We start from the raw sequence: 288,358 nt of genomic DNA, 5'->3' as shown, positions 1-288,358 counted from the left end.
GCCCACTACCTGTTTCCAAAATTCTGAGGACCCCACAGTTTCAGCAAGTTTGGGGACCCCCTGATAGAAATCATATTTTGTTACATTTCTTACTGGGCAAGATAATCCCTCCTCGCTTTGCGCATGGAACGTCCAGAAGATAAAGCAAAGAAAACCAAGAGAATAAAATATGCAACGAATCTTAAATATGTACTTGACAAGAGCAATAAACCCAGCTCCAAAACAGCACCCAAATCAATCAAACAGCAGCAGAATACACGCTTAAATACATCGGGACAACCTGAGTAAATAAAAATATTTTTCAACTGGCACCTATAGTTGATGAGGCTTCATCTTCCTGGCAATGTGATAAAAAATTCTGCCCTGTTTGATGGCAGGACACCTTTTAATTCCATTGTCAACAATAAAATTGCCACTGTTTACGCACCACCAACTACAAATCATAGCACTATTTCTCCTTTGTATCAGCTTGTGATCATACAAAAAGAAACCTGTTACAGGATGCACGTTGGTCCGAGGACTTTGTGGGGCTCCTCAAACTAGAGAAGGGTTTTTGGCAAGGGACTTGGCAGATGATGAAGATGAAGAAGAAGAAGGAGGAGGAGAAGGAGAAGGGGGAGAAGAAAAAGAAGGAGGAGGAAGAATCAAACAATCACCTTTCCCTTCCCCTCCCCACAGCAGACACCCTGTGAGGTAGGTGGGGCTGAGAGAGCTCGAAGAGAACTGTGACTAGCCCAAGGTCACCCAGCTGGCTTCGTGTGTAGGGGTGGGGAAATAAATCCAGTTCACCAGATTAGCCTCCACCACTCATGTGGAGGTCTGGGGAATCAAGCCAGGTTCTCCAGATCAGAGCCCACCGCTCCAAACCACCGCTCTTAACCACTACACGCTGGCTCTCGTCAGGCATTGGTAGGACCACTTTTGATGGAGAGCCAGTATGGAATAGTGGTTAAGAGCAATAGACTCTAATCTGGAGAACCCCAGCGTATCTCCTGCTATTACAACTGATCTGCAGCCGATAGAAATCAGTTTACCTGGAGGAAATTGCTTTGGCAATTGGACTCTATGACATTGAAGTCCCTCTCCTCCCCAAACCCCTCCCTCCTCAAGCTCTGCCCCAAAAACCTCCCACCAGTAGCAAAGAGGGACCTGGCAACCCTAGCTTTTAAGCAAGTTATGCAGTTCAGCTCTTAAGCTTTTTTTAAAAAAACCTTGAGAGAGCCTGAGGGAGTTTTCAGATATATACAAGCGCGCAAATTAAGATAAAGCAGTATGTATAGATGAAGATGTAGATAAGACACCCAGATTGCAATACAGAGATACACTGGGGTGCCACTGAACCTTCGGGCCATTATGTGTTGAATGAGCTATGTTCCACGCAGTGCCTCCTTGCAAGGTTCTCGCACTTCAACACCTAATAGGGACAAATGTATATTCACGCAGTTCACTGATTTAACAGCTCTTAGCGTTGGTGATGAATGGCCCATTCTATTTTCAATCCCTAGACTTTTTATGGGAGTAGGTTGGGGGGGGGGGGACCCTAAAAGATAGAAAGTTGCTAGCTTTTACTTTGCAAAGGCAGCGGAGGAGCCGGTCTTTTTCTTTGTCCCTGGATCCAAGTGAAATGGTACTCCCTGCCCCCCGCCCCCGATCAAAGAGGATAAATTCTTTGACCATTCAATCAAGTCTAAATTAACAAAGTATACCACATTAGAGATAGAAAATCAGTACATAATTGTAGAAAAACCAGTTGCCATTTGTTAATTATTGGGAAAATAAAGGACACGCATCAGGGGACATTCTAGATGTTTTCTTTGTTGACAACTGAGTGATTAAACTCTAGGGTGGGAGAAAATGACATCAAGTTGCAGTCATAGTGACCAAATAGGAGGAGGAGGAGGAGGAGAAGAAGAAGAATAAGAAAAAGAAGAAAAAGAAGAGGAAGAGGAAGAGTTGGTTTTTATATGCCAACTTTCTCTACCACTTAAGGGAGACTCAAACCGGCTTACAATCACCTTTCTTTCCCCTCCCCACAGCAGACACCCTGTGAGGCAGGTGGGGCTGGGAGAGCTCTAAGAGAGCTGTGACTAGCTCAAGGTCACCCAGCTGGCTTCGTGTATAGGAGTGGGGAAACCAACCTGGTTCACCAGATTAGCCTCCACCGCTCATGTGGAGGAGTGGGGAATCAAACCCGGTTCTCCAGATTAGATTCCACCGCTCCAAACCACCGCTCTTAACCACTACACCTTCAAGGGAGGAGACATTCACAGGTGGTTTGCGTAGCAGACCCTGGACTTCTTTGGTGGTCTCCCACCCAAGTACTATCCAGGGCTAACCCTGATTAGCTTCTGAGATTTGACAAGATCAGACTAGCCTGGGCGTTCCAGGTTAGGGCTCTTCTGCCTTAGGTAAGGGAACCATTAGGGATATGATAGTAAATCATGCAGAACAAAGAGGCCAACTCGTCTGTGGATTTGTGAGATGTGCCCCAGAATCTCCTGTGGTGGAAAGAGGTTCCATAGCAGAGATGCTAGCATAAGCAGGGAAGATTTCATAAATACAGAAAGCTCGACAGTCACTGGCCAAAGAGAGCTGGGGGGTTTTTGCTGCGTGTTTCTCGCTCTGCTATATTCATCCTCGGCTAAGTACTCCGGACAGCTGCAAAAGACCAGCTAAGCCTCCTGCCCCCTTCTTGTGTTCACGTTGGAGGATGAGAATGGAGCGTACCGGAAAAAAATATGTGCCCTCTGGCAAAGACGAGAAGCCGACACCCAAGCCAACTCCATTCAAGAGTTTCTATCTAAAGGCCACAAGCTGTTGAGCTGGAGTCTGCCACAAATCAGTTAATAACCCAAGCCCTGGTACTAATGTATCCACTCATTAGCACGTTAATGGAAGCATTTGAGCCTTTGCAACGAGTGATTTCCCCATCTCTGGCTGCGGCTCCCCCTCAAGAAGTTTAAAACTGGAGTCACTTTAAGCCAGGGACAGGCCTTGCCATTACTCCATGGCAGAGCCTATGCGTGCCATCCAGAAGGGCTCAGGTCCAATCCTTTGTTGGGAATGTGCATTGGGATGTTAAGGAGTCACACTGCAAATGGTGTAGTCACTACACCAGTGTGGTGTACTGGTTAGAGTGTCGGACGAGGATCTGGGAAACTCAGGCCCATAAGAACATAAGAAGAGCTATGGTGGATCAGACCAGAGGACTATCTATAGGGTTTCCAGCTCCGGGTTGGGAAATACCTGGAGATTTTGGGGGCAAAGCCTGGGGAGGGCAGGGTTTGGAGAGGGGAGGGACTTCAATGCCATAGAGTCCAACTGCCAAAGCAGCCATTTTCTCCAGGGGAACTGATCTCTGTCTGCTCAAGATCAGTTGTAATGGCGGGAGACCAAAGGTCTCATTCGTCAGGATAAAGCTGCTTCAGTCTCCCAGGACATTCAGTTTCTAACATCAAGATATTTGGGGATGAGATCGCTTGTGAGGTTGCTAAGTCAGAGTTCACTGAGAAATTTGATTTTGTATCTTATGGGCTTAACCAAGACTAGAGTTGCCTGGCCCTTTCTATTGCAGCTCAGATTCTCTTGCTTGTTCACAGAATGCATTGGGGCAGAACACTTCTGGTAAAAGCATCCCAACAGGGCCGACTCATTTTCTTGCCATTTTCCATCCGATGGTGGTACAAAGGTAATTTGGGCATACAAAGATCAAGGGAGAACATCTCCTCTCATGCACTGTGATTGATCAGCACCCTTCAGTTGCATCTAAAGGACGCTTCATCTTTTCCTTGACATTTCAAGGCCCCAATATGTAAGGCGGCAACTGTGACCCAGACCCTAAACCTAGACCAAAACGAATTATCACATGCTGATAGGTCTCAGTTCTATGACTCAGCCTGTCAGCATGGGGTGGTAAATTTCCCTAATCCTGGTAAAGGAGAATCGGTTGCAAAAGGCCTTGCAAATAAAATAAATCAATCTGAGCTGGGTCCTTCCTACACTAGAGATAACCCCCTTTTTTTGGTTTTCCCCACTCATGCTTCATCCACATACAGAAGATGTAGCTGTCCCTTTTCCCTAGAAAGATAAAAGCCCTATACATATAAGAGCATAAGAAAGGCCATGATCGATCAGACCAAGGCCCATCAAGTCCAGCAGTCTATTCACACAGTGGCCAACCAGGTGCCTCTAGGAAGCCCACAAACAAGACGACTGCAGCAGCATGATCCTGCCTGTGTTCAACAACACTGAATATAATAGGCCTGCTCCTCTGATCCTGGAGATAATAGGTATGCATCAGGACTAGTAACCATTTTTACAAGTAGCCATGAATACCCCTCTCCTCCATGGACATGTCCACTCTCCTCTTAAAGCCTTCCAAGTTGTCATGCCAATATGGCATTCACCTATTGTAAACACAGCACCTGCATGTATATACACATTATACATTTAGAGACATCACCCCCAGGTTTGGGAATTCTGTTTTTCAATTGTTCTCAAATAAAGAGACGGAGACTTCTCTCCCCCACCATGCGCATTGCTACTGGGCTACTATTCTATTGGAAAGCCAGTGGAGTGGAGTGGTTAGAGTGACAGAGGAGGATCCGGGAGACTCAGTTTTGAATCCATTCTGCCACAGAAGTGTGAAAGGTGCTCATGGGGCGGCCCCGGGCAACTGCCCAGCATGCCCATGCATTAAGACAGCCCTGTCTCCAGCCACCACCTGGAGGTTGGCAACCCTAGGCCACGGGGGACCTGGCAGCCCTAGATGGACTGATTCGATATAAGGCATGTGTGTTTGTAAGTCTTCTGGGTTTACACTAGGGTTGCCAGGTCCCTCTTCGCCACCGTCGGGAGGTTTTTGGGGCAGAGCCTGAGGAGGGCAGGGTTTAGTGGGGAGGGACTTCAATGCCATAGAGTCCAATTGCCAAAGCAGCCATTTTCTCCAGGGGAACGGATCTCTACCAGCTGGAGATCAGTTGTAATAGCAGGAGATCTCCAGCTAGTACCTGGAGGTTGGCAACCCTAGTCTACACAGTCTGTCTGAATCTAGCACTCGCCTGCGGCTGCACAAGGAACTGCAGAATGCCGATACTCCTCTCAATGTTTCAGCTGCAGGCCGAGCTGCTTACAATTCAGAATCCGTATCTGCAAATGTCTTTCTCCTTCAATCTGTTGCTCATTAAGTGACAGGATCTAATCTTGGTGCCGGTCTCCACATCCAAGAGGGCAAACACAAATCTTCCCAGAGATGATCAAAATAGCTATTTTATTTATCTTGGTTCTTTTTTTCTTTTCTTTTTTCAAACCCTGAGGCTTATTTGCATCTTGAAGTGGGTATTGGGGGGGGGGGAGAAAAGTCACATGCAAATTTGACATTCAGATGTCAGCCTCCCACCATAAATAAGGTCAACTATGATGACACATGTTATGTCTCCAATTATAGGCCTCTTAATGCCTAAATAATGCTAATGCGTAGCATCTGCCATCAAGCCCATAACTCATCAAAAAATAACCGGGGTGGAGGAGGGGGAGAGAGGACGTTCAACTGTTCTGTTCACTCTTAGCCTGAGGATAGCAAAGGGTCTTATATCTGTAATAAGCTAAAAGCTGGGAAGTTCCTAGGATTGCCAGGTCCCTCTTTGCCACTTTTGGGAGGTTTTTGGGGCGGAGCCTAAGGAGGTTGGGGTTTGGGGAGGGGAGGGACTTCAATGCCATAGAGTCCAACGGCCAAAGAGGCCATTTTCTCCAGGTGAACTGATCTCTATCGGCTGGAGATCAGTAGTAATAGCGGGAGATCTCCAGCTAGTACCTGGAGGTTGGCAACCCTAGAAGTTCCCCTAGAGAAAATGGGTGCTTTGGAGGGTGGACTCTATGGCATTACACAAGGGTTGCCAACCTCCAGGTACTAGTTGGAGATCTCCCGCTGTTACAACTGATCTCCTGCCGATAGAGATCAGTTTACCTGGAGAAAATGGCCTCTTTGGCCACTGGACTCTATGGCATTGAAGTCCCTCTCCTCCCCAAACTCCGCCCTCCTCAGGCTCTGCCCCCAAAATCTCCAGGTATTTCCCAACCCGGAGTTGGCAACCCTACATTACACCCTGCTGAGATCCCTGTCCTCCCCAGGCTCCAGGTTTCCTGTTTGTTGCCATTTCTAATTGTGGACATGTTATGGTACAGTCTTATACATCGGTAACTGCAACAACCACCTTTGGTATTTTCCATTACATTTTGTAATTTTGTAATTATATATACATCTTTTGGTATTATTATTTTTTTGATGCTTCGTAATCATTTTTAGACTCTGTAGCCCCTTGTTCTTGTCATTCTCCAAAGCGTTTTATGCAGGGATGTTTCCCCACAGTCACCCACGCCAACTGCTTCGGGGCTTCCTTCTGATTATGCATGCCTTTTCCGATCGTCAGAGGTCGCCCCGCTCTCCCCGCGGGTTTTACCTGTGTTCTCCGGATGCGGTTTTAGCCAGAATCTGGGAAATGCAGGCAAACACACGGGGAGAGTGAGCCGACCTCTGACGATCGGAAAAGCCACGCATAATCAAAAAGGAAGCCCCGAACCAGGCAACGGGGGTTACTGCGAGGAAATGTCCATGCATAAAAGGCCTAAATCTCCAGGAGTTTCCCGACCTGGATCTGGCAACCCTACTCTTCCCATTGCCCGGCAGTAGGCTGGGAGGACCTGGCAACCCTACTTGTAAGCCATAGCAGATCAGTCCTACCAGCAGGGTTGAAAGGCTGAGACATTCAAGGACATCTCCTTGGCTGACCTGGAGTTTGGGCACCTGTCTCTCAGTCCCAGCACCATCAGCTATCTACCCTGGCCACCCGCAGCTAAGACATTCACAGCCGAACTGTATTAACTTAGAAAAAAGAAACCAGTCTGCCCTCTGGACACAAGTAATCCCAGTTTAATGGAAAAGGGACCTTCTCTGTTTCCATGCAAGACACCAGCTGTGAATTCTAGAGACTCGTCTTCTCTGGCCCTTGCCAAGAGCTTAAGTGACAGATGACATGGTATCTGAAGAGCTTTACTGTGCCCCAGATGTCTGGAACGGTCATCGGCAGCAGCTCTGGTCCCAGTATCAGCTTCTGACCTCTTGCTATTTTATTTGTACTTGACCGGCTCTTTGCATAGCTGCATGTTTCCTATTACATCATGCTGAGAGAAGGACTTAAGTGATGTCTCTCTCTCTGAATGTCTCTCGGGTGTCAGAGGGGCCCACCAATAGTCTCGCCGGCCCAATGTGAGAAGTGCTAACACGCAGCGATAAGAGGTGAAGATGAGACCGCAGAACGTGCTAGCACATGAACACTTGAAGCTGCCTTCTACTGAATCAGACCCTCGGTCCATCAAAGTCAGTATTGTCTACTCAGACCGGCAGTGGCTCTTCAGGGTCTCAGGCTGAAGTCTTTCACATCACCTACTGCCTGGTGAGGAGCCCTGTGGCACAGAGTGGTAAAGCTGCAGTACTGCAGTCCAAGCTCTGCTCATGACCTGAGTTCGATCCCAACAGAAGTTGGTTTCAGGTAGCCGGCTCAAGGTTGACTCCGCCTTCCATCCTTCCCAGGTTGGTAAAACGAGTACCCAGCTTGCTGGGGGTAAAGGGAAGACAACTGGGGAAGGCACTGGCAAACCACCCCGCAAACTAAGTCTGCCTAGTAAACGCCGGGATGTGACGTCACCCCATGGGTCAGGAATGACCTGGTGCTTGCACAGGGGACCTTTACCTTTATACTGCCTGGTTCCTTTAACTGGAGATGCCGGGGGTTGAACCTGGGACCTTCTGCATGCCAAGCAGATGCTCTGCCACTGAGCCACAGCCCCTCCCCAAATGCCCTGTGCATGTCTTGAGGCTTGGGGTTGGGTTGGAGCTTGGTTTTGTTTCCAATCATTTGCCAAATCTGTAGGCAGCGTCAGGGCAAGGCCTTTGTGCCCTGCTGTTGGCCTTCTGGAATGACTGGTTGGCCACTGTGTGAAACAAGATGGATGCTGGTCTAGATGGACCACTCTACTAATGTTCTTATTATCTGGAAGAAAAGCCTGGGTGTGGCCCCCTCAAGTAGGGTTGCCAACCTCCAGGGACCTGGCAAGTGGCAACCCTACCCCTCCTTGACCTCTCAAGGCCTCTTTGACTTCTCAAAGCCACCCACACGGTGTCTTTTAAGCGAGCTGCAACCACAGGGCTTAAAAGATTCCACTTTGAACAAAGGAAGCCGGCACAAGAAATTGTGTATGAGATGAAAATCTCCCTCCCGCCTCTCTCTTTTATTCCAGCGACTTTCCTCTTATGAACAATCTGCCAGCACAAAAGGAGCCATTAACAACTTTTCCTTCTCTGCCTCTTTTTTTTGTTATTACATTTATCACAGGTAATGGAGGAATCCAGTCACTCATACGGCACAAAACGTGCTCATTCAGCCCCGCTTCCCCCCACGCACGGTACGCGTCTCCAATTGCTTTGACGGTCCCCTTATTTTCGGGTGCCAGGAGCTGCACGCCGCCCGCCTCTTCCACAACTGCTTCGGCGCAATCCCCAGATTTATTTGATGCGGCATTAGCTGAAGATGGTTTATTTTTATTTTTAATTTGCGGTTTAAATAAAACGACGGCTCCTCTTCCAGGTGGCTGATGGCGGCGTGGACTCCAGCCGCTGTTTGCTGAAGCAAACTTTTTATTTGGCTTTGTAAAACCCCTTTCTTCGCTAACTCTGAAGTGTGCCTCTGCTTAATTCCTTCACTCCCCTGTGCTGTCACTGACCATTGTCACGTAGCTAACCATCATTGGCCACCCTACAAGAAGTTTGTAACCTCCGGGAAATGATAAATGTCTTCCAATCCAATCTTTTTTTCCCCCTAAAACGGGGCCAGGTAAGAAAAACCAGGTACCAAAGGGACTTTGAGCAAGTAAGTGGAGAGACCGGCGTGGTACTATTGATAAGAGGACGGTGATAATATCTCGCATTTCTATGGCCTCTTTTATCCCTCGAGGATCCGAAAGCACTCCACCAACTCGAGAAATCTGTTCATCTGCTCCATTCCACTTACATCAAGCCACCTCTGGGACGGGAAGGCGGAAGCGGTTTGCTAGAACGCACCGCGCCGCTTTCGCGGGTACGTCTCGGAGCCCTGACAGCAAATTCAGTCAAATAACCTTTCCAAAGTAGTTTATTGTCGCCAGAAAGGCAGGCACAAAGAAACCGTCTGAGTAATTTAAGTGTGTAAGGGAAGAATGCCGGAACTGGTAAGGATTCTTTTTTTGTCCCTGGAGATAAGCATTTTGCTCTTGACATTCTGAAGTGTGCCGCAGCCAGCGCTGGGCCAAATATTCTCTGGTTTTTGATTCGGGGGCCAAAAGAAAAATAGCAAATCTGGCTGGGTAAAAAATATATATATATTCCTGAAAAAGGACGCTGTGCTAGTATTCCCGTTATTCTGAACGTGTCCAGAGAAGGGCAACGAAGATGGAGAGGGGTCTGGAGACCAAGTCCTATGAGGAAAGGTTGAAGGAGCTGCAGATATTTAGCCTGGAGAGGAGAAGACTGAGAGGGGATATGATAACCATGTTCAAGTACTTGAAGGGCTGTCATATAGAGGAGGGTGCCGAGTTGTTTTCTGTGGCCCCAGAAGGTCGGACCAGAACCAACGGGTTGAAATTAAATCAAAAGAGTTTCCGTCTAGACATTAGGAAGAACTTTCTAACAGTTAGAGTGGTTCCTCAGTGGAACAGGTGGAGGTGGTAAGCTCTCCTTCCCTGGAGGTTTTTAAGAAGAGTTGAGATGGCCATCTGTCAGCAAGGGTGATTCTATGACCGTAGGCAGATGAGGAGAGGGGAAAAACCTTGGCCATCTTCTGGGCATGAAGTACGGGTCACTGGGGGTATGGGGGAGGTAGTTGTGAATTTCCTGCATTGTGCAGGGGGTTGGACTTGATGGCCCTGGTGGTCCCTTCCAACTCTATGATTCTATGATTCCAGGGCTGTTCAGTAATAAGGCTCACGTTCTCAACACCTTTTTTTAACCTCTCGGTTGCTGATGCTCCTCCTGCACACAGGAACAGCGAATTAAATGGGATACCATCACAACAGATGGTGACCAATCAGGCTTTGCTACGTGGCAATGGTCAGGGACGGCACGGGAGAGTGAAGGAATTAAGCCACGTGGACGGCCTCGTCCAAAAAGAAATCAAAAGGAGACAGAATGATGTCATAATAATGATAACCATTGATTGTAATTTGTATATATATGCTGGCCTTTGACGGTAACAATAAAGATTGATTGATGTCATAATAATACTGGAGATGTGGTACCAAACAGCAAGCATAGGAATCGATCCAAATGGAGCATTTAATTTCATCACTTCTGCTTAGGGTTGCCAGTTCCCTGTTCGCCACCGGCAGGAGGTTTTTGGGGCAGAGCCTGCGGAGGGCAGGTTTTGGGGAGGGGACTTCGATGCCATAGAGTCCACTTGCCAAAGCAGCCATTTTTCGCCAGGTGGACTGATCTCTATCGGCTGGAGATCAGTTGTAATAGAAGGATATCTCCAGCTGGGGCCGGGGGGAGAGATAGAAGAACATTATCTTGCCTAAGTGGAAGGAAAAATGGGACAGAGAGAGACTGTAGGGTTGCCAGGTCCCTCTTTGCAACCGGCAGGAGATTTTGGGGGCAGAGCCTGAAGAGGGCGGGGTTTGGGGAGGGGAGGGACTTCAATGCCATAGAGTCCAATTGCCAAAGCGGCCATTTTTCTCCAGGTGATCTGATCTCTATCGGCTGGAGATCTGTTGAATTAGCAGATCTCCTGCTACTACCTTGCAGCTGGCAACCCTAAGGTTAAGGTGCCATTTGAACCCGGGATTTCATGAGTCAACACAGGTCCAGAGACGGCAGAAGCTTTGATGTGTGGCTTCTTCGTTCTGGCACCAGCAACAGCCTCCAGTAGGGAGCTCAGGCCCCCACACCCAGTTCCAGAGATCCCTCCTGTTCTCAGTGTGGAAAGCTGGAAGGCAGGGTGCTTCGGAAAAGGGTGCAGTGTTTCACACTAGACCTCTGTATGACTGCCAAAGATGCCATTGATTCTGTGCTCCCCATAGATCATCCTAAATTGGTTTCTATTGTTCTGCATGGCCTCAGTGCTTATTTTTAGATGGCATACCATGGTGTTGGCTGAGGTACTGGTATTTCTTGAGTCACTGTCTCCCTGCTGTTGGGATACAATTCTCTTTTGGACTGCGCTGCAGAAAACCTGGGCAACTGACCTTAGACCCTATGGGGCTGGGCATATATACACATTGGAGAGCCAGTGCAGTGTCGTGGTTATGGTGTTGGGCTCTTGATTTGGAGGACCCAAGTTCAAGTCTTTGCTCTGCCACGGAAGCTCGCTGGGTTACCTTGGGCCAGTCACACACTCTCAGCCTAACCTTCCTCCGGATAAAATGGGGTAGATAAGAACTACGAAACTTAAATTGTGGAACTCCCTGCCAGCTTGGAAGGCTTGAAGAGGGGAGTGGACATGTTCATGGAGGAGAGGGCTATTCATGGCTACTAGTCAAAATGGATAATAGTCATGATGCGTACCTATTCTCACCAGGATCAGAGGAGCATGCCTATTACATTAGGAGCTGTGGAAGACAGGCAGGATGGTGCTGCTGCGGTCATCTTGTTTGGGGGCTTCCTAGAGTCACCTGGTTGGCCACTGTGGGAACAGCCTGCTGGACTTGATGGGCCTTGGTCTGATCCAGCATGGTCTGATCCCCTGGAGAAAATGGCTGCTTTGGCAATTGGACTCTATGGCATTGAAGTCCCTCCTCTCCCCAAACCCCGGCCCTCCTCAGGCTCTGCCACAAATACCTCCCGTTGATGGCAAAGAGGGACCTGGCAACCCTATTTCGGTCACCTCCTTCCTGCGTACTCCCTTTCCCCATTCCTCTCCCTGCCTAGCCTACTTGAGCAGGCAAAATAAGATAATGCCAAAGATGTATCTCCGAGTTCTTAGGAGAAGCTACTCATGTGGTAAATAAATAGAATGGAATAAACCAATGGCTGCATACACCATGATTTTCCTCTGAAGGGTAGCTTTCCTGTTATTAAGTTCTGGTGTACTTGGTCTTAATTCGTAATACCTTTTTATTTATATATATCAGAGCTTTAAAAGACAGTCAAATGCCACACGTTAAAGAAGATTAGCCTCTCAAGTACAATTCTGCCTCCAAAATCAGTTTCTTCCCCGGGTCGAGTTCCTCCAGCTTTCATAATCTTCAGGGATTAACATCTTCCACTTTTCCTGGAGTGACACTCGGCCTCTCAACAGCTCTCTTCAATTCATACTGTTTAAACACTTCAGACAATATGAAGGGGTGTTCACTTAGGGACATTTAACATGAGGATTAACAAACTTTGAGAGAAGGGAATTAAGTTTCTCATCAGGGCAGTGGGAGAAGGGGTTTGTTTCCTTCTGGGGAGGGGGAACCCTCTTTACAAGCGGGCTTGTCGCAAGCTAAAACCTGCACAAAGTTATTTGTTGTTCCATAAAGTTGTCACGTTACCCCTGGAGATCCATGCCGCACCTTTAAACGAGCAGGATTCCTCACCGTGGGTGCCGGCACGGTGTAGTGGTTAGAGCATCAGAAGGGAAGAAGAGAAGAATTGGTTTTTATACACCAATTTCCCCTGCCTTTAAGGAGTCTCAAACCCACTTACAATCACCTTCCCTTCCCCTCACCACATCAGACACCTTGTGAGAGAGGTGGGGCTGAGAGAACTGTGACTAGCCCAGGGTCACCCAGCAGGCTACATGTGGAGGAGTGGGGATGCAAACCCGGTTCTCCAGATCAGAGTCCACTGCTCTTAATCGTTACACCATGCTGGCTATCTAAGATCTAGGAGACCCAGGGTTGTTGTGAGGATAAAATGGAGAAGGGGAGAATGATGTGGTAAATGACTTGGGGTCCCAGTGGGGAGAAAAGTGGAGTATAAATGGAAAAAGTGCTTCTTATTATGGCTGTTGTTGTTCTACAAGGAGATATGTCAAGGCTCATATAGGCTTCAGGTCACTCCGTCTGACTTGGAGACCCTTCTGCCTTATAATTCCAAATATGTAAAGGTTCCTGGTTCTTGCATGGTGAAGAAATGCATCATAAATGGGCAGGGTTTAAACACTGGATGAAGGCAGGGAAAAACCAGAACAACTTCTTTCCTGCAATTAGTGGCCATAATATCCCTGTAGATCTTCCTCAGAGACATGTTGTGGTGTTTCCCAGATGTACGTTCATAAAGATGGCACATGACAAGTCCTCTTGCTTGTGGGCTTCCTAGAGGCACCTGGTTGGCCACTGTGTGAACAGACTGCTGGGCTTGATGGGCCTTGGCCTGATACAGCATGGCTTCCCTTTATGTTCTTATGGATACTAGTCATGATGCATACCTATTCTCTCCAGGATCAGAGGAGCATGCCTATTACATTAGGTGCTGTGGAACACAGGCAGGATGATGCTGTTGCAGTCGTCTTGCTTGTGGGCTTCCTAGAGGCACTTGGTTGGCCACTGTGTGAACAACCTGCTGGACTTGGTGGGCCTGGGTCTGATCCAGCAGGGCTTTTATGTTCTTATGACATGCAAGTTCATCTGTTCCACTGCATTCTGAGTGCCGTATTTACATGACACAAATCTCTGGGGCATGCATGTGCATGGCCGTGGACCACATACTCGGCATGTCTTGAAGCCAGGATTCAAACTTTGCCATCTCCTGTCAAAAAGAATTTCAGGTAAGAGGCCTGGGAAAGACACGGGGGGCGGGGCTGCAGTTTTCAGTGGCAGGCAAGCAACTGCAGTCACACCTAGCTCCTGTTGCTCAATACAGCAGCTTCATAAGTTCATGCCTGTTGGCTGTGACCATTCGCTGATTCCACAGATTGCCGCAACTGTTGCTGAAGGAGACAGAAGAGGAAATGCATGGCTGCAGTTTTCAGCGGCAGGCAGGCTACTGTGGTCACACCTAGATCCTATTGCACTATAAAGCATCTTCGTAAGTTCGTAATGTGTGTATTCTGCCACGCTCTCTGTAGTCCACAAGCTGTCGCCGCCGTTGCTTAGGGAGACAGAAAGAGGAAACACTGGGCTGCAGTTTTCAGCAGCAGGCATGCTACTTTGGCCACACCTAGATCCTATTGCACTATAAAGCAGCTTCTTAAGTTCGTAATGTGTGTTTTCTGCTACTGCTCACTGTATTCCACAAGCGGTCGCCGCTGTTGCTTGCTTTGTTCTCAGGGGATTAAGCCAAGGTGCATTGCCCCCCTGCATTTCAAATCTAGACCTGATCAGACTTTAATACGTTACGTGGTGTGGCTCGGTCAGTGAACACCTGCTGTGGGCTCTAGAGGCAGGCTCGCTTCAAAAGGATATCAAAGAGACACTACTCCCTGGTGACACAATTACCCATTTAGATACCCAGGCCTTGCTAGCTGCGAAGCACATCACAGGACTCGCCCGGGACCTCTGCCCCTTCACAGCAATGTAACTGAAGTGTGGGAATCCATCCTTCTGGCTGGGGTTAATAAACACTCTGGCATGCCGCCCACATCCAAGCCAGCCAGACTATTTACTCATTCGCGGCAGGACTCGGGGCGGCCGGCTCACTTTATCAGGCTGAGCCGCAGAAGTGTCTCCATTTGGGGGGGCCGCGGCTAGAAAGAAATGGCATCATTCAACTAGGGGAGAGAATTTGGTCAATTTTGCAACTTTCTAGGTCTTTTGTCCCTCCAGAGCATCTGAAAGATGAAGCAGAGGCAACCGCGGATCTGGGGAGTGTGAGAGGCAGTTGGGCATGGATACAGACAACCAGCTTAATGTAGTAGTTTTCCCCACGATGGTAGATTTTTCTACCACACAGTGACTTGGTTTCTGCGTCACCAGAAACATGGTAACCGCAAACATGGAGCCAGGGTGGTGTAGTGGTAAAGAGCGGTGGTTTGGAGCGGTGGACTCTGATCTGGAGAAATGGAGTTTGATTCCCCACTCCTCCACATGAGCGGCGGAGGCTAATCTGGTGAACCAGGTTGGTTTCCCCACTCCTACAGATGAAGCCAGCTGGGTGACCTTGGGCTAGTCACAGGTCTCTCAGCCCCACCTACCTCACAGACTGTCTGTTGTGGGGGTGGAAGGGAAGGTGATTGTAAGCCGGTTTGATTCTTCCATAAGTGGTAGAGAAAGTCGGCATATAAAAACCAACTCTTCTTCTTCTATTCCCCCCCCTTCACAAATTCTAATCTGTGGGAATGGCGGGTGTCTTTGCCAATGAGGAACGCTTCCTCACATTTCCTGACTTTGAAAGTATGAACACATGAAGCTACCTTGTACTGAATCAGACCCCTGGTCCATCAAAGTCAGTATTGTCTACTCAGACCAGCACTGGCTCTCCAGGGTCTCAGGCAGAGGTCTTTCCCATCACCTACTTGCCTAGTCCCTTTAACTGGAGATGCTGGGGATTGAACCTGGGACCTTCTGCATGCAGAGCAGATGCTCTACCACTGAGCCACAGCCCCATCTGCCATGACCTTTAGCAGTGATCCCCAACATGGTTTCTTCTGATGGGTCCCCTGGTGCTCATTTGCTTTTTCACCGAAGAGAAGAGCCAGTCCCTGGCTTTCTTCCACTTCATTAGAGCAGAAGGGGGAATCGTAGGGGAAGCTGCTGCCTCCATTACAGGAAAATGCTTGAATTCCACTCTCCAAAAATTGCCCACAGCATCCTGTAACAGCCATTTTATGACGCACAACCAATTGCTACAGTCCTCATTTTATGGTGGTATCGATGCCTCATTATCTGAATTCCAAAAATGTCAAGACTCAACAAATTTGAGGACCAGGCCACACAGACCTAGGGCCCATTTCTGACCCTTTGGTTACCTGAACTTGGCTTACCTTATGGTTCTCGTACCCTCTCTGACCAGCCAGTGTGGCATAGTGGTTAAGAGCGGTGGTTTGGAGTGGTGGACTCTGATCTGGAAAACCAGGTTTGATTCCCCGCTCCTCCACATGACCAGCGGAGGCTAATCTGGTGAACTGGTTGGTTTCCCCACTCCTCCACATGAAGCCAGCTGGGTGACCTGGGGCTAGTCACAGCTCTCTCAGCCCCACCTACCTCACAGGGTCTCTGTTGTGGGGAGGGGAAGGGAAGGTGATTGTAAGCCAGTTTGAGTCTCCCTTAAGTGGTAGAGAAAGTCGGCATATCAAAACCAATTCTTCTTTGTGAACAGTATTCACAATACTGTGTTTTTATGTACTAAGAATGTTTCAACTCCTACTCTTTTCATGAGTAACTGTTTGCTGGCATTTAATATATATATTTCGTTTATGTGTTGATGGGTTTCTTTTTTCCCTTTATTAAGAAACCGTCCTCTGATATATAATATAAATTGACTGATTAATTGATTGGCTTTATAGCATCCTGGATCCTGAAGATGGGTTTACAATACATTTAAAAAGCAATAAAAGCCAGGTCTATAAGACAAAGCCAGGAGCAGTGACCTCTCCGCTGACTTTGAAAACTTTTTTTAAAAAAGCACACGGCCACCAGGATATTAAAAAACTTGGAGTGTTGCATAGCAGAGCTTCCCTGGCCCTTTCCCTTAGCGGTCCACATCCCTAGAGGGTTGCCAACCTCCAGGTGATATTGTAACTTTGCATGTTTTTGCACCTGTATATAATTACATCATTAATTTGCATATACAGCAAGAGCTGGTTACTATTCCTTTGCACAACCTCCAGGTGGTGGCTGGAGATCTCCTACTATGACCCCTGATCTCCAGGCAACATAGATCAGTTCACCTGGAGAAAATGGCCGCTTTGGAGGGTGGACTCTATGGCATTATACCCCGTTGAAGTCCCTCCCATCCGCAAACCCTGCCTTCCTCTGTGCTACACGATTCGTTTGTTTTTCTGCAACCCCTTTGAAATTATCATCAGTTTTAAGTTGGAACGAAAGGGAACCTCCACATTCAGAGGCAGTCAACCTCTGAACCCCCGTGCCAGGAGGCAACAACACCAGGGGAAAGCCTCCGCCTCTACGCCCTGTTCGTTTGGCCCTCCAAAGTAACTGGTTGGCCATCATGTGAGACAAGGTGCTGGACTATATGGACCAACTAGTCTGATCCAGCAGGGCTCTTAGGTTCTTAGCTTCTAGAAAACAGTCTTTCCATACCGTTTCTTTTCCACAATGCTGGTGAAGCTGACTTCTCTCCACCGGTGTCAGACAAGAACAAAGCTTCCGAAGAGGGGATGGTATCATTTCATCCATGCTCTTTTTACGGCTCTCTTTTTTTATTAGGCCCTGAAAGACAGGCAGTACAACAAAAGCGTTAGTTAAAGTAAAGTAAAACAGTAGTTAGTGTTAAAAACAGGCCATGAAACATACTTTAAGCCTCTCATTTTATTTAAGGTTTAATAATAAATATACCCGGCTCGACGGCGCCAAAGCCACAGAGCTAGTTCTGTTAAAATGAAACAGAGCTGCCACTGTTGAGAGAGGTTTCTACGCACAGCACTGCGGAAGCAACCAGAAAAGATCCTTTATCGTTTTCTTATTTTGCTGTTGCCTTTAAAGCAGTGGTTCCCAACCTTTTTTTGACCAGGGACCACTAGGACTTTTTTGTTCGGTGCAGGGACCCCAAGGTTCAAAATAAAAATTCAGAGAATTTGAAAATAAACTTTAATCATAACTGTTAGTTAAACATTAAACTTAGAATAATATTTGAATATATATATTTATAATAAGAGAACTTTTAATTGAAAATATTAATTTATTATGGGTTTATAACTTTGTTTCGCGGACCTTAATTTAGTTCTCGCGGACCCCTGGGGGTCCATGGACCCCTGGTTGGGAACCAGTGCTTTAAAGGAACACTTCAGGGAAACAGGGAGAGCCAACCTGTGTTCTCACCATACAGAGCGAGGAGGTTTGAAATCAAGCAAAACATCTTTCAGCCGGGCGGCTTTTCCTGGAAGGGACTGCAGCATTTTGAAAACCTTTCTCCACCTGCCGCAAATTTTAATTGGTTTAGGGATGAGCCGAACTTTGATTCTGTGGTTCCGTCGGACACTACGCAAAACCACGGTTGACGGGAACAGTTTGCATAACTGCAGTTCAGTTCACAATCACTTGAGTTCTTGCTTGTCCTGACAAATGCTAGTTTAAGTTTCTTTGCTGTGTTAATGCGGGATGTCATCACCCCGAAACATGCCAGGATTAAACCAGGATTAAGCCACAATATTTGTATGCAGAAAGCACACAAAACCACAGTTAGGACCAACTGTGGTTAATGAAGCAGTTTCTAATCCCGGCTTGAGTGCCGAGTTGTTTTCTGTTGCCCCAGAAGGTCGGACCAGAACCAACGGGGTTTAAATTAAATCAAAAGAGTTTCCGTCTAGACATTAGGAAGAATTTTCTAACAGAGTGGTTCCTCAGTGGGACAGGCTTCCTCGGGAGGTGGTAAATTCTCCTTCCCTGGAGGTTTTAAAGAAGAGGTTAGATGGCCATCTGTCAGCAATGCTGATTCTGTGACCTTAAGCAGATGATGAGAGGGAGGGCATCTTGGCCATCTTCTGGGCATGGAGTAGGGATCACTGGGTATGTGTGTGTGTGGGGGGGTGAATTTCCTGCATTGTGCAGGGGGTTGGACTAGATGACCCTGGTGGTCCCTTCCAACTCTATGATTCTATGAAATCTCTGGCTTCTCTTTGTTTATGCACATTTGCTCTTTCCATCGTCTTGGTTTAAAATACAAGGCTGGTGTGTATCGACCTAGCAAGTCCTGTACTGATATCTTTGATTACTCACTGTGACGTTATTTTATTTGCTGTAGCTTCATGCAATTTATCGTCATATCCCCCCACCCCACCCCCCGATAGCGGACAGCCTTTCTTTTTCAACGTAACGTGGACATTTCTTCTGGCAGTTCTTTTGAAGACCCACAATAATGAATCTGCTACTACCATATCTTTTTCTGGTCCATACTCAATAGTTAAGTCAAATACCTGACACTGGAAGAAAGAAAGCATCTCTAGATCATTTGCCAGCCCCTTACTTAGCAATAGATAATAGACGCCTTTGGCGGTTGATGCAACAAGCGATTGTAATGCCTATAATCTTCATTATTATTGGAAATGTATGCTTTTGTGCTCAGTCCGCATACTCGCACTTATAAGGATGCTAAGCCCAGGGTATAAGGGTTAGCATCTAGCACAATACCACGTGAGAGCACATATATGTAATCAACATGCAGCCCCAGGTATAAGGGGTGAAGTATTAATCCTTGGAACAGATGCCCTAATTATCATTGGCTACTAAATAATAATACAGGCATATCACGATCATCCACGTGATTGGTCTAGGAAGTGTTTTTTTTGCCCTCGGTGAAAACTGGCTTCATCTGCCTTCTGTAGCATCACTGTCAATACATAGACAGGAAAAATTGGCACCTGCACATCAGCAGTGAATATGACTGAGAAAAGGGGAATATTCTCATTAAATAACGGGGACACCTCCAGCAGCCAAGCATACCTAGAAGAAAAAGAGTTGGTTTTCATACCCTACTTTTCTCTACCTTTAAGGAGTCTCAAAGTGGCTTACAATCACCTTCCCTTCTCCTCCTCACAACAGACACCTTGTGAGGTAGGTGGGGCGGAGGGAGTCCTGAGAGAACTGTGACTAGGGTTGCCAACCTCCAGGTACTAGCTGGAGATCTCCTGCTATTACAACTGATCTCCAGCCGATAGAGATCAATTCACCTGGAGAAAATGGCCGCTTTGGTCATTGGACTCTATGGTATTGAAGTCCCTCCTCTCCCCAAACCCTGCCCTCCTCAGGCTCCGCCCCAAAAATCTCCAGGTATTTCTCAACCTGGAGCAGGCAACCCTAGCTATTACAACTGATCTCCAGCCGATAGAGATCAGTTCACCTGGAGAAGATGCCACTTCGGCAATTGAAATCCTTTCCCTCCCCGAACCCCGCCCTCCTTAGGCTCCTAAAACCTCCCGCCAGTTGCCAAGAGGGACCTGGCAACCCTAAATCCAAGGTCATCCAGCAGGCTCAATGTGGAGGAGTGGGGAAACAAACCTGGTGCTCCAGATTAGAGTCCGCCCGTCTTAACCACGACACCACGCTGGCTCTGAAGGTAATTCAGCAGCTGAGCCTGTACAAAGAAGGACCCAACCAGGATCATCCATTCCCTCTTGAAATCTAGATTAGATTACTGTAAAACCCTGACCTCGTCAGATCTCAGCTATGACTTGACGGCACTTTACGTACATGCAATACATTGCCACTGAAAAAATGGGAGGAGAAGGTGAGAAAGTAATGATCCATCAAAAGAAATTCCAGAAATCCTTTGTGGTGTCTGAGCTACCAGCCAGCGTGGTGTGGTGGTTAAGAGCGATGGTTTGGAGCGGTGGACACTGATCTGGAGGACCGGGTTTGATTCCCCACTCCTCCACATGAGCGGCGGAGGCGAATCTGGTGAACTGGGTTGGTTTCCCCACTCCTGCACATGAAGCCAGCTGGGTGACCTTGGGCTAGTCACTCTCTCTCAGTCCCACCTACCTCACAGGGTGTCTGTTACGGGGAGGGGAAGGGAAGGTGATTGTAAGCCAGTTTGATTCTTCCTTAAGTGCTGGAGAAAGTCGGCATATAGAAACCAACTCTTCTTCTTTTTCTTTCTTCTAAACCACCCCCCCCCAAAACAAAATGGGTGAATATATAGTGCAGCCTAGAATATACTCTCAGAATTAAATAAATCTATTTATTTGCAAGTATAGCCCTAGAATATACTCTCAGAATTAAATAAATCCATTTCCTCTCTTGTTTTCATTCTCTGTTTCTCTCTCTGAGGCCATGAGTAAGTACTAACCTGACAGTAGGAGGGTGGACCATGAAATAATATTTTAAAAAATAAATTATCTGTCAGTTTGTAGTCAGTCAAGCAGAAAAACCATTTACTGGTCATTTCAAAAAAGGAGGGATAAGAGAGTCCATGCTAGATGTTTATTTGTTTTATAAAGGGATGGGTGTGTGTGTGTGAGTGTTATCATCAGATGAAAAAAAATCATAAGCCATATGTAATACAATCTCTATTAACATTTTACTCTACCTCTAGTGTATTCCATTCTTCTCTGACGGACAACGTTGGTCTTGTAAATGGTCCTTTTCAGCACAGTAGCCAAGTAAGAGTAGGGATTTCTTTTTGTCCTCCAAGAAAAAAATATATCCCATAGCCGCTTTTGAACTACTTCCTTCAACATTGATAAAACAGATCTTTCATCTGCCTTTAAGTGGCTCCATTTTAAGCTCCAGTCAGTCAGCTTTTCAAAGTTAAAACACCTCGATCTGAAGAAGAAGAAGAAGCTGGCTGTCGCAACTAGGATACCATTTGAGATTTAGAAAGAGGCAGAAGGATGGGAGAGGAGGAGGCCACGGGGCGCACCTTTACCTGTTCTCAGGTAGGAACAATGCATTCACGGCTACAAATTATGGTTATCTTCTAACCAACAGAGAAACGGTGCCTGGATCCCATATTCTAACCACCACACCACATCTGCTTTCAGTAGGTACAGAAAGAGCTTAGAGTAGATCCATGTAAAGAGTACTAGAGTATGGGGTTGCCAGCTCCGGGCTGGGAAATACCTGGAGATTTTGGGGGTGGAGCCTGAGGAGGGCGGGGTTTGGGGGAGAGGAAGGACTTCAGTGGGGTAGAATGCCCTAGAGTCCACCTTCCAAAGTGGCCATTTTCTCCAGGTGAACTGACCTCTGTCCCCTGGAGGTCAGTTGTAATAGTGGGAGATCTCCAGCCACCACACCTGGAGGTTGGCAACTCTACTCGAGTACCACCGCACCCATTCAAATGTAATAGCCCCAAAGGCTGAGGTCTAATTCTTTCACAAGCAGATGAGGTGGGAAACCAGTTCATATTTTAGGAGGCCATTCCAACATACAAAAATGCAGCGCCATCCTAAGCTGTTTGTTTGTTTATGTACTTAGTTTATACCTAGGGTTGTCAACCTCCAGGTGGTGGCGGCACGTGGGCTTAAAAATACAACACCACACTGGAGAATCACAAATTAATAATGTAATGAATAATGTAATAATGTAATGAATTTGGGGCGTAATCCTCCCGTCCCCAAATATAATATAAAGGTCCCAAAATTATTTTGGGACCTTTACATTATATTTGGGGACGGGAGGATCCCGCCCCATTTAGGATTTCTTTGTTCAGGTTTATTTGAGGTGTTGAAGACTATTATTATTGGATGTTTTTTGAATTGTATGGCATGGCATGATTTAATGCCTGATATTCATTACATTATTAATTTGTGATTCTCCAGTGTGGTGTTGTATTTTTGAGCCCTCGTGCCGCCATTTTCTTCAACTTTGTTAATACTGGCACAGGTGTTTCCATTTATTGTAACCTCCAGGTGGTGGCTGGAGATCTCCCACGATTACATCTGATCTCCAGGCCACAGAGATGAGTGCACCTGGAGAAAACAGCCTCTTTGGAGGGGGGACTCTATGGCATTCTATCCCAATGAAGTCCCTCCCCTCCCCAAACCCCACCCTCCTCAACCTCCACCCCCAAAATCTCCAGGCATTTCCTAATCCGGAGCTGGCATCCCTAGTCAGAACCTGTCCTCCGTTTGAACCACTAAACCCCATGACACATCACTTCCTTGGCTGTGAACAAGTCTAATGTGCGGCCTGGAGAAAGGGAGACTTGGTGAGGAGGTGGGAGGCTCCTCTGTGTGTATGTGTGTGTATGCGGGACACACACATTTTGCAAGTGTCTTATTGCCAGCTCACGGGAGGGGCTGTGGCTCAGTGGTAGAGCATCTGCTTAGCATGCAGAGGGTCCCAGGTTCAGTCCCCGGCATCTCCAGTTAAAGGGACTAGGCAAGTAGGCAATGGGAAAGACCTCTGCCTGAGACCCTGGAGAGCCGCTGCCGGTCTAAGCAGACAATACTGACTTTGATGGACCAAGGGTCTGATTCAGTAGAAGGCAGCTTCATGTATTCATGTGTTCCCAATTGCCCTGTAAGAGATGAGCATACTACCCACTAGGGTTGCCAGGTCCCTCTTCACCACCGGCGGGAAATTTGGGGGGCAGAGCCTGAGGAGGGTGGGGTTTGGGGAGGGACTTCAATGCTATAGCGCCTATTTGCCAAAGCGGCCATTGTCTCCCGGTGAACTGATCTCTATCAGCTGAAGATCAGTTGTAATAGCCGGAGATCTCCAGCTAGTGCCTGGCGGTTGGCAACCCTACTACCCACCTCAACAACAGCAGTACAAAACAAGCAACGAAGGTCATTATTACAACAGTCTCATCAGCCAAATGCCTTTTGGAAGAATTTGGTTTTATGTCGTCAGCCCCCCCCACACCCTTTAAACACATCAAACGGTGATTAATGCGCAGTACGGCAGTAATCCAGACAAGCCCTGGAGCGCCACACCAGGAACGGCCTCCGCCTCTTATGAAGCCAATTTGTCTCTTCTGACAAAACACCACTTCCTCAAGCCTGAGGAGATCCTTCTCCCTCGGACATGCCATCTGAATTCATAAGCAAGTTCAACCTTTGAAACTTTCTCATTTCTGCTAGTCAAATGTGCCTTAATAGAACAAAGTCAAGTTGGTGCCCGTCTAAGATTAAATCAGGCAGGCAAGAAAATCTGCAAAGGTGCCAGCCCGATCAATGTTTAGCCGCTACTGCCATCTCGTGGTGCCTTTTTAGGTGATGCTATCAAATCAAGCCTGAGCTAGAATCATAGAGTTTGAAGGGGCCATCAGGCCATCTAGTCCAAGGTAAGGTAAAGGTCCCCTGTGCAAGCACCGGGTCATTCCTGACCCATGGGGTGATGTCACATCCCGACAGGCAGACTTTGTTTGCGGGGTGGTTTGCCCGTGCCTTCCCCAGTCCTCTTCCCTTTATCCCCAGCAAGCTGGGTACTCAATTTACTGACCTGGGAAGGATGGAAGGCTGAGTCAACCTTGAGCTGGCTACCTGAAACCGACTTCTGTCGGGATCGAACTCAGGTCGTGAGCAGAGCTTTTGACTGCAGTACTGCCCCTGCTTAATGCAGGATCAGCCTAGAGCATCCCTGACAAGTGTTTGTCCAGCCTCTGCTTTAAGACTGCCAGTGAGGAGGAGCTCACCACTTCCCTAGGTAGCTGATTCCACTGTCGAACAACTCTTACTGTAAAAAAAACAAACTTTGTCCTAATATCCTTGCTGCCTCCAATTGAAACCCATTATTGCGAGTCCTATCCTCTGCTGCCAACAGGAACAGCTCCCTGCTCTCCTCTAAGAAGTGAAGGCCCTGCAGATACTTAAAGAGAGCAATCATGTCCCCCCTCAACCTCCTCTTCTTCAAACTAAACATTCCCAACGCTCTCAGCCTTTCCTCATAGGTCTTGGTCTCCAGGCCCCTGATCATCCTCATCATTCTCCAATAGTCACTGGAAAAGACAATAATGCTAGGAAGAGTGGAAGGTAGCAGGAAAGGAAGAAGACCCAACGTGAAGTGAAAGGAAGCCATGACCCTCTGTTTGCAAGACCTGAAGGCTGTTAACAGTAGTACATTTTGGAGGACATTGATTCATAGGGTCTCCGTGAGTTGGAAGCAACTTGACGGCACTTAAAACACACACACACACATATATAAGACTGGGAGGAGGAGGAGAGAAGGAGAAGAAGGCGAAGAAGGAGGAGGAGGAGTTGGTTTTTATATGCCGACTTTCTCTACCACTTAAGGAAGAATCAAACCGGTTTACAATCACCTTCCCTTCCCCTCCCCACTACAGACACCCTGTGAGGTATGTGGGGCTGAGAGAGCTGAGACTAGCCCAAGGTCACCCAGCTGGCTTCATGTGGAAACCAACCTGGTTTACCAGATTAGCGTCCACCGTTCATGTGGAGGAGTGGGAAATCAAACCTGGTTCTCCAGATCAGAGTCCACCGCTCCAAACCACCACTCTTACTGTAACCACTACACCAGATGCAGAGGTGGTCCCCAGGAACCCTGCCTGGTATTATAATTACTTGTTGGCTTTCTCCGGTGTCCTCATTAAAGAGCCAGATTGGATTTTGCCATTGATTGTACCCAGGAGCTATGTCACTAAAGACGCTGGAGCAGTGCCACGGCCACGGAGCTCTCTAAAGAAACTGCACATCTATCTTTATGGACTGTTTTCCAGCAGCAATTGCTCATTAGCACAGAGGCAAATGCACATCCCATAAAGAACGGTTTTCTTTGGAACACACACAAATGGGAGCTGGACATAAAATGCTCCTTGTTCAACACTTCCCACAGTGGGCACTTTGGTCTTCTTCCAGCAGGGTTTCCCCAAGACCACCTCCTTCCAGGAAAGCCCTTCATTAACTTAATTCCTTCTCTCTGGAAACGTCGAGCCAGTGTACTGGGAAGGGCCGCGGCTTGGGGGCAGGGCATCGGCTTGGCACACAGAACATCCCAGGTTCCTTTCCATAGATTTAACAGCCACTGGCAATCCATCAACCACTTCCCACTTTAAAAGGGGGAAATGTCATTTAATTTTTCCTTGACACTACAAAGAGAAACGTTTCCACATCTCTCACGCAACTGACCAATCTATTTGACAGCAGATAACGCAGTATCCGCTTCTCAGAAAATGTCTTTAGCGGTTTTATTCAGGGAGTGATATATTTATTTTATGCAATATTATTTTGTGGACATGCTAAAACAATGTGGGCTAGGGAGTCTATTTGATCCAGACAAAATGGGCATTTTTGTTCTTTTGCAGTAATTTTATTGTATCGCCCTTGTGTCTCAGCTGAGTCTAGGGCATTACATCTCACCAATAAGAAAGCTCGTCTGAACTTATGAATTTCTAAACAGTGGACATATTCTGGCAATGAGAAAGTTCTGTTGAAGGGTATCTGGAAGAAGCGAGAACATCCCAGGTTCAATCCCCGACTTCACCAGTTGAAAGGCTCAGGCAGGAGGCGATGTGAAAAACCTCCACCTGAGACCCTGGGAAGCCACTGCCAGTCTGAGTTGACAATACTTGACCTTGATGGACCAATGGTCTGAGTCAGCATAAGGCAGCTTCATGTGTTCAAGCACGTGTTTGTGTGAATTGAGTCTCTGTGTGCAAGTCTGTGAGTAGTATATGAGCTATGCCTATTCAAGGAGAGAACCACGTACAGTGGAAGAATGGGATAAATACACAACAGACAGAGATAAGAACATACAATAACCAAGTCAGGCAATATGGTGCAATTTACAAAACCTGCCACAGGCACCATGTCCCCCTAAGATCAAACAGGGAGCCTAGCAAACAGCCAAACAGGAAGCCTGGCAAACAGCCAAACAGGATGACTAGCAAATAGCCAAACAGGGAGCCTGGCAAACAGCCAAAAAGGGAGCCGAGCAAATCTTTTGCATTTCTTCTCCTTTGCCTTCCTTTCCCACCAGCCCAGTTTAGTCAGATAATTTGCAAAATGCAATGAAGGAAGAGACTCATATCCTGTCGCATGACTGAAATACGAGCCGGGGATGCACAGTTCTCCCGGGTTCACACTGTGATCACTCAAATAGAGGCAGCATCGTGGTTTACTTAGCCTTGCTGCAGTCAGGACAGGGCAAATCTGGTTCTCTGAAAGAAGGAGAAGCTGGGGAGGGGAGAAGAAATGAGAGGCAGCTGCCCTGTTGGCACCACAGGCTTCGCAGGACTGCCCAGCGGGCGGAGGCTGCTGAACAGGGAGAGTGAAATAGTCATAACTTGGTCATGGAACCTACCAGCTCCATATACGTACAATCAACAAATTGCCTTTGAATTCTGACACTGTGTCATAAATGTTGCGTAAAGTTTAATGCAGTAAAGTTCACAACCGACACCGTCCCCTATGCGGTAATGAATACATGAAGCTGCCTTACCCTGAATCAGACCCTTGGCCCATCAAAGTCAGTATTGTCTACTCAGACCGGCAGCAGCTTCTCCAGGGTCTCATGCAGAAGTCTTTCACATCACCTACTTGCCTAGTCGATTCAACTGGAGATGCCAGTGATTGAACCTGGGACCTTCTGCATGCCAAGCAGATACTCTACCACTGAGCCACGGCCCCTCTTTCCCACTGTTCTTTCCTTCTTTCCTTTGGCACGTTTGGGATGACATAAAGATGTCTGAGATGGCCAGGAGTTCAAGAAAGAGCCTTTCAAATCCACTCGCGCCTCCAGCATTGTTGAATTGCATCTAGAAGGGTTGCCCCCACCCCCTCCAATGTCCATTTACGTGATTAACAAAGCAGGGTTTTGTTTCTTGGGTTGTTGGGTGTGTTTTTTAAATGTCACGGAGAAGAAACCACGGTGCTCATCTCAATGCTAAGCTCGTCATGCTAAAAAATTTCAGTAGAGGAAGATTAATGATGGGGACGGATGGAATACGATAACATCAATGGATACCGTCTAGAATTATTATTAGAGAGTGAGTGGATTGCCTTAGCCAATTAGGACAAGCACTGTTTATTTCAGTCTACTCTCTCCTCCTGGATGAGAAAGCATCACAGATACACCAGGACCAGTTTGGATGTCCCCAGAGACTTAGCCCAAAAGAGGTGATAAATGCATTTTTTTTGATAACTTCACAGAGAGAGAAAAAGAGAGACGTTCATTCTCTTGCAAAGAGACAGATTGGCAAAAGGGCAAAAAAAAATGTCTGATTAAAAGATATCGCTTGGTCTTTTTATAGTGTGTCGCTCCTTCATGCCAAAGAAGGCAGAGAAAGAAACCCTGGAATTTAGACTTCTGGAAAGTCAGAAGAAGCAGAAGAAGATGATGAAGAAGACAAAGAAGAAGAAGTAGACGATGAAGAAGAAGAGTTGGTTTTTATATGCTGACTTTCTCTACCACTTAAGGAAGAATCAAACCCGCTTACAATTACCTTCCCCTCCCCACAACAGACACCCTGTGAGGTAGGTGGGGCTGAGAGAGTGTGACTAGCCCAAGATCACCCAGCTTTCTTTCATGTGTAGGAGTGGGGAAACAAATCCAGTTCACCAGATCAGAGTCCACTAAACCACCGCTCCTAACCACTACACCACGCTGGCTCGAGAGAGAGAGAGCTTGGACTCTCAGAAGCTTATACCCTGGACATTTTGTTGGTATTGAAGGTGATGCTGGACTCGAATCTTGAAAAATCTCCACTTTTCTAAAAAAGGAAAATGCATAGGCTCGGTGGTTCTAAACAAACAAAAAAATACCCACCCCAGTTCCAGGATTTGCAGTTATCTCAGTACCATTTACTTCTGTCCACTTCCAAAAGAGATGGTCCAGCCTATGTCAGGCAAGTGGTTTCCCATATCTGCGAACGCACATTCCCTAGTGATTTTTAAATCACAATCAGGGATCATGCGAATTTGGCCGACAACGTACTCAACAGGCAAACCTTTCGTGTTTGACCGGACCTGCTCGGTTCGGCTCCAAATGACCCAATGTTAGCTGAACACCTCTGTCCTGGGTTTTTGCAAAACTGCATGTGTGTGAAACCGCTGCTGATCCAGACAGATCAGCAGCCGCTAATGTTGCGAAGGACTACTTAAAGATTGTCTTAACAAACACAGTGTGTATTCATGACATTTATACGATTTATGGCATTTAGCTCTCTGCTTAAACAGTAGCCTGCTGGGTTGAGGACCAGGGTAAGCAGGGAGGGAAAGGAATTCCATCAGCTGTGTGAGAACACAAATCCGGGATAAGCGAATTTTGCTATACTGCGCTCTTAGGAAGGACTATGTCGAAGCAAGCTGTTACAAATGATTAACGAACAGAAGAACAGTCCGTGAAAAAATCAATTCCCAATGTGCATCTGGCAGACAGGAGCCCAACCGGCAGGCGGCTAAGCATCCCTGATCACAGTTAGACTGATGGGCCTCTATGGCCGTTATATGGCCTCTATGGCTAGAACCTGGAGATTGGCAACCCTAGTCATGATGCATGGGCTACATTTGGCTTGGCAGCTCTCCAGTCGGTGCAGATCTACTAAAAAAACCAGGGCCATGCCCTTGCTTACCACAGCAGAATTTCAAGTGGTGGAAAGTGTCATTGAGTCGCAGCCAACTTATGGCTACCCCATAGAGTTTTCAAAGCAAGAGACAGAGGTAGTTTGCTATTGCCTGCCTCTGCATAGTGATCTTTGACTTCCTTGGTGGTTTCCCATCCAAGTACTATCCAGAGCTGATCCTACTTAGCTTCTGAGATCAAGCTAGCCTGGGCCATCCAGTTAGGGTTGCCAACCTCCAGGTGGTGGCTGGAGATTTCCTAGGATTACAATTGATCCCCAGGGGACAGAGATCAGTACCCCTGGAGAAAATGGCCACTTTGGAAGGTGGACTCCATGACATTATACCCCACTGAAGACCTTTCCCTCCCCGCCCCCCCTCAGGCTCCACCCCCAAAATCTCAAGGTATTTCCCAATCGGGAGCTAGCAACCGTATATCCAGCTCAGGTAGGGTTGTCAGGTCCCTCTTCACCACTGGCAGGAGGTTTTTGGGGTGGAGCCTGAGGAGGGCAGGGTTTGGGGAGGGCAGGACTTCAGTGCCCTGACCTGGATGGCCCAGGCTTGCCTGATCTCGTCAGATCTCAGAAGCTAAGCAGGGTCAGCCCTGGTTAGTATTTGGATGGGAGACCACCAAGGAATACCAGGGTTGCTGTGCAGAGGAAGGCACTGGCAAACCACCTCTGTTAGTCTCTTGCCATGAAAACCCCAAAAAAGGGGTTGCCATAAGTCGGCTGCGACTTGATGGCACTTTACACACACACACACACACACAGGATTTCAATGCAATAGAATCCAATTGCCAAAGTGCCTATTTTCTCCAGGTGAAGTGATCTCTGTTGGGTGAAGATCAGCTGTAATAGCAGGAGATCTCCAGCTAGTACCTGGAGGTTGGCAACCCGAAGCTCAGGGCTGAATATCACGGCCTACACCATTATCGAAGATCTTACGATGTTGCAGAATCGGTTCCCTATCGAAAACCAAAATAAACCAATGTCTTTGTTTCCTGCAGGGGCTGATCCGCCCAGCCTTTGGACGGAGCGCAGCGCCCTTTGATGAGCAAGAGGAGCCCACCCCACGATCCACCACCTTCCCACTAGGCCCGCTGCCTTCCAAACAGCTTCTAATTAATTTAACCCCAAGGGCCGCGCAGGCAGAGTCTCCCGCTGGCAATTAACAAGAAAATAAAAGCGGCAGTTCCAGCGGGACCAGGGCTTCCTCCAGAGCCTGATGAGCCAGGAACATGGGGGTTCAGCAGGGCCATCGGGGGAAAAAGGGACGTCGCTGCTTTTAATTAAGCGCCGAGCAATAAAAAGCAAACTATAGTCTCATCAGCGATGCAGGCCACCGAGCTTTCCAAGTTGAAGCGCAAAGGGGGCGAGAGGAGGAATCGTCATTATTGGAGAGCGTGGAACAAAATGTCTGTTGTTATGGTGGCTCCGGACGGGTGGGCGGGCGGTCAGGGGGACCAGACGAAGTTGGTCCCAAGTCTGGAAGGTCAGTATTGCCTGCTCAGACTGGCAGCAGCTCTCCAGCGTGGTGGAGGGGGGGGGTTAGGAGCAGTGGACTCCTATTAGAGAACATGGACTCAGTGGACTCCTATTAGAGAGCAGTGGACTCTATTAGAGGACCGGGTTTGATTCCCCATTCCTCCACATGAGCAAAAGACTCTAATCTGGAGAACTGGGTTTGATTCCCTGTTCCTCCACATGAGCAGCAGACTCTAATCTGGAGAACCTGGTTCGATTCCCCGCTCCTCCACATGAAGCCAGCTGGGGGACCTTGGGCTAGTCACGGTTCTCTCCAAACCCTCTCGGCCCCACCTACCTCACAAGGTGTCTGTTGTGGGGAAAGGAAGGGAAGGAGATTGTAAACCAATTTGAGACTCCTTAAAAGTAGAGAAAAGCGAGGTATAAAAACCAACTCTTCGTCTTCTTCAGGCTGGTCTCTTGTAACACCTGCTGTCAGATCTTTTAGCTGGAGATGGCAGGGATGAAATCCTAGACTTTCTGCATGCCAAGCAGATGCTCTACCGCTGAGCCATGGCCCCTTGCCAATGGGATGCATGGCTGGGGACATGGACACACCATGCACAACACCAGGAGGTGGCCTGTGCCGTCTTAGAAGAGGCATGCCCCCTTCACGGTCACCCAAGAGGAAGTGCTCCAAAATGAGGCTGCTTCGTCTGCCCGCTCGTTGCTATTCAAACTGCAAATTTAATTGAATAATTAATCAGCCAATTGATTAAATACTACAGCGTATTTAAGCGGCTGAGAGCCCTGGTGCTCTCTGATTTTTTATTTTTACACTCCTAGCAGGAGAGGGGTGGAAGAAGAAGCACACAGACTGATTCGGGTCACCAGAGATTTGGGAGAGAAACACATTGGCTCGTATCTCCAGCAAGCCAGTTCAGCGCACACTGCGATTGGAGAGCACGTTTCGCATCCCCGTTATCCAGTTATAGTTCTTATGGTGTCCCTCCCCAATTAGGAGCATTACGGGGACAATTATTCACATAAACCGGGGATGATGAAGAAGAAGAGTTGACTTTTATATGCCGACTTTCTCTACCACTTAAGGCAGAATCACACCGGCTTACAATCACCTACCCTTCCCCACAACAGACACCCTGTGAGGTAGGCGAGGCTGAGAGAGCTGTGACTAGCTCAAGGCCACCCAGCTGGCTTCATGTGTAGGAGTGGGGAAACAAATCCAGGAGGAGGAGGAGGAGGAGGTTTTTAGATACTTACTTTCTTAGATACTTACTTAGATACTTACTTTTTAGATACTTACTTAAGGGAGAATCAAACTGGCTGACAATCACCTTTCCCCTCCCCACAACAGACACCCTGTGAGGTAGGTGGGCTGAGAGAGCTGTGACTAGCCCAAGGCCACCCAGCTGGCTTCATGTGTAGGAGCGGAGAAACAAATCGAGGAGGAGGAGAGGAGGAGAGGAGGAGGAGGAGGAGGAGGAGGAGAAGGAGAAGAAGAAGAAGGAGAAGAAGAAGAGGAGGAGGAGGAAGAGAAGGAGGAGGAGGAGGTTTTTAGATACTGACTTTCTACCACTTAAGGGAGAATCAAAACGGCTGACAATCACCTTTCCCCTCCCCACAACAGACACCCTGTGAGGTAGGTGGGGCTGAGAGAGCTGTGACTAGCCCAAGGCCACCCAGCTGGCTTCATGTGTAGGAGTGGAGAAACAAATCAAGGAGGAGGAGAAGGAGAAGAAGAAGAAGAAGAAGAAGAAGAAGAAGAAGAAGAAGAAGAAGAAGAAGAAGAAGAAGAGGAGGAGGAGGAGGAGGAGGAGGAGGAGGAGGAGGAAAAAGAAGAAGAAGAGGAGGAGGAGGAGGAGGAGGAGGAGGAAGAAGAAGAAGAAGAAGAAGAAGAAGAAGAAGAAGAAGAAGAGGAGGAGGAGGAGGAGGAGGAGGAGGAGGAGGAGGAGGAGGAGGAGGAGGAGGTTTTTAGATACTGACTTTCTACCACTTAAGGGAGACTCAAACCAGCTGACAATCACCTTTCCCCTCCCCACAACAGACACCCTGTGAGGTAGGTGGGGCTGAGAGAGCTGTGACTAGCCCAAGGCCACCCAGCTGGCTTCGTGTTGTAGGAGTGGGGAAACCAACCCAGTTCACCAGATTAGCCTCCGCCACTCCCGTGGAGGAGCGGGGAATCAAACCCGGTTCTCCAGATCGGAGCCCACCGCTCCAAACCACCGCTCTTAACCACCGCGCCACGCTGGGTTCCATCACTGTGTCCCGCGGGGCAACGTTTTTGGCCTTGTGAAGCCTCCCCACGCGTGGCACCCACGGCTGGCCGATTTTCTTTCCGCCTGACGGTTGAGCATCATCTGTACATCCCTTTCTAGGAAACAGACACCCTAATTGGCTTGTGGGGAGGGGGGAGAAGGGATGGAGACCCCGGGGAGAGCCGCAACAAAAATAAACTTGTTACCATGGCAACAGGAGACTTCTCACTCCCATCCTCAAGCAAAGAGTTGCAGGGACACCTGCAGGCACCTGCAGGCACAGCAACACCCAAGGTGTTTCGGTTTTTAAACTTCCTTCTGAATCAACGGCTTGAGATCAGAATTAAGACTGGAGAGGAAATGAGGATTTAGCTTTTATTAAGGATTAAAAGCCAAATCCAGGCTGAGGAAAACTGAGCATCCTTTTTCTTTTTTTTATGTTCCTGCCCTCCTAGGGTTACCAACTTCCAGGTCATAGCAGAAGATCTGCTATTACAACGGATCTCCAGCCGACAGAGATCAGTTCCCCTGCATAAAACGTCCGCCTTTGGCCATTGGACTCTATGGCATTGAGGTCCCTCCCCTCCCCAAACCCCGCCCTCCTCAGGCTCCCCCCCCCAAAAAAAATCTCCCACCGGTTGTGAAGAGGGACCTTGCACCCCTATGCCCTCCCCTTCCCATGGGCCCACGTGCACTTGAGGTCAAATTCCCCTCTGCGAGTAGAGAAGGGGACCCCAAAATAGAATACGTGTCACTCCATTTTTCTGCTCAATGTGTTGACTTGTCACTATGGACATTAAAACAGAACAGAAACTATTGCATAGCACAGAGGAAGGAAGGAAGGAAGGAAGGAAGGAAGGAAGGAAGGAAGGAAGGAAGGAAGGAAGGAAGGTTTGGTCAGGAAACAGTTAACTCGTTTGCAGGTTCTTCACTGACATTCCTTCCAGGCAACACCCCCCCCCAACAAAAATACCCACACATTTTGCTTTATATGTCTGCAATGAAAAGGACTAGATGCTGGTCCTTTTGAACCTAAAAATTCCTTGGTGGGTCATATTTGGGGGTGTTGCCCCCAAACGCCACTCCCTCTAAGCTACTGGCCTGCAAACCACTGACCTGTCTCCCCCAGGAGAAGACCGTCAGGGAATTGCTTCTGATTTTTAAAATGGCAACAATGATTCTGGAACAACGCTGCATTTCCAAAAGGATTGCAGTATATATCCGGTAGCATCAGAGATGATTCTACACGCAAACACACACTCACAAACACACACACACCCTAGGGTTGCCAGCTCTGAGTTGGGAAATTCCTGAATATTTGGGAGAGCAGCCTGAGGAGGGTGGGGTTTGGGGAGGGGAGGGACTTCAGTGGGGTACAATTCCACAGAGTCCACCTTCCAAAGTGGCCATTTTTCTCCAGGTGCTGATCTCTGTCTCCTAGAGATCAGTTGCAATAGCGAGAGATCTCCAGCCACCACCTGGAGGTTGGCAACCCTCCAGGAGGTTCCATAACAACTGCCCTCCAAGGCTGCCTTTTCCTCCGAGGGAACTGATCTCTGTTGTCTGGAGATCAGTTCTAGTTCCAGGAGAACTCCAGGCCCCACCTGGAGAATGGCAACCTTACAGACACACTCAAACCACAACCGGCATTGACATGGCATAGACCTGCATGAAAGGCATCCCTCCCTCTTTGCAAAATCAGACCGCCTCCTAAAACACATGAAGACGCTGTTGTTGAAATGCGCTTCTGCTCCACCATCACTGCAAAACCCACCCCCAGCTGCACACCCCATTTACAATTCTCCCATGCAGCCCAAATCCCCCCCCCCGCAGATGCTCTCAATTCAGCATCATTAACGGCTGTGTTTCTTTCACGCCTCCCTTTGTGTTTTTGCAACAAGGGCTTCGTAAAGCCGCACATAGTACTGGCGAAAAACAATTAACGTGCAAACAATGTGAATTGGAGGCCTCTTTAACCATTAGTTCCTCCTGGCTTCCACCGCAAGGGCAAAGAAGGATAGGGGAGACTGCATCACGGAAAAAAAACTACCAGTCAAGGAGATCAAGGAGAGCTGCTACCTTTGGAAGATATAACCAAACCAGACATTCGGCGAGGTTATGTCCCTGCAACTCAAATTCAATTGAGTCGGTTTCCCATATCCTTCTTTATTGTCCTCCGTTTGATGTTATCCGTTACAATCTACTCGATCCTATTTTAACTAATATGTCAGGACACTCGGAGGCCCTGAAAGTTTATGGTCTTCTTAATGACTTGTCAACCGAAATAACTGAAAAAGTAGCTGTTTTTTTAAGTTCAGTAATCAAAAACAGACTGGATAAGGTTAATGACTGATGGTGTCCAATATTCCTTCTTTTCCTATAGCTATTCATCGTTTGTATGGATCATTTATTGTATTGTATGCCAATAAAGGTCTTGAATTGAATTGAAGGAGAGGTGTGGGTGGAAGAAGAAGAAGAAGAGGAGGAGGAGGAGGTTTTTATACTCCAATTTTCTCTACCTTTAAGGAGTCTCAAACCAGCTTACAGTCACCTTCCCTTCCTCTCCCCACAACAGACACCTTGTGAGGTCGGAGGGGCTGAGAGAGTTCGGAGAGAACTGTGACAGGCCCAAGGTCACCCAGCTGGCTTCACGTGGAGGAGTGGGGAAGCCAACCCGGTTCGCCCCGATTAGAGTCTGCCGCTCCTAACCCCTACACCACGCTCGCTCACCATACTGTACTTATACAACGCTTCATACAGCACTTCATGCACATAAAAACCAGTAATCCTTACAACATCTCAGTAAGTTGGTATCATTTTATGCTTACGGGGGCGGGGGGGGGGGTGAGTATTACGCCTCAGTGCAATTCAGACCTGCCCCAGGAAAATCCAAAATCTGTGATGTGCACAAATCATGTGAATTGGGCAGATCTGCACACTTCCCCTTTCGTTCCATTTACACAGCAATGTTTACTACTTTCAACAGTGAGGTGGGTGGGGCTGAGAGAGCTCTAAGAGAACTGTGACTAGCCCAAGGTCACTCAGCTGGCTTCATGTGCAGGAGTGGGGAAACCAACCCGGTTCTCCAGATGAGCATCCGCCGCTCATGTGGAGGAGCGGGGGATCGAACCGGTTCTCCAGTTTAGAGTCCGCCGCTCTTAACCACTACACCACGCTGGCTCCAATCATGATGCTGACTGGAGTGAGGCAAGTGTAAAAACGGTGCATTTAATTGCGCTCGTACCAAATTTCTGAACCGATCGCCATGCCCGAAAGTTGAATTACACTTCCCAGCCTTCCTATGTTCCCCAATATGCACGGGATTTCAGTCCCCAACAGTACCAGCCTGACACTCTTAACCACTAAGAAAATAAGCAACTGGCTGCAAGCTGTAAATCTTCTTAATGCAAGAGCATGCTTTAAAATAAGAAAACAAGGTCTGCAGATTACACCCTCTCACTATAATTAACGTCAGCCTTCTCCTCCCAAACATTTATTAAAGATAAGGACATTCTGGCCTAAAAAAGAAACGGGCTAATATCGAGCGCATTTCAACCGAAAGGTCTTCCTTGCTGAGAGCGGCTAGTTACACAAATATATGCCAAGTTTAAAAACATCAACACCCAACATTTTGGAAAGACAAAAACAAGACAATTGCTACTCAATCAACGCGCAAGGCAAACCAGGTAAAAATTGACAAACGTTAAGATCCAAACATTCACATTTTTAAAAAGAAGAAATGTACAAGATGTTGTAGCCGGCTTAAAACTGGCTCTGTGAACGGTTCGATTCTGCAGTGCCTACCAGCCTCGAAGGGGCCAGCCAGCTTGCTATTAGCGTTGCCAACCTCCAGGTAGTTGCTGGAGATCTCCCTCTATTACAACGGATCTCCAGCCAATAGAGATCAGTTCACCTGGAGAAAACGGCCGCTTTGGCCATTGGACTCTATGGCATTGAAATCCCTCCCCTCCCCAAACCCCGCCCTCCTCAGGCTCCGCCCCAAAAGCCTCCTGCCGGTGGCGAAGAGGGACCCGGCAACCCTGCTTACTACAGTTGGACGGCCTTTGCTGCAGCTAGCCAGGTGCGGTCAGTTTTTAGCTGGGAAACCTTCTGGGAATCCAATGTAACTCGCTTTGAGTTTCACAGTGGAAAGAAGGTAGGATAGAAGTGTGACAAATAAATCTGTTATTGTTCAATTTTCTTTTACTTCATTTCTTTGATCTATTTGCAGTTAAAACTGCCATTGTGATCTCAAACCGCTTTGTTTGGATGTAAGCATCCCCGCTGATTTTCAACGGCTGTCACTTCCTCGTATAGCTGTTTCACATGATAGCCACACTGTGTTGGGGGGAGGAGAATCGGGCATCGGTTTCACCAAAAACCATAGTCACGCACAACCTTTTAAGAAAAGCTTTTCCTGGAGCTGCCAGCACCCGATGCCAAAAAAAAAAAAGTCAATTGTGGTACAATTTTTCTTTCACTAGAGGGCTCCCATCAGCCGAAAAATCTTTTTGTTTCATGCAGTATAGCCATGTAACCTTGGAGGCACAATTTGCAGAAACACATCCAGAATTCTGTACAAGTGGAGTTGCAAAGTAACCCCCAAATAACCCCCTTGCTGGCAATTTGGTTAAAAAATACGAAGCTGGCATATTTGTGATTACGGCAGAACTCCACACACATGCAGCTGCCTGATTCTGAATCAAACCCTTTGTCTGTCAAGGTCAGCTAGGGTTGCCAACCTCCAGGTGGTGGCAGATCTGCTGCTGCTACAACTGATCTCCAGCCGATAGGGATCAGTTCCCCTGGAGAAAAAGGCCGCTTTGGCAATTGGACTCCATGGCATTGAAGTCCCTCCCCTCTCCAAACCCCACCCTCCTTATGCTCAGCCCCAAAAACCTCCCACTGGTGGCACAGAGGGACCTGGCAAGTTGGCAACCCTAAGGTCAGCATTATCTACTCAGATTGGCAGTGGCTCTTCGTGGTCTCAGGGGGAGAAGAAGAGGAGTTGGTTTTTATATGCCGACTTTCTCTACCACTTAAGGCAGAATCAAACCGGCTTACAATCACCTTCCCTTCCCCTCCCCACAACAGACACCCTGTGAGGTAGGTGGGGCTGAGAGATCTCTGTGACTAGCAAAAGGTCACCCCGCTGGCTTCGTGTGGAAACCAACCCAGTTCACCGGATCAGCCTCCACCGCTCATGTGGAGGAGTGGGGAATCAAACCCGGTTCTTCAGATCAGAGTCCACCGCTCCAAACCACCGCTCTTAACCACTAGACCACGCTGGCACGTATCTCTTTATCAAACACTGAGCTGGATTCAAGTCCAGTAGCACCTTAAAGGCCAACAAGATTTCCAGGGTATAAGCTTTCGAAAGTCAAAGCTCCGACAAAGAGAGCTTCAGCTTTTGAAAACTTAATACTGTGGGAATCTTGTGGGTCTCTAAGGCGCGTCGGGACTCCAATCTAGCTCTTCTCCTGCGGACCAGTCTGGTTACCTACCTGAGGACATTTATTCATGGAAGGTTTTGCATTGGATTTGTCACTCTATAGATGCACATTTTCCCCATCTGAATTCTCAAAACTCTGCATGGCGGCTTATTGTTGAGTTTTGAGAATATGGATGGGGAAAAAGTGCATCTAAAGAGTGGCAAATCCAATGCAAAACCTTCCATGTATAAATGGCCTGAGACAAATACCAGGAAATTGGGACAGTCCCTGTTAAATGGGAACCACCGGAGGTGCGAGCAAAGGTAGAGGGGTCCAAGAGGCACCCTTTGAATGTGACACTTGCAACGGGAACACATGAACATCTGAAGCTGCCTTATACTGATTCAGACCCTTGGTCCATCAAAGTCAGTATTGTCTACTCAGACTGGCAGCGGCTCTCCAGGGTCTCAGGCAGAAGTCTTTCACATCACCTACTTGACTAGTCTCTTTAACTGGAGAAGCCAGGGATTGAACCTGGGACCTTCTGCATGCCACGCAGATGCGCTACCACTGACCCCTTCCAGAAACAAGATACTCCCCTGGCTTTCTCTCCCCTCCTCCCCTAAGAAGAAAATAAACCTCATTTGTCTCATGGGAAACCTGGAAGCATTTCAAAGCTGAGCGATTGTTACCCTTCAGCTTGTCTTACATTTGGCCAGGACTCAAGGAAAATCTTTGATTACGTTCAACATCTTCCCCACTTCCAGTTTCCCCACCACCAGCCTGGATCTCATAAACGCGGCCATTGTCCTAAGGAGGGTGGGAAACGGCTCCTGAATGCCTAATTAGCTCAACATTAGCATTTCTCACAGATGCAGCCTCCCCGATCTGGTGCACAATGGCAGCTGCTGTTCCCTTCCCATTGTCTCCAGAGAAAGTCTATATTTAATAGCGACAGTTAGCAAAAAAAGGAGAAATTTTAAAATCTGGCAACTAGAGAGCCAGTGTGGTGTAGAAGGGTGGTGGTTTGGAGTGGTGGACTCTGATCTGGAGAACCAGGTTTGTTTCCCCACTCCTCCACATGAAGCCAGCTGGGTAACCTTGGGCTAGTCACACACTCTCAGCCCCACCTACCACACAGGGTGTCTGTTGAGGGGAGAGGAAGGTGATTGTGAGCCGGTTTGATGCTTCCTTAAGTGGTAGAGAAAGTCAGCGTATAAAAACCAACTCTTCCTCCTTCTTCCATTTCAAGAAGCATAAAGATGCCATTCATGTCCTTGCATACAGAAAACTAGCCCGGCAGGGAGAAGGGTAGTCTCGAACCCTTCCCTGACATCTAGTTTTCTGTTTGAGGGAGGATTGTATGGGAAAGCATCCAGTTATGTGACCACTACCACCTAACTGCACTGAAGTGGTACAGCCAGCCTCAGATTTGTTACCTTGGTGGTGGAAAGCACCGTCAAGTCACAGCCGACAGATGGAAACCCCTCAAAAGGTTTTAAAGGCAAGAGATGAGCAGAGGTGGTTTGCCATTGCCAACCTCTGCATAGCAACCCTGGATTTCCTCAGTGGTCTCCCATCAGAGTTGCCAACCTCCAGGCACTAGCTGGAGATCTCCCACTATTGCAACTGATCTCCAGCTGACAGAGATCAGTTCTCCTGGAGAAAATGGCTGCTTTGGTCATTGGACTCTATGAAGTCCAATGAAGTCCCTCCCCTCCCCAAGCCCCGGCCTCCTCAGGCTCCGCCCCAAAAATCTTCAGTTATTTCCTAACCCGGAGCTGGCAACCCTATCTCCCATCCAAATACTAACCAGAGCTGACCCTGAGATCCGATGAGATTGGGCTAGCCTGAGCCATCCAGGGCAAGGCACGACACAAATAGAGGTGGTTTGCTATTGCCTGCCTCTGGGTCGGACTCCTGGACTTCCTCGAAGGTCGCCCACCCAAGTACTAACCTGGGCTGACCCTGCTTAGCTTTGGAGATCTGAGAACGAAACCCTTAGCAGAGATAGATCACGATGGGTCACCATGTTAGTCTGTCAATAGCAGTAGAAATGAGTAAGAGTCCAGCAGCACCTTAAAGACTAACGAAATTTCTGGCAGGGTGGGAGGTTTCGTGAGTCACAGCTCACTTCTTCAGAAAAGAGCAAGAGTCCAGTAGCACCTTAAAGGCTAACAAATTTTGTGGCAGGGAATGAGCTTTCGTGAGTCACAGCTCACTTCTTCAGAAAAGAGCAAGAGCCCAGTAGCACCTTAAAGACTAATGAAATTTCTGGCAGGGTGGGAGGTTTCGTGAGTCACAGCTCACTTCTTCAGAAAAGAGCAAGAGCCCAGTAGCACCTTAAAGACTAACAAAATTTCTGGCAGGGTGGGAGGTTTCGTGAGTCACAGCTCACTTCTTCAGAAAAGAGCAAGAGCCCAGTAGCACCTTAAAGACTAACAAAATTTCTGGCAGGGTGGGAGGTTTCGTGAGTCACAGCTCACTTCTTCAGAAAAGAGCAAGAGTCCAGTAGCACCTTAAAGACTAACAAATTTTATGGCAGGGAATAAGCTTTCATGAGTCACAGCTCACTTCTTTAGAAAAGAGCAAGAGCCCAGTAGCACCTTAAAGACTAATGAAATTTCTGGCAGGGTGGGAGGTTTCGTGAGTCACAGCTCACTTCTTCAGAAAAGAGCAAGAGCCCAGTAGCACCTTAAAGACTAACAAAATTTCTGGCAGGGTGGGAGGTTTCATGAGTCACAGCTCACTTCTTCAGAAAAGAGCAAGAGTCCAGTAGCACCTTAAAGACTAACAAATTTTATGGCAGGGTATGAGCTTTCGTGAGTCACAGCTCACTTCTTCAGAAAAGAGCAAGAGCCCTGTAGCACCTTAAAGACTAACGAAATTTCTGGCAGGGTATGAGCTTTCGTGACTCACAGCTCTCTTCTTCAGGTATCTGATATTCTTCAGTTATCTGAAGAAGTAGAATCATAAGAGTTGGAAGGGACCACCAGGGTCATCTAGTCCAACCCCCCTGCACAATGCAGGAAATTCCGAACTGCCTCCCCCACATACCCCCAGTGACCCCTACTCCATGCCCAGAAGATGGCCAAGATGCCCTCCCTCTCATGATCTGCCTGAGGTCATAGAATCAGCAAGTGAGCTGTGGCTCGCGAAAGCTCATACCCTACCAGAAATTTTGTTAGTCTTTAAGGTGCTACTGGACTCTTGCTCTTTGCTTAGCAGAGAGTAAGTATAAGGTGGTCTGACGGCCAAGCATGTCTGAGCGTTCCACCGTTTACAAACGCAACATCAGGTCGTCTTGCTCACCGCTCATTGTGAGACGGGATATTTTATTTGTAGCAAAATTGGCCGCCCTTGAATGCACGGTTGGCTGCCAAGTGGACCAGGCTGCTTTCGGGAGAATACCCTTGGGAAGCTTATTCCCATGAACAAAAAGGCTCTTAGGGAGAAAAACAACAACAACTCATCAGCACTCAATGGGGTTTAAATTACTGTTGGGCACCGGTTTTTTTACAAGGGTTGTAACTGAGTAGCCGTTCACAGCAGACGCAGCTCAAACCGTTCTTTGTTAAGCAAATTAGAGAGACTTGATACTCTACTTAATTTTCTCGACAGAAATCAAGGCCAGTGAAAGATGAAAGTTTTACCAGTATAAATCTATCTCAGAATTGCAGTGCAATCCTAAACAGAGTTAAACCTTGCCAAGCCAATGGACTTAAAAGGGTGTACCTGTTGAGGATTGCACTGAGACAAGCTGGGGGGGGGGGAAAGCCCCTTCCAAGATTAGGGTTGCCAACCTCCAGGTACTGGCTGGAGATCTCCTGCTATTACAACTGCTCTCCAGCCGACAGAGATCAGTTCCCCTGGAACTGGCCGCCCCGGCAACTGGACTCTATGGCATTGAAGTCCCTCCCCTCTCCAAACCCCGCCCTCCTCAGGCTCCGCCCCCCAAAACCTCCCGCTGGTTGTGACGAGGGACTTCGCAACCCTATCCGAGATTGGTCTCTGCTCAAAAGGTTTACAACTCTTTCCTTTCGGAAGCACTTCTTGCTAGACAATGACCGTAAATTTCCTTTTTTCCTTGGCATTTGTTTTGAGGAAGGACAGGATGAGAATGGCAAGCCAAGAGTTCGCAGAGAGCTTTGCCCAAGTGGTAGCCATTCGAAACTGCTGGCTGGAATCAGCCCGAAAAGGGGACAAAACACTTGACTTAAATCTGGTTATTGTTCGTTGGACTAAGTGTCTCGCTATAGTCACATACACCAGTTCTCTCTCCATCTTTCAGGAACAATACACAGTAACTGTTTAAGAAATGTTTTATTTTACTGCAGTGGTGGAAGATTAGGTTAATTCATGCCATCGTATTCCCTATTACTATATATGGGTGTGAAAACTGGACAATGAAGAAAGCCGACAGGAAGAAAGTAGACTCCTTTGAATTGTGGTGTTGGAAGAGAGTGTTACGGATACCCTGGACTGCCAAAAAAACAAATCAGTGGGTTTTAGATCAAATTAAGCCCGAACTGACCCTAGAAGCTAAAATGACTAAACTGAGGCTATCGTATTTTGGTCACATTATGAGAAGACAAGAGTCACTAGAAAAGACAGTCATGCTAGGAAACGAGGGCAGCAGGAAAAGAGGAAGACCCAACAAGAGATGGGCTGACTCTATAAAGGAAGCCACGGCCCTCAATTTGCAAGATTGATTCATAGGGTCGTCATGAGTCAAAGCGACTTGATGGCACTTAACACACACATTGGTGGAAAGTGCCATCAAGTCACAGCTGGCTCATGGTGACCCCATAAGGTTTTCAAGGCAAGAGATGAACAGAGGTGCTTTGCCATTGCCTACCTCCATGTAGCAAACTTCAGACTTCCTTGGGGGTCTCCCTTCCAAATACTGACCAGGGCCGACCCTGCTTAGCTTCTGAGATCTGACCAGATCAGGCTAGCCTGGGCCATCCAGGTGGTGGAAAGTGCTGTGAAGTCGCAGCCGATTTATGGTGAACCCATAAAGCTTTTAAGAGCCAGTGTGGTGTAGTGGTTAAGAGCGGTGGACTTTAATCTGGAGAACCAGGTTTGATTCCCCACTCCTCCACACGAAGGGCAGACTCTAATCTGGTGAACTGCATTTGTTTCCCCACTCCTACATATGAGGCCAGCTGGGTGACCTTGGGCTAGTCACAGCTCTCTCAGCCCTTACCTACTTCACAGGGTATCTGTTGCGGGGAGGAGAAGAGAAGGTGATTGTAAGCCAGTTTGATTCTTCCTTAAATGGCAGGAAAAGTTGGCATATAAAACCCAACTACTCCTCCTCCTCCTCTTCTGGCAATATACGCACAGAGGTAGTTTGCCATTGCCTGCCTCTGCGTAGCAACCCCGAATTTCCGTGGCGGCCTCCCATTCAAGTACTAACCAGAGCTGAGCCTGTTTAGCTTCCAAGATCTGATGAGGTTGGGCTAGTCTGGGATGTCCAAGTCAGGGCAATAATAAATGGGAAATGCAGCCTTCAAGCCCTGCTTGGGTTCGGGACTCAGTAAAAGAACAGCCTCTGTGACGTTCCTGAAAAACTAATGACGTTTATTCCAGCTAGGGTTGCCAGGTCCCCTCTGGCCATTGGCGGGGAATGGGGGGGTGTAGGGTTGCCAGCTCCAGGTTGGGAGACTCCTGGAAATTTGGGGATGGAGCCATAGAGCCCACCCTCCAGAGCATCCATTTTCTCCAGAAGAGGGGCTGTGGCTCGGTGACAGAGCATCTACTTGGCATGCAGAAGGTCCCAGGTTCAATCCCCGGCATCTCCAGTTAAAGGGACTAGGCAGGTAGGTGATGTGGAAGACCCCTGCCTGAGACCCTGGAGAGCCGCTGCTGGTCTGAGTAGACAATACTGACTTTGATGGACCCAGGGTCTGATTCAGTATAAGGCAGCTTCATTTCCAGGGGAACTGATCTCTGTAGCCTGGGGATGAGCTGTAATTCTGGGGGATCCCCAGGTCCCACCTGGAGGCTGGCACCCCTCATTCCAGCCTATGTTTTTGGGACCATTCAATTGCAGACAGGGCACCCAAGCTTGCCCTTGCCAGCAACGATAAGCAGGAGTCTTGCCAAGATCCCAGTGTACAAATTCCCTTCCTGGTTCAACCCATAAACTCTAAGGCCATTTATGCAGGGTCAATTCTGCTCCTCGCTCAATGCTGATTTCTTAAATCCGACCTTTAAAATGACTATTCATCATCCTGATGCAAGAGGAGAAAGTCAAACAAATTCCATCCCCCCACACTCGCCTTCTCCTTCGTTTGCACAGCCATTAGCTATAGTCGTTTGCATAGCTAAGCCGTGGCTAGGATTCTGCATGCTTCCTTCAGGGAATGCTTCGACGTGGGGACGGAGCACAAAAGGTCACACTGGCCATTTATGCTTGGTAGTTAGCAGCGCGTTCCAGGCCGAAGTGCCCCACATTTTTTTTTTTAATTTCTTCAGGCTGAACAGTCATTCCAGAGGTCGCTGCGAAGCCAGCGAATACCTGCTTTGCATTTCTTAAGAGCTCCTTTTACGTGACCTTTTTAAATATTTGCTCCACCCCCGCATCGAAGCATTCACTGACGGAAGCATGCAGAATCCCAGCCAGGGCTTAGCTATGCAAACGACTATTGCTAATGGCGATGCAAAAGGAGGAATGAAGGAGCAGGGGGGTGGAATTTGTTTGACTTTCTCCTCATGCATCGGGACCGTGAATAGTCACGTTAAAGGTCGGATTTAAAATATCAGCATTGAGCGAGGAGCGGAATCGACCTTCCATAAATGGGCTAATACCGCCCGTTCGCTCCAGTTCGGAAGCGCCTGCGCCTTTAAGCCACCCCCCCCCCGCGCCCCGGCTTCCAGGCTACCCCATAGCTCCGCCCAAGAACCTTTCTCTAACCTCTGATTGGTGGGTTTCCCTTCGGGGCCGATTCCCCCCTCCCTTTCCACGAGAGATCCCCGGTTGGTGCGCTCGCATCAGCCGTCACAATGCTCTCTCCCCCCATTGGCTGCCTCGCACCGAAAGCTGCTGACTCCGCCTCCCCGCTTGGGAAACGAGTTACTTTCAAGCTCCCCCTTGTTACATTGTATCATGTGAACGAGCCTCAATTGGATCCCTTTAAGGGGGGGGGGGAGAGAAGAGGGCATGAGCGGTGATCCAGAGAGGGATCGGCTTGGATCAGGGGATACAGGAGGTGGTCTTGAGGGGTGAGTACCTTTGCTTGATGACTTTTGTGATCTGGATGGGGAATGGGGCAGAAATCTTGTGGGGGGTGGGATGGGGAGAGATGTTAGGATCCTGCTAGAGAAATGGGATCGAGTGTGGGTGTCCTTAACATGCGTGACATCGCCGGGGGTGGTGGTGGTTGGAGAATCGCTTGCCAGAACAGATCGCTTCTCTCTGAACCCAAATGAACCAGCATGACAGTAAGGGATTTCTGCTTATTGCTGCATTTTTGCGTTTGATTCAATGCAAATTGCAAAGAAAGGGGGGGGGGGGAGAGAGAGGCATTAGGTGATGGCAAACTTAGGGCAGGGGGGGATTCTCCTCTCAAATCGGGATCTCTTTGGACTTGTCAGAACTAGAGGCTGAATTGTTCCCTTTTTAAAAACAAATTGCTTTCTCCCGCTGTTCTGCAAAGGGAAGCCCCAGGCTTTAGATGTGACCCCTCCCCATATACAGCCAGTGTGACCCCCCCACACACACACACACTGCCAATGAAGCAACCTCAGCTGTCTTTTTGGGGGGAGCAAGTGAGTTACGATGGGGAGGGACAGATCACGATGGGTAGCCGTGCTAGTCTGTCAATAGCAGTAGAAAAGAGCCAGAGTCCAGTAGCGCCTTAAAGATTAAGAAAATTTCTGGTAGGGTGTGAGCTTTCGTGAGCCACAGCTCACTTCTTCAGATGTGGAGGGATAGAAGAAGAGTTGGATTTATACGCCAACTTTCTCTACCACTTAAGGAGACTCAAACCGGCTGACAATCTCCTTCCCCTCCCCACAACAGACACCCTGTGAGGTAGGTGGGGCTGAGAGAGTGTGACTAGCCCAAGGTCACGCAATTGGTTACGTGTGTAGGAGTGGGTAAACAAATCCAGTTTACCAGATTAGCCTCTGCCGCTCATGTGGAGGTGTGGGGAATCAAACCTAGTTCTCCAGATCAGAATCCACCACTCTTAACCCTACACCAGGCTGGATAGTAAGATAAATGGCCTTTTGTTAGGACACAACAAAGATTCTCAGCATAACGTGCCAGCTTTCGTGAGCCACAGCTCACTTCTTCAGATGGGGAGGTATAGTAAGATAGACGGCCTTTTGTTAGGACACACCAAAGATTCTCAGCGTGACGTGCGAGCTTTTGAGTCAACACAGATCTCTTAGTCAGCCGGGGTGTTTATCATACATTTTTAAAGGGGACTGGGGTGATGACGGAATGGACGCTGACTATCCTTATGAGTGTTTTTCATTTGTGGTTGGGAGGGGGGTTAATTTGCAAGATGAGTTGAGAAGATGGTGAAGTCCTTTTATAGCACTTTCCTGCTCTCGGGAGGATATTTGAACATGCAGCAGAAACCTAATTAATGTTACTCTCCTATAGTAAATACTTATTTCCCCTACAGATCTTTGTAAATGGGACCCAGGAGACTCGTCCCCTTTGTCTGGAGCGATGAGGCACAGCTTTAAAATCCTGTTGGCTTTTTCTTTGTTGTTTCATTGTCCTAATTCATTTTTTGGGGGGGAGGGAACCCTGGATAATTGGTACTTACTCCACTTGATGGATATTGCGAGACAGAACGTGTTGAAGTATATATCCAAGATTTGGGGCGCAAGACACTTCAATGCATAAAGCCCTTTTCCTTTCTCTCACCCTGGGAAGAAAAGCATTTCCCCAACCCTCCGTTATCTCAGCGGGTTCTTAAAAAACAAAAAACCTTCTACTTGGAGACTGAGCAGCAAAGCTGCTTTTTACATCCAAACTCATGCCGGTCAGTGGAACTGACCTAATAACCCCTGATAACTGTTATTTGGCCATCCTCTTTTGATGTTGCATGTTTATGTGTCTCCCTGTTTTTATTAAATTATTTTATATATTAATTGAAATGCTGTTTTAACCTTCAAATGTTTTCATGTTCGCCACCTTGAGGGCCCTGCTTGGGTGGAAAGGTGGCATTAAAATGCAGTAAATACATAAAACTGGGATAAAGGTGCGTTTAAAAAGTATACTTCCGTGAGCAGAAAGTGGCTGGTTTATGTCCAGGCTGGACAGAAATAGCTTGCTAATATTTAGGATTTATCTTCTCCTTTCCTTCCTGAGAGGCGTATTTGATTTGATTTTTTGCTTCAGCCGTAATGATTTCAAGAAGGAAATCGATTGCTAGCTCAGCGGGGTGAACAATCCAACACCCTGATCTTTCTCATTTGTCTTCTGCTGACACATCTTCTTACTGTGATAGCTTTGTCAGCTCTGCATTGTTTTAGATCGGCGTCTTTGTCCTCCATCGAATGCCTCCCTGCCTGTCTCCTACCCCCATTCCTAGGCTTGCAATGGCTTCTCTCATCCAAATACTGCTTGTTTGTTTCTGTATCCACCAGTCTCTCCCTCTCCCCTTTAAAAAAGACACTCTTTCTGGACCAGATGTCCAGTAGAAGAAGAAAAAATAGTTTGAATTATTAATTTTGCTATTTCCTGCCTCTTGTGTTTCCAAGCCAGTATGGATTCTGCTCTAAGAAGGGGGGGGGTCTAAAAAACCCAAGAAGAATTTGACAAGCTCTCTGTGATTTTGCCCTTAACTTGCAGTTTATTCTGCATTTTAAAAGCTATTTATTTTTACCATTCTGGTAAAATTCTGGAGAGCCAGCGTGGTGTAGTGGTTAAGAGCGGTGGTTTGGAGCAGCAGACTCTAATCTGGAGAACCGGGTTTGATTCCCCACTCCTCCGCATGAGCAATGGACGCTAAAACTGGTGAACCAGGTTGGTTTCCCCACTTCTCCACATGAAGCCAGCTGGGGGACGTCAGGCTAGTCACAGCTCTCTCAGCCCCACCTACCGCACAGGGCATCTGTTGTGGGGAGGGGAAGGGAAGATGATTGTAAGCAGGTTTGAGTCTTCCTTAAGTGGTAGAGAAAGTTGGCATATAAAAACCAACTCTCCTCCTCCTCGTAGCTTAAAGAGCAAATGGTCTTGGGGCTATTCTCAGTCTCCCCCAATTTATACCCTGACCTGGGCTACTGCAGGGTGAGGCACAGTCCCTCCGTCTCTGTATTCTCTACTCCAGTTGGTGGCAGCTTTCCAGGGTATGGGGCAAATAAAGGTGTCGCTCAACGACCCACTCCTTGAGATCTTTTGACTGGAGATGCCTAGGATTGAACCCGCAGCCTTTGGCATGGCAAATCAGGAGCTCTGCCCACTGAGCCGTTGCAGAAACCCAAGCTCAAAGTCCTCCTTGTAGCAAACATGGGAAATGGGGTGGATAAGCCTGGGAGTTACTGACTGTCTTAAGGTTACCTGAGGAATCCATGGCTGAGAGGACATTTAATCTGAGGGGCCTTGAACACATGAAGCTGTCTGATACTGAATCAGACCCTTGGTCCATCAAAGTCAGTATTGTCTACTCAGACCGGCAGCCGCTCTCTAGGGCCTCAGGCAGAGGTCTTTCCCATCACCTCCTTGCCTAGTCCCTTTTAACTGGAGATGCTGGGGATTGAACCTGGGACCTTCTGTATGCAGAGCAGATGCTCTACCATTAGCCACAACCCCTCTCCATGGCTCTCAGGCTGAGGTCTTTCACATCACCTACTTGCCTAGTTCCTTTAACTGGAGATGCCGGGGATTGAACCTGGGACCTTCTGTATGCAGAGCAGATGCTCTACCACTGAGCCACAGCCCCTCTCCATGGCTCTCCAGGGTCTCAGGCTGCGGTCTTTCCCATCACCTACTTGCCTAGTCCCTTTAACTGGAGATGCCAGGGATTGAACCTGGGACCTTCTGCATGCCAAGCAGAGGCTCTACCACTGAGCCACAGCCCCTTCCCTTGCTGGGGAACAGCTGAAATCTCTTAACCAACATGCCACCCTCGGTGTAAGTAGAGCACAAACGGGTTGCCTCATCTCCCTCATTCCAGAGGAGGCTGCTAGCTCAGCAAGTTCTTGAGCAACACTTCAGTTTGGGGAGTGAGCAGAACAAGACGCACCGGACTTCATGAATGGAGGTGGAACGATTAGGAAAGCGTTGCAGTCCTATGCAGGCCTCACGTTTTAAAATGTGTCCCAGGATAAACCTGGATTTTGCACCGAGAAGTCTTTAACGTTCTTCGGTCTGAATGAAAGGGCAGATGCTGAGAACCTCTGCATGCACTTAGGAATTATGTGTAACTTGTTTAGGTTTTCACTGTACAGTGAAAAGGGAGGGCCACGGCTCAAGAATATCTGCGTGGCCTGCAGAATGTTCCATGTTTAGCCCCCAGCATCGAGGTATTGAGAAAGACCTCGTTCTGAGATCCTGGAGAGCTTCCAGTCTGAGTAGACAATAGTGATCTTCCTGGACCAATAATCTGACTCTGTAGAAGTAGGGCTGTAGCTCAGTGGTAGAGCATCTGCTTGGCATGCAGAAGGTCCCAGGTTCAATCCCCAGTATCTCCAGTTAAAGGGACTAGGCAAGTCAGTGATGTGAAAGACCTCTACCTGAGACCCTGGAGAGCGGCTGTGGCTCAGTGGTAGAGCATCTGCTTGGCATGCAGAAGGTCCTGTTCAATCCCCGGCATCTCCAGTTAAAGGGACCAGGCAAGTAGGTGATGTGAAAGACCTCTGCCTGAGACCCTGGAGAGCCGCTGTCGGTCTGAGTAGACTATATTGACTTTGATGAACCAAGGGTCTGATTCAGTATAAGGCAGATTCATGTGTTCAAGACAGTTTCGAATGCCTCTGGTCAGTTTTGAATGCCTCTTTTGGAGTGCTCAAAGTCCTGGGCATTCATTAATTTTCAGGAATTTCACCCAGTCCTTGTTATATTTGCAAGGTTGTTTCCATGATCCTAAGGACCATCCTAAGGATGGTGAGGGGTCTGGAGACCAAGTCCTATGAGGAAAGGATGAAGGAGCTGGGTATGTTTAGCCTGAAGAGGAGAGGACATGTACTTGAGGGGCTGTCATATAGAGGATGGTGCTGAGTTGTTTTCTGTTGCCCAAGAAGGTTGGACCAGAACTAACGGGTTGAAATTAAATCAAAAGAGTTTCCGTCTAGACATTAGGAAGAATTTTCTAACAGTCAGAGCAGTTCCTCAGTGGAACTGGCTTCCTCAGGAGGTGGTAAGCTCTCCTTCCCTGGAGGTTTTTAAGAAGAGGTTAGATGGCCATCTGTCAGCAATGCTGATTCTGTGACGTTAGGCAGATGATGAGAGGGAGGGCATCTTGGCCATCTTCTGGTCACTGGGTGTGTGTGGGGAGGAGGTAGTTGTGAATTTCCTGCATTGTGCAGGGGGTTGGACTTGATGATCCTGGGGGTCCCTTCCAACTCAATGATTCTATGACTAGAGACTTGAATTAATAACTGACCATTGTTAATCACAACACTGGATTGCATGTAGCTGAAAAATCAATCGATTGAACGGCAGGAACACACAGAACACTTACCAGCTAGGAATACAGGCTCTGGATAACGCTGCCGGAAAACGGATTTGTTGAAAAGACCTCCAGCCAAATGACCCAAGGCTAAGCAGGGCGCGTTGGTTACCAAGGAGGGCTGGTTATCTGCAGACTGGTCATGCTGTTGAAAGAGGTGGGTGAGTCAGAAGTGCCAAAATCAGGGCTTATCTGAGGTTCCTCTCACCCTGTACAGAATATAAATACAATTGCCGCCATCTCCCTAGCTGAACTGAGTATTCTCTGCTGGAGTGCCCACTGTGACCTTTAACCACGATTGCATCAATGAGTCCTTGCTCACCACACCAGTGTGGTATAGTGGTTAAAAGCGGCGGACTCTAATCTGGAGAACTGGGTTTGATTCCCTGCTCCTCCACATGAGCGGTGGACACTAATCTGGAGAACCAGGTTTGATTCCCCCTCCTCCCCATGAGCGGTGGACACTAATCTGGAGAACCGGGTTGGTTTCCCCACTCCTCTACATGAAGCCTGGTGGGTGACCCTTTGGCTAGTCACAGTTCTCATAAGGTGTCTGTTGTGGGGAGAGGAAAGGAAGGCGACTGTAAGCTGCTTTGAGACTCCTTAAAGGTAGAGAAAAGCGGGGTATAAAAACCAACTCCTCTTCTTCGACTGTGTTGTGTTTGGCTGTTTGGGAAGCTCCCTTTCTTCTTTGTGGGATGCTGAGGCCCCAAGCCTTGCAAAGTGCAGGGGCTGACAACCGAATTTGGCCTGCCTTGTCCACTGTCATAGGCTGCAGAGACCTTAGATTTATTTCTCAAGGGCTCCTTGAGGTCAGAGGGAGCCATGAGGGGCAGGCCTGGTGCTTGAGCCGTGACCTAATAGCCTGCATGATGGAGTTATGCGTCGGCATGCCAGCTACATGGGAGGTTTAAAGGGTCAGAGGCTGGGCTGTCTCCGACCAACAACCTGTGACATCTGTTTTACTTTGTCAAGATCTTATTCACAGGGTCGTGCTTTTCAAATAAATATCCCTAGCTCTTTCAGTACAACGGCTAAGGTATCCTGGATGCACTTGAATGTGCATTGTTTTATCGATGGGAGAGCTCAAAAAGAGGGGTCGCACCAATAACCGGAACAAGAGGAAGCAAAAAAACAATTGGTGCGGTGGAAGAAATAATTTATTAGATTGGACAATTCCTGCCTCGAACTTCAAAGCTCCATCGTGGGAAGTTTCTGGAAGCACTATTCCCCCGATTCCCCCTGACGAAGCTTGTAGGGATTGTCAAGCTGCATACATTATGTTTCCTACTACACCAATTCTTTCGCTGTTCTTATTCAATATAAGAACATAAGAATGGCCGTGCTGGATCAGAACTGTGGTCCATCTAGTCCAACGTCCTGTCTCATACCTGGAGATTTTCGTGGCGGAGCTGAGGGCTGGGTTTGGGGAGGGGAGGGACTTCAATGCCATAGAGTCCAATTGCCAAAGCAGACATTTTCTCCAGTTGGACTGATCTCTATTGCCTGAAGGTCAGTTGTAATAGTGAGAAATCTCCAGCTAGTACCTGGAGGTTGGCATCCCCACCTCCAGAATCCCTGGCCAATCTGGAGGAAAGTTTTCTTCCTGACCCCAAAGTGGCAATGGGCATTACCCTGGGCATGTAAGAAAGGGCCACGAGAGCCAAGCTCTGATTCATCCCTTCCTGCCCTCCCTCTCATGATTTGTGTAAGTTCACAGAATCAGCATCGCTGTCCAGTGGCCATCTAGCCTCTGCTTCAAAACCTCCAAAGAAGGAGGGTTTATATATAATTGCATACAGAGCCACATTTGGGGCTATAGGTTGCCATACCTCTTGTTTACCTTAATTATTAGGGTTGCCAGCTCTGGGGTGGAAAATACCTGGAGATTTTAGGAGTGGAGCCTGAGGAGGGCAGGGTTTGAGGAGGGACTTAAAAACAGTGGACTTAAAAACAGTGAACTTAAAAAATACGAATTCCTATCAATAGCACACACACTTTGGAAGGGGTATTCTCCCTTTCTGGCTTACATGGGAAGAAGTACCCTTTCTGCGATACGTATATGTACAAAGCATGTTGACTTCCTTCAAAATCGTTGGCTCCCCTTGCGTGCAAGTTTAATTGATTGATACAGTTGATCATATTCAGATTTCTTTCACTGGGTGGCATGTCAGCTATTGTTGCCTCCTGTTCTATTTTAGACAGCTTTTTTAAAAACCCCAGCAAGGATGTTTCTTCTGCAGTCAATAAACAGAAGCCTTAAAGGGTTACACCTGCATTGCAGTAAGGTTTTTGGCATGCAGTTTCTAGCTAGGAATCAACCCAGCGATGGAATAAATGGGGGGGCGGTGTCACTAAGGCTGCCAACCTCCAGGTACTAGCTGGAGAGCTCCTGCTATTACAACTGATCTCCAGCTGATAGAGATCAGTTCCCCTGGAGAAAATGGCCGCTTGGGCAATTGGACTCTATGGCATTGAAGTCCTTCCTCTCCCCAAACCCCGCCCTCCTCAGGCTCTGCCCCAAAAACCTCCAACCAGTGGTGAAGAGGGACCTGGCAACCCTAATTATACCCCATTGAAGTCCCTCCCCTCACCAAAACCCACCCTCCTCAGGCTCCACCCAAAAAATCTCCAGGAATTTCCCAACCCAGAGCTGGCAACCCTACTCAGAACCTATCCTCCATTTACACCGCTGACCCCCCATGACACATCACTTCCTTGGCTTTGAACAAGTCAAGTCTGTGGCTTGGAGAATGGGAGAATTAGTGGGGATCTGCTGCTCCAAGTGAGGTAAAGAAAAGCCAGGACTCGCTCTTTGCTTTAGGGAAGAAGTAAGTGGCAAGTTGAGCACACTGGTGGTCAGCCACATTGGTAGGGTTACCAACCTCCAGGGACTAGCTGGAGATCCCCCACTATTACAACTGACCTCCAGCCGATAGAGATCAGTTCCCCTGGAGAAAATGGCTGCTTTTGCAATTGGACTCTATGGCATTGAAGTCCCTCCCCAAACCCCGCCCTCCTCAGGCTCGGCCCCAAAAACCTCCCACTGGTGGTGAACAGGGACTTGGCAACCCTACATATTGGGGATCACAGATCTAGGCTTAACTAGTTTTGGAGGTGGTTCCCTTCTAATATTTCCAGAAACTGGCATGTTATCTTTCAGCTCCAAGGTTTAGTCAAATTGGCCCACAAACTCATAACATAAAAACCACACTGAACAGCAACACACACAGTAAATCAAAATAAATGGCATTGGGAAGGGGCTGTGGCTCAGTGGTAGAGCATCTGCTTGGCATGCAGAAGGTCCCAGGATCAATCCCCAACATCTCCAGTTAAAGGGACTAGGCAGGGAGGTGATGTGAAAGACCTCCGCCTGAGACCCTGGAGAGCCTCTGCCAGTCTGAGTAGACAATACTGACTTTGATGGACCAAGGGTCTGATTCAGTAGAAGGCAGCTTCATGTGCTCAAAGCAGCAGCAAGAAAAACAAAGCTAGTAAGGCCAAATATCGCCAAAGGGTGGGTTGAATGGGAGCAGGGGACCCAAGTTGGTGCCATGGGAATGCCTGCCTACCGAGTGTTTTCAGAAAGTGTTTCGGCCCAGACGGGGCTGTTGGCCATCCACACGCAATTGTGCTGTTGTGCCCCCATAGTTGCCTTTGCATCTGGATTTTTTCCGCTGTGTGGACAACTTCTTAAACGTAAAGATAATCCCCTGTGCAAGCACTGGGTAATTACTGACCCATGGGGTGACGTCACATTACGATGTTTACTAGGCAGACTGTGTTTATGGGGTGGTTTGCCGTTGCCTTCCCCAGTTGTCTACACTTGACCCCCAGCAAGCCAGGTACTCATTTTACCCACCTCGGAAGGATGGAAGGCTGAGCCAACCTTGAGCCAGCTACCTGAACCGACTTCCGTCGGGATCGAACTCAGGTCGTGAGCTTTGACTGCACACGAACACAAGAAGCTGCCTTATACTGAATCAGACCCTCAGTCCATCTAAGTCAGGATTGTCTACTCAGACCGGCAGCGGCTCTCCAGGGTCTCAGGCAGGGGTCTTTCACATCACCTACTTGCCTAGTCCCTTTAACTGGAGATGCCGGGGATTGAACCTCAGGGCTTCTGCATGCAGCGCAGATGCTCTACCACTGAGCCACAGTACTGCAGTTTACCACTCAGCACCACGGGACAATTTCTTATGTTCACCTAAACAAGCACAACTGCAGTCTGCCATACTACTTGATACGTGGCAAAAGCAATTATTCTAGTGCTCTAGAAAACTCTTAAGAACCAGCATGGTGTAGTGCTTAAGAGCGGTGGATTCTAATCTGGAGAACCGGGTTCGATTCCCCACTCCTCCACATGAAGCCAGCTGGGTGCCCTCGGGCCAGACACGGTTCTCTCAGCCCAAGCAGAGGCCGGCGATGGCCAACCACCTCCAAACGCCTCTTGCCTTGAAAACCCCACAGGGTTGCCATGAGTCAGCTTTGACTTGACGGCACCCACACCCACACAGAGAGGGAATTTTGCAAAAGGTACGTGTTACTCAGACCAAAGGGAGAGAGGCCCACACCCAGAGTTATGTTGCTCAAATTATGAATGGGGAACGCCCCTATGGTTAAAACGCTGTTTACCCAGAGACATAGCCGAGCGTGCCGTCCTCTCTCTTTTGCATGCAGGCGTCACGTATCAGAGGGTATTTACTACCTAAAATGGAGGCTCCCCTGGTATCTCTGCCCATGCAACGGCCCATCAATGCATCAGGGTACTTTCCCAATCTGTTTTCAGGAACTGTGCTGCCAACGTAGCTTTACGCTAAGTATGAATTTCTATTTTTACTCCTCCCTTTCCAAGGGTTGTTTACTGGAAGGGGTAATTAGTTACAAACATACCCAATTTAGGGCCAAGCCAGCTGCAGTGGCCCATGGGGAAACGTGTTGCTGCAAGAAGAACTCGGTGGAAGAGGCACGGCTTGACTCGCCAACGTCAAAGGAAGCTGCTCTTCTCACGGGCCGAACGGTTTCCCTGAACTGGCTTAGTGGGAACGTCTTTCACATCACCTACTTGTCTAGACCCTTTAACTGGAGATGTCGGGGATTGAACGTGGGACCTACTGCATGCCAAGCAGATGCTCTACCACTGAGCCACGGCCCCTCCCCAGATTATTCAGACAGTCTATCAAGGAGAATGCCTCTTCCTTCTGAATGCGATCTATTAATAGGGCCTCAGTAGGGTCCAGATTTTCCCCGTGCGCACTGCTCCACCGACTAAGCAGTTGCCATGTTTTGAGAAGTAAACTGGAAGAAGCTTTTATTCAAATGTAGATCTGGACTAGCTCTAAGGACCTCGGCATAGGCTGTACTGTGTGCATCTCACCCACTAGGGTTGCCAAGTCCCTCTTTGCCACCGGCGGGAGGTTTTCGGGGTGGAGCCTGAGGAGGGTGAGGTTTGGGGAGGGGCTTTAATGCCATAGAGTCCAATGGCCAAAGCGGCCATTTTTTCCAGGTGAACTGATCCCGATCGGCTGGAGATCAGTTGTAATAGCAGGAGATCTCCAGCCAACACCTGGAGGTTGGCAACCCTATCACCCACAGATCTAGATTCCTCCCAGCGTTGCTTCCAAATGTAACCCCCATTTCTCTCACCAGCCCCAGTTGTGAGGGAAGAAATTATGGGACCTGGGTTTGTTAATGGAGAGGGGGTGATAAAAAATCAAAGCCCACTGGCCTCTAGGCTGGGGTTGCCAGGTTCCTCTTTGCCACCAGCGGGAGGTTTTTGGGGCGGAGCCTGAGGAGGGTGGGGTTTGGGGGAGGGGAGGGACTTCAATGCCATAGAGTCCGATGGCCAAAGCAGCTGTTTTCTCCAGGTGAACTGATGTCTGTTGGCTGGAGATCCGTTGTAATAGCAGGAGATCTCCAGGCAGTACCTGGAGGCTGGAGAGCCGTTGTAATAGCAGGAGATCTCCAGGCAGTACCTGGAGGTTGGCAACCCTACTGGCCTCTGTTTCCTAGCTAGTAGGCAAAAAGGGAAGAGGGAGGGTTGTAACTTCAAAAACAACTCCAGGACTCTCCCATTCACCTATAACCATTTGCAAATAGAACTTAAAGCACAAATGCATTAAATTCAAACTTCGACCCCACAACTTAAAATGGGAACCAAAGAGGTGAGACTGATGGACTTTATTTGCAGTCATAGACCATCAAATGTCCTAAAAAAACTGAAATTAAATACATTCATAAATAGTTATGGACTGATAATCCAAGAGGTGAGAAGAGCCTCTTACGGTCTCTCTGAGGCTTTCCATCAGTCTCCCACACCGAGGCCGCAACCCCAAGAACATTGCCCCCGGGAGGAAGCCCCAGTGGATGAAATGGCACTTACTTGTGAGTAGGCCTGCCCGGGAAAGCGCTCTTAGCCTTTGCCGCTGCGACTTGACCGCCTCTCTCGAGTCTCCGCTTCTGCTCTCAGGGCTTCCATGAACGTCTCCCCTCAGGGAGTCTCCTCCAACTGGGAAGACGCTCCTTCCAAACCGCCGGCCGTGAGGCAATGCAGCCCATGAGCGAAAAGGCTGACCGGGCATCCAAAGGGACCACCTGCAGCAAGTCGGCCATTGGTGCGGGCCTACGTCCGAGTCGGCCGTGTTTTAGGGCTGCCGTCCACAATGTCTGGAAGGGGAACGGGGTCTGGTTCTCAGCGGCTCTAGCCCAGCCGCAACCTGCTGCAAAATCAGCATCGGCATGGAAACCTGAATCTCAGCCTTCACCTGACGCACCTGGCGGGTTTCAGCTGCAGGTCTCCATCAAGGGATAATGGGGCCCAGCTGCCTCAGGACTTCCCCCCCCCTTTTCCCTCAGGAGTCTCCTTTCAGAGCTGTCCTGAGGGCCCAAACCCACAGTTTTGACTGGCTCGGTGTGGTTTTTGACCGGCTCTTTGCGAAACGGTGCATTTTAGGGGTTTCCAAGCCGTTGTGCTTTACTGACGTTTTTTATAATGCCGACTTGCTCAGTCACTGCTAGCCGCACCGAGCCCGGTAACAGCTAGGAAGGGAGTGGATTATACTACGGCTAAGAGCCCCGTGGCGCAGAGTGTTACGCTGCGGTACTGCAGTCCAAGCTCTGCTCACGACCTGAGTCCGATCCCGACGGGAGTCGGTTTCGGGTAGCCGGCTCAAGGCGGACTCCATCCTTCCGAGGTCGGTCAAATGAGGACCTGGCTTGCTGGGGGTAAAGGGAAGATGACTGGGGAAGGCACTGGCAAACCACCCCATAAACAAAGTCTGCCTAGGAAACGTCGGGATGTGACGTCACCCCATGGGTCAGGTGCTTGCACAGGGGACCTTTACCTTTACCCTTATTACTACTACTAATAATAGGGTCACAGTAGCTTATAACTGAACATACATAATAAAGAACAAAAGCTCCCAACTTTGTCAAGCTGATGGGTACATCTGGAATTTTAAGAAAGTGTGGTGGACACCATTACAAAATGGCTGCCATGGGGAGCATTACCAACCGAATGTGGGAACAAGTATCCCAAAATGGTTAAGCTACACCACACAGAAAGCTGGCATCTGCCCCAGGTGTCCCAATTCCTTTAAAAAAAAAAACCTGAATGGAAGACGTATGAAATAAATTCCAAAAGGGTTGAGCCTAGGGTTGCCAACCTCCAGGTACTAGCTGGAGATCTCCCACTATTACAACTGATCTCCAGCCGATAAGAGATCAGTTCGCCTGGAGGAAAATGGCCGCTTCGGCAACTGGACTCTATGGCATTGAAGTCCCTCCCCAAACCTCACCCTCCTCATGCTCTGCCCCAAAAACATCCCGCCGGTGGCGAAGAGGGACCTGGCAACCCTAGTTGAACCATTTTAACACTACACATATACTGTGGTGGTGGAAAGTACCATCAAATCACAGCTGATGTACGGCAGCCGCGTATGGTTTTCAAGGCAAGAGATGCTCGGAGGTGGTTTGCCGTTGCCTGTCTCCGCATGGGCTGAGAGAGTTCTGAGAGAACTGTGACTGGCACAAGGTCGCCCAGCAGGCTCTATGTGAAGGAGTGGGGAACCGGAACCCGGCTCCCCAGATTAGAGTCTGCCGCTCATGTGGAGGAGTGGGGAATCAAACCCAGCTCTCCAGATTAGAGTCTGCCGCTCATGTGGGGTGGGGATTCAAACCCGGTTCTCCAGATTAGAGTCCGCCGCTCATGGGGAGGAATGGGGAATCAAACCTGGTTCTCCAGATTAGAGTCCGCCGCTCATGTGGAGGAGTGGGGAATCGAACCTGGTTCTCCAGATTAGAGTCTGCCGCTCATGTGGAGGAGTGGGGAATCGAACCTGGTTCTCCAGATTAGAGTCTGCCGCTCATGTGGAGGAGTGGGGAATCGAACCTGGTTCTCCAGATTAGAGTCTGCCGCTCATGTGGAGGAGTGGGGAATCGAACCTGGTTCTCCAGATTAGAGTCCGCCGCTCATGTGGAGGAGTGGGGAATCGAACCAGGCTCTCCAGATTAGAGTCCACCACTCTAACCACTACATCACTCTGGCTCTTGATGCATTTGTGCATTTTACATAACCTGGAGGAAGGGGATTTCCAGTAGCATCCGGAATTGTGGATCTACCTGGGAGTGAATCTGTATTTACACCCACTGACTGGCGTTGAAATGTCAATTAAAGATGGCACAGATGGGAAACTTTATTGCCCCGTTTCATCTGTTCATGTCGTCTTCCCTTTGGCTTGCTCAGCGAGATTTTCCCCTCCGAAATCTTCTGGTTGCTGGGCCATTGTTCCTGTCCAAAACGCCTCCCACCCACGACCTCGGCCGGTTAATCACCAGTGGGATTAGGTGAATAAATCGCATCCTTGACTTGGGGTTCCTCCTCTTTCAAATGAAACTAGGCAGGAGGCTGTCTGTCTTTGAGTATTTCCAGGATCAACATCTGGCCGCCATTGAAAACCAGGGCTTACCTGAGTTTCTCCTTGCCGCCTGTGAAGTCATTATATGATGATATTAATCTTGGCTTCTGGAGACGCCTGCAGTTGAGGGAATACAATACTAATGGCTATTTAGCTAATGGGTAACCTGACGCTTGTCATTTCTTGGTAAGCGCCTACACCCTGCGGAGGGAAAAAATTCACTAGGTATCTATTCCTGAGAAAATGAGGGAAGTAGAAGATGCCTGGATCCTGAAACAGAAAGCGTCAAATGGCGGATGAGGGATGACTTGATATCTGGCAAACTTTTTATTACCTTTAAAGCAAAACACAATGCGGATTTAAAAAAAATAAAGGGTGTTTTAAAACACACAGTTCCTTTCTGTTCAAGCAGGTAGAAGATGTCTCTCTGTGGGGGAGCCAGCGTGGTGTAGTGGTTAAGTGTGGTGGTTTGGAGCGGTGGACTCTGATTTGGAGAACCGGGCTTGATATCCCCCCTCCTCCACATGAGCGGCGGAGGCTGATCTGGAGAACCGGGTGGACTGTGATCTGGAGAACCGGGTTTGATTCCCCACTCCACATGAGCGGTGAACATTGATCTGGTGAACTGGATTTGTTTCCCCGCTCCTACACATGCAGCCAGCTGGGTGACATTGGGCTAGTCACAGCTCTCGCTCTCAGCCCCACCTACCTGGCAGGATGTCTGTTGTGGGGAAGGTGATTGTAAGCCGGTTTGATTCTTCCTTAAGTGGTGGAGAGAGTTGGCATATAAAACCCAACTCTTCTTCTTCTTCTTCTATAGCTTGACCATGGAGAAGGGGTTGCTTTCCTCATGCGTGTGTAAAGTGCCGTCAAGTCGCAGCTGACTTATGGCAACCCTGTAGGGTTTTCAAGGCAAGAGAAGAACAGAGGCGGTTTGCCTTTGTTTTCCTCTGCATAGCAACCCTTGTATCCCTTTCTGGTCTCCCATCTAAAGACTAACCAGGGCTGACTCTGCTTAGCTTCCGAGATCTGACAAGATCAGGCTAGCCTAGGCCATCCAGGTCAGGGTGTTTTACCTTATGCTCTGGCATAAATTGAGGAAAGGCTAGAACATGGCTCCACACATGAAAATCTCAGGCTGTTCTAGAACATAACAAATTGCATCTCACCAGAAATTTGCACCCAGCAAATTGCCAGCTAACCAACCAAAGCTGGGATCTTCCCGTTTGAAATCGCATAGGCAACGCTACATTAGGTGAACACTAGCCAAAGCTTCTCCAACTGTGGGGTCCTTGGCCTGTGGGGTCTGTGAGGATATTTGGGGGTGGGTGGGGGTGAGTCCTTTGAAAGGTCGGAAAGTGAGCCTCCCTTGCGCCGCTCCAGATGATGTGAAAATGGAACCCTGTCAGCTTTCTAGGAATGGGGGGCAGGGGCTCTTTGTCTTGGGGGGGGGGAGGATGGAACCAGCACCAGGTGGGGTGGGCTTGGGGGTGGGCTTGGGGGTAGACCCCGCACAGTAGCTTTGCCAGTGGCCATGGTACCTCAGCTTGTTTGTGTTGCGTTTCGGGTGAGGTGAAGGGGAAAACGTCCCTATCAGCTCCATTTTCATATCAAATCTTTATTGCTCATTGAAGAAGAAGAGTTGGTTTTTATATGCCGACTTTCTCTCCCACTTAAGGGAGAATCAAGCTGGCTTACAATCACCTTCCCTTCCCTTCCCCACAGCAGGCACCCTGTAAGGTAGGTGGGCTGAGAGAGTGTGACTAGCCCAAGGTCACCCAGCTGGCTTCATGTGTAGGAGTGGGGAAACCAACCCAGTTCACCAGATTAGCCTCCGCTGCTCATGCGGAGGAGTGGGGAATCCAACCCAGTTCTCCAGATCAGAGTCCACCGCTCCAAACCACTACATCACACTGGCTCCTACAATGAGTAAATTGCTTGAGGACTAGTGACTTTGGTTGAATGGATAAGAGCATTACACAGTTACAGCAACTCTTAAATGCTGTGTAAATTAGGCTGAAGATTGTGACTTGGCCAAGGGGAAGCCAGTCTTAAGCATTCATAATATAGAGAAGCAGAAAAAATAAACAGTTTTACAATTTTAGAATAAACACAATTGATAAAAGACTTTATCCCATTTGTGGTACAGGGTGAACTTGCGTTATCAGAGCTATTTGATAGCTTTAGGGCCATTACATGTGCTAGGTATTTCGGTATCTGATGTGCCCTACCAGCTCCATTTTAAACCCTAACCATTAGTTGGATTGCTCAGTTGTTGCCCTGAGTTCTCTGGGACTGGTGAGCGGAAGGCTACAAGCATCTTAAGCGGGTGCTTTTGCCTTTGGGGAATAAGGAAATCTTTGGTTAAACCGGCTCCCGATGCAAGCCAGGTATCAGTTGGACAGCGCGAGTGCTTGCAGAGGCTGGTTGGAACAGGAGCCAGAATCAATACCTTTTAGTTGATTCATAAATATTTCATTTTCTGTTGCTTGGTGACAGAACTTTGGAGTATCCACTTTCGCTCTCTAAAACTGGGAGCATTCCCAAAATCTGTTACGAGAGGTATAGCTTAACAGCTACCCCTTTGGGCTGACTCTTGGAACCAGTCCTTTTGGCACAACAAGGGCGTCTAAACAAAAACTTTTCCTTTTACTAAACCTGAAGCAACTTTAGCATCATGCTGACCAAAAGCCACTTATCGACTTACCAATAGGGGTGTGAGAAGGAACCCTTAGCAAAAAGCTCTCCAGGCCTACTATGAGTCAGTTACCTCTAGATAACTAAAAAAGAGAACATGTACGATTATGAACAAGGGAGATTAAGAAGAAGAGTTGGCTTTTATTGGCCGACTTTCTCTACCACTTAAGGAAGAATCAAACTGGCTTACAATCACCTTCCCCTTCCCCTCCCCACAACAGACACCTTGTGAGGTAGGTGGAGCTGAGAGAGCTCTAAGAGAGCTGTGACTAGCCCAAGGTTACCCAGTTGGCTTTATGTGTAGGAGTGGGGAAACCAACATAGTTCATCAGATTAGCATCCTCCGCTCATGTGGAGGAGTGGGGAATCAAACCCGGTTCTCCAGATCAGAGTCCACCGTTCCAAACCATCGCTCTTAACCACCACACCGCGCTGGCTCCTACAATTAGTAAATTGTTTGAGGACTAGTGACACTGGTTGAATGGATAAGAGAATTAAACAGTTACAACTGCTCTTAAATGCTGTGTAAATTAGGCTGAAGACTGTGACTTGGCCCAGGGGGAAGCCAGTGAACTGTGTATCCTGAATGGCTGCCCCAAGACACGGCGGCACAAACAAACTTTCCATTTGTAAGAGTAGCACAACAAGCAGATCAGTGACATGTGGGAGGAAGGTTGTGCGGCTGTTCCCAACCAGAGGTCTTTGAGCAGAGGCTGGATAGTCTTTGGATTTCCCTACTATGACCAGGAGTTGATCACTTATGCTGTCTCTTCCAACTAGTAGTTGAGGGTCCTCTTCTTTCTCCTGTTGAGATCCTTTGGTTCAAAATGTGAGGAATTGGAAGCCCTCAGAGTATGATCCCTTCCTAGGTGATGTCTTGGCAGAGAACGGAGGAAGGGGATTTAGGCTGGTTGAAAATGAAGAAACCCGGATGCGTTTCATAGGATCCTGTAAGCTCATTGTGTTTTCATCCAGCCAGTTTCTGGGGAGGCTTCTCCTAGGACCAAAGCTGTGAGCAAGCAGTGGGGATTCCCATGCTAGCCCAAATGTGCTCAAATATTTGATAAGTTGTGGCTGTCGGGTTTCCTGGGAGGCTATTCTCTTATGCAAATAGGTCAGTCAGGAAAGAGAACACAAGAGTCTCTTAGCCAGCAATTTCATTAGAAAAGCCTAGTTGCCTTTTCGAAAATTGCAGCAATTGTCTTTGTACTGAATGCCAGCATGAGCCAGCTAAGCCAGAAACTGCTCCCGTTCTCTCTGAGAGCACTGCTGTCTTTACCAGAGAAAAACAAATGGTCTGTATTATTATTATTATTATTATTAAGGAACTACTGGATACCTAGCAGGAGAACTTCATCTTTCTCTCTCTCTCCATTAAGAGAAGCCGTTCGTTGAATTTTCCTGTTCATTCTCTTTTCTTCAAACTCTGTAGATCAGGGATGTCAAACATAAGATCCGCGGGTCGGATCTGGCCCCTTAAGAGATCTTATCCAGACCGCAACCCAACTGAGGCAGCCCTGCCCCACACTCTCGATCTGGGCTGGCGAGGCATGGCCCGGCCTGACCTAGTGACATTTATGTCACATCCGTCCCTTGTAATAATTGAGTGTGACACCCCTGTTGTAGATTATCAACAGCCAAGTTTGAAAAATTAATAGAGCCAAATTAATCATGACAGCAAAGTTTTTGACTGTGTGGATCATGAAAAGCTATGGCTGGTTTTAAAGGAAATGGGTGTGCCACTACATCTGATCGTTTTAATGCGCAACCTGTACTCTGGACAAGAGGCCCCAGTTAGAACAGAATATGGAGAAACGGAATGGTTTCCAATTGGCAAAGGCGTCAGACAAGGATGTATTTTACCTCCCTATCTCTTCAATCTACATGCAGAACACATAATTAGGAAAGCTGGATTAGATTTAGATGAAGGTGGAGTGAAAATTGGAGGGAGGAACATTAATAATTTGAGATATGCTGATGACACTACATTATTGGCAGAAAATAGAGAAGATTTGAAATGACTACTGCTGAAAGTTAAAAGAGAAAGTGCCAAAGCAGGACTACAGCTGAACATCAAGAAAACAAAAGTAATGACTACAGGAGAATTACACAACTTTAAGGTTGACAATGAAGAAATTGAAATTGTTCAAGACTTTCTATTCCTTGGCTCCACCATCAACCAAAAGGGAGACTGCAGCCAAGAAATCAGAAGGAGATTGAGACTGGGAAGGGCAGCCATGAAGGAGCTAGAAAAGATTTTGAAGTGTAAGGATGTGTCACTGGCCACCAAGACTAGATTAATTCATGCCATCGTATTCCCTATTACTATGTATGGGTGTGAAAGCTGGACAGTGAAGAAAGCTGATAGGAAGAAAATAGATTCCTTTGAATTGTGGTATTGGATGAGAGTGTTACAAATTCCGTGGACTGCCAAAAAAACAAATCAGTGGGTTCTAGATCAAATCAAGCCTGAACTAACCCTAGAAGCTAAAATGACTAAACTGAGGCTATCGTATTTTGGTCACGTCATGAGACGACAAGAGTCACTGGAAAAGACAGTCATGCTAGAAAAAGTTGAGAGCAGCAAGAAAAGAGGAAGACCCAACAAGAGATGGATGGACTCAATAAAGGAAGCCACAGCCTTCAATTTGCAAGATCTGAGCATGGCTGTCAAAGATAGGACATTTTGGAGGACTTTCATTCATAGGGTCGCCATGAGTCGAAAGCAACTTGATGGCACTTAACACACACACAATCATGACTCTCCCCAGTGGTTTTATTGGCAAATATTGTAGGAGAGGGATTTGGAACAGGACCAGAGGAACCCCCCCCCCCCGGCACCATTTTCCTGACTAAATGCACTTGAAAAACTCAAAATGAAGTTAGCCATCCTGCCCTGATGCCTCTCGGAATCCTTAGAAGAGTACCAATTCTGTACCATGGACATTAGTTTAAATTTTGGAATTTGCTGCCACTGGATGTAGTGAATGTGTGTGTGTGTGTGTGTGAAGTGTCGTCAAGTCACTTCTGACTCATGGCGACCCTATGAATCAATGTCCTCCAAAATCTTTGACAGCCTTGCTCAGATCTTGCAAACTGAGGAGTGTGGCTTCCTTTATTGAGTCAATCCATCTCATGCTGGGTCTTCTTCTTTTCCTGCTGCCCTCAACTTTTCCTAGCATGACTGTCTTTTCCAGTGACTCTTGTCTTCTCATAATGTGACCAAAATACGATAGCCTCAGTTTAGTCATTTTAGCTTCTAGGGTCAGTTTGGGCTTAATTGATCTAAAACCCACTGATTTGTTGTTTTTGGCAGTCCATGGTATCTGTAACACTCTCCTCCAACACCCCATTTCAAAGGAGTCTACTTTCTTCCTGTCAGCTTTCTATGAAGTAATAGATGGCTTTAAAAGTGGTTTGGGCAAGTTCCGTGGAGGAGAGGGCCATCAGTGGTAAATCAATGGCTTAAAGAGAACCTCCTCGTCCAGAAAAAGTGAAAATCTGAGTCCCAGGGCTGGAAGGCCACACCATCAGAAGATGATGCCCTGCTTGCTGACCCTTCAGGGCAGTTAGTTTGAGACAGGATACTGAACTAGATGGACCACAGGTCTGATCCAACAGGGCACCTCCTATTTACCTAAGCACAATCATAGTTGTCGATCATACTTTTCCTCCACTAATGTGTCCTGTAGTATGATGGGATTTTTGCTCGCCAACACGGGCACAGTTTTCTTATCTTAGAGCACTGGTTCCCAACCAGGGGTCCACGAGAACTAAATTAAGGTCCGTGAAACAAAGTTATAAACCCATAATAAATTAATATTTTCAATTATAAGTTCTCTATTATAAAAATATATATTCAAAAATTATTCTAAGTTTAATGTTTAACTAACAGTTATGATTAAAGTTTATTTTCAAATTCTCTGAATTTTTATCTTGAACCTTGGGGTCCCTGCACTGAACAAAAAAGTCCTAGTGGTCCCTGGTCAAAAAAAGGTTGGGAACCACTGTCTTAGAGGGACAAAAAAATGAATTCCTGCTCTATTTTGCTTTCTAATTTTTTAAAACTGAATTTTCAGCCCTTATCTCCTCAAACTCAAGATCTTTCTTTGTCTCTTCCGTTCACTTCTCTGCAGATAGCACTCCCGTAACAATGTCGGTGAGCGTCCACGAGAACCGTAAATCCCGATCCAGCACCGGTTCAATGAATATCTTGCTGTTCCACAAAGCCTCCCACCCAGACTGCGTCTTGTCGCACCTTAACACCATGAGGAAGCACTGCATGTTCACCGATGTTACTCTCTGGGCTGGGAACAAGTCGTTCCCGTGCCACCGGGCAGTCTTAGCAGCATCCAGCAGGTATTTTGAAGCGATGTTTAGCAACGGCCTCCGCGAGAGCTTGGGCGACGAGGTGAATTTCCATGATAGCTTGCACCCAGAGGTGCTGGAGCTGCTCCTGGACTATGCTTACTCCTCCAAGATCATCCTCAACGAGGAGAATGCCGAATCCCTCCTGGAAGCTGGCGACATGCTGCAGTTCCATGATGTCCGAGATGCAGCAGCAGAGTTCCTCGAGAAGAACCTGTACCCTTCCAACTGTTTGGGCATGATGATGCTTTCTGACGCTCACCAGTGCAGGAGGCTCTACGAGCTCTCTTGCCGGATGTGCCTGGCTAATTTTGAGATGGTCCATGGGAGTGAAGACTTCAACACCCTCTCCAAGGACACCTTGCTAGATTTGATCTCCAGTGACGAACTGGAGATTGAGGAGGAGGAGAAGGTCTTCAAGGCCGTTATGCAGTGGGTGAAATACAACTCGGACAAGCGGAAGGTTTTCCTCCCGGAACTTCTGAAAAACGTGCGCTTGGCCTTGCTGCCTTCCGAATGCCTTAAGGAAGCCATGGCCTATGAGGAACTGATCACTGAAGAAGAGCAGAACAAGCAAATTATGGACGAGGCCCTTCGATGCAAGAAGAAGATCTTGCAGAATGATGGGGTCATCACCAGCCCTTGTGCCAGGCCTCGCAAAGCTGGGCACACGTTGCTCATCTTGGGTGGACAGACGTTCATGTGCGATAAGGTCTACCAGGTAGATCACAAGGCGAAAGAGATCATTCCCAAAGCGGACCTACCGAGTCCAAGAAAGGAGTTCAGCGCTTGTGCCATTGGCTGCAAAGTCTACATTACCGGTGGAAGAGGCTCAGAAAATGGAGTGTCGAAGGACGTCTGGGTGTACGACACAGTTAACGAGGAGTGGTCCAAAGCTGCCCCGATGCTTATCGCTCGCTTTGGACACGGCTCGGCTGAACTAGAAAACTGCCTTTATGTTGTGGGGGGCCACACTGCAGTGGCTGGTGTCTTCCCCGCTTCCCCGTCTGTTTCTCTGAAGCAGGTGGAGAAGTATGATCCCATTGCCAACAAATGGACCATGGTAGCCCCTTTGAGGGATGGCGTCAGCAACGCAGCGGTCGTCAGCGCGAAGCTGAAGCTCTACGTCTTCGGTGGGACCAGCATTCATCGGGACATGGTGTCCAAAGTCCAGTGCTATGATCCAGCAGAGAACCGATGGACGATCAAAGCACAGTGCCCTCAACCGTGGCGTTATACGGCAGCGGCCGTCCTCGGCAGCCAAATCTTCATCATGGGCGGGGATACGGAGTTCACGGCGGCATCCGCCTACCGCTTTGACTGCGAGACAGACCAGTGGACGCGGATCGGAGACATGACGGCCAAGCGGATGTCCTGCCACGCTCTGGCCTCGGGGAACAAACTGTACGTGGTGGGCGGCTATTTTGGGACACAGAGATGCAAAACGCTGGATTGTTACGACCCCACCTCTGACACGTGGAACTGTATCACCACTGTGCCTTACTCCCTGATCCCCACGGCTTTTGTTAGCACATGGAAACACTTACCAGCCTGATGAAGTCCGGGTGTCAGATTTGGGAGGTAAGACCATTTGCAACAGGTTTTTCACAGATCCTTTCCCTGTCACTCTCGTGGACCACTGCACAGGTGGTCTCCCGCTCTTCATAGGAGAGGTGCAATACAGACCGCTCAGATTTCTGAAACTTCATACGTTGATTCTTGCTCTATTTTTTTGTATCAAGCGCCGGTCTGTGCTCATGCTAGTTTAGGTGGAGGAACACAGATGCAGGAGTGGTCTGAAATTGGATCTGAGTCCCAGGGCTGTGTAGTGTAGTGGTTAAGAGCGGTGGTTTGAAGCAACAGACTCTGATCTGGAGTACCGGGTTCAATTCCCCACTCCTCCACATGAGCGGCGGACGCTAATCTGGTGAACTGGATTGGTTTCCCCACTCCTACACATGAAGCCAGCTGGGTGACCTCGGGCTAGGCACAGCTCTCTCAGCCCCACCTCCTCACAGGGTGTCTTTTGTGGGGAGGGAAAGGGAAGGTGATCGTAAGCCAGTTCGATTCTTCCTTAAGTGGGAGAGAAAGTCCAACTCTTCTTCTTCCTCTTTTTCTTCTTCGTTTTTCCAAGCGTGTTCTAAAGTTCGCTTGCATGGCAGCCCTGCTTTGTTGAAATGACAACGGGAACTATGAATCCTTAGCGCTTCCCCTCCTCAGAGAGATGGCAGCAAAGCAATATTCTAATAGCGGGGGGGGGGGGGTTCAGCAGGTGCCCCCTTTTTAGGATGCAGGTCAGTTTACTGCTCCCCCTTTCAGATTTAAACTCATGGCAGTTCAGAAGTCCCCATTCTGGATATTTCTGTACCAAAATTTTTCTGTTGGGGTGGGACTGACAAAAGTCTTTGCCACTTAAAAAAAATCCCTTGACCATGCAAATCTAATCTCCCACACCAGTATCCAGATATTTGAAGTTGCTATCGTTCTCTGGATTATCCTGAGCAAAGTTTGAGAAAGGCCTTTGTAACACCTGCCAGTTTTAGAGGGGTGATAGAATTTAAAGATTTGCCTTCAGCTACAATCGGAAACGGTACAGCTCCTCCTTTCCTGAGCCGTATCACGGGTCATTCTCACCCCACAACCTGCTGCATGTTTGCTCACATAATTTTATAGGGCTTACTTAGAAGAAGAGTTGGTTTTTATATGCCAACTTTCTCTACCACTTAAGGGAGAATCAAACCGGCTTACAATCACCTTCCCTTCTGCACAACCGACACCCTGTGAGGTAGGTGGGGCAGAGAGAGCTGTGACTCACCCAAGGTCACCCAGCTGGCTTCATGTGGAAGAGCAGGGAAACAAACCCAGTTCACCAGATTAGCGTCCGCCGCTCACGCGAGGAGTGGGGAATCAAACCCAGTTCTCCAGATCAGAGTCCACCGCTCCAAACCACCACCCTTAACCACTGCGCCACGCTTAGTCCCACATAATTGTGTAGCCGATTGCCGGTGAGGCTGCTTTTTCCATCTGGTTCTGCGACGGCTTGCTCCCTCCACAGTCTGCAAATATAAAGTAGAGTCCTGACGGGCACCGCGGCAGAAAGCGCTGGCTTGCTTCTCTGCCCCCGAAGCTACAAGGCTATTAGCTAAGGATTGATCTCTGCGTTCCCAGCTGGATGGCATGGGCTCTTGCAAGCCCTGACCCTGCCAGGCAACCGTATTACCCAGCTGCTGCCCAGGCAGCTAATTAAACTGCCAGGCAGCGATTAAACATTGCCGCGGAATGCCCTAGGACTTCGTCTTAGGTTACGAGGGCTCCCTTTCGAGCCCGTTGAACGCAGGAAATTAATCTACGGGCACGTCCCACAGTTCCTTCTGGAGCCCCGAGCTGTCAATCAGCGTCATTAGCGGCCATGGGGATTGAGATGTGTGTCAGGTGAACGCTGCTGGTTTTCTTAAACAAAGGCCAAAACTGTAGACAAGCTAGGTGAAGGCGCTTTCACTGTGCGTGAATGCTTAGAGATGCTCTGCTACCTGTTCTCTGTTTGGTTCAGTCAGGTTTCACGGTTGCTCTGGGTTCCTGCCACCACATTACATTGGCCTTTTACACAGGGACATTTCCCCGCGGTCACCCACGCCGACTGCTCCGGGGCTTCCTTTCGATTATGCATGCCTTTCCCGCCCATCAGAGGCCGCCTCGCTCTCCCCGTGCATTTTGCCCGGGTTTTCCGGATGCTGATTTAGCCAGAATTTGGAAATCGCGGGCAAAATGAGCGGGGAGAGCGAGGCGACCTCTGACAGGCGGATAAGACACCCTGTCAGGTAGGTGGGGCTGAGAGAGTGTGACTAGCCCAAGGTCGCCCAGCTGGCTTCATATGTAGGAGTGGGGAAACCAACCCGGTTCACCAGATTAGAGTCCACCGCTCCAAACCACCGCTTTCAACCGCTATAACACACTCAGCTACTCTTAGCCACGAAACCCGGGTAGAAACAGGGAAGGTTCTGCTCCTGTTTCGAGCGCCACCAGCGCCTTTTTGCACATGGAGATGCTGCGGTCGCTCCTGCTGCTTGTAGCCAGCTGACAGCTCCGTAGCCCCTCAGGGCGGGAATCTGTTTTGCTCCCCCCGTGATTGCAAAAGACCTGCCGAGGCTGATGCAGATCTGTCCCCACCTGTGTTCTTGGTTGTCCTAGCCATCTTGCAGGAGAAGTACCCCTATCTAGAAGCGGGAAAGCTCTGAAACCGAATCCTTTAGTCTCTGGTGGACCCCCAGATACGCAAGCATATGTATCAGACCCTTTCTTCTCTCCCAGGTTCTCATTCATCTCAGATTTCTCCCCCTCTCCTGGCCCAGTCTGTAGGGTTGCTAGGTCCCTCTTCGCCACCGGCGGGAGGTTTTTGGGGCGGAGCCTGAGGAGGGTAGGGTTCGGGGAGGGGCTTCAATGCCATAGAGTCCAATTGCCAAAGCGGCCATTTTCTCCAGGGGAACTGATCTCTATCGGCTGGAGATCGGTTGTAATAGCAGGAGATCTCCAGCTAGTACCTGGAGGAAAAGATAGCACAAGGCTCAAAAAGTTATGCAAAGTACAAAATTTATAACACAAATACTACCAACTAAGTGTTATAAATTTTGTACTTTGCATAACTTTTTGAGCCTTGTGCTATCTTTTCCTCAACTATTTGTTATAGCATAGGTGTTTTTTTCCTAGTACCTGGAAGTTGGCAACCCTACCAATCTGGCACACCCGCAAACAGCCAACATTCAAAGGCAGCAACAAGGTAGAAAGAATGCGTTTTTTTAAAAAAATTACAAACTTATTTCTGTTCTTTCTGGGATTTTTTACAAACCCCAGTACTTGTGGGAATTCCTGAACTCCAGGTTGCTAATATTTTGGAAATTCTAGAGCCCTAGGCACAATGCCTCTGAGTATAGGCAGAGCAACATTTCCTGGAAAGGAATGCGGGGATTTATTTATCTGAAAACAACGCCTGCTTTTCTCCTGAGAACCAAGAGCCAAAAACGCCTGACAAAGAATGGGAACGGCGGGGAGTGCAAATTCTGTACAGTTACGCTAGTCCATTCCTGTTTGTTTCAGCAGGTCACGGTGCCAAACAAACAAAAACATGTTTTTAAAAGCATAAGCACCCCTAGGACAAAGTGCCTCTGAAGATGTTATTTCCTGCTTTAACAGCCTTTTAAAAACATCAGTTCTCTAGCCTGAGCGTGCATTTCGCAACGCCCAACATGAATAGGGTTGCCAGCTCTGGCTTGGTAAATACCTGGAGATTTTGGGGCCAGGGCAGGGCTTGGAGAGGGGAGAGACTCCAGTCCCAAACGGTGGCTTGGAGCGGTGGACTCTGGTCTGGAGAACCGGGTTTGATTCCCAACTCCTCCACGAGTGGCGGAGGCTAATCTGGTGAACTGGATTTGTTTCCCCACTCTTACAAACATGAAGCCAGCTGGGTGACCTTGGGCTAGTCACAGCTCTCTTAAGAGCTCTCTCAGCCCCACCTACCTCACAGGGTGTCTGTTGAGGGGAGGGGAATGTAAGCCGGTTTGATTCTTCCTTAAGTGGGAGAGAAAGTCAGCATATAGAAACCAACTCTTCTTCTTCTACCTTGCTTCTACCTTGCTCTGGTATTCAAGGCAGCCAACAATGCAAACACACACACACAAAATAAACAATATTTTGACAGTCTAGAGTGGTTTATCTCCAGCTGAATTAGACTGTTTGCTCCTAGCAGCAGGTTTTTATAATGGTTAGCTGTTTTTCATGCAAATACATACAAATCCATGGCAGGCATAATCTTAGAAGAGGGATGCCCCCCCCCCTTAGAAGAGGTATTTTGACTTCTTTTACATGGGAAGGCGGTGCCTCTTTGGCCATGGTTTCTGCTGGCATCAGCTAAAATAAAGAATGATTATTTTCTTTAGAGCAATTGTTTATGCGTAGGCAGATTCAATCGATCCATTACCGCTTGTATGAACAAGATAATAAGCTCTCTTTTATTGAAGGACAGTCCTATTTCTGTTTTTTTTTAAGACAACACAATGGCAACACATCCAACAGTCTAGCATCAACCTCTTAGCCAAGCTCCAACTAAACAAAAACCCTGAAGGCTGAAACAGTTTATCCCCAAAAGTTAAAAAATGCAGGCCTCACACTTTTTTTCTACAAGCCAGGAAATATTAATATAGGTGGATTCGGTTTCACATCTGTGAATAGCATGGTGTAGTGGTTAAAAGCGGTGGTTTGGAGCGGTGGACTCTAATCTGAAGAACCGGGTTTGATTCCCCTCTCCTCCACAGGAGCGGCAGACCCAAATCTGGTGAACCACGTTGGTTTCCCCACTCCTCCACGTGGAGCCAGCTGGGTGACCTTGGGCTAGTCACGGTTCCCTCTGAAGTCTCTCAGCCCCACCTACCTCACAGGGTGTCTGTTGTGAGGAGGGGAAGGTGATCGTAAGACGGTTTGATTCTTCCTTAAGTGGTAGAGAAAGTCGGCACATAAAAACCAACTCTTCTTCTTCCTCCTCTGAACGAGCTCTCTCTTTTCCAGAGGCCAACGTCGAATTCATCGGATCACGATCGATGCTGGAGGCCGCAGGTGATCAGCCACTTTGTCCTCCGCCACCCCAACAAGGTGCGTTCCTGTGTTGCATCTGGACGGAGAGATGCTTGAGGCTGATTCAACAAAAAACTAAGATAACACTGATCGGATGGGTGGGACTATCAACCTAGCCTCTTGGTCCACTCCAAGGAGGAAAAGAGAACAAAGCACCAGAATGCACTTGGAAGGAGGTGGTTACCCAGTACCTCAACAGCGCCATGTTGGTAATACGTTGGGCTAGGAAGAGGACCTGCCAAATTCTGGAAGGGGCTTCAATGTCCCATCTTTCCAAACGTCTTCCATGAGTTGAAAGCTCTCTGAGCTGCCATGTGAATGTTATTAAGAAGCACACAGCCGCAAGGGCTAGAACTGGGGTCGAATCGGTTTCGAAAACAGTCTCATTTTTTACTCTGATGTCCCCTGGCATCCCGCAGTTCTAATAAAATTCTTCAAGAAGCCTCCCGCTTGACATGAGAGTTTTCTTTTTTGAAGGACACCTGACAGATAGGGTTGCCAACCTCCAGGCGGAGGAAAAAATAGACACCACTGTACAATTATCAACAGATTTGGAAATTAGTACAGGAGCGAAACACTACTTAAACAAAGTGCAAATAGATTTATAAATAGCTACGTGCAATTACATACAATATGAGACATTATATACACAAAGGGACCTACAAAAAGTCATTCATAGACATTCATATTTTTAAATGTCCCAAAAGCAGGGTACAAATTCTTCTTCCATCCATTGTACTACATGAGATTAGTCTGTGGAAGAAGAATTTGTACCCTGCTTTTGGGACATTTAAAAATATGAATGTCTATGAATGATTTTTTGTAGGTCCCTTTGTGTATATAATGTCTCATATTGTATGTAATTGCACGTAGCTATTTATAAATCTATTTGCACTTTGTTTAAGTAGTGTTTCACTCCTGTACTAACCTCCAGGTGGAGGCTGGAGATCTCCTACTATTACAACAGATCTCCAGCTGATAAGAGATCTGTTCCCCTGGAGAAAATGGCTGCTTTGGCCATTGGACTCGGTGGCACTAAAGTCCCTCCCCTCTACAAACCCCGCCTTCCTCAGGCCCCACCCCCAAAATATCCAGGTATTTCCCAACCCGGAGCTGGCAATCCTACTGACAGAGAAATAATAACATGGCTGCAAGAGCAATAATTAGAAAGGCATTGTTTGGTTCCTGGGAAGGGAAATGCTGCCAACTTGCAAAACAACGCTGCCACCATTGTCGCCTTGAAAGCTCAAAAGATTATTCCCATGATTTGTTGGAGGAAAACTCCATTCCATGAATTTGGGAAAAGGTGGAGATTGCTGCAGAACATGGAGGTGATAAGGGCTAGAATCAATTCCTGAATTAAAGAAAACGCCCTGGGGTTATCCCTCAATTTTAGCTCTCCTGTATAGTTCTGTTTTCTTCTTGTAGTAAGGAAATAGTAAATCTGGAAGAGTTCCTAGCATAATTACATAGGGTTGCCTAATCAAGCACATTCTGTGGTTTGGGTGTTTCACTACACACCCCTCTCCAGATGGGTTTTTTCTGCTGGTTTGGAGTTTGCCTTCTTAACCCAGGAGAGAACCAGCAAATTGTACCACCTACTGACAAAACGCAGCAAAAGCCCTTCCACAACAAAGCTCTATCAGCTAACAGACAGAATACTTCAAAAAATCAATTCCAGAGGGGTAGCAGCAAACATCTGCTGCTAGGTATCTGCGGGGATTGAACTTGGCACCTTCTGCAGGCCAAGCAGATGTTCTTCTGCTGAGCCACTGCCCGTCCTCTTCTGAACCATCTTCTAAATAGCCAGACATACCAGAAGGTCAAAGATCCTAACAGAGCTCAGCGGGCAAGGAACAGATGGCCCAGTGAAGGGTAACAAGTAAACCAGCTGTTGGTCCATACCTCCTTAGACGTGGCTGCAGTTTGCTTACCTCCTTGCTCGAACTGGGGACTCCCATCTACAAATACTGCTACAGGGCCCCCTATTCCCTCACCCCCGGCTATTCTTCTCTTCATCAGTCTCTTTGCCCGGGAGACCCAGCATTCCCGCTTGGTGCTTCTTTTCCTCCTGCGTCTGCAAAACTTCTGTGACCCTGAGCATAAAAGGCCTGGCTGCAGACTTTGGAGTCTTGAAAACATCAGACTGTGTTCTGCATTAATTTGGGGTCGTTGGGGGGGGGGGGAGGGAGGGGATCTTTGGCTAGCACCCCCCCCCCCACATTCGAAAACAGGGTCCTGGGTTGGGAAGAGGCTGGTGAAGAGAATGATAAATGGGTAGCTTTAGTGGCAGCAAAAAAGAGAGGAACCCCTCCCCGGCAATCTTTAGTCTTACGTTGGCTTGGAAGACAATTCAGAGATGGTCGGCATCCACTATGACAGTCCCAGTCTGTTGCTAAGAGATTAAGCTGGAAGCTAGGCTGCTACAAAGGAGTCTGATCTCTAACAGAAGAATAAGGGTTAGCCCCGGGGAAAGTTTGGTTAATGCTCGGGGGGGGGGGGAGGAACAGCACTTGCAGAAGCCCAATCTTGAATTTGAGTTCAACGTAGAAGAATAAGAGAATAAAAAGCTATTTTCTAAGTGTTGACAGGTGGTCTGTCTCTGGGGTCAGCCGTTTCCCCTTTCTCATGCCCTGTTGCTGTCTCCTAGTTGGCATAAGAACATAGGAAAAGCCATGCTGGATCAGATCAAGGCCCATCAAGTCCAGCAGTCTGTTCCCACAGCGGCCAACCAGGTGCCTCTATGAAGCCCACAAAGACGACTTCAGCAGCAGCAGCATCCTGCCTGTGTTCCACAGCACCTAATGTAATAGGCATGCTCCTCTGATCCTGGAGGGAATAGGTATGCATCATGACTAGTATCCATTTTAACTAGTAGCCATGGATAGCCCTCTCCTCCAAGCTGCCTAAATGGAAAAAAAATCCCTGGGATTTGACCCATAAAGGTGGGTCCCAGTCAGAAGCCCACCCTCTTAGGAGCATTTATGGCAGCAGTGTGGCAACTGTCATAGAATCATAAGAGTTGGAAGGGACCACCAGGGTCATCTAGTCCAACCCCCTGCACAATGCAGGAAATTCACAACTACCTCCCCCCGCTACGGTTAGGTGAACGAGGGATGGGTACTCATGGATCAGGCCCTGTTGAATAAGCCATTTTCACCCACCCACGAGGGGGGGGGGAAGGACGAGAAACGGCTCAAGATTTCTGCGCTGGGTTTTTGAAGTGCAAACAGGTCTGCCCTGTGAAAGGAGAACCGTACAAAGGAGCGGAGAACAGAATGGCATTTCTCACGCTCATTTGCTCCCTTTTGTCAAAGCTCATTTCAAAAAGAAAAAGAGGGGAGGGGAATGACCGCTTCTGAAAACAGCCGTATGAACTCCATGCAGGCCGGCTTCTGGCACTGTGGACTCTCTTTCACTTACTGTTTCGTTCTCAGCAAAACAGCATCGCCGACGGGTCTGGTCCTTCCTCGTGCTGTGCTCAACGTCTCCCCCCGCACGATATCTCTGGGGACAGCTGCAAGTTGAACCCTAAATTCTCCATGCAGAATCTGGTACAGAATTATAATGAGCTCAGAGTGTTTTTTTATTTTTTTAAATAACGCTTCATCCCGTGCTTTTCTGTGAGAGCTACCAAACTGGCCTGCAATAGAAATAGTTTGAAAGCATGGTTAAAAAGAGATATAGAAAAAGCAACAGTAAACAATAAAGGGAGGGGCTGTGGCTCAGTGGTAGAGCATCTGCTTGGCAAGCAGAAGGTCCCAGGTTCAATCCCCGGCATCTCCAGTTAAAGGGACTAGGCAAGTAGGTAATGTGAAAGACCTCTGCCTGAGACCCTGGAGAGCCGCTGCCAGTCTGAGTAGACAGTGCTGACTTTGATGGACCGAGGGTCTGATTCAGTATCACGCAGTTTCACCAGATTTGAGTTTTCTGCTAATGTGGAGGAGTGGGGAATCAAACCCGGTTCTCCAGATTAGAGTCCACTGCTCACGTGGAGGAGGAATTAAACCTGGTTCTCCAGATTAGAGTCTGCCGCTCACGTGGAGGAGTGGGGAATCACATGAACACACATGAAGCGGCCTTCTACTGAATCAGACCCTTGGTCCATCGAAGTCAGTATTGTCTACTCAGACCGGCAGCAGCTCTTCAGGGTCTCAGGCAGGGGTCTTTCACATCACCTGCTTGCCTAGTCCCTTTAACTGGAGCTGCTGGGGATTGAACCTGGGACCTTCTGCATGCCAAGCAGATGCTCTGCCTCTGAGCCACAGCCCCTCCCCAATAACACATGAACACACATGAGCGGCCTTACACTGAATCAGACCCTTGGTCCATACAAGTCAGTATTGTCTATTCCGACCGGCAGCAGCTCTCCAGGGTCTCAGGCAGAGGTCTTTCACATCACCTACTCGCCTGGTTCCTTTAACTGGAGCTGCTGGGGATTGAACCTGGGACCTCCTGCATATCTAGCAAGCAAGACTGAATGACCTTCAGGCCTAGGCTAGCGCCTTCCTCCTGCAGCTCTCTCAACAAAAGGCAAAGCATATTTTCCCCGTCTTGCATTCTCAGATGGTGAAGATCTGACCTTTTCTTCGACTCTTGCTCTTCTTTCCCCGGCCACGAGAACCTCTCCAACAATTCCAAAGCGCTAAAAGTTACTTGCCATTTCCGGATTTCGCTTGCCCCCCCCGATCCTCCATCCGCTGGGGGTGGGGTGGAGAAAGAGAGGGAGAGGATCACGAAGGCCCCCGCTTTGCAGCCAGCCGCCTGCGAGCTTCCCATGTGCTCCATCAAACCCGGTTCACCAGATTACAGTCTGCCGCTCTTAACCACTACACCATGCTGGCTCTCATGGAACGATATGCGGAAAGAAGAGGAGGAGGAAAAGATAAAACGTGGCCACCATCCCCTTCTTTCCCAAGAGCACCATAAAGGCAGTTCTTCTAATCCCACTCTTAGCATCAGGTGATTGTTTAGCTCGCCCGTTCCTCAGTGTGCTGGAACAAAAGCATCGAAGCCAGCCAGACGGCTAAACTTAAAATCAAAATTTATTTATTAATTTTTTTTTAGAGGGAAGGGAAAAAATGGACTTTACAAGAGGTTGCTTCTGGAGGTAACTAGGAAGGCAGATAAATAAAAGCGAGTTACAAAAATCAGATGGGTTTTTGTTTTGCAAATTACAAGGAGGGGGGAAAGGGAAGAAACACCTTAAAATTTTACAGTCAATAACCAAGTTGAGCTTTTTACATACTTACAAATTAACATACAGCACTTTAGATTTTTTTTTTTTAAAAAAAACACTCTCCGCTGTTGCACAGTTTTTATATATCGATTTTCATCCAAAAATATGCAACAGGTACCTTTATACAAGCCGTTGAAAAAAAACAAAAAAACAGGAACATGGAATGTTCCTACATCACTTATTACACAAGTCTTTTTCAGACTAAGATTGAATGCAAACATTTTGCACCCTCACTGGTGGATTTTAATCATAAATTAACCAAAACTGGTAAATTATTTACGTGCCATCCTCCAGGACACACAGAAAAGAGAGTTTGTCGTATGGAACTTGTAATGCTTACAGTTGGGTTCTTTTTAAAAGAGTGAATCTCTATTTGTAACTGGGTGAAACGTATGCTATGGATTTCCTTTCCCTCCACAGAGAAGGAATAGTGTCCCCTGGTTTGGCTTATAGCTTCCGCAACAATATTTTGTTCCCAGGAGATTCCCCCGCACTCTGGCAATAACCCCCATGAATGGCATTTTGGGCTGCAGCAGGAAGGAAGAAGGTGAGAAGATTATGCCTGCTGGATGGAAATTTCCCCTTGAGATCAAACTCTGTAACTGAGGAAGTTACCGAGGAAGGTTTCAGCTAAGAAACAAATGGCACAGGCCCGATCAAAGGTCCCCAAACACAACACCCCTTCTAACAAAGGAATAACAGCTCTAACTACAAGAAGGATGGGTAGATGCTACTCTAGTCCATGAAGGATGCGCTTGTGGGCCAACGCACCTCCGTATCCGAAAAAGGACTTGATCGGGAAAATTGGCGAAACTGGGTTCAGAACGTCGCAGTTGTTAGCAAACGCTCGACCAACCGGGGCTTCGCTGCCAGAGAAGCTCCACTCGGAAAGAGCTGTACCACACATGAAAATACAAGCGACTAAGACGGCTTTCTGCCAGGCGTTCTTCTCCTCGAGCATCACTTTGCATCTCGGTCGGCTCTCCAACTTCAAACACACCACCCCAGGCCCTTTCAAAATGGTGCACACCCAGTCGGGATAATCGCTCCAACTGAGGAAATGTGAAGGGAGGCGGGCACAAAGTGCCAACGGGAGTCCTAGAACCAGCCTGAGGGTCCAGAGAGGGAGAACTTTATTATTATTATTTCAATTGAAAAACTACTGCCACCATCTTTTCAGAATGTTAATGCGAGCTACTGGCTTTCTAGAAGAAAACACCAATTCAATGTCTGGTTGGAAGACCTGCGTTCTGGGAGAAGGAGGTCTTGCACCAGGGGATTCCTTCAGGTTTCTAGTAAAAGAGGTGTTGCAATTTAAACTTCTGCTCTTATCTGTTTCAGTTGACAAAACGGGCCTTTTGATGTTCCAGTCAGCACTGAGGCCCTCCATAGCTTCAATTCCCTTCATACGCTTCCCCCAATCGAGAACAAGATTCTTAAGGCTGTTCCTCAAACTCTGATGGTCACGAGCGAGCCCCTATTAATCCCTGTGCAGGAATCCTACTGCGCGAATCGTGCCATCCACAAACAGATCCCTTCGGTCTCTACCAGCCGCTCCCCGTCCCTTGGTGAATGAGCCGACCCGCTCCGCGGCCGCCTGATCTCAGCTATATTCCCCAAAATGCAAAGGTACTAATGACAAAGCGCAAAACCAATTGAACTGCAAAAAGAGATATTTATATCAACGTAGTCTCGGGAAAGTTCAGGTCTCAACTAAACTTTTAGGGAAGAGCTATGCTCGCCCGCCTTTTCTGTACAAAGCATATCCCAAAGGGCATGCCGCTACAATTATTTATATTTATATATTTATAAGTTTATATGTACAGTATTATCTCTCTATATATAACTATATGTATATTCATGTGCTATTGTACAAACACTGTACAAAGCCCCAGCGTTTTGCGGTACAAAGCTGGGTGGTTGTTGTTGTTTTTTGCTTCTTGGTTTTTTTTGGTGGTGTTGCCCAAGGGAAGAAAAGCTAGGCTGCCTCAGGAAACCTTTTCCCAATCTTTGGAGATGACAGAAGAGGCCAAAGTGCAACTCGACGGGAAGCACCACAGTCAGAGCTGGGGGTGCCGTCGACAGAAGACGTGTGGCCAGAAAGGAGCCCGCCCAATCCAGCCACGTTCAGAAGTTCTCCCAGCAACCCTGTCTTCTGATATCCTTTTGGCACTTTTAAGTCACCGTGTTCAGGAAACGGGCAGACACAGCAGCGCCCGGAAGCAGGTCGGAAGCTGTATGTCGGGTGGGTTTCCGACATCCCCAAGCCCGGTGTAGTTCAAGAGAAAATGGCGTACGCCTCGGCCCCTCCCCTTCCTTGCGCGCCCTCCATGGGGCAGATGAAGAGGTGGAGTCATCCAAGTGGAACAGAGGTGGTGGTGGGGCTGATCAACAGAAGATCTCCTCACCCTCCGGTGCTCCTTCTGGCGAGTGAGCATCTAAGAGAAGAGAGCAGAGCGTTAGCAACGAGAAGACGCAAAAAGGTCCTCATTTATTATTATTTTTTGAAGACCACAAAGCCGCTCTTGTTGTTCAGGTTCTTTGAAAGGACTCTGCGTCCCAATATCACGCCTGCAGTGTGAGAGACAAACTGGTTCTTCTGAGCATATGCAGAGCATGCCGTCCCTGCTAGAGGTGTCCGTACGCATCTGGAAACAATGCAAGACTTCCTGATCGATGCAGCTTTGTAGCCTGGGTTATCGTCACTCAGGGTTCACCCCTGTGATGTTGTCTACCACAGTGAGACGCGCTCTTCTCCTGCATCACAGAAAACACAAATACTGTCTCTCTTACAACTCAACCCACTGGCCTATCTAGTTAAGGAGGGTCTACTTTGGTTGGGAGTGGATCTCAGGCGGAGAAAGATCCCAATACCTGCTCTATGAGACCCTTTAACCGGAGATCCTGGGGAGCCGACATGCGTGCAAAAGTCACTGCTCTGTCACTGACCCAGGGTCCCTTCCCTACCCAATCCCCCAAAGCTGACATGCTAGCAAATCTTCCTTGGGACTAAAGCCATGTCTTCATAGGGGCCATGACACATGACATGTGAAGCTGCCTTCTACTGAATCAGACCCTTGGTCCATCAAAGTCAGTATTGTCTACTCATACCGGCAGCGGCTCTCCAGGATCTCAGACAGGGGTCTTTCACATCACCTACTTGCCTAGTCCCTTTAACTGGAGATGCTGGGGATTAAACCTGGGACCTTCTGCATACCAAGCAGATGCTCTACCACTGAGCCATAGCCCCTCTCCATGGTTCTCCAGGGTCTCAGGCAAAAGTCTTTCACATCACCTACTTGCCCAGACCCTTTAACTGGAGATGCTGGAGATTAAACCTGGGACCTTCTGCATGCCAAGCAGATGCTCTACCACTGAGCCACAGCCCTTCCCCATACTACCGTGTCCTGGGGCATATCAAGTGCTGCAGATGACAGTACTAGGAGCCCTGCAGTCAGGCAAGGACCACCGGCCGAAGGGAAGAAGCGCCAGCGGTTCAAGTTGGGACGCGAGGCCAGAACCTGCCTGGAGCTTGGGAAGCGGGGGATATGGACAGTCAGTCTCATGCCACTGTTTGTTTATAGGCCCCCTACCTTTTTGAGCCAGTGAGCACCTTTGGAATTCTGACACGGCATGGTGGGCAGAGTGACAAAATGGCTGCCGCAGGAGGCGGAGCCAGCCACAAAATGGCTGCCACACCTTACCTCCAGTCACACAGTGAAGATCATTGCACTGTGGAGGCAACTGCTGCCAAAGCAACGATTGAAAAATCTGCACAGCCAACCAAATCTCCAGGGGCCAAAGGGAAGCTTTGCTGGGCAAAAGCCTCACCTGGCCCTGCCCACTTTCTGAAAAAAGAACACTTGGTGGGCAATAGAAAAGGTGTCAACCGGTGCCCAAAGGCACCCCATGCTGGGGACCCCCAGCTTAAGCGGCTCCAAACCTGCTGCACAGACTAAGCAACCTGCATTTTGCAGGGGGCTGGACTAGATGACCCTGGTGGTACCTTCCAACTCTATGATTCTATGATTCTAACCTCTGCAATCAGACCACCCCCATAAGTTTCCAAGCTTTTCGGGCCTGCGTTTGCCAACCCCTCATGGTGTTTACTGCTTCTCCAGATGCAGGCTGGACTTTGCCTATAAGATGCCTGGGTCTGATTGCTGGCAAATCTGGAGGAGGGAAGTCTTTTACACCCTTGGCTCTAAGTAACCTTTTTTTTTTTTAAAAAAAAAGGAAAGTCCAAAGAAAAACCCTTTTGGGGGAAGCTGCAGTAGTACCGGGGCTTAGAGACCGAGGTAATAACAGAAATTGAGAGATCTGTGAGTGGATCTCACCCAGCGTCTGAATTGTGAATTACAGGGTCTGAATTGTGAATTACATCCACATGAAGTTTTGGATTAGAGCCAAGGGAACAGGGAAAGGAAAGGAGGAGTTAAATTCTTCCCAGCCCGGCATGGCTTCAATAATCAGAACTGGACTCCTTACATCAGGGTTGTCAAACATACGGCCTGCGGGCCAAATCCGGCCCCTTGAGAACTTTTATTCGGCCCGAAAGTAATCCAAGGCAGCCACCACCACCCTGCTCCCGATCTGGGCTGGCGAGGCATAGCCCGGCCCAACCAAGTGACATTTATGTCATATCCGGCCCTCGTAACAAATGAGCTCGACATCCCTGCCTTACGTTGTTATTGCCCTTTAAAAGAAAAAAAGACAGGCAAAGATGAGAACCTGTCTTTTTTTTGGGGGGGGGGATATCTAATTATGGCACTACATAAATACGAAGCCTTTCTTTGTTGATGACGATAGTAAAAAAAAAAAAAGGCCTTTTGATTACCAGGAGGCTGGGAACGGTGCCCTTTGCCCTTCTTCTTCTTCTCCTTCTTGTCCTTGGCCTTGGCCAAGCCGAAGAGACGGTTGGGCGCCTGGCTGTGCCCCTCGGCTGGCTTGTTGGTTTGGTTGGAGGATGCCGTGCCGAGTAAGTGGAAAGTGCTCTTTTCTTTGTGCGTCCTCGAGACACTGCTCCTTTTGGGTAAGATCCCTGTGTCCGTGTGTCTGTCTTTGGGGAGGGAAGAGCTTGGCTGTTTGGAGGATGAGTCCTCAGGCAGAGACGGGGTCCTGACCATCTTGGCATGCTGGTTGGAGAGCTGCAAAGGAGAAGACGTTGACGGTCAACAGCAGTAAAGAGCGGGAAATCGAACCCAGATTAGAGTCCGCCACTCATGTGGAGGAGTGGGGAATCAGACCCAGATTAGAGTCTGCCGCTCATGTGGAGTGGGGAATCAGACCCAGATTAGAGTCCGCCGTTCATGTGGAGGAGTGGGGAATCGAACCCAGATTAGAGTCAGCCGTTCATGTGGAGGAGTGGGGAATCGAACCCAGATTAGAGTCCGCCACTCATGTGGAGGAGTGGGGAATCGAGCCCAGTTCTCCAGATTAGAGTCCCACCACTCTTAACCACTACACCAGCATTAGAGTCTGGATTAAACCCAGATTAGAATCTAACGCTCATGTGGAGGAGTCGGGAATCGAACCCAGTTCTCCAAATTAGAGTCCCACCACTCGTAACCACTACACCACGCTGGCTCTCTAAACAAGGACAGGCAGTGAGGCGAAGGACCTCTTCCCCAGACCCAACAGAGCTGCTGCTAGTCAAACCAGACAATACCACCCTTGATAGGCCAAGGATCTGGTTCAGGAGTAGGGTTGCCAGGCCCCTCTTCACCACCGGCGGGAGGTTTTTGGGGCAGAGCCTGAGGAGGACGGGGTTTGGGGAGGGGAGGGACTTCAATGCCATAGAGTCCAATGGCCAAAGCGGCCCTTTTCTCCAGGGAAACTGATCTCTATCAGCTGGAGATCGGCTGTAATAGCAGGAGATCTCCTGCTACTACCCGGATGTTAATGAAAAAAACAAAAATAACCTGTGCTGAGTAATAGGTAATAAACCAGCGAAGAACAGAGCGATGGCTCAATATCAAGAATATAATAACACAAATGCCAATGTAACCAATTACTAACAAAAATACAGTATTAATATCCAGCAGATGAACACGTAATCTGCAAACGGAGCAAAGGAGTCCAAAATCAATCAGTTGTGTCCGATAAACTCAGCTTGTGAATGACACGAAAAACGCTGAGCCTTGCATCTGAGGGCGAAAACGCACGGTCACTTTAGCCTCCTGTATTCCCTGTTTCAGCCAGGATCGAACGCACGTTCGGCGAAATGCATGCCTTCAATCCTGGCTGAGTCCTGGCTGAAACAGGGAATAAAGGAGGCTAAAGCGCTTGCTGGGAGTAAAGGGAAGATGACTGGGGAAGGCACTAGCAAACCACCCCGTAAACAAAGTCTGCCTAGGAAACGTCGGGATGTGACGTCACCCCATGGGTCAGGAATGACCCGGTGCTTGCACAGGGGACCTTTACCTTTACTTAAAGCGACCATGCGTTTTCGCCCTGAGTCTTGGAAATCATCATAGGCTTGATAAGTAACAGACTCCTTTGCTCCGTCTGCAGATTACCTGTTCATCTCCTGGATATTAGAATTGCATTTTTTGTTAGCAGTTGGTTACACTGGCATTTGTATTATGATATTCTTGACACTGAGCCACCGTGCTGTTCACTACCTGGAGGTTGTGGCAACCCTATTCAGGAGAAGGCAATGTCCCAGCAGCGCTTACCAGACCGAGGCCGGGCTCCGCCTGGGCCATCCGTTCCGTCTCCCTTCGGAGCTGCTCCTTCTCCTTCTCCAGCTGCTTCTGCGCCGCCCGGAGGTGCTCCAGGTCGAGCTGGTAGGCGGCTTTCCTCAGCTGCAGCTCCTCGCGCTCCTTCTCCAGGCTCTGGTGGGCTTTCTGGGCCTGCTCCTCCTGCTGGGCCAGCCGGGCCTCCCTCTCCGCCAGCTCCTTCTCCCGGGCCTCCCACTTCCTCTCCTGCCTCCGCTTCTCTTCCAGGTGCTGGGCCTGCTGCTTCTGCAGGTTGGCCAGCTCCTGCCGCTGCTTCTCCAGGCTGCGCTGCTTCTCCTGCTCGATCAGGGAGTTGGGCCGGAAGGAGCCGCGGCTCAGGAGCCGCTCGGTCAGGAGCAGCTTCTGGTCCTCGATGTAGGTGTCCTGCTGCACGACGACGGCCTGGGGAAGAAGGGAACGAGGGGTTGCTCCCAGGACTCTCTCTGGGGGAGCCCGGCAGAGCACTCCCGGGAGGCCCCAACACCAACAAGGCCCTGCGTGGCGCTCTCTCCTCCCACAAAAGCTCGGTTTTAAAAGGGTGTGTACTTTGGGAAAGCCCAACAGAGCACTCCTGGGAGGCCCCAACACCAACAAGGCCCTATACGACTTTCTCTCCTCCCACAGAAGCTCGATTTAAAAGGGGTGTGTACTTTTCTTTCAGTTGAAAAATGTGTTTTGAGCCCTTTTAGAGGCTGCAAATCATCTCGTCTTGTGCTGAATGTCCCCTTGCATATAAAATGCTAAAAGCCGGGGAGGGAGTTGGGGGTGGAGTGCATTCGCACAAAGCTGGGGGCTGAAGAACAGCCCTTCCCCTGACCAACAACAATACACCCCTCCAGCAACTTACCTGCAATGTGCCAAGTAAACTGTGCAGCTCGGTGATACTCTGGAGGACTTGCTGCAGAGGAACAAACAGAAGCAGAGAAGCTGCTGTTAGCTTTTTGTGCTTGTTATGAATGCTTTTTAGGAATCCTCCTTTTGCAAAGTGGTATTGGAGAAGAGTGTTACAGATACCGTGGACCGCCAAAAAAACCCCCAAATAAGTGGATTCTAGATCAAGTCAAGCCTGAACTGTCCCTAGAAGCTAACATGACTAAACTGAGGCTATCATACTTTGGTCACATTATAGGAAGACAAGAGTCACTGGAAAAGACAATCATGCTAGGAAAGCTTGAAGGCAGCAGGAAAAGAGGAAGACCCAACATAAGATGAGCCCTGGCCCTCAGTTTGCAAGACCTGAGCAATGCTGTTAATGATAGGATGTTTTGGAGGACATTGATTCATAGGGTCGCCATGAGTCGGAAGCGACTTGACGGCACTTAACGCACAAACATATGAATCCTTTTTAATGCTTTTTAATGAATGTATTTGCTGCCCTGACCTCACGGACAATTCACAGGGGGCAATTCTGGCTCAGGGGACAGCAGAAGGGAGCTGGTAGAACACTCACTAATTTCTGACAGACCTCAGCCGTACCAAACCAAGGGAAAGGGATTTCCCATGACAGGCCCACCAGCTGCCTACCTATTAGATCATGCCTTGTGCCCCTTTTCAGAAGCATTGGTTGTTTTAGCCTTCTCATATGCTGCTTTGCCATGTCGAAAAGGAATTTATCCATGTGGGGAAATAATAACCAAACGGTGCCAAAGCAGTAATGCTGCAGCAGCTGGAGGGTGCAGATTCATACATCCAGGCTTATAATGTAGCGTGTATGCCAAAGCAGAAGGGGCACTGAACAGAGAGCTTTCAATAAATTGAGTGGACACAGAAAAGAAAAACCAAGCCGGGAAATTAAGTCTCGAGTTCTAACATAAAGTGAACATTTCATTGGGAATTAACAACAACTGGAAGATCAAGCAACTGGCCCATAACCGAAGCCCCGGAAATCCTCACCCACGAGTAAGATGTTCGTACCTCATTGTTCCTTTTCAGTATGAGCATCAAATTAACCGTTCCACCCTAGAAAGAAACATACAGTCATAATTAGGAGCAAAGAAGGGACCTCAAGGGAAAAAGCAAGCGACAGATGGCAACTCCTCCTTGGGACAAACCCTGCATCAAACCCCGCCCTCATTTTGTAGAGTTTCGGCAAACAGATAACCCACTCAGAATGGATTCAAGGTCTCACTTGGTCCCAGCATTCAGAACAATGCAGAATTAGACCAATTCTGTATCCGTTTCCAGACAGATGGCCCGTAACTTCAGCCACTGCATGATAAAATTGCTTATTTCTAAGGGAAGGCGTTATATCTCCCCCATAACTTTACCTTTTTCAAAACACTGTCTGACTCTGTCCTCCGAAGATCCAGGGCATCGTCTCCTTCATCTTTCTCCCCACCTTAAAAAAAAACCAAAAACTCAGAAGCTGACGTTGGCTGCATTGCACTTCGTAGCCTGGGAAAGCACCGTTGTTCGCAGCTGTGGTACAGCAGAAGCACTACCGAGTTCACCTCTCCGTCCTTTAACTATCCCTCTTTACAACTCCTCTACACCAGTGGTCGGCAAACCGCGGCTCTCGAGCCGCATGTGGCTTTTTGGCCCCTTGAGTGTGGCTCCTCCGCATCCCCGCACCCAGCCAGGCAGAGGCGCTGCGCTCCCGCCGGACTCCAGCGCGCCCCAGGCGGGAGGAGCCAGCAGGCGAGCGGGAGGCGGCCGCCTCACGAGCGCCGGGTTGGCAGCGAGCAGCGCCCGCTCCTCCCGCAAGACCGGGCCTCTCTCCAGCCCCCAGCGGGAACAGGCCGGGGGAGGCGGGGGCCCGGCCCTCGCGAAGCCCCCTCCCCGCGCTCGGCTGCCGGAGGAGGAGGGGGCAGCGGCGCCGTGCCTCTGCCAGGAGGGTCTGCCGTGAGCAGCGCCCGCCCCCGGGCGGAGCTAGTCCGGCAGGAAGGGGCCGGGCCAGCCGTTTGAACGCCGGGTGTGCAGGCGGGCTCCCGGAGCCACGGAAAGAAAGGTGGGCGCGGCGGGGCGGCAGGCGAACTCCCGGGCCAGCACTTCCGTGCGACGCAGCCGCCTCTGCACCGCTGGGGCTGCGTCCCTGAGGGGGACTGAGGCTCTGGAGGGGTGGTTGGTCCAGCAGGCCGCTCGCCCCGTGGGGCGTGGGGGCTGGCGAGCAGGCAGGCACAGGCTGGCCCCTTGCGGGGGGACCGACCCCCCGCTTCAAGCTGGCGCCGGTGCCTCAGGCCCCCCAGCGCCATGATGGCCTCCCTCCCCGCATCCCAGGAAAGCCCCCTGCCTTGCCCGGCCGCGAGGGTCCCAGCGCTTCCCAGCCTGGCCCTGAGCTCTGCCAACCCAGGCCCCGCGCTGGTGCTGCAGGGGAGAGGGAGGGCACCCTCCCAGTGAGGGCGGGCAGGGGGAGCAAATAGGATGGTGGCTTTCAAAAGAAATCTCAATCGTTCTACTCTTGATATTTGGCTCTTTTGACTAATGAGTTTGCCAACCACTGCTCTACACAAAGGATAAGCAAATGCCAGACTAAAGCCAGCATAGAATCATAGAGTTGGAAGGGACCACCAGAGTAATCTAGTCCCACCCCCTCCACAATGCAGGAAATTCACAACTACCTCCCCACACCCCGTGACCCCTACTCCATGCCCAAAAGATGGCCAAGATGCCCTCCCTCTCATCATCTGCTTAAGGTCATAGAATCAGCATTGCTGTCAGATGGCCATCTAGCCTCTGCTCAAAAACCTCCAAGGAAGGAGAACTCACCACCTCCCAAGGAAGCCTGTTCCACCGAGGAACCGCTCAAACTGTTAGAAAGTTCTTCCTAATGTCTAGACGGAAACTCTTTTGATTAAATTTCAACCCGTTGGTTCTGGTCCGACCTTCTGGGGCAACAGAAAACAACTGGGCACCCTCCTCTATGTGACAGCCCTTCATGTACTTGAAGATGGTTATCATATCCCCTCTCAGTCTTCTCCTCTTCAGGCTAAACATACCCAGCTCCTTCAACCTTTCCTCACAGGACTTGGTCTCAAGACTCCAGCATCATATAAGAGGAGGATAATGGAACTCAGCGAAGAGACTGAAAGAACACTGACCTTTGCATACATTCATTTGGTGGCTGTCAAATCCTCCGAACGTCTCCGCCCTCCTGGGGAGGGAGACGGGCCCGACACCGTCTCCCTCCGAGGTGAGGCTGCATATCTGCTGCCCAAGGGCATTCCCCAAATGCCTGCTCACCAGTCTTTGCAATAACTCAACTGAAAGAGTCAAAGATGACAAAGGAGTTCATTGTAAGGCCTGCTTCCAGTCCAGTTCATCTGCTAAGGTTTATACAAACATTAACAGAAATTTCAGCAGCAAGTGCACCTCAATAGGGAACATATGAAGCTGCCTTCTACTGAATCAGACCCTTGGTCCATCAAAGTCAGTACTGTCTAGTCAGACTGGCAGCGGCTCTCCAGGGTCTCAGGCAGAGGCCTTTCACATCACCTCCTTGCCTAGTCCCTTTAACTGGAGACCTCCCTTTAACTGGGACCTTCTGCATGCCAAGCAGAGGCTCTACCACTGGCCACAGCCCTTCCCTGATAGTGGGGTTTCCTGTAAGAAAAGAGCTTGGGGAGGTATCTGCCCTTTAGGGATGCAGTAGCATTATTTATTTATGTGTAGTGCTAATGGGCGCTGACCTGAACGGCCCAATCTAGTCAGATCTTGTAAGCTGAGCAGGGTCAACTCTGGTTAGTATTTGGATGGGAGGCCACCAAGGCATACCAGGGTTGTGACATGGAGGCAGGCAAGGGCAAACCACCTCTTCTACTCTCTTGCCTGGAAACCCCTACAGGGTCGCTATAAGTCGGCTGTGTGTGTGGCACTTTACACACACACACACACACACACACAGCCAATGGAGCTTTAGAAGAAGAAAAAGAGTTGGTTTCTATACCCTGCTTTTCTCTACCTTTAAGGAGAATCAGACTGGCTTTCAATCTCCTTCCCTTCCTCTCCCCACAACAGGCACCTTTTGAGGTAGGTGGGGCTGAGAGAAGAAGAAGAGTTGATTTTTATATGCCGACTTTCTCTACCACTTAAGGAGACTCAAACCAGCTTACAGCCACCTTCCCTTCCCCTCTCCACAACAGACATCCTGGGAGGTAGGTGGGGCTGAGAGACAGTGGGTTGCCTAAAGTCACCCAGCTGGCTTCGTGTGTAGGTGTGAGAAAACCAATCCAGTTCACCAGATTAGCTTCTGTCACTCATGTGGAGGAGTGGGGAATCAAACCGGGTTCTCCAGATCAGAGTCCGGAGAGAACTGTGACTGACCCAAGGTCACCCAGCAGGCTTTGTGTGGAGGAGCAGGAAATCGAACCCAGTTCTCCAGATTAGAGTCCGCCACTTTTAACCACTACACCACACTGTAGTAAAATTGAAAGGCTAGTCATTGCCCCCAAGGGGTTTACCATCTCCGTTTCAGCCAAGGTGGAAGATTACAGAGGCAACAAAAAAAATAGAGGAGGGGAGAAAACGTACACCACCTGGAACTCTATAGAGGAAGGCAGGGGGTAAAAAACGGACTGAACAAATGAGTAAGACCATCCAGTTTGGTATTGACCAAGATCTTCAGCAGAAGCAGAGAAAGATCCTTCCCAATCTCTGCTACCAGAGAACTTTTGGACTTCTGCATAAAAGCACATTCTCCGCTCTGGGCGCTATGTAACCTAAGGCTGCACTGAGGGGATAACTAAGCTGGACATTGAAGAAAGCTGCTAGGAAGAAAGTAGATTCCTTTGAAATGTGGTGTTGGGAGGAGAGGGTTACGGATACCGTGGATTGCCAAAAAAACAAATCAGTGGGTTATAGATTACATCAAGCCTGAACTGACCCTGGAAGCTAAAATTATTAAACTGAGGCTATCATATTTTGGTCACATTATCAGAAGGCAAGAGTCACTGGAAAAGACAGTCATGCTAGGAAAAGTTGAGGGCAGCAGGAAAAGAGGAAGACACAACAAGAGATGGATTGACTCAATAAAGGAAGCCACAGCCCTCAATTTGCAAGATCTGAGCAAGGCTGTCAAAGACAGGACATTTTGGAGGACTTTGATTCATAGGGTCGCCATGAGTCGGAAGCAACTTGACAACACCTAACAAACACAAGGCAATAACTCTTCTTTGTGTGAGTTGGCAGCCAAAGAGGTCCCAGGGGACCGGCTTACCTTCATTGAGCACATTCTTCATAATGCTCTCCCCCTTGGGCGCCTCTTCCGTGTTGGCCCGGAACAACGTCCTGGCCCCGGAGCCGTCCTCGTGGCCGCTGCAGTCAGTCATGCAGCGGAAGATCTTCTCTTTCTCCTCCAGCAACGTTATGATCTGCTGATCTTTCTGCAGGAGTTGCTCTGTCAAGGGGGAGAGGGGAGGTGAGAGTAAGAACTTCGCGTCCAACGCAACTCGCCCAAAGGAGCTCTGGTCTTCCCTGAGACTCTGGCCCCACCTTCTGGGGACTGCAAGAACTGCAAGGATTAGAGGACGTTTCTTGGCTCAGGAGCCATTCTGGAGAAGTATTTCTCCTGTTTTAGGGGACAGGGTGAGTCAACCAAGCAGGCGCAAAGAATAAACAAGAAATGCCTTAATTGCAGTTTGCTTTTCAAGGGGCTCCGGGGCTCATTCTGGATAATGAGGTCAGAGATCCACTATGTGACAACGTCATGCAAAAGCAGATTCTCTTAACAACGACTGGACTACAAACCCTGTCGATAGGGTTGCCAGGTCCCTCCTCGCCACCGGAGGGAGGTTTTTCAGGCAGCGCCTGAGGAGGGTAGGGTTTGAGTCCAATAGCCAAAACGGCCATTTTCTCCAGGGGAACTGATGTCTGTTGAATCGTGATGCGTTGCTTTACATTGTGTGTTTTGATAGAAACAGCCCTGAGCCCTGCTTGGTGGGGGAAAGTGTGGGGTTAAAGTTGAATAAACTAATAAATAGTAACAGTAATAATAATAAAAGGTTGCAGTATCCTACCTCTCAGTTCCCTGGCTTTGATATCCAGCACCCGTTTTTCCTCTTCCGATTCGCTAGGGATGCCTTCGTCCTCGTCTTTGTCCCTGCAGGGAGAGAGGGTGAAGATTTGAGTGGAACAGGCCGAGAAAAGGGCATCACACGGAGAAGCGTGAAAGAAGCGCTTCTCAGTTGTTGTTTTTAAAGAAAAGTTGAAAATTGCAAAGTTAAAATCCTTAAACTTAAATAAATAGCACCCTGACCCACGGGTAGGGGCTGTGGCTCAGTGGTAGAGCATCTGCTTGCCATGCAGGAGGTCCCAGGCTCAATCGCCGGCATCTCCGGTTAAAGGGACTAGGCAAGTAGGTGATGTGAAAGACCTCTGCCTGAGACTGAGCTGCTGCCGGTCTGAGTAGAGAATACCAACTTTGAAGGGCCAAGGATCTGATTCAGTATAAGGCAGCTTCATGTGTTCAATTGAACTTATGGGAAGGGGCTGTGGCTCAGAGGCAGAGAATCTGCTTGGCATGTAGAAGGTCCCAGGTTCCTGTGCAACTTCAAATGGCCCAGCTTATACATGGTGGCTTCCGATATGCAAAGGGGAAGCAGCCCCTCGCGTGGCTTTCTTCGAAATGCTTACATTGTGTTAATGGTGTCCTGGATGGTGTGGATCCAGCTGTTGCGCTCCTCCTTGGAGCTGGCGTGGACTTCCACCATCTCAGGGTCTTTCCCTCCCATGCTGATCAGGAACAGGCCCTTCTCTTCATGGGCTACTTCTCGAACTATCAGCTTCTTTAGCGAGACCACAGTGGATTTCTGTTCCTTGGGGGAGAGGAAAGCAACCGAGTTAGGGTTTTCCCCCCCTGCTGATCCAGCCTAAAACTCCTCCCTTACTGAGTACCCCAAGGCCTCGAGAGAAACGTAGGGAAAGAATTAATCTATACAGAGATTTTTACTCCACCCAAGAGCACCACACACACACACCACACACTCACCCTTATCCTCACAACAGCAGTAAATATTATAAGCATTCGTTAAAGGATGGACGAAAAAGCAACACAACCCTTACCAGAGATGCAAATACATATTTCTGATCCTTTTCCTGAAGGAATATCAGAACGTCCGAGAGAAGAACAGCCAGGACCTCTGGCAACAGAAGAAAACACCAAATTGTAATGCACATTTGAATATATCCGACAGCATCTCTCTGTGGTTCTTTTTTTTTTTAAATACCATTGGTCATAACATAACATAACTATCAGACACACACAAGGACATAGCATAAGCAGATAACATTGTGTGTGTGTAAAGTGCCGTCAAGTCACAACTGACTAATGGCAACCTCATAGGGTTTTCAATGCAAGCGACGCACAGAGGTGGTTTGCGTAGCAACCCTCGAATTCCTTGGTGGTCTTCCATCCAAGCACTAACCAGGGCTGACTCTGCTTTGCTTCCGAGATCTGATGAGATCGGGCTAGCCTGGGCCATCTAGGCCAGGGCAAATAACATTAGATCATTTTAATATACAAGTATAAATGATAAATCCCTGTCCAATCACTATTTAAAATACGCCCAGTACCCAACACAGCTAAAACTTTCTTAAATTGGTAAATTGTGCCTCACCACATCCTGGGGCAATTTAACTATGTGTTGTGTGAAGAAATACTTCCTTTTATCTGTTCTGAATCTCTCACCCTCCAGCTTCAGCAGATGACCCCCCCCCCCCGTTTTAGTATTATGGGAGAGGGAGAAAAACTTCTCCATGTCCACTCTCTCCAAACCAGGCATAATTCTATAGACCTCTATCATGTCTCCCCTTCACCGCCTTCTTTCCAAGCTAAACAGCCCTAAGCGTTTTAACCGCTCCTCATAGGGCAGTTGCTCTAGTCCCCTGATCATTTTGGTTGCCCTTTTCTGCACCTTCTCAAGCTCTGCAACATCCTTTTTTAGGTGTGGTGACCAGAACTGTACACAGTATTCCAAGTGTGGTCTCACCATAGATTTGTACAAGGGCATTATGATAGCAGCAGTTTTATTCTCTATTCCTTGTCTAATTATGGCCAGAATGGAATTTGCCTTTTTCACAGCAGCCGCACACTGGGTTGACATCTTCATCGAGCAATCCACTACCCACCCCAAGATCCCTTTCTTAAGTCTGTCACAATGGGGAAGGTTGCTAGGTTTGTGCCCTGCTTGTGGATTTCCTGAAGGTATCGGGCGGTCAGTCCACTGCTTGGAATCTTCAACTAGGCCCTCAATAGGATGCTTGATCAGATGGACCTTTGGACTGGTCCAGCAAGGCTGTTACGGCTTTCTTTTGTTTGTCCAGTTCAAACGCCCCTCATGAGAGAAGGGCCCACCCCAGGAATCAAAACAACCCTCCAGAATTCTCATTAACGTCTTTGGACATGTCCGTAATGGACCAGTGAGACATTGGGGGTTACCGCACTTTGTATTCCCAGCGATGTATTAAGAGTTTGAAAATGTTGGAAAAAACATCGCTTTAAAAGGGTTTTTGGATACCATGGCTTATAAATGGTTGGAAGACGTCTTCACAGCTAAAGGGGCCAAACAAAGTGCGAACAGTATTTTTTATAACGTTTTCAAACTCTTAATACATTGGTGGGAATACACAGAAAGTGCGAACAGTATTTTTTATAACATTTTCAAACTCTTAATACATCGCTGGGAATACAAGTGCGGTAACAGCCATTTAAATGTTCTGCTGTGGTTATGCTCATTGCTAAATCACAAGCTCGTTGCGTGCCAGAGGGAAACAAGAGAGAAGAGGCAGCCAAACGGCCATTCTGACAGCATAAATGTTATTCATCCATAATCAATATTTTTGTCCTCGAGCTAAAAATCTGTTCAGCAACGCTGCTGCTTTCGGGAGTACAAATTGCAACTCGTGGCAGTCCCAGCTTTCATTCCCTCCCTCCCATCGCTCCATTTTGGCAAGAATAAAGCATCCCCCGCTGAGCCGGCTTCATAAACAGAACACTCTTGAACATTTCATGTGCCGGGGGCAATGAGAAGGGAACGTCAACCCCAAGGGATTGCTCCAAAATAACGTTCTACCATGAGTAGAGAGATCCACACACCGGCACTTGCATGGAAATCGTTAATGATTTGGTTTATAATTAGGGGTGTCAACTCTGGATTGGGAAATACCTGGAGATTTGGGGGTGGAGCCTTGATTTAGGGAGGGGCGAGACCTCAGTGGGATATAGCATCGTTGATTCAGCCACTCCAAAGCAGCCATTTTATCCAGGGGAACTGATCTCTGTCACTTGGAGATCAGTTCTAATTCGGGGAGATTTCCAGGCCCCACCTGGAGGTTGGCAACCCTATTTATAATACGTAACGTGAAGGGAACTGAGTTCTTTCCTTTCCTTTCCTTTATCCCTTAGAAGCTCCTTGATCAATTGATCTTGAGCAGCATATATCTACTGTTGGAGGGATGGAACTGAGTTCTGAAAACAAGGCTCTCTCTTACCTTTCAGTCTCCCAGCTGCATTCCTCAGGGAGACTGGGCCGTCCCGGACGAATTTCCTCCGCCTCAAATCCTCCCGGGCAAACATCTGCCCGCTCTTCATCCTCATGATGGACTTGCTGTCCGTCCGGGTGTAGATTTCGTTCAGGCGCGTCTTCTTCTCGTACTCGCTGACTTTGCTGTTCACAGCAACGATGACTTCCTTCACCAGGTTCAGTGACTGCACCAGATCTTCCTGTTCCCTGCTGTTTTCTTCAGAAAAAAAGGAGAATTGCTTTCCAGTTCCTCTTCTTCTGCAAGCTCTTTTGAGCTTTTGCAAACTCAGCTCCTAATTTCATCTTTTCCCCTTTCCCTGACCCTCACAGGCATTAGCTTCAACATAATGCCGCACAGAGGATTTGTCTGTTACCTTTTAGATATTTCCAGCAGCCAAAATTCATTTGGAAAAATAGCCAAACCTTCCCCACATGCTATCCGAAGTGGATCATAGCATGGTTGCATTTATGAGGACAGGCATTTGACATAAAGGTCTTCCCAAACTGCTCACAGAATCATAGAGTTGGAAGGGGCCATACAGGCCCTCTAGTCCAACACTCTGCTCAATGCAGGATCAGCCTAGAGCATCCCTGTCAAGTGTTTGTCCAGCCTCTGCTTAAAGACTGCCAGTGAGGGGGAGCTCACCACCTCCCTATGTAGCTGATTCCACTGCTGAACAAATCTTACTGTAAAAATAAAATTCCTAATATCCAGCCGGTACAATTCTGCCTGCAATTTAAACCCATTATTGTGAGTTCTATCCTCTGCTGCCAGCAGCAACAGCTCCCTGCCCTCCTCGAAGCGACAGCCCTTCAAATACTTAAAGAGTGCAATCATGCCCCCACGTACAATGCAAGCATCCTAGGAGATCCTCTAGAGGAGCCCTGTGGCGCAGAGTGGTAAGCTGCAATACTGCAGTCCAAAGCTCTGCTCACAACCTGAGTTCGAACCCGATGGAAGTCGGTTTCAGGTAGCCGGCTCAAGGTTGACTCAGCCTTCCATCCTTCCGAGGTCGGTAAAACGAAGACCCAGCTTGCTGGGGGGAAAGTGTAGATGACTGGGGAAGGCAACAGCCAACCACCCTGTAAACATAGTCTGCTTAGTAAACGTCGGGATGTGACGTCACCCCATGGGTCAGGAATGACCTGGTGCTTGCACAGGGGACTACCTTTACCTTTAGGAGATCCTCTGCTTTGGGAAGGGGCAAAACACAGACAAGCACCCTCCCATCTGAACCTGGCATGTGTTTGCTGGGTACCCGGGTAGAGCATACCAATGGTCACTGCAGGAAGGGACCAGACATTGGCAGACCCCTGCAAACGCACCCTCAATGGTTCAACCAGACAGCAACATTTTTTCAAAGCACTCCATTTTTAGGAAGCACATTTGAAAGGGCAATTTCAACAAGATGGAAACGTTCCACAGGGAGGGCTTTAATGCAAAAGAGTCTCCACAACTACAGCCTCTTGACAAGCAAGCGCAACAGGATACCACAACAACATCTGCTGGGATGCACTCCGTGAGTCAAACTAATGCGATTGTTTTTGAGGTTATTTACACCCAATAACCAGGTGTTTTTCTTTTTAAAAGCATTCAAGAAGAAGAATTGGTTTTTATATGCCGACTTTCTCTACCTTTTAAGGAAGAATCAAACTGGCTTACAATCACCTTCCCTTCCCCTTCCCAGGGGAGGGGTCGTGGCTCAGTGGTAGAACATCTGCTTGACATGCAGAAGGTCCCAGGTTCAATCCCTGGCATCTCCAGTTAAAGGGACTAGGCAAGCAGGTGATGTGAAAGACCTCAGCCTGAGACCCTGGAGAGCCATGGAGAGGGGCTATGGCTCAGTGGTAGAGCATCTGCTTGGCATGCAGAAGGTCCCAGGTTCAATCCCCAGCATCTCCAGTTAAAGGGACTAGGCAAGTAGGTGATGTGAAAGACCCCTGCCTGAGACCCTGACGAGCCGCTGCTGGTCTGAGTAGGCAATACTGACTTTGATGGACCAAGGGTCTGGTTCAGTATAAGGCAGCTTCATGTGTTCATATGTTCACAACAGACACCCTGTGAGGTCGGTGAGGCTAAGAGAGTGTGACTAGCCCAAGTTCACCCCGCTGGCTTCGTGTGCAAGAGTGGGGAAATCAATCCAGTTCACCAGATTAGCCCCCGCTGCTCATGTGGAGGAGTGGGGAATCAAACCCGGTTCTCCAGATCAGAGTCCACCACTCCAAACCACCGCTCTTAACCACTACACCACGCTGGCTCTCAGTGGAAGGAGGTCTAGAGACATCGAAACCCATTAGGCCTCTTGCTTGGCAATGGAAGGAAACTGCCTCATAGTGAACTTTCTCACCTGAGAAGAACAGGTTCGTGCACATCAAGATTCAAAGAAGGACATACCTTTGGTGTGCTGCAGTATTCTTTGCAGCAGGACCGGATATTTGGTGATCCTCTGCGTCACTAGCAAGATGCACTCCGGAATGCCCAGCCGCCTCACTACAGAGCTGCTCATTTTTTTCTAGCAAAATGAAATGAAAACACCTGGTAAGGAGAGAAACATGCGAAGATTCCTGTCCTAGATAACCCCCACCCTGGCTACTATGATCAGACTGCTTTCCTTACTGAGCAGTTGTTTTTTTTTTGGTGGGGGGGGGTTACTGACAAGTCACAGCTGACTTATGGTGACCCCCTGCTCACTGGGGACGAGGGCAGGTTATACATTTGAAAAATAAAAATAAAGGCAAGAACCGATCGGAGGTGGTTTGCCATTGCTTGCCTCTGTGTGGGCTGAGAGAGTTCAGAGAGAACTGTGACTGTCCCAAGGTCACCCAAGCAGGGTTCAGGTGGAGGAGGGGGGAATCAAACTTGGGTCTTCAGATTAGAGTCCGCCCGTCTTAACTACTATACCATGCTGGCTCCCAGATGGGATGTCAGTTCAGTGCCCTGGCAAAGCTTTATGTCTGTCCCTCCAAGACCATGTCTCTTATCCTTATCTAGAGGACATGTTTGATTCCCTCTCATACCTTCATTCCCCAAAGTTCTTGTTTAAAAAACACATCCCAAGTAAGTCGAAATCTAATGCAAACCGAAGGAGTACGAGTTTGCTATATATTGTTTTTTGCACACTCCGCTTACGTTCCCGTAGCTTGTCCTGATCTTTGATGTGTGGAGGATGAAGAACCATCCTCCCCACACATTTAAACCGTCTTTTCTATGCCCCCCGCCTGCACAATTGTACGCTAGCAGGTAACACATTCCTACCTTCATGAATGCCTGAAACCGTTTCTCTTTTGAATACAGGTCTTTGAAGTAATTCACTGCCTCGTTCTGGTGCCCGCAGAACTTGCCGTACGTCTTCTTCATTCGCTCGGCGCTCTCGCCTGAAAACTGTGAGATGGATTTTAGAGATCTCTGAAAGCAGGATGGGACAAACCTTCTGTCCGCTTGCTGCCCAACTCAAGATGGCACGCCATACCAGGATTTGCACTAGAGTCCAGAGCATGGTTTAAGAGACAGTCTCCTAGCTACTAATACTGCCGATCCAAGGTAAGAACATAAGAAAAGCATTGCTGGGTCAGACCCAGGCCCATTAAGACCAGCAGTCTGTTCATACAGTGGCCAACCAGGTGCCTCTAGGAAGCCCACAAACAAGACGACTGCAACAGCATTATCCGGCCTGTGTTCCACAGCACCTAATATAATGGGCATGCTCCTCTGATCCTGGAGAGAATAGGTATGCATCATGATAGTATCCATTCTGACTAGTAGCCATAGATCCTCCATGAACATGTCCACTCCCCTTCCCCATCACCATATCCTGGGGCAGGCAGATCCACAATTTAACTATGTGTTGTGTGAAGAAATACTATCCAAAACGTGGGGTTCTAAATAATCCCTATGATCGTAAAATCCAAGTAGGTACTTTTTTTGCAGATGCATCAGTCAAGTCAAGGAGAAGTTAACCATGCGATACTGTTTTTTACATACCTCCAAGAAACTTCTGAATATATGAGACTCCTAAGAAATGGTGTGTGTGTAAGCAGTACTGGAATCTTCCATGATGTTGCGCTGCTCATTGGCAATGAGTAGAATATTTTTTGTGTGTGCTGTCAAGTCACAGTGGTTTTATAGTGACCTCATAGGGTTCTCCAGGCAAAAGACGTACAGAGGTGGTTTGCAATTGCCTGCCTCTGCGTTACGCCCCTAGTGTTCCTTGGTGTTCCTTGGAGGTCTCCCATCCAAATACTAACCAGGGCTAACCCTGTTTAGCTTCTGAGATCTGACTAGATCCGGCTAGCCTGGGGCTATCCAGGTGAGGGAGAACATATTATGCAAAGGATATAATTTGCATAACTCATTCCTGCTGCAACTGGATGCCTCTTCTCATGCAGAATTATGGGTGGTTTTGTTTCAGTGCACCCAGCCCAGAAAAATATATGTGTGCACTCAGCCCGCATGGACACCTTCTGCTACTTGACTAATGGCTAAGATAGCTTGCCATCAGGTAAGTAGCAGAAGGTGAATATGCGGGATGCGCACATACATATATTTCTGGGCTGGGGATACTGAAAAACTCCTCTCTGATGAAAATCCACAAGTCACAAGTAATGTTGCTAAGTTCTGTCCTTTTGTATATAAAGTTCGCCAACAGTATAATGATAAAAATGCTAAATGAATTTAAATTTCAAATTTCGTACACATATTTTTTCGGTATTTTACTGTACTTTATCTTTATTTTAGCTTTTATAGATTTATTTATTGACTCTGTTGTTATTGGAATTATACAAGTGGCTAAACGATTTTACTGTTATCATGAGTTAGTCCTCTGGTGTTGTCCTATTGAAAATTGCTTTCATCCTCATTTGAATGTTTCATATATGTGAATATGTATTTTCTGGTCGATGACCGTAATAACAATAAAAGTAAAAGCAAAGTACTTACCTGATGTACCAGGATGTCTCCGATTCTCTTGATGACAAAGTTCTTGTCACCTCTGTCCGCAAATGACTCTTTCTTCCTCTCTAGAATCCGCTGGAAGAACTGGCTGTGAATGGCGAGGAGGTCTTCGAGGCAGGGAAAGACCTTCTCCACCATCTGCTGCTCGAACTGGAGCTCCTGCACCATCCCTCTGCTGTACACGTCGCTCATGATCTTCAAGGTGCGGACGTGATGCATCTCCGTTTGCATCAGTTCTGCAGACAGAGAACAAGGCAAGAGGATGTTGCCATGGGAGCTCGTAATGCCAAAGCACGGAAAAGCCACAGAACATACTACTCGGGTCACAAGAGTTGCAACTCCCTGAGGCTTTCTGGTCCTCTTTGAAGTAATTGGCTGCCTCGTTCTGATGGCCACAGAACTGGCCATATGTCTTTTTCATTCGCTCGGCGCCCTCGCCCAAAAACTGTGAGATGGCTTTTAGAGATCATAGAAGCATAGAGTTGGAAAGGACCTCCAGGATCATCTAGTCCAACCCCCTGGATAATACAGGAAATTCACAACTGCCTCCCCACGACCCCAGTGAGCCCTACAGTTGTGAATTTCCTGCATTATGCAGGGGGTTGGACTAGATGACCCTGGAGGTCTTTTCCAACTCTATGATTCTATGACCTCTAAAATCCCTCCCACACCCCCAGTGATCCCTGCAGTTGTGAATTTCCTACATGACCCTGGACGTCCTTTCCAACTCTATGATTCTATGATCTCTAAACACCTATCTCACAGTTTTCAGGCAAGAGTGCCGAGCGAATGAAAAAGACATACAAGGCAGTGAATTACTTCAAAGAGGACCAGAAAGCCTGGCCCAAGACCGCCCCCCCCCATCACAACCGAGTGGCAACGCTCACAACTCAGTCACAAGAGCTGCAACTGAGTGATTGAAAAAGAGATATGGCCAGTTCTGTGGCCACCAGAACGAGGCAGTGAATTACTTCAATGAGAACCAGAAAGCCTCAGGAAGTAATTCACTGCCTCGTTCTGGTGGCCACAGAACTGGCCATATCTCTTTTTCATTCACTCAGCGCTCTCGCCTGAAAACTGTGAGATGGCTTTTAAAGATCATAGAACCATAGAGTTCGGATTGACCTGCAGGGTCATCTAGTCCAACCCCCTGCATAATACAGGAAATTCACAACTGCCTCCCCACCCCCACAACCCCAGCGAGCCCTGCAGTTGTGAATTTCCTACATGACCCCGGAGGTCCTTTCCAACTCTATGATTCTATGACTTCTAAAATCCATCCCACATACCCCAGTTTTCCCTGCAGTCGTGAATTTCCTACATGACCCTGGACGTCCTTTCCAACTCTATGATTCTATGATCTCTAAAAATCTATCTCAGTTTTCAGGCAAGAGCGCCGAGCGAACGAAAAAGACATACGAGGCAGTGAATTACTTCAAAGAGGTCCAGAAAGCCTGGCCCAAGCCCGCCCCCCATCACAACCGAGTGGCAACGCTCACCGTAAATGACGTCCTGCCGCTTTACAACGTCCTCTTTCTGCTGCCGCATGAACTTGCCGTCCACCACCAGGCTCCAAGACTCTGCTTCCAGCTGTTTGGAGTCCGTTTCAAAATCTCCCATGAGCTGGTCTTCGTTCATATCCGCACCTAAGAAATAAGAAAGAGGCAGGTGCCAAAGCAGTACTGCAGCTGAAGATCAAGAAAAAAAAAAGTAATGACTACAGGAGAATTACACAACTTTAAGGTTGACAATGAGGAAATTGAAATTGTTCAAGACTTTCTATTCCTTTGCTCCACCATCAACCAAAAGGGAGACTGCAGCCAAGAAATCAGAAGGCGATTGAGACTAGGAAGGGCAGCCATGAAGGAGCTAGAAAAGATTTTGAAGTATAAGGATGTGTCACTGGCCACTAAGACTAAATTAATTCATGCCATCGTATTTCCTATTACTATGTATGGGTGTGAAAGCTGGACAGTGAAGAAAGCTGATAGGAAGAAAGTAGATTCCTTTGAAATGTGGTGTTGGAGGAGAGGGTTACGGATGGACTGCCAAAAAACAAAAACAAATAAGTGGGTTATAGATCAAATCAAGCCTGAACTGACCCTAGAAGCTAAAATGACTAAACTGAGGCTATCGTATTTTGGTCACATCATGAGACGACAAGAGTCACTGGAAAAGACAGTCATGCTAGGAAAAGTTGAGGGCAGCAGGAAAAGAGGAAGACCCAACAAGAGATGGACTGACTCAATAAAGGAAGCCACAGCCCTCAGTTTGCAAGATCTGAGCAAGGCTGCCAAAGATAGGACATTTTTGAAGACTTTCATTTATAGCACTGGTTCCCAACCAGGGGTCCGTGGACCCCCAGGGGTCCGCGAGAACTAAATTAAGGTCCGCGAAACAAAGTTATAAACCCATAATAAATTAATATTTTCAATTAAAAGTTCTCTATTATAAAAATATATATTCAAATATTATTCTAAGTTTAATGTTTAACTAACAGTTATGATTAAAGTTTATTTTCAAATTCTCAGAATTTTTATTTTGAACCTTGGGGTCCCTGCACCGAATAAAAAAGTCCTAGTGGTCCCTGGTCAAAAAAAGGTTGGGAACCACTGATTTATAGGGTTGCCATGAGTCGGAAGCGACTTGACGGCACTTAACACACATACAGGTGCACTTCCATTAGAAGAGCTTCCAACATTCATTTCTCCCCTTTCACTCCATCCCCCAAAGTTATTTGCTCTTCAGGTTCGTGATGGTATTGTAAAAGAATCAGGCACACAGTCTCTGTTGAGACAATTACCAACTTTGCATTTGCCAATGTTGTTCCAGAGACTACTGGACGCCATAAAGTAATCCACTACACTAGAAGAAGAAGAGTTGGTTTTTATATGCCGACTTTCTCGAGCACTTAAAGGAGACTCAAAGCAGCTGACAATCACCTTCCCTTCCCCTCCCCACAACAGACACTCTGTGAGGTAGGTGGGGCTGAGAGAGCTCTAAGAGAGCTGTGACTAGCCCAAGGTCATCCAGCTGGCTTTGTGTGTAGGAATGGGGAAACAAATTCAGTTCACCAGATTAGCCTCCGCCGCTCATGTGGAGGAGTGGGGAATCACACATGGTTCTCCAGATCAGACTCCACTGCTCTTAACCACTACACCACGCTGGCTCTCAGATTTCTAGCTCTGCTGGAGAACACAAAGTTATATTATTGAGGATTTTTCAGTAATCGACAATCCTTTCGGAAAGAAGTTGTTGTTTTTTATATGCCGACTTTCTCTCCCACTTAAGGAGGACTCAAACCGACTTACAATCACCTTCCCTTCCCCTCCCCACAACACACACCCTGTGAGGTGGGTGGAGCTGAGAGAGCTGTGACTAGCCCAAGGTCACACAGCTGGCTTCATGTGGAGGAGTGGAGAAACAAATCCAGTTCACCAGATTAGCCTCCGCCGCTCATGTGGAGGAGTGGAGAAACCAACCCGGTTCTCCAGATCAGACTCCACCGCTCTAAACCACTGCTATTAACCATTACACCATGGTGGCTCCCAGTCAAGTTAAGTCAAATTCACCACAACTGAACGGATTTCTTGATCCATGGAGAGTCTTGGAGCTATATCCAACATTGCCACTTGACAATTCAATGGCTGCATTTAAAGAGTGCTTTTGCCATTGGTTGTTATCCTGACATTAAAACCGCCTCCTAAAACCAGGAAGGCTGATGGAAATTGTTGTTTGAAATTTGACGGGGTGAAAGTTGTTTGAAATTTATACATCCCTGCAGCTTACCACTCTGCGCCACGGGGCTCTTAAATATGGGAACATTCAAAAGCTCGTTCCTCTCTTTTTCATCTCTTACCTTCATCTGTTAATGACTCCATGGATTCGTTCACTCGGCTGATCTTATTCAAAGAGTCTGTGGACTGAGAAAGAAACTTCCAAGTGTGTAGTACGGTTTCATCGGTTCCAACTCTGGGGGACAAAGGGAGGGGGGACAGATTCAGAATTTCAGACTGAAGCAACACATTTTGAAGGCATTTGGGTCTCGGAAACCAGCGTCTTCATGAGAGAAAAAAATCTGCTAAACACTATTTTGGAAGAGGAGGAGAGTTGGTTTTTATATGCCGACTTTCTCTACCACTTAAGGGAGAATCAACCCAGCTTACAATCACCTTCCCTTCCCCTCCCCACAACAGACACCCTGTGAGGTAGGTAGGGTCGAGAGAGCTCAAAGAGAGCTGTGATTAGCCCAAGGTCACCCAGCTGGCTTTATGTGGAGGAGTGGGGAAACCAACCTGGTTCACCAGATTAGCCTCCGCCGTTCATGTGAAGGAGTGGGGAATCAAACCTGGTTCTCCAGATCAGAGTCCACCGCTCCAAACCACCGCTCTTAACCACTACACAACACTGGCTCTCGCTGGAGGTTGCTAATCTCTGGTATTGTGTATTATGTATATTATTTCATCTTCACCAGGGGAAGGCAGGGTACAAATTGAATTTTTTTTAAAAAATAAACTTTCTTAAAAATAATTTAACTTCAGATGCTGCCTTGATAGTACACTGAGAGGTGGAGTATAAAAAGATTTACTAGGTGTAAATAAACTGAGAGAAGGTGACATGGTATAACCTGAGAGCTAGCATGGTATAGTGGTTAAGAGTGGCAGACTCTAATCTGGTGAACTGGGTTGGTTTCCCCAACTGTGACTGGCCCAAGGTCACCCAGCAGACTTCATGTGTAGGAGTGGGGAATTGAACCTGGTTCTCCAGATTACAGTCCGCTGCTCTTAACCACTACACCACACTGGTTCTCAGGGGCAACCCCAGAATTAACACAGTGTAAACTTTAGGAATCACCAAAAACTCTAGGACGTCTTTGTTTTTTTTCTCCTGCGTCTGTTTGGAGCAGTGTTGGGCAAAGAGGCCTCCCTACAAAGCATGTTGTTCACCACCTTTGACCGTGCATGTTTATGTGCAGAATGTCAAGCCTTACCCAGCGATGTTCTGGATGGAGACGCTTTTGGAAAGGGACATGTTCTGCTGGGACCTCCTGCTGTTGAAGACGGGGGGAGCAGCCGTCTCATCCGGGGCCAGAATCGCAGACCGGGGTCTCTCCTTTGGCTGAGAACCTACAAGAGGAACACAGGTGGATGAATACAACGTTCAAGCCTTCGTCGCTCAGCATTTGGAACAGCAATATCCCCTCTTCCATGCACAGGTTGTTCATTCTGGACAGATGCAGCAAGAAAACAGCAAAGAGACTTGAACAGTCAGTGGAAGTCGATTGCGGGGCTGTGGCTCAGTGGTAGAGCATCTGCTTGGGATGCAGAAGGTCCCAGGTTCAATCCCCGGCATCTCCAGTTAAAAGGACTAGGCAGACCTCTGCCTGAGACCCTGGAGAGCCACTGCTGATCTGAGTAGGCAATACTGACTTGGATGGACCAAGGGTCTGATTCACTATACGGCAGCTTCCTGTGCTCATGTGATTGCCTCAGGGATGAAAAACAGATTAAAAATAAGGGGCTGGTTGACACGCAGGCTGCAGCCATTGGAAGTGAGGAGATGCCATTACGCTTGGTGAGAGACTAGCCTGATTAGGGCCAGGCGGGCGGGGTGTGGAACAAGGGGCGGGTGTCCAGGTACTGGGACAGGCTCTAAAGGCCCTGCTAGAATGGACCTGGGGGTGGTTGTCCCAGGAGGCAACTGAGGAAGCCACCCCAGTCACAAAGAAGCCACCCCAGAACTTCCCTGGGCAGGTGCAGGACAGGGACAACTGTGTGTATTGCACAATGAAGTGTAAGTTGTTTGGGCCTCTGATGTTTTCTGTTCATCTCCGGCGAGCATGGACGGGCTACCACCTCCCAGCCTACTGTGGGGCCCCCATCCCGCAAGAGCCCCGAACTGGCACCCTACCTCTCACAGTCACCACAATGACCAAAGCACAGAACAGAAGTACCAGATTTTCCAAGAGCAACTGTAATTTGTAGTAGGCAGAAGTACAAAATGTTTCTATGGTGATCAGTCTAATTAATATAGAAAATCCACATATGACTAATATAAGATAATATTATTACCTAATAGGTAGACAATAATAGATAAAATCAGCTTAGTAGTTGCAGTATCCAGTACTAAAATATTTGATCTTTTAATATTAGCAAAGGGTTTTTTCTATATTTAGTGTGTATTTCAGAAATATGCTAAGTTAATGGGCAGATACAGAATTTATAGGGGAGCCAAGCAAGGAAGACTGAAATGTAGACATAACTGCTTGGGCACAGACATGTTGTTATCTATGTTCTTCCCCCTAAATTTCCCTTTCCTGTTTTATTTTTTTCTGTACCCTTGTATATAAAAAAGTAAAAAAAATTCTTAAAATCTGAAGTACCACCGGATTTTGAGAAGCAGCGGTGAGGGAGGGGGAAAAGGGTACTCACTCTTGTTTCTCATAATTACTGTAGGTAATGAGGATGTATCATGAGTCTGAAGGCCGCCTTTCTGAAGATGAAAGAAAAAGACCAGGTGAATGTCCGCCTCGGATTAGAAATAATTAATACAAACGTGTGTCTGTTCCCTTACTATTTTATTTCAGTGTAGTACAGGGCTGGACTAGGGTCTACATGATCTCGTTTCAAACCCTGCCATGATAATCACCAGCCAAACCTACCTCACAGGAGTCTCAAAGCAGCTTACAATCACCTTCCCTTCCTCTCTCCACAACAGACACCTTGTGAGGTAGGTGGGGCTGAGAGAGTTCAGAGAGAACTGTGACTAGCCCAAGGTCCCCCAGCTGGCTTCATGTGTAGGAGTGGGGAAATCAAACCCGGTTCACCAGATTAGAGTCCACCGCTCGTAACCGCTACACCACGCTGGCTCTTATCTTGCGTTTTGGCCTGCTGCCCTTCGCACACCCAAAGAACAAGAGAATCCTTACCTTCAGTTTGACCTTGCCACAAGCTATCGTGGTCTCCATGCAGCTTTTATGAACGATGATGTCACAATCTGTGTAACAGAAGGACAACCCAGGTGAAAGGCTGTGCTGAAATTTTGGGAGCAAACACGTCCAAGTGGGGAAAGAGCAATTTCGTAGAGTCCAAAATCTTGTAACCGTTCCTCACCCCAATTCCTTACCTTTTTGACACCATTTTATTCCTTTCCGTTTTCTGCACATTTGTTGGCATCGTTTATTTTTAAATGTAAAGGTTAGATATTGACAAAAAGCCATATCTGCGAAAGGATTGGTTCCTGCCTTCGTTTTGAGCAGGCAAACAGTCTTATTCATAATAAACATGTGTATTCTTTCTCTGCGGCCTCGCAAAGCAATACGTGGTTCTCATGGCTGCCAGAACTATGGCCGAAACAGGAGGCTGTGTTTTGGGGGAAATGGTGTATCTCATGGCCCCCTCCCATTTTGCATCAGCCGACACCGGATTTAGTAAGGATTGCCAGTGAGCGTTTGTACAAATGGATGGAGAAGCTGGCCCTGACCGGGACAGCTATTTGCAAGAACAAGCATTTCCACAAAGAAAACCAACCTTCGAGACCTGCTCTGAAACTCCCTGAAAGGAGAACGGGACCACCTACCTAATAAACAAGCAAATTTCCCCTTAGGACTTATGAGTTATTTACCATTTTTATGGGGGGGGGGGAGCAAATGACTTAGATTATCCTTACTGACATCCACATTGGTTGAATTCCAGGGAAGATGTTTCATGCATACACAATCTCCTTTCTAGTGGTAAGATCCATTATTATTTAGTTGTGTACGGTTATGTTATGTTTATAATTTATGAATATACTATGCATTCCCTGATTGTATTTTAAGGACACAGTTGGAACTGAGAAAGCTGTGCCAAACGACTGAATACCAGGGTGCCGTCTTCACCTTGTCTTCATCTTGTGACCTTCATCTACAATTCCAATTTTCAATCATGCACATTGGACTTGAATTCTGAATGGCATCTGCAATGTTATTCTTGGAAGTAATTGTATAGAGCTGTGCATTGATATTTTGGGATTGTGTTACAATATTGTAATTTAGGATCTTCTATATACTTGTTGGCCCTGACCTGGATGGCCCAGGCTAGCCTGATCTTGTCAGATCTCAGAAGCTAAGCAGGGTCAGCCCTGGTTAGTATTTGGATGGGAGACCACCAAGGAATACCAGGGTTGCTATGAAGAGGAAGGCATTGGCAAACCACCTCTGTTAGTCTCTTGCCATAACCCCCCCCCCAAAAAAGGGGTCGCCATAAGTCAGCTGCGACTTGACGGCACTTCACACACACACATATACTTGGTGGCCTAATGGTGCTGTCATTTCTTTACTATCAACATTGGTTGGGCAACCTCTCTGAATGACCTTTTCCGCTCACTAGGGCTTTCACCTGAGTCAAAAGCAATGGACAGGCAAATGCAGGAAATTACTCCTTCAAACAACCGTCGCTTTTGCCCTTTTAAACCTGAAGCTACGGGGAAGGAAATACCAAAATGTGTCACTGCTCAAGACTCAGGCACACTGCACTGCCCTCCATATGCACAGCTCGTGTGAACAAGCATCCATCTTTCCCAATTTCGGAGTCTTCCTTGAACCCATATTAAATATAGACTGTGCAGGTTAATTCTAGCATCCATCTTGCGAGTCAGAATCCTCATGGCACAGTAGCAAGAGAGGCATCCCACATTTAAACTCTTTTTAAACAATCACTGAATACAATACAAGTATGAGTAGTCACAGCCTCAGTCTTGGAAGCCCCTTTTCTCTAAATCTCTCCCTGTGTCATGTAGACCAGGCCTTAGTTTCTACTTTCCAACCAGAAAAAGGCATTATCGCCTGAGCCTTTCTGTATCCTATCAAGTCTCCCCCTGGGGCCAAAATGACCTCCATTCCAGTTGACTTCATCACCATCTTCAACAACGTTTTGATTAAGAAGCTCCCTGCATATGGGGAGGGGCTGTGGCTCAGTGGTAGAACATCTGCTTGGCATGCAGAAGGTCCCAGATTCAATCCCTGGCACCTCCAGGTAAAGGGGCTAGGCAAGTAGGTGATGTGGAAAAACCTCCACCTGAGACCCTGGAGAGCCGCTGCTGGTCTGAGTAGACAATACTGACTTTGATGGACCAAGGGTTCGACTCAGTATAACGCAGCTTCATGAGTTCACATCCATAATTATATAAGGAACAAAAAGAAGGTACTTACTTGCACATACTAAGGAATCTTTGTTAAAAGTCTTTGAACAGTGGAAACAGATCATGGGCCCCACCGTTCGGATCGTGCTGAAGGCATGTCCATTGATGGTTTTCTTGTCCTTCTCCTTCTCCTTGGCATCCCTCTCTTTGGTTTTCTCCTTATCTCTCTCTTTTTCCTTAAAAACAAAGAGGGGGAAATCATGCAATGAGTGACACTCTTTCTTTCTTCCTTTCTTCCTTTCTTTCTTGCAGGCACCCTTGGAATTCTCCATTTTAATTACTGTAATTTTACTTCATTTATACCCCATCTTTCCCTCAACAGAGACCCAAAGCAGCTTACATTTTCCTCCTCGCTTCCATTTTGTCCTCACAACAACCCTGTGAGGTAGGATCGTGTGTGCGACTAGCCCAAGGTCACCCAGCAGGCTTCCATTGAAGATGAAAAAGAATAAGAAAAAGAAGGAGGAGGAGGAGGAGGAGTTGGTTTTTATATGCTGACTTTCTCTACCTTTAAAAAAAAAGGAGAATCAAACCATCTTACAATCTTCTTCCTTTTCTCTCCCTACAAAAGACACCTTGTGAGGTAAGTGAGGCTGAGTTTGGAAAGAACCGTGACTAGCCCAAGGTCACCAGGCAGGCTTCATGTGGAGGAGTGGGGAAACCCACCTGGTTCACCAGATTAGAGCCCGGTGCTCATGTTTAGTTGTGGGGAATCAAACCCGATTCTCCAGATTAGAGTTTACCGCTCTTAACCTCAACACCATGCTGCAGAGTGGGGATTCGAACCTGGGCCTCCTGGATCCTAGTCCAACACTCTACCACCACTGAACCATGCTGGTTCCCTCTCTACACCATGAATCCCTTTCAAAGTCATCATTGCTCAGGACCATCACTAATGCTACTAGCAGCAAATCGTACAATTTAATCACTCATTGACTAGAGAGGTATTTCCTTTTGTCTGCCTGGAATCTATTGTCCATCAACTTCACTGTTGCCCACAAGTTCTAGCATTAAACAAGAAAACTCTAGTTGAATTTTAGATCGTAAGCTTCTTACTGCATTTTTGTTATCATTCTTCAAAACACTGTGTGTTCTGCTTGTATATAAACATTACTACTGATAATTTAGGGAACAGCGACAACATTATAGCGGTAGAATAGAATCATAGAGTTGGAAGGGACCACCAGGGCCATCAAGTCCAACCCCCTGCACAATGCAGGAAATTCATAACTACCTCCCCCCTCCACACCCCCAGTGACCAGAAGATGGCCAAGATGCCCTCCCTCTCATCATCCGCCTAAGGTCACAGAATGAGCACTGCTGACAGATGGCCATCTAACCTCTTCTTAAAAACCTCCACGGAAGGAGAGCTTACCACCTCCAGAGGAAGCCTGTTCCACTGTCCCGCTCTAACTGTTAGGAAATTCTTCCTAATGTCTAGACGGAAACTCTTTTGATTTAATTTCAACCCATTGGTTCTGGTCCAACCTTCTTGAGCAACAGAAAACAACTCGGCACCCTCCTCTATATGACAGCCCTTCAAGTACTTGAACATGGTTATCATATCCCCTCTCAGTCTTCTCCTCTTCAGGCTAAACATACCTGAATAGGACAGGATGGTGTAGTGGTTAAGGTGTTGACCTAGGACCTGGGAAACCCAGGCTCAAATCCCCAGTCCCGCCATGGAAGCTTGCTGGGTGACCTTGGGCCAGTCACACACCCTCAGCCCTGACCCTAGCCAGTATTTGGATGGGAGACCTCCAAGGAATACCAGGGTCAGGTCGCGGAGGCAGGCAATGGCAAACCACCTCCCAACATCTCTTGCGTCGCCGTAAGTCAGCTGTGACTTGATGGCAAAAAACAGAACAAAACAAAAACTTGGACAATAACCACAGCTTGTCAAGGTGGGGTGGGAGACAGACAGACACATCAAGCTCTGCAGAGCAAAAGCTCCAAGCCCCGTGGATGACATATGCAAATCCTGGCAATATCTGCATTATGCTGGCTCCTCTCTGCATTCAGTCCTAGGAGATTAACACACACAATTCTACCTTTAACCTCCTCAGGGCATTCTTACCAGCCCCCTTTGGAGTGCTGCATTCCAACATGGAAAAAGTAATGTCAACTTCTGTTTCAAACAAGGCTGCAACGCATTGGTGCATAATTACCAGGGAGTAAGTCTTCTTGAATTCGGGGGGGGGGGGCTACTTTCTAAGATAACATAAACACTATTGAGCTGCCACAAAGCTAGGGCTGCCAACCTCCAGGTAATGCAGGAATGGCTGGTAACATCAATTATTTAACAATTAAGCCACATAAACAACGCTCGTGGTATAACAAGGTGTATTCATTGCAAGGACTTCCAAACATTTGAAGTATCCCATTGGGAACGGTTAACTCAGCTGAAACGTCTGTACAACTATGTTTGTGGTAGAAAATATCCTATTATTGGAACCTAAAAATTGAAGTCTACATAGTTGGTTTGCATCCCGACTGGGAGATCGAAATTGTGTTTGGAAGTACGGGTGTATATTTTGAAATATCATATTGAACGGAAATGAAGAAGAAAATAGAAACGATCGTCTTCCTTTTCACCTTGATATTATGAAGTCTTGAACACATTGTGTAGCAACTGTGGATCCTTGTACCCAAGAGGACTATTGAAATCATGTTTGTACATTATTGTATATAGCTTGTGCGTTCCACCTTGTTTCTCCTTGCACTGAATACACCTTGTTATACCACGAGCGTTGTTTATGTGGCTTAATTGTTAAATAATTGATGTTACCAGCCATTCCTGCACTAACTTTCTTACCATTGGTAGCAGTGCAGAGGTGTTTATCTTGGTTACTCAACCTCCAGGTAATAGCTGTAGATCTCCTGCTATTACAACTTATCTCCAGCCGATAAAGATCAGTTCCCCTGGAGAAAATGGCCACTTTGGCCATTGGACTCTATGGCATGGAAGTCCCTCCCCTCCCCAAACCCTGCCCTTCTCAGGCTCCGCCCCAAAAACCTGCCGTCAATGGCGAAGAGGGACCTGGCAACCCTACACAATGCCCTCACTTTAATGTAGGACTTCCCTCAACTGTCCCTTCCTCAGAACTTTCCATACCAATCCTAAAAATGCCACCGCTCAGAAGAAAGTCCCGCCGGTCTCAACGAAAGGGCCAACCCAAGGCAATTCGTCTACGGGCTCATGCCAGAGCCAATAAGCGTCTGCTGAAATCAAAAGCCGTTTTCTCAGTCAAATGGGTTTCAACGTGCCCTCCGTTCCTCGCTGAAACCACTGAAGTTGAGTTCCTGCCAGCAATGCAAATGTTCAACCAAGGAGGCAGGAAGCCTTGGCTGAGCGGAAAGACTAAATCCAACTGCAACCCCCCCCCCCCACTAAACTCTGGACATTTGGTGGGGTTTTTTTTTTTGCATTCGAATATTTGATAGCTTCTGCAATCAGGAGAACTCGAAATTTACTCTCTTTTTTGGGGGGGGAAGCAACATTGGCGTTGTCAAGATACTAACAAATCTGGCCATAGTAACAGATAAGTTTGGCATTGTATCTGGCAAATGGTGCGCTAAGCGAAGTTTTCTGTGGTCTGGGGCAATCCACTAGCAGTGGAATCAGAAGGCCTGTGTATAAATGACCATATAATTGGCATTCAAAAAGAACGTGTTCAGTAGTTTCTAACGCGTCCTGATTGCATATACATTTCCGTGCATCCATTGGCCACTTGTTATATATCCCATCGAGAAACTTAGAGGGAAGAGCATTATATAGGAGGAGCATAAAAGCCCTACAATATTCATACTGTGTAATGTCTGACAGATACCGATTATTCTAGCATCAGACCTACCCTTATAGTTAGGGTTGCCAGCCTCCAGGTGGTGGCTGGAGATCTCCTGCTGTTACAACTGCTCTCCAGCCGATAGAGATCATTTCTCCTGGAGAAAATGGCCACTTTGGCAACTGGACTCTATGGCATTGGAGTCCCTCCCCTCCCCAAACCCTGCCCCAAAAACCTTCCACCGGTGGCGAAGAGGGACCTGGCAAACCTACCACAGAGGCAAAATTCCTACGTCTAGTGGCCCTTTCTTACATGCCCAGGCAAATGCCGATCGCCACTTTGGGGACAGGAAGCAATTTTCCTCTAGGCCAGATTGGCCAGGGATCCTGGAGGGTTTTTTTTGTGTGTGTGTGGCCATCTTCTGGGCATGGAGTAGGGGTCGCTGGAGTGTGTGTGTGGGGAGTAACACACTTACTGCTTAATCTCGTCTGTAGTTTCTGTCTGTAGTTTCTCGCTGCTAACAGAGCATGCACTCAGCTGCAACAGACAGCTGCACACCTTGCACAATCCTTTAACTTTGCTCACGACACCGATGCCTCGAGAAGGGCTTCCGTGTAACTCAAGAGCCTCACCTACTGTATTTTCAAGCACTCATTTGGACAACAAACGGCATCTCTTGATAACGTTCTTCTCCTGGCCCATGAAACCAAGACAGCTACCAAGATTTTCTCTAGACACATAGACTCTGTTTAAAGCAGCATGGGGCCTGGTTTGTTTTAAGGAACAGCCTTTAATCGTTGGGAAACCCAGAGAGAGCGACCAACCGAGTTCAGTTAAAAAACAGGAAATGGTGCTGAGCGGCTTCAACGAGCGAAAAAGGGTTTTAAAGAAACCACTAACTCGTTTCCAACAATCATCCGCCACTTCCAGCGAAGGGGGATAAGAACTGCATCTTCTTGAAGAGATGGTACAAATTATTCCTGCTGTACCAAATGCAAAGATCAAACCAGAGGATAGGGGCTCTAGTTGACGGTCAAGCCCTGGCTTTCAGCACGCGCGCACGAGAGCTTTTTCGGCTCACTGCGGCGCAACAAACCACGTCGCCTCCTGCTAAGTCTGAAAACCCTCAACCGTTTCCCCACGCCAGCGTCCGCAACGAGACAGCCGCTCCCTTACCTCCAAGCGCGTCCGTCCAACCAGCCTCACCGTTATGTGCGGCACATCAGAAAAACGGTGCCACTTCAACGACATGCTTTCTGGCTACGGCGCAAGGGGAGCAGAGTTGCGGATCTATCATGCCATAACGCTGGAACCAGAACCTATCTCGCTGCTAAGGCAGCTGTCGTAAAAGGATGGCTGGGGGAAAGGAAGTCAGAAACAAGTTGAGCAAGGAAAGGACGGAGGGGAGGGGAGAAGGAAGGGCTGCTTCTGATGAGCTTCCTCGAAGATGATGTTAACCATTCTGGTGCTGGAGATGTCATCCTTTGCGGAGACTTACAAGAAAGTTATGAAAAAGTGGGTTCTGACAATACGACAAACGGAGGAACAGGAAAATTTCAGGATTACCTCTCTTGGGAGCTTACTATCCCTAATTTCCAGTTGTCACTAGGGTTGCCAGGTCCCTCTTTACCACCAGTGGGAGGTTTTTGGGGAGGAGCCTGAGGAGGGCTGGGTTTGGGGGGGGGGAGGGACTTCAATGCCATAGAGTCCAATTGCCAAAGCGGCCATTTTCTCCAGGTGAACTGATCTCTATCTGATCTAGGAAGAATTTTCTAACAGTTACAGCAGTTCCTCAGTGGAACAGGCTTCCTCGGGAGGTGGTAAGCTCTCCTTCCCTGGAGGTTTTTAAGCAGAGATTAGATGGCCATCTGTCAGCCATGCTGATTCTATGACCTTAGGCAGATCACGAGAGGGAGGGTATCTTGGCCATCTTCTGGGCATGGAGTAGGGGTCTCTGGGAGTGTGGGTGGGGGAGGTAGTTGTGAATCCCCTGCACTGTGCGGGGGATTGGACTAGATGACCCTTCCAACTCTATGATTCTATCAGCTGGAGATCAGTTGTAAAAGAAGGAGATCTCCAGCTAGTACCTGGAGGTTGGCAACCCTAGTTGAAGCCTAGAACGGATTCCTAAGTGTTTTATGGTGCACATTAGGGGCAGCCTCCAAAACCAAATTTCCACCGAAAGCACAATCATCAAGATAAACAATTCCGACTTTTAAGACAGCATAATGACCAGCAGCAGTGTTAGAAGCAGGTACCAAGAGGCATCCGGTTTCACTTCCTCTGTCAATTTTTTTTAACAGCACCAGGAAAACACTTTTGCACACCCAAGAAACAGCTACAGTTTGCAGTGATTCAATGCAGAAGGAAGTTCCTTGTGCGCATGCTAACTGAACTCAAAATGGATTCCTAAACAAGAAAAAAAAAAGCGGAGATGCTTAAACTAGCCAAGAGCTGCCCTGTGCCATCTTGAAAGCCACAGATGAAAGGCAGAAAATTAGAAGAAGGAGAAGATGGAGAAAACAAAGAAGATGGAGAAGAAGAAATGTTTTTTATATGCCGACTCTCTACCTCTTAAGGAAGAATCAAACACACAGAAAGAACAAAGAGCTGCCACTGAAAATGGCAGCCCTGTGTCAGGTTGCTTCTTCCTGACACCATTAGGCTGTGGATCCCCTCACTAGTATAGACAACATTGTGGGGCAGAGAATACAGAACACTAAAAATTTAAATACATAGAACACAGAGGAGCTGCTGCTCAAAATGGCAGCCCTGTACCAAGTTGCCTCTTCTGAGCATGGTTAGGGTGCATATTTCTTCACCCCTCTTTAGCATCAGGCAATGCTGTAAAGTGAGAGGGAGCCAGAGGAGGTTGGGGGATGCAAAACTTTTAAATATACAAAAATAACACGGAGCTACCGCTGAAAATGGCAGTCCTGGTTGCCTCTTCCTAATGTCATGAGGCTGTGGATTTCCCCAAACCACGCCCTTGTGGCAGCCTACTGCTATGAAGATGGGGGAGGCATCCACGTATATCAGGACCTGGGTGGAGTTATGGTACCTCCACTACAGGGAAAGGACAGGAGATTCCAGACAAGGCTGATGTTCGAAAGGCTGCACCTGCATTCTTTTGAACATGCAGTTCTGCTCCTAGAAGGGCACACATTCTGGAAAATTAGCAAAGTATTTGGTTAAATGCTGTGATTAAATATATATATATATTAAGGTTTGTTTTAAAAGTTCTATTAGCATGCTTTCTTCGTATGCAACTTTTGTAGTAAAAGACTTTATGAAGGATTTTTTTACAGTCCTTAAGAACGTTGTAAACATCAAAGGTAAGACGCTTGCTGAATGTTCTCTCCAAGCCGTAACTTGCATAAAGCAAGGGAACTTGAAACTTCAACGCAAGCAGAGATGGCGAGATTGGAAACAGAAAGGGAGGTGGTCAGTCTACTGGGCTGCCTATAGATAGAGGCAATTTGGATGTCTCCAAGACCACAGTCTCAGTATGCGTCAGGGAGAGACACGCAGGCCCACAAAAGGAAACTGGCTTGCCTTGCACAACCACTTAGGGGTGTCGTAATCTTTGGAACAAAAGGCAACGTCTACCAGTGAAGCGGGTCTTGAGTTTTCCCACACAGAGCATTGTTAAACAAAAACAAACGCCCGCCGCCCAGAGCGCCCCCGATTTCACTTTATTTGGAAAAGTTTGTTTTGTTGAATGAAAGCCACCCCTCTTGATTTTCCCACACCGAAGAGCTGTAGCTTAAACCCCAGTCCCCACTGCAAGTTTGCAACATCTGCCACATACGAGCAGAACCACTCCCTCCTCGGCATGTGACGTGTCACCAGGTCCTAGCCAGGAACTTGCACCTAACGCTGTCACGCTGCACTGTGTGTCAAATGAGAAGAAATGGAGCAGCTTGGGGGGGGGGGGGGATGCAGTTCATTTTTTCCAGGTATGAGGAAGGTTCTTTCCCAAGTATGAGGAAGAGCCAGTGTAGTGTAGTGGTTAAGAGTGGCAGACTCTAAACTGGTGAACCGGGTTTGATTCCCCGCTCCTCCACATGAGCGGTGGATTCTAATCTGGAGAACCGGGTTGGTTTCCCCACTCCTCCACATGCAGCCTGCTGGGTGACCTTGGGCCAGTCACGGTTCTCTCTGAACTCTCAGCCCCACCTACCCTTTCACAGGGTGTTTGTTGTGGGGAGGGGAAGGGAAGGTGATTGTAAGTCGCTTTGAGACTCCTTAAAGGTAGAGAAAAGTGGGGTATAAAAATCAACTATTTTTCTTCTCCTCCTCCTTCTTATGTAGCCTGCCTGCAGTGCATTCATTGTACCATGCAATGGTACAATATCTTGTTTGGGGGCTTCCTAGAGGCACCTGGTTGGCCACTGTGTGAACAGACTGCTGGACTTGATGGGCCTTGGTCTGATCCAGCAGGGCTTTCCTTATGTTCTTATGTTATCTAACCCAGCACTGATGTTACACTAGAATGGGGCGTCTCAGACTCCCTCCTCAAATTAGCCAGACAGAGAAAGAAGCAAGATGGGGGGGGGGGCTTCTGGCCCATGGCCCACACCTTTCTTGCCTTTCTGCAGCATCTGGGGTCAGCAATCCGCGCACCTAAAGGGTGTCACCTCTGCTGAAGGCGGGAAATCGGGGTGCATCTACTTCGGGTTCCTTTATCTGCTCACCCTCTCTAGATCCCTTGCAACAATCTCAGGGAGGAAAGACCCCAGAATTGGATAGCCGAAACTCTAACAGCCAAGTCGACACATGCCCAATGCTCCCGTTCCCATTAAGCCATGCGCAAGCTTCCAGACATCTGTAAGCTACTTACTTTGCTTTTCTTACCACTGGACATTTTATTCTTCAGGTAGCTGAACGTCCGACTCACTTTTGTTCCGCTTTTGCCTTCCAAGTCTTTTCTGGAGGGACTTGGAGGCAGGAAATTGCCGCTTTCCTCACAAATGCTGGAAGCCAAGAGAGAAACATTTCAAAAAGCGCACAGAAATCATGATTTCTTTTCTTCCCCCTCAGGTTACCATTCTACATTACACAAAACCCATTCCATTGATGTCTTTCAAGCACCTGTCAATATAAATCTAGATTTAATTAGCAACAGCTCCGGCCAACTTCTTCATTTCGGACAGCCCAGCTCCTCTGCCTTTGGGGGTGGAAAGTGGTGTCAAGTTGCAGTTGACTTATGGCGGCCCCTTATGGAGTTTTCAAGGCCAGAGACAGAGGTGGTTTGCCATTGCCTGCCTATGCATAGCGACCCTCGTCTTCCTTGGAGGTCTCCCATCCAAGAACTAACCAGAATTGACCCTGCTTAGCTGTTGAGATCTGGCTAGCCTGGGGCAGCGGAAATTAAGCAGCCAAAGTTTCTTCCATTAGTTTACTTCCATGCCAGGAAAAGAACTGCTTACGACATTCCTTTGCAGCAAGAAGAAGAAGAGTTGGTTTTTATATGCCAACTTTCTCTACCACTTAAGGGAAACTCAAACCAGCGTACAATCACCTTCCCTTCCCCTCCCTACAACACCCTGTGAGGTAGGTGGGGCTGCGAACTGTAACTTTCCCAAGATCACCCAGCTGGCTTCGTGTGTAGGAGTGGGGAACCAAATCCATTTCACCAGATTAGCCTCTGCCACTCATGTGGAGGAGTGGGGAATCAAACTCGGTTCTCCAGATCTGAGTCCGCCGCTCCAAACCATCACTCTTAACTACACCATGCTGGCAAGGTGGCAACCAGTAGGTAACTGGGCTGAAAAGAGAGTTATCACTCACAACTCAGACTTGCCGTCTGAACTGCATACTGTAAATTGTTTGCTTCTCCCCCCACCCCCTTACAAAGGTTACTGTGCCTTCAGCAACCAGGCAACCGGTAATTTCGGTAGGATCCCTTGCCCCACCAGCGTTTTGGTGCTTTCGTGCTGGGGGAAAATTTTGCTACTGAATTTCTTCCCACCACGCTGCTGCTACAGGCCGCCGAATTCCTGCCAACAACATGTGGCGTGCCTAATTGCAAAGACTTCACCATGTTTGCTCTCTGTATTGTGTGGACACTTGCAATAAGCTGCAGCACCCTCTGCTGCTCGAAACTGCCAATACAATTTCTGGAAAAACCTGGTCTGGACAGAAGCCCTTTGAAATAACCTCTGTGTGATGACTGAAGAGTGCTACCATTGGCCCCTCTGCTCATTTAACTAGACTGGGGGAGGAGGAGAAGAAGAGCTGGTTTTTTATACCCTGATTTTCTCTACCTTTAAGGAGACACAAACCGGCTTACAATCACCTTCCCTTCCCTACAACAGACACCTTGCAAGGTAGGTGGCGCTGAGAGAGTTTGGAGAGAACTGTGACTAGCCCAAGGTCGTCCACGAACACATGAAGCTGTCTTATACTGAATCAGACCCTTGGTCCATCAAAGTCAGTATTGTCTACTCAGACCGGCAGCCGCTCTCCAGGGTCTCAGGAAGAGGTCTTTCACATCACCTACTTGCCTATTCCCTTTAAGTGGAGATGTTGGGGATTGAACCTGGGACCTTCTGCATGCCAAGCAGATGCTCTACCACTGAGCCACAGCCCCTCCCCTGGCTTCATGTGGAGGAGCGGGGAAACCAACCCAGTTCTCCAGATTAGAGTCCACCACCCTTAACCACGACACCACGCTGGCTCTCCCTCATATTCAAGGTAGTTGCACGTCTGGACACTTAAAAAAAAAAGAAAAAGAAGCCCCTGTCTGTCTGAGTGGAGGAAAAGCTCAACAGCACAGTGACCAGCTTACCTTTGAGGGACCACATTGCTGCCGCTGCCACCAAAAGATCGACTACCTGGAAAAAGGTAAGATGAAAATTATATTGCATATGATTTTATTAAATTGTATGTTGTTGACGTTGTTAGCCGCCTTGAGCCTGGCCTCAGCAAAGGATAGAGGGTGGGATATACATCAAAAATGGATGGATAGATGGATGGATGGATGGATGGATGGAGAGATGGATGGAGAGATGGATGGAGAGATGATGGATGGAATATATTGGAAATCGGTGGTCGCAGTATGTCCTGGTTGCTGGACTAATTTATTTCAACATATATTTAAGAGTAAAGGGTGTGCCATCAAGTCACGGCCTACTTAATGGTGACCCCCATGGGGTTTTCAAGGCAAGAGATGAGCAGAGGTGGTTTGCCATCGCCTGCCTCTGTGTGGCAGCTCCAGTCTTCTTTGGTGGGCTCCCAAGGACTAAGAATGGCTAACCCTGCTTAACTTCTGAGCTCTGACAAAATCTGGGCTATTAGGGCTGCTAAACATGTACTTATAAATGCATTTTTAAAAGTGCATTTATCACCTCCACTAAAAGTGTGAACACTTGTATGCCAGCAGGCTGGCTTTTCTCCTTTGTCTCCCATACACTGAGCAAGAAAAAGAAGAAGAGTTGGTTTTTATATATGCCAACTTTCTCTACCACTTAAGGAAGAATTAGACCGGCTTACAGTCACCTTCCCTTCCCCTCCCCACAACAGACACCCTGTGAGGTAGGTGGGGCTGAGAGAGTGTGACTAGCCCAAGGTCACCCAGCTGGCTTCATGTGGAAGAGTGGGGAAACAAATACAATGCACCAGATTAGGTTCCGCCGCTCATGTGGAGGAGTGGAGAATTAAACCCAGTTCTCCAGATCAGAGTCCACTGCTCCAAACCACCGCTCCTAACCACTATACCACGCTGGTTCTCTTCACTGTTCACATGGAACGTTTCTAACTGACTTGAATACCACTGCCCTGAGACACATTGTCTGTAGCATCCACAGTCAACATGGTCATTTAGGTCTTTCCAGGTTGATCTGTTTATATAACACAAAACGCAGAAAAAGCCAGAAGGTAAGACCTTTTGTTAAGAACGTCATGGTTACTCAGTAAAATATTTTATGCTAGGAAAAGGGAGCATAGCATGCAGACGGAAACATGACTGTAGTAGTCACTGCAGGGTCACAGTGGATAACAACTGTGTCGTCACAGATCACAACTGATAGCCGGAACAACCCACGACACTGACAAGCCTACTGATGAAGCACAGATAAAGTTCCTTGCCAGTTTTACACACACGTCCCCAAGCAAGGAGTGTACTGGATTTCCTCAATAGTCTGCTTTTCTACCCTGTTTTGAATAGAATATTTTTAAATCTAACTATCCAGGCAAGTCTTTAATGGTAAAAGATTTTTGGGAGGAAAAATTGACCGCAAAACCTAAAAAAACACACACAAAAAACACATGCACAATCCTTAACCCAGCATATGCATTAAAATCTGTCCGTCAGTCAGTCAGTCAGTCTAGGTACAATAAGTCATTTGTTTTTTCATTGTCCGTTATTTGAGGTTGATAGACAGAGTCATTTGATAATGGAAGGAAGGAATTCATCCTTTCTTAAAATTTTGTTAATAACAAACAAATCAGAGATGGTAAAGATTGCAAAAATTGTGTACTTAAAGGATAAGGGGAATATATTGAATAATAAATATTTTAGCTATTGTGCTTTAGTGTGCTCCTATTTATTGGTCATTCGAGCAGAATCATTAAAGTATCTATCTATCTATCTATCTATCTATCTATCTATCTATCTATCTATCTATCTATCTATCTAGTGAGTCTTATTGTGCATGCTCCCCCCCCTCCAAAAACCAACAACAACAACAAGAGATGTGGCAAAACAACAAGGGTGGCAGTAAGCCCGAGTGTCCATTCCTAGCAAATTCTCGTTGAGGTCCTGAGCCATGGTGAAATAAAACAAACGAAGCTTGCGCACTGTGACATTTAACAAAGAGGTTGCCAAACTGCATTCTTGCTAACATCAACTGTCATGAACAATAGCAATGGAGGGGTGCCTAAGCGCAAACGTCCCTTGACTGAGCTACAAGTGAAGCTCAGGAGGAGCCAGAAAGGAGGATGGTGGGAACTGTAGCAACAAACGGCCCAAGTCAAAGGAAGAAAGCCGTGCCGGATGACATGCCTCTGCGTCTACTGCGCTGACTGCTGTTTGCCGAAAACAGATTACTTACTAGCCAACTCCTCCTCCTCTTCACTGGAAGAAGAGCCAACAGAAAAGACAGTTTTAGACTTAGGAATGAGCGGAGAGATGCTGAAGGAGAAGGAGATGCGTCTGGATGGCCGAATCCGTCCCCGGGCTGGGAAGGGGGTTAACAGTAAACGTTAGAGGCGCGGGTTTCATCAACAGCAAATTCCACAAGATAAAAGGAGAGGAGGAACAGCAGCAGCAAAGAGCGAGGCACAGAGCAATTCAAGCCCGTATCATCACAGGCACCAACTAATGATGAGGGGGCTACACTTCCACATCTTCTACATTAGGGGTGTCGAAATCATTAGTCACCAGTGGCGGACCTACAATTTTGGGACCCTGAAGCTTGAACCGTTATGGGGGCCCCTTCCGAACGGTCAAGGCGACCCTCCATTCCACAAACTATGAATTAAGTTAAAAAACTGCACGGTGATGTGCCATCCCGTGTTTTGTAGAACTGGGGCTGGTCTCGGTGGCAGCTGCATCAGCTTGTAGACTGCGTGAGCCAGGGAAATTCAAGTTTTCATAGAATCATAGAGTTGGAAGGGGCCGTACAGGCCATCTAGTCCAACCCCCCTGCTCAATGCAGGATCAGCCTAAAGCAGGAGCGTCGAACTCAATTGTTACGAGGGCCGGATATGACATAAATGTCACTTGGTCGGGCCGTGCCATGCCTCGCCAGCTCAGATTGGCGGGGGGGGGGAGGCTGCCTTGGCTGGCTCACAGACCAGATAAGAGCTCTCAAGGGGCCGGATCCGGCCCTCAGGCCTTATGTTTGACACCCTTGGCCTAAAGTATCCCTGACAACTGTCCGTCCAGTTGCTGCTTGAAGACTGCCAGAGAGGGGGAGCTCACCACCTCCACAGGCAGCCGATTCTACTGCTGAACTACTCTTACTGTAAATACGTATTCCTAATGCCAGCCAGTACCTTTCTGCCCATAATCTATACCCATTACTGCGAGTCCTATCTGCTACTGCCAACAGTAATAGCTCCCTGCCCTCCTCTAAGTGACAGCTCTTCAAATACCTACACAAAACAATCATGTGCTCCCTCAATTTCCCCTTTTCCAGACTAAATGTTCCCAAGTCCTTCAGCCTTTCCACACTTGGTCTCCAGGCCCCTGATCACCCTCATTGTTTCCTTTAGTCAACTGTTCATGCTGATTCAAGCATTTGCAAAATAAAATTTGTAAAATAAAATAAAAACATACACACAAAAGGCAAAACAGGCAGAGAGGGATTTGTGCAAGCAGCCATGTTTGCCGCCAAATTGTAAAAAATATGATTTTGCTTGAAATAAATAGATCACAGTATACATCGAGGAGTGGGGACTTGCTCTAAAGCAAGAGATGGCTGCAAAGCTTTTCGCTGACACTGATCCAAATGTAACCATCGCCATGGCTAAATTTTTATCTATGGCTCTTAATGACATTTTTACTAACTGTATACCTTAGATTCTGTGTTTCATATTTCTGTATGTTTGGTTACTTCTGTATTACTAAATTTATTGATTTGTTTTGCTCATGACCGGTTGGTCTGCAAACATACGGGACAGAATAAAGAAGGAGGAATAAAGCAGTTCTGGTGCAACTGCTTCTTTCCTAGCTGGATGGAAAGTTTTCCTCTGGTGGAGGGAAAAATTGTTGGTTTGCAAGAGAAGGGTTCCTTTCTTAAGTTTTGGCATTTGGTGATTTGCTGTCAGGGCTTTGGAAAGAGCAGGAAAATTGGTGCAATATGGCACAGAATCGGATGTGGCTATTTTAACGGCGGGACAGAGGAGTGTTTTGGTTACTATTGCTAAGGGACAGGCAACTTCTAGTCAACAGTCCGATTAGTCACAAGGCTGCAGAAGTCAAAATGCTTTTTTTAAAGCTTCCTTCTTTGTGAGGTTCCTCCTAGAACTGAATAGAAACCAAGAGTGGATGTCTCCTATGTTTGTTTGTTTTAAAAAATACCCTATTTCCTCTTTTGTTAAAATTCAGAAAGTTTATTGGGGCGTGGGGGGGGGGCGTAAGGGCTGGATGAAAATAAAAAGGTGACTCTCAAATTCACAGAAGGATCAAAAACTACCTGGTAATATACAAGCCTGTCCCTTCTACAACGACATAAGATCACAGTACATTCTCCCCATATTGCCATCCTTTCCTGGGAGATCGGAAGAAGCTAACGTTTCCCTTCTCTTAGCAGACTCCTCTCGGGAGATGACCACTCAAGTAGCCAAATTTTGCCTCCTGTCTAGTGGGATTCGTAAACGGCTGATTGAAAACCTTTCCTTCTCCTCTTCAAATCATCCCTCCCAGAATCATCAACTTTTATTATTTCATTTTATTATTTTAGCCTAACTTTTATTTTTATTCAGAGCTGATATTGTATCAAAATAAAACATGATTGATTGATATACAAGCCTGCCCTAAAAACCCCACATTCGGACGCAGCTCATGAAAGAAGGGGGTGGTGATAGCATGCCCAGGATGCATTCAGCTGTCAACAAACAGTGAAGCGAAGATTCGTGAGCACTCACTGTCTGGTCCAGTTTGGGTGATGGCCATCAAGGAGGTGGACTTGGTCAGCGGGGAAACCACAGGATGCGCACCGAAGCTGAAGGCATGTGGCTGGGATCTTTTGCGTCTCTGTGGAAGACAAGGCCATTTACACACTCCAACGGAGACAGAGAGCAGACGGTGGAGAGGCTGACGTCAGCTGTGGTGGGCTCCCACCGGATCAACACAGCCCTGAACCCAAAGCCCTCCCACCCACCACCCTTGCCTTAATCACCCCCCCCACACACACACACACACAAGCACACAAACTACAACACAAAGATCAGGCGACTACCGGCTCCTCACCAGGACTCAAACATAAGAACGTAAGAAAAGCCCTGCTAGATCAGACCAAGGCCCAACAAGTCCAGCAGTCTGTTCACACAGTGGCCAACCGAGTGCCTCTAGGAAGCCCCCAAAGACGACGACTGCAGCAGCACCATCCTGCCTGTGTTTCACAGCACCTAATATAATAGACATGCACCTCTAATACTGGAGAGAACAGGTATGCATCATGACTAGTATCCATTTTGACTAATAGCCATGAATACCCCTCTCCTCCATGAACATGTCTACCCCCCTCTTAAAGCCTTCCAAGTTGGCAGCCATTACCACATCCTGGGGCAGGGAGTTCCACAATTTAACTTTGTGTTGTGTAAAGAAATACTTCCTTTTATCAATTTTGAATCTCTCACCCTCCAGCTTCAGCAGATGACCCCATGTTCTAGTATTATGAGAGAGGGAGAATAGCTTCTCCCTGTCCACTCTCTCCAAACAATGCATAATTTTATAGACCTCTATCATGCCTCCCCTTAGCCGCCTTCTTTCCAGGCTAAACAGCCCTAAGCGTTTTAACCGCTCCTCATAGGGCAGACTCTCTGGCCCCCTGATCATTTTGGTTGCTCTTTTCTGCACCTTCTCAGGCTCTGCAATAGCCTTCTTTAGGTGTGGTGACCAGAATTGTACACAGTATTCCAAGTACACTATACTCCAGCACAGCCCTCTCCGTATGCATCTCAGTCGCCGGTCCATTTGCCAGCTGGCTTGTGCTGGGCAGCGAGCCGCTGAGACACATAATAAATTGGAGTCTCTGATTGAAACTCAGTCAAAAAATGTAACATTGATGAGAAAGAGGGGTTTGTCTTCTGCCTCGAGTTTCTGTTTACAGAAAGAGAACCCTGTGTGTGTGCACGCATGCATGTGCTATGTACCATCAAGTCGCTTCCAATTTACGGCGACTCTATGAATTAAAAGGTAAAGGTCCCCTGTGCAAGCACCGGGTCATTCCTGACCCATGGGGTGACATCACATCCCGACATTTACTAGGCAGACTCTGTTTGCGGGGTGGTTTGCCAGTGCCTTCCCCAGTTGTCTTCCCTTTACCCCCAGCAAGCCAGGTCCTCATTTTACCGACCTCGGAAGGACGGAAGGCTGAGTTGTCCTTGAGCCGGCTACCAGAAACCGACTTCCGTTGGGATCGAACTCAGGTCGTGAGCAGAGCTTGGACTGCAGTACTGCAGCTTAACACTATGCGCCATGGGGCTCCTACTCTATGAATTAACAACCTTCAAAACATCCTATTAAACTGAAGGCTGAATCCATAGATTTACTGAATCCCTAGAGAAAGAAGACTTGTCAGAAAGACAAAAGACCTCCCCTTCTCTTTTCCCTCCTTTCTCCGCCTCGGCTATTTCCCACTAATAGTAAAAACTGTTATTGCTGCTTATGTCATTATTGGTATAGATGTATTGCTGCTGTGACAGTTAAGGGCGCCTGGTTTCATTGTTGTGTTTTTTATGTAATTAGGGATTGATTTTAGGTTGTTTTCAAAAGGTTGTGAGCCGCACCAAGCCTGGCTTGGCCAGGAAAGGGCGGACTAAAAATCATATAAATCAAATCACAACTACCAGGTGTATTAGGTTGGCTCCTGGTTTTATTGTTGTATATTTTAAGTAATTATGGATTGTTTTGGGTTGTTTTTAAAAGGGTGTGAGCCGCTCTAAAAATCAAATAAATAAATGAAAATAAATCAAAATAAATCAAATCAAAACTTCCAGATGTAATATGTTGACATTATTTAGTATACTGTAAGTGACAGTCTCTTGCTTTTCACTCCAGGGTTTTATCTGTTACTGATCTGAGGACATTTTTACAAGCATCATTTTATGCTGCTAGATGTCTTTACGCTCTGACTGGCTTTTTCATGACTTGTTGATCTGAATGATTTTGATGCCATTTTCAGGATTTTATCATGTTTTACTCTGCGAGCTGTCTCCAGCAGACCTCTGGAGAGGCAGTATATAAATTTTCTAAATCAACAGGCCACCAGCCAAAGCTCCGGCCCTCCCAACCATTCCCGCTGGATTTATGCAGTCCAAAACGGATTGTGTCACAAGCGTTAGGCAGATGCATTGCGAGGAAGCGGGTTGCAAGACAAAATAACTCACAGGATTCGAGCAAACAAGGCCGGCCATGTGCTGCAGTGGAAACAAAACCCAACACCACATGGTGACTAGCCAGTCAGAGACGGATCCAAATTTAGGCTCTGGATAACCTGCTCAGTTTCTTCGCTTTCGCTTAGCCTCTGCAACACAGCAGATTACCAGTGGCAGAACCAAAACTGCTGCAGAGCTACTGGGGGTTACTGCACTTTGTATTCCCAGCGATGTAAAAAACATCACTTTAAAAGGGTTTTTGCTAAAGGGGTCAAACAAAGTGCGAACAGTATTTTTTATAACGTTTTCAAACTCTTAATACATCGGTGGGAATACATAGAAAGTGCGAACAGTATTTTTTATAACATTTTCAAACTCTTAATGCATCGCTGGGAATACAAGTGCGGTAACCCCCATTGTTTCTGCCCAAGGCCAACTTTTGCAGCTTCTTAAAATAATCATAGTCCTTCAAGCGTGTAAGATTCTCTACAGTATCAGAGGAGATATTATCTCTAGTATCACAGGAGCATGACTATTATATTAGGTGCTGTGGAACACAGGCAGGACAGTGCTGCGGCAGTCGCCTTGCTTGTGGGCTTCCTGGAGGTGAAGGTTGGCCGCTGTGTGAACAGACTGCTGGACTTGATGGGCCTGGGTCTGACCCAGCAGGGCTTTGCTTATGTTCTTATGAGCACGCCTATTATATGAGGTGCTGTGGAACACAGGCAGGATAATGCTGCTGCAGCCGTCTTGTTTGTGGGCTTCCTAGAGGAACCTGGTTGGCCGCTGTGTGAACAGACTGCTGGACTTGACGGGCCTTGGTCTGACCCAGCATGGCTTTGCTTATGTTCTTATGTAAGATTCAACCAGTATGAAAAATGCAAATGCTAAAGAAACACATTTACCTGGAGATCAAATCCTCCCATTTCCCCTTGCTCAGATTCCAGTTCCTCTTCGGTCAAGGAGACCAACGATCCCCGCTCATCACTGGCCAGGGGGCTTTGCTGGAGGTCCTTGGCGTTCAGCGATGCCGTCTCAAGACTTGAGGAAGGCTTCTTAGTACGATCAGCCTCCCCTGCAAGGCCTTCCAAGCTGTAACTGAAGACAAATTGACAAGGGTCAGGGATTCTGCACATGCTCAGGAGATGGATATACAAACTTGCCAGCTAAAGGGGTTTCAGTTGGAAGCGTTCAACTAAAATGACTTTTTAAATCCCCCAGCTGCAAGCTCACTCACACCATCCCTGGTTAGTTGATACGATCCAGCATTAGTGCAGTTAGCAACCACAACTACTCTGGATACAATCCAACTGCAACCTCTCCGTAAGCTTACAGGAAACAAAACACTTGGGGTTCATCTTTTAGCAAAGAACATCCATTAAGCACCCTTAGAGAATTTCAGCCAAACTCTAGCAAAATCAGCAGCAGTGGTCAACAGCGATAGAGGCTTGCACATAGCTATTCGCCTGTGGTGAGTAAAACTTGCATCCAGGTGACCAGTAATTTTTTCTAAACTGGAGGGACCTTGTTCCCCCTTTCAGATAATGTGCTACAAAAATAACTAAAAATGGGCGTGCGTGGCCATGGGCTAGTAAGATTTTTTTTTTTTTTTTGTGAGCTAAGCAGTTTGGGTGTATGTAGAACATATAATTAGGAAAGCTGGATTAGATTTAGATGAAGGTGGAGTGAAAATTGGGGGAAAGAACATTAACAATCTGAGATATGCCATTGATACTACATTACTAGCAGAAAATAGCGAAGACTTGAAACGACTACTGCTGAAAGATAAAGGAGAAAGTGCCAAAGCAGGACTACAGCTGAACATCAAGAAGACAAAAGTAATGACTACAGGAGAAGACAAAAGTAATGACTACAAGAGAATTACTGAACTTCAAGGTTGACAATAAGGAAATTGAAATTGTTCATCACTTTTTATTCCCTGGCTCCATCATAAACCAAAAGGGACACTGCAGCCAAGAGATCAGGAGGAGATTGAGATGGGGAAGGGCAGCTGTGAAAGAGCTAGAAAAGATTCTTAAGTATAAGGATGTGTCATCGAGATCAAGTTAATTCAAGCCATTGTATTCCCATGTATGGGTGTGAAAGCTGGACAATGAAGAAAGCTGATAGGAAGAATGTAGATTCCTTTGAAATGCGGTGTTGGAGGAGAGTGCTACGGATACTGTGGACTGCCAAAACAAAGAAATCAGTGGGTTCTAGATCAAATCAAGCTTGAACTGACCCTAGAAGCTCAAATGACTAAACTGAGGCTATCACACATTATGAGAAGACAAGAGTCACTGGAAAAGACAATCATGCTAGGAAAAGTGGAAGGCAGCAGGAAAAGAGGAAGACCCAACAAGAAATGGCTTGACTCTATGAAGGAAGCCACAACTCATTCATGGAAGCCACGGCCCTCAGTTTGCAAGACCTGGGCAAGGCTGTTAAGGACAGGACATTTTGGAGGATGTTGATTCATAGGGTCACCATGAGTCGGAGGTGACTTGACGGCACTTAATACACACACACAAGCAATTTTGGAGATTTCTTTGCACAATTGCCTTCCAGACAAAGCCCGCGGAAGCAGAAGCTGCGCTGGGCCCAAGCCGGCAGACGTGCAGCAGACACAAACGCCATGCAAGAAGCAGACAAGGCCAGGTTTGCAAGCCCCTCCTGCTTCAGCCCATCCATTGATACTCTACCTTCGGCCGTTTAAGTCACCACCCATGGCATTGCACTGGACACCTGAGGGACACCAGCTCAAACTGGGAACAGCAAAGAAAACAGGAAGCCTGCCATTACTGGGCTGCCGGAGAAGCAGATGCTAATCGAGGCAGCTTACCCTTTACAATAGGGGTGTGGGTAAAACTGCCTTGAGCCAAGAGGAAAGGTGTGGTAGAGGCATTTTAATAAATGCTTAATGACCTGCTCCCTTACAAACCTACCCATCCACTACGGTCATCTTCTGAGGCCTTGCTTTGGGGGACTCCACCTTCTGTGATTAGGTGCGTGGCAACCCGGGAGAGGGCCTTCTTGGTTGCGGCACCAAAACTCTCTTCTCAAAGAGACTCGCCTTGCTATCTTCCACCAGTGGGCAAATATTTCTTTGTTTTGCCTGGCATGCCCTCCTTTCGTCTGGCATCCCCTCCTTCCTGTTGTATGTTTTTATTGCTGTTTTTATGTTTCTATCTGCATATTTTTGCTCGGTTTTAATCATGTTTGGTTCTGTCAGTCTCTAGAAAAGTGTTTCTATTATGTACGTTTTTGATCGGCTGCCTCGGTGGCCCTGATGTGGGCAGAAAGGCAGGGTATGAACTTTTTCAATCTATAAAATAAATAAACTAATGCTCATTCGCGAGTGAGGCAGACCGATCAATAGGCACAGCTCATTCTTGACCAGTGCTGAAGGCAGACAGCTGAAAATTTACATCTTTCAATCTTAGGAAACGCTTTACAGCTTGAATTCAATACTCACCCTGTTGCTTCTCAGTAAGTTCGTGTCAACAGAGCTTACGGTGGGACAATTCCAGACAACTGAGCCTTAAAGACAGCTGGACTACTAACCACTAGCCTATTACAGACTACACTGGCTGACCATTGGGTGATCTGCGTTGAGGTCACGGAAGGTCCAGCAGCAAATCCAACTCACAGAGAAGAGTCAGCCCATGCACCATGGGTGCTGTGTTCCTGAACGAAACCAACAGCCAGTTTGGCCAGAACTCAAAACCTTGTGTTCCCTAGTGACTGGAAGGGATGTGATGTGGTTGACGGGAAGCAGGGAATGAGGCAAAGCAACCAGAGGCCAGGAAGTCATAACAGCTTAAGAACTAGGAGAGCTTCGATGGACAGGGAGCCCAGAAGGCAGGTCTCATACGGGAGAAGCTGAGAAGCAATAAATTGCTGGATCACACAGCCATTGGCTGATCCTGTTCTGACATCATGGCAGGTCCAGGAACACTCCAACTCATGGAGAACTGGGACTGTGTACTTTTTTGGGGGGGGGCTTTGTGAACTGCCTTAAGAACCAGATGTTGGGAAAGCGGCATAGATATTTACCCCAGTATCTAACGATCCTACAAAAAAACCGAACAGAACATTTCCTGTTTGTTTACAACAACAACAAAAAAGCTATAAAAATGCTCCTTCCTCCCACTGCAAGATGCAAATTCCCCCACCCGCTCCCATCCCGCCATCAATTGCCTGCATGAAAAATGGTTCAGGAATGTTTTGCGGCGCTTCTGAGCCCTGAGGGGGAATTGCTGACCAACTTGGCGGGGATAAGACAGTTTGAGTCAGGCCCTGAGGGGCAATTCACAGGAAAGCAGGAGGTTAGTGGCTGCTTATATGCTACGTGGTTAGTCAGCATCAGTGGCTGCTGTACCTTCTCCTATGGATGGGAGGCTTCCTTGCAATATCTCCCAGCACTCGCATTGAACTGAAAATGAATCACGGACAAAACAGTCAGTAATAATATGGGAATGGCGTGAACAAACGAGACATCCCCAGATTTAGGGGAGGGGTGCAGAGAAGGAAGGAGCATGGCTGCACGGAGCCCATTTGTTCTCCCGCTCCTCAAGTCAGAGGCAGGAAATTGGGGCTGGGTGGGTAAATGGGAAGCCCAGAATCACAGGATGCTGACTGCATCCACTGGCCCTAGGGTTGTTAGCTCTGGGTTGGGAAATACCTGGAGATTTGGGGGGGGGGGGGTGGAGACTGAGGAGGGCGGGGTTTGGAGAGAGGAGGGACTTCAGTGGAGTACAACGCCATAGAGTCCAATTGCCGAAGCGGCCGTTTTCTCCAGGTGAACTGATCTCTTTCACCTAGAGATCAGTTGTAATAGCGGGAGATCTCTTGCTACCACCTGGAGGTTAAGAAAAAAGGACTTGTGCTGTACTAATAGTAGTTGATAAATCCCAGCCAATATGGCCAGCCAAATTCCATTAGATAAATACCGTATTTTTCCGTGTATAAGACATCCCCATGTATAAGACGACCCCTATTTTTTTGAACTAAAAATTAAGAAATCAGGGATCGTCTTATACATGGGGGCGTATAGAAAAATACAGGCGGGGAAGAGAGTGAGACCCTTAGAAGGCCGGTCGCCAGCTGGCCAGGGTGACAGGGCTCTTCCCCACCCACTCTCTTCCCCACCCTTCAGCTGACAGGCGGGGAAGAGAGCGGACGGGGAATAGCCGGTTGCCCTGGCCGGCTGGCAACCAGCCTTCTGAGGGTCCCCGCTCTCTTCCCCGCCCATCAGCTTACAGGCGGGGAAGAGAGCGGGGACCACGGGAAGGCCGGTCGCCGGCCAGCCAGGGCAACCGGGCTCTTCCCCACCTGCTCTCTTCCCCACCCGTCAGCTGATGGGTGGGGAAGAGAGCGACATTCTGTGTATAAGACAACCCCCCATTTTTTTTCTAAATATTTTTAGAAAAAAGGGTCGTTTTATACACGGAAAAGTATAGTAAGTAGATAAATAAATAAATATCAATAATGCAGCATGCATGTGTATGTCACCATTCATTAATCACAAAAGCAATACAAAGAATCACATATCAGTGCAAAGAATCATAACTAGCTAAGTGCACCTAAATGTGACTAGAGACACTGAAACAAGCCACATTTACTTCATGGACATTGTATGATCCATAAAAGGATTATTGTTTGGGTGCCTCTAGTCACAGTTAGGGGCACTTAGCTAGTTATCATTCTTTGCATTGATACGTGAGTCTTTGTATTGATATGTTATTGCTTTTGAGATTAATGGAGACATACACATACATGCTGCATTATTGATATTTGTTTACTTATCTGATTCTTTATCTAATAGAATTTGGCTGGCCACAACGGCTGTGATTTTTTTTAATCAACCACCTGGAAGTTGGCCACCCTAACTGGCACCGAGTCTGTCTGCCGAAATGCGCAAGGAAACCACCACGGGCAGCACTTAGATAAACCTGAAACCCAGGATTAAGACGAAGCGTTTTGCACTTGTATTATCTGTCAGCCAGCCACCCCAGCCTGCAGGTGAGAAGAAGAGTTGGTTTTTATATGCCGACTTTCTCTACCACTTAAGGAAGAATCAAACCGGCTTACACTCACCTTCCCTACCCCTCCCCACAACAGACACCCTGTGAGGGAGGTGGGGCTGAGAGAGTGTGACTAGCCCAAGGTCACCCAGCTGGCCTCATATGTAGGAGGGGGGAAACAAATGCAGTTCACCAGATTAGCCTCCGCCGCTCATGTGGAGGAGCGGGGAATCAAATTCCACCGCTCCAAACCACAGCTCTTAACTACTACACCAAGCTGGCTCTCGCCAGCTTGGCTCTCACCATAGTAGTGCACCACAATGAGCCCTGAGAATAATTCAAATAAACTCCTGTCACATTACTTAACAACAGGAGAAGGCTAAAAATATATATGCCCTGACCTGGATAGCCCAGGCTGGCCTGATCTCATCAGATCTCAGATGCTAAGCAGTGCTGGCCCTGGTCAGTACTTGGATGGGCGACCTCCAAGGAATACCAGGGGCGTGATGCAGAGGAAGGCAGTGGCAAATCACCTCTGAAGTCTCTTGCCCTGAAAACACTATGGGGTCACCATAAGTCAGATGTGACTTGATGGCAATATGTGTGTGTGTGTGTGTGTGTGTGTGTGTGTGTGTGTGTATGTATGTATGGAAGGGAACACCAGGGTCATCTAGTCCAACCCTCTACACAATGCAGGAAATTCACAATTAGCTCCCCCACACTCACCCCAGTGACCCCTACTCCATGCCCAGAAGATGGCCAAGATGCCCTCCCTCTCATCATCTGCCTAAGGTCATAGAATCAGCATTGCTGACAGATGGCCGTCTAGCCTCTGCTTAAAAACCTTCAGGGAAGGAGAGCTCACCATCTCCTGAGGAAGCCTGTTCCACTGAGGAATCACTCTAACTGTTAAGATAGTACTTCCTAATGTTTAGACGGAAACTCTTTTGATCTAATTTCAACCCGTTGGTTCTCGTCCGACCTTCTGGGGCAACAGAAAACAACTCGGCACCTTCCTCTATATGACAGCCCCTCAAGTTCTGAAGATGGTTATCATATCCCCTCTCAGTCTTCTCCTCTTCAGGCGAAACATACCCAGCTCCTTCAACATTTCCTCATAGGACTTGGTCTCCAGGCCCCTCACCATCTTTGTTGCCCTCCTCTGTACTTGTTCCAGCTTGTCTACTTCTTAAATTTCTAGTCCTCAAGATTGTGGACGCATGTTTCCAAAGGCCTTTCGACTCACCTCCTGTGGTTGACCTCCGCTTCGCTGCTGGCATTCTTTCCTGGGCCCCAGCTGTGCCGGCGGAAAGGGGACAACGGTCTCATAGAGTTCCTCAGGACCGAAGAGTGAGGAGGCACTTCCGTGATGCTGTCCAGCTCTTCCTCTAGTTCTCCGGAGACAGCAAATTCACCGTCGGGCCCCTCGCCGCTAGCTGCGTTGCAGCAGCCGCCATCCAGGCCGTACCGGTCCGGGAGCCGGTGGGAGTTCACGGCCTGAGGGAGCGAAATGTCACTCCCTAGGGAAGAGTTCCTTTCCAGGGATATCGTATCGTCTGCGGAGGAACCAGAACTTGTACTGTCTCCGGCTGATTGCTCCTCTTCATGCTGTGAGAGAAGAACAACAACAACCCATGAGAGGGATGGAAGGAAGATGGAACGGCAGGTTATACTTACCGACTCCATATGCAGAATGCAGTAAGATCACCCTGGATAAAACTGGAAAAGCAGGGAGAGGAAAGAAGAAGAGTTGGTTTTTATATGCCGACTTTCTCTACCACTTAAGGAAGAATCAAACCGGCTGACAATCACCTTCCCTTCCCCACAATAGACACCCTGTGAGTTCTGTGACTAGCCCAAGGTCACCCAGCTGGCTTCATGCGGAGGAGTGGGGGATCAAACCCGGTTCTCCAGATCAGAGTCCACCGTTCCAAACCACTGCTCTTAACCACTACACCACGCTGGCTTTCAGAAGCTATCAGGCCACAGTTCTTAAGTAAAGAGTTCCAGGGATGGATCTAGCATCTTCTCCATGTCAACCCCTTATCAACCAACATTTAAAATTTAAGTCAGGAATGAAGGATAAGAGCTTTCTTTCAGGACAGCGGTAGGCCTGGCCTGGCCACCAACAGAAGACCAGGTACCGGAGATATGGGGGTGGGACGGCCATCAACAACGGCAATCCTCATCAGTAGTCCCTGAAAACGCAATGATTCTATCACGGAGTTTCTTATATTTACATAGAATGAATTAGAATACTTATTCAATGCACTAACCATTATTTTACAAGATTTCTGTAAACTGTATTATTTCCTGAATGAAATATATACTTGAGAAACTCAAGCGAGCCATCACTTCCAGGTTTTCCTAGAAATGACATCATGCATGGCAATTTTTTTAAAAAATGATGGCAATTTTTTTAAAAATCCTTCTCCCGTCAGCCACTGGAGTGCCCGATGGCACACAGCAACTAGGGTTGCCAGCTCCGAGTTGGGAAATACCTGGAGATTTTTGGGGCGGAGCCTGAGGAAGACGAGGTTTGGGGAGGGGAGGGACTTCAATGCCATGGAGTCCAATTGCCAAAGCGGCCATTTCCTCCAGGGGAACTGATCTCTGTCAGCTGGAGATCAGTTGTAATAGAGGGAGCTCTCCAGCCACTACCTGGAGGTTGGCAACTTTAATGGCAACCCTAGTGATAATGCTTCAGGGATTCTCAGTACATCCCAACACGGTCTCTCTTGGGAGACACTGGCACAGAAAGAAAAGCTTGATGTTACATGAGCAACCCCTGCAATGATAGCCTGGAATAGTAAAAGCAGAAGGGCTCAGTGTTTGCAAGCCTCACTTTGTTCCCAACCCTTTCGCAAGATGATGTTTGGAAATCACACACACAAAAAATGCAGCAAAAGATGTCTTGGACTTTTTTGTGTGTGAGAGAGAGAGACAGAAAGAGAGCTTCCTTATCTGGTTCCAATACAGCGCTCTAAAACAGAAAGTGATACATTCCTTTTAATTCTTTGGTGCGACGTTACCCAGATCTATGTTAAAAGAGAGCCAGCATGGTATAGTGGTTAAAAGCGGTGGTTTGGAGCGGTGGACTCTGATCTGGAGAACCAGGTTTGATTCCCCACTCCTCTACATGAGCGGCGGAGGCTGATCTGGTGAACTGGATTTGCTTCTTCACTCCTACATACGAAGCCAGCTGGGGGACCTTGGGCTAGTCACACTCTCTCAGCCTCACCTACCTCACAGGGTGAATGTTGTGGAGAGGGGAAGGGAAGGTGATTGTAAGCCGGTTTGATTCTCCCTTAAGTTGCAGAGAAAGTCATCATATAAAAACCAACTCTTCTTCTTTTTGGAGAGCATTGTTGTGACATGGCCAACTACTGGGAAATCTTTCTGTAGCAAAAAAAAAAAATCTGAATTGCATTTGCTGGTTTTATTTTCTTCTCCTTTTCAGAAACCAAAGCCAGAGCGACTTAGACAAAAATTACTATTCATCCCCATGCCTCACCCTTTCCTACGCAAGTGCCTGGGTTGCTCATGAGGTGGCAGGGTTCAAATGCCATGCCAAAAAGGCCTCCCTTTTATTTTCCCCACTTCATGTCCCCCGCTGTGGGCTGCGACAGCCCCATAAGAAACGATTCACCGTCACGGCTGGCCCTTAACCCACACAGGTGGCCGTTCCCTGGGCCAGAAGTTGTAGGACAGCTCTGAAACATGACAAGGTCTTCAGTGCTTAGGTCATTTAGTTGCGTAGGGTCCTGCCGAAGGAAAGCGGGGGGAGGGAGTGATGAGAAGCAGGGCTTCAGGGGAGATGACTTCAGGAAATGACATTCGACAGCATGACTCACTCAGACGGAGAATGTCGCAACGTCTGTCAGCTACTCTGAAACGCTCATTTGAAGAAAGGAAGAGGGCAAGGCATACGAAGAACAGATCTCAGACCAGAGCGCTGCACGGACTTTGCCGAACACGAAAGGCGCTACAAGGGCCCACACTCCAAAATCGCTTCACTTGGGTTATTTTTATTTATTACGTCACTTATACCTTGCCATTCTACCTGACGGGAACCCAAGGCAGCTTACATCGTTCCTCTCTTGACCACCTTATCCTCACCAGAACCCTCTGGGAGAGGCTAGGCTGAGAGTGCGTGACTAAGTCACCCAGTGGGGGTTTGACCCTGAATCTCCCAGACCCTAGTCCAACACTTTAACCACTATGCCACACTGGCTTACACATACATGCCGTGGCTCAGTGGTAGAGCATCTTCTTGGCATGCAGAAGGTCCCAGTTTCAATCCCCGGCATCTCCAGTTAAAGGGACCAGGCAAGTAGGTGATATGAAAGACCTCTACCTGAGACCCTGGAGAGCCACTGCCGGTCTGAATAGACAATACTGACTTTGATGGACCGAGGGTCTGATTCAGTATAAGGCAGCTTCATGTGTTCAAGTCTTAGCTGTGTTATTAACTGAAAACCTGCAGGCAGTGGTTCAGCAGTGAGAGAAAACCCTAGCTTCCTGGATAGCCCAAGGGGCAGAAGCTCAACTGAAACATGCAGATCTGCGGGAATGAACATTGGAAACACCAGCCAAGCTCAGCCTTACCTTTCCAAAGTCGATTTCATCCACCCCATCGCTCGGCAGAGGGAAAAAGCCAGACTTGCTCCCAGATTCCCTCTTAAGGAGGTCTTGCGTCAAGGTGCAATCCCCACTTAGTTCGTCCTCTAGGAAACTGCTGCTTTCTGTGGGAGGGGAAACAATATTAACAATTTAGCCTCTGCTTTTGAGACCCTCCATCAAACAGGCAGATTGCAAACCTGTGTCCTGGTGCAAGTTTGCAGCTAAGGGACATTGCTGCAGGTCAGCAGGTCCCTATTACGGATCAGGCCTTTGGCACAAGCTCAGGCAAGTTGCTTTCTCTCAGCCCCTTCCTCACAATTTGTAATGAGGGGACAGTAATGCAACTCCCCTTAACTGGTTCCTTGGAAAGATCACAGCAAACAAACGGAACACACATGAAGCCTTTGAAGGGTGACAAATTGCTAAGTGCTATATAAACAAAATCTCCCACTAGCAAGAGCCCCCTTATCCCCCCCACATTTACCCGGAGCAAGGAAGAAGCAATGACTTTGCTAGTGTTTTTTTTTTTTAAATCCCTCAGCATTCCTGGGTTTTCAAAACCTGCGTTTTTTGAGCTTTTCAGATCTTGGTGTCCACTTTTCTTCTCTCTTCTTGGGGCCCTGTTGTCTAATTATTTTCCAAGCTGAGAATGTTTTCAATTAAGTTTGTTGACCGATACTGTGATTGTGCTAATGCTAATTTTCAGGCAATGCCTTTCATGGCAAGGACTGATTTATAGTTAGCTGACTCGGGGGACTGATGTTGTTTAATAGCAAGGTGGTGGAAAGAGCCATCAAATAGTGGACTTATGGTGACCCCCGAAAGGTTTTCAAGGCAAGAGATGAACAGAGGTGGTTGGTCATTGCCTGCCTCTGTGAAGCAAACCCTGGACGTCCTTGGTGGTCTCCCACCCAAGCACTAACCCGGGCCGACCTTGTTTAACTTCCAAGATCTGGTGAGAACAGTCTACTCAGGGCCATCCAGGTCAGGGCAAGGTGAGGTACAAATAAATAAATACATAAAAATATGAGAATGCAGCTGAGATTTGCCTCCTGTAAGCACAGACTGAGGAGAAGAAGAGGAAGAGGAAGAAGAGGAGGAGGAAGAGGAAGAAGAAGAAGAGGAGTTGGTTTTTATTTGCCAACTTTCTTTACCACTTAAGGGAGACTCAAACCGGCTTACAATCACCTTCCCTTCCCCTCAACACAACAGACACCCTGTGAGGTAGGTGAGGCTGAGAGAGCTGTGACTAGCCCAAGGTAACCCAGCTGGTTTCATGTGTAGGAGTGGGGAAACCAACCCGGTTCACCAGATTAGAGTCTGCCGCTCCTAACCACTATACCACACTTGCTCATCTCTGTGTGCTTATATAGCGTTTCATACAGCACTTCATGCATATAAAACCTTGTAATCCTTACAACATCTCAGTAAGTTGGTATCATTTTATGCTTCAAAAGTGGGGGGTAAGAATTACATCTCAATGCAATTAAGACCTGCCCAAAGAAAATCCAAAATCTGGGATGTGCATAAATCATGAAAATTGGGCAGACTTTACACAGCAATGTTTACGACTTTAAATAGTTTATTTTGTTTTCAAGAGCCATGGGGAATGGTCCAACAGGAATTTCAGCTCTGGCTTGTGAAATTCCAACCACCCTTGCCCCTAGCCTTCAGGACTAGAAACTTATTTTACCTTCATGGAAGCTGTGATTCGCAGAAAGCTGGATTCTGCATCAAGTTGCATAGAAGCATAGAATAGAATCATAGGGTTGGAAGGGACCACCAGGGTCATCTAGACCAACCCCCTGCACAATGCAGGAAATTCACAACTACTTCCCCCCCACACCCCCAGTGACCTCTACTCCACGCTCAGAAGATGGCAAAACAAACAAACAAACAAAAAAAAAACCCTTCCAGGATCCCTGGCCAGTCTGTCCTGGAGGAAAAATTACTTCCTCACCCCGAAGTGGCAATTGGCATTACCCTGGGTCACAAGAGCCAAACACTGATGCAAACCTTCCTGCCCTCCCTCTCATGATTTGCCTAAGGTCACAGAATCAGCATTGCTGACAGATGGCCATCTAGCCTATGCTTAAAAACCTTCAGGGAAGGAGAGCGCACCACCTCCCGAGGAAGCCTGTTCCACTGAGGAAGCACTCTAAACTGTTAGTATGTTCTTCCTAATGTTTAGCCGGAAACTCATTTGATTTAATTTCAACCCACTAATATAATGTGTTGCTGTTTTCTGTTCCTCCCGTGGCAATGTAATACAGGCTGAGTATCCTTTATCCAATTCCGAACTGCTTGGGACCAGAAGTGGACCGTATTTTGGATCTTTCGATATTTGGGGATTTTTGCATATATCTTGGGGATGGGACTGAAGTCTAAACACGAAATTGATTTATGTTTTGTGTGTGTGTGTTAAGTGCCGCCAAGTCGCTTCTGACTCATGGCGACCCTATGAATCAATGTCCTCCAAAACGTCCTATCTTTGACAGCCTTGCTCAGATCTTGCAAATTGAGGGCTGTGGCTTCCTTTATTGAGTCAATCAATCTCTTGTTGGGTCTTTCTCTTTTCCTGCTGCCGTCAACTTTTCCTAGCATGATTGTCTTTTCTAGTGACTCTTGTCTTCTCATAATGTGACCGTAATGTTTTATATATGTTTTACATATACTTTACATGAGCCCCGTGGTGCAGAGTGGTAAGCTGCAGTACTGCAGTCCAAGCTCTGCTCACGACCTGAGTTCGATCCCGACGGTTGTCGGTTTCAGGTAGCCAGCTCAAAGTCGACTAGGCCTTCCATCCTTCCGAGGTCGGTAAAATGAGTACCCAGCTTGCTGGGGGTAAAGGGAAGATGACTGGGGAAGGCACTGGCAAACCACCCCATAAACAAAATCTGCCTAGTAAACGTCAGGATGTGACGTCACCCCATGGGTCAGGAATGACCCGGTGCTTGCACAGGGGACCTTTACCTTTTTATATATACTTTATTCATATAGCCTGAATGTAATTTTTTGACAATTTGTGTACATTGAGCCATCAATGGACTGCTGAGGGCCTGTGAGTAATGCCTGTACGCCAGCTCAAATGGTCCGGTTTTCATATCAGTCTGGATATTGGATGTCCGGATAAGGGATACTCAACCTGTACAACCTTGCCCTCAAGGTTGGCTGGTATCCCCACATGTATATTGCAGACAGAAAATTGAGGCTGAGCAGGGTTGCCAGGTCCCTCTTCGTCACCGGTGGGAGATTTTGGGGCGGAGCCTGAGGAGGGCTGGGTTTGGGAGGGGAGGGACTTCAATGCCATAGGGTCCAATTGCCAAAGTGGCCATTTTCTCCTGGTGAACTGACCTCTATCAGCTGAAGATCAGTTGTAATAGTGGGAGATCTCCAGCTTCTACCTGGAGGTTGGCAACCCTAAGGCTGTGGTTTGCCTAGAGCGACACCAACTGTGTAACTGTCTAAAACCGTATAACTACTCCAGACTTTGAGATTACTTTATGACTATGAGATGTTGACAATTTTATGTATGAACACAATGTACCTACAGTCATAAAGAGTTTTAGAAAGTTATGTACATTTTTAGTCTGGAATTGGGATTGTTTTGACCACTGAAGATGGCCATTTGGCCAAAACGCGTTTGGTCAAAGTCTAATTTTGTTATTATTATTTTTGCTTATTTATTTTAAAAATATATATATATTATTGTTAAGGTTAACAATAATGCAATAATACAGCATTAACAAGCAAACTTATTTCCAAACAAACATTGACCAGTACTTATAAAACCTATATATTTCTAAATAATCTCTTTATGAACCATCACCAACAGAATCTAGACTTTTAAGTGTGTTCTCCATTCTGGATATTGTGGGATTCCATATTCCATCTAATTCCTCCATGTTTTTGTTATTTTGATAGTAAGTTAATTTAATCAATGCATAAATCTCCCTTACTTTGTCGAACCAACTATTTAAATAATTTTGTGATTTTATGTCTATTTGTGTTCTAGGTTTACATGAGCAGGTCGGTTTGGTAGGCTATTGTAGGGCCTTATATATGTTATTGATTTTTGCCTGTAATAAATATATACTTATTTCGTATTGGCGTAACCTTTATATTGTATAACATTTGGTCTTGGATGTTGGTATTTCTCTTGACCTTTGGGGAGTTCATTCTTTCGTTTGCCTAAAGCTGCCTAGGAAGTTTGAGGCAATGAAACCGGAGCCAAACCATTCCAGTTTCCCATCACTACAATAAGTGATACCCTGCGATGGAGACATTTTACTCGCAAAGAAAGCTAGGGCTGGTTCCGCAGAGGAATTGGCCACGGCACAGAGGGACCCGTTCTTGTTGTATCAGGTGCGGTTCCTTTCCCCGCACCTTCTCTGCTTACAACCAACTCGGAAAGTCTGAATTTCTTTTCCATGAGAAGGGAAAGGAAAGGGGGGAGAAAAGAGGGAGGGAGGGGGAAGCCCGTGACAAATTTGCAAGACAGCAATTCCCTCTCATCCAGCTGCCTTGGCAACTTAACAGAGCATGTCCACATTCCAGACTGTGGAAACCAAAGCAGCTCCGTGAAAAAAAGTTGGGATGGAAAATTGGGGGGCGGGGAGGGGAAGGGAGTTCCAGATTGGTGGCTGGGCAGATGCTTTGCCCGAAGAAGTTAATCAAGTCCCGTGCTGAAAGGTACAACAGGGTCGGCGAAAGGACATCAGGAGGGATTCCGGGAAGGAAGGGAAGTTTAAAGACGAGAGAAATCCCATTTAACAACTGTAAAAACAACTTTATTATATCAGCTACTGGAGCCAGAAGGGATTCCAAAGTCAGTCCAAGTTTAACAAAAAAAATCAAAATTGACTCTAGTGGGGGGGGATGTGAAACGATGTTATCAATTTTTTCTTTAGGACATGAAGGTATAATATTTAGGGACGGTAAAGCCAGACTCTGTAAAGATCTCCCAATGGGGACTCTCCAACTCCAGATACCAAACTCAGGCACTTTCCCCTGCAACTCAGATGTCCATTGATTTTAACTGGGGGCCCAAATGGGTGACAATCCAGCCTGAGACCCACAAATCTTGGCTCCAGCGAATAATCTTCTTAGGTCTTGTTGAAGAAGAAGAGGAAGAGTTGGTTTTTGTATGCCGACTTTCTCCACCACTTGAGGAAGAATCAAACCGGTTTACGCTCACCTTCAGTTCCCTACAACAGACATCCTGTGAGGTAGGTGAGGCCGAGAGAGCTCTAAGAGAGCTGTGACTAGCCCAAGGTCACCCAGCTGGCTTCATGTGTAGGAGTGGGGAATTGAACCCGGTTCTCCAGATTAGAGTCCGCCGCTCATGTGGAGGACTGGGGAATCGAACCCAGTTCACCAGATTAGGTTCCCACCACTCTTAACCACTACCCTACGATGGCTCTGAAACACAAAGTAGAACGAGATGGTAGAATGTGCCGCTCCTCTTCAAAACTGCCCATCGCTGCCAGAGTATGTAGAGACAGCCAGTGTCATTTAGTGCTTACAGAGTCAGACTAGGACCAAAGAGACCCAGGTTCGAATCCCCATTCTTCCACTGAGGCACGCTGGGTGACTTCGGGTCAGTCTCCCACTCTCAGCCTAACCAACCTCACAAGGTTGTGAAACCTCTTTCTCTGGAGGTTTTTAAGCAGAAGCTAGAGCCAGCATGACGTAGTGGTTAAAAGCGGTGGTTTGGAGCAGTGGACTCTAATCTGGAGAACTCTCTCAGCCCCACCTACCTCACAGGCTGTGTATTGTGGGGAGGGGAGGGGAAGGTGATGGTAAGCCGATTTGTTTCTCCCTTAAGTGGTAGAGAAAGCATATAGAAACCAACTCCTCCTCCTCCTCTTCTTCTTCTTATAGATGGCCATCTGTAAGCAATGCTGATTCTGTTAACTTAGGCAGATCATAAGAGGGAGGGCAGGAAGGGATGAGTCAGTGCTTGGCTCGCATGGCCCTTTCGTACATGCCCAGGGTAATGCCAATCGCCACTTTGGGGTCAGGAAGGAATTTTCCTCCAGTCCAGATTGGCCACGGATCCTGGAGGGGATTTTTCTTGCAGTCTTCTGGGTATGGAATAGGGATCACTGGGGGTGTGGGGGGGAGGTAGTTGTGAATTTACTGCATTGTGCAGGGGGTTGGACTAGATGACCTTGGTGGTTCCTTCCAACTCTATGATTCTGTGATTGTATGAGGATAAAATGGAGGAGAGAACGACTGACCCCTCTTCTCATGAGCCTCCTTTGCCTTTCCCCTTCCAGACTCCACCAGCAGCTAAGCCCCTCTGCAGGGGAGAAAAACAGACAGCAAAACCCCTTCACTCACACCTGCAATGACCCAGTTTTTCCCCCCTTTTGTCTACTGCCTTGTGCTCTGCTGTCGAGAAAGAAAGCTGGGATCCATACATCCCTTTCCTTTATCCCTTAGACGCTCCTTGATCCACTGATCTTGAGCAGTGTAATTTTAGATCTAATGTTTGAGGGATATGAGGACCGAAATAAATCTTGCCACTGACAACATAGCCTTGGGATCCCTGTCACTTAAAAAAAAAAAAAAAAAAAAGCCATTATGTCAGACACAGAGGCATTAGATTTATATGTTAAAAGGGAAAAGATAACGTGATCAAAGCGGCATTCCAAAAGGGCATGAGGGCATGAGATAATGAATCAATAGAGCCAGAGGAGCAAGGACAGATCCTCTGCCTTGCATAACCACAGAGGGGTTTCCATTCAGTCTAGCGAAACAGAAGGCTCTAGAAAGACGAGGAGATGTCAAGTAATAAGTATAAGCGGGCAAACCGTGTGGTGATCCATATATCCCTACCAACAAATAAAATTAAAACTGAGAAGGAGGCCCAGCCTAAGATGTCCTGCACCCAAAACTCACCAATGGCTCAAGCCAACATTTCAAACGGAGCCCCGGAAACTAACCTAAGCCCTGGGTACACCCGGTAAAGACCTGCTAGGAGCTCAAAAGGATTTGCATAACTCCGCACCAGGATTAGACGACCCCAGAAAGGGAATCGCAAAATACTGCACTCACCTGCCGAGTTACAAGCACGTTTCGGCTCCAGTAGTGAAGGGTCCGAGGAAGGTTCAACGGGGCACCAGCTGTCCCGGTTAATCTACGATAAAGCAGAAAAGGTGACGAATGAACATAGGAATATGTCAAGATAAGACTTTGTATTTATCTATTTTGATTTTAAAGTGTTTATCCAGCGTTCCAGATTAGCTGACATTGGAATAGTCTAGAGCCGAATGCAGGCTCAGCATGGAACCAAATACAACTGATCTCCAGACTACAGCGATCAGTTCCTTTAGAGAAAATGGTTAATTTGGAGGGTGAACTCTATGGCATTATACCCCACTGGGGTTGCCAGGTCCCTCTTCGCCACCTGTGGGAGGTTTTGGGGGCAGAGCCTGAGGAGGGATGGGTTTGGGGAGGGGACTTCAATGCCATAGAGTCCAATTGCCAAAGTGGCCATTTTTTCCAGGTAATCTGATCTCTATCGGCTGGAGATCAGTTGAATTAGCAGGAGATCTCCTGCTACTACCTGGCAGTTGGCAACCCTATACCCCACGGAGGTCCCATCTGCTCTCCAAACCCCGCCTTCCACAGGCTCCATCCCCAAATCTCCAGGAACGTCCTAACCCGGAGTTGGCAACCCTACGTGAGACCTCGAGTGTGCCACTTCCTAACAAAGGGCTCACAACAAACAGTGTTTGGACTATGGAAACTTCCTGGAGGATTAATCAACGTGTCAATTGTCAGCCATGTTAAACCGCAGAGTTTTGAGTTATGCAAATGGGTTTTTTCTTTGTCGACCTTGTGCTCTGAATTTTGGCATGGTTTGGCTCTTTCATTCCTTGTGACTAGGGTTGCCAACCTCCAGGTACTAGCTGGAGATCTCCTGCTATTACAACCGATCTCCAGCCGATATAGATCAGTTCCCCTGGAGAAAATGGCCGCTCTGGCAATTGGACTCTATGGCATTGAAGTCCCTCCCTTCCCCAAACCCCGCCCCTCAGGCTCCGCCCCAAAAACCTCCCGCCGGTTGCGAAGAGGAACCTGGCAACCCTACTTGTGACATGGTGCCAATGCAGCTACCGCATGGTCGGTCAGTTGTGTGAAGCGTCCGTTGCCAGAACTACTCAAATCCAATTCACACATGCAGGGAAACGAGGTGTGGGGTGAAGCAGAGGAGCAGAATATGGACATCAGACTCCAGATCGAAGATTGGACCTGTGCCACTTGCACAGGAGAAAACTTCCACAATTGTAAACACCTTGCAAGATTCTGCAGCGCGTAAAGCTCATAAATCAAAACCAAACAGCGCAATCCTAAAGAGAGTTATACCTTTCTAAGCCCGTTGACTTTAAGGGACCTAGAAGGCTGTAACTCTACTGAGGATTGCACTGAATGCCACTCAAGCGGGGAAAGCAGATTATTTTTAGCTTTCATTTCCTTGTAGAACCCCAGGGCCTTTGTTTCCTATAACAACATTTTAATTTAGCTTTAAACTTCCTAAACACACAACACTTTCTTCCTGTCTGAAGACCTTTTGATCTTCGTGTTATATGTTTCACACATTTCTGAGTTTTTGTAAAAGCGGTATAGACACTTGGAACGAGATTTCTAGTTATTCAGTTGGTGAAGTACATGCGGTCCAGCCCTTTGAATGTGTTCTAGCTACCTGGATAACTGATGAACGGCGGGAATTGAGAATACAGGAGAGCTAGCAAGGAGGAAGATGCAGAAAGTATTTTTGTAAAATAAAGTCATGCCCTGTTACTCGTAATCTCGCAGTTGCCAACTTTCAGGGGGTGCTTGGAGATCTCCAAGAATTACAACTGATCTGCACACCACAGAGGACAGTTCCCATGGAGTGAATTTCACACGGCTACTCCCACACAAGACCATATGAAGAACCACAATCACGTAAACACCACCAGCAACTTACGTTCAGGTGAACAATAGCGCTGCGCACCGAACACGGCGGCAAAAGCTTGTACGGTGGATTACAATTTCGTCTCCGTCTCCTCGTAACCAAGCATGTCACCAGCCAGCGACAAAATTACAGGGGTAATTATGGTGTTAAGACTTGTTCAAGCACACACGCAACTCCGCCGGCGCCTTTCCAGCACATCCTTCGAGGTAGGGGAAAGCCTTACTTCTAAGAGCTGAGCACCCTGCCTCCCTTTATTAGCAGAACCCACCAACAGCCGGTTCAACCGGTCGTGCCATCTCTCGGCTGCTGAAGAAGGACAAGGCGCCCGTCCCGTTCCGTCTTTTTCAAAAAGGCGAGCAAGTTTTGAGTTATCACCATGAAAAATGCCATTAGGATTGCACTGTGGAGAGGGGGAACTGCACGTATTGCTTTGAATCTTCCCCTGAGAAAGCAACTGAAGGGAGTTTCATTCAGGCAGAACTTTCCAAGACATGTAATCCCCGCAGGGCGAATTTGTCAAGACAGATGTTGCGTGTTCAAAAGGAACACTGAAACCAATCTGCATATCTCACAAGACCACTGCAGCCAGTATAATCCAGGGTAATACTGGTTTGGACAACACCCCTGAAATGGCATTAGGGAACATGCACCCACCAGAAGAAGAAGAAGACTTGGTCTTTATACCCTGCTTTTCTCTACCACAAGGAGTCTCAAAGCGGTGTACAATCACCTTCCCTTCCTCCTCCCACCAACAGGAGCCTTGTGAGGTAGGATGAGCTGAGAGAGTTCTAAGAAAACCGTGACTGGCCCAAGGTCACCCAGCAGACATCATATGGAGAAGCAGAGACTCAAACCTGGTTCTCCAGATTAGAGTCTGCCGCTCTTAACCACTATACTATGCTAGCTCTCCTTTTTCCAACCATCACATTTATGGAAAGCTCCAGTTCATTCACGGTGACAGCATATAAATTGCACATGAGGCAAAGTACAAATGTGAGACTTCTCACTAGGGATGCCGGCCTCCAGGTGGGAGCTGGGGATCCCCTGGAATTACAGCTCATCTCCAGATTACAGAGATCAGTTCCCCTGGGGAAGATGGATGCTTTGAAGCAGTGGTTCCCCAACTTTTGGGGCCACTGCCCCCTTGGTTTTACAAACTCAACCCCAGCGACCCTACCCTATCCTATAAAAAGCATTATTCAAAATAGGGGCTTGCGTGACTCACTAAAGAAGGTAATAGCAATAAAATTTCAAAACAGTAACAACTAATTGCACATCTATTCAAAATCAGATTAAAACTTTTTAGTTGAAATGTATTCAACAGAACTGATGAACTCGACCCAGTGGTACCAGGTCTTCAAAGTCTGGAAAAAAATTCCGATCGTTTCCACCAAATTTGCCAGCATGGTGCCATACCTTGATCGATTGTAAATTAGTGAACAACACCGTTGAAGGGTCCCCCCTGCTGACCCCTTGCCTCTTAGTGCCCCCCTAGGTAATCCCACCGCCCCCCAGGGGGTGGTACTGCCCACTTTGGGAGCCACTGCTTTGGAGGGCGGACTCTGTGGCATTGTACCCCACTGAGGTCCCTGCCCTCCTCAGGCTCCATCCCCAAATCTCCAGGAGTTTCCCAACCTGGAGCTGACAACCCTACCCCCGTCCCCCATCCCCTGCCGGTGGCTGGAGGTGCCAGGCAACCCTACTTCTCACATGCCTCTTCCTTCGCCGGGCAATGCCTATCAGTGAGGAAGCCCTGCCAGGTCTCAGAGCTAAGAAGAGAAGAGGGGGTTTTCTCCACCTTCTTACTCCTTGCCCTCCGTGACCCCCAACCACTCCAGTCTTGGGTTGCAGCATTCACTTCCTCACCGGCCAGCCTAGGCCCTCCTTATATAAACCCCTTCCTCGCCCACCCAGTCCTTGACCTCCCTCCATGGGAACCCAAAGCAGTTTACAACATTATTCTCCCCTCCTTCTCAAGAACCCTGAGAGGTAGGTTCAGTATATTTTGGTATCTGTTATAATATTGTAATCACTGGTTTGTTTTATTTTAATTGCTGTATTACTATGTGTTGGCTATTTGTGACGGCCGGCGGCTATATACAATAAATTTTCTGACTGGCATTAAAAACCTATAACATATCTCAACAATTCAACGACTAAAAAGCAAGAAATCCAACGACGCCTTCAGCGTTAATATTGGTGGTGTTGTAACCAGACTTAACAACTGGCTGCGTCTACTCGCTTGGAGTGGAAAAGTCACAGGGCTGCCGCTGAAAACTGCATCCTTATGTTGAACCCTCTCCTGATTCACCCCCACCCACCCCGCTTATGTCTACTTAAACGCACACTGTTATCATGCATTGAGTTCTCCCACCCCTGGAGATTTTCCAGATTTATAGCTGATGTCAAGATGATCTGTTCCCAACTGGAAAGTGGACTGTATGCCATTATACCCCATTAAAGTTGTTCCCCTCCCCAAACTCTGCCCTCCCCTGGTTCCACCCCCTAAAATATTCAGGAATTTCCCTACCCAGAGTTGGCAACTTTAAGGACCTGTGAGGACCTGCAGGGGGTGGGAGGTGATCTCATTTTCCCCATCCCCCTATTTCCTCTACCCCTTACCTGAAAGGCCCTTATAGCCTCCTGGCTTTCCCTGTCCCCTTCTCTCCTTCCGACCCACCAACCAACCTACCTTCATCTGCCCACTGTCTTCTTCCAATGCAGAATGGGGATTCACACCTGGGTCTTCCAGATCCTAATCCGAAACTCTAACCACTGCACCACACTAGCTTTAGTGGGGCAGCTGCTGTTGAACATTAGCAAGCACCTGGGCCTGGGTGAGTCATGCAAGTGACGTGGTATCAAGTCATCCAGTAGTTGCCTCCAGGCCTGGCCCTGACGTGTCCTCACTCAAAGGCCAAAACAGCCCTAGAAAGGGCCATGCTTCCTCCACCACCTTTTATTGACAAAAACCAAGGCTAGGAATAGTGTTTTAATTGCCACTGTGGACATTCATTTCCTAAAGCTACAGGCATTGCTTCTATTGTTCAGTTTACCCTCTCCCATTTTTTTATTTTAGATTTCAGACTTCTCTGCAAACTTGGAGCTTTTCTTGTCTGTTCATGGCTCCAATCTCCTGATTTAAGTATCCTCATAAGTGATACTGAGAATTAGAAAAATAGATACCGTTCTAGAAAAGTGAAGAAAAATTGTGGGATACAGTACTGAAAGCAGAGTTCAACTTGATATATATATAAATTAAGCTTTTAGCCAATGATAGGGTTGTCAGGTCCCTCTCCACCGCCGCGGGCGGAGCCTGAGGAAGATGGGGTTTGGGGAGGGGAGGGACTTCGGCACCATAGAGGCCAATTGCCAAAGTGGCTATTTTCTCCAGGTGAACTGATCTCTATCGGCTGGAGTTCAGTTGTAATAGCAGGAAATCTCCAGCTAGTACCTGGAAGTTGGCAACCCTAGCCAACGATACACTCAAACCATTATACTTTCAAAGATTTCAGCAATTTCTGCTGAAATCTCAGAAGGCGGAGATGGGAGCTGAATGATGTAAAGTCTCCAGATTAAACAAGGCTCTAACACCACAGATTCTTTTCCTTCCACGAGTGGCGAACCAGAGTTAATCGCATCTCCAAATCAAGAATCTTACAGTTCTGCAAAATAAGTCTATCCGCATAATTTCTAAGAAGAAGAGCTGGTTTTTATATGCCGATTTTCTCTACCTTTTTAAGGAGAAACAAACCGGCTTACAATCCCCTTCCCTTCCTCTCCCCACAACAGACACCCTGTGAGTTAGGTGAGTTTGAAGAGAATTGTGACTAGCCCAAGGTCACCCAGCTGGCCTCATGTGGAGGAGTGGGGAATCAAACCAGGTTCTCCAGATTAGAGTCCACCACTGTGCTGGCTCGCCACTTTTCCACATTGTATTGAGGTCTCAGAATTCATCACTGTCTTTGGGTTGCCCTGGTATAATGCTGATGTGTCACCGAATCGAGGTATGGCCAAAATAGCCGCGGCCTCCCTTCATCAACTCCACAAAAATTTATGAAATAATCCATGTTTAAACCTGCATCAAGCAAGACTCAAGAACCGTGTTTGCAAAACCCTCTTGGCCTCTGTTCCAGAGAAGTCCTTCCTTCCCAGGTTAATATGCTCAAACCAGGCTGCCATTCACAAGTCAACATTGGCTGCCTTCCTTCGGCCAATTTCCTCTGCCAGGAAAATAAAGCTCTTTTAGTGACAAAACATTCCCAGACTACCACCTTTGCTGCTTGGCGGAGCGGTTACTAATTTTAGATTTTCGGAGGGGGGGAGGGAAGAATGCTAAGAACCGTTAGCCAAAGAGAGATATTTGCAGCTCCCGCCTCCACACCCTATTTAAAGGCAAAACTAAATCCTGATCCCAAATGTGGGGGGGGGGGGGGAAATAACCTGCAATGAAAGAGGGTGGCATTAAATTCAACTCTGGAAGGGTCGATTCATTTATGGGTGCTAAGAGCTTAATTTTAGGGGCAGGGGAGAGACAAATTATGGAAGTCTTTTCTAGATCTGGGGATCCTAATCCTTCCTCCAAGACCCCTGCAAACCAGGCCAGGAGGCTATAGATCCGGCAGGGATGGAGAAGAAAAAACTGAAAATCTAAGACTTAAGTTGGTCATGGCTTAGGGGGCTTAGCACAGCATGGGTGATAGGAGGGGGGAAGGGAGTTAAATTCTGAAAGGGCGGAGGGTCAGAAGACTACTTTGGCCACTAAAAAAAAAGTCTGTTTGTTTTTAGTTCTTGGACTAAGTTGCCAATAAAAGAGATATACATGGGACAGCTTGCAAAGGAGCCATTTGCTAGAATGCAATTAACCGAAGTCCAGATGTGTGAAGTTGTCTTATCAAAATCTGGGAGGGGAAACACAGCCGAAATAATAATGTTGAGCAGAGAAGTTAAAAACAAGCAAATTTGCTAGAATGCAATTAACCGAAGTCCAGATGTGTGAAGTTGTCTTATCAAAATATGGGAGGGGAAACACAGCCGAAATAATAATATTGAGCAGAGAAGTTAAAAACAAGCAAATTGTCAAGATGTTGCATTAGAACCAGGAGCGCTGGTTTTGTCCACTAGTACATAACCGCATGCATCTTTCTGGTTTTAGTGGCATTGCCGTTATTAACCTGCACTGAACAACCTCTCCAGGGAACAACTTATGCTCTCGAGAAGAGGGAAATATTAATTGTTGCTGTATAACTGAAGGTGGAATCCTGTGCATACTTACCTGTCAACACATCGGGACACGTCTGAGGGAGAATGCCTATATTCAATGCTACACACCGCTCAGACATTTGTCACCAAAAATCATGCGCTTGGAAACGAGAGAATTCACGCCCAGCCACACCGAGCCAAACCGAAAAGCAAAGAGCAGCACATTCCCCAGCGCATGTTCCAGTCCCGGGAGATGGGTTAGAGGCGCGGACAGCAGCCACAAAACCACACCGTACCTTTAGCAACACGACATCGACGGCCCGGTCCACCTTGGAAATGTCGCACAGGCTATACCGCCTCTTATGCCGCTCGTACATTTTGCCCGAGAAGTAAGGAAACGGAGGACGAAGCCAACCATTAACTCCAGAGAAGGTCAAGGGAGGACCAAAAGAAACGAGAAATCTCCGTCGCCGTATTTGCAGAGGATCCCCCCACTACACGCCTCGGCAAAGCTCTCTCAGAATCAGATTTGTCCAGCCAGCTCTCAACAGGAAGAAGAAAAAAAATCTCACAACTGCGACTGGTTGATTAAAAAAAAAGTTGTCTTGGAACACAGAGTTACTTGTATGGAAGACTTGCATGCGGCTCACAGGATGGATATGCAAGAAAGGGGAGGATTGGCTAGGCGGCATGAGATTTTTTTTCCTCCTTAAAAAAAAAAAAGCAATGCTGAATCTTCCTTCTCCTTTTTTGTCACTACTAAAAAAAAGTTTCCTTGTCCATTTTTTAAATGGCAGAATCGGCTTCACATCCAGGAAAGAAGGGTGTGTATGCGTGGGGGGGGGGGAGATGTGGAATGAACGAAAGCCAGATGTGTCAAACGGGAACTTTTATAACAACCCCCAGCTGAAGAGAGAGAGAAAACTTTAAAAAAAAGAAAAATGAGAGATTTAGGCTACACTAAACCTCAATGGGTCCAATTCCAAAGTCGTAGGGCAACAAACTCCAAAGAAAATATGGCTACAGACTGAACAGAAATTGGGGGAAAGGGGAGAAGACCAAGGTTTTAAAAAATATTAGATTCCTAAGCAAAATAAGCCACACCATCCTTCTGAACGTTTTTTGCAAGGATGGTCACTTAAGCAACAAATCCTGCTTGTAAATTAAGTCAAAGATTCAAATGACAGCAGAAGGGAAAGGGGAGGGGGGGCAGCTAAAAATAAAACTGCTTCCTCCTGGCTAAGGGACGTCACCGTTTGCTCACAGAGCGGAGTGCCCCGGCGTTCTGTGAGAGCCTAAAGCTTGACAGCCATGGTGGGAATGTGATTCACCTCCCAGTAGAGCGGCGGAGGGAAGGGAACGTGTGCCTGTCATCCACCTCGAGATGCAAGCGTCCACTCGGGGAGAAAGCGAGAGAGGAGGCGAAGGGCATGAGAACGGATTTAGGAAAAAAACGGTATAGGAGGAGGGGCCGTCCGAAACCTCCAAACCTCCACTGCCACCCAATTTAGAAAGGGAGACTGTTTCAGACTCTCCGCTTCCCAACACATAAACAGGAACAGAGAGCTGTGAGAGAGGTGAAGAAAACAGAACAAAAACAAAGAAATGGGCCATCTGCAAAAAAAATATGCAAGGCGCAGAAATGGAATGGATCGCTAAAAGACGAAAAATGGAAGCGATTTCCCACTGGGGTTGAACTAAGCAACGGGGGGGCTTAAAAGAGCCATTCTTTGCGCGCGCGTGCACCCATGTTTGCCTACAAGCATGGCCCCTTTCCCCCCTCAATAGCTTATTCACATCAGTCTTGCCCAGGATACAGGCTGCTAAAAGGTTTCCTGCTTCCAAACCTAACTGAGCTCTCTTGAAAAAAACCCTTTAATTCCCACCCTGCTCCCCATGGCCAGGTGGGGGAAAGAACTCCTTCTGCAGTTTACCTTACTTTACTTCTGTGCTCAGGAAGATTAGAACATGAGTAGGGGTATGTGGGGGGGGGATGTAAATAAAAATTAGAAGCAGAAACAAATAAGAAAGCCTGCCGTGGTGTAGTGGTTAAGAGCGGTGGTTTGGAGCGGCGGACTCTGATCTGGAGAACCGGGTTCGATTCCCCACTCCTCCACACGAGTGGCGGAGGCTAATCTGGTGAACCGGGTTGGTTTCCCCACTCCTCCACATGAAGCCAGCTGGGTGACACTGGGCTAGTCACAGTTCTCTTAGAGCTCTCTCAGCCCCGCCGACCTCACAGGGTGTCTGTTGTGGGGAGGGGAAGGGAAGGTGATTGGAAGCCGGTTTGATTCATCCTTAAGCGGTAGAGAAAAGTCGGCATATAAAAACCAACTCGGCTTCTTCTGGCTATCATTTCGGAAAATGTATTCTGGCTTTGTGGCTCAAAAACACGGGGCTTGCGGCTTCTGTTGGAAAGGCAACTATTCAACAACACAAGGTGCAGCTTAGGATAGCCTGATTTTATCTGATCTCAGAAGCTGAGCAGGGTTTGCCCTGGTTAGTGCCAGGATGGGAGACCACCACAGAAATCCACCTTTGCTACGCAGGAGCAGGCCATGGCAAACCCCCTCTGAATGGCTCTTGCCTTGAAATCCCCGTGAGGGGTCGCCGTAAGTCGGCTGTGACTTGACGGCACTTTTAACCACAGCAATATCCTACGGTCCCAGAGAGATGCAACATTTTGAGCAGGTGGTTCTTCGCCAGCAGCGTGAGCCTGGTTTCACGACATGCATTATGCTCAAGACATGCCAGAAAACCGAATTCTGGTACGGCGGTCCATTTGGCTTCTCCCGTCATTCTTCAGGGCGGCTTTAAAGCAACAGATAAATCCTCCACTTTAGTCACCCCCCTAAATTGCTAACTTCTTAAACGCAGGCATAAAACTGCTCTTGGAGATGGGGAGAAGGCACCTAGGGGATGTCAGGAGTGCTAGCCAATATGCACCCTCCACATCATAGCTTTTTTCCCCCTGGGTTAAACTGGACTAGAGTGACATTGATGAGCTGGGTTTTCAACAGTTATCCTGCAACAGAAAAAGGAGTTAAACTTGGGGGGGGGTTCCCCTACCCCCACCACCCAGACGCACAATCCTCTTAAAAAATGATGTCTCTTCACCCCAAATTGCAATCTCTACCAATGCATTCCATTTAAAATCCTCATTTTGCTCCTCATCACTGCTTTTTGATAAGCTTTGCATATATCATGGTGGAACACAATATGCTTATTTATTTACCTACTTCATTTAAAGCCCATCTTTGTTGCCAAGACTCAAGGCACGTTACAAAATATAAGCAACCATCAGTAGATAACACAAGACAACCAATAAACAACGCAACAGGACTAGGGTTATGAAATCAGAAGGCCGTGCAGACAAAATAAAAAAAGGTTTAAGGCGTGATAGGCCACAAACATTGAAGAAAATGGATTATCCAAGCAGAAAACAAGGCAGCAAAACTTAGAAAATACACTCAACAAACAGCACAACAGACAACAATGTTAAATTTGTGCTCACTTTAGAAAGACGTCCGTGGCAGAGGTTGCGAAAGAGGTGGGGAGATAAAAGGGCTCAGAGGCACCTTACAAAAAGCCAACAGTGAGGCAGGTGGAAACATGATCTGATTAAAGTTTCCTTTAAGATAAGGAAAGGGGTTCAAACGGGAGATAAAAATCACAGGAGAAGTTGAGTAACATGTATCCACAAGACCATTGCTAGCACGCAGGATCAGCACAGTACAGTTCCCATCTTTTCCCCATGGTACTAAACTTTGTCAGCCAGCATGGTGTGGAGGTTAAGAGGGGCGGGAGTCTAATCTGGAGAATCGGATTCGATTCCCCACTCCTCCACATGAAGCCTGCTGGGTGACCTTGGGCCAGTCACAGTTTTCTCAGAACTCTCTCAGCCCACGCGATGACACACCACCTACAAATGACAGCATTTTCCACCACCACTAAACTTGAGCATGTGAACCACCGTTGGCCCAGACGACACACTGAATTGGGAACGGAGAGCGGGAATGCAGCAAACTCAACAACACCTAGCTGCTCCAGGCATGCCCCAGTCAGCAAGCTAAACTGAGCAGGAATAATGTATTGGAACCCCTGCCGATGCCCTCCCACAGGCCTTTGCTGGAAACCAAGAATGAGTGCACACATTAAGCTGGATCCAGACTCAATTGGCAATTTCCACCGATCTCCCCCCTTCCTGCTGCAACCCCCCACCCAAGCCATTCCTCAGGGTCCTGAGCACACATGAAGCTGCCTTGTACTGAATCCGATCCTTGGTCCATCAAAGTCAATATTGTCTAAGACCGGCAGCGGCTCTCCAGAGTCTCGGGTGGAGGTCTTTCACATCACCTACCTGCCTAGACCCTTTAACTGGAGATGCCGGGGATTGAACCTGGGACCTTCTGCATGCCAAGCAGATGCTCTACCACTCAGCCACAGTCCTCTATCCCTCAGGAGAAGCATTTCATGGAGATTAGTGGGATGCAGGGGGGAGGGGAGGAAAGATCCATTGGGGAGGGGCTGTGGCTCAGTGGCAGAACATCTTCTTGATATGCTGAAGGTCCCAGGTTCAACACCAGGCATCTCCAGTTAAAGGAACCAGGCAAGTAGGTGATGGGCCCCAGCCTGAGATCCTGGAGAGCTGCTGCCATTCTGAGTAGACAATGCTGACTTCAATGGACCAAGGGTCTGATTTGGTATAAGGCAGCTAGCTTCATGGGTTCAAGTGCCGTTGTAAAATTTGTCCTGGAATCTGTTGACAGTAGTTCCCGGCTGGTGCTAAGATGAAATCTTGTTCATGGGCTTCCCAGAGGCACCTGGTCGGCCACTGTGGGAAGAAACTGCTGGACCTTGGTCTGATCCAGCAGGGCTTTTCTTATGTTCATAAAGACTGCCAGGGAGCGGGTGGAAAGACAGTGGCCTCCTGGTAACGCTGACAAATATTCTACATAGAACCACAGAGTTGGAAGGGGTCCTACAGGCCATCTAGTCCAACCCCCTGCTCAACGCAGGATCAGCCTAGAGCATTCCTGACAAGCGTTCATTCAGCCGCTGCTTGCAGACTGCCGCTGCTTGCAGACTGCCATCTCCCTAGCTCCAATCATATGGGAGCAGTCTGTAATTGCTCAAGTATTCCATTGTAAGCAGAAGAGGGGACCATGCCAAACCATGAAAAGATGTGGCAGGCGGAAACCAAAGGGAGCAAAATGAATTAATACCAAGGCGATTCCCCCAGATCTCTCAAACTCATAAGTTCTTCCTCAGATCATATTGTTCAGCCTTTCTGGAAAAGAGCATTCTACCCAAGTTCACAAGCTACTACCACCAAATCAATTTGACATATTTCCACCTTCTGCAGGAAACATTCAGCTTTCCAACATGGATGGGTCCTGTGGGCCACTGTCTCCATGTGATGTCAGAGCATCCATATGGCCAGATTTCTCAAGCGGTGGTCTTTCTCTTGACCCGACTGCCCCCGGGGCACAGACTCATGGTATTGATGTGGTGCAACTGACGGTTTCGATGGCTCTTCACAAAGCCACAGAAGGAAGATAACAGCGGGATCAATAGATTTCTTGCAATCGACACTTACGTGATGGCAGGAATGACTCAGCACCCATTTCCTCTCGAGACACATAAAGTGAGTTTCAACTAATCCTGGCGCACAGGGACCAGTTAGCCAGAATCCTTTAAAATCAGATTTCTTAAGTTCTGAGTAACACTGATGACTAACGATCAGGGCTGGTTGCGCCAATTAATAGGGATCTTCTGCGGCTCAGGTATTACGGGTCCCCTTCAGCCTTTATTGAACCTTTAAGAACCTTTATTGGGAAGAGGCATTCAGGTGGGGCATCTTGTTGGTCTGCAGTCGAAGTGCGAGATTCAAGTCGAGTAGCACCTTGGAGACGAACAAGATTTTCGGGGTCAAAGCTCTCTTCATCAGATACAAGTATTGGGAAGAGGCAGCATGGTCAAACTGGGAGTTCTCTCACACTGCTTCAGAACTTCTGTGCAAATTAAAAAATGGTAGCATTGTTGTGGTTCTGGGTTCTTTATCAAACCCAGTAAATGCCGGTTGTTGCCAGCCAATGGGCCTGGCCTTCTAGATCTCTCACTTTCTCAGACTTTTTACTCCACATATGTGTGTGTGGGTGGGTGTGTGGGAGAGAGAGAGGAAGGAAGGAAGGAAGGAAGGAAGGAAGGAAGGAAGGAAGGAAGGAAGGAAGGAAGGAAGGAAGGAAGGAAGGAAGGAAGGAAGGAGGGAAGGAAGGAAGGAGATATCACTGGTGATTCCTCTAGAGCTAGTTAGAGAGCCACTGTGGTGTAGTGGTTAAGAGCAGTGGTTTGGAACGGTGGACTCTGATCTGGAGAATCGGGTTTGATTCCCCACTCCTCCACAGGAGTGGCGGAGGCTAATCTGATGAACTGGGTTGGTTTCCCCACTCCTCCACATGAAGCCAGCTGGGTGACCTTGGGCTAGTCATACTCTCTCAGCCCCACCTTCCTCACAGGGTGTCTGTTGTGGGGAGGGGGAAAGAAGGTGATTGTAAGCCGGTTTGAGTCTTCCTTAAGTGCTAGAGAAAGTCGGCATATGAAAACCAACTCTTCTACTACTACTTTTCACTATAATTAAGAGGAAAACACCACTTCTTCTTCTTCTAGTTCTTGAGCAGGAGAGAGAAACTACCCCAAAGCAATATAATTCAGAAGGCTTTGTGGCTTTGCCTTGGGCTATAAAAGCCTAAATTGGGGGGGGGGGGGACAGAACGATGACCTTTACTTCACGTTCCATTCCCTCCAGAGCCGAGGGCAATTCCCACCCTTCATAAAACAACAGTGGTCCTCCGACATTACTCAACATGGTTGAATCAGGCGGCCAGATCGGGAACTGTCGATCAGAGCTAACCAAGACGCTTCTCCTTTCAACATGAAGTCATACCTTGGCAAATGACCACACTGGGAAGGGGGGGGGGGTTCTAGAAGCGCAATGTCACCATGTGAATTCCCTACATGTACACCCCCTATACATCAGATGCATCTCATGACAGGACTTCCAATTACTCACTGCCTTCAATGCAAAAGGTGGGGGAAATCCAGAACCCTGAAAAAGTGTTCCATTTGCAAATGAAGTTCTCCTATCATTTGCCCCTGGAAAGAGTTGTTAACAACTTCGAACAGAATGGATGAGCTTGAAGAGAGATGTGAACTCGCCCAAGCCTTTCCCAGTCCCTTTTGGTTTAGATTGTGTGTTTTATTTAGATAATTATGACCTGCTTTTCCCCGGGGGAAGGTCACAATCAGCTTATGACTTCATTCTACTCGCTTCTATTTTATCCTCACAACCACCAACTTGTGAGATTTTATTTAGACATTTTAGCCCACTTTTCACCCTAGAAGGGAGCTAATCAGCTTACAAATTCATTCTCCTCACCTCCAGTTTATCCTTGCAGTGACCACCTTGTGAGGTAGGTTAAACTGAGAGATAGAAGCGACTGGCCGAAGGACTTCTATGGCAGGTTGAGGATTCGAACATGGGTCACCCAGATCCTATTCTGATAGTCTAACTACTATGCCATGCTGGCTCTCACTGACAGCCACAAGGACTTGGCACCTACAATGGCTGAGAGAAGAACTGATTAGAATGATAGGACAGATTAAAGCAAACAATGCTACACCTAGGATTGCAGTTCTGGGTTGGGAAATACCTGGAGATTTGGGGGTGTAGCCTGAGGAGGGGAGGGTTTGGGGAGGGAGAGACTTCAGTGGGGTCTAATGCCATAGAGTTCCTCTTCCAAAGCAGCCATTTTCTCCTGGGGAACTGATACTGATCTCTGTCGCCCGAAAATCAGTTGTAACCCCAGGAGATCTCCAGCCACCAAAGCTGTCCATATTTAATTGCAAGCTTATAAGCTTCTTTTCCCATAAGGGTTATTGGCACACGGATACATTTGAAGCTTGAAAAAAGAATATGAAATGGGGACTTTACCGGAAGCCCATTGCGGTTTATAACTACTCCGTTGCCTTTGCATACTTACCAGTTGGATGTTTGGACTTTTTGCCTATTATACCTCTATTTACCTTTTAGAGAAATTGTATACTTACATTTACCTTTGGGATATTGTAACTGTGAATATTGATTGGTTTTTGTCTTTTGCTCCTTGAGCACGTATTTATTCTTATCATTGAGGTTGTTCTTTTGAATAGACCTAATTGCATTCCAGTTTGAGTCTGTGCTTTTATTGTTAGCTGTACAAGTGCATTATTTTGATTCACCGCCTGGAGGCTGGCAACCCTATCTATGCCCTAACTTTCTGTAAGTAAGAGGAAAGAAGAAAAAGAAGAAGAGTTGGTTTTTATATGCCGACTTTCTCTCCCCCACTCCTACACATGAAGCCAGTTGGGTGACCTTTGGCTAGTCACAGCTCTCAGCCCCACCTTCCTCACAGGGTGTCTGTTGTGGGGAGGGGAAGGGAAGGTGATCGTAAGCCAGTTTGAGTCTCCCTTAAGTGGTAGAGAAAGTCGGCATATAAAAACCAACTCTTCTTCTTCTTCTTTGCCACAGGCAGGTGGTTTTTGGGGCAGACCCTGAGGAGGGCAGGAACTTCAATGCCATAGAGTCCAATGGCCAATACAGCCATTTTCTCCATGTGAACTGATCTCTATCGGCTGGAGATCAGTTGCAATAGCAAGAGATCTTCTGCTATTACCTGGAGGTTGGCCATCCTAAAACTGCTGAATGCCAACAGGTTCTTAATAGGCCCACCCTAAGCCAGTTTTAGGACATCCTTCTGCATGCATATGGAGAAACCCGGCCTTTCGCAGTGATTACGCCTTTCTTGCTTTTAAGACGATGCCTTTCTTGCTTCTGTTTCTCAAGGCCTCGACAGATTATGGTTACCAACAGCAGTTCCTTCCCCTCCTCATTCTGGGATTTGGCTGGCCTCAGATTTTATGCTGTAAACAGCTGCGGTAAGAAATAGCACTCGCAGGGAAAGAGGCTGTTGCATTCTTCCCTTGCATTTGGATGAAATCTCTGCTCAAGTCGCCCACCGTTTGTCGTTCTCAAATTTCAGACACAATCCAGACTCTTTACAGTTGCGCACAGAGGAGAGGGGAGTGAGGAAGCCAACGTTTGCATGTTCAGAAAGCAAGAACTGGGGGCTGTCGTGTCGTGCATGCAAGTATTTACATTTCACTTAACCCGGTACAGATCACCGCCTTGAACATACACAAAGCCACACAACAAGCAAACAGATGGGTATTAGCCATGCCAAAAGCATCAGCTGGGGCACGCTGGCATACCATGAAACAGCAGCTAGTGAGCCACGAGGGGGGAAAGATCCATTAAATTCAGTTTCCCTGTGAGACCAAAGCACCCACCCTAAATATCAAAGCAAAAAGAGGGTGCCTGCTGTTTCCCTGCATGACTTCCCACTCTGGCTTTTCCAGCTTTCAATTATCTCACGGGGAATTCTGCCTAAGGGAAGAAGAAAGAAGAGGAGTTGGTTTTTATATGCCAACTTTCTCTACCACTTAAGGAAGAATCAAACTGGCTTACAATCACCTTCCCTTTCCCTTCCCACAATAGACACCCTGAGAGGGAGGTACGGCTGAGAGAGCTCGAAGAGAGCTGTGACTAGCCCCAGGTCACCCAGCTGGCTTCATCTGTAGGAGTGGGGAAACCAACCCCGTTCACCAGAATCAGAATCAGATAACCTTTGTTGGCATAATAATATTGATGGTCAGCGTTCACCAGATTAGCCTCCGCCGCTCATGTGGAGGAGTGGGGAATCGAACCCGTTTCTCCAGATCAGAGTCCACTGCTCGAAACCACCGCCCTTAACCACTACACTGAATGACCCTCCCTTCAGATGAAGCTGCCTGTTGCTTAATTAACATCATTGTGTCCCACCTCGGCAACCTGTGGCGGAGAGGCAGTACAGAAATATTTTGACGAAACACTTATTATTTATTTGCTTCATGTATATCCCCGCTTCTCCCCAGCGGGGACCCATTGTGGACTCCATTTTATCCTCACAACAACCCTGTGAGGTAGGCTGGGCCAAATGCATGTGGCTGCCCCAGCAAGCTTCCATGGCGGAGTGGGGATTCGAATACAGACTCTCCCAGGTCTTAGGCTAACCACTACACCACACTGGGTTCTCAAATACTAATAACATAGATGCAAGCATTTGGGAACCCAATTGTTTTAAAAGAAACAAGTTCATGAGAAGGACCCAAAATGGAGAGAGAAAATCTGCTGCTTGGTCGTTCTGGCTGCCGCTGGAGTGGCAGTTCCAAGCCGCGTTATTAAAAACATCTGGAAGCGCTGCAGAACGCTATACTTTTCAGAGGGTTTTTTTCTCTCTTTCTCCCCCACCCCCCAAAGTTAACCAGCCATTTCACTTCCAAACCAAAGTCTAGCGCTGCAGTTTAAAGGAGGGCAAAAAGAGACCGTTGCTTTTTTCCCCCAGCTGAAATTGTGCAGCGGCTAATCCAAGTAATCCTTCCTCCCCATCCTCTTCCATTTGCTGACCTTTCTGTGGATGAGGAAATGGTCGCACCAAATTTAAAAAAAAAAAAAATAGACAGAGAACCTCTTTGATATCTGTTCCATATTATGCTCGCCCTGCTGTTACGAAACCCTGAAGAAATGATGCAATCCGCAGAAACACGACGGCGCATTAACGACGCTGAGCCATCCTTCAGAGGAACTAACAAAATTAAAGGAAGAAAGATGCAAGGGAGCGGCGGAGATCCTTAGCCAATCAGAATTAGGACGAAAATCTTCACTGCTCTGACAATTACTTCATACATTACGTCTTCCCATTAGGGCTGCCTGGCAATGGGGAGGAGGGCTGGGGTCAGGGACATGGGGGGGGGGGCTCAGCGTCAGTATGATGAGGTCACTCCCAGTGAAAACCCAAAAGTGATGGCATTCGCTCTAGGAATCACCAGAAACTCTATGGTAAAACCATAGAATTCTAGCAATTCCTAGAGCCTAGGGTTGCCAGGTCCCTCCTGGCAACTGGTGGGAGATGTTGGGAGGGTGATACAGGGGGCACCTGAGAACCCTACTAGAGCTCCATCACAGGTGTGATTCCTACGTACTCATACAAGGAGGCCACATTCAGGGAGTGTAATGGTTAGTGGGTCAGACTGAGATCTGAGAGATCCAGCTTTAGATCCCTAAGGTACCATGGATGCTCACTAGATGACCTTTTGGGGGGGAGGACTGTGAATGCGTGGCAGAGCATCTGCTTTGTATGCAGAAGGAGGAACTGTGAGTCAGTGGTACAGCACCTGTTTAGCATGCAGAAGGTCCTGGGTTCAATCCCCGGCATCTCCAGTTAAAGGGACTAGGCAAGTAGATGATGTGAAAGGCCTCCACCTGAAACCCTGGAGAGCTGCTGCCAGTCTGAGTAGACAATACTTACTTTGATGGCCCAAGGGTCTGATTCAGTAGAAGGCAACTTCATGTCTGTTCAAGGTCCAAGGGTCACGTTTTGTGATGAGCGCAAAGAACATGGAGATCTCCGAGGCAGGAGTTGTACGTATATAACAAAGAAGATTTATATATTTACAGGCTTGTTTTTACAGAACAGATCAGCAAGCACAGGTCTGGTTTATGAAGACGTCCGCATTTAAACTCGCTTTGAGAAAAGCAAGCTGTTTTAGGAATAGGTTTTTATGCTGTTTATGTCCTATTTGGCCTTTTTTTTAATGGCTTGTTTTTAAGATTGGGACTTGGTTTTAATTGCAAGCTGCCCCGAGCAGGATTCTAAAGAGGGTAGCATAGAAATAGCCTAATAAATAAAATCGCAGCTGATAGAGGCTATGGAACCCATTTTACTTTTCTGCTCTTCCGCCAGAGCAGACTGATTTAAATCATGGTTAAAGTCAGCAAGAGGTGGGGAAATGCAGATTGAAATCTTTAAGTTAAACCTTCAAAACGTTCATTTCTTATTCTGAGCCTTAATCAATAAAAGTGTGTAATAATTAGTTGCTATGGCCATGATGCCGCTTTGATTTAGGATAGGATAGGCTGAGAGTGTGTGACGGGACAAAGGTCACCAATCAAGCTTCCATGGAAGAGTGGGGATCTGTACCCAGTTCTCCCCAATGCTCTAGCCTAGGGGTGTCAAACGTAATGCCTGAGGGCCGATTCCAGCCCCTTGAGAGCTCTTATCCAGCCCGCAAGCCAGCCAAGGCAACCCTTCCACTCTCGATCTGGGCTGGCGTGGCATGGCCTGGACGGACCAAGTGACATTTACGTTGTATCTGGCCCTAGTAACAATTGAGTTCAACACCCCTGCTCTAGCCCCTATACCACACTGATGTAGTGCATGCACATAAGAACATAAGAAAAGCCATGCTGGATCAAACCAAGGCCCATCAAGTCCAGCAGTCTGTTCACACCGTGGCCAACCAGGTACCTCTAGGAAGCCCACAAGCAAGACGACTGCAGCAGCACCATCCTGCCTGTGTTCCACAGCACCTAATATATGTGGCATGCTCCTCTGATCCTGGAGAGAATAGGTATGCATCATGACTAGTATCCATTTTGACTAGTAGCCATGGATAGCCCTCTCCTCCACGAACATGTCCACTCCCCTCTTAAAGCCCTCCAAGCTGGTAGCCATCACCACATCCTGGAGCAGGTAGTTCCACAATTAAACTATGTGTTGCGTAAAGAAATACTTCCTTTTATCAGTTTTGAATCTCTCACCCTCCAGCTTCAGCAGATGACCCTGCGTTCTAACATTATGAAAGAGGGAGAAAAGCTTCTCCCTGTCCACTCTCTCCAAACCACACATAATTTTATAGACCTCTATCATGTCTCCCCTCAGCCGCCTTCTTTCCAAGCTAAACAGCCCTAAGTGTTTTAACCGCTCCTCATAGGGCAGTTGCTCTAGTCTATGGGAGGTAGGAAACATCTGGCCCTGAATACCCCCCAAACTGTAGCATCTGTCTAACTGGGAAGATGTTGGTGTGTTGGAGATCAAAAGGAAGAGGGGGAAAATGAGAACAGTGCTTGGACAAACACACTACATTTGTATAGACTTTGTATAGACTGTTATATATAGACAGCGTGGGAGTGAAGGACTAAAATAAGCCTGCTTTAGAAATGTCAGTGACGTGAGTATATCCTTGCTGTGGACAAGAAGCAAGTGCACCGCTGTGCTGAACGAAACAGACCGGCGGGCCTCAATTCAGGATACCAAAAAGGGAAAGAAAACAGCTTGCAACCAACAACAAAAAACAGAAAACAAAGGAAGCTGAGGTCTATGTGAGTAAATAAGCACTACATCGTACACCCAATGAATTCTAAACTAAATACAGAAATATCATTCAATAAAGATGTAGTAATTGTAATAAAAAATCATCATAATGTACAAAATCCTTACTAGTTACGTCCTTGACCTGCTCCTCTTCCAAAAGTGCCATATGACCAAGCCAGAAAGGCCTTCCCCTAGCTAAAGTGCAGGTGCCACCCCTGAAAAGGCCCTGAAGCCACCTGCAGAACGTCCGATGGAGGGTGTATTTAGGGTTGCCAGGTCCCTCTTCGCCACCGGTGGGAGATTTTTGGGGCGGCGCTTGAGGAGGGTGGGGTGGGATTTCAATGCCACGGAGTCCAATTGCCAAAGCAGCTATTTTGTCTAGGTGAACTGATCTTTTATTGGCTGGAGATCAGTTGTAATAGAAGAAGGTGCTCTCCAGCCAGTACCTGGAAGTTGGCAACTGTGTGTATTTGAAGAACTGCTTCTGTCAAAAAACGGCAAAGGTGTTCTTTCTGGTATCCTGAACCCCAAATTACACGAGGCTTAGAAGTCAAACACAACCCCTTGAATTGTGCCCTGGAGATTTAATACGAAGATGCAGCTGAGAACATTTTCCTTAGGGGTTGCAAAGCTGGACCGTTTTCTCAAAGCTGCTGCGAGAAAGACTGCAGATAATCCGCAAAAAGTAGATTTCAGTGAAATCAATACATAACTGCAATAAAGGGATTTGCAGTCCTAACAAGGATTACAAAAGATTACTCTGCATAGCAAGAAATGAAGAAGAAAATCCTTCTAGTTTGGGGATCGTTAACTAATTAGGCTGGCAACTCATGCCCCATGTATACCTCTGTAGCAGCTCTATTGCTCAGTATTAAAGTCTGGTTATTATTATTATTATTTTGCTGATTTCAAAAACAACCTCGCCTTTGAAACATACAAAAAAATTAACAAATCCCATATGCCGACACTGGCAGTATTCCTTGATTTTGTAAGCGGGTCAAGTTTTGTTAAAGATGCTCTCCTGCTCAGGACAACGGTCAAAGGAACAGTAATTGGATTGAAGTGGGTTCTTAAAGAAGCTTATTTAATACAGATGCTCAAGGGGGAGGGAAATCCAGCACAGAATCTGATCACGGGGAGAATTTTGGCCCTTAATTTTCTACTCAAGGAAGAGCAGAAAATATTAGCTAAATCAGAGATAGCCATCTGGTTGGTGACTGGTGGCCAGACGTAGGCTCCCACTTTTAAAAATCAAGATACAGTTAGAAATGCACCCAGCATTTCTAGGATTGCCAGCCTCCTGGTACTAGCTTGAGATCTCCTGCTATTACAACTGATCTCCAGCTGATAGAGATCCGTTCCCCTGGAGAAAATGGTTGCTTTGGCAATTGGGCTCTATGGCGTTGAAGTCCCTCCCCTCCCCAACCCCCCTCCTCAGGCTCCGCCCCATAAACCTCCCGCCGATGGCAAAGAGGGACCTGGCAACCCATAGCATTTAACTTGTAAGGAAAATTGAAAAGGGTTTTCCTTTTCTAATCAATACTGATAATGGGAGATATCCAATCATCCACTGAGTTTGCCGAGCGTCCCCCTTCCCTCTGCACTACTCTGAGCCCCCCAAAAATATTATTCCTTGGAGAAAGCAGATCCTGAAGAATAAAATCAAGGGCAAAGTGGGAAATACCTGGAGCTTTTGAGGGTGGGGCCTGGGGAGAGCGGTTTTTGGGGATGGGAGGGACTTCAATGGGGTATGTTGCCATAGCAAAAAGAAGAATAAAGGAAATGGATTGTTACAAATGCACTTATAGGTACTAAATCTTCCCCATTGTCACTAGGGTTGCCAGGTCCCTCTTTGGCTTTGGGGGCGGAGCCTGGGGAAGGCGGGGTTTGGGGAGTCCAATGGCCAAAGCGGACAGTTTCTCCAGGTGATCACTATTGGCTGGAGATCAGGTGTAATAGCAGATCTCCAGCTAGTACCTGGAGTTTGGCAACACTAATTGTCACTCAGGGAGCCAGCACGGAGGGCAGGAAACCACAGGGGATGTTGGCTGAATCTCGACTTGCTGACTTCACTCCATGTGTGCCTGGAAGTGATGTCAGCGCATCATTAGGGACACTGTGGCATTTGGGTTAAACCCAGGTGACACCCTGCATCACTTCCAGGAATATGGTGAATGAGGTCAGCAAGACACCGGATGTTGTCAGCGAGTACCGCCCCCAGTACCCCCCCAGTAAGGTAAGTAAGTCTCCCACTGCCAGGCTGTGGCTCAGTGCTAGAGCATCTGCTTGGCCATGCTCCATGCTTGGCCATGGTTCAATCCCTGGCATCTCCAGTTAAAGGGACCAGGCAAGTAGGTGACGTGAAAGACCTCTGCCTGAGACCCTGGAGAGCCGCTGCCGGTCTGAGTAGCCAGTACTGACTTGGATGGACCAAGGGTCTGAATCAGTATAAGAGTTTCATGTGTTCATTTGTTCACTGGTTGCCAGGGGAAACCGGGAAACCTGGTAAAAACTATGGAGAAACATCAAAGCCTCCATGCAATAAAGAGGTCAGTTTGAAGCACACAGCATTCTGCTGCTGAATAATAGTACTGAGATTAAATCTTCTCCTGTAAACCAAATGTCAGGATCTTGATTGTAAGCAACCTCAGTTCAGGAAAGTTACTGGTCCTCCTTTCCTATGCCTAGACTGAATTGAGGAACCCCGGATGAAGTCACACAAGGCAGAGATGCCCAGAATAGCATCTGGGGACTTTTTTTTAAAGAGGAAAGGAACCTGCAGACAGCAGACTCTTCCTGATCTACAGAGGCCTAGTTTGCCCGATGGGGACCCAGTTTGCTAACACAGCTCATGCAGATTGGGGGGGGGGGGGAATTAACTGGCCTTTCACCTTAGAACAAGAAATGCAAAAGGAAGGGAAATCCCAACGCCTCTTTTGCAATGTGCCATTCCCGCAGCACACGCTGCTCAGAATTTCTGCCCCCCACCACTTCGGGTACAGACAGAGAGACGCCTCCATGCTTTGCAGAAGTCCAGAAACGCGGGACCGAATACAGAAAGAGAACCAGAAGGAACCAGGGAAGGAATTACTAAATGTCCCGCAGCGATGGTGACAGCTGTCTCAATCCATCGCCTTTCACATGCCAAATAATCATCTCTAAGAACAGCACCCTGGCTTCAGAAGGGCAAGGGAGCTTACAGAGGGGCAGCTGCCGGATCTAAGCCAAAACAAAGAGGTTGTGTGTTTATTTAGGAAACGGGTGGGCCGGCTCAAGAGAGCCAGCGTGGTGTAGTGGTTAAGAGTGGTGGACTCTAATCTGGAGAGCAGGGTTTGATTCCCAGCTTCTCCACATGAGCAGCAGACTCTAATCTGGTGGATCGGGTTGGTTTCCCCATTCCTGCACATGAAGCCTGCTGGGTGACCTTGGGCTAGTCACAGTTCTCTCAGAACTCTTTCAGCTTCACCTGCCTCACAAGGTGTCGGTTATGGGGAGAGGAAGGGAAGGTGATTGTAAGCCGGTTCTTCTTTTTCAGACCTGCTCAAGGCTGCTCATGAGTAAAAACAACCAAACCAAGAAAGACAATTAAAACAAACCAGGGCAGAGATATGGATGAGTTTAAAAAAACATGGATAAAGGCCGCCACATATTGGGACAAACTGGCAAAAATGGACTTTAATATTTTAATTAGTGAGTTATAGATATAAGTTTTAATATTTTTATACTTTAAGGTAAATGTTTTTACTTTCAAAACTGTCAGACACTTCTACGGAAGTCGGGTGAAGGGTCACTTTTTTAGGTGGGTGAAGGGTTTAGGGGTATCATTTTGGTTTGTTATAATTATAAAATTATGAATGTTGCAACTGGTGCAAAATGATACTCTTTTGTATTTTCTTCTTTTATTAATCTTTTTCTGTTTGTTTTTATATGTTTGTATATGTTTTTTTTTAATGTTTAAAAAAATCAATAAAAATTTACAAAACAAACAAACCAGGGCATAAAAACACGTAAAACAAACATTGTGATTGAAAATGATATTGACCACGTCCATAGGCAGGGCTGCCAACTCTGAGTTGGGAAATTCTTGAAGATTTGGGGGTAGAGCCTGGGGAGGTCAGGGTTTGCGTTGGAGAGGACTTCAGAGAGGTATGAAGCCACAGAGTCCAAAACAGCCATTTCTTCCATGGGAACTTATCTCTATAGTATGCAGATGTGTTATAAGAACATAAGAAAAGCCATGCTGGATCAGACCAAGGTCCATCAAGTCAGCAGTCTGTTCACACAGTGGCCAACAAGTTGCCTCTAGGAAGCCCACAAACAAGACGACTTGCAGCAGCAGTCTCCATGGCACCTAATATAATAAGCATGCTCCTCTGATCCTGGAGAGAATAGGCATGCATCATGACTAGTATGATGTTTGAGCCATGTGCCTGTCTAACCCAAACTCCTTGGAAGAAGGGCTGATTAAGAACTCAATAAAAATGAAACGTTGAGTTCGCCGACACACAGATCCTGGCTCTGCACTATATGAGAGCACATCCTGTTATCTCAGACAGGAAAGTCCTCCACCGCTGATGTTAAACAGAGCAGGGCTCGGCCTCTGACCTCATGCGCTGGCCTGGCTGCTATCTTTCCTGCAAGAATTATCAACACCCCAGTGCAAAGCAGGTCAAAGGCAGGAGCAAAGCCTCTTAGCATATTCTCCTGACACTTTGGAGGTGACAAACAGCGCCAAGGTCAAAAAGGACAGGTCCATCTAGCATTCGTCCTTGGTTCAATCATCAACTGAAAGGGAGGCTAGTAGGTGAGACAAAAGATTTTCCTTTCCAATACAGCAACTGAAAGCTGCAAGGAATAGTACTCAGAAAGCAAACTGTAAACAATTACAAAGTAAGATCTTAAATGAGGATTGGCCTTAGTGTTTGAGGAGACAGATCGTAATTGTTCACCTCGCTTCTTCCAGATAACCTCCAACAGAACGTTCTCCTTGCCAGACAATTTCCACTGGTTAGAAATTAATAAGCTCAGACGAGCTTTCTTATTGGCGAGATGTAATGACCTAGACTCAGCCGAGACACAAGGGCAATACAATAAAATTACTGCAGAAGAACGAAAAGACCCATTTTGTCCGGATCAAATGGACTCCCTAGCCCACGTTTGTTTTAGCATGTCCACAAAATAATATTGCACGAAATAAATATATCACTCCCTGGATAAACAGCTAAAGATGCTTTCTGAGAAGCGGATATTGTGTTATCTGCTGTCAAACAGATCGGTTAATTGTGTGAGAGAAGTGGCAACTTTTCTCTTTATAGCGTCAAGGAAAAATTAAATTTCATTTCCCCTTTTTAAAGTGTGAAGTGGTTGATGGATTGCCAGTGGCTGTTAAATCTAGGGAAAGGAAAAGGGGGGGCTGCAACCAAGAAATCAGAAGGAGATTGAGACTGGGAAGGGCAGCCAAGAAGGAACTAGAAAAGATACTCAAGTGTAATGAGGTGTTGCTGGCGACCAAGATACAGATAATTCATACTATAGTATTCCCCATTACACAGGGAACCTTGTCACTTTGCTCCCATTGCCTATTGGATTGTCCAAAATCTCATAGGTATAGAACTATGTTTTGTTCTCCCTTTCTAGAGGATCTGGTTGGCATTCCAGCTAGGGCTGCCAACCTCCAGGTGGCGGCTGGAGATCTCCTGCTGTTACAACTGATCTCCAGCCGATAGAGATCAGTTCACCTGGAGAAAAACGGCCGCTTTGGCAATTGGACTCCACGGCATTGTAGTCCCTCCCCTCCCCAAATCCCTCCCTCCTTAGGCTCCGCCCCCAAAATTTCCCACGGTGGTGAAGAGGGACCTGGCAACCCTGATTCCATCCCATTGCAAACTAAAGACCCTTTTGGCTGGAAGTTTTCATAATATCACCCTGGCAGTTGCCAAGTTTCCCCTCCTAACCAAATCTAACAGTTAGATAGATCTGAGCAAACTGATGCCCTAGTTCGTAGAATAATAGAGTTGGAAGGGACCCCAAGGGTCATCTAGTCCAACCCCCTGCACAATGCAGGAAATTCACATTCCTGTCCCCCATACCTCCAGTGACCCCTACTCCATGCATAGACGTATTTATTGTCATTGTTATTGTTGTTCTGTTGTTGGAACTGTTTGGGCTCAAGACTGTTGTCATAAGAGCAGAGAATAAAAGAAAGTATTCCCCATTGCTACTTACGGGTGTGAAAGTTGGACAGTGAAGAAAGCAGACCGGAAGAAACTCGATGCATTTGAAATGTGGTGCTGGAGGAGAGTTTTACAGATAGTGTGGCTCGCCAAAAAAGACAAATAAGTGGGCTCTAGATCACAGAATTGGAAGGGGCCATACAGGCCATCTAGTCCAACCCCCTGCTCAATGCAGGATCAGCCTAGAGCATCCCTGACCAGTGTTTGTCCAGCCACTGCTTGAAGACTGCCAGTGAGGGGGAGCTCACCACCTCCCTAGGCAGCAGATTCCACCGCTGAATTATTCTTCCTGTAAAAATGTTTTCCTAATATCCAGCCAGTACCTTCTTCCCACCAGTAATTTGTACCCATTATTGAAATACCAACAGGAACAGCTTCCTGCCCTCCTCTAAGTGACAGCCTTTCAAATACTTAAAGAGAGCAATCCTGTCCCCCCTTCAACCTCCTCTTTTCCAGACTGAATCAAATTAATTCTCCCTAAAAGCTAAAACGATTCAACTGAGACTATTGTAATTTGGTCACAACACGAGAAGGCGAGAATCACTGGAACAGACAATAATGCTTGGAAAAGTTGAGGCCAGCAGGAGGTGGAGCCAATTACAAAATGTCAGGGAGGGAAGTTATACATAAATCTAATAGTAACTCTTCGACATTTCAGGCCTTTTACAGGATCTGCACAATCAGATTTCTAGTGGCCAGTCAGAAGACCTGCTGAGCAAAAGCACACACCCCCGACCTGTTCACTTTTAAAAACATTTGGTGGGTTGGCAGTAGGGTTGCCAACCTCCAGGTACTACCTGGAGATCTCCTGCTATTACAACTGATCTCCAGCTGATAGAGATCAGTTCCCCTGGAAAAAACTCCTCTCCGTTTTGGCATGCGACTTCCTTGTACGGAGAAACAAGATCATCTTCCCTCTGGATGACATAATGCAGTTTTTGATTCAATGCGGTTTTCAGAAATGTTTATTTTTTATATATATTTTATTTAGAGGCAGCTGTCCATGTTGAGAAGTCAGCACTCACCCAAATTTTCCCTTCTTGTCTTTGGAAGGGAAGGCAAGCAGGAGTCAAATATCACCTTCCCCTCAGAGCAAGATGAAAGACCTAGGTACAAGGGCATTTTGTTTCCACCTTTCTAATACGGTTTGATGCCCAGGAACAAAGCCAATTGCCGCATCCCTTATGTAACAGTTTGAAGACTGCTGGGGAGGGGGCATGGCTCAGTGGTAGACCATCTGCTCGGCATGCAGATGGTCCCAGGTTCAATCCCCGGCATCGCCAGTTAAAGCACTGGTTACCAACCGGGGGTCCACGGACCCCCAGGGGTCCATGAGAACTAAATTAAGGTCCGCAAAACAAAGTTATAAACCCATAATAAATTAATATTTTCAATTAAAACTTCTCTATTATAAAAATATATATTCAAATATTATTCTAAGTTTAATGTTTAACTAACAGTTATGATTAAAGTTTATTTTCAAATTCTCTGAATTTTTATTTTGAACCTTGGGGTCCCTGCACCGAACAAAAAAGTCCTAGTGGTCCCTGGTCAAAAAAAGGTTGGGAACCACTGAGTTAAAGGGACTAGGCAAGTAGGTGGTGTGAAAGACCTCTGCCTGAGACCCTGGAGAGCCGCTGCCGGTCTGAGTAGGCAATACTGACTTGGATGGACCAAGGGCCTGATTCAGTATCAGGCAGCTTCATGTGTTCAAGACAAGCAGGTATTAAGTATTTACTTAATGGATACTCTGCCTTTCTCCTCAACGAGGACCCAAAGTGAATGACATCGCTCTCCTCCGTTTTATCCGCACAACAACCCTGTGGGGTAGGTTAGGCTGAGCTTGTGTGACTGGCCCAAGGTCACCCAGCAAGGTTCCGTGGCAGAGTGGGGATTCGAACCTGGGTCTCCCACATCCTAGTCTGACACTCTAACCACTACCCCATGCTGGTTCTCAATGGGCAGGGAGGGACCTCAGCTCTAGCGGACCACCACTGTCCAATATGGGACAGTCATTTTAAGGTATGTTTTCCCACATATCTCACGTGATTAAGAAGAAGAAGAGTTGGTTTTTATATGCCGGTTTTCTCTATCTTTTAAGGAGACTCAAACTGGCTTACAATCTCCTTCCCTTCCTCTCTCCACAACAGACACTTGTGAGGTAGGTGGGGCTGAGGGAGTTCAGAGAGAACTGTGACTAGCCCAAGGTCACCCAGCTGGCTTCGTGGGTAGGAGCAGGGAAACCAACCCGGTTCACCAGATTAGAGTCCGCCACCCATGCGGAGGAGTGGGGAGTCAAACCTGGTTCTCCAGATTAGAGTCCGCCGCTCTTAACCACTACACCACGCCGGCTCTAAAGAGAGACAACTGCAAAGCAGGAGATATCTCCCCCTAACCCCCCCCACCCAAAAAAAAAACCCAAGACAGCAAATTTGGAACTGCGTTGGTCATTCTGACCGGCACGAGTCATTCATTCACAGAGACAACAGGCTTTAGAGCACTGGTTCCCAACCAGGGGTCCATGGACCCCCAGGGGTCCACGAGAACTAAATTAAGGTCCGCAAAACAAAGTTCTAAACCCATAATAAATTAATATTTTCAATTAAAAGTTCTCTATTATAAAAATATATATATTCAAATATTATTCTAAGTTTAATGTTTAACTAACAGTTATGATTAAAGTTTATTTTCAAATTCTCTGAATTTTTATTTTGAACCTTGGGGTCCCTGCACCGAACAAAAAAGTCCTAGTGGTCCCTGGTCAAAAAAAGGTTGGGAACCACTGCTTTAGAGAGTTCTGCGCAGGAGGCAACCTGAGCTTGGGAAAATATTCACCAAACTGGGAAGATCCCGTGCTTCAATCAGAAATTTGACAAGCTGAGAAAAAGGAGAAGGGGTTGGGGTTTTTTTTTCTTTTCTTTCTTTCCAAATCCGTTGTCTGGGTGCACACAATCCACTGCTATCAACGCCCCGTCCCAAAGAGGATGCTTGTGGGTGTGAGAAAAGATAAACGATGACTCAACTATCCAAGTGACTGTAAGGTCATCCCTTCCCGGATAGGGATATATGGATTTTCTGCACAGTGCAGAAAGAGGAAGACAGTTGAAAGAATGGCCTTTCCTCTATTGCAATGTGTTACTCTTTTTCAGTGCCTCAGCAATAGTGTGGGGACCAACTCATTCAGCACACACTGCTAGCCAAATGCATCCCACAGTGAACGGACGCTAGCAACCCTACACCAACGTTCCCCCGGAGCCAGCAGGTATAGTGGTCAGAGTGACGGACTAGGGTTTGAGAGTCCTGGGTTCGAATCCTCACTCAGGAAAACTCCCTGGATAGCCTTGGACCAGTCAAACACTCTGTCAGCCTAACCTGCCTCATGGAGCTGCTGTTGTGGAAAGAAAATGGAGGAGTGAATGCACTTGTATACCCCTTCTGATCCTAAAAGTGGGGTATAAGTATTTAAATACATGAAATAAAACAAACAGACCCAATGTGGGTTCCCCGTAGGGTTGCCAGGTCCCTCTTTGACGCCAGCAGTTTTTGGGGCAGCGCCTGAGGAGGGTGGGCTTTGGAGACGGGAGGGACTTCAATGCCATAGAGTCCAATTGCCAAAGCAGCCATTTTCTCCAGGGGAACTGATCTCTATCAGCTGGAGATCAGTTGTCACAGCAGATCTCCAGCCAGTACCTGAAGGTTGGCAACCCTAGTTCTCTCCCCCCCCCCAATTCATACAGAGTACACAATTTGAGTACATCTGCTACACTATGAACTCTTACCCTGCTGGGGACGTTTGAATCAATCTGTAACTTCTGGATGTATGCTGGAATGCAACTTGAAACCTATTGATGCATATGTTAAAATGTCATGAGAATATTGATTGATGGACTGATGAAGAACTATGAATTTGAAACGGCCGTATCCTCATCATATTTCTGGACTTAAAAAGATTACATCATATTGCATCTCAAGAATATTTTTTGTACTCTTTCATGAGACTTGAAAAATTGTTTACACTGCACAATAGTCACTTTGGGTAATTGTTTGTTTGTAGATAAAGTACCAGGAGGTTGGCAAAAAAAAACCAATTCATACAGAGTACACAGTTTATTTATTTATATGCTGTAATTGTATGGCTTTTATTTTGTAAGCCACTGGAAGGAAGACTCTGAAGAAGCAGAATGCACATTTTTCCAAATCAATAAATAAAGGCAACTTGTAATTCATCCTAGCATATTCCCGGCCTGTTCAGAAGGGTAGTTTTATGAAGTCCAGAAGCATTTGTGTGCTTGACCAATCAGGAATACTTACCTTGATTGACCTCGGGTGTTTGTTCCTTGTTTTCCGCAGACAAATTTCCTGCAAGTTTTTGTGTCAGCCAACTCATTAGAGTTTTCAGATGCTACCAAAAACCAGTCCCAAATAGGGCTGCCAGCTCCGGGTTGGGCAATTCCTAGAGATATGAGGGTGGAGCATGGGGAGGACGGGTTTGGGGAAAGGAGGGACCTGAGCAGGGATTTGATGGCAGGGTTACCAACCTCCAGGTACTGGCTGGAGATCTCCTACTATTACAACTGATCTCCAGCCGATAGAGATCAGTTCGCCTGGAGAAAAATGGCCACTTTGGCAACTGCACTCTATGGCATTGAAGCCCCTCCCCAAGCCCTGCCCTTCTCAGGCTCAGCCCCAAAAAAACCCCACCGGTGTAGGGTTGCCAATCTCCAGGTACTAGCTGGAGATCTCCTGCTCTTCCAACTGATTTCCAGCCGATAGAGATCAGTTCGCCTGGAGAAAAATGGCCACTTTGGCAATTGGACTCTATGGCACTGAAGTCCCTCCCCAAACCCCGCCCTCCTCAGGCTCCACCCCCAAAACCTCCTGCCGGTGGTGAAGAGGGACCTGGCAACCCTAGATGACAGAGCACCCACCCTCTAAAGCAGCCATTTTCCCCAGGGGAACCTGATCTCTATTGATCAGTTGTAGTTCTGGGTGATCTCCAGGGCCCCACCTGGAGGTTGGTAACCCCCAGCTCCAACAATCCAGTGGCTTCATACAGCCTGCATATCACAGCGGCTGATGTTTTTCTACCCTTCTGTGACTGAAGAGACCTCTAAGACAAGCTGAGAAGGTAGCTCAGTAGGACCCAGTAGGACAAGCTGAGAAGGTAGCTCAGTAGGTCAAGCTGAGAAGGTAGCTCAGTAGGCCTCAGTAGGACAAGCTGAGAAGGTAGCTCAGTAGGACTCAGTAGGACAAGCTGAGAAGGTAGCTCAGTAGGACTCAAATCCAATTCAAACTTTAAAGAGTATTCTGTTCCCCCCCCCCCAAATTTCAGGATACATGCCAGGAGAAACAAATGCAGAAGCAGCTCTGAGACTCCACCCTCACTTACAAGGGCCAGTTCCCCCACAGTGACTCAGACGTCCTTTGCAACTTTTCAGACAATTCTGGACGTCGGACAGCATGTACAAAAAAAAACAACTATCCAGATTTGGGTTGTCAAGTTTCCAATCTGCCCACTCCTGTACCAATCTACATTTTCTTTCTGAGATCAGCAAACCCTACCCCGTCAATCCTTCCCAAATTTCAGCTAGCTCTGTTCACTGCCAAAACAACTGCTGATAGATACAGGGTCCCAGACTTCCACAGCCCAGAAGAACTATTTGAGAAGCAGGGCTTCCAAGCCAAGAGTCGGACAGTAGTAGGGTTGCCAGCCTCCAGGTACTAGCTGGAGATCTCCTGCTACTGCAACTGATCTCCAGCCGACAGAGATCAGCTCACCTGGAGAAAATGGCCACTGTGGCAATTGGACCCTATGGCATTGAAGTCCCTCCTCTCCCCAAACCCTGCCCTCCTCAGGCTCTACCCCAAAAACCTCCCACTGGTAGTGAAGAGGGACCTGGCAACCCTAGAAAAATTGGTACTTTTTACACGTCATTCCTTATGCACCAGATACACAATCCACCAAGAGCTAATTAGGGAACTGCAGCTGAAAACGGAAAGGTTTCCTCTTCTATCCTGCTACGGTGCAGAAGACAACAGGAGAGGACGGGGGAAATGGTGGGAACATATCGGTCCTCTAAACATGAAGCCCGACAGCTCCTGGCACATTTCAGCTTTGTTTCCTACCAGTATTACAAACGACAACCCAATGAGAACAGGAACAAACCAACCACGCAGCTAATTTAAAAACAAGCAAGGCCACTAGAAACATCTGCCGCAGACACCTACCCAGAAAAGCCTAAACTTGAGTGAAACCAAAATTAAAAGACAAGACAGAGAGAAGCTAAAGAACATCCCTCCATGTCAGCAATCGCCCACTAGCCAAGTTCGCCATTTCGATCTACGCCAGCAAATTTTTAAATACTTTACTAATCAGGTATCAGCTTTCTGCTGGGGAGGGCGGGATACAAGTTTAATAAAATAAAATAAACAGACAATGAACAACAGTACAATGCAAATTGTATAAGTGAAAAAAAGAGTATTAAAGGTTGGTATTCACAGCTTAAAGGTGGTATTCTGGGGTTTATAATCACCCCTCCAAAGCTAATTCCGGTGGAATTGCCAACCCTGGCTCAGGAAATTCCTGGAGACTTGGGGGTAGATCCTAGGGAGTTAGGGTTGCCAGGTCCCTCTTTGCCACCGGCGGGAGGTTTTGGGGGCAGAACCTAAGGAGGGAAGAATTTGGAGAGGGGAGGGACTTCAATACCAGAAAGTCCAATTGTCAAAGTGGCCATTTTCTCCAGGGGAACTGATCTCTGTCGGCTGGAGATCAGTTGTAATAGCAGGAGATCTCCAGGTAGTACCTGGAGGTTGGCAACCCTAATGGCACTGGTAACCATCAGCACAAGGCAGCTTATTGTGGTGTTAAAATAAAGTTTTCACCTTGTTGGGGTCATTTCGACCCCCAATACTTTGGAGGGACAACGTTGCCTCTCCCTTTTAATTACCCTTTCAGAGGAACTTCAATAGGAGGTCTTTTTTTAAAAAACCCATTTGGGATCAATTATACGGCTCGGCATGTAGGAGGGTTTTTTTTTAAAAAGCTTCAATACATTTTAAGTGTCCTCAATATAGTGCCGGTTTTATATTTTGTTTCCATCAAACTTAGCAACAGGAAACTGTGGTCACCCCTCCTGCGGCAAACTTTCCATTCGCCTTGGCACTCCTGAATCCCATACTGGGATAGTCAGATTAAAAGGGGGGGGGAATAACTGGCACCCGCTCATTTCCCCCAGCAGAGAAATCAGGAGAACAGCAAAGTTGCAGCTTATTCTGCAAGCACAGCATTTTCCCTTCTTTTCCACTGCAAACATGAACAAATACAATTCAGCACTGGCTTCCTAGCAGGTCGGCTTGAAAGAAAGACAAAATAAAACGTGGGGTGTGTGCTTTAGGAACTCTCAGACTGACTGACTGTCTTTATGGACAACGCAAATACCCAAGGTTGAAAAGGGTTTTAAAAGGTCTGGAGTTTATCAGGTGGTCTCAACCAGGTCCTTTCCCCAAGCTCTGTCCCACAGCTTCATGGGTTTCACCCTGCATCTTCACAGAGCTCCCTATTACTAAATTTGCTCCCTGCATCATAAAGCTGCCAGCATATATGTTCACAGGTATTTCAGCCTTGCTGAAAAGAGCTTTTCCCTCACCTGGTCACCCAGGTAGCTTCCATGGAAGAGTGGGGATTCAAGCCTGGGCGCCCCACATCCTAGTCTAACCACTACACCACACTACCAACTAGGGTTGCCAACCTCCAAGTACTAGCTGGAGATCTCCTGCTATTGCGGCTGATCTCCAGCCGATAGAGATCAGTTCCCCTGGAGAAAATGGCAGCTTTGGCCATTGGACTCTATAGCATTGAAGTCCCTCCCCAAACCCTGCACTCCTCAGGCTCCACCCCAAAAATCTCCTGCTGGTAGTGAAGAGGGACCTGGCAACCCTACCAAGATGAATGAATGTATTTACAGCAAAAGCCAGAATAAAACGACCAGATACAATCTGTGTACTAACAGATGCAATACGCCTCACCGAGAAAACCCAAGCCTACCCCACCAACAGAACCACCATGAAGAAAGCCAGCGACAAATTCTCTATCGCCAGTGCCACCAAATGCAATAAGATTTCATGCTTTCTCCAGGGTATGATCTACAAACCCAGGCGCTGAGTCCATAACTAAGAGGTTCCCCGGGACTACAGGCCTATCCCTTGAACCAGACGGGCAGGTTCTGCAGGCTAAACAGAATCATAGAGTTGGAAGGGACCACCGGGGTCATCTAGTCCAACCCCCTGCACAATGCAGGAAATTCACAACTACCTCCCCCCCACACCTGAGAACCAGAAGATGACCAATATGCCCTCCCGCTCATCATCTGCCTGAGGTCACAGAATCAGCATTGCTGACAGGTGGCCATCTAACCTCTTCTTAAAAACCTCCAGGGAAGGAGCGCTTACCACCTCCCGAGGAAGCCTGTTCCACTGAGGAACCGCTCTAACCGTTAGGAAATTCTTCCTAATGGAGCCCTTAAACTGCCAGTCGCCGATCCCCAACAGACTTTGCAAAGGAGAGGATGAACAGAGCTCCGGAGCTCCGTGCATCTCCCAAAACAGCCACGACTCGACTCCCGGTCAAGCTCTTACTGCGCAACCGAACAAGTCATTCTCAGTCTCGCTCATGTGGTTGAAGCACCCAGAGTTCTGGGAGGCGCTCTGTTCCCGAGCCGACGCGCACGGCGGTGAACCAACCAGCCTATGATGTGACCGAACGTTCTCCCAAAAAGAGCAACAAGGGGAGCGGTTGTTTCAAAAACGAGCAGCTGAAACGGGAAAGAATAAAAGCAGAAGTTCGGCTTCCTCGTAATGGAGGAAGAAATTCATTATTTTACCCAGTTCCATGCCTTGGTGTCAGGAAGAACTTACGATTGCTTCCGAAGCGGCATTCTCCGCGAGGCCTTGCAAAAAGTCCATCTCCTCTTCCCTTTTCACCTCAAAAGAGTCTGCAGAAACAAGAGGAGAAAATGTTACGGGGCTTTCAACAAACTTTACTGCCCTTCCCCAATTGTTGTTGAGGCATCCTTGTCCACCAAAACAGGGGGGATTTTCCCCCCAGTAATCCGACAAGCTCTACACACACACCATCTCCCTTCTGCAACATACAGCTGGTATCAATCCACCCAATACAGCTGGTTTGTTTTATTTTTCATGATCCTTGTTTTTTTTACCTCCAGAAGAAAAGAAGGGAGACACCAGTGGACAAAAGGGAGATCCCAGGTAATATACAAATAACCCAGGCCTATTGCCTTACTAGAACCTGGATACCCCTGCGCTTACCATGAAATCCATAAGCAAAAGTCACGTAATACCTTTTACTAAGACCGCTAAAATACCACAGAACAGTGTGGAAGCTTTCACGGTCAATAGAAATCTTCACCAGATTAGATGTGCATTAATACCTGTGCATTAAATATATGTATTTGTTTACATTAAATATGTATATCTGTTTATTTGAACACATGAAGCTGCCTTATATTGAATCAGACCCTTGGTCCATCAAAGACAGTATTGTCTAAGACTGGCAGCGGCTCTCCAGGGTCTCAGGCAGAGGTCTTTCACATCACCTATTCGCCTAGTCCCTTTAACTGGAGATGCCGGGGATTGAACCTGGGACCTTCTGCATGCCAAGCAGAGGCTCGACCACTGAGCCACAGCCCTTCTCCATGGTTCACCAGGGTCTCAGGCAAAGGTCTTTCACATCACCTACTTGCCTGGTTCCTTTAACTGGAGATGCCGGGGATTGAACCTGGGACCTTCTGCATGCCCAGCAGATGCTCTACCACTGCTGTAGCTCATCGATACTACACTTTTCTCCCTAATGGGGATCCAAAGTGTCTTATCACAGTCTCTTTTCCTCCATTTTATCTTCATAACAAGCCTGTTGAGGTAGGTTAGGGTGAGAGAATGCGACTGTCCCGGCAACATTCCAGGGACCAGAGTGGAATAAAATTTGGTTCTCCAAGATTCTAGTCCAGCACTCTAAACACTATACCACATTGGCTAATAATAATAATAATAATAATAATAATAATAATAATAGCAGCAGCTCTTAGCACAGAGTGGTAAGCTGCAGTACTGCAGTCCAAGCTCTGCTCACGACCTGAGTTCGATCCCAACGGGAGTCGGTTTCAGGTAGCCTGCTCAAGGTTGACTCAGCCTTCCATCCTTCCGAGGTCGGTCAAATGAGTCCCCGGCTTGCTGGGGGTAAAGGGAAGATGACTGGGGAAGGCACTGGCAAACCACCCCATAAACAAAGTCTGCCTAGTAAACGTCGGGATGTGACGTCACCCCATGGGTCAGGAATGACCCGGTGCTTGCACAGGGGACCTTTACCTAGATGGCCATCTGTCAGCAAAGCTGATTATATGACCTTAGGCAGATCATGAGAAGGAGGGCATCTTGGCCATCTTCTGGGCAAGGAGTAGGGGTCATTGGGGATGTGGGGAGGACGTAGTTCAGAATTTCCTGCATTGTGCAGGGGGTTGGACTAGATGACCCTGGTGGTCCCTTCCAACTCTATTATTCTGAGAGTTGGGTTTTTTTACCCTGATTTTCTCTACCACTTAAGAAAGACTCAAACCGGCTTGCAATCACCTTCCCTTTTCCTCCCCACAACAGGCACCTTGTGAGGCAGCTGGGGCTGAGACAGTTCGGAGAGAGCTGCGACTAGCCCAAGATCACCAAGCAGGCTTCATGTGGAGGAGTGGGGAGTCGAACCCGGTTCTCCAGACTAGAAACACCCCCTCTCAACCACTACACCACACTGGCTGGCCCAAGATCACCCATGACAGAGAGGGGATTTGAACCTGGGCCTTCCCTGATCCTAGTCCGACACTCTAACACTGATACGTAACTGGATTAAATAACATAAACACATATATAAATCAGTACCCAATACAGAGGCAACATGGTACCATTCAATAGGTCAGTATTTCTAATCAGAACTGCAGCTTTTGATACCATTCTTCCTTCTCCTGCCACCTCCCCTTTGGGCTGCCAAATTTGGTTTGGGAAAGTCCTGGAGATTTGGGGACTGGAGCCTGGTGAAGGCAGGTTTTGGGGAGGGAAGGGACCTCCGCTGTTGTCTACAGGGGAACTGATATAGTCTGGAGATCAGTTATAATCCCATGAGATCTCCAGGCCCCACTTGGAGGTTTTATGTTAAAAAAAAAAAACATCCCACTGAAGTATAAACCCACTAACACCAGTCTTAAATAATATACAAATAGCTATAAACAACAGGTATTAAAAATCATACCCCAACGTTGAAGAAATGAGATTCTTATTTAATGAAATTCTTATTAATGGTATTAAGGTCATGCCACTATTTTTGCACCCTGACCTGGATTGCCCAGGATCATCTGATCTCGTCAGATCTCAGAAGCTAAGCAGGGTCAGCCCTGGTTAGTATTTGGATGGGTGACCACCAGAGAACAGCAGGGTTGCTATGCAGAGGAAGGCACTGGCAAACCACCTCTGTTAGTCTCTTGCCATGAAAACCCCAAAAGGGGTCGCCATAAGTTGGCTGCGACTTGATGGCACTTTACACACACACACACACACAATTTTTGTGGATATTCACACTTTGTATATGAGCCACACAGGGCTTAAAACTTTTACAAAAATTGTTGCCCGAGAGGAGTGTGGTTTTGCCTCCTTGTACATTAAAGTTTACGTAGCCCTCTCGGGCAACAATTTTTGCAAAAGTTTTAAGCCCTGTGTGGCTCATATACAAAGTGTGAATATCCACAAAAATAGTGGTAAGACCTTAATACCATTAATAAGAATTTCATTTCATTAATGTTGGGGTATGATTTTTAATACCTGTTGTTTATAGCTATTTGTATATCATTTAAGACTGGTGTTAGTTGGTTTATACTTCAGTGGGAAGTTTTTTAACATAGAGCCAGCGTGCTGTTGTTCCCTTTGGTCTAACGCAGTGGTTCCCAACCTTTTTTTGACCAGGGACCACTAGGACTTTTTTGTTCGGTGCAGGGACCCAAGGATCAAAATAAAAATGCCGAGAATTTGAAAATAAACTTTAATCGTAACTGTTAGTTAAACATTAAACTTAGAATAATATTTGAATATATATTTTATAATCGAGATTGAAAATATTAATTTATTATGGGTTTATAACTTTGTTTCGCGGACCTTAATTTAGTTCTCGCGGACCCCCGGTTGGGAACCAGTGGTCTAACGAGATCAGCATAGGTTTGTTGTTTTCTTCTACCTCGCCTGGAGATTGGCAACCCAGGGAAGGGAGCACGAGCGCTTTTATTTACACCGCACAAAATTTTTGACGGCAAAAGCAACAGTTGTAAAAGCTCCCGAGAAGGGCTGGAGGAGGGGGTAGAGGTGGCCACAAATCCTCTGCCAGAAGAGGATTCTGTTTGCTTTTGCAGAGCAGTGGTTACTCCTCTGCAGAGACAAAACTGGGGGCAGGGGGGGGCACAGAGCATGTCTTGGCAAGCAAGAACAAGCTCGGCTCTAGCTCAGAACAAACAACGCAAGCGTGCTTGGCAAGATGTGCGGACCACAAAGACACACACGTGCAAGCCACACAGATCTCATACCAGGTTTTTTTTGGGGGGGGGGGGAGCGCAAAACCTTCGGTGGTAGGAGGACAGAAGAAAAACCCCTGTATTCCACCTGTACAAAATGGAGCCTTGGACACTTACCGTAGAGGCTCATTCTCTTCTGAGGCGAAGGGCATCCTGAGAATTGGGTTGTTTTCCCTCTCCATCCGGGTAGGCAGGACCAAAGACCTTGACTTCCTGTCTCTATTGGCGGGAAAACAGCCTGCAGGAAGCCAGTTACCGTCTAGCCTAGCTACATAAAAGGCACTAGAGACAGACTTACGAGAACAATGTATAAACTGATATACTGATGAAATAACATGGAAGTCCCTTGAACATACAATTTAGACTTTCTGTTAACATAAACTTAGACATTCTGATAACGCAAACTATTCAAATGGCAACTGTAATTAAACGTCAAATTCAGATTAGGGTGGGCAGGATGCCCTTCGCCTCAGAAGAGAATGAGCCTCTACGGTAAGTGTCCAAGGCTCCATTCTCCCCTGAGGCAAGGGCATCCTGAGAATTGGGACTTTACAGAGCTCCCCTGTGGGTGGGTAACTTATTATTCTACCACATTTTGTAATACCCTACGGCCAAAAGCCGCTTGAGCTGAGGACCATACATTAATTTTATAGTGTTTTACAAAGGTTGACACCGATGACCATGTGGCAGCCCGACATATCTCTTCTACAGGGGCCTGTTTATCAAAGGCTGCTGTTGTTGCCATGCTACGTAGTGAATGTGCTGTGATTCCCCCTGGCACTGGGGTACCAGTTGACTTGTATGCCTCCGAAATGCACAGTCTGATGGTATAACTAATGACCGCTGCTGACATCCTTTTACCTTTGGAAGGGTTTGATATTCCTATAAACATAAAGTCTGTTTGTCTAAATTCTTTTGTACGGTCGATGAATATACGGATAGCTCTCCTCAGGTCCAGAGAATGCCACGATTTTTCCCTGGAACCTGATGGATTGGGACAGAAAGAGGGAAGATTGATTTCCTGCGTCCTATGGAAACGGGAATTAATCTTAGGCTGGAAGGTTGGGTCTGGTGTTAAGACCACCCTATCCTTATGAAACACGCAGAGGCCCTTCCTGATAGAGAGAGCTCTAAGTTCCGAAACCCGTCTAGCTGACGTGATGGCGGTTAGGAATAATACTTTCATGCGGAGAAATTTCATAGGAACTGTCCTAAGTGGTTCGAAGGGGGAACCCGTGAGAGCTTTCAAGACAAGATTAAGATTCCATGATGGGAATCTATGAACAACTGGTGGATGAGTTTGCGAAACTCCCTTTAAAAATGCAGTGATGTGTCTATGTTTTGTTATAGGTAATCCCTCTAAAAGGGGTAACACCGTAGATAGTGCAGTTATCTGTCTCCTTAGGGTTGAGGCCGACAGCTTAAGGCGTACTCCCTCTTGTAAAAAGTCCAAAATCTCAGGTATTGACGGAGAAAGTGGATTGACCTTCTTTCGTCTAGCCCACCTAACAAATGCCTTCCATGACGAATTGTACATGCGTCTAGTGGAGGGTCTACGCGCTTCTAAAATAGTATTGACCACATCGATGGAATAGCCCTGATTTAACAGTGACCGCCTTTCAAGTGCCAGGCGGTCAAACAGAACCATTGAGGGTCTGGGTGGTTCAGTGGACCCTGATGTAGTATGGCTCTCTCCGGAGGTATTCGCCAAGGTTCCTGACAAGACATTCTTTTGAGGTTCGCGAACCATGGTCGTCGTGGCCAATATGGAGCTATGAGGATTATGTTGGCTTGTTGCTGCTGAGTTTTGCGTAGTACCTTGGGAAGGATGGGAATGGGGGGGAAGGCGTACAGGAGACCTTTTGGCCAAGGGCTCAGGAGAGCGTCTGTTCCTTCCGCCTTTGGGTGAAAGAATCTGGAGAAATACCTTGGTAGTTTGTGATTTTGTTCTGAAGCGAATAAGTCGACAGAAGGGGTGCCAAATTTTTCTGAGACTAGGTGAAAGGTGTCTTGGTCTAATTCCCACTCTCCTTCGTCGACCGTTTGGCGGCTTAGCCAATCGGCCTGTACATTGAGGGTCCCCTTGACATGTTCTGCTCGAATCGAAGAGATGTTTATCTGGGCCCATGAGAAGATTTTGGCTGCCTCCATATGAAGGGAGGAGGACCTGGAGCCGCCCTGCTTGTTCACGTGAGCTTTCGTGGAAATGTTGTCTGTTCTTATGAGTATGTGATGATTTCTGATTTTTGGAGCAAATTCCAGCAGGGCGAGCTTTACCGCTCTGAGCTCCAAAAGATTGATGTGTAGAGTTGATTCTAGTGGAGACCATCGCCCTTGGGCTAGATGCCCTCCGAGGGTGGCTCCCCAGCCCGTTAGACTGGCATCTGTAAATATCTGCAGAGGCTCCTCGTGTATGTAATGAGTCGGTTTGTATAGGTTCGATGGGGAGGACCACCAGCGAAGACTCTGTTTGACCTGTGAAGGAATGAGGATCGTTTTGATCCTTTTTCTGGCAATGTCTAACTGATGTGGGCTCAGCAGCCATTGTAAAGGCCGCGAATGGAATCTGGCCCATGGTACTACTGCGATGCATGATACCATCAGTCCCATGAGTTTTGCTAGGGTCATTAGTCTGGTTGTTCTCTGTCTTGCTGTGGATCGAGAGAGAGCAATTATCTTGTCCACCCTTTCTTTGGTTAACGACATAGAGTTGGTGTCTGAGTTGATCTGAACCCCTAAGTGGATTGTGGATTGTGATGGAGTCAGGGAACTTTTGTGGAAATTTATCAAGTAGCCATGCTCTTGGAGAATCTGAATAACTCTGGCCGTGTGAATTTTGGAAAGATCCAGAGTCGGGGCGCAGATCAGGATATCGTCCAGGTACGGATGTACCTGGATTCCTTCCTGTCTGAGTACTGCGATGACGGTTATTAGGGTCTTGGTAAATACCCTGGGGGCGGAGGTAAGCCCAAAGGGGAGGGCCCTGAATTGAAAGTGATTGCTTCCATATGCAAAACGGAGGAAGCGTCTGTGGGAAGGGTGGACCGGTATGTGGAGGTAGGCCTCCGTGAGATCCACGGCCGTCAAGAAGGTGCCAGGGAGAAGGGACTCCACGGTAGACTTGACTGTCTCCATGCGGAAATGTTTGTGGGCCATCCTCTTGTTGATGTATTTTAGGTTGAGGATGGCCCGCCAGTCCCCATTTTTCTTGGGGACTGTAAAAAATATTGAGTATACTCCCTGGCCCCTCTGGGTGACCGGGACCGGTTCTATGGCCTTGATCTGGAGGAGATGCTGAATTGCTTTCTGAGTAATGCAGTGTTTTCCTTTCTTGGTTGGGATTGGGGATCTGAGGAAACGATCTGTGGGATGGGATGAAAACTCCAGGAAGTAGCCCTGAGTTATGATTTTGGAGACCCACTTGTCCGGATTGGACAGAGTCCACCTCGCAGCGAACTGCTGGAGTCTCCCCCCTACCTGGGGATGATTGGCGTCACTGTTGATTAGTTTTGGTAAACTTGTCCCCTCTGTCCAGTCTGGGCAGGGGACCTTGTGATCTCTGGAATCTACCTCCTCTCCTGAATGGTCGAGTGCCCCAGGAACCTCTAGATTGTCCCCAGGATCCTCTCCTAAAGTCAGATCGAAATCTGGGTGAAGACCTGTATGGACGAAAGGACTGGTATGGAGATCTATGATCCTTTTTTAGTTGTGTAGGTAAAACCAGTTTTTTATCCTTAGATTCTACGAGGATGCTATCCAGTTTTTCGCCAAACAGGCGACCCTCTTTCATTGGGTATGACATTAATGTGGTCTTGGCCTTGAAGTCAGCCGGCCAAACCCTCAGCCATAGAGCCCGTCTCAGGGAAGTGACTGAGGACATTGACCGAGCCACAAAAGACATAGTGTCTAGTGAAGCGTCAGCCATGAGCGTGGTAGCACTTAGTACTCTTTCCAACCCTCCGATTACCCTAGGGTTATCTTCAGGGACCAGCTGTAGGATCTTTTTAATCCACAAATACGATGCTCTGGCAAAAATGGATGTGGTGGCACTAGCCTGAATAGCTAATGCCGAAGCCTCATGTGCTTTCCTGGCTAAAAAATCTGACTTTCTATCCAATTGATCCCTTAGGGATCCCACGCCATCCTCTGGTACTAAACCTGGTGACTGGAGATCCAGTACTGGTGCATCCACTAGTGGCACCTTTAACATATCCATGGCATGAGGCGCCAGTGTGTATAGTTTTTTAATATTAGGAGGGACCTGCCTATTAGCTGAAGGTTTTTCCCATTCCTCTCTGACTGCCCTCTGAAAGAATTCAGGAAAGGGGACTGAATTAGAGCGAGGTTGCTGTCTGGGGAAACATTCCCTAACGCCCTGTTTCCATTTAGATCTAGTCTCATCTGTGGAGTCTACCTCCTCGTTCAAATCCAGGGCCAGTATGGCTTTAGCCAATAATCCCTGGTAATCTTCTCCAGAGAACAGCCTGTTATGCTGATCTGTGGGTTGGAGAGATTCTTCGTCCGAGTCAAATTCGCCATCTTCTTTGTCCTCTCCCTCCCCTGTCTCCACTTCCTCCTCCTCAAGAGAAGAAGAAGATTTGGAAGTATTTGCTATGGTCTCCTCAGTGTTAACTATAGGAGCCTTCATAGCTGCCTTGGTGGGCCATGCAGATGTACTAGGTTTTGATGAAGCACCTGCATTACCAGTTTCCTCCACATTAGATCTAACTAGTGGGGAGGGGGGGGGAGGTCCTGAAGTCCACCAGGGGTTAGGGGGTAAACGCGCTTGGTAAGCTTGAAATGCTAACCATTGGCGCTGGAGGGCACAGTTAATGAGATCATCGGCATTCTCCCAAGATAAAAAATGGCCGCCCGCCACCGATTGAGGGGGGGGGTGCCAGAGCCCGGAGGAAGAAGCCCGGATGCCGCAGAGTTACCAGCCATTAAGTGTGGGGAAGCCTCCGCTGCCGATTCCGAGGACGCCTGCACACTGGAGACCCGATTCAGGCGTCTGTTAGAAGAGGCGGGCGAGATCCGCCCGGCTTTCTGCCCAGCATTAAGTTTGGAGCCGCGCTTCTTCTTTTTGCCGCCCTGCTGCAGCGGCGCGGCTTTTCGCGCCTTTTTTACTTTCGGCTGCGTTGGGGACGGCTCCTGGAGAGGCGGCTCCGAATGCTGCGGCATGATCCCTAATGGTCCGCAATCGCGGCCGTTGGGAGAGCCGGTAGGCTTGTGGGAAGTTTGAACTAGCCCACTGTGGAAGTCCTTTTCAGAAAGGAGGTCGTCCTCCCTAAGCACAATGGCGTCGGCCATTTTGAATTCCTGTCGGCTCTAAGCCGAAGGAAAACTCACACACTGGGAAGGGAGGGAGGGAAACAATGGGAGCAATAACGAAGGGAACAAAGAAGACAACTTACAGTTAAACAAGGTAAGAAAGACGACACAAACTCTCCTAATTACTCCTAACTCTGAGAAAAGCACAGAGCTGTGCGGATGCTGCTGCTCTACCCGTGGAGGCAGGACAAAGACTGGCTTCCTGCAGGCTGTTTTCCCGCCAATAGAGACAGGAAGTCAAGGTCTTTGGTCCTGCCTACCCGGATGGAGAGGGAAAACAACCCAATTCTCAGGATGCCCTTGCCTCAGGGGAGAAAGTCCTGCTGTTTGTATAGAAACAGGTATGATCAGGAGGACGGAGCATCTTCCCTAGGTTAAAAAAATGCCACCAACGTTTGTGTCTTTCAACTTTAGAAAACCAACAACAACCAAGAGGAAACTAAGAAGTGAGTGCAGGGCTTAAAATTATGTATGGCCTGGGGACAGAGAAATTTCCTCTGCTCTCATGGTTGGGGAGATGTGCAGGACGGTTAGTTGCGCCAGTGGCCTTTCTAGCCATGACGCCTGAGTGGAACCTCCAGGTTTAGAAGCACTGTATCCAAGACTTACCAGCTCCTAGAGGAAGGCAAAGAAGAAGACAAAGAAGACGAAGGGTTGGTTTTTATATGCCAGCTTTCTCTACCACTTAAAGAAGAACCAAACCGGTTTACAATCCCCTTCCCCTCCCCACAACAGACACCCTGTGAGGTAAGTGAGACTACTTAGCTTCCAAGATCTGATGAGATCGGGCTTATTATACCATTCCACGTCCCTTTTAAAGTGTTACTGGACTCGAATCTTCTACTGCGGACGAACACAGTAGGGATGCCAGCCTCCAGGTGGGACCTGGGGATCCCCTGGGATTACAGCTCATCTGAAGACTACAGAGATCAGTTCCCCTGGAGAAAATGGATGCTTTGGAGGGTGGACTCTATGGCATTGTACCCCACTGAGTCCCCTGTCCTCCCCAGGATCCATGCCCACCCAGATCTCCAGGAGTTTCCCAGCCTGGATCTGGCAACCCTACCCCCCCTTCACTGCCAGTGAAGGTCCCAGGTTCAGTCCCCGGCATCTCCAGTTGAAGGGACTAGGCAAGGAGGTGATGTGAAAGACCTCTGCCTGAGACCGTGGAGAGCCGCTACCGGTCTGAGTAGACAATAGTGATTTTGATGGACCAAGGGTCTGATTCAGTATAAGGCAGCTTCATGTGTTCATGTGTATGTGTGACCTGGCAACCCTAACTCTGTGCCATTGTACCCCACTGAGGTCCCTGCCCTCCCCGGGCTCCACCCCCAAATCTCCAGGAGTTTCCCAACCTGGATCTGGCAACCCTAACCCCCATCTCCCACTGGTGGCTGGGGGGACCTGGCAACCTGAAACTACATTTTGCAAGAAAAACAGGATACGCATTTAAAATTAAGTTTCAAGAATCCACTACATATTACATCCACAGTTCCCCAAGGAGTTCACATTAGATTTTGCTTTCCCTTCTCTCGTATTATGCCCTGACAACCCTGTGAAGTCGGTGAGGTAGAGAGGGTGCAATTGGGCTAAGGTCACCCAAAGAGATTCATGGCAGTGTGTTTTCATACCCTTATCCAACACACTTAACAACTACACCACATTGACCTTGACAGACCCCTGGTTGGACTCGAGATACGGCAGCCGCATGTCTTCAGATGAGCTAACCCTGGGAACTGTTCACTAACTACCCTTCTGATCCAAGACACACATTCTCTACATTTCTGGGACACAGTCAAGTTAAAAGGTTTGTGTTTACATGCTCAACTCATCCCTTATCATGGGTAATTCCTGGAAAGGTAAAGGTTTTGCTTGTTATTTTTAAATTGGCAAGGCCAGAAGCCTATGAATGATAAATAAATAAATCTGTAACCCTCCCTAAGGCTTTAAGGAGAAAGTGAGCTAGTACAAGTAAACCGATTAAACTAAACACATAATTCATTAGTGTCCCAGAAAGATGGCAAGTGGTAAGAATTAAGGGGAAGCCGGTGTGGTGGTTAGAGCATTGGAAGAGGATCTGGAAAATCCGCATTCAGTTATTCCTACCATGAAACTCACTGGGTGACCTAGGGCAAGTTAACTCTCAGCCTAACCTACCTCACAGGGTTGTAAGGAAAAAGGAGGGGGGCTCACACACCCCTACAAGCTCCTTGGAGGAAGGTTAGGATAAAACTGTGGTAAATGGGTAAAGTGCAATTATTGCCTACTGCAAATTATGGGGTGCCTTATCCAATGCCGTCTACTTGTTCCATAACCCATAAGGACCTGATAGATAAACCAAGATAAATCAAGGCAGTCCTCAACCTCATAAGAACATAAGAAAAGCCCTGCTGGATCAGATGAGGTCCATCAAGTCCAGCAGTCTGTTCACACAGTGGCCAACCATGTGCCTCTAGGAAGCCCCCAAACAAGACGACCGCAGCAGCATCCTGCCTGTGTTCCAAAGCACCTCATATAATAGGCATGCTCCTCTGATCCTGGGGAGAACAGGTATGCACCATGACTAGTATCCTTTTTCAACAGTAGCCATGAATAGCCCTCTCCTCCATGAACATGTCCACTCCCTTCTTAAAGCCTTCCAAGTTGAAAGCCATCACCACATCCTGGGGCAGGGAGTTCCACCATTCAACCATGTGTTGTGTGAAGAAATACTTCCTTTGATCAGTTTTGAATCTCTCACCCTCCAGCTTCAGCAGATGACCCCGTGTTCTAATATCATGAGAGAGGGAGAAAAGCTTCTCCCTGTCCACTCTCTCCAAACCAGGCATAACTTTACAGACCTCTATCATGTCTCCCCTTAGCCGCCTTCTTTCCAAGCTAAACAGCCCTAAGTGTTTTAACTGCTCCTCATAGGAGTCCACAAAAGTCACCAAGACTAGTTCTTTGCAGCACACACTGATTCATCACAGGTACACAGAATCACAGATTCGTAGAGTTGTAAGGGGCCATACAAAACAGCAGCCTTGTTTGAGTAGAGAAAGCACTACTTAGAAGACCAGCAAAGCTCCATAAGACATGTCCCTTGGAACACCTGCTACTGTCCACCTACGATGTTCTCCACTTAGGGTTGCCATCCTCCAGGTACTAGTACTCCAGGTACTTAGGGTTGCCATCCTCCAGGTACTACCTCCAGGAAATATAGTACTAGGCTCAAACCAATTAATTTAAATAATACACAAGCAAACTATGCAAACACATATTGTGAACAATGTGTAACATCTACACATTATTCACAATATATGTTTGCATAGTTTGCTTGTGTATTATTTAAATTAATTGGTTTGAGCCTAGTACTATATTTCCACTACTATCCCAGTAGTACTTGTGCATATTTTTCTCAGACCCTCCATGTACTAGCTGGCGATCTCCTGCTATTACAACTGATCTCCAGCCGATAGAGATCAGTTCACCTGGAGAAAATGGCCGCTTTGGCCATTGGACTCTATTGCACTGAAGTCCCTCCCCTCCCCAAGGAGGAGGGACCTGGCAACCCTATCTCCACTCGAGGCCCTCAAGACCCGACCCTTTCGGCGAGGGACATGCCTCCACTGTGTTCAGACCCAGAAAAGGGTGCCACTCAACTCCGTAGCTGCCCCAAAGCCAGATGTGGTTTCCGACCCACAGTTCGAAGAAACCCGACCTGAGTCAGAACGTTCCCCTGTTTTTAGCACCAGTGTCAAATTTACGGCAGGTATGCTCCAGGAAGTACATCTAATTACAGGTTCCACTCCTAGCCTCTTCGCTCACGTCTTCCTGCGCTTTGTAACCAACAGCTCTACAACGAAGACATTTTTTTGCACTCTCTTCTCTGTTCTGCTTCCAATTCAGCACTGCCCTGTAGGTAAAACCCCCACATCCCCTGGCCCTCGAAGGGGTCAAGAGACTTGACGCCCGGGGTGCAGTGACCCACGCGTCAAACGCTGCCCGCTGCCCGGCAAGCCAGTTTTTAATTATATTCAAAGCGGCGGAGCTGCACTTCTTTCCATGAGCAGCTGTTCATCTGTTGCACACACCCCTTCTCATCTTTACTGTCTTGACTTAAAAAAACACGCAAGGAGCGGGTAGAAGCCTTGATCTTTAAAGGAAAGCACAGCGAAGGAGGAGCAACAGGGAACCCGCGGGCCTGACAGCCACTCCCATGCTACTGAAATATCAAACCACAATATAGCACCCAAAAAAAATAAAATGGAGTTAGTTAAACGCTGATTCATTTCAAGACAAGTCCGGCCGCCACCAGCTGGCTAGCCTTTCCAAGCTCAGCCAAGCCCTTTCCCATCGTGCTCTTTTACCAAACACAAACAAGGCCAGCGGACCCCCAAGCAGTTCCTTGGACAACTCAGCCCCCTTACCTTTACTCTTTGTTCAGAGGGGGGCGGGCGAGTGACCCTCATTTTCCGCACAAGCACAAAAGCGCCACCCAAAAAAAAAGTTTTCAGGTGTTGACGGTCCCGTTGCAGATCTTGGGGACCAATTTTGCTGCAGGTCAAACTGTGCTTTGGTGTATGTGGAGGGAGGGGTTTGTTTTGACGTTATGGGGGGGGGGGAGAGAAGCCGCCACACCTCCGATTCCCCTGCGGCCAAGGACGTAACAGCAGTAGGTAGAGGGAGGGAGAGAGGGAGAGATTCACTGTTTACTTTTTACAGCCGCCTGAGCAGGTGGGGCCATACAAAGCCGGCCCCAAGCTATCATTAAGGGTCAACTAGATCGGGAAGAGACCTTCTCTCTCTCTGTCTCTCTCTCCCTCTTTCAAATAATAACGTTAAATAGTGATAATAATGCATTCGACAAGCTCCTGCCGCAGTAGGTGCAAAAATGGTTTAATAAAGGCGTCCAACCGGTCTATCCTGATGCAGTCAAGTTCTCTCCTGTCGGCTCGGCTCGGCAGCCAAAATCCCGTCTCCCCACCTTTCGGTTTTGTCAAGTCGGAAACAAAGGCTTGAATCCCCTCCCCCCCAAAAAAAACTCTTTAAAAGTTTTTAGTAGGAAGGTACGGTAACTCTGTACAGCGTTCGGACTTTGGAAATGCAAACAAGGGGGCAGGGGAAAAGCATTCCCTCCCCTCGTTCTCGATTCGAGCGACCTAAAAGCACCGGTTTGGGACTCGGCTGGCACATTGGGGAAGGACGCTTTTAGAACTTGGGCAGCTGACGTGACCGGCTGTGTTCTCCAGTTCCAAGTCAGCAGCGGAGAAAGCGGCACAACTGAATCAGGAGTTTGTCTAGGCACCTGTTCCAGGACAAAAGCGGCGAAACCCAGAGGTCCTGGCAATTTAGCATTTAAACCATAGTCTCTTTCATGGCACCGAGTCAAAAACGCCCCTGCTATTAGCTTTCTCCAAACAGGTTAATGAATGGGCACGCTTGGGGAAGCAAAATGGGGAAGGGGGGGGAGCAGCTTTAAATGAAAATGACATCAACCACTCCAAGGGACATTTCTCACATGCACAGCATAAAAACAGCAAAGAGCCCCGCTGGATCAGACCAAGAGTCCATCTAGTACAGTGGTTCCCAAAGTGGGCAGTACCACCCCCTGGGGGGCAGTGGGATTACCTAGGAGGGTACTAAGAGGCAAGGGGGCAGCAGGGGGGCGCTAGAGGTGGGCCCCCTTCAGCTGTGTTGTTGGATAGGGTAGGGGGCACTGGGGTTGAGTTTGTGGAACCAAGGGGGCGGGCCCCCGAAAAGTTTGGGAACCACTCATCTAGTTCAACGCCCTCTTTTCAGCAACGGCCAACCCCATATGCCCCCAAATTGGCACTTGGGCACAGAGGATTCGTTTTGAGCCTTCGGCAGGCTTATCCCACATGAATTTGCTTGGGGAAGCAAAGCATATTTCCCCTTGCTCGGTCACAAAAGTAAAATACAGAAAGATACCCCCCTCTAGCACAGAGCTCTGTTTTCTTACCTGTAACAGGAGAGGATCTCGCCGCCTCCAGGTTTGCAGCCCTCTTCATCGATCCACCAAACTGCAAATTTAACTCCGTTTCTCCATCAGCAACCATCACATGCTGGTTATCAGGCCTCAATTTCACTAGAGGGGGAGTTCCCACGGGGTTTCCAGCTACAGATCCCAAGGAACCCTGCGGCAACGTCGCTCGATCGAGGTTTTCTGCTGTCTTATCAACAAAGGTAACATCCACAACTTGAGCTGAATCTTTTGCTCCCGCTTTTTCCACGAGGGAACAGGGTAACAGTGCCAAAACCTGGGATTCTGGCTCAGCTTTCCTTTTGCTCTTGTTAGGTCGAGCCACGACCTCTAGCCGAAGCGGCCCTTCTTCGCCGGCCAAAAAGAACCCTTCGGGGCCAGAGTCACAGTCACCTGGGGGCTCTTCCGCGATTGGCTGTAGCAATATCCTGGGAGACACATTTCCCACCTCCTCCCCATCGTGAGGCAGCTCGGCCAGCACAGGTGAGTCACTGCTGACCAGAGGAGCTTCCCCGAGAAAGGAACTTCCGCTAGGTGGAGAGCCGGCCTCTAGATCGGGGCCAGGCTCTGGTTCTTGGCTCAGCATAGTCTCAGGAGGACGGGGAGCCCCATCGGCACAGGCAGGCCCTTGCAAGCCACCCGCGGCAGCACCTGCGTTCACATTCTCCTCCGCCCCCAGGCCGAAAGCTTCCACCTTTAATCCAGGCTCGGTGCTACCATCGCTCTCGCGGAGCTCCTCGCCCCGATTGCAGAGAGGAGATTGTGCAACAGCTTCGGACGCCGGGGCCTCGGGAAAACACTCTGCCTTGCCAGGCGGCTCCTGCCCCGGTCTGCTTGCAGACAGCTGCGAGGAAGAGCCGTCCTCTTTGTTTTTTTCCGGGTTATCCACAGGCAGGAGCGTCCCTGCTGGCAACTCGTCGGGCAGAGGGCTTCCCTGCCGGACGAGTGTCGTCAGATGGGTGGCTGCCTCCGCGGCAACTTCCTGGCTTTGTGTAGATCCCTCATGATGAACAGCACAGGGTGTGCCCATTAAATTACCCTGCACACACTCCGTGCCCTCGCCACACAAAGGTAGGGCAAGGGCCTCCGGGTGCAGAGATGCTTCCTGGCCAGCAGGGGCCGCTGCGGTGCTGCCATCCTTAGCGACAATCAGCTGAGCCTGTTGGATCACTTCGTCCAGCAAGGCAGCAGCCACGGCAAGGATTTCGTCCTCGGCGCTTTGGCTAAAGCCGTCCACCTTGCAACTGCTTTCTGCAACCTCTAGGCTTTCAGGGGGCCCGCTATCTTTGGCAGGGGACGACGCCACAGGGCTGTCTGGAACCAGCTCACAGGCATGCGCAGGGCTGGTGCACAGTTCAGAAGAGCTACCAGATTCATCTTTCCCAACCCCTTCTTTTTGAGCGTGGCATGCAGCGACATCCCCCTGACGGAGGCCGGTTGGATCAGCAGTTCCTGCACAGCTACAGCTTGGAGTTTCAGTTCCTAGTGGTGCCCGCTCGAAGTTTTTTTGCTCTCCCTCCACGCCAGCCACAAGCTGTCCTGTCCTATCGCTGGTACAAGCAGCCTCAGGCTTCATATCGGGCCCGTTATTTTCCACTTTGGCACCAGAATTATCATCCTGCCCACCGTCCCTCAAATCCGTAACCGCCGTCCCAGTATCCACAATCACTGCTTGCTGCTTGTTATCGTTCGCTTCCAAAAGGGGGTCGCATTTGGGTGCTGTGTTCACCACTGCAGCTTCCGACCTCTGCACTTCCTTCGCTGGGAGCTCAGGATCCTCTGAATGTTTTGTGAAATGGTTATTCGCGCTATCAGCCTGAACGTCTGCCCCCTCCGTTCTGCAGCCCCCAGACTCAACGGGACCAGTGTCTGTGTCAACGCCTAAGTCCCCGTTACTTTGAGGACCCACTGGCTGCTCAGGTACATCCTCCCCATCTCTACAGGCAGCAACCTCGCCGACATCTACCAAACAGGACGCGGCAGGATCCACCATTAGGGCTGCAGATACTTCCACAGCTGTAGATTCAGAGGGACTGTCGTCGCTCTCCCCGTTCTCCCCTCCCTGCGGGACCCCAGCGGGACCGTCCGCAGTCCCCGTACAGCTTCTGCATTCTGCTTGCCCCATACCCGCATTACAGGAAGTGGGCAGCCCAGAGCTACCGCCAGCAGTTCTTTCTTCAACCGTTTCTACCTCCTGGTGGAAATTATTCTGTTCGCCCAGGTCCCCTGGCTCCAACCCCTGATCGGGGGAGTTCATTCCAGTTCCCTTTTGCTCTGCTCCACAACACGGGGGCTCCACGGCACCCTCAAGTCCGGCCCCTGCGCTCAGCTCGCTGTCGCTGATTTCCGGTATTACCCCAGAATTTACAGCGGAGGGTGGTTCCTCCTCTTCCTGTTTGTGAAGCAAGCTGGATTTGTTTTGATTGTGAGAAAAAGACTCCGGTTCTTCTGCGACTTGCAGACTCTCCGAACTTTGCAGCGTGCTCGAGAGCTCCTCGGGTTGCCCGCAGTCATCCTCTTTGGGGCAGGGGGGGACCGAGTTTGACATCGCGTCTAGATTCGCTGGGGCAGATGGACCTGCTCCACTTCCTTCTTCAGTATTGTAGTCTGGAGCGGCTGCAAGGCCTTCTAACTCTGTGTTTGAACAGCAGCCCTCGAAAGCACTCATCAGCGGAGGATGTGGGTGTTCGGTCACACTCTGGAAGAAGCAGAGAGGGGAGGAGAGGTTACGTTTATTTTGCGACACGTCACACTCGATAGACACACACTTAACTTTGCGAATAATACTTTTTTTTTTTTAATCCTGCAATGCTTCAATCATGAGAAAGCAAAAGCCAACCGCCGTTACCAGCAGGGTCAAAAAGGCCAGCAAATTTAGGAGCCCCGTGGCGCAGAGTGGTAAGCTGCAGCCCTGCAGTCAAAAGCTCTGCTCACGACCTGAGTTCGATCCCGGCGGAAGTCGGTTTCAGGTAGCCAGCACAAGGTCGACTCCACCTTCCATCCTTCCAAGGTCGGTCAAATGAGTCCCCAGCTTGCTGGGGGTAAAGGGAAGATGACTGGGGAAGGCACTGGCAAACCACCCCATAAACAAAGTTTATGCCTAGTAAACGTCGGGATGTGACGTCACCCCATGGGTCAGGAATGACCCGGTGCTTGCGCAAGGGACCTTTACCTTTTTAGCTATACCTCCCACCGCTTTTCGACCCAACAGGGACCAAAATGGCTCACATTGTTCTTCTCTCCTCCATTTTATCCTCACAACAAACCTGCGAGGTAGGTTAGGCTGAGAGTATATGACTGGCCCAAGGTCTCCCAGTGAGCTTCCAGAGCACAGTGTGGATTTGAGGTTATACAATGAACACGTGAAGCGGCCTTCTACTGAATCAGACCATCAAGGTCCATCAAAGTCAGTATTGTCAACTCAGACCGGCAGCGGCTCTCCAGGGTCTCAGGCAGGGGTCTTTTCACATCACCTACTCGCCTAGTCCCTTTAACTGGAGATGCCAGGGATTGAACCTGGGACCTTCTGCATGCCAAGCAGATGCTCTACCACTGAGCCACAGCTCTTCTCCATGGCTCTCCAGGGTCTCAGGCAGAGGTTTTTCACATCACCTGCCTGCCAACCTTAACTGGAGATACCAGGGATTGAACCTGGGACCTTCTGCAAGCTAAGCAGAGGCTCTGCCACTAAGCCACAGCCCCTCCCCTAAAATATACAATCATTGATGGTGTATGGGAAAAGGAAATTTGTCTCCATGAGTAGTTTTCTCCCCTCCCCCCAGCTCTCAAAACCCCGATCATTGCAGCGCTGCAAAGAAGAAAATTAACAATTTGGGCTTGCCATACTATGAAGTTTCTTGTCTGTTTTATTTATTTCTTGGTCGTTTGCTTTTACTGCATTTGTTATTGTAGTTTCTATATTCTTTTTCAAGTTTTGTAAGCCCTTTGAGAGCTCCTGCTGGTAGCCAGGTGAATGCTCGAAGGAAGCACCGTTTTTGCTGTCCCGTCTCCTATAATTCAGGGTCACTCAATAAAATTTGATGGGAGCAAGTTCAGGGCTGTGTAGTTAGCCGAATTAGGATCTGACAAGATCCAACACATGAACCTGCCCTTATACTGAACCAGACCCTCGGTCCATCAGAGTCAGTATTGTCTACTCAGACCAGCAGCGGCTCTCCAGAGTCTCAGGCAGAGGTCTTTCACATCACCTATTCGCCTGGTCCCTTTAACTAGAGATGCCAGGGATTGAACCTGGGACCTTCTGCATGCCAAGCAGATGCTCTACCACTGAGCCACGGCCCCTTCCCATGGCTCTCCAGGGTCTCAGGAGGAGGTCTTTCACATCACCTTCTTGCCTAGTCCCTTTAACTAGAGATGCCGGAGATTGAACCTGGGACGTTCTGCATGCCAAGCAGATGCTCTACCACTGAGCCACAGCCCCTGCCCCCATTCACATTCAAATCCCCATTCTGCTGTGGAAGCTTGCTGGGAGACTTGGCCAGTCACACGCACTCGGTCTAACCTGCCTCATAGGGTTATTGTGAAGATAAAATGGAGAAGAGATTGAGGAACGCTTTGCCACCAGATGAGGCTACAGCAACTGGATTCTTAAAATTATTTCAAAATGGCTGTAACCCTGTCTGAGCCTGACCTGGTTGGAGAGGGTGGCCTAAAAAGCTACAAACAAATAAAAGGAGTCTAGATCCACCAACAACCACCAGCCTTGGTTGCAAAATAGAACCTCCATCTCCAGGGGCAGAACACCTCTCGATGATCAGCAGATACTGCCAGAAAAGGGCAATTGCTTTTGTGCCCTGCTTGCATTTCTCAGAGGCATCTGGTGGAAACAGGAAGCTTTTTAAATTTTATGTCATTCAAACTGGACTAGATGGTCCTTTGGTCTGACCCAGCAGGGCTAACCCCTATGAGGAAGGACACACACACACACACCAGTTTTTGATTTCATCAAGCACAGCTCACTCCTCCTCTCAAGCTTACTTCTGCCACATGTTGAGGACTAGAAACTTATAGCAACAACAAAAAGGGGAAAAAACTAGAATAAGGTACCCAAAAGGTAAGGAATCAACAAGAAATCTGGGCTGTGATATTGTTTGGGTATATTGTCACACTGTTGTAATTTTGTGTTTTTATGTTTATTTGGCATGTTCAGCACAGATACACAGAGGCTAGAAGAGGGCTACATACAAGTTGTTTATATTTATATTAATTCTGTGTTTGTATTAAATTTATTATGTATTATTCACAAAATCACTTGTATCAATATTAGCCCATGATTTCATGTTGATTCCTTACCTTTTGAGGATTAGAAACGTGCCACTGGAGATTCTCAGGATATTGAATTTAACACTCAGTTCTGTGTTTGGGGCGTTCTTGGCGTGCACCCACAGAGCCAACAGATTTGGCAAACCTGTCCTGGCTTCGTCTCTGGAATATGCTGTGAAACAGGATGTGGACAGCAGTGCTTTTCCTTAAATATCTGCACAAGTGGTCCCGTTCCAACACAGCCTCAGCTGCCTGATAAGGGCGTAGCAAAAAGCAGAGACAGAGAGAATGAGGCACTTGGACTGGCTGCCGGCCAGCGGGGCGAGCAGACGCAGACAGAAGGACACTTGTTCCGGAACAAGCAAGTGTTTCAGAAGTGGGGAGGGGGAGAGAAACAGCAGAAAGAGAGAGAGAGAGAGAGAGAGAAATGGGACCACCCTTTCAATGAAGCCACTCGGCTGCAAAGAACAGACCCTCTTCCAGAGGAAGCCGGCGGCCTCTCCACTGACCCTATATGAACTGAAATTAAAGTAATTGCAAGGGACAGGGTCCACGTTCAAACCTGATTAGATCGGAAGCAAAGCAGGCCTCGAATATGAGGACCATCTAAACATAGCCCTTCCGTTGTACCCGCACAGGGCTTGCGCTATCACTAAAAAGGGCTGGAGTAAGAGACAGGGACTTGGCCATATTTTACCGGCAACTGACATCTAGCCAGGGTGCCGAGCGATGTTTTAAAGTGGATTTTTTTTAAAAAAAGCACACAACACACATCCATACCTCCTGCTTTAGTATGTGAGGCAGGAGCACCTGCTGAAATATGCTGTTTTGAGGGCAAGGGGCCAGGGCCTCGGATGGGAGGGGCACACGAAAGCTTTGAGGATCCATTCAGATAGACTGCACAGATACAGAGGGATTAACTCAAGAGTCTGTTTTTGAATTCTTCTTATGTCAAGGGCAGCTTTCTATACACAGGGACTTAAGAGTTGCAGAAGAGCCCTGCTGTATCAGACCCCTGGTCCATCTACTCCAGTGTCCTGTCTCTCACAGTGGCCAACCAGTTCCTCTTGAGGGCCAACAAACTGGGCATAGAGATCGAGGCCTTCATAAGAACATCAGAAGAGACCCCCGCTGAATCAGACCAGTGGTCCATCTAGTCCAGCATCCTCTCACACAGTGGCCAACCAGCTCCTCTGGAGGTCCAGCAACAGGGCAAAGAGGACGAGGCCTTCATAAAAACATCAGAAGAGCCCTGCTGGATCCAACCAGTGGTCCATCTAGTCCAGCATCCTGTCTCACACAGTGGCCAACCAGTTCCTCTTGAGGGCCAACCATAGGGCACAGAGGCCAAGGCCTTCATAAGAACATCAGAAGAGACCCCTGCTGAATCAGACCAGCGGCCCATCTAGTCCAGCATCCTCTCTCACACAGAGGCCAACCAGTTCCTCTGGAGGTCCAACAACAGGGCACAGAGGCCGAGGCCTTCATAAGAACATCAGAAGAGCCCTGCTGGATCCAACCAGTGGTCCATCTAGTCCAGCATCCTGTCTCACACAGTGGCCAACCACAGGGCGTAGAGACCGAGGCCTTCATAAGAACATCAGAAGAGCTCCGCTGGAGCAGACCAGCGGCCCATCTAGTCCAGCATCCTCTCTCACACAGTGGCCAACCAGTTCCTCTGGCAAGCCAACAAACTGGGCCCAGAGGAGAGCCAGGTTTGAAAACCCACCCCGCCACGGATGCTCACTGGGGGAATTTGGCCCAGTCACTCTGTCGGCCTAACCGACCTCACAGGGTTGTTATTGTGAGGACCAAGGTGAGGAGGGAGGGAAGATATTGTAAGCCGCTTTGGCCCTTGTGAGCGAAGTGATGTATAAATCCTTAAACAAACAAGCAAACAAACCCAGCAAGCTTCACCACAGAGTGGAGATTGAAACCTGGGTCTCCCTGAGTCCTGGCCCACCAACATTCCCCACCCTGGCTCCACTGTTAAGAGTCCACGTCCCAGATGTTTGCTAGGGCCCACTAAATCCCATTTCTCTCTTCCCAAAAGGAGGCTGTAGGGTTTCCAACCTCCAGGTACCAGCTGGAGATCTCCCGCTATTACAACTGAATGGCTGCTTTGGCAATTGGACTCTATGGCATTGAAGTCCCTCCCTTCCCCTAACCCCGCCCTCCTCAGGCTCCACCCCAAAAACCTCCCACCGGTGGCGAAGAGGGACCTGACATCCCTAGGAGGCAGGGGGAAAGAAACTGTTAAACAGTCACAAGGAAACTGCGTAGAAACAACCCCTTCCCTCACCGTGCGCTGGTCACTCTGGATATAGGTTTGGAGACAGCTGATGTTATTCTCCATGCCAGTTCCTCGTTTCGCTTCGACCGTCAGGGTGTAAATGTTCAGGCCCCGGTGGTACTTCACGGAGTACTCTCCAGAATGCACTGTGTGAGACAAGATACTCCAGGAATCCGGTTCACTGGCTCCTTCTCTGAAATGAAAGAGGGGGGAATCACACATACGAAGCCATTTTCAAGCTCACATCCTCTGTGCTCATTTATCAGAGGTGCCCTCTCTAAAGACTTTTATAGAATCACAGAATCGTAAGGTACCACCAGGGTCATCTAGTCCAACCCCAAATAGGTTGGGTTATAAATGGGTGCATTGATGGAACCAGGCTGGGGGGAGGGGGTACAGTTTTGGGAAATCTTGACGCCACTGGGAAAGGGCAAAATGTCACGAAAAATTGTAAGCAATTCGTCCTTATTCCTGCTTTCCTTTCTGGTTTCCTTTTCCTTCTTTCCTGGGCCCTACTATACTAAATCGTGCTCGCATTCCCTGTTTTCTGTTGTGGGGTCTCCACGTATTTGTACGTCCTGGGACCAATCTTCACCCATGTTAGTGATGATTCCCTCCTTTAGATTAATCAAACTGTATGTAGGAGGGAATCTTCATTATCTTGTTGTTATTACTTGAGTGCCATTTTAAATAGGTTGGTTTTAAGACGTTATGATTCATATCAACATATATATGTATGTAGTATGTAGTTGAAGGCAGCAGGAAAAGAGAAAGACCCTACAAGAGACTGATTGACTATAAAGGAAGCCACGGCCTTCAATTTGCAAGATCTGAGCAAGGCTGTCAAAGATAGGACATTTTGGAGGATATTGATTTATAGGGTTGCCATGAGTCAGAAGTGACTTGACGGCACTTAACACACACACACATGTATGTGTGTGTGTGTGTGTGTGTGTGTGTGTGTGTGTGTGTGTTTATGTTTTTATTGTATTGATAACTGTACATTTTATACTCTTGTTAGCTGCCCTGAGCCTGGTTTTTGTCAGGAAAGGGCAGGGTAGAAATCACATCAAATCAATCAATCAATGAACAAACCTCCATGCACATACAGAAAAACCCAGCATGCCAGGAAATTGCTTGGCCCGGCATCATGGCCTGCTAGGTTTCTGCATGCAGGGAGTCTTGTGGCCTCTCTACCTCCCTCCCCACCATGTGCCGAAGAATATGCCAAGGCCACACCCACAGGCTGAAGGCCAGGCAACCCTTTGCCACATGCTGAATATGCAAAATCAAGCCTTGCCCCCCAGCCACAGAATCCATTCCATTCACAGACCACCACTGTTAGACTTGGAATTTTCCTCTTTTGTTTACTGGATTTGGGTCAGACTGAACTTGGCATGCTGTGTTCCGCCTCTGACACAACACGCTGGTTTGACTTCCCTTGCTGTGAGCTGTTATACAGCTTCTGAACATTAGAAAGAGAGAGACTAAACCAGGCCCTAGCTATGGTCTAAAAATCTATTTTACTGGCAGCAACTAGAGATAAAATACCTAATAGCTCACAGGTTTCTTTCCCCAACTGAACAATCCTAACCTTGAACACAGATCCCCAAGGATTTAAACGCAACCCTTAAAAACTCTTTAAGAGTACAAAAAAAAAAAAAAAAAAGACACATGGAGGGAAGGTATTCCCTATGGACCCTTTTATCCTTTCGCATTTCCTTAAAATTGCCAGGGTCACAATGAGACACAAAGAGATTACAGGCACTTAAATTAAGCGGTTTAAGCAGCTTACGAAGATAGCATTTGGCAGACCAATTTTCAAGCTGAAGACAGGGGAAGACAGAGGAGAGAAAAAAAGAAGCTTACTCCTCGCCCGGGAGATGAACGCTGTTCCCAATGGACACGTCTGCTTACAGATGGGCAACACAGAGCAGTTTGCCTGCTGGAACACTGCTTGAGTCACTGTTCTGGCTTTCCCTGCTTCTAGTCAGCCCCTGCTGAGGACAGGCAATTCTACCATGTCTTCGCATCTGGTGTGATCTGTGTGGTGTGGTGGTTAAGAGTGGCGGACGCTAATCTGATGAAGTCTCACATAAGGAATAGGGGCTGAGGCTCAACAGGTAGAACACCCATTTTGCAAGCAGAAAGTCCCAGGTTCAATCCCTGGTATCTGCAGTTAAAAGGATCAGGTAGGAGGTGACCGCCACCTGAGGCCTGGAGAGGTGCTGTCAAGTCAGGATACACAATTCTGATCTCATTTTTATTTCACTTCATTTATACCCCCACTTTATCATCACTACAACCCTGTGAGGTACGTTAGGCTGAGTGTGTGTGACTGGCCCAAGGTTACCCAGCAAGCTTCCATGGCAGAGTGGGGATTCCAACCCAGGCCTCCTATATCCTGCTCTAACCACAACACCACACTGGTTCTGACCTTGAATGAGCAACAGTGACTCAGTAGAACGTAAACATGAGAAAAGCCCTGCTGGATCAGACCAAGGTCCATCCAGTCCAGCAGTCTGTGCACACAGTGGCCAACTAGGGGCCTCTAGGAAGCCCACAAGCAAGACAGCTGGAGCAGAACCAGGAAGACAGGCGAGGTGGGTTTCACTTAGATCCATGCATCGTGTCTAATATCCATTTTGACTAGTAGCCGTTGTTAGCCCCATCCTCCATAAGAACATAAGAAAGGCCATGCTGGATCAGACCAAGGCCCATCAAATCCAGCAGTCTGTTCACACAGTAGCCAATCAGGTGCCTCTAGGAAGCCCACAAGCAAAATAACTGCAGCAGCATTATTCTGCCTGTGCTCCACAGCACCTTATATAATAGGCATGATACTGGAGAGAGTAGGTATGCATCATGACTAGTATCCATTTTGACTAGTAGCCATGGATAGCCCTCTCCCTCCATGAACATGTCCACTCCCCTCTTAAAGCCTTCCAAGTTGGCAGCCATCACCACATCCTGGGGCAGGGAGTTTCACAGGGCAGCTTCCTTCAGAGGCAGGCCGTTGCTCACAAGTAGAGTGCTTGGCTTGGCACTGAGTTCAATCAGCTCCCAAGGTTTAGTCCCCAGCGTCTCCACTTAAAATGCTCAGGTTAGGTTCAGTGAAGAATAGCCCTCGACTGCAGTTAAAACTAAAGGTCAGAGAGAATTCAGGCACAAGAAGACCCCTCCGTATCCAAAGTTCTTCCTTACTGTGTCAGAAGCTGATGTAGCTTGTGGTAGCCCCTCTCCAAGGCCAAGCTGACCGGCGTGGCTCCTTCACTATTGGGGACGCTGATGGCTCCTCTCCCCCCAGGCTGCTGTAAGAGGAACCACGTCAAACGCAGAAGACCCAGCCTCACTGCAAAGTGCATCAACGTCTCCCGGGGAATGTTCTCTGGGAAGAAATCCGAAGGAAAAAAACCAAAAACGTTAGGGACCTCAGCTTAAGGCCAGTATCATCTCTAGAAACCTCCTCAATCACCTATCTGGTGAGTCAAAAATCCAAAAACCAAGAATCCCCCCTTCCAATAATGAAAGCACATAACCAGAGCAGGGCAACTTGTGGTTCAGTCTCAGAAAGTATGACCACCATTATTTATGTAGGGTTGCCAGATCTAGGTTTGATCTCTATCGCCTGGAGATCAGTTGTAATTTGGGGAGATCTCTAGGCCCCACCTGGAGGCTGGCAACTGTCTTTATGCAACCTCTTTAAAAAAAAAAAATCTTAATTATGCAGATGGGCAATACACATTAAAAGCATGAATTTTAAAAGCCTACAAGATTAAAAAATATATAAAATACAGTCAAACAATACAACACTAGAACTGGCAGTGATAAAATTTAGAAAATGCAATACAATAACACATAAATAAAAATTATAGCTGGTATGTTATTTACTGTAAAGGTCTTGAAGCAGATGAAATAGGTCAGATTTTTGTAACAGACAAAATAATCAAATCAGCACAGAGAATATGAAAACCATTGGCTAATGCACTTAAAAGAACCAAGACATCTAATGTATGGCATCTGAAACTAGTGGCTTACATTGACCACTGGCCTATTCATTCAGGATCAAATCCTAGATAAGAGCTATTTGTCCTAGGACCAGCCCGGCATTCAGTATATTTATAACGCATTAATAAAACCACCATAATCACTAACAGAAAAACCACTATTGTAGATTTAGGCAACCTCTTGTCCCAAAACCCACCCACAGGTAACTTCACACCTTGGTCAAGTTCTCACTAACCCCAAACTCTGGGCTGTACCCACTTCCAATGGCTCATGGAATCAAGCGCTCTTCTGTGTGAACACATTCCTCACACATGGAGGGAGGAGAAGAAGGTGTTTTTTTATACCCTGAGTTTTTCTATTTTTTTTAAGGAGACTCAAACCGGTTTATAATCACCTTCCCTTCCCCTCCCCACAACAGACACCTTGGGGGGTAGGTGAGGCTGAGAGAGCTCTGAGAGAGCTGTGACTAGCCCAATATCACCCAGCTGGCTTCATGTGAAGTAGTTAAGAGTGGCAGACTCTAATCTGGAGAACCGTGTTTGATTCCCCACTCCTCCACATGAGCGGCAGACGTTAATCTGGTGAACCGGGTTGGTTTCCCCACTCCTCCACGTGAAGCCAGCTGGGTGACCTTGGGCTAGTCACAGCTCTCTTAGAGCTCTCTCAGCCTCACCTACCTCACAGGGTGTTTGTTGTAGGGAAGGGGAAGGGAAGGTGATTGTAAGCCTGTTTGATTCATCTTTAAGTGGTAGCGAAAGGCGGCATACAAAAACCAACTCTTCTTCTTCATCAGCAGCCCTGGATTTATTTTACCCGTTGGAATCAGAAAGGGCACCTTTCCGCATGCTCGTGGACTTTTCAGAATACAGGATTACAAGAACTCGGTAGGCACAGCATCTCCTTCCTGGTGACATTTAATTCCAGATTAACTTCTGAAATCCTTTCTAAATCTCGGCAGCCACAACGGATACTTTCCAGAAGCCCTTTCCCCACCTCTCTAGTACATTCCAACATAATCCTGGCTATTTTCTTCATTTTCTCGATAAGTTAAGAGCCAATCACCCCCTCAAGCTTTTCCAAAACCATCAAGCTTAACGTCTGACCCGTGGTATTAAATTGGCCCTTGCGGATACATTCCAAGGGGCATTCTCCATGGGTCCTTTGGCCATCTCCCAAGGACTATGGTCTCCGGGGGTGAGGGGAGATACTCATCCTTCTTGTCACCTTGTTGTAAAGACATGCAAAATGACAATGTCTGAAGCGCTCTGCATGTGATAAAAATGTCAGGCGAGGACTATGGGTTTTCACCATGAATCGGCTGTGAATTGATGGCAGTTTCCACCACCAAATCCGTTTGGCAAAGACAGAGAATTTCACAGCTCCCCTTTACAATGATTAATCATGGAATACAAGGAGTTTCCCCCAGTTGAAGAAGAAGAGGTTTTTATACTCCGGTTTTCTCTACCTTTAAGGAGACTCAAACCGGATTACAATCACCTTCCCTTCCCCTCCCCATAACAGACACCTTGTGAGGTTGGTGGGGCTGAGACGGTTCGGAGAGAACTGTGACTAGCCCAAGGTCACCCAGCAGGATTCATGTGGAGGAGTGGGGAAGCAAACCCGGTTCTCCAGATTAGAGTCCACTGCTCCTTAACCACTACACCGCTCTGGCTCTCATCTTTTCCCCCAAGCTGCACAGTACCATTAAGGAACACTGGCACACATCCTACCACTTGGTGCATGGAACAAGAATTTCTTGCATTCTTCTCCATTGCTGAAGCCCCTTCTGACTCATGGAAACATCATTCACAGGGTCACTGGGACCGCATGGAGAAAAGATCACACAGGTTGGGGCATGGGGTAAGGAACAAGGGGGTGAAATCGCTCCTCCTCCTTCTGCAAGGGCAGCTCTGCTGAGGAAACAGGTAGATTCCATCCCCATGTCCCTCCCCACTAGATCCCATGCACCACATGGTCCCTCCAACCCTAGGAATAATCATCCTGGGAGTCAGAATCCAAGAATGAAGAAGAATTGGGGGAAATTTATGTTTGCAGATGGCTGGGTACATACCACTGATTCTACAGGCCTGGCTGGTGCCTAGGGTTGCCAACCTCAAGGTGGTGGCTGGAGATCTCCCACTATTACAACTGATCTCCAGGCAACAAATTGAAGTTCCTCTAGAGAAAATGGCAGAAGGTGGACTCTATGGCATTATACCCCACTGAAGTCCCTCCACTCCCCAAACCATATCCTTTTCAGGATCCACCTCCCAAATCTCTAGGTATTTCCCATCCCGGATCTGGCAACCCTATCCATGCCTCACCAGAGGACATATGCCACAGTCCTCTGCAGCTAGGATAGCCAGGTCCCTTTCCACCACTGGTGGGAGGTTTCTGGGACGGAGCCTGAGGAGGGCGGGGTTTGGGGAGAGGAGGGACTTCAATGCCATAGAGACCAACGGCCAAAGCGGCTGTTTTCTCCAGGGGAACGGATCTCTATTGGCCGGAGATCAGGTGTAATAGCAGATCTCCAGCTAGTACCTGGAGGTTGGCAACCCTATCTGCAGCTCAACAGAGTTCCATGACACATTTGCTGCCTCTTGGGCAGATGGGTTAACTGAGATTTTCCTGGGAGCCAGAAAGTTTGGAAAAGCCAGACAATAAGAGAAGATGTGAAGAGCGACTGGTGTGGATCACGCTGCTACCAGCATACAATAGCCCTGAGGTCGTACTTGAGTTCCAAAAACCACCGAATGCACACAGCATTGTGACCACTCAGTTAAAAAAAGAAAGAAAAAAGATGCTTCCCAATTTCCTTGTTTACAGAAAGAACACACGGGGGTGGTTACACAACAGCCGGGTAATGACTTCAGCAGTCCGCAAGGAAGCAAGTTTATTCAATCCTAACTCTTAAAGTTTCTTGACATGTTCCACACAAACACACACACAAGCACAACTAAAAAGCCACATTAATCCCCGAAGCCATGGAAAATAGCTAAAAGCAACTGCAGATTTTTTTAAAACTCCAACGCCAGTGGGACCTCCATCCAAGCATCGTAATTAAGAAGTGAGGCAGGGCCTTTAATGCTTTCCAGCATCAGTTTTCGTGAGTCAGAGCTCGCTTCATCAGATGCATGGAGCGGAAACAGCCATGGAAGAAACATTCGTTCTCAAAGGTGCAAGCAATACAACGGTGGGACAAGTGACCAAAAGAGGTTGGCTAGAAACAACAACCAACCCAAGAGAATTCACGCTATTCAAAGTATAGAGACGGGAAAACAGGACAAACATCCAATCAGCTCTCAATCAGGGAAGAGGCAATAAACAGAATCACCCAACGTCCATAAAGGTTGCATGTGCAGCTGGAACATGTCTAGAGGAGGGCAACAAAGATGGTGAGGGGTCTGGCAATAAAGTCCTATGAGGAAAGGTTGAAGGAGCTGGGTATGTTTAGCCTGAACAGGAGAAAACTGAGAGGGGATATGATAACCATCTTCAAGTACTTGAAGGGCTGTCATATAGAGGAGGGTGCAGAGTTGTTTTCTGTTGCCCCAGAAGGTCGGACCAGAACCAACGGGTTGAAATTAAATCAAAAGAGTTTCCGTCTAAACGCTAAGAGGAACTTTCTAACAGTTGGAGCGGTTCCTCAGTGGAACAGGCTTCCTCAGGAGGTGGTGAGCTCTCCTTCCCTGGAGGTTTTTAAGCAGAGGCTAGATGGACATCTGTCAGCAATGCTGATTCTATGACCTTAGGCAGATCATGAGAGGGAGGGCATTGGGCCATCTTCTGAGCATGGAGTAGGGATCACTGGGGAAGGGTGGGGGTGGAGGTAGTTGTGAATTTCCTGCATTGTGCAGAGGGTTGGACTAGATGACCCCGGTGATCCCTTCCAACTATGATTTTATGATAAAGGGTGGGTCATGCTGAGCTATTGGCTCCTATCGTGAGTGAGGATATCCAAGTCCTTATTTAAACCTGGGGTGGGGGGAATGTTCGATTTCTCGATGAATCCCAGTTCAGCACTCGTTCATGAAAATTTAAGCTAAAATAAATTGCCAACCTTTAAGGTTGAGAGACTGGGAAGGGCAGCCATGAAGGAGCTAGAAAAGATTCTTAAGTGTAAGGATGTGTCACCAGCAATCAAGATCAAGTTAATTCATGCCATCGTATTCCCTATTACTATGAAGGGTGTGAAAGCTGGACAATGAAGAAAGCTGACAGGAAGAAAGCAGATTCCTTTGAAATGTGGTGTTGGAGGAAAGTGTTACGGATACCTCGGACCGCCAAAAAAACAAAAAAAAACAAAATCAGAGGGTTCTAGATCAAATAAGGCCTGATCTGACCCTAGAAGCTCAAATGACTAAACCGAGGCTGTCGTACTTTGGTCACATTATGAGAAGAAAAGAGTCACTGGAAAAGACAATCATGCTAGGAAAAGTTGAAGGCAGCAGTGGAAAAGAGATGGATTGACTCTATAAAAGAAGCCACAGCCCTCAATTTACAAGACCTGAGCAAGGCTGTTAAGGATAGGACATTTTGGAGGACACTGAGTTACAGGGTCGCCATGAGTCAGAAGCGACTTGACGGCACTTAACACACACAACCTTTAAGGTTATTACACTAGATCATGGGTTCTCAACAAGGGGGGAATTTATGTATTTGTTTTGTTTTTGTTTTTTAATGTTAACTACTGTTTAATCGACGGGTTCCTTTTTCCCTTTTTCTTTTTCCCTGTACCCTTATTTAATATGGAAAACCAATAAAAATATTTATATAAAAACAACAACAAGGGGGAATTTTAGGGTTCGGGGGGGGGGGGAATTGGGACCACTATTCAGCAAAGCGTGATGTCCTGTACATTATGTACAATCTGTAAAATTGTAGTTTGTTTTTAATTTAATCTGTGACATTCAATAAAGTTTATGACTATCTTGGGAAGGGGGGTAATTATATTCCAAACAATGGTGAAAGGGGGGAACGGAGCAAAAAAAGGGTTGAGATCCACTACCCTAGATTGATAAGGCTATCCTGCAGCTACCCTCTCCACTCAATCTGAGGCTCAAGACTATCAGATATGACCAACAAACACTGGCCCACACACAGAGACAGTGGCCACGCCTTACCATTTAGGGTATGATCTGCCCCCAGTACATTCCATCCCGTTGGCAACTTCAGGTGACGGAAAGCCAGGGCCACTTTCTCGTCGAGAAACTCCACATCTCCAGAGGGCGGCCTGGACCGGTCCAGGAACCTTGTGAAGTTCAGCGCTTGCTGGTTGCCCGCGCAGGTGGCTAAGAACTGAGCGGCATCGTACGCTTCGTCCTGGACGAACTGGAAGCTGCCTTCGTCCACCACCAGGGCAGGGAAGCCTGGCTTGGCAACGCAGAGAGAGACTTTCACCGTCTCACAGCAGTCGTGGCCTGTGAAGCAAAAATAAAACAGGGAAGCAACTGAGAGGGTGCGTTTGCTCGAGGCTGTAACACTTTTGTTCTGTAGCAGTGACCAATTTAGGGATAACCAGTGGTTAAGAGTGGCAGACTCTAATCTGGAGAGCCAGCATGGTCTAGTGGTGAAGAGCGGTGATTTGGAGCGGTGGACTCTGATCTGGAGAACTGGATTTGTTTCCCAGCTCCTACACATGAAACCAGCTGGGTGACCTTGGGCTAGTCACAGTTCTCTCAGCCCCACCTACCTCACAGGGTGTCTGTTGCAGGGAGAGAAGAAGAAGAAGAGTTGGGTTTTATTTGCCGACTTTCTCTACCACTTAGGGAGACTCAAACCAGCTTATAATCACCTTCCCTTCCCCTCCCCACAACAGACACCCTGTGAGGTAGGTGGGGCTGAGAGAGCTCTAACAGAGCTGTGACTTGCCCAAGGTCACCCAGCTTTGTGTGTAGACGTTGGGAAACAAATCCAGTTCACCAGATTAGCCTCCGCTGCTCATGTGGAGGAGTGGGGAATCGAACCCGGTCTCCCGATCAGACTCCACAGCTCCAAACCACTGCTCTTAACCACTACACCAGGGAAGGTGATTGTAAGCCGGTTTGATCCTTCCTGAATTGGTAGAGAAAATCGGCATATAAAAACCAACTCTTCTTGGAGAACCAGGTTCAATTCTCCACTGCTCCACATGAGCGGCGGACTCTAATCGGGAGAGCCGGGTTTGATTCCCCGCTCCTCCGCATGAAGCCTGCTGGGTGACCCTGGGCCTGTCACAGTTCTCTCAGAACTCTCTCAGCCCACGCGGAGGCAGGAGACAGCAATGGCCAAACTTAAGCTGATTTTTCCACGGCTTCTCTGAGTTTTCCATCGATTTTGTTTAGTAATGCAGGAACACCACCAGGCCCAGAGAGTAAACTCCAATGACAATTTCAGAGGTGGAAGCATGCATAATTCCAGCCGGGGCATTGTTTTGCAATGGCCAAACCAAGTCCCTTTAACAACCGGGCTGGCGTTTCAAGTTCTCTGCAGACTCTGTCCGCTCTCGCTTCCCCCTCCCCGCCCGTCGACACAGTGATGTCAAGTCCGCTTGTGCCAGAACAACACAGACTATTCACTAATTACTGGAAACTGCTGTTCTGCCCATTACCTCAGTCTGCGTGAATCAGCCCTCAACCCTCTCTTTTTTTTAATTGATTTTTTTTTTCTTCATGCAAAGGGATTCATATCTTCCCCCCACCCTGGCTCGAAAACTGGCTCGAAAACTTCAAGTATTCACTGCTGAGCGGGAACCGGAGAAGTCCCTTTCCAAGCAGTGCAGAAACCAGCGAAAGAGAAAACCAGGAACCTGATAATTTCTAGAATGGAAAATATGCTTAAAGGTTTAGAACGTTTATGTAATAGTCAAGTCTAGAGTAGCAGATGAAGAACAAAAATGAAGCATAGATTGCAAAACAAGAACTGTATTATTAAATATTAAGTATAGAGCCCCGTTCCGCAGAGCGGTAAGCTGCAGTACTGCAGTTCAAGCTCTGCTCACAACCTGAATTCGATCCCAGCGGAAGTTGGTCTCAGGTAGATGGCTCAAGGTTGGCTCAGCCTTCCATCCTTCCCAGGTCGGTAAAATGAGTACCCTGCTTGCTGGGGGTGAAAGGAAAATGACTGGGAAAGGCACTGGCAAACCACCCCGCAAACAAAGTCTGCTTAGTAAACGTCAGGATGTGACATCACCCCATGGGTCAGGAATGACCTGGTGCTTGCACAGGGGACTACCTTTACCTTTTTTTATTGTTAGCTTGGAAAGTAGAGAAAATATGCATATGGGATTTAAGTAGACTAACGATTAAATAAATGCTCAGATTGACATTAGTACTGATTCAAAATGATCTCCCTGAAAGACTGTTCATATTGTATATATATGGATGACTGAGATGTGTGTATGTTTGTTTGTATGTTTTTGAAAATTTTAAATAAATAAAAAAGTTTAGAATGTGGAGATGAGGATATGCAAAGTGTTTATGGGTTTTGGAATGTTCTGTGGGTTTATTGTTCTGTAATGTTGTTTGGGCTTACTGTTTGAAATGATGTATGGATTATTTTTTAAATTTTGTAAAAAGAATTATGTTATAATTAGAAAAAAGAAAGAAAACAAAAAAATTGACTTCAGCACACACTCCTCTCAGGAGATAACCACTCAAGCAGCCAAATTTTGCCTCCGGTCTAGTGGGATTTATAAACGACTGGTTGAAAACCTTTCCCCGTAGAAGATCTTTCCTCCTCTTCTTCAAATCATCCCTCACAGAACCATCAACATTTATTATTTTAACCTGACTTTGATTTTTATTCAGAGCTGGCATTGTATCGAAATAAAATTTGATTTGACTTCAGCACACAAAACTGGCTGGAGAAAAGGAATTAGAACAGCAGAAGAGTTCTACAACACTGCCTAACCACGCTGGCTCGCCTGCCTGCCTGCCTGCCTGCCCGCCCGCCCGCCCATCCATCCATCCATCCATCCATCCATCATGTTTGTTTAAAATGCAGGCTAAGCAACAGCTTTGGTCACAAGTTGTCACGTTCTATGGCACATGTGCCCCAATACAGATAAAAATATAACTTTTAAAAAAAATTAGGGAAGTCCATCTTGGTCAGTTCTAGAAACAGGGGGAGAGAATAATCATAATAAATATAATGCTGCGGTTATGGAGTTGTGACGGATAAGGGGTTAATCTGCAGCAAGAGCTGACAGACCAAGAGTGGACAGAGCAAGCGAGCTGACACCCTGAGCTCTGAGAGACAGAAAGCATTCGAAGCTTGGGACCCAGCCTGGATAGAAGGCTGTGAAAGTAGTCGAAGTTTCTCTCCAGCCTAGAGAGAAGGCTGTGAAAGCATTCGAAGCTTGGGACCCAGCCTGGATAGAAGGCTGTGAAAGTAGTCGAAGCTTGGGCCCAGCCTGGATAGAAGGCTGTGAAAGTAGTCGAAGCTTGGGACCCAGCCTGGATAGAAGGCTGTGAAAGTAGTCGAAGCTTGGGCCCAGCCTGGATAGAAGGCTGTGAAAGTAGTCGAAGCTTGGGACCCAGCCTGGATAGAAGGCTGTGAAAGCATTCGAAGCTTGGGACCCAGCCTGGATAGAAGGCTGTGAAAGTAGTCGAAGCTTGGGACAAGCCAGAGAAGGCTGTGATAGATTAGAAGCTTGGTAGCAAGACTGAGCGGAAGCCAGACTGTACTCTGTGAACCTGAAGGGTTCTGTTAAAGCCGAAGCTATTGAAACACACACAACCTGTGGTAGTGACAGCAGTGAGAATTGGGTTAGAGAGAGCCCATTCTCAGGTCGCAAAGGGGAAATAGTCTCTGAGGTAGAGCTATTCCGGTAGCAGGGAGGTGTGAAGGATTACAGCCACTGGTGTGGGGTAATCAGAGAAAACTGGAAGAGGGATTTTGGATATTTCCCCAAACTTCTGTGAGTTCTCTGAGGAGGGAAAGGAACTCAGACTTCCTTCGCTCCTGTGAGCTAGGCTGGGGACAGAGTCTGAGAGTCTGAATCTGAGTAAGCGTGAAACTAAGAACTGAAGGAACTTGAGTGAAGAAAACATCTAAGCTATCTCTCTGAAGTAATCTTATGTAGATAAACCTGACTTTGAGTTTTCCCTCCAATTTCTGCCTTTTCCTTGAAAACCAATCTCTGTGAGTTCTGTTCAATAAACTTCCCTGTTTTGTCTGTTTAAGTTAAAAAGCCTCTGGTGTCCTATTTCTCTCTGAGGTAAATACTGGTGTGGGACTGGAAGAGAAGGAAAATAATCTCCTCACAAATACACTCAGGCCAACGCTTTTCCCTCAGCATATATGGCCGAGCTGAGAGAGTGGGATATTGGTTGAAAGGGGGGGTGAGTCATAGGAGCACTTTTCAAATCGGTGCAAAACCAACTGATTCTGTGTGCCTGAATGCAACAGCGGTCAAAAAAGTGCTCTCAGCAAGAAGAGTTGGTTTTAATATGCTGACTTTCTCTACCACTTAAGGGAGATTCAAACTGGCTTACAATCACCTTCCCTTCCCCTCTCCACAACAGACACCCTTGTGAGGTAGGTGGGGCTGAGAGAGCTCCAAGAGAGCTGTGACTAGCCCAAGGTCACCCAGCTGGCTTCATGTGTAGGAGTGGGGAAACCAATCCGATACACCAGATTAGCGTCCACCGCTCATGTGTAGGAGTGGGGAATCAAACCCGGTTCTCCAGATCAGACTCCACTGCTCCAAACCACCGCTCTTAACCACTACACCACACTGGCTCTCTCTAAGTAACATGGGAGGAAGAATCTGCACGGTGTAGCGGTTAGGCTAGCCCGATCTTGCCAGATCTCGGAAGCTAAGCAGGGTTGGCCCTGGTTAGTACTTGGATGGGAGACCACCAAGGAAGGGCAGGATTGCTACACAGAGGTAAGGCAATGGGAAACCACCTCTGTTAGTCTCTTACCTTGGAAACACTACTGGGTTGCCATAAGTCAGCTGTGACTTGACCGTGCTTTCCACCACCAGAACCTAGGAGACCCCAGTCCAAATCCCCAGTCTTCCACTAGAAGCTTGCTGAGGAATTTGGGCCAGTCTCTAATCTACCTAACAGGGTAGTTGCTATGAGGATAAAATTAGAAGGGGAGAACGATGTGGTAAGCTATTCGAGGTCCCCATAGTGGAGAAAAACAGGCTATAAATATCTAAATAAACGAACAAAATAAATAGTATAGCTCGAGCAGAGATACTAGTCCTGTTATCACTCATGAAATGGTGGAGAGGATGCAGAGTTAAAGAGCACAGTGGCTACTTGGATTTAAAACAGAACAAACAAGCGTCCGGCTTAAGCAAAAGCATTTAATGTGTTCCTCCAGGGCAAGACGTTCACTGGTTTTCATTCGCCTTTGATGTCCTCCTTCCCTTGGAACTGACAAAGATTTCAGACCAAGAGGACAACATTTTGACTTTGGCAATTAGTTCAAAAGCAAAGCAAGCTATTCAGTAATGAGCGTGGCAGGGACTTAAATTACTCAAGTCAACCCCCACCCCTTTGATATTTCTGCCTTGTTTCGACATGAGCTCACCCATTTGCCTCAAACATTCTGCAATCGAAGCCACTTGCCACAAAGGACAACTGAGAGATTTCCAGGTGTAAGGAAATTAAAGTCAAAAGCGTAACAAGCTTTTACTTGTTTCGTTTTCAAAGGACAGTCTACTAACTCACCAACACAGAAGAAGAAGGAGAAGAGGTAGGTGGGGCTGAGAGAGCTCGAAGAGAGCTGTGACTAGCCCAAGGCCACCCAGCTGGCTTCATGTGGAGGAGTGGAGAAACCAACCCGGTTCACCGGATTAGCCTCCGCCGCTCATGTGGAGGAGTGGGGAATCAAACCCGGTTCTCCAGATGAGAGTCCACCACTCCAAACTACCACTCTTAACCACTACATCAAGCTGGCATAAAACCTCTGTTAAAACAAAAAAATCTAATTAAATAGAAGGATAGTTTTCAAGAGGCACAGGTACATTTGTAGCATAAAAGCCTAGCAAAGAATATGATGTGCCCTCGCTTGCTTGACTGTGCACTCCCAGGTGCAAACGGGACACCAAGACAGTATCAAGGCAGCATCACCCAGATGCACACAACATCTGGACCTAGGGAGACCAGGTCTCCTGCTAAAGTGGGAACACATGAAGCATCCTTATATTGAATCAGACCTTTGGTCCATCAAAGTCAGTATTGTCTTCTCTGACCGGCAGCGGCTCTCCAGGGTCTCAGGCAGGGGTCTTTCACATCACCTATTTGCCTGGTCCCTTTAACTGCAGATGCCAGGGATTGAACCCGGGACCTTTTGCATGCCAAGCAGATGCTCTACCACCAAGCCACGTCCCCTCCCCGTACTTGCCTCCCTCTTTGTTGACTGCTGCCACTCAATGAGGGGAAAAATCATCGGAAAGCCAGCATCATGCCAACAGTGCAATGTCACTTCCAGCGAACACCTGGAAATGATGTCGCGGTGGCAAAACTCCAGGGCTTTACCATAGAGTGTTGACTGAATCCTAGAGCATCGTGTCACACTTCTGGGTACTCGCCGGAAATGACATCATACTGTTGGCACAATGTCATTCCCCATATCCCCACTTCTTCCTTCTCTCACTTGCTGCCAGCCAATGACTGGCAACACTATTGGACGCCACACTGCGTTACAGCACTTGCTCTATCGTCTGCCAACCTAGAAAAAAACAGGCTAGAAGGGAGGCCGACACCAAAGGACGTCATACAGCCTTCCTGGTACTGCCCAGAAAGGGTTGCCACCTCTGGGTTGGGAAACACCTGGAGATTTTGGGGGTGGAACTTGAGGAAGGCTGGGTTTGGGGAGGGGAGGGACTTTATTGGGGTTTCATGCCTAGGGTTGCCAACCTCCAGGTACTAGCTGGAGATCTCCTGCTATTACAACTGACCTCCAGCCGATAGAGATCAGTTCACCTGGAGAAAATGACCGCTTTGGCAATTGGACTCTATGGCATTGAAGTCCCTCCCCTCCCCAAACCCCACCCTCCTCAGGCTCCGCCCAAAAAACCTCCCACCGGTGGCAAAGAGGGACCTGGCAACCCTCTTCATGCCACAGAGTCCACCTTCTGAAGTAGCCATTTTCTCCAGGTGAACTGATCTCCGTTGCCTGGAAACCAGTTGTAATAGCAGCAGATCTCCAGCCACCACCTGGAGGTTTGGAAACTGGCACGGGAAAAATACAGTACAATGATACAAAACATGTATTGTGTTTCAAAACAATTCAACAAGTACAGTGGACTACAAAAAGTGACAATGAACAATATATATACAAAATATACAAGGCGGGTTTGAAGCAGTCAATAAATAGTACAATCTTCTTAGTGTATATATGTAGGAAAATAGTTTAAAAAGTCCATCAGGTACATGTATAAATGATCACAAAGTCTTCATTAAGCATGATGGGTGGGGGATTTCAAGAATATTTCTTCAGCCCCATTTCCAATCAAGTATCCAAGCCTAATTAAATTCTATATACCATGAGGTCAATTCACCAGTTCCCGTAGGATACTCCAAAGTGTAGGCAGCAGCTAAGCTTGTTTTGTATCATTGTACTGTATTTTTCCCGTGCCAGTTTCCAAACCTTACGGTATTAGCACGGAGGTGCTCTTTTTTCTTGTTTTACCACCTGGAGGTTGGCAACCCTACGCCCAGATGTGCCGCAAACACGTGCTACGTGCCAGGCATGCAGTAGCCACCTATGTCTTAGTAATAACACCCTGCATGCAGATAAAACCTTACGGTATTAGCACGGAGGTGCTCTTTTTTCTTGTTTTACCACCTGGAGGTTGGCAACCCTACGCCCAGATGTGCCGCAAACACACGTGCTACGTGCCAGGCATGCAGTAGCCACCTATGTCTTAGTAATAACACCCTGCATGCAGATAAAACCTTACGGTATTAGCACGGAGGTGCTCTTTTTTCTTGTTTTACCACCTGGAGGTTGGCAACCCTACGCCCAGATGTGCCGCAAACACACGTGCTACGTGCCAGGCATGCAGTAGCCACCTATGTCTTAGAAACAACACCCTGCATGCAGATAAAATGCACTCAGCCTTCAAGGTTTATCAGGTATTTGAACTTGAGGCTTTCTCCACCCTCTGCCTTAGTCCAAGGCCAGCCATTGGAATGCTCCAGCGTGTCCTTGAGAAAGGCTATTAGAAACTCTAAAACAGCAAATAAAACCTACGGCCCTTGGATCGCGTCTCGCCCAGCTGTATGCAGAACAGGTGGGGACGAACCAGAGACGCTCCTTATCGTGGGGAGGGAGCACGCAGAGACCGAACACTGTTGCAGCTAAACAAAGTCGCTGGACGCCTCCCCGCATGACTTCATATCCTATCCAGGCAGGAGAAGCAACCAACCCTGTCCAAGCAGCCTATTTGGGGAATTCGGGTTCCCGTGGAGCAAACAATAGAAGGCCAGCTTCAATGGCTATTTTAAGTCTCCGGAGAAACACAGCCCGCTACGGCCTCATGCAGCCGTCTCCAGCCCTGACATTGCCAGGACAAAGAGTGGACCAGGGGTGTCGGACTCAATTGTTACGAGGGCCAGATAGGACATCAATCTTACTTGGTCGGGCCAGGCCATGCCTCACCAGCCCAGATTGAGAATGGAGGTGGTGGCTGCCTTGGCTGGCTTGCGGGACAGATATGGACTCTCAAGGGGCCTGATCCGGGCCCCGGGCCTTAAGTTTGACACCCCTGGAGTAGACAAATGTCCAGGAAGTGCGCACACAGGTTTTCTAAAGGCCATCTTGGAGAGCCAGCATGATGTAGTGGTTAAGAGCAGTGGTTTGGAGCAGTGGACTCTAATCTGGAGAACCGGGTTTGGTTCCCCACTCCTCCACATGAAGCCAGCTGGGTGACCTTGGGCTAGTCACAGCTCTCTTAGAGCTCTCTCAGCCTCACTTACCTCACAGGGTGTCTGTTGAGGGGAGGGGAAGGGAAGGAGATTGTAAGCCGGTTTGATTCTCCTTAAAAGGTAGAGAAAATTGGCATGTAAAAACCAACTCTTCTTCTTCTTCTATAATCCTCACGCAAAGCCAAGAAGGTAAAAAGATGGAACAGGTGAACTATAAGTATACCAGCAAGAGGTAGCATCGTGGTTAGAGCAAGGGTCCCTAACATGCTGCCTGTGGTAGCCTGGTTCTCGCCAACCCCTTTCCTGGTGCCAGTCAAATATTTTCAGAAACTGTGTTTTGAGTTTCTGATGTTTATGGTATACGTTGACAGTTGCTTTATGTAAAGTACAGGTAGAGCATCCCTTATCCGTACATCCCATATTCAGACTGATTTGAAAACTGGACCTTTCGTGCGGGCACGCAGGCAAATCCGTGGTGCCTACTTTCAACGTTTCCTCTCGCCTAAAAATAAATAAATATAGGGAACCCTGCATCATAGGTGGAGACTGAAATCCTGCCACTGTTAGTTTGTTGTTGCTCTTGTTTAACAGCTGGTATGGGTATTCTGCTGAGATAGTTACACCTTTGCTTTCTGATGGTTCAATGTATACAAAATGAATGTATACATAAATGAATTTGGGTCCCATCCCCAAGATATCTCATTATGTATATGTAAAAATTCCAAAATATCCCAATATATGGAAAGATCCGAAATACGGACCACTTCTGGTCCCAAGCAGTTCGGATAATGGACACTCAACAGGTACTTTATATGTTCAAATAGCAGAGTGAGATTCTAAAAACACCGTGGGGCCTGATTCTGCTCAAACATGATTTCACAGCACAGCTAAAAATGCTTAATGCACTTAACTGGATCTTCCTCTGAAGTCATCAGATCTTTTTTCCCATTTGAATACATATTTTTATAATTCAGGTGGAAGTTAACATCACTACATCAGATTATGGAGACATTTCATAGATCAGGTTCTTATCAAAACCTGGCCAGAATCTCTCTCTTACTGTGTACATATTTGCAACTAGCTCTCTCCAACTGTCCTTGCTAAAAGTAATAGTGTTGGTTTAAAAAAGTCTAGAGTCATGAGAGAAGACCTCATGTAAAGGAGGTAGCCATTTCTTTTCCTTTTTGCCTACAAAATAAAGGCAGATACTGACAGATGGGGGTTTCTTAGCTACTTCAATATGCATACTTACTTTGTGTGTATGCAATATTTTTTTTTTTACAGAATATGTTCATTTTAGGTATCCAGTTAAACAGAGCTTCTCTGTGAAATACTGAAGAGCTGCTACCAGTTATGCTTAACCACATTCCCTGACATTTTGGTGTTGGTTCCCCCTCCTGTGGCTCTCTGATGAACCCACCTCACAGGGTTAGTGTGAAGATAAAATGAAGGGGAAAACCCTCAAGCAAGCACTAAGTGATCTTGGACCAGTAAGGATGTGGATAGCCTGCCTCACAGGGTTATTGTGAGGATAACATGGATCTGGGGGAGCTCCCCAGGGGAAGGGCTCAATACAAATGTTGCTGCTGGGGAAAAAAATTTTTTTTGTACTTTACAGAAAAAAAGCTCCTAAAGGAAAACTGGAAGTAACTTTCAGCGTCTAGCAACAGAAATAGCTGGCCCCCATGTCTTTGAGGATGGCGCGGAGACCTCTCACAATCCCTCCTCTCAAATTTTTCTCCAGAAAGCAACTTGCTGATCACAGCTATATAATACTCCTTTAGGGGATTGTTTGGGGTTGGGGGGGGGCAGTTTCATAATAAAAGCATATTTTTTAAAAAAACCGCATGACTCTACTTTTAAGTGATCCGTCTCTTATGCAACTTGTTTATTCTTCTGGACTCACCAGACAAAGAATATTTTCATAAACCGGGGAGAAAAAAATCCTCTAAAAAGCCCTAGATGTCTCATGCTATACAACCGGACTGCTTTATACTGCGTAAACCGCCTTGAGTCTCATTGAGAAAGATGGGCTGTTATGAATAAATAAATGTTCTATAATGTGTGAACATGCGGAGGCCACAAATTTGCACGGGAACATGACGGGGCTGTTGTAGGGTTGCCAGGTCTCCCCCAGCCACCGGCAGGGGATGGGGGGTAGGGTTGCCAGATCCAGGTTGGGAAACTCCTGGAGATTTGGGGATGGAGCCTGGGGAGGACGGGGACCTCAGTGAGGTGTGATGCCATAGAGCCCACCCTCCAAAGCATCCATTTTCTCCAGGTGAACTGATCTCTATTGGCTGGAGATCAGTTGTAATAGCAGGAGATCTCCAGCCACCACCTGGAGGATGTCAACCCTAACTATCTGCAAAGTCCCTGTCAAACTTGTTGGGACCTTAGCAAAACTGGGGAGGGGAGGGATGGTGCTGAATGGAAAGATCCACGCAAGAGGCCTGTCCATCTGCAATATTCATGCACCCATCTTCCAGCCTTATGGCACCACATCACAGGGGAATGGCCAACCCTTCGCTCACCATCTGCATGAAGGAGATCAGAAGACCCTAATCATTAGGATTGCCAGGTCCCTCTTCGCAACTGGCAGGATGTTTTGGGGGCAAAGCCTGAGGAGGGTGGGGTTTGGGGAAAGGAAGGGAAGGGCTTCAATGCCATGGAGTACAATTGCCAAAGCGGCCATTTTCTCCAGGGGACCTGATCTCTATCAGCTGGAGATCCGTTGTCACAGCAGGAGATCTCCAGCTACTCCCTGGAGGTTGGCAACTCCAGCTGTGGGATAAACAAGGGCCCGGCCTGTGTCCTGCCCATTATTAATCCCGCAGCCCTCAAGTAACACTGCCCCTGAGTCACTGTCCTCATTTCCAAGGAAACTGGTTCAATATACAACTTAAACAAAAGATTAACGTACACTTGCAGAGCGAGAGGCCAGAAGGACAGAGCCGGGCCAACAGAGATAAAGCCAGAACTGGGGGAGGAGAAGCCGTGGCCTTTACACAACAGCAACCAGACGACAGGCTTTTATTTACTGGAGAGAGGCTTGCTGTATCCAAGGGGTGTGCAAGCGGACTGTGCATTGCCAAGAGCAGAGCCAAAAGCAAATCATCTGTTATGTTTTGTTCTGCAAAAGATGTTCTGCAACAGGGGTCCCCAAAGCCTGCAGGCACATTTGGAATTCTGACCCGGCATGGCGGGCGCTAGGGTTGCCAACCTCCAGGTACTAGCTGGAGATCTCCTGCTATAACTACTGATCTCCTGCCAATAGAGATCAGTTCACCTGGAGAAAATGGCCGCTTTAGCCATTGGACTCTATGGCATTTAAGTCCCTCCCCTTCAATGCCATAGAGTCCAATTGCCAAAGTGGCCATTTTCTCCAGGGGAACTGATCTCTATTGGCAGGAGATCACTTGTAATAGCAGGAGATCTCCGGCTAGTACCTGGAGGTTGGCAACCCTAGCGGGTGCCCATGTATACCATGTTGGGGACCCCCACACACACACACACACAAAGTAATTTTGATTGAGCACTCTAAAATACAAATGGTTAAAATAAAGGCTGCATTGATCACTGGCCGTGGCTCAGTGATAGAGCATCTGCTTGGCATGCAGAAGGTCCCAGGTTCAATCCCCGGCATCTCCAGGGAAAGGGACAAGGCAAGTTGGTGATGTGAAAGACCTCTGCCTGAGACCCTGCAGAGCCGCTGCTGGTCTGAGTAGACAATACTGACTTTGATGGACCAGGGGTCTAATTCAGTGTAAGGCAGCTTCATGTGTTCATTAAACACTGGAAATTTGGGGTGGAGGGCACAAAAGAAAGCATTCCGAGCTATAAGCCCAGCTAACAACACCGTCTTGCCACCACCCACCCTATCCTTTGCAAGAAACAGTCAATAAAACAAACATGTGGTTTGAGAAACCTGCATCCATGTGGGATAATGAGCTGTCCCGAGCAGACAAACCCGACACACGACCATTTAAGATAGGCGGGAATTCACCCAGGAAAGCAACCCAACAGTAATTCATTATCTCATCAGGCAGTCCCCTGCCAGCGCCTCCACCCAAGTTCCCTTTCAGCGGCGAACTGCATCCGCCACCTGCTCGTTGCACAAAAGCCAAGGCGCACAGCTGCTCGTACACGAGGGTCTGCTACGGACAGCTGAAAGAAAAAGTGTCCTCCGGTTCTGCAACTCAAAACAGCAACGTCCACGACAATTCGGAGCCCCCAAAAGGTTACAACCGTTGCAATCTGGAACCAACACGTTCACAAACACCATCCTAGCAACAACAAGGTGCGTTCATACCCCTGTTTAGACACAAATTCAGGGCCGTGCGTTCGGCAGATCCAGCAGGGTGTGCAAAAAAAGGCTGAGAGACTTTTCCAGAGGATTTCTTCCCACACGGTGTTGTGACTTCCTCGCCTCTCCCCTCCTTTGGCAGCCCAAAATGCCCTGTCCCCCATGATCAGAACTTCAGAGCACACTCTGGGGTACTCTGGGAGAAGGAAGCCAAAAAAGGTTGCGCCCTGCAGGTAAAAATCCCTCCCCACCCCCATGGCAAAAATCTGGTGGATCCAAGCCAGAACACAGTATCAACTGCAGAACTCCACTATATGACAATCTCAACGTTTGTTTTAATTTTAAAGAGACAAGTCTAGAACATAAGAAAAGCCACGCTGGATCAGACCAAGGCCCATCAAGTCCAGCAGTCTGTTCACACAGTGGCCAACCAGGTGCCTCTAGGAAGCCCACAAGCAAGACGACTGCAGCAGCCCCATCCTGCCTGTGTTCCACAATACCTAAGATAATAGGCCTGCTCCTCTGATCCTGGAGAGAATAGGTATGCATTTTAACTAGTAGCCATGAATGCCCCTCTCCTGCATGAACATGTCCACTCCCCTCTTAAAGCCTTCCAAGTTGGTAGTCATCACCACATCCTGGGGCAGGGAGTTCCACAATTTAACTTTGCGTTTCTAGTCCTTAAGGTTCAGAGCACAGTATGATTAAATCTCAGAAGCCAGACAAGCAAAAGGATATTATGCTAACACATACTCTTCAGGAGGTGTACCATCGTTCTTAACTACTACACCACGCTGGCTCTCTTGAGCCAAATATCAGTCTGTAAATCTGCTAATAAAGTTTAATGCAGGAGTTCCATGCTTGCAGAAAAGTTTGGCAACCACGTCACCAAACCACGGAGAACAGAGGCACCCCTTGCTGCTTTGGGAGCTTCTCCAACACTTGGCATGACTAGGACAAAGAAAGCTTTTCCTATTCCACTACACCGTGGAGGTGCGCCGCTTGACTTCAAGCCTAAGAGGGTCAGGACGGACAGGTGAGCCAGCAAAACTTGCATATTCCTGGCTTATAGTCAAAGTCTCAAAAGAAGGGAAAAACATACTTACCAGGAGCAATTGTCTCTAGCGTCCCTGAAGTGACCTTCCTAGTGCTGGTACAGTGTTGGACGGCAGACCCGGTAAACACAAGATAAAAAACTACATCATCGCCTTCCACGCTGTCGTCTTTGGTGAGCAATACAGAGATCAAGCAGTCGCCCTGGAGGAGAGAACAGCACAAGAATTTGATCCTCAGAGCCAACACTGTGTTGTGATTAAGTGCCAGGCTAGGATCTAGGAGTCCCGGGTTCAAACCCCCAGTTTTCTATGGAAGCTTGCTAGGAGACCTTGGGCCAGTCACATGAACACATGAAGCTGCCTTGTACTGCCTCAGACCCTTAGTCCATCAAAGTCAGTATTGTCTACTCAGAATGGCAGTGGTTCTCCAGGGTCTCAGGCAGAGGTCTTTCGTATCACCTACTTGCCTAGTCCCTTTAACTGGAGATGCCGGGGATTGAACCTGGGGCCTTCTGCATGCCAAGCAGATGCTCTACCATTGAGCCATGGCCTATCCCCATGAAGCTGCCTTATACCGAGTCAGACCATGCATCCATCAAGGTCAGAATTGTCTACTCAAACTGGCTGTAGCTCTCCAGGGTCTCAGGCTGAGGTCTTTCACATCACCCACTACCAGATCCTATTAACTGGAGATGCCGGGGATTGAACCTGGGACCTTCTGCATGCCAAGCAGGTACTGTACCGCTGAGCCACAGCCCCTCCATAGCACGCTCTCAGCCTAATCTACCTCACAGGGTTGTCGTGAGGGTAAAACAAAGAGGCAAGGAACCGTTTACAAGCTCCTCGGAGAAAGGGCGAGATTTAAAAAATGGACGGACGGGTGAACGGATATAGACAGAAGGGTTCAAAAGGTTTATTCCATTCACTTCACTCCCGCACACAAAATAAACCCTGTCAGTAATATAAATTCACAATTGTGGCTGCAGGCCCCCATCTTTAAACAATTGCAGAATTAACACAAACGCAGCTGAATTCCTGAAGCCCTGGAAAGCGAGGCTTTCTCCAGAGAGCCCCCCCATCCTCCCCGAGAGAGACGTTTTAATTCAAGTGTGTTTACCTTTCCCCGCGTATTATTGCCCAAATACTGTCATCTGTTTGAGATCACCACCGCACAAGGTGGTTATTATAACCCCCTTCATTTTAAGCAGCGGACAAATGGAAAACCTGCCTGCCAGGCCCCATTCGGAGAAAGTCGCACAAGATCAAAGCCCTTCGCTGGCACAGGCAGGCGAATGCAGGATAACTTAATTTCGTACCTAGCTTGGACTGGCTCGTGTTTACTTGGCACGGAGCCCCGCTGCCAACGAAAACAGGCCATTTTCCTTCTTTCAACGTAAAAAGCCACCTTTTCTTTCAAGCAATGAACCTTTTTCAGAGGTGCTGCATGTTTCTATGCAGTGCCATCAAGTTCACGCCCCACTTTTCTCCCTGCTGGAGAACCAAAGTGGCTGACGGGATTCACCACATCCTGGGGCAGGGAGTTCCACAATTTAACTATGCGTTGTGTGAAGAAATACTTCCTTTTATCAGTTTTGAATCTCTCACCCTCCAGCTTCAGCAGATGACCCCACGTTCTAGCATTATGAGAGAGGGAGAAAAGCTTCTCTCTGTCCACTCTCTCCATACCAGGCATAATTGTATAGACCTCTATCATGTCTCCCCTTAACCGCCTTCTTTCCAAGCTAAACAGCCCTAAGCATTTTATAGAGCAGTTGCTCTAGTCCCCTGATCATTTTGGTTTCTCTTTTCTGCACCTTCTCAAGCTCTGCAATGAAGTGAACCTTTTCACGGGAGAGAGAAATGTTGCCCCTTTCCCACCACATTTTGCAAAAAGAAGCATGCCCGAGTGGCAAGAAGTTTTGGGCAGCCCCCCCCCAGTTCAGAGTTGAAGAAACTCCAAAATCCTACAACTAGTGAAGGAACCCCCTAATGTCAAATGCAATAGAACTGAAGGGCAGTGTTTTTATTAAACGCAGAACGGAGGCCAAATGGAACACAACCCTTCAACACTTGCTAATAACACGTCCGTTCGGTGTGCTAGCACCAGATTAGTTATAAGGAGGAGTGAAACGACTTCTGGTGACAGTTCGCATCGAGTCTTATAGGACAGGATGATGGAGCACAAAACCGTGGCCACAGATGGTCAGAGATGATTTCCCAAGAGGGTGCGAGCAAAAACGCTCCAACGCCTTTCTTGCAAAGAGCCGTCATACAGGAAAGGATTTGCTGCTTCGTTAAAGTGCTCCGCTTGGTGTATAGATTAGGGGAGCGAGAATAATATGACCCCTTATCATGTCTAGCTCTTTGCAGGAAAAAAGAATAATAATAAGTGGGCAAAACATACCCCTCTGGTCAATTTGCAATTATTTCACCTGCCTCTTGGAGCCGGCTCGGTATAGTGGTTAGAGTGTTGAATGGGGTCTGAATCTCCAATCTGCTGGGTGACCTTGGGCCAATCACACACAGCCTAAACTACCTCACAGGGTTGTTGTGAGGGTAAAATGGGGGAGAGGAGAATGACGTAAGCAGCTTTGGGTCCCCACTGGAGAGAAAGGTGGGATATAAATGAAAGAATTAATAGTGAGCAATTTTTCTTAGAAAGCTCTTTTCTTTGGGGTAAAAACATGCCCCCTGTATATTGAACCATCTTAGCAAGGGCAGAAAAAATGCTGTCCTTCTCAGACATGACCAATTCAACTCCCAATTCTTACAGCATGGTGTAGTGGTTAAGAGCAGTGGTTTGGAGCAGTGGAGTCTGATCTGGAGGGCCAGGTTTGATTCCCCACTCGTCCACGAGCGGCGGAGGCTAATCTGGTGAACTGGATTTGTTTCCCCACTCTTATACATGAAGCCAGCTAGGTGACCTTGGGCTGGTCACAGCTCTCTCAGCCCTACCTACCTCACAGGGTGTCTGTTGTGGGAAGGGGAAGGTGATTGTAAGCTAGTTTGATTCTTCCTTAAGTGGGAGAGAAAGTCGGCATATAAGAAACCAACTCTTCTTCTTCTTCTTCTTCTACAAAGCTTACTTGGATGGCTTTGGGTTACTTTTTATTAATTAGATTCATATCCCCAACTTTATTTTATCACTGAAGATGATGAGGTTCAACAACGTTTATCTTTAGTCATTCCCAAGAAAGCAGCTCTCGAAAAAACTAACCACTAAAGCATCAAAAAGTACATTGGCCAAGAACACCGATCATTCCAATAAGGTGTGCTCATGGTAAAGAGTTATGTCCTGAAGCTCCAGAGATACCACCTGTTTGTGCAATAGAAAGAAAACAAGCCCCCTGTACAAGCAATGACCCAGGTCAGGCACGCAAGGGAGAAAGACTCATGTCATTTGTTGGCTGGGTTACAGCTTTCTACAGATAATGCCTCTAAGCAAAAACATTCCAGAAATAAGTGGGAAGGAAAATTGCCGTGGTGAAGGGGAAAGAAAAGGGAGATCGGTTGGTTTTTCATCCTATAGGTATGAAGAGACCATGCATGCTCCCAGAACATTGAGAACACTGTGTGCTCACAACTCTCCAGGCACAGAAGGCGGGGCCGGTTCCAGGTTTTGAGGGGCACTGGGCAGAGTTCTCAGTCCCCGTTATACCCCCCATGCCCTCTTTCCCTCCCACCTACTTGCACATGAACACATGAAGCTGACTTATAATGAATCAGAGCCTTGGTCCATCAAAGTCAGTATTGCCTACTCAGACCGGCAGCGGCTCTCCAGGATCTCAGGCATAGATCTTTCACATCACCTACTCGCCTAGTCCCTTTAACTGGAGATGCCGGGGACTGAACCTGGGACCTTCTGCATTGCCAAGTAGATGCTCTACCACTGAGCCATGGCCCCTCACCACCACAGGGCCTCACCACCATAGCTCCTCACCACCGCCTGCAGCCCTCTTACCAGGCGGGGGGACTGTGTAGCTGGGAGCATGTGTGGAGCTGGGAGCATGGTGGAGTGCTAGCAAATAAATTGGGGGGGACAGCAGTGGGGGGGGGACAGTCCTTGGCCCTGACAGTTGCCCCACTTCAGGGGATGCCGATGCTCAGAATTATTTCAGCGTTCCTCTCTGTCTCCTTCACCTCTTCCAACCACAGCAACTTCCAGAAAGTTGAGCCAGCGTGGTGTAGCTGTTAAGGGTGGTGGTTTGGAGCAGTGGACTCTGATCTGGAGAACGGGGTTTGATCCCCCACTCCTCCACATGAGCGGCAGAGGCTAATCTGGCGAACAGGGTTGGTTTCCTCACTCCTACACATGAAGGCAGCTGGGTGGCCTTGGGCTAGTCACAGCTCTCTTAGCCCCACCTACCTCACAGGGTGTCTGTTATGGGGAGGGGAGGGGAAGTTGATTGTAAGCTGGTTGGAGTCTCCCTTAAGTGGTAGAGAAAGTCGGCATATAAAAACCAACTCTTCTTCTTCATTCCTGGCATCACCAGATCTATGCAGAATAGCTAATAGGTTGCCTGGAGCGGGAAAGGACGATCGGATGAAACCGACTTCTTTCCTCAGCAGCGAGGCAATGGCGGACGAGAGGGGAGGTGCGATTTCATCCCCTTCTCCTTCTGCAGTCCACCACCATCCCCAAGCCCCCCACAGCTATTCCTCCATAAGGGCCCCAAGAGACGGGGAACAATATTTAAAGGACTGGAAGGAGCTGCTGGAACAGAGATGAACACAGGAAAAATCTCATTCCATGCAAGGAGTGGTAGGATCCATGCCACTGAAATTCTCTCTCGGGGTGGAGGGGATATGCAGATTTCCTAGTTTTTACTATCAAAACCTCCGCCCGACAAGTTTATTTGTTCAAAAGCACGGGTCGCGGCTCCCCACAAATACATCAGAATAGAATGACAAATTATTGCTAAATCCTGGAAGTCAGTAAATAGACCTAAAATTAAGGACTGGAGGGAAAAACTATGGTTATATATGCGGATGGCTAAATTAACAGATTCCCTGCACGGGAAGGATGTGGAAGAATTTAAAATTATGTGGTTAAAAACCTTCGCATATTGGGATAAGCTGGCAAAAGAATTTTATTGATATAGTGAACAAGTTGTAGATACAATCTGATAATATAAATTATTAAAAAACTGTTTAGACACTTCTACGGATGTTCAACACGGTGGTGGGAGGGATTAAGGGTACACTGGTAGAGGGAGGTAGGAACAAAATGGGTAAGATGATTGTAATAAGAATGTAATGATTGTATTTTGAATCTTTCTTTTTTTAAAACCTTTTTATAGATATATCATTCTTATTATGTAGTTCTCTATATTGTTAAACTTTTTTCTTTTGTATTTGTTGTTTGTGTTGGTTTTTTTTCTTTTTGTTTAAAAATTTAATAATTTTTTTAAAAAAAAAGAATAGAATGACAAGATCTTACCCGTCAATACAAGATTCATAACGTTAATTACATATAAACGGTTTACCGAACAGACAAGGGGACTCCAGTCTGCCTATATTAATACCACCACCACCAATTTCCTGAATGAGGAGGAATCTAATTTTCTCCGCCGCACTAGCAAAAGGGAGACTATAAAGCTATACATTTATCATCATCTGAAAACAGCCCATCATTGTTGTTTTTCTGTTATTACTCAAGCTCACATAGTTATTTAGAATGGGAGACAGAAATCTAACAGTAGTAGAAAAGGGCAAGAGTCCAGTAGCACCTTAAAGACTAACAAAAATATTTTCTGGTAGGGTATGAGCTTTCGTGAGCCAACAATAATAGAGATACATGTTGGCTTCTTGCACTTGTAAATAATAATATTGCACTTTTGCATAAATAGTGTGAGCAGAATACTATTTTTTCACATAGCTAGTCTATTTAGTATTAGGTGCTTCTTTTTGCTAAGTAAAACCTCCAGGTACTAGTAGGAGATCTCCTGCTAATACAACTGATCTCCAGCCGATAGAGACCAGATCCCCTGGAGAAAAATGGCCGCTTTGGAAATTGGACTCTATGACATTGAAGTCCCTCCCCAAACCCCGCCCTCCTCAGGCTCTGCCCCAAAAACCTCCCGCCAGTGGCGAAGAGGGACCTGGCAACCCTAGCTGTGACTAGTCCAAGGTCACCCAGTTGGCTTCGTGTGTTGGAGTGGGGAAACCAACCCGGTTCACCAGATTAGCCTCCGCTGCTCACGTGGAGGAGTGGGAAATCAAACCCGGTTCTCCAGATCAGAGGCCACCGCTCCAAACCACCGTTCTTAACCAACGCACCACGCTAGTACCCGGAGGTTGGCCACCCTACCGGTGGCCAGCCTCTTAATCTCAATTTAAGAGATCCAGCCTACTGCCTGAAACAGCCTTAACGAAACAAGGGGGACGGATCCTTCTGAAAACAGCGCTACGTAAGAAGGGTGTGGAGATCTTCTTGACTGCATTACGCCAAGGCCTCCTCAAAAGCAGCACACATGTTTTTTTCTCCTTTAGAAGAGGCTTAAGTTTATGCAATGGAAAAAAAAATAGATACTCCCCATCTGAAAGGGAGCTTAAAACCAAGAGAGGATGAATTCAGCAGCCACAGGATGGCAGCACATTGCACGACAAAGCATCGCTTCCTGTTACAGGCTGCACAAAGAGAAGGAAAGAATGAATATGGAGGGGGTGGATATGCCGCCGGTTGCAGAGCGGACTGCTTTGGGACGCCATGTTAACCAGCTCGGGGGGGGGGAGTATAAATCTAAAGTAAAATAAAAGTAACTATCTAAATAAATACATAAAACAATGCATGTTGTCATAATTATTACAACAGCCCTGTAAAGTAGCTCAGTATTATTTCCCCTGTGTAGCGTAGGGGAGCGGGGGCTGAGAGAAAATAGCTTGAATACCCAGCGTACTGTAGTGGTTAAGAGAGTTGGTTTGGAGCAGTGGACTCTGATCTGGAGAAGGGTTTGATCCCCTACTCCTCCACACGTAGCCAGCTGGGTGACCCTGGGCTAGTCACAGCTCTTAGAGCTCTCTCAGCCTCACCTACCTCACAGGGTGTGTGTTGTGGGGAGGGGGAGGGAAGGCAATAGTAAGCCAGTTTGATTCTTCCTTAAGTGGTAGAGAAAGTCAGCATACAAAAGCCAACTCTTCTTCTTCTTCTGAACTGAACAAGTTCAAATCCACAGGTGAGAACTGGCCATGGAGACATCCCAGATGACTCCCCCATTCTCTGCACCAGCAGTTAAGAGGATCAGCAGAAGAAGCCGAGCTGTTTTGCAGAGAAACAGACTGGTTTTCTCATCGAGGAACTCCTATTACCTCCAAACAACCCCAAGGTTCCTAGAACATGCTTTTTTTGGGGGGGGGGGAGAACCAACTGTGACTCAAATAAAGAACATAGGTAGGAAAGCTACTGAATAAGATTGCTAATTATATCACAGTGTCTCCATTAGGTTCAGTTTCTTCACTGTTCGTGTCAGCCGATACCATAAGAACATAAAGGAAAGCCCTGCTGGATCAGACCAAGGCCCATCAAGTCCAGCAGTCTGTTCACCCAGTGGCCAACAGGAAGCCTCTAGGAAGCCCACAAGCAAGACGACGGCAGCAGCACCATCCTGCCTGTGTTCCACAGCACCTAATATAATAGGCATGCTCCTCTGATCCTGGAGAGAATAGGTATGCATCATGACTAGACTACCGAATTTACTCCTGAGTCCTCCACTTGTACATGTCTCTTTCCCCCCTCTTCCATCCCTGCCTGTTTTCTCCACAACCCCACCACCACCAAAACAAAAATCAGCAGGAAAATCCATAGGTGGCATTTAGATAATCATGATATTGGACAAGTCACCTGCTTGAGATACCTAGGAGTCATTTTCCAAGCCTCCAGAAAGTACACAACAGGCACACCAAAAGAAACAGGTCTGTTTGCACAGTGATGTAATCCCAACGGTGCTTTTGTTTGTTTCCTTCACGCAGACAACAAACGATTTATCACATTTTTTTTTCTACAGGTCCCTTTTAATGTAAGAGCACCACAAATACCTGGATGGGAGTACCGAATGCAAAGCATGAGATTGCTTGGGTAATTCCGGGATGGCATCCAGGGACGTTCCGCAACCACATATCAATATTAGGACCACATCAAAAGGAAATCTGTTCTGGTGATGCGAACAGGAGTGACCGCAAGCTGCTGCCTCGCCACAAGGTAAATCATGTATAAAAGAGCACCCTGGTTGAAGGAATCCCTTTCATAAAGTACTATAAAAGGAAGTGTACATACGGCTAAATAGCAAAAGAGGTTTCCCGCTATATCTTACGATGTAGCTAAATTTTGTTGGAAGGCCATTACTAAAAGGAACGCTCAAAATAAAAAGGGTTATACTTTTTGCGATGCATCAGATGATGAGTGATGGGTGAAGCATGGTATAATGTATTTTTCCCCTCTTTTTTCTTTTATATTTTAATATGCTGACAGATGTATTTTAACTTGTCCATTTTAGGATATTTTATTCAACTTTCTATCACTTTAGTTATCGGTGTGTGTGTGTATGTATGTATACACACACACACACACACACCTGTACTGTTTTGTAATTTTATGCTGGCCTTTGGCCTTAACAAATAAACAAACAAGCAATAGAGGTTCCTTGAATCCTTTCCTAGAAGGGGAGAGGAGGTGGTGGAGGAGGAGGTGGCGGAAGAGGAAGAGGAGGAAGAAGCAGAAGACACCCCACAACAGACACCTTGCGAGGTAGGTGGGGCTGAGAGACCTCTAAAAGAACTGTGACTAGCCCAAGGTCACCCAGCTGGCTTCGTGTGTAGGAGCGGGGAAACAAATCCAGTTCACCAGATTAGCCTCCGCCGCTCATGTGGATGAGTGGGGAATCAAACCCAGTTCTCCAGTTCAGAGTCTACAACTCCAAACCACTACTCTTAACCTCTACACCACTACACTGGATGGGTCGGGAAAGGGGCACAGAATCCCCACTGCACAACATTTATTTCTGTGTGCAGGGCACCTAGCTCTCCTGTTCTCTCCTCTACTTTATCCTCACAACAACCCTGTGAGCTAGGCTATGGCGAGTGAAAAAGGCTGGCCCAAGGTCATCCAATACAGTTGTGTGTCTGAGCACAGCGTCTGAACCCAGGTCTGCCCAATCCTTAGACACTCCGTATTGTGTCCATTTTCGTTTTGCAGACTGGAGAGCTGACTTTCAGTCAGGGCTTCCAAGCCCCTCTTCAGGGCAGCAGATTCCCTGCCTCCCCCCTCGCCTCTGTTCCCAAGAGGCGCAAGAGAAAAATATTTTTTCAATAATGCAATGCTGGCTGTATCGTCATATCACTTCTGATAAAAAAAGATGGAAATGACACAGGGTAACTCTAGGAATCACTGGGAACTCTATGGTAAAAGCATAGTTTCTGGTGATTCCTAGAGATACCTATGTCACCTCTGGTTTTACCAGAAATAAGACATCACAGCCAACGTCACGCCACCTTCCAAAACATCCCTCCCACCTACCTCTAATATAAGATTAAATTCGTATCTCAAGTGTTTATGGTCAGAATTTACTGGTAACAACAGTTCAGCGTTCTAAGTAGCGTCAATACACATTGACCACATAAGGGTATACTTTTGAGTCCTGCGTTTTGGATCCATTTTGAAATATTTCATTCAGTGGATCCACAATGCAAGGACAGACAGACTCTGCAGTTAGGGTTGCCAGGTTCTTCTTCGCTACTGGCGGGAGGTTTTTGGGGTGGAGCCTGAGGAGGGTGGGGTTTGCGGAGGGGAGGGACTTCAATGCCATAGAGTCCCATTGCAAAAGTGGCCTTTTTCTCCAGGTGAACTATTCTCTATCGGCTGGAGATGCGTTGTAATTAGTGGGAGATCTCCAGCTAGTACCTGGAGGTTGGCAACCCTAACTGCAATACTTATAGCTCTGAATCAGATGCTGCCGACAAAAGATTTTGTGCTGCAGCTCGGGGCAACTTTTCATCAACAATTAAGATTTCAAATGAATACAAACAGTTTAATTATTGAACAGTTTGTCTTTTAAAAGCCTGAGAACCCAAATTTCACTTTGAAGAACCTCAAAGTCTGGGGGAAAATGGGGGGAAAAAATAATTTTACTCACATACAACGGAGCTTGCTGGGGATTAAGTTTCATGACCCAGAATGCTGGAACAGAAGAGAAAATTATAATTAGAAAACTGTTCGACGTCCACAGCGAAACAAGCAATTCACTTTTGATGGGGGGGGGACAACATTCAGAAATATCCACAGTATCACTCATGGTTGTATGCAGAGACTTTGAAATAAGTGTTTATTTATTTTGTTCTGCAACACTAAAATACACTGTAGCAAGTCATCAAAGCTTTTCAAACAAATATTATGGTTCGCAAGTTGTGAAGTTCCAAGAAACAAACACACATGAGTTGTGAAGTTTCAAGAAACTAACACTCATGAATACACGAAGCTGTCTTATGCTGAATCAGACCATCGGTCCTTCAAGGCCAGTATTGTCCTAAGAACCTAAGAAAAGCCCTGCTGGATCAGACCAAGGCCCATCAAGTCCAGCAGTCTGTTCACACAGTGGCCAACCAGGTGCCTCTAGGAAGCCCCAAACAAGACAACTGCAGCAACATTGTCCTGCCTGTGTTCCACAGCACCTAAGATAATAGGCATGCTTACAAGAACATAAAGGAAAGCCATGCTGGATCAGACCAAGGTCCATCAAGTCCAGCAGTCTGTTCACACAGTGGCCAACCAGGGGCCTCTAGAAAGCCCACAAGCAGGACAACTGCAGCAGCACCATCCTGCCTGTGTTCCACAGCACCTAATATGATAAGAACAAGAGAACATAAGAAAAGCCCTGCTGGATCAGACCCAGGCCCATCAAGTCCAGCAGTCTGTTCACACAGTGGCCAACTAGATGCCTCTAGGAAGCCCACAAATAAGACGACTGCAGCAGCATTGTCCTGCCTGTGTTCCACGGCACCTAATATAATTAGGCCTGTTCCTCTGATCCTGGAGAGAATAAGTATGCATCATGACTAGTATTCATTTTGACTAATAGCCATGGATAGCCCTCTCCTCTCCATAAACATGCCCAATCCCCTCTTAAAGTTGGCAGCCATCACCACATCCTGGGGCAGGGAGTTCCACAATTAAACTATTGTCTAACCTTCATCGCCAGAAAGGATAAAATGACATCAGTGCAGATTCAATTTCAATTTCGAACTGTTAATACTTCACACTAGCTGTGAAAAAGAAAATACAAAATACGTATTCAGAAAACTGGGCACTCTTTCAACACAGCAAAGTAGAAAGTGCTGAATTTAGCTGATACCTTAAAAGTCTGCCCAACACAGGGATGCCTTGAAAGCATAGCCATACTTGGTTCCCTGTTCGTGAGAACTCAGTTATTAACTGTTCTTTAAATGTTTTCAAAATCTGATTGAACTTTTCCATGTATGGCATTAGTATTACTGAGTTATACAGTTGCTTATGATACGGTTCTCTCGTTCCCCTCTGCCAGATAGGCTCCACAGACAATTGGCTCCTGGCACGTTTAACAAGACAAATTCTTTACCCCCAAAGAAAACATCTTTTCTTACAGAAACAGGATACGGAGATTGGAAGGCAACGACAGGGCACTGTGAATTTTAAAAAGCATTCCATCAAATATCTTAAAGGATATTTTTAGAAAAGGTTACACGACAGTGCTCAATGGTTTCCCCTTTCAAATTCACCGCAAGAAAACATGAGAAAACACAGGGGCTAGCCCTCTTTCTAGTCAAAAGCATACCTGCAGTACCAATTTAAACTGCTTTGTTCATCATTCATAGGGTTGCCAACCTCCAGGTAGTGGAAAACAAATCACACACCTCTATACACTTATCATGAGATGAGAAATTCAGTATAGGAATAGCTGTGAGCAATGCCAACAATATTCTGGCTATATATTTATAGTACGTGGTAATATACCCACCAACAACATATATTCCCAACAAACATATGTATTTATTTCTTTTTCATGTAGAATTTTCCAAAAAACAAATTCACAACAGTTCCTATGTAAGATAAGTATTGGCAAAGAGGGACCTGGCAACCCTAATCATTTGGTCACCTGAGGAAATGTTGTTCTTAGGGTAGCGGCCATGGGCCTAGACAAGCCATGGCGGCTAAAGAGAAGCACCCCAAACACCTCCCACCCATGGCGAAGAGGGACCTGGTAACCCTAGGGGGCAGATAAAGGTAAGTTAATCGGTGGGTGGGAAGGAGAGCAGGAAAAGAGGAGAGGCATATACATATGAACACACCTATGAGTAGTTTCATCCATTACAACAAAACCAGTTATAACATTTTCTATCACTATCTCCAAATGCAATATCCACAGCCGCCTCATCGATAAACAAAATAGCTACGTTCAGTCCTCACCCCCACCCAGTCGGTGGCTTTGCCGTTCTCACACATTTCTTCACATAAACACATGAAGCTGCTGTATACTGAATCAGACCCTTGGTCCATCCAAGTCAGTATTGTCTACTCAGACCGGCAGCGGCTCTCCAGGGTCTCAGGCGGAGGTCTTTCACATCACCTACCTGCCTGGTCCCTTTAACTGGAGATGCCAGGGATTGAACCTGGAACCTTCTTCACTCATCTGCTTTCCCTCTCTCTTTACAGTACATGAGCTTAGCTCACATGAACACGTGAAGTTGCCCTTCCAGAGTCAGACCTTTCTTCGCCAATCAAAGTCAGTCTTGTTTCCTCTGAAAGGAGGTAGCCCTCCCAGGTCTCAGGAAAGGTCTTTCACATTCCCATCTACCAGACCCTTTAAGTGGAGATACCGGTGATTGAATCTGGGACCTTTTGCATGTAAAGCAGTTGCTCTGCCACGGCCCCACCCTTCACCCTAGCCTTTCCTGATTTCATCAAGCTCCAATCCGGCTGTAACCTTTATTTCCCAAGAACTGGGATTGCAAATCCTTGGTTAACTCCAGTTTCGATTCACAGTTTGCTATGAGTGAAGGACCCAAATTGCTATCATTTCCAATTCAAATGCACGTTTCAGGAACGAGGCATGCCCTGCCAAACTTGATGTTTTTAATCTTCTCCACCCCCAATGCCAATTGTTAATTTATACCTAATTTTGTTCCTAAATTCTGAAGGAGGAGAAACAAGAGGGAAAACTTCACATTCAATGGGAATTTTAAGCATATGTGCCAAGTGGTGCATGTAAAAGAAACTATGAACATATGAACACATGAAGCTGCCTTATACTGAATCAGACCATCGCAAAGTCAGCATTGTCTACTCAGACTGGCAGCGGCTCTCCAGGGTCTCAGGCAGAGGTCGTTCAGATCACCTACTTGCCTAGTCCCTTGAACTGGAGATGCCAGGGATTGAACCTGGGACCTTCTGCATGCCAAGCAGATGCTCTACCACTGAGCCACAGCCCCCTTTATATAGATGTTCTGGACATTTACCCAAGTGGCAGTTTGGACAAGGTCTTTAAGCTGGTTAAAGGAGCCAGCGTGGTGTAGTGGTTAAGAGCGGTGGTTTGGAGCGATGGATTCTGATCTGGGGAACCCGGTTTGATTCTCCACTCCTCCACATGAGCGGCGGAGGCTAATGTGGTGAACTGGATTTGTTTCCCCACTCCTACACATGAAGCCAGCTGGGTGACCTTGGGCTAGTCATACTCTCTCAGCCCCACCTACCTCACAGGTTATCTGTTGTGGGGAGGGGAAGGGAAGGTGATTGTAAGCCAGTATCAGGAGCAAAACCAATTCAATTCACTTTCGGATTCAAACACACTTTATAGATGTCATCCAAGTAATCCTTCCAATAACCCCGTAAGGAGGCGGCAGGTAGAAAGTGCCGTCAAGTGGCCGCTGACTTATGGCAGCCCTGTAGGGGCTTCAAGGCAAGAGACCAACAAGAGATGATTTGCCATTGCCTGCCTGGAGAACCAGGTTCGATTCCCCACTCCTCCACATCAGCGGCAGACTCTAATCTGGTGAACCGGGTTGGTTTCCCCCTTCCTCCACATGAAGCCAGCCGGGTGACCTTTGGGCTAGTCACAGTTCTCTCTGAACTCTCTCAGCCCCACCTATCTCACAAGGTGTCTGTTGTGGGGAAGGGAAGGGAAGGTGATTGTAAACCGGTTTCATTCTTCCTTAAGTGATAAAGAAAGTCAGCATATAAAAACCAACTCTTCTTCTGCCTCTGTGTAGCTTTGCAGTTATGCTATGCTTCAGTTCTTTCTGGTGGTTCTGAGACTTCTACAGTCCTAACGCATTGTTTATTGAATGTCTAAGGTTGCCAGGTCCCTCTTTGCCACCAGCGGGAGGTTTTTGGGATGGAGCCTGAGGAGGGTGGGGTTTGGGGAGGGGAGGGACTTCAATGCCATAGAGTCCAATTGCCAAAGAGGCCCTTTTCTCCAGGGGAACTGATCTCTATCGGCTGGAGATCAGTCGCAATAGCGGGAGATCTCCAGCCAGTGTCTGGAGGTGGGCAATCCTATGGATGCCCCCCCCCATGTTGACTGTATTGACTCCCCCTGCGTAATCCACCTTGAGTCCCTGGGAGAAAGGCGGACTATAAATAAAATAAATACTTAAGAGGCAAGCTTTCGGAAAGCCGGCTGCAGCGCGAGCACACCAAGGCATGACCTGCGCCTTTCGGGAGAGCGAGCCTTGCTCGTGACCGCCAGCGTTCAAAATAACAGCAAAATAAAAGCATTCTTGTACGAGTCGTCTACTTTTGGACCAGCCCCGGTACAAAGGGGCTTCCACACAGGACTGAGATTTGTTTGCCAGCTGCATCCTGTTCAGAGGCAAAGGGAACCACATGCTGCCCCAAGGATGTGAGCGGCACTGCAGCTGCCAAGAGGGTCTCATTCGGGCCGGGTGTGGGTTGATTTCTCTCTCTCTCTCTCTCTCTCTCTCTCTCTCTATATATATATATATATATATATATAGAAAAGACAGGTGCCTCGGGAAAGGGTCCCAGCCTTCTAGCTACCACACTCTGTTCCCACTGACATAGGCATTAATGGTCTGCATGCTTGAGGAACCTTGTGTGTGCAAAAAAGTACTTCTGGGCATAGAGTAGGGGTCACTGGGGGTGTAGGGGGTAGGTTAGGGTTGCCAGGTCTCTCTTTGCCACCGGCGGGAGGTTTTTGGGGCAAAGCCTGAGGAGGGCGGGTTTTGGGGAGGGGAGGGACTTTATGGCACTGAAGTCCCTCCCCTCCCCAAAGCGGCCCTTTTCTCCAGATGAACTGATCTCTATTCGCTGGAGATCAGTCGTAATAGCAGGAGATCTCCAGCTAGTACCTGGAGGGCAACCCTATGGAAGTCTCACTGTGTTGATTGTATTGACTCCCTCTGCGTAATCCTCCTTGAGTCCCTGGGAGAAAGGGGGACTATACCATCTGGAGGTTGACTAGGGTTGCCGGCTGTGGGTTGGGAATTACCAGGGGATTTTGGGAGTGGAGCCTGAGGAGGGCAGGGTTTGGAGAGGGGAGGGACTTCAATGTCATAAAGTTCAATGGCCAAAGCAGCCCTTTTCTCCAGGGAAACTGATCACTATCGGCTGGAGATCAGTTGTAATAGCAGGAGATCTCCAGCTGGTACCTGGAGGTTGGCAACCCCAATGCTGGATGACCTTGCGGCAATCACACACACTCCACTTAACCTACCTCAAGGCATTGTTTTGAGGATAAAACTGAGGAGAGGAGAATGATATAAGTCATTTTGAGTCTCTACTGGGAAGGAAGGCAGGGTATAAATTGACGTGAATAAATATAACAAAAATCCCTTTTTTCACCAAACTGGTACAGCTCATTTTACCACCATATGTGTAGACCAAGTCTAAGATTGCTTTTATCTGGGTTGCCAGCTCTAGGTTGGGAAATTCCTACAGATTTGGGGGTGGAGTCTGAGAAGGGCAGGGTTTGGGGAAGGACCTCAGCACAGTGCAATACCATACAGCCCACTCCCCAAAGCCACCATTTTCCCCAGGGAAGCCAAACTCTGTTGTCCGGATATGTTGCAATTCCAGGTCTCCAGGCTCTACCTGCAGGTTGACAACCTTCCTTTTATCCGGTAATGGGCCTCCTATCACCCCCCACACACACACAGTTCCCAATGACTTCTCCAGCGCACAGGTTGTGTTGCTCATCCATCTCTCTGGCCCTGAAGGGAATCCGATAGCTGCCCCCACATACACAGGATACCGGATACAGAGGAGGCGTTAGTTGTTTTCAAGAGAACCGCTTTGAGAAGCACAAAATCACACAACATACCGGGGATGTGGGGGGGGGGGGAGTCGTTCTGGGAAGAAATGCTAAAATTCTCCCTTCAGTTTTTCTCCCTCAAAATGGTTAGCAAGTCAGCCTCTAACCCAGTGGTTCCCAAACTTTTCGGCCCACCGCACCCCTTGGTTCCACAAACTCAACCCCAGCGCCCCCTACTCTATAAAAAGCATTATTCAAAATAGGGGTTTGCATGACTCACTAAAGAAGATAATAATAATAGAATTTCAAAACAGTAACAATTAATTGCACATCTATTCAAAATCAAATTAAAACTTTTTAGTTGAAATTTATTCAACAAAACTGAGGAACTTGATCTAGTGGTACCAGCTCTTCAAAGTCCGGGGGGAAATCCTGATAGTTTCCACCAAATTTGCCAGCATGGTGCCATAGCTTGATCTATTGTAAATTAGTGAACGCCACAGTTGAAGGTGCCCACCTCTAGCGCCCCCCTGCTGCCCTCTTAGTGCCTCCCTAGGTAATCCTGCTCTGATCTGGATGGCCCAGGCTAGCGGGGTCTCGTCAGATCTCAGAAGCTAAGCAGGGTCAGCCCTGGTTAGTATTCGGATGGGGGACCACCAAGGAATACCAGGGTTGCTGTGCAGAGGAAGGCACTGGCAAACCACCTCTGTTAGTCTCTTGCCTTGAAAACCCCATAAGGGGTCGCCATAAGTTGGCACAGGTAATCCCACCCCCCAGGGGGTGGTACTGCCCACTTTGGGAACCACTGATCTAACCCCTTCCTGACCAAATACAGGGAGGCAGACAGAACAGCCACCGGAGTTGTTACATGCCATCTTCTTCCCCACCCTCTGAAGGAATGAAGGACGGTTAAAGCCTCCCTTCTTCTTTAATCTAGGCCTCTCGCTGCTCTCTTCCCCACCCCACCCCTCGTCTCCTGCTCTCCCCCGTCCCCAAAACACACGCTTTTTAAAACCCCGCTAGCAGCCAGCAAGAGCTCCGAAGCGCTCACCCTTCTCGCCCAGTTGCGCTCCGTGCCAACTAAATGGCAGTATTGTTGACGCGGGAACGGGCGTGTAAAAAAAAAAAGGGATTAATCGGCTGGCTCTAATAATACGGGCTGATCCCCAGCCTCGTCATAAGCCTCTTTTTTTTCCTTGTCCGGAATCAGAAACACAATGAGGGCTGGTTTGCCACAGGTATGAGTGACAGAGAGAGTTGAATGGAGAATGCACAATCACTCGGTCAACGTGACTCATCTCGTCTAGAGAGTGACGGGTTACCGATGAAGTTGCTATAGGATAGCACAATTCAACTTCTATTTTTAGGTTTCCTGCGGGGCTTTTTTTTAAAAAAAAATTCTTCCTGCTTTTAATACAAAGCAGCAGACCGATAATAATACTAAGGGCTGATTCACACATGTGTGTATGTGACTCTCCTTTAACGTTGACGGCAAATCAAGATGGGGTGGGGAGAAACAAAGCAGGCGGCTTCCCTGGTGTCAGGGACCAGCCCACGGCACTGATGATGACGAAGAAATGTTGGTTTTTATATGCCGACTTTCTCTACCACTTAAGGAAGATTCAAACCCGCTTACTATCTCCTTCCCCTCCCCACAACTGACACCCTATGAGGTAGGTGAGGCTGAGAGAGTGTGACAAGCCCAAGGTCACCCAGCTGGCTTCATGTGGAGGAGTGGGGACACCAACCCAGTTCACCAGATTAGCCTCCGTTGCTCACGTGGAGGAGTGGGGAATCGAACCTGTAGATCAGAGTCCACCGCTCCAAACCACCGCTCTTAACCACTACACCACGCTGGCTCTTGGTGATGACTCCTCACCAAGCAAAGAAGCCGAAGATTCAGATGAAGTCCTCGTACCACCCCAGAAAGAAGCATCCAAGTCACCTCCAAGGGCCCTTTTCAACCTGTGGGATCAGCTCAGTTCCGCAGGGCCTGTTAAGACTGAGATGTTCCGCCAGGCCTACAGTTGAGGAGAGCGAAGAGTTTTCATCTTTGCTGGCCTCCTTACCCCTACCCCCATCCCCATAGTTATTTCCTTTGGTCCATAACAACATAAGAAAAGCCCTACTGGATCAGACCAAGGCCCATCAAGACAAGCAGTCTGTTCACACAGTGGCCAACCAGGTGCCTCTAGGAAGCCCATAAACAAGACAACTGCAGCAGCATTCTCCTGCCTGGGCTCCACAACACCTAAGATAGTAGACATGCTCCTCTGATGCTGGAGAGAATACGTATGCATCATGACTAGTATTCATTTTTACTAACAGCCATGGATAGCCCTCTCTTCCATGAACATGTCCACTCCCCTCATAAAGCCTTCCCAGTTGGTGGCCATCACCACATCCTGGGGCAGGGAGTTCCACAATTTATCTATGTGTTGTGTGAACAAATATTTCCTTTTATCTGTTTTGAATCTCTCACCCTCCAGCTTCAGCAGATGACCCCGCGTTCTAGTATTATGGGAGAGGGAGAAAAGCTTCTCCCTGCCACTCTCTCCATACCATGCATAATTTTATAGACCTCTATCATGTCTTCCCTTAACCTTGGAATGCCAGGCCCATATTTGCCACCGGCGGAAGGTTTTGGATGGTGGAGCCTGAGGAGGGAGGGGTTTGGGGAGGGGAAGGACTTCAATGCCATAGAGTCCGATGCCCAAAGTGGCCATTTTGTCTAGGGGAACTGATCTCCATCGGCTGGAGATTAGTTGTAATAGCAGGAGATCTCCAGCTAGTACCTGGAGGGTGGCAACCCTACCTTAACTGCCTTCTTTCCAAGCTAAACAGCCCTAAGCGTTTTAACTGCTCCTCATAGGACCGTTGCTCCAGCCCCCTGATCATTTTGGTTGCTCTTTTCTGCGCCTTCTCAAGCTCTGCAATATCCTTTTTTAGGCGTGGTGACCAGAACTGTACCTTTTCTGCTCCTGTCCCTCCCCTTCTTTTCTCCCACCCGCTTTAATGGTTATTCTTTGATTGGTTATCTTGGGAATTATGATTTAGGGTCTAAAGGCGCCATGACAAATTTTAAAGCAATAAGGTTTTAAGTATAAATTATATATAGGACAATATACACCTATAGAGGAGTTAGGCAGGGCTGTTTACTCGCCCCCCCCCCCCCGCTATTTGCCTATTATATAAATAACATAGTCAGTTCCTTGAACGCACCGGATTTACATCCATCTAAACTAGCGGACAGGCATATTCATATTCTGCTCTATGCCGATGACGCGGTACTTCTTTCAAGAACCCCAGTTGGCCTAAGGGCCCTCCTTAGGCCAACTAGTGAGAGTGGGAACGTCCTATGAGAAGGAACGCCTGACTATTAATTATGACAAAACAAAAGTAATGGCTTTTGGTAATCGCCCTAATTATAGGAGGTGGAGAATAAATGGCCATAGGTTGGAACAGGTAACACAATTCAAATATCTTGGAACGGCAATCGAGGCCTCTGGCTCCAAGCTGACCCATAATACCTATGTTGCCAATTTAGGGGAAAGATCAGCCCGTTCAATAATAAATTTTCTCCGGACCAAAGGGGCACACTATATTCCAGCCGCCCTTAAACTTTTTCAGGCGAAAACTTTAGCACAAATGTTATATGGAACACAACTTGACTCTCCACCCTCATGTCTTATTCCCATGGAACGAGTGCAATCCAAGTTTCTTAGAGCTGCCCTGCAACTGCCAAGATGTGTATCAAATGCTATGATCCGTTTAGAAACTGGCATGATGAAAGTGGAGGCAAGGGTTGTTTTGTCCTCGCTTTATCTCTGGCTGAAAATTAATTTCAGCCCCAAGGGTCTTCTTCCACTGATTCTGTGTGATACCTTTAGGTCAAAGTGGATAATAGCCATTGGACAAACTAAATAACCTGGGTTTTACCCCCCCCCCAGCACTACTTCAGTTAGGGTGGGATCAAGCTAAGTCAACTATAAACTAAAGAGTTAAAGATATCGAGCGACAAGTAGATCTAGCAAGAGTGCCCCTATTTATGGCTCCCCCCACTCCAAATTTATCCTTGCACCGGCAGCCTATCTCCGCTACTTAGAGATAAACAAATATAGGAGGGCTTTTACTTTGGTTAGGTGCGCAGCCTTACCCTCTGCTATGTTAGAGGGGAAATTCAAGATACCCAGGGCAGAGAGACTATGCCCCTGCAAATCCGGGGATTTAGAAGCCACTGAGAATGTTCTCATGAACCGTAACTTTTACACTATACCCCGTTCTAAGTTTATTGAGCCTTTCTTTTTTTTTTATAAGATTTTTTTTACAACTGAGTTTATTTTATAATGTTGAATTGTTTTTATAAATATAACGTTTTACCCCTTCCTTTTTTCCCTGTACCCCTCCAACTATATAAATAAAAATCTTATTAAAAAAAAAAAAGAGCCTTTCATACTGAGAATGGGACCCAACAGGGAAAGAGAAAAGATAGAAAAGCTCCTACAAGGAGATAATCTTTCAATTACCTCTCAGGTAGCAAAAGTTTGTACGGCTGCAATGAAAATTCATTGCCACAGAGTAGTCTCATAGTCCAAATGGCAGATGTAACTTGGATGTTATTTATTTTATTTTTTTAATTTTTTTAAGTGAATTAAGACTCGGACTGTAAACCTTTGTCAGTAAGACCATTTTAGTCCATGTATCTTGTTTTATCTTGCCAAGGGCCACAAATAAACTATCTATCTATCTATCTATCTATCTATCTACCTACCTATCTACCTATCTATCTACAGGACAATATTTTAATTTAATTGTATTTTAGGTTGTTAGCGCCCTGAGCCTAACTGTAGTCAGGAAAGAGTGGGACAGAAATTGAAAAATAAAGAAAATAAATAGGTAATGCAATAAATAAGATCTATGAACAAATGGCACTCTCCAGGGCTTGGCCAAGTGGTAAGAGTATTCTTGCCCATAAAAAGGTAAAGATGAAATAGAAATGTGTTATTGCCCTATTACGTTACTTAATTATGATTATAAAATTCTATCCACTATTGTTGCCACCAGATTAAACTCTACAGATGCTAGGTATATTAGTTGTGATCAGACAGGATTTATTACCAGCCATAAAGCTTCCGCAAATATTAGAAAAGTTTTCAAATTAAGTGAATACAGTAAATCACATCAATCAAAAAGTACTTTTATTTCGGCTTTTTTGGATTCCGAAAAAGACCCTGACAGTCTGGAAAGCTGATTTCTTTTAGCTTCAAAGCTTATGGGTTTGATTAGTATTTTCAGCAGTGGGCACAGTTTATTTATGATCAATCCTGGGCTAGATTAAGTGTATCAGGTTCTTTGTCCATTCCCTTTGTTACAGAGAGAGGGCTAAGGCAGGGATGCCCTAATCTCTGCTACTGTTTGTCTTTGCCCTAGAACCCCCGGCAATTGTTATAAGGACAACTTATGTAATTAAGGGGATCAAGCTAGATACATGTAAATATAAATTAGCATTATTTGCAGATGACATTGCCATGTTTATAACTGAAACAGATTCATCTTGTGAGGAGTTTGAAATAACTATTCTGTTGGAAGAAGAGTCACGTAAGTTAGAAGAAGGCTTCAAACTTTTCTCAGTGGGGTATATAAGAACATAAGAAAGGCCACGCTGGATCAGACCCAGGTTCATCAAGTCCAGCAGTTTATTCACACAGTGGCCAGCCAGGTGCCTCTAGGAAGCCCACAAAAAACACAACTGTGTTCCAAAGCACCTAATATAACAGGCATGCTCCTCTGATCCTGGAGAGAATAGGTATACATCATGACTAGCACCCATTTTTACTAGTAGCCATGAATACCCCTCTCCTCCATGAACATATCCACTCCCCTCTTAAAGCCTTCCAAGTTGGCAGCCATCACCACATCCTGGAGCAGGGAGTTCCACAATTTAACCATGTGTTGTGTGAAGAACTAATTCCTTAGTAGGACAGGTCTCAGATCCACCCCAATGGCTAGGTGACCCATCCAGAGTTGAGTCAAAATTGAAAAGAGGTCCCTAAAGGAAGACAGCTTTATAAAAACGGGTGCTGTGGATTGCACAAATGGGCACGGGAGACCCAAATTTGAATCCCCGCTGGATGAGTGATTCAAGCAAGCGCCGTGGTCCCGAACCCACAACTCGCATCTGACCATTACACAAGATGGGGAACCCAACTCTCAAGTGGACTATACTGAGACCTTTGGCTTTTGGGTTGCCAGGTCCCTCCTCGCTACCGGCAGGAGGTTTGGGGGGCAGGGCCTGAGGAGGGCAGGTTGAGGGGAGGGGCTTCAATGCCATAGAGTCCTATTGCCAAAGCGGCCGTTTTTCTCCATGTGAACTGATCTCTGTCGGCTGGAGATGAGTTGTAATAGCAGATCTGCAGCTAGCACCTGGAGGCTGGCAACCCTATTTGGCTTTCAAGAGGGAGGGAAAGAAGAGTAAATGATAGTTGTGTAGATTTCCATAGCAATTGGCATTCCAAAGAAGAGCAATTCTTGCATCAGAAATCTGTGCTGCATCTTTCAGAAGACTTCTCATATGTTCCTCTTAACAAAATTAAGCAGCTGATCTGGCGGATTTTTTGTTTGCTTGTTGTTGTTGTTTTCCTTTTTCTCAAAAAAAAAAGCAGATTGTTCATGTCCTCGGATGGAACATCTTTCATTTGGAATTAGTTCCAGCAAGGATTTTATTTCCTACCCCGAATTTCTATAAATGGCCAAACTCTCCTCCCCGCCCCCTTTCTGTTTACCGTTTGGATTATAGAGGAAATAAAATAAAAACACAGAATGCTCATCTCTCTTCCGGACTAACCGGCATCTGCAGCTAAATCAGTGACAAGACACAGATCAGATGATTCAAAAGGGGGGTATTGCAGGCACGGACCAGGGCTACACAGGGCCTGACGTTCAACATTTTGTTGAAAAGATTTGCGCCTCACCTCTCTGCCTTCTCCACAGGCAGCTCGCAATAATGCCTTGCACGAAAATATCCCAGCAAAATCAACTCAACAAGGAAACTACAGCAGTAGATTTTTTAAAAAAAAATCCTGACACCTGTCAAACAAACAACCACACAATTCCAAGTCAGTCCTAAAAACCTAGAACACCATTCATTTATTCATTCACTCATTCATTCAATTTTTATCCTGCCTCTTTCCAAACAAAAGTCGGCCTCAGAGCGGCTAACAATACTAAACGTCATACGATCATTAATTGGACAAATATCATAAAACATTTAATAGATTGTTCTTTAAACTGATGACTTCAACAGATTAAAAGGCTGTACCGTTCATTACTTTGGCAAATGTATCGATACATGGATTTTTTGTCCAGTCCTAGGGTTGTCAATCTCCAGATGTGGACTGGAGATTTCCCTGAATTACAGAGATCAGTTCCCCTGGAGGAAATGGCTACTTTGGAGGTAGGGTTGCCAGCTCCGGGTTGGGAAATACCTGGAGATTTTTGGAGTAGAGCCTGAGGAGGGCGGGGTTTGGAGAGGGGACTTCAATGCCATAGAGTCCAATTGCCAAGGGGGGCATTTTCTCCAGGGGAACTGATCTCTATCAGCTGGAGATCAGTTGTAATAGTGGGAGATCAGCTACTACCTGGGGGTTGGCAACCCTATTTTGAGGCTGGACTGTATAGCATTGTGCCCCGCTGAGGTCCCTATCTTCCCCAGGCTCCATCCTCAAATCTCCAGGAGTTTCCCATCCTGTATCTGGTAACCCTACCCTCTATCTGCTACACCACACTGGCATTCTAGCCCAAAAAACCACAAGCAGTGGTAAGTGGTTAGTTGAAAAGCCATATCATCTTCCAGTTCAGAGGAACCTAACCTGGTTGAGCCTCTGGGCATTTCTGCATTTTGAGAGCACACTGTGGGCATGTCATATAACGGCTGCCAAGGTGGAAGGAGGCGAATTCTGCCAAGGGTATGTTGGCTTAAGCATCAAAATTGCTTTTAAGGCTTACTGTAAGTGCATGAAGCAGCATCCAAACTCTGATGACTTCTGCCGAACCCCAAGAAATCAGGCACGCAGACTGACCATAAGTATCGACGGCTGGATCCTAGGTGGGAATAAAAGGAAAGGGATTCTAGTCATATACAAACAACAAACGCAAGGAGGTACATCTAAGAATTATTCAGGCCAAGTGTTAGGACTTGTCCATAAAATGCAAACTGCAGCTTTATGTAGCCTGAATCATCCATGCAGGGAACAGAAGAGGCTTTACCCTTTAACTTCCACTTGCTTTCCCTACTCGAAACCAGCTCCTCAGATGTATTAGTGTTTCAAAAGGGGGGAAAGTCACCTCTTTTCTCCTTTTTTAAAGAAAGGGCCCAGTCTGCAAGCAGGAGATGGGCATTTAAAGCCGGCACTGATTTATTTATTTTAAGTACAGTTACGAAATAAAGTTTTAAAGAAATATTTGTGAAGATTTTCTTCCATTGTTTGGTCTTGGAAAGGGGACGAGCATTGTCTTATCCAACGGAAAGACATAAGGGACCGGAATTCTTTCTCTGTATTAGTCCAGAAACAGGTAGATGAACACACACACACACTTCAATACACCACACCTAAAAAAGGATATTACAGAGCTTGAGAAGGTGCAGAAAAGAGCAACCAACATGATTAAGGGACTAGAGCAACTGTCCTATGGGGAGCGGTTAGGACGCTTAGGGCTGTTTAGCTTGGAAAGAAGGCGTCTAAGGGGAGACATGATAGAGGTCTATAAAATTATGCATGGTTTGGAGAGAGTGGACAGGGAGACGTTTTTCTCCCTCTCCCATAATACTAGAACACGGGGTCATCTGCTGAAGCTGGAGGGTGAGAGATTCAAAACTGATAAAAGGAAGTATTTGTTCACACAACGCATAGTTAAATTGTGGAACTCCCTGCCCCAGGATGTGGTGATGGCTGCCAGTTTGGAGGGCTTTAAGAGGGGAGTGGACATATTCATGGAGGAGAGGGGTATTCATGGTTATTAGTTAGAATGGATACTGGTTATGCTGCATACCTATTCTCTCTAGTATCAGAGGAGCATGCCTATTATTTGGGTGCGGTGGAACACAGGCAGGATGGTGCTGCTGCAGTCGTCTTGTTTGTGGCTTCCTAAAGGCACCTGGTTGGCCGCTGTGTGAACAGACTGCTGGACTTGATGGGCCTTGGTCTGATCCAGCAGGGCCTTTCTTATGTTCTTAACATACAAAAAGCCAGCCACATTGGTAAACCCACCACATGAGCCCCCCCTCCCCATTTTACAGGTCTCTGTGCCTGCCTGCTACCTAAGTAACTGATCTCTTGGGAAGTTCAGACGGAGAACACCCAGCGGGAGCAGATTAAATCCTAAGCAACAAGGATCCTGTTTTCATGTAAATGTCCTGCACAATTAGAAGAAAGTCGTGAAAAAAACACAGGGCACAAAGGAACAGCGGAGCGGAGGCAAGATTTCTGTTGGGGGGTGGGTAAAAAGAAAAGGAGCTTTAGAAAGGAACGTTTCAATTAACAGATTTCTCGAGGCCAGGAGAAACAAATATGGTCACCACTTCCCACCCCTTGCCGTTTAGACTTTCCGCATTCATCAGCAAACACAAATTTGTGGCGTCCGCAAACTTGTTGCCAACTGAAGGCTCTTAGGATTTCCACCAAGATCAAGGAGTAGAAATAGACTTTTAATTCCCCTGAAGAAAGGGAAGGGGGAGAACTGAAGCCATTATATCACCAAAGTGAAAGACGAACCTGGATGGATGGGATGAAAAGGTTCAATTCCCAACCATTGTTGTTCTGCAATTATTCCGGTGCCACCTTTCTCGCCACTCCACTCCTTTCCGTAAGAAAATCACCGGGGAACCCCATTTGACAGCTGTCAGGGCCAAACCAAGCTTACAAGGAGCAATATGTGTAATCATACTCTGCAGCTAACGTTGAGAAGTTTCCTGCAACCAGAGTATGGCTGAAAACGCATCGAATGCCTCAGCGACCTTGCTGAAGAAAAGACCCTGGGGACCTGCTGTAAGTCAAAGTAGACCAGGGTTCCCCAACTTGGTGTCCATGAGAGCGATGGCACCCGCCGGAGGGTGAGAGATTAGAAACAGATAAAAGGAAGTATTTCTTCACACAACGCATCATTAAACTGTGGAACTCCCTGCCCCAGGATGTGGTGACGGCTGCCAACTTGGAAGGCTTTAAGAGGGGAGTGGATACGTTCATGGAGGAGAGGGATAGCCATGGCTACTAGTCAAAATGGATACTAGTCATGATGCACACCTAATCTCTCCAGGATCAGAGGAGCATGCCTATTATAGTGTTTCAAATTTGGAACACAGGCTCAAAAAGGTGGGGAGACCCATGAGGGTCTCACAAAAAAAATTGCAAATGCACACACACATATACCCCATAACAGAACCCACCACCTCAGTCAAAGGAACTTTCCTTTTGATCCATGCAAGTCACAATTATTCTGAAGCCACCGCGTCATTCTATGTCACGCGAGGCTGGGGGAGCAGGCATGCCCTAAACTGGTTAACAGAAGACATAAGAACATAAAAAATGCCCTACTGGATCAGACCAAGGCCCACCAAGTCCAGCAGTCTGTTCCCACAGTGGCCAGCCAGGTGCCTCTAGGAAGCCCACAGACAAGACGACTGCAGCAGCACCATCCTGCCTGTGTTCAACAGCACCCAATATAATAGGCATGCTCCTCTGATACTAGAGAGAATAGGTATGCAGCATGACTAGTATCCATTTTAACTAATATCCATGAATACCCCTTTCCTCCATGAAGACTCGCACGCCAAACCCCCTTGGAGAGCGGGCACATTTCCACTGGAAACAACACGTCTCCAAAACGGCCACTGGTTCCTCAAACTACGGAAATGAAACACAAAACACTTAAAAACAAATAGACGGGAGTCAGGCCTTAAGCTAACAACCATCAGGAAATTGCAGCCCAGATCTGCCTTTGTTCACCTTGTCGCCTTCTCTTTTCCTTTCCGTTCCATTTAAAACACCCTTTTGAAAACCCCAAGATCTGCAGTGGTCAGAGAGAACAGGGTAAACCTCAACTCCGGGATGGGGGTCCTGCCCTTGGAGGCCTTGGAGCCAGCGTGGTGTAGTGGTCAACAGCGGTGGTTTGGAGCGGTGGACTCTGATCTGGAGAACCGGGTTCGATTCCCCGCTCCTCCACATGAGCGACGGAGGCTAATCTGGTCAATGGAGTTTGTTTCCCCACTCCTACATGAGAAGCCAGCTGGGTGACCTTGGGCAAGTCACAGCACCCTTAGAGCTTTCTCAGCCTCACCTACCTCACAGGGTGTCTGTTGTGGGAAGGTGATTGTAAGCCGGTTTGAGTCTCGCTTAAGTGGTAGAGAAAGTTGGCTTATAAAAACCAACTCTTCTTCTTAAACCGGCCATACTTGGCTCTGTTTCTGTCCCCTCCCACTGTAGCAGTGGAGTGGTGGATTCTGATCTGGAGAACCAGGTTCGATTCCCCACTCCTCTACATGAGCGGCAGAGGCTAATCTGGTGAACTGGATTTGTTTCCCCACTCCTCCACATGAAGCCAGCTAGGTGGCCTTGGGCTAGTCACAGCTCTCTTAGAGCTCTCTCAGCCCCACCTACCTCACAGGGTGTCTGTTGGGGGGAAGGGAAGGTGATTGTAAGCGGGCTTGATTCTTCCTTGTGGTAGCGAAAGTCGGTATATAAAAACCAACCAACAGCACCTAATATAATAGGCATGCTCCTCTGATCCTGGAGAGAATAGGTATGCATCGTGACTAGCACCCATTTTTACTAGTAGCCGTGGATAGCCCTCTCCTCCATGAACATGTCCACTCCCCTCTTCAAGCCTTCCAAGTTGGCAGCCACCACCACATCCTGGGGCAGGGAGTTCCACAGTTTAACTATTTAACTAAATTATAGCTCCCCCCTTATTGCAACAATTTTCGGTATCTCTTCCATTGGTACTGCGAATCCAACACTATCACTCTGTATTGCTGAGAGCGAGGAAGAGGGCTAGGGAAGGAGAAGCAGCAGCTTTGAGATACTGACCCAAAAAATCCTAACATTTTATAAAAGATTAATTGGGCAGGGGAGAGATGAATAAATCACAACCTACAGGTCTAAGATTTTGCTTATCTGTGGGCTTAAACTGGAGTGAATCTGAGGAGTGCAGTTTTTCTAAAACTCCTTTCTTTGTAGATTTATCACGGTGAATTTTTTGGCAGTGGAAGGGAAAAGGGAAATTGGTTTTGGTTTGTTTGTTTAAGTTATCAGGAAAATGTAGGAAAGGGAAAAGGATACCCCTCACACACTATCAGGGCACAGCTTCATGCCCACACTTCGCCTTGACCTTCCCTGATCTTGTTTTTAAGCAAGGTGGAATGAGACAGGAACAAAAATTTCCCAAGAGAGATCTCCAAGGCAGCACTTGATACCGAAGTAAGACCATTAGCTCACCTACCTCACAGGGTTGGTGTGCGGATAAAACGGAGAAGAGGAGAAGAAAGATTGGTTTTATATGCCAATTTTTAATATGCCAAGATTGGTTTTATATGCCAATTTTCCCTACCTTTTAAGGAGAATCAAACCAGCTTACAATCTCCTTCCCTTCTTCTCCCCACAACAGACACCTTGTGAGGTAGGTGAGGCTGAGAGAGTTCGGAGAGAACTGTGACTAGCCCAAGGTCACCTAGATGGCTTCATGTGGAGGAGTGGGGAAACCAACCCGCTCAGCCAGATTAGAGTGTGCCACTCATGTGGAGGAGTGGGGAATCAAACCCGGTTCTCGGGATGAGTCCACTGCTCTTAATGAGGTTGCCAACCTCCAGGTACTAGCTGGAGATCTCCTGCTATTACAACTGATCTCCAGCCAATAGAGATCAGTTCACCTAGAGAAAATGGCCGCTTTGACAATTGGACTCTATGTCATTGAAGTCCCTCCCCTCCCCAAAACCCACCCTCCTCAGGCTTCGCCCCAAAAACCTCCCGCCGGTGGCAAAGAGGGACCTAACAACCCTAGCTGTTAACCACTACACCACGCTAACTCTCATAAGCCCCTGTGGTTCCCTTCTGGGGAGAAAGGTCAAGTACAAACGAAATAAAAATTAAATAAAGTAGTTGACCACGTAAACTATTAGTGAGTCGGTTGTTTTGTTCATGCACACTGAAAGGGGCAAAAATTATGGCACTCCCAGCCTCGGCAGATCCCAGATCCCAGCCCTTCTGCTCCGGAGCGGTCCTCTCTAGCCAGACTCCCATGACAACGGCACAAGTAGCTGATTAGAACAGGACATTACTATTTGTTCAGTGGCTTATAAAGCACCAGTCCGAGGCCTGGTCATAAAAGCAGACATTCTTCAGCATGAAATATTTTTAAAGCACAACCAGATATCAAAGACGCTTTAAAAAAAAAAAAGAGAACGTGATTTTTTTTTTCCTTTCCTCTTTTTTAAAGACCCATCGTGTTTCAAACATACCCTTCTGGAGATGAAACAGAACGACAACAGTAAAACCTCACCTGTTGGAAAGAAAAGTGTGACACACACACACTTTAGATTCCCACTGGAACCAACATCACACATCTCGGGTACCATCCCATTCCTCAAAAATTCTGAAATACCCAGTGAGCTGATGCGAGATTTAGTCACGCTCTTCCAGGAAAGGGCAACTTTGCATATCTCTGCTGCGGTATTACCTGAAAACTAAGGTACACGTACGTTGCACAACGAGAGAACACTACGAATTTATATATTATTGTTATTTTAGTGTTCATCGTATCTTTTACCTCTGCCTTCCTCTGAGAAGTTCGGGGCAGATTCCCCATCTCTAGTCTTCACAACCACCTTGTAAGGTACACATGACCACATGAAGATGCCTTATACTGAATCTGACCGTTGGTCCATCAAAGTCAGTACTGTCTGCTCAGACCGGCAGCGGCTCTCCAGGGTGTCAGGCTGAGGTCTTTCACATCACCAACTTGCCTAGTCCCTTTAACTGGAGATGCCGGGGATTGAACCTGGGACCTTCTGCATGCCAAGCAGAGGCTCTACCACTGAGCCATGGCCCCTCTCCATGGCTCTCCCGGGTCTCGGGCTGAGGTATTTTACATCACCTCCTTGCCTGGTCCCTTTAACTGGAGATGCCGGGGATTGAACCTGGGACCTTCTGCATGCCAAGCAGATGCTCTACCACTGAGCCACGGCCCCTCTCCATGGTTCTCCAGGGTCTCAGGCAGAGGTCTTTCCCATCACTTAGTTGCCTAGTCCCTTTAACTGGAGATGCCGGGGATTGAACCTGGGACCTTCTGCATACCAAGCAGATGCTCTACCACAATATGACAATATTGAAATTGAATGTGACATAATAAGAAAATATTTATATATATATATATATATATATATATATATATATATATATATATATATATATATGTATGTATGTATTGTATTGTATTATATATAAATAAATAAAAAATATATATATATAAAAAAGATGTAAACCCGGGAGGGTGTTTCCCTGAGGCATCTACAGAGTAAAACCTAACAACGCACACCTCCTGCCTCAACATTAATATTCACCTCAGCGTATTACACGTCTTTCGCTGAGGTGAATATTCATGGCGAAGACAAGTTTTACCATAAAAGATGTGGTTAGATACGAAGATATATTGAGAGCCCAGAACAATTTACCTCAAAAGAAACGAACTACTAAAATGTAAATTTAAAACGTAAGCCTCCACATCAATGGTAATAATATTTGATTTGCTGGATTAGATTTATCGGCCGCCCTTTCCTGGACGAGCCAGGCTCAAAGCGGCCAACAACACTTTAAAAACAATTTGAAAACCAATTCACACTTTGCATGAAAGTGTAAGGCATCCATATATATACTGACACCCATAACTTAGCAGCAATGATATTGATACCATTTGTGCAACCAGGTATCGTGAATGGTTGCAGCTTTCCTTCATGGCTGAATCGGGATGGCTTTATCCAATTTTATTTATTTGTCCTCGGTTTTATCCAAACGTACGGTCTTCCTTTTTACATGCCAATAAAGGCTCGCGTGACGTGTTATGTGACACCGTTGGTGGAACCATAGCAGAGGCGGAGGGAAAAAAAGGGGGGGACATGGTTTACTTTTTAATGTTGATATGTTTGGTCGTGTATTGAAATAAAGCTTTTTTTCAAAAAATTAAATATTCACCTCAGTGAATTACAAATAAGCATTAAAAAAAAAGCATTGTTCTTCCCACTTCGCACAGAAGCCATTTTGGGTCTGTCAATTTTACCTCAGCAGTTGTTCCACCCTCGGGTGGGTTTATGGTCAGGTACAGATCCTGTCCCCTCAAACCCAATTTTATATTCTTCTTTATCATTTCCTGCTGGGAATCGCAGGGCAGGAGGATAGGCAAGAAGTTGAAATGGTGACGGGTGAGGAAAAATTCCTGTCAGGGATGGGAGCTGTGTCTGAGGGTGAAGTGTCCTAAAGTCGCTTTCTTTCTTTTTCTTTTCTTTCTTTCTTTCTCTCTTTCTTTCTCTCTCTCTTTCTTTCTTTCTTTCTCTCTTTCTTTCTTACTTTCTCTCTTTCTTTCTTACTTTCTCTCTCTCTTTCTCTCTTTCTTTCTTTCTTTCTTTCTCTCTTTCTTTCTTTCTCTCTTTCTTTCTCTCTTTCTTTCTCTCTTTCTCTCTTCCTTTCAAAGATTTTTTTTATTTTCTTATTAAGTCCCATTCAATTTCAATATAATCATCTTCAGAGTTACATAAAATAAAACCATTTCAAACTAATCAGTCCAATCAGGGTTGACTTTTCTGACTTCCCCTCCTCTATCAAATTAATATCCATATAATCCCCTTTTCTAATTCATTATATCATTTCTATGAACTACACATTATCATCCTATACACTTTAATGACTGAATACTTCATCCTTTCAACAATGATCAATTGAATTAGATTAAATCCTAGCCTTTAACATTTCCCATGTTTAATTCGTTTTCACAATATGTTATCCATGCCTCCCATTCTCTCACATATTCTTCATTGTCTTCTTGATCTACTAAAGTTTAGCCATTTCTGCTAGTTCAAACATTTTATTTATCCAGTCATTCTTGTCTGGTATCTCAGACATTTTCCATTTAGCTGCATAGACCAATCTTGCAGCCGTGGTGGCATATATCAAAAAAGATCTTTGTGTCAAAATGTATTCTGGTATCATACTTAGCAGCAGCATCTCCAGTGTTTTTTGGATATTTCGCTGTAAAATTAATCTTAGTTCATTGTAAATCATATCCCAAAAGCCGCTTTCGACTCATGGCGACCCCATGAAGTAACAAGCTCCATGAGCCTTGCTCAGGTCTTGCAAACGGAGGGCCGTGGCTTCCTTGATGGAGTCAGTCCATCTCATGTTGGGTCTTCCTCTTTTCCTGCTGCTTTCAACTTTTCCTAGCATGACTGTCTTTTCCAGTGACTCTTGCCTTCTCATAATGTGACCAAAGTATACGAAAACCTCAGTTTCGTCATTCTAGCTTCTAGGGACAGTTTAGGCTTGATTTGATCTAGAACCCACTGATTTGTCTTTTTGGCGGCCCAGGCTTTCTTAGGACAGCAAAATACCACTTGCCAGTCTTGCATCTGGCTTCTCAACCGGCAACTCCGGCACAAAACGCCCCTGCTCCTAAACCACTGGTTCCCAACGGGGGGTCCGCGGACCCCCAGGGGTCAGCGAGAACTAAATTAAGGTCCGCGAAACAAAGTTCTAAACCCATAATAAATTAATATTTTCAATTAAAAGTTCTCTATCATAAAAAATATATTCAAATATTATTCTAAGTTTAATGTTTAACTAACAGTTAGGATTAAAGTTTATTTTCAAATTCTCGGAATTTTTATTTTGAACCTTGGGGTTCCTGCACCGAACAAAAAAGTCCTAGTGGTCCCTGGTCAAAAAAAGGTTGGAACCACTGTCCTAAACCAAAAGACTTTAATGGCCTCGTCTTTTTAGCAGGGAGGCAGGTGGAGTCTCCGGCTATTACAACTGATCTCCAGCCGATAGAGACCAGTTCACCTGGAGAAAATGGCCACTTTGGCAATTGGACTCTATGGCACTGGAGTCCCTCCCCAAACACCGCCCTCCTCAGGCTCCGCCCCAAAACGTCTCACCAGTAGCGAAGAGGGACCTGGCAGCCCTACTCTTGTGTAAGCCCCAACTACCAAGTGCAATGACACCCAAAATGCTATAAAAATACTATCACATGCCAACTGTCCATGGCACAATCCTGCATACCAAACCACTTCACTATTTTGCTCAGTCACGTATTTTTCTCTGCAGGCTGCACATGACTTGACTGAGGGGAAGATACACCCATTGTGCATTTCGCCAATTGAGTGAAGGGCGAGAAAGGAACACGGGTCAGGTCCGATTCACACATGCAGTCGGCTGCCAGACAATGTCCCTTGGCAGAAGCTTTGCCACCTTCAGACCTCTAAAGCCAGTTATTTACAACTCAAGGAAACCCCGCAAGCAGCAAACGGAGAGTATGACTCAATGCCAGGGATTTATCCTTTGCACAATGATGAAAAGCTCACAGCCCCTCAAAACATTCGATCCATGCCACTCTTCCAGAGCCAAGGTGGATCGGCTGCAAGACCAGGCCTACATAAGAAAGTCGGAGCGCTCCTTTTTATCCCGGTGACCGAGTCTATTCCCACACTATATCATGTTGTCTTCTACAAAGGCATCCCCGTGGTTCAGTGCCAAGCAACTAAAGGGGGGAGAGAGCCGAAGATAAATTATTGCCGCTGTGACTGCTAACCCTTCTAGGAGGGCAGAGAAAAAATAACGCAAGGATAGAGAGGCACAGGTGAATGAATGGCAAGGGGAAAGGGGGTGAAAGAGTTCTGCAGAGCCAGCAAAACCCCAAACTTTTTATCACAGCTGCAAAGGACAAGCAGCAGAATTCTGTGATTCTACAATTTTAAATGCTTTTTTTAACCATGAGTTAATTGATATTCTGAAAGTTTGAATTATTGTATCGATTCTTTTTTTATTATTTATTTATTCTTTTTTATTAATTTATTTTTATTTATTTATTCTTTTTTATTATTCTATTTTTATTGGTCTCTGACTGCATTAAATAAATTTGATTTTTGACAAGCAGCAGACAGAATCCAGCAGCTGTGCCAATTTCTCACCCACCGGGGAGGAGAGGGGCCGTGGCTCAGTGGGAGAACTTGCTTGGCATGCAAAAGGCCCCAGGTTCAAGCCCTGGCATCTCCAGTTAAAAGGGACTGGGCAAGTAGGTGATGGGAAAGACCCCCACCTGAGACCCTGGAGAGCCACTGCCGGTCTGAGTAGACAGTACTGACTTTGATGGACCAAGGGTCTGATTCAGTATAAGGCAGCTTCATGTGTTCATGTGAGGGGCGGGGAGAAGGGAAGCACTAGGGTCAATTTCAGAAATAGCTAGGGTTGCCAGCCTCCAGGTAGTAGCTGGAGATCTCCCGCTATTACAACTGATCTCCAGCCAATAGAGATCAGTTCACCTAGAGAAAAGGGCCGCTCGGGCAATTGGTCTCTACGACGTTGAAGTCCCTCCCCTCCCCAAACCCCGCCCTCCTCAGGCTCCGCCCAAAAAACCTGCCGCCAGTGGCAAAGAGGGACCTGGCAACTGATTGATCTCTATCGGCAGGCTTTCTTAGGACAGCAAAATACCACGTGCCAATCTTGCATCTGGCTTCTCAATCGGCAACTCCGGCACGAAACGCCCATGCTCCTAAACCACTGGTTCCCAACCAGGGGGTCCGCGAAACAAAGTTCGAAACCCATAATAAATTAATATTTTCAATTAAAAGTTCTCTATTATAAAAATATATATTCAAATATTATTCTAAGTTTAATGTTTAACTAACAGTTATGATTAAAGTTTATTTTCAAATTCTTGGTTTCGATGCACCCAGAACCGCGGGCCTAGAAAGAGTTAAAGGAGGAAACCCAATAAATGCAACTCAGAGCACTGAATAAGTAAACGAGAAGTTTAAAAATCTGCACCTGTTCCTTTGGAACACACAAGTTGAAACGACACACGAGCTTACGCAACGCAGCCAGGTCGGAACAAAACACTAGCCAGGTTCAAGCCGCACAACAGGTGTCAGTGCCAAGTTGGGGAAAAGGGGCAAAACCTTCTGGGAGGGACCGCAGCCTCTCTCTTTTCCCCACGGCACAGAACTGCATTGCCTTGCCTGAAGCTCACAAGAGAACAGGGCTGGAAATGAGATTCGGACTGTCGTGTCAAAGCAGGCCCAGGGAGCGTTGCCCGATAACCGCGGGGCCGGGTGGGATGTTTGCCATGGAAGCGCTCAACTGCCTCCCAGAACACCTGGGTGCGTGCGGCCGACTCCTCTCCCAAGCTTTTGATACACAAAGTCCTCTTGCCTAGCAGGGAACAGGGAAGGCAGTGAACTAGGGTTGCCAACCTCCAGGTACTGTGCAAAAATATAGTAACCGGCTATTGCGATATATGCAAATCAGTGGTATTATTGTTTACATGTGCAAAAACAAAGCTGAAAGCTACGAGGAACCACAGGAACGGAAGCAAACCCAGCCCACCCACCCCAAATGAAGAAACAGCCTGTGGAAGCCAAGACACCCCTCTGAAAGAGCCTCTCAAGGGGAGATAACCGCTCAGTTTGCCAGGGGAACCTTGGTTTCAGGATTGTTCGCATGGCATTCCTCGGCGTGCATGGCTCATTCTACCAAAAGGGCCAGCGGACCCAACACAATTCTTTCAAGCAAGCATTGAGCGTAAGCAAACAGCATCAGGAAAGGAGAGTTGGCTGGGAGAGTCCACAGGAATCTGAGAAAAAGCTCACATACACACACTCTCTCTCTCTGACACACAAACACATACACAAAACCTCAGTGTGCATCAGCCTCGGTTCCCACAAGAACACATGAAGCTGCCATATACTGAATCAGACCTTTGGTCCATCCAAGTCAGTATTGTCTACGCCGACAGGCAGCGGCTCTCCAGGGTCTCGGGCAGGGGTCCTTCACATCATCTGCTTGCCTGGTCCCTTTAACTGGAGATGCCGGGGATTGAACCTGGGACCTTCTGCATGCCAAGCAGATGCTCTCCCACTGAGCCACGACCCCTCCCACCTCACCAGAGCCCGGAATGAGATCAGATTTCCACGTGGTCCCAAAAGCGGAGCTTGGGCACAATTCCAAATAGCAAGCCTGCTTGAAAAGATTAAGGAAACAGGCCTTCATTTGGTCGCCTGGGGCAAGGTCAGAATCACCCTGAGATGACTGTACAGGTGCCAGCGGCAATCGCCGATTCCATTCTATGATTCTCTCAAGCTGTCCCTGGGTCACAGATGATTCATGAAAGGGTTCTGACAAAGCGAGATCTGACTCACAAAGGTCACTCTCGCCTAGTCTGACTGGCAACGGCTCTCCATGGTTTCAGGCAGAGGTCTTTCCCATCACCTACTATCTGGTCAGGAGCCCCGTGGCGAAGAGTGACAAGCTGCAGTACACTGCAGTCTGAGCTCTGCTCACAACCTGAGTTCGATCCCGACGGAAGTCGGTTTCAGGTACCCGGCTCAAGGTTGACTCAGCCTTCCATCCTTCCAAGGTCGGTAAAATGAGCACCCGGCTTGCTGGGGGTAAAGGGAAGATGGCTGGGGAAGGCACTGGCAAACCACCCCGTAAACAAAAGTCTGCCTAGGAAACGTCGGGATGTGACGTCACCCCATCGGTCAGGAATGACCCGGTGCTTGCACAGGGGACCTTTACCTTTACCTTATACTACCTGGTCCTTTTAACTGGAGTCTCTTGTTAGCAAGAAGCACTTGCAATCAAATTTTTCCCAGCCTGGAAGAAAGTAGTTCTAGTGAGCCCTCTAGGGAAGTACAGTCACACCAGGGAATCTCTGCAACTAGGATTGCCAACCTCTAGGTACTGCAATGCAATAACACACAGACTGGCGCAATGCAGCAGATGAAATAAATATAATAAACACAAATTCAAGTTAACAACCACTGGTCTGAGTGTGCAAAAATAAAGATGCAGTACATTCAATATCACATCCAAGAGTCCAAATAAAAAAAGGTAAAGGTCCCCTGTGCAAGCACCGGGTCATTCCTGACCCATGGGGTGACGTCACATCCCGACGTTTCCTAGGCAGACTTTGTTTACGGGGTGGTTTGCCGGTGCCTTCCCCAGTCATCTTCCCTTTACCCCCAGCAAGCTCTATGGGACTGAAGTCCCTCCCCTCTCCAAACCCCGCCCTCCTCAGGCTCCGCCCCCAAAACCTCACGCGGGTGGCGAAGAGGGACCTGGCAACCCTATCTGCAACAGAAGACATAGTCAGCAGAGGTAGTTCCATCAAAAGGCCTTGCTAGTTTTCTGTGTCATGATACAGAAACACTCCGCTATATAAGACTGAAAACAGAAGGCTGAGAAATGCCGTGAATCCGCCCCCAATATTGTCGGTTTGATAGCAAAATAATATGTTGCCCTCTACTAGAGAAAGAGGTTTGGTGGAAAGATATGTTCCAGAGTTCTGAGTGCCGTTCACCAGCAGCTGATGCGTGGTTATAAAACCTGCAAATCAGATTCTTAATACTTCCAGTTTGGAGAACACACAAAGTATGAATCTATGCTATTGAAAATGCAGGCTTCCCAGGAAAATAAAGAAGGAAAACCAACTCTATCACGTATCGCAGGTATAGAACGTCTGTGCATATTCCGCGGACATCTCTGAATTCCCCTCCGCGTATCATAAGAAGGGAAGAAAAAGCAGCCAACATTAGACATGGAATCTCACCCAAGTTTTATAAACCCGTCTCTACAGAGTCAAAATTTACAACCCCCAAAGCATAAACTGCATGGATAAGCAGAGGTGTTTGTTTGTTTTTAATTAAAGATTGAAAAGCTTTTTGAAAGAAACGTTTTACAAGGGAACTGCAAAAGCAATATGTGATATAAGAAGCTGGGAATACAATATCGCTAAAGCTTCATACAATGAGGAAATTGAAATTGTTGAAGACTTTCTACTCCTTGGTTCCATTATCAACCAAAAGGGAGACTGCAGCCAAGAAATCAGAAGGAGATTGAGACTGGAAAGGGCAGCCATGAAGGAGCTAGAAAAGATTCTGAAGTGTAAGGATGTGTCATTGGCCACCAAGATCAAGTTAATTCATGCCATCGTATTCCCTTTTACTATGTATGGGTGTGAGAGCTGGACAATGAAGAAAGCTGATAGGAAGAAAGTAAATTCCTTTGAAATGTGGTGCTGGAGGAGAGTGTTATGGATACCCTGGACCGCCAAAGAAACAAATCAGTGGGTTTTAGATCAAATCAAGCCCAAACTGACCCTAGAAGCTAAAATGACTAAACTGAGGCTGTCGTACTTTGGGCATATTATGAGAAGACAAGAGTCACTGGAAAAGACAATTATGCTAGGAAAAGTTGAAGGCAGCAGGAAAAGAGGAAGACCGAACAAGAGATGGGAAGCCACGGCCCTCAATTTGAATGTGAACAAGGCTGTTAAGGATAAGACACTTTGGAGGACATTGATTCATAGGGTCGCCATGAGTTGGAAACAACTCGATGGCACTTAACATACACACACACAAAGCTTCATGCTTTTTTTAAAGCTTCCTTCTCTGCAGAACATTAGATTAGAACCAAAAATCCGTCTTTATTTACTTAATATATTTATTTTTCACATTTCCCAATGAGCAGTGTATAGCAATAATGAACACAATCAAAACACAACATAAAAGCAACGTACAATCTAAATAAAACCAAGTAACCAACTGTAACGTGGGCCAGTCAAACTCCCAAGTTAGTTAGTTAGTAGAGAAACCAAGGGACGAGGCAAAATGGTAACTTCTTTGAGGAGCCAAACTTGCAAACAGCCGCTGGCAAGAAATTAGCTGCTTTCCAGGAATCAGAAAGGATGAATAGGGCAGAAAAGAGGATTGATTCCCACAGCTCCCCTTGTGTTATACAATAATTTACAGGTAGCTGCAGACCGGCAAACTTGCAAAAAGTTGTGCACCGCTAAGAAGAAGAAGAAGAGTTGGTTTTCACACCCTGATTTTCTCTACCTTTAAGAAGAGTCAAACCGTCTGACAATCTCCTTCCCTTTCCTTTTTATTTCAAGCTCATCTGACCAAAGATCTTGAGTGCAAACAATCTCCTTCCCTTCCTTCCCCCACAACAGACACCTTGTGAGGCAGGTGGGGCTGAGAGAATTCAGAGAGAACTGTGACTGGCCCAAGGTCACCCAGCTGTAGGGTTGCCAGGTCCCTCTTCAGTTTATGGGGCGGATTTGGGAGGGGCTTCAATGACATAGAATTCAATTCCCAAAGCGGCCATTTTTTCCAGGTGAACTGATCTCTATCGGCTGGCGATCAGTTCTAATAGCAGGAGATCTCCAGCAGGAGATCTCCAGAGACGTCTTACTTTGCCGTCCAGATACAAGGAAAGGGTACACTCCTATGTGCATTGACTGAATAGTGCACAAAAAGATTGAAGGCTTGAAAAAGACTGCACGAAATGGAATTATACCGGATTTCCATTGCCCTTCATCTTGCTTTTGCGACCTACTGATGCACTTTATGAAATTATTCATGCGGACTCTATAAGGACTGAGTATTGTTCCCGTGGTTCACTCATGCACTTTATGAAATTATTTATGTAGACTGAATAAGGATTGAGAATTTGGGCTCATATTTGTACTGTAAAGCCCTTATTGAAAGTTGGGGTCTTAATTACCTATGTGATACTTTTTTGCTCCAGAATTTTGTTCTTTGTATGTTTCCAATACATATTCTTAATAGCACTAATTGCTATAGTTTGGTCTTCTTATTATAGAAAGAATTGTCTTGTGCTACTTTCTTGATTTCCACAATACCTGGAGGTTGGCAACCCTACCCAGCTGGCTTCGTGTGTAGGAGTGGGGAAACAAATCCAGTTCACCAGATTAGCCTCCGCCGCTCATGTGGAAGAGCGGGGAATCAAACCCGGCTCTCCAGATTAGAGTCCACAGCTCTTAACCACTACACCATGCTGGCTCTATAAGGCTTTTCCCGTCAGGCAGACAGAGAGCCCTGCACACTTTCAAGTTCTTCTGCCAAGTGGGTCAGACAGAGGAAACGTCTCAGCATACTCGTGTGCCAGAACAGATGGCGGGCCGAATGAATGAACACTCGGGAAGCAACTGAAAGGGAAGAAGGCATCTCTCCAGCCCCGCTTGCTTTGAAAGTAGTTCGGCTTTCCATATCCTGTTACCAGTCAAGAAAACCTCGGGTAGATAAAAAAAAGGGGGGGATCAGTTATTAACCTTTGCATTGGATTTATACATTAAATCATGTTGTTTTGTATACGTTTTAAGTTACAGTCTACATAAAGGATAAGTGAATGATTCAAAACACACCCCATGCCGACTCAGCAGACTTTCCCTACATTGTGCGTGTGGGGAGGGGGGGGTAAATAAAAGGCAAAGCCAAAGCACTGACTCATGCAGAGATGCAGCAGTCAGCCTCTTTCGTGGATAGGGTTGCCAAGGACCCTCTTTGCCACCGGCGGGAGATTGTTGGGGTGGAGCCTGAGGAGGGTGGGGTTTGGGGAGGGACTTTAGTGCCATAGAGTCCAATTGCCAAGAGGCCATTTTCTCCAGGGGAACTTCTATCGGCTGGAGATAAGTTGTAATAGCAGATCTCTAGCTAGTACCTGGAGGATGGCAAACCTATTTGTGGACACGTACTTACAACCACTCTTTACCCAAGTTCTTTCTTATAGCACACTAACTGTCCTTTTCATAACAAACTGGTAACGGATAAACTTTGGGGAAACAGTGAATATTTGGTTATGATCCTACAGCCATGTTTATGCAGGCACATCCAGGCAGATGTATCCGAAGGGGACAGGAGGCAGAGTCTCCGTGGTAGATTTTCACTCTTGGAAACGGATATGGGAACGTTTAAGATTTCAGTACCACCCCACCCCTAATTTAAGCAACAATTTATTGGGTCGCCACATTGCCAACAGATTTATAATTCGTCCAAGAAGGAACCCTTTTTCCCCTCCATGCACAAGTATTAATGACAAAGCAAAAGCTCTGGGCTCTTTCAGCTGCCCTGGTACATTTCACGGAGACAACTTTGGCCCTTCCCTTCTCCCCAGCGTTAAATGCACCGCCCCTCCCTCTCCACCTCCATCATGCACAGACGCTCCATTATCAGGAGTTCCTGCTATTCATTCTGCTTCCTCTTTGGCAGTGAAAGACCCTTTTGATATACCTCCCCCACCCCTCCCCATGGCTGTTAAGTATTTTATCTGCTCTATCGAAAAGCCTTCCCGTGGTCTTAAGACTGATTCAGCAGGAAGGGATGGTTACCCTGAACAGTTACAGCTAGAAAAATAAAAGGCTCTCCGACGCGGAAGATAAAGGACCGAAGATTTTCTTATTTCGCCCATGCATCTGGCCAGGAGGGCTGGAATCGGAACCGCAGATGTGCTGTAACCGATCGCCGTCATGTTCTTGGAGATCTTTCCAGCAGCTGGCTAAAAAACACACAAGTTCAAGCAGTACGCGAAGCTGCTTGGTAAGAAGACCATTTCTGTCCAAACTCGAGACACACAAGGCTATCGTCCTCCAAATAAGAATTAGAAGCACGTTCCTCTTACGCCTCGAAAATGCTTTTGCAGAGGACGTGAGGACGAAACACCTCTCCCCCTCCACCACTACCAGGTGCTTCTGCAACAGGCACGGATTCCGAACATGCCTCTTTGCTAGAAAGCGGCAGGCCACAGATTAGAGCTCATACAGAGACCCAACGGGAAGCCTCCTCTAAAGATGCCTCCTTCTGTTTTACACCTTTGCGAAGGAACCAAACACTTCCGACAGAAACGTTTTGGCTCCTGGCTGCTAAAGATATTTTTTAAAAACCATAGTTTCCAGCGATTCGTAAAGCTATCCATTGTCACTTCCAGATTGTACCAGCAAGTGACTCACAGGCAAAGAGGAGATTGACTGTTGTTTTATTTTCCTCCCACCACCTAGGGTGGCCAGGTCCCTCTTCGCTACTGGCGGGAGGTTTTGGAGCGGAGCCTGAGAAGGGCGGAGTTTGGGGAGGGGTGGGATTTCGATGCCATAGAGTCCAATTGCCAAAGCGGCCATTTTCTCCAGGTGAACTGATCTCTATCGCCTGGAGATCAGTTGTAATAGCAGATCTCCAGCTAGTGCCTGGAGGTTGGTACAAAAATGCACATAAACAGGTTGCAAAATAGCAAGTGTATAATAAGTGATAAAGCTAGAAAAGACAAGACAAGGGTACAACATGAAAACTTAACAACTAAGTAGCTAAATATATACAAATTTACAGGTAAGTATGGAAAAGTCTTGTGGTATATATCTGGAGGTAAAGTCCTCTTCTGAATTTCAACAATAGTCAGTTCCACAGGATATCCAACCATAGCAACCCTAGCGGCACCTACAGTTGCCAACCTCCAGGTACTAGCTGGCGATCTCCTGCTATTACACCTGATCCCCAGCCAATAGAGATCAGTTCACCTGGAGAAAATGGCCACTTTGGCAATTGGACTCTATGGCATTGAAGCCCCTCCCCAAACCCTGCCCTCCTCAGGCTCCACCCCAAAAACCTCCCGCTGGTGGCGAAGAGGGACCTGGCAACCCTAGTAGCACCTGACTGGGGCTCAAGGGTGGTTTTGTGCCGTAGGTTTCAGGGCAATCCGGATGCCACCTTCGAACAGGCAAGCGGATGCATCGGCCGCCTCGTGGCCATACCGGTCCCCATTCTCATAGGCAACTGATCTCTATGGGAGATGGGGGGGCGCAATCCACCACCCCGTGCCTGGGAAAATACTTGTACTCTTCAGAGGGACATGAAAAGCCTCAGGCCATCTGGAAACTCAATTGAAAGAAGAAGAAGAAAAAGACCGAAGAGCTCTTCCTCTCCAACAGAGTATAACCAGATGGACTTGGGGTGTTCCAATGCAGCGTTATTTTGTTGGGTTTTTTTTTCTTCTTTTTTACAAGTTTCGAAACTAAAATGCCCGAACACCTTAATCTAACACAGCTAGGGAGCGTAACAGGATGTTAAGACATAAAGGACTCTAAAGTTTTTGGATGGAGAAGAAGGATATGGGGGAGGGGGCTTTTTGGAGGAGGAAGGAAGCAAGATTTCCTAATTACAGGAAAAACTTGCCTTAATATTAAAACAGCAGACGTTCGGCTTCAGCTGTGATTTTGGATCCACCCGGCCGACGGGTCCTGGATCCGTTCACCAAAAGCCAGTTAAAAGTGCAGAAGGAAGAACGGCACACAGGCAGAAACGGCACACACGTGCTCTCTAACGGCCTACACAAGATGGCAACCGTTACAAATACTGCCGCTTTGGCGCCGGAGAAGAAGAGCCAAATCAAACCAAGACTGCAAGTGCACGTTTCTGGATCCGCACACGGATACTCCCGCAAGAGCGCCGAAAAGTTGCAAAATTTTGAACCAGCTGTAAAACTACCAGCTAATTAAAGTTCTCGGTGTCATGGGTTTATTTTGTGTACCAAAACTGCTTCGCAGGGCCATCCTACATGGAGCAGGCAGCATTTGAAATACATCGACTCCCACAAAAATAGGTTGCATTCCCATATCGTATACGGCAGACTGATCAAGAATCGCATCAACGGGGCTTCTCCGCTGTTAAGCTCGTTCTAAAATCATGATAATAAATCCCAGCTAGAGTCTGAAACAACAGGTGGGGAAATAATGGTGAGACTTTTAAGCCTATTTATTTCATTTCTACACTGGAGACCCGAAGTGGCTTATTTCTTTCTCCTCCATTTTATCCACACAACAACTCTGTGAGGCAGGAAGGGCTGAGAGCGTGTGACGGCCCAAGGCCATCCAGCGAGCTGGCATGGCATGGCAGGGATTCGAACCTGCCTCTCCCACACCCTAGTACGATACTCTAACCACCGCACAACGTTGGCTTTCAGCCAACCAGCTCCCAATTATACACCCACATATTAACCAATTTTGTGATTTAGTTGGGGCCCTGTTGATTTTACAACACATTATGTAATAGCAGTAGGGTTGCCAGGTCCCTTTGCCACCGGCAGGAGGTTTTTGGGCAGAGCCTGAGCAGGGCAGGGTTTGGGGAGGGGAGGGACTTCAGTGCCATAGAGTCCAATTGCCAAAGCAGCCATTTTCTCCAGGTGAACTGATCTCTATCAGCTGGAGATCAGTCTTAATAGCAGGAGACCTCCAGCTAGTACCTGGAGGTTGGCAATTGGTAACCCTAAACAGCAGGCATGCGGGGGGGGGGGGAGTAAGCTCAGCTATTTTCTCCCCCGCCTATGGGCCAAACTGGTTTTCAAGCATCCGCCAGTCCAACCCATACACGAAAGTCTCAGCTCAGCTGCCCACAAACCTCACAAAGGCATGATCCAGAAATACAACTTCCCGTCGCTTAGGATAAGAAGGAACCCTTTCTTAACAGTTAGCATTTTCAGGGAATCAGCACCATAACAGAACCAACAGGGAAGAATTGGGGGGAAACATTGGTGTCTTTCCAAGGTTTGTGTGTGGGCAAGGGGGTCAAGTTGCAATGCAAGCCAGGCTGCTCCCCCCCCCCCCGCTTTCATGTATGTGTGACCCCATTTACAAGGAAGCTGACGCACAATGTGGGTGTTGCCTCTCTCTGGGCGTGGGCACGGACATATTTTAGGTTCCACATTAACACATGCACACCCCGTTGGGTGTTGTCTAGATTCCAAAAGTTGTAATGTTTTTGTAGGACACGGGCTGCTTATTCTGCTCCTTTTGCATGGGAGTTGGTACTCCCAATCGTCTCTCAGCCTCATGGGGTGGTTGCTGCGAAGATTCAGTGTTGAACTGCTTTGGGTGTCCGTTGGGGAGAAAAACGGGCACGTAAGCATTCACCGAGAACATAAGCATGCACATAAGCATTCACCAAGCCGTACCATTACAGCTGCATATTTACAAGATTTCTCTTTCAGCTTACACACAGTTAGCTCTTGTGCAACTAGAAGCGCTAGGTTCCCTCTTCTCAGAAGACATCCATGTGCCAGAAGAAGAAGCAGAGCTGGTTTTTATATGCCAACTTTCTCTACCACTTAAGGAAGAATCAAACCGGCTTACAATCACCTTCCCTCCCCCTCCCCACAACAGACACCCTGTGAGGTAGGTGAGGCTGAGAGAATGTGACTAGCCCAAGGTCACCCAAGGTCACCCATGCAGAGGAGTGGGAAAACCAACCCAGTTCACCAGATTTGCCTACGCCGGTTACATGGAGGAGTGGGGAATCAAACCCGGTTCTCCAGATCAGAGTCCACCGCTCCAAACCACCGCTCTTAACCACTATACCACAATGGCTCTCACTAAACAATTAGTGTGTGCCAGAGGGTCAGGTACAAACTGAGGACAGGTAAATTGCATGGACAGGTAATTGCACTTAGGGCAGGTAAATCTGCCCAGCTTGTATTTATTATATAATTCATTGATGTCCTTGACCAGTATTACAAAGTTAAATCATCATTAAAACAACAATAGTTCAATACAACAACAAAAATATCTGCATGAACATTTGAGCTAGTCAAATGGGTTTAAAACTGCATCAGCTTTAATATCGTTTCCCCGTGTCTTACATATCCCTAGACAGAATTTAGCTACTTGCCTGGATACCCAGTGGTTTCTATCAGACAACAGATAATCCAGTTTAGCCGCATCAGATTCATCAAGAAGCCCAACTAACACTGGCTGGAAATATTTTGATCTGGCCTCCTTGTAATATGGACATCTCATAGAATCATAGAGTTGGAAGGGACCACCAGGGTCATCAAGTCCAAACCCCTGCACAATGCAGGAAATTCACAACTACCCCCCACACTCCCAGTGACCAGAAGATGGCCAAGATGCCCTCCCTCTCATCATCTGCCTAAGATCACAGACTCAGCATTGCTGACAGATGGCCATCTAACCTCTTCTTAAAAACCTCCAGGGAAGGAGAGCTCACCACCTCCCAAGGAAGCCTGTCCCACTGAGGAACTCCTCTAAGTGTTAGAAAATTCTTCCTAATGTCTAGACCACTGGTTCCCAACCAGGGGTCCATGGACCCCCAGGGGTCCGCGAGAACTAAATTAAGGTCCGCGAAACAAAGTTATAAACCCATAATAAATTAATATTTTCAATTAAAAGTTCTCTATTTTAAAATATATATATTCAAATATAATTCTAAGTTTAATGTTTAACTAACAGTTATGATTAAAGTTTATTTTCAAATTCCCGGAATTTTTATTTTGAACCTTGGGGTCCCTGCACCGAACAAAAAAGTCCTAGTGGTCCCTGGTCAAAAAAAGGTTGGGAACCACTGGTCTAGACGGAAACTCTTTTGATTTAATTTCAACCCTTTGGTTCTGGGCCGACCTTCTTGGGCAACAGAAAACAACTCGGCACCATCCTCTATATGACAGCCCTTCAAGTACTTGAAGGTGGTTATCATATCCCCTCTCAGTCTTCTCCTCTTCAGGCTAAACATCCCCAGCTCCTTCAACCTTTCCTCGTAGGACTTGGTCTCCAGACCCCTCACCATCTTTGTTGCCCTCCTCTGGACACGTTCCAGCTTGGACACGTTCCAGCTCTGGACACGTTCCTATCTTTCTTAAATTGTGGTGCCCAAAACTGAACACAGTACTCTAGGTGAGGTCAATCTCAGAAGCATGTGCTCCGTATTTTCCACTTCCCCCATCGATGATGCGTAAAAAATCTGATCCCAGGAAAAGTCAGAACTCCATTCCGACACGACATGCCACATTTACGGCTTTCGCAAAAATCATTTCAGGAACCCATTTTTTTAAGGGTCTTTTTAGGAGGCCCCGAACAATCTCGGATCAGAATCGGAACTTTAATCTCAAGCTTCCCCAATTTTAACCAACTTCCGCCCTTCCCTTCCCTGTCAAACAAGCCTGCCCGTTAAACCTCGCAAGCATTAATACTATGCTGATAAGAGAATTCAGTTTACTTTTAAGACTCCTCGGAGCCCAACGGCCTCAGCAATACCGGCGCTGGCAAAACCTGAGCCACGCCGGAGTTCAGCTGAGGTGTGGGAAAAATAGTTCTCTTAGGGACTTAGCAATTGCATTAATTAAAAGCGGATCAAGTCAAGAACTGATAAGGCGGTTCCTCGGACACACACACACACACACACACATCAATCCAGGATGGCGGAAAGCAAAGCAGCGGATTGCACGCCCCGACATTGTTCGCTGGCTTTTAATATTAACTTTCTAAATGGCCAAACCAACCCAGCGTGCCTTTCCCCGGCAGCAAAGCCGCCAGACGAGAACCAGAACACAAAAGGGTGGCATAACGTCATTCGTCTCGTTCCCCTTTGCGTTTCGGCAGAAAATCGGCTCCCAAAACCGACTGCGAGAATTTGAAAAACCGCGCACGCACAAAACAAGAGCCAGTGGGGTACTACAGCTAAGAGTTGTCGGTCCTAGGGTCTGGGAGACCCGGGTTCGAATCTCCTTTCTGCCATGGAAGTTCGCTAGGGGACCTTGGGACGGTCACACTCGCCGTTTTTGTTTGGTTGGTTGTCAGCTGCCTCCAGCTTGGAGAAAGGTGCTATCTAAATATTTGAAATAAAAGAGATTGTCGTTCTTCGGGCTGACTCATAAGGGGTGGCATTCCAAGCACATTACACCATTGTGGGAGGGGACAAACCACGGTGGTTTTAGAGGACTCCACCTGCGTGCCAAAGGACCCAGGTTCAATTTCCGGCCGCTTCACCTGCGGGCTTTAATGCAGCAGGCGTGGGGAAAGATTATTCTCTGACCAAGACCCTGAAGGACTGCCACCATTCAGAGAAACCAACACTGAGCTAGAGGAATAAATGATCACACCACCTCCCCTAGCCCTGGGTGTCAAAGATATAGATATCAGACTATACCCTACCTTTCTGCAAGCAAGAGATGCATGGCACAAGTCTATTTGTACCCCGCTTTCCCCCCCCCCAAGATGGACCAAAAGCAGCTCTCAATATAATTCTCCCTTCTCCATTTTATCCTCACAACAAACCTGTGAGGTGGGTTAGGCTGAGAGCAGATGACTGACCCAGCGAGCTTCCTTGGCAGAGCAGGGATTAGAGCTTAGCTCTCCCAAAACCTTCGTCTGAGGGATCCTTGTGTCTAACCACTACACCACCCTCTGACGGGGTTGCCTCTGGCACCAGAGGATAGCTCCATGCGCCAAAAGAAGGTGCAACCATTAGAAGAGAAGAGTGGTAAGACATAACCCACTTCAGAGAGAGTGGAGAAGTATTTCTCTTACCCCTTCCATACGCTTTTGAGATCTGGACTCCAGGTACAAAGAGCCCAGAACATCAGATTGGGTCACAAGAACATAAGGATATAGAATACAGAACCTTTATTGGCATTTACAGTAACAAAACAAACAGGTAAAACAGCTAGATATGGATCTAAAAAAGGAATGAGTTCATCAGTAAATTTTATAAAAACAATTAAATGAGGGTATAAGGATATAAGAAAAGCCCTGCAGGATCAGACCAGCCCATCAAGTCCAGCAGTCTGTTCACACAGTGGCCAACCAGGTGCCTCTAGGAAGCCCACAAACAAGACGACTGCAGCATCATTGTCCTGCCTGTGTTCCACAGCACCTCATATAATAGGCATGCTTATAAGAACATAAGGAAACCCCTGCTGGACCAGACCCAGGCCCATCAAGTCCAGCAGTCTGTTCACACAGTGGCCAACCAGGTGCTTCCAGGAAGCCCACAAGCAAGATGACTGCAGCAGCAGCATCCTGCCTGTGTTCCAAAACACCTAATATAGCCATGGGTAGCCCTCTCCTCCATGAACATGTCCCCTCTTAAATCAATCAATACAATTCTAGCATCCACCCTGCATATGCATAAATTGTGAGAAATAGGGGTGAAACGTGACAGCGTCTACAGCCAGTAACATTTGACACTTTCTTCAGAAGTGGACTCTTCTAAAAAAAGAAGAAGCACAAGTTCTTCAAAGACAAAGGAGACAGACAGAACAGACACACTACCCTTCCTGTTTATTTCGCTCAACCCTCTTGCTCCTTCTGTGGCAGACGGCCCACCACTTCCTTCCTTGTGATACTCATTTCAGAAGAGACGAAGATAAGATACCCTGAGGATGGTCTATGAGGCAGTTCTACTGCAGAAGCTCTAGTTGGGGAAACTTCAGCAGTGCTCGCCACACCCCTGAAAAAGGACCAGTGATACCTTTTCATACCTTTTCAGCCTAACCTATCTTACAGCACTGTTGTGGGCAAGGGGAGAACATGAAAGCTGGTTTCTCTCCCAAAAGCGGGGTATAAAGGAAGAAAAACAAACAAAGCTGGACTCTGATCTAGGTTTGATTCCCCACTCCTACACAGGAAGCCAGCTGGGTGACCTCGGGCAAGTCACACTCTCTCAGCCCCACCTACCTCACAGGGCATCTGTTGTGGGGAGGGGAAGGGAAGGTGATTGTAAGCTGGTTTGAGTCTCCCTTACGTGGTAGAGAAAGTCAGCATGTAAAAACCAACTCTTCTTCATTTTTATGCCCCTATCCAACCGTAAAGCTGTTTCAAAATGATGCCAGGTACTCAGAGCCCGCAGGAATCAGTGAGTTTTAAAATGTATTTAAAGCACACGCATGCGGCTTGCTGTCTTTTTAGACCTGCTGGTGGTGTCGAACATCTGCGGGGGAAGAGGAAGGAGCCAGAGGCCCAAACACTTCATGCCCCAAGAGCTGTTCCAAATCTTCTGCTGCTTGCAGAAGATACCACCGTTCAAAGCAAATGTTGCGCAAACACAGAGAAAGCCAGGGAGGAAACAGACAGATGTTTCGGTTCAAGGCGGCTGCCAGAAGGTCCTGTGTAAACAGCTCTTGCCGTCTCATTGTTGAGCTGCATTTCTCACTGCGGTGCCAAAACCAGGTCAAACTGGGGAGGGGAACTTTTTTTAAAGAAGAAGACTAGATGCATTTCTCTGATTTAATTTCCGCTCTTTCCCTACTGCTCTCTTCAAACTCATCATTGGCTTTTAGACTTGCCAACCTCTAGGAGGGGCTTGGAGATCTCCCAAAGACTTAATTTATCCATCCCAAAAATATTTTAGAGATGCTGTCTCAGGGTGTCTTAGTAGTTAAGCCAGTGTGGCGTAGTGGTTAAGAGCAGCGGACTCTAATCTGGAGAAGCGGGTTCGATTCCCCACTCCTCCACATGAGCGGCAGACTCTAATCTGGAGAGCCATGTTCGATTCCCCACTCTTCCACATGAAACCTGCTGGGTGACCTTGGGTCAGTCACAGTTCTCTCCGCCCCACCTACCTCACAAGGTGTCCGCCGCTCTTAACCACTATACCAAGCTGGGCACTGTCTCCATTGCTTACTATCAATTTAGGAATGCGCACAAAAGACCCTGGCTCAGTGGTAGAGCACCTGCTTTGCATGCGGAAGTTCCCAGGTTCAATCCCTGGTGTCTCCAGTTAAAAGGACCAGGAAGTAGGTGATGTGAAAGACCTCCACCTGAGACCCTGAAGAGCCATGGAGGCCATGGCTCAGTGGTGGAGCATCTGTTTGGCATGCAGAAAGTCCCAGGTTCAATCCCCGGCATCTCCAGTTAAAGGGACTAGGCAAGTAGGTGTTGTGGAAGACCTCCGCCTGAGACCCTGGAGAGCCATGGAGGCCATGGCTCAGTGGTAGAGCATCTGTTTGGCATGCAGAAAGTCCCAGGTTCAATCCCCGGCATCTCCAGTTAAAGGGATTAGGCAACTAGGTGATGTGAAAGACCTCCGCCTGAGACCCTGGAGAGCCGCTGCCAGTCTGAGTAGATAATACTGACTTTGACGAACCAAGGGTCTGATTCAGTAGTAGGCAGCTGCATGTGCTCACAAGCATAAGCCACGTGTCATAACATGTCATGCACATTACAAAAATGCACAAAGGAACAACGGCAGACAATCTGAAGAGGGACCACTTACAGCTTTCACGCAAGTTAACTTGCGGGCGCTTCACGGGCGTCCCCAATGTCAGAAAGAGCGATCAGCCTCAAAATATTTTCCACCCTTTTGCGTCAGTGGAACCCATCCGCAAAAGCAGACTAAGAACCCGTTCAATTCTTCAGGCCAGATAAGCCAGAGTCTGTGTGTTTGTTTTCCAATAATGACTCCTTGACAACTAGGCTTTTCGCGCTGCTTTACAGCAAGGTTGCAGATTCACCGGCTCGATTCAGGCTCTCCGGTTTACTTAGCAACTGCTGGATCCGCTTTCATCCAGGGCTTTAATTATGCAACCTTTTCCCACAACGCTGTGCCCTTCGGAGGGTTTGTGTTTTGGGTTTTTGCAACCCAAAAATAAGTTGTAATTATCTAATCTGGTGAAAGGCAGAACAATGGAAGAATTTCAGAAGAAGTGGGCAGTGTATTTTGATTATATTAAGTAAAAAGCAGAGGTTAGTGAAAAAGGGAGACGTATTATAATAAGTCTAAAATATCAGTAAGACCAAGGTAGCAGAATCATTCTTTTTATGTGTGAGTTCAATTTAGAATATAAAAGCAAAGTATAGTTGGGTGAGAAGAACTGTATACCCTCCCCAGGCTCCGCCCCAGAAACCTCCCGCCGGTGGCAAAGAGGGACCTGGCAACCCTACCATTCAAAAAGCCAAGAACCAATTTCAACAAGCTTGGTCCTTTGCCTCTCCACATTCAAGCGGATTCCACTTCAAAGCAGGAGTAAACATTAACCCAGGTAAGTACGGTTGCTAAGCGCTTGTTCTCAAAACCTTGCCCAAGGGCACCAAGGAAGGGGAGTAAATGAGTCACATGGCGGCTTCCAATATCATCAGAAGAAAAGTATTTTGGGAACAAAAAGAAGGCCTGGATCCACTCCTGGAAAAAAAAAACTTATTAGCCAAGATTCCTAAGGCCGGCAAAGAGGAAGAAGCAGCCAGGCTTACATACAGAGGATGCCGTGACTTCAAGAACCAGTTAAGTTCCTTCACTGGCTACCGTGTGAATACAGGATGCTGGAATAGATGGGTTTCTGGTCTGATCCGGCAGGGCTCTTATTACGTTCAATACCACCAACCAACACCAAAATATGCCCCTGCTCTGCAAAGGTGCTGGGGAAAAAAAATATGTGTCTCAGGTGCAGAATCCAGTTTCCTTAACCAAATTTTGCCTTTTGTTACAACTGAGCAAGTTTCTGGCTCTCCAGAAGGCATGTGCTTGAAAATATGCAGGTAATGCCTGGTCTTGTCTGGGATAGAGCAGGTAGGGTTGCCAACCTCCAGGTAGTAACCAAACAATATATCGAGTGCCAAAAGTATTGGTAGAACAACCACTGCGGCACTACTGGCTAAATATCACACACATACACTTCTATGACCAAAGTGAATGTAATTCACAAGTTATACAATAGCGGAATTACAACCAAACAGTTGTTACAAGCAATGCAACAAACAATGCAAAAAGCTCAAAGTACATAAAAGTAACTTTGTAAGTCTTCCAAGACAGGTCCATTCTTTGCAATGCAAAGTATATCACTTAAGTACAAAGTTCATAGTTGCCAATATAATGGGTATCCGGTAATTCTTCCCATTTCGCATCAGCTTCTTCAATAGTGGCAATCCTATGAGAAAATGATTCAGCCGGATGAAATGAAATAAAAATGTCATCTATAAACCGTTTCCAGTCCAGATTATGGGAGATAAAAGGGTTCTTGTTGTAAATAAACTGCTCCTCAAATCTGGACATATAGATGTTAGCTATAGATGGAGCACACGCACAGTAGACGGAGCACACTCGCAGTAGTTGGATATCTCCCACTATTACAACTGATCTCCAGCTGATAGAGATCATTTCCCCTGGAGAAAATGGCAGCTTTGGCAATTGAAGTCTCACCCCTCCCAAAACCCCGTCCTCCTCAGTCTCCTCCCCAAAAACCTCCCGCCAGTTGCGAAGAGGGACCCGGCAACCCTAAGAGCGGGGTACAAATTTGAAATAAAAATAAATAAATCTCAGGAGACAGAAGAGTTGCCACATAAAATTTCCAGTGGTTCAGGTGGGACCACAGTGCCTTCAATAGCTCCTGGCTCTTCCCCGCAGCGAACAAAGACAATAAAGATTGCAAAATGTATTTATATCAGATGATCTAGCTTGCCTAACCGATCTTTAAATTGCATTACCGATCCAAGTCATGGAGTTCAGCTGCCCTCAATGCCGAATTTGAACGTGTACCCTCGAGAGGGGGGTGCGTCTTAAATCAATGTACAAGTTTCATTTATATAAAATAATGGGGGGGCACATCCAAGAATAACCTTTTTGAAGGGGATTGTCTTACACCTTCCTTTCATGTAAATACAGTACTTAGCTGGAAGCTCTCGGCAAAAAGAACATGGTTTCTCAATACGGTTCGTGTCCCTATTACCATTTTTCCCCCCAACAACGGGATGTGGCGCTTTAATTTCGCTCCCTGCAAAGAAGGTGCTTTAAGGTTCATGTTTTTAGCAGCACGTTCTGTCCTCCAGGTAGCACAGGGACCGCACCGCCTTCCTTAACAAACTCAATTCTGCTGGAACGCAGCCAGGACCCGTTCTTATCGCTAACTAAAGGAACAACTCTTGTGATCTTTACAGTCTCCTAAAGCAACATAAAGGTTAACTGCAGGGGAGAAACCGGGCTCAGGAAAAAAGGTATTAACTTTATTAACGTTGTCCTACTCAAAAGGGCGGAGGCTGAAGTTCAGGGAGGCTGTTAAGGAGACTTTTATGACTGCTAGGTGTGGAAAGTCCTGCTTAAAATTTAAAAAGGTACATAGCTTGACTTCTGTCCACCAGGGGAAACAGGAGCTGCAGGGATACCCCAATATTGCCGTGTCTCCAGGAAGAAGAAAAAGAGTTGGTTTTTATATGCCGACTTTCTCTACCACTTAAGGAAGAATCAAACCGGCTTACCATCCCCTTCCCCGGCCCACAACAGACACCCTGTGAGGGAGGTGGGGCTGAGAGTGTGACTTGCCCAAGCTAACCCTGCTGGCTTCATGTGGAAGAGTGGGGAAACAAATCCAGTTCTCCAGATGAGCATCCTCTGCTCACGTGGAGGAGTGGGGAATCAAACCCGGTTCTCCAGATCAGAGAAGGGAGAGGAAGGGAAGGAGGTTGTAAGCCGGTTTGCTTCTCCTTAAAAGGTAGAGAAAGTTGGCATATTAAAACCAACGCTGCTGGTTCTTCTAGCTTCAGGGAAGAGCGCTTTTAGGGACCCAGCAATCGAGTGCTAGGGATTCCACGGGTGGGCACCCCAAAGCACATGTGCAAGATTTTTTAAAAATGAGCACCATTCCACCACGCACACATTCATCTGCAGTCCGGAATGGTAGATCCAGACATAAGCAGAAAAAGACCTCCTCGGAACCTGCCTCGAATCCTTTCTAATCTGCTGGGATGCCACAGCAGAGAGGGAATTGTAGACCAACCAGCCAGGGTGGTGTCGTGGTTAGAGTGGTGGTTTGGAGCGGAGGAATCTGACCTGGAGAACTGGGTTCGATTCCCCACTCCTCCACATGAGTGGCAGAGGCTACTCTGGTGAACTGGATTTGCTTCCCCACTCCTCCACGCGAAGCCAGCTGGGTGACCTTGGGCTAGTCACGGCTCTGATAGAGCTCTCTCGGCCCCGCCTACCTCACAGGGTGTTTGTTGTGGGGAGGGGAAGGTCTGATTCTGCCTTAAGTGGTGGAGAAAGTCAGCATATATAAACCGACTCTTCTTTTTCAGCCTGCGGATATTTCCCCCAGAGGAGGAAATGTCGAGCCTCAGCCAACTCATGGCGCTCCCAACCACTGGGTGTTCAAGGCAGGAGATGAGCAGAGGTGGTTTGCCATGCCTTTCCTCTGCGTGGCAACCCCAGTCTTCTTCGATGGTGTCCCATTCACGTATCGGCCGTAGCCAAGAGCAAGAGGAGCTTGGCCAAAGCTGGGCTATTTGCTTTTTCTAATTTTTTTTTAACTGCAGATCTTTTAATAAACTATAAAGAGCTAAACAATGCAGCACTAAAAGCTATCATGAGCTAAAGCATGACCATTACATTGGAAGGAAGAGAAAAACGCTGGGGGGGGGGGCAGAGAATAAATAATCACAGAGATACCACCACAAGAAAGGGAAGATTCCTGAGTTGTCTTGTTTGGGGGCTTCCTAGAGGCACCTGGTTGGCCACTGTGTGAGCAGACTGCTGAACTTGATGGGCCTGGGTCTGATCCAGCAGGGCTTTTCTTATGTTCTTATGGAGGATGGAACTATCCATGGCCACTAGTCAAAATGGCTACTAGTCATGATGCATACCTATTCTCTCCAGGATCAGAGGAGCATGCCCGTTATATTAGGTGCTTTGGAAAACAGGCAGGATAATGCTGCTGCAGCCATCTTGTTTGGGGGGCTTGCTAAAGGCACCTGGTTGGCCACTGTGTGAGCAGACTGCTGGACTTGATGGGCCTGGGTCTGATCCAGCAGGGCTTTTCTTATGTTCTTATCCTCTCTGGTTCCTTAAATTTTTAGAGGCGCCTGATTAATGGGAGTTGGCAAAAGTAAAGCAAACAACCTTATTTCCCACCCCCCAATTTATTATGCATTCTGGACACTGATCTTTTCATTTTGTTCCATATGTGGGTTTCTTTCACCTGCCTGCAACCAGGGATTCTAAGCTAGGGTACAAGTTTTTCTGGTTATACCACATCTGTTACCTAAAGCGTAACAACTTGGTTTTCCTTTTTAAAAAAATAAGGGGGGTGGAAGACGAGGGGGGGAACTAACCACAAAATCACACACCCTGAAGTTGCAATCCTTTGACCGTTCTCTCTAGTTTATAAGGAATTCCACGTTAAAGGGATAAAATGTGTCATGGCTCAAAAGCCAAACTGAAAAACAGACTTCCCACCCAATGCCAAAATTCTTTGGGGGTTTGATTCCCCGCTCCTCCATATGAGCGGCGGAGGCTAATCTGGTGAACTGGATTTGTTTCCCCACTCCTACCCACGAAGCCAGCTGGGTGACCTTGGGCTAGTCACAGCTCTCTCAGCCCCACCTACCTCACAGGGGGTCTGTTGTGGGGAGGGGAAGGTGATTGTAAGCCGGTTTGAGTCTCCCTTAAGTGGTAGAGAAGTCAGCATATAAAAACCAACTATTCTTCTTTAAACATACACTCCAAAAGGTATAAATCGAGAAACCATCAACATAGCACTCCTTCATAAACAGAATTTAAAAAAAGATCAATAAATCAATAAATGATTTGGCATTCGTTTTGCAAGAGTGGTATAGTGGTTACAGCACAAGAGAGGAGGAGGAAGAAGAGTTGGCTTTTATACCCTGATTTTCTCTAAGGAGTCTCAAATCGGCTTACAATCACCTTCCTCTCCCCACAACAGACACCTTGTGAGGTAGGTGGGGCTAAGAGATTTCAGAAAGAACTGTGACTAGCCCAAGGTCACCCAGCAGGCTTCATGTGGAGGAGTGGGGAATCAAACCCGGTTCTCCAGATTAGAGTCTGGCACTCTTAACCACTACACCACGCTGGCTCCGAGAGACCCAGATTCAAATCCTTGCTCTGGCACAACAGCTCGCTAGGTGACCTCGGGATTGTTACTTTCTCTCTCACCCTAATCTAATCCTCGTTCAAACATTTGGAGATGGTTCTTACCGCTTTATTAAGCAATTTGCCCCCATTCCCCCCACACACACACAACCGAGTCCCGGTGCAGCGTACAATATCTTTCTCTCTTCCATGTTATCTTCACAACAACCCTGTGAGGACAAGAGGGAGGAGAGAATATTACAAGACACCTTGGGCCTCCATTGTGTGTGTGGGGGGGAATGGGGGGAATTTCTTTAAAAAGTGGTAAGAACCGTTTCCAAATGACCAGAGCAAGGAATCTTTGAGAAACCCTATTCTTTCTTTCTCACCCACAAACCTCCTATTAGGCACCAATCAATCAATGAATCAATATTTATTTCAGTACGAAATCAGCTCCATAGATAAGTAAATAGCAATGGAATTAAAATTAGATTAATGGTATTAATAATATATCAACAGTATTAACAATAATAAATTTAAATAAAAAAATAAGCTGCAAAATGAGAAGATAATGCCATCTATGAAAGAGGATTCATTCAGCTATTTATAAATCTCACTCGACCAAAGCCACCAGTTACTGACACAGGTATGTCCAGGCAGGAAAGCTATTCAGTGTCAGCATCATCTTTATTTCGATACAAGATCACATCTGAATAAAAATTAAAAGTTAGGTTAAAATGATTAAAAGAGGGGGGGAAAGTGTTAATGGTTCCGGGAGAGATGATTTGAACAGGAGGAGGAAAGATCAGCTATGGGGTTAAATTGTCAGTCAGCCGTCCCGCAAGACCGAAGGCAAAATTTGGACACTTGGGTGGTTATCTCCCGGGACGAGTCTGCTAAGAGAAAGGAAACTTTCGCTTCTTCAGATCTCCCAGGAAAGGTTGACAAAACGGGGAGAATATACTGCCGATCTCATATTGTTGTAAAAAGGGCATTGCGGCAGAACATGTCCTATGGTATCAACTTTCTCTGTGTTGCATGGGCATAATCATCGGTAAAAGGGTACCTGCCTTCTAGGAGGGCTGAAGGTAGGACATTAAACCGTGCAAGAGTAAAGGAAGGCCCTTCGGTATTTTCATACGTCCAGGGATCCAAGATAGACTGCTGAGTGAAAAGGTTTGATGCACTAAGGAAAGCTAGTCAAATACTCCGGTGGTGGAAAGCACCATCAAGTCGCAGCCAACTTATCTAAAAAATTTGTATGAACTTAGGCCTGGTTTAAACATGACTTTGGGCGTGTTAAAAACAAATTTACCTGCACGAGGTTCCACCTGTATAAAGCCGACTGTTCCCACGCTAACGTTACAGCTCCAAGCACTCCTGACCCTCCGCACACACCTGATGCTCAGCGGGTCGAACCTCACACAGATACTCCATAAAAACACACAAACACACCCCAAATAAAGCGGCATTTAAACACACACAGCTGCTGAACACACAGGGCTGCCCCCAAACACCATTAAGCACCAACATGGGCTTAAACAGACAAAGACCCCAAAGCACAAGAGGTTGTAGACGAGCTGGAACGAATCCAGAGGAGGGCAACAAAGATGGTGAGGGGTCTGGAGACCAAGTCCTATGAGGAAAGGTTGAAGGAGATGGGTATGTTAAGCCTGCAGAGGAGAAGACTGAGAGGGGATAGGACAACCACCTTCAAGTACTTGAGGGGCTGTTATATAGAGGAGGGTGCCAAGTTGCTTTCTGTTGCCCCAGAAGGTCGGACCAGAACCAACGGGTTGAAATTAAATCAAAGGAGTTTCCGTCTAGACATTAGAAAGGACTTTCTAACAGTTACAGCGGTTCCTCAGTGGAACAGGCTTCCTCGGGAGGTAGTGAGCTCTCCTTCCCTGGAGGTTTTTAAGCAGAGGTTAGATGGCCATCTGTCAGCAAGGCTGATTCTATGACCTTAAGCAGATGATGAGAGGGAGGGCATCTTGGCCATCTTCTGGGCATGGAGTAGGGGGTCACTGGGTGTGTGTGGGGGGGGAGGTAGTTGTGAATCTCTGCATTGTGGAGGAGGTTGGACTAGATGCCCCTGGTGGACCCATCCAACCCTATGATTCTAGGATAACAGCCGAGATACCTTTCGGTTACTCAAAATGCCACAGATTCTTCAAGGTTTGCTCGCGGCCGAAGCCCTACCCACTAAGTGATGCTTTTTTCAATATTTCAACGCACACTTACTTATTATTGTTCAATATTCCGTGACCGAAGAGTAACAGGAAGAGGCTCTTAAGAGTCCCGACAGCTGTTGCCACCTGGTTCGGAGAATCCCCCAGGAACAGGCCATGGCTAAGATCCATGGGACAACACAAAATAAACCAGGCTATGCAAAACACTAAAATTAACAGGAAGAGGACAGATTCCATTTCAAGGAAAAGCTGTAAAAAGAAACCATACATTTGGCATGGTCTTTTGAAGGCATGAATACCTCTATGTCTCCGCACACAAGACCTTCAAGCAGTTGAAGAGAAGAGCCTCTAAACCAGGGGTGTCAAACATATGGGCCCGTGGGTCGAATCCAGCTCCTTGAGAGCGCTTGTGTGCGTGTGTGAAGTGCCGTCAAGTTGCAGCCGACTCATGGCGACCCCTTAAGGGGTTTTCAAGGCAAGAGACTAACAGAGGTGGTTTGCCAGTGCCTTCCTCTGTATAGCAACCCTGGACTTCCTTGGTGGTCTCCCATCCAAATCCTAACCAGGGCTGACCCTGCTTAGCTTCTGAGATCCGACGAGATCAGGCTAACCTGGGCTCTTACCCAGCCCATAAGCCTGCCAAGGCAGCCCCCTCCCCCCATTCTCAATCTGGGCTGGCATGGCATGGCCCAGCCTGACCAAGTGACATTTGTGTCAAAACCGGCCCTCATAACAATCGAATTCGACACCCCTGCTCTAAACAGTTTATAATGCCCAGCCTTCGAATACTTCCATTACTTAGGCCCAAACAGATTTTTAAAATTCTCGGTTGGAGGGAGAGGGTGGGATTGCAAGCGGTCGATGCACATTACTTATTACCGTTCGCACCGTCACGTCACAGACCGGTTTGGCAAGTCAAGATTTGGGCATGCCTGAAGTTATACGATACAAGGATCCAGCGAAATTAAAACAGTATTTGCAGACGACGCAAGAGCCGGCAGGCATCTTAGAAGACTCCTAAGTGAGAGGGATGGGAAAGAAGTTGCCAAGGTCACCCAAATCCCTTTCTCCCAGTACTGCCTCTCTGGTAGGATCCTTCAGGAATAACGGGGCCAGATTAACACACCACGACCGTCCCAGTGCAAAGAAACCTTTGACCTGTTCTACAGATTCCCTTTCATTCAACTCCAGAGAGACTCAAGAGATTCCACTAGAGAGGAGAAGACACTAACTCAAGAGCACCCCCTTTTACACACAGGAGGTCCCCGGTGTCTCTGGTTATTAACAGGTTTTTGGTTAGCAGCCAGGGGTGGGAAAGACCTTTGCCAGAAAGCCACTCCCAGCCAAAACAGGTGGAGCTAGATGAAGCAATGCTCTGAGCAAAGCTTTTGATGTTTGCATACAGCAAGAGGAAATTAAACCAGGGTCCTTAAGAAGAGGAAGTGCTGGTATCGCTTTACTCTGCTCGGGTTAGACCTCACCTAGAGTACTGTGTTCAGTTTCGGGCACCGCAATTTAAGAAAGATGTCGACAAGCTGGAACGTGTCCAGAGGAGGGCAACAAAGATGGCGAGGGGTCTGGAGAACAAGTCCTATGAGGAAAGGTTGAAGGAGCTGGGTATGTTTAGCCTGAAGAGGAGACGACTGAGAGGGGATATGATAACCATCTTAAAGTACTTGAAGGGCTGTCATATAGAGGAGAGTGCCAAGTTGTTTTCTGTTGCCCGAGAAGGTCGGACCAGAACCTTGAAATTAAATCAAAAGAGTTTCCGTCTAGACATTAGGAAGACTTTTCTAACAGTCAGAGCAGTTCCTCAGTGGAACAGGCTTCCTCGGGAGGTGGTGAGCTCTCCTTCCATGGAGGTTTTTAAGAAGAGGATAGATGGCCATCTGTCAGCAATACTGATTCTATGACCTTAAGCAGATGATGAGAGGGAGGGCATCTTGGCCATCTTCTGGGCATGGAGTAGGGGTCACTGGGGGGGGGGGGAGGTAGTTGTAAATTTCCTGCATTGTGCAGGGGGTTGGACTAGATGACCCTGGTGACCCCTTCCAACTCTATGATTCTAAGAGGGACGCTACCAACTCATGGCGGCCCCATTCCGGGCAGACAAGCAGAGGTGGTTTGCATTGCCTTCCTCTGCATAGCAACCCCAGTCTTCCTTGGTGGTCTCATCCAAGTACTGATCATGGCCGACCCTGCCTAGGTAGCAGAAGTTTTCGTGGAGCTCCCTTGACCAGCGATAAAAAAAAAAAGACAGTAATGATTTGTTACACCAGCTTGCATAGGAATGGACA

The 288,358-nt window shown here is 47.3% G+C and overlaps 3 protein-coding genes and 1 non-coding gene across 4 annotated transcripts; 2 read left to right on the top strand and 2 right to left on the bottom strand.

Moving 5' to 3' along the window:
* Positions 1-66,651: 66,651 nt before the first annotated feature.
* Positions 66,652-68,451, top strand: KLHL25 (kelch like family member 25). Its single transcript, XM_056865712.1, has one exon. The coding sequence runs from the start codon at positions 66,662-66,664 to the stop codon at positions 68,429-68,431; it is 1,770 nt and encodes a 589-aa protein (XP_056721690.1). The 5' UTR covers positions 66,652-66,661; the 3' UTR covers positions 68,432-68,451.
* A 12,673-nt stretch (positions 68,452-81,124) lies between these two features.
* Positions 81,125-198,688, bottom strand: AKAP13 (A-kinase anchoring protein 13). The gene is made up of 32 exons (XM_056866096.1): positions 196,120-198,688; positions 181,129-181,205; positions 145,586-145,667; positions 138,509-138,645; positions 135,147-135,508; positions 132,256-132,309; positions 130,577-130,639; positions 128,780-128,972; positions 125,421-125,529; positions 120,619-120,664; positions 118,669-118,801; positions 110,051-110,216; positions 107,789-107,856; positions 107,292-107,352; positions 105,851-105,986; positions 104,720-104,832; positions 102,360-102,506; positions 100,846-101,096; positions 99,166-99,291; positions 98,305-98,422; positions 95,878-96,126; positions 93,451-93,527; positions 93,022-93,203; positions 92,406-92,488; positions 91,607-91,786; positions 89,493-89,654; positions 87,723-87,793; positions 87,370-87,414; positions 86,303-86,353; positions 85,414-85,857; positions 83,574-83,883; positions 81,125-81,174 (listed from the first exon to the last, which is right to left on the bottom strand). The coding sequence occupies exons 1-32, from the start codon at positions 198,686-198,688 to the stop codon at positions 81,125-81,127; spliced, it is 6,915 nt and encodes a 2,304-aa protein (XP_056722074.1).
* On the top strand, positions 106,146-106,217 carry TRNAP-GGG (transfer RNA proline (anticodon GGG)). Its single transcript has one exon. It is a non-coding gene; the product is annotated as a tRNA-Pro (tRNA).
* A 143-nt stretch (positions 198,689-198,831) lies between the features above and the next one.
* Positions 198,832-237,123, bottom strand: LOC130492297 (A-kinase anchor protein 13-like). The gene is made up of 7 exons (XM_056866095.1): positions 237,084-237,123; positions 227,008-227,158; positions 212,848-213,144; positions 206,921-207,104; positions 203,726-203,909; positions 201,569-201,675; positions 198,832-198,838 (listed from the first exon to the last, which is right to left on the bottom strand). Exons 1-7 carry the CDS (start codon positions 237,114-237,116, stop codon positions 198,832-198,834), a joined length of 963 nt encoding a protein of 320 aa, XP_056722073.1. The 5' UTR covers positions 237,117-237,123.
* Between the last annotated feature and the right edge of the window lie 51,235 nt (positions 237,124-288,358).

This window comes from Euleptes europaea, chromosome 20 (genome assembly GCF_029931775.1).
Source record: "Euleptes europaea isolate rEulEur1 chromosome 20, rEulEur1.hap1, whole genome shotgun sequence".
Classification (NCBI taxonomy): domain Eukaryota; kingdom Metazoa; phylum Chordata; class Lepidosauria; order Squamata; family Sphaerodactylidae; genus Euleptes; species Euleptes europaea.
Note: the sequence above shows the minus strand (reverse complement) of the source record. Positions and strands in the feature narration are given on the sequence as shown.

What these genes read in the sequence shown, in the direction of transcription:
- KLHL25 (XM_056865712.1), top strand. Translation starts at nt 66,662, where the DNA reads ATGTCGGTGAGCGTCCACGAGAACCGTAAATCCCGATCCAGCACCGGT.
- AKAP13 (XM_056866096.1), bottom strand. Translation starts at nt 198,688, where the DNA reads ATGTCAAACTCGGTCCCCCCCTGCCCCAAAGAGGATGACTGCGGGCAA. An exon ending in AGTAATTATGAGAAACAAGA is followed by an intron (nt 105,987 to 107,291) that starts GTGAGTACCCTT and finishes TTCCTCTTGTAG; the next exon opens with GTTCTCAGCCAAAGGAGAGA. An exon ending in GTTTACTTGGCACATTGCAG is followed by an intron (nt 85,858 to 86,302) that starts GTAAGTTGCTGG and finishes CTTCTTCCCCAG; the next exon opens with GCCGTCGTCGTGCAGCAGGA.
- LOC130492297 (XM_056866095.1), bottom strand. Translation starts at nt 237,116, where the DNA reads ATGAAACTTAATCCCCAGCAAGCTCCGTTGTAT. An exon ending in CCCAGCAAGCTCCGTTGTAT is followed by an intron (nt 227,159 to 237,083) that starts GTGAGTAAAATT and finishes TCTCTCCTCCAG; the next exon opens with GGCGACTGCTTGATCTCTGT. An exon ending in TCCAGAGTGACCAGCGCACG is followed by an intron (nt 201,676 to 203,725) that starts GTGAGGGAAGGG and finishes CGCCCTTATCAG; the next exon opens with GCAGCTGAGGCTGTGTTGGA.